General features: G+C 38.0%; 2 protein-coding genes and 1 pseudogene across 11 annotated transcripts; 2 read left to right on the forward strand and 1 right to left on the reverse strand.

Annotated features, from left to right (window-relative positions):
* The first annotated feature begins 12,143 nt into the window (after positions 1-12,143).
* Positions 12,144-241,101, forward strand: EVI5 (ecotropic viral integration site 5). 7 transcript variants are annotated; one of them, XM_061121370.1, is made up of 20 exons: positions 12,144-12,468; positions 69,366-69,595; positions 93,087-93,276; positions 93,893-94,117; positions 95,152-95,226; positions 98,486-98,611; positions 100,025-100,168; positions 101,128-101,217; positions 101,323-101,420; positions 111,927-111,987; positions 122,796-122,849; positions 124,719-124,751; positions 125,316-125,462; positions 148,474-148,608; positions 151,908-152,048; positions 153,135-153,293; positions 162,894-163,040; positions 171,582-171,677; positions 202,456-202,551; positions 233,160-236,239. In XM_061121370.1, the coding sequence occupies exons 2-20, from the start codon at positions 69,447-69,449 to the stop codon at positions 233,469-233,471; spliced, it is 2,478 nt and encodes an 825-aa protein (XP_060977353.1). In that variant the 5' UTR covers positions 12,144-12,468; positions 69,366-69,446; the 3' UTR covers positions 233,472-236,239. The 7 variants fall into 7 exon arrangements, with proteins under 7 accessions (XP_060977353.1, XP_060977352.1, XP_060977354.1 ...); XM_061121369.1 differs by lacking the exon at positions 12,144-12,468 and adding an exon at positions 14,803-14,863 and having other exon boundaries at positions 148,516-148,608; XM_061121374.1 differs by lacking the exons at positions 12,144-12,468; positions 233,160-236,239 and adding exons at positions 14,806-14,863; positions 241,030-241,101.
* LOC133041166 (small ribosomal subunit protein mS38-like) lies at positions 18,313-59,893 on the reverse strand (annotated as a pseudogene).
* A 17,005-nt stretch (positions 241,102-258,106) lies between the features above and the next one.
* On the forward strand, positions 258,107-270,539 carry GFI1 (growth factor independent 1 transcriptional repressor). 4 transcript variants are annotated; one of them, XM_061121375.1, is made up of 7 exons: positions 258,107-258,239; positions 260,652-260,862; positions 261,174-261,356; positions 263,208-263,689; positions 263,812-263,949; positions 264,985-265,150; positions 267,525-270,539. In XM_061121375.1, exons 2-7 carry the CDS (start codon positions 260,748-260,750, stop codon positions 267,701-267,703), a joined length of 1,263 nt encoding a protein of 420 aa, XP_060977358.1. In that variant the 5' UTR covers positions 258,107-258,239; positions 260,652-260,747; the 3' UTR covers positions 267,704-270,539. The 4 variants fall into 4 exon arrangements, with proteins under 4 accessions (XP_060977358.1, XP_060977361.1, XP_060977359.1 ...); XM_061121376.1 differs by lacking the exon at positions 258,107-258,239 and adding an exon at positions 259,025-259,729; XM_061121377.1 differs by lacking the exon at positions 258,107-258,239 and adding an exon at positions 260,366-260,484.
* The last annotated feature ends 17,819 nt before the right edge of the window (positions 270,540-288,358 follow it).

A 288,358-nucleotide genomic window follows, 5' to 3' on the forward strand; every position in this document is an offset into this window, starting at 1 on the left:
CCCACTGCCTAGAACAGTACCTAGAATAATAATCTGGTATCATAAGCCATATACTATATAGACAGCATATATATGTAAATGTTCAGAAAATACTTGATGAGTGAATGAGTTGCTTAGAGGTTCTTGGTGAGGCCACAGCATTAAAGAAAAATCAGAGCAACAGAGGCCTAAGAAAGGCAGGATTGACTGGAACTGAGGATTCTATATCTTCAGGATGCTCTCTGTTTCATTTTTTACTTCTCTGAGAACAGCCAGGATCTCTGGGTTCAAATCCCTGAGCTTCATAATGAGAAGGCAAAGGGCAGCTCTGGCCTGAAAAATCCTCAAGGAGGTTTCTCCCAAGCCTACCGCCTTGAGCCAGTTACTGTGGTCAGGGGATCAAGGTAACATGATTGGTTTAGCTTGAGGTCAGGTGTCTACACCTGTTATTAGAAGATGGAAGGGGATGTGGGCAGATAAAAATAGTACAACTCCCTCGCCAGATTAGGCAGATCCCCATTCTGTATGTTCCCATTGTACTATATCTCCAAACAATAGAACATATCATTATTGTCCATTTATTTGTTCACATGTCTGTCTTGGACAGGAGACCATAAGTTCTTAAACTAGAGTCTCAACACAGGTACTACATTTTTGTAACTTCAAACAACACAGTGCAGAGAGAATTATGACTGCATTTTTGCTTTTTGTTTTTCTGTCATTGTGGCTTTGGGCCAGTCATAGTGTCCCATCTTTTATACGGGCCAAATGATAGCTGTGGGCTTCCCAGGTGGTGTCAGTGGTAAAGAACCCACTTGCCAATGTTGGAGTTGTAAGAGAAGCATGTTTGATCTCTGGGTTGGGAAGATCTCATGAACAAAGACATGGCAACCCACTCCAGTATTCTTGACTGGTGAACTCCATGGACAGAAGAGCCGGGAGTGGGGAAGTGCGGTAAGGTCTTTAAGGTCACAAAAAGTCAGACACAATGATGTGACTTAGTAGCAGCAGCAATGACAGCCACCCCATTTTGTAAGCACATTACATTATTGGTGATATGAACTGAGAATATTAGTTATTGCCCTTCCTTTTAGAAGAGTGTCTGACACAATTCTATGTTCTTGATAGGTTTATAAGTGAATGATTGAATGAGTAAATAAATGAAGCATTCTTAGTGATTTGCTTGGGTTCACTTACCAGTTCAGTTCAGTTCGGTCACTCAGTCATGTCTGACTCTTTGCAACCCCATGAATCACAGCATGCCAGGCCTCCCTGTCCATCTCCAACTCCCAGAGTCTACCTAAACCTATGACCATTGAGTTGGTGATGCCATCCAGCCATCTCATCCTCTGTCGTCCCTTTCTCCTCCTGCCCCCAATCCTTCCCAGCATTAAGGTCTTTTCCAATGAGTCAACTCTTCGCATGAGGTGGCCAAAGTATTGGAGTTTCAGCTTCAACATCAGTCCTTCCAATGAACACCCAGGACTGATCTCCTTTAGGATGGACTAGTTGGATCTCCTTGCAGTCCAAGGGACTCTCAAGAGTCTACTCCAACACCACAGTTCAAAAGCATCAATTCTGTGGTGCTCACCTTTCTTCACAATCCAACTCTCACATCCATACACAACTACTGGAAAAACCACAGCCTTGACTAGACGGACCTTTGCTGGCAAAGTAATGTCTCTGCTTTTTAATATGCTGTCTAGGTTGGTCATAACTTTCCTTCCAAGGAGTAAGCGTCTTTTAATTTCATGGCTGCAGTCACCATCTGCAGTGATTTTGGAGCCCCCAAAAATAAAGTCTGACACTGTTTCCCAATCTATTTCCCATGAAGTGATGGGACCAGATGCCATAATCTTAGTTTTCTGAATGTTGAGCTTTAAGCCAACTTTTTCACTCTCCTCTTTCACTTTCATCAAGAGGCTTTTTAGTTCCTCTTCACTTTCTGCCATAAGGATGGTGTTGTCTGCATATCTGAGGTTATTGATATTTCTCCCGGCAATCTTGATTCCAGCTTGTGCTTCTTCCAGCCCAGCGTTTCTCATGATGTACTCTGCATATAAGTTAAATAAGCAGGGTGACAATATACAGCCTTCTTTTCCTATTTGGAACCAGTCTGTTGTTCCACGTCCAATTCTAACTGTTGCTTCCTGACCTGCATACAGGTTTCTCAAGAGACAGGTCAGGTGGTCTGGTATTCTCATCCCTTTCAGAATTTTCCACAGTTTATTGTGATCCACACAGTCAAAGGCTTTGGCATAGTTAATAAAGCAGAAATAGATGTTTTTCTGGAACTCTGTTGCTTTTTTGATGATCCAGAGGATGTTGGCAATTTGATCTCTGGTTCCTCTGCCTTTTCTAAATCCAGCTTGAATATCTGGAAGTTCACGGTTCAGGTATTTCTGAAGCCTGGCTTGGAGAATTTTGAGCATTATTTTACTAGTATGTGATATGAGTGCAATTGTGCGGTAGTTTGAGCATTCTTGGCATTGCCTTTCTTTGAGATAGGAATGAAAACTGACCTTTTCCAGTCCTGTGGCCACTGCTGAGTTTTCCAAATTTGCTGGCATATTGAGTGCAGCACTTTCACAGCATCATCTTTCAGGAGTTGAAATAGCTCAACTGGAATTCCATCACCTCCATTAGCTTTGTTTGTAGTGATGCTTTCTAAGGCCCACTTGACTTCACACTCCAGGATGTCTGGCTCTGGGTGAGTGATCACACTATCGTGATTATCTGGGTCATGAAGATCTTTTTTGTACAGTTCTTCTGTGTATTCTTGCCACCTCTTCTTAATATCTTCTGCTTCAGAAACAGAAACAGAAGCAGAAGATTTCACTTATAAATGAGAATAATAATAGGATTACATTGAAGATTAAGTGAGATGATAGATAAAGTGCTTCCATAGCCCAACTCATGGAGAGTGGTTTATCTCTATTTAAATATCTCTCATAAGGTATATAACTTGCCTCTGTATTTCATAGAAACTCTCAATGAATAATCCTGAATAACACAAATGCAATATCCATTAACACAACAGCCTGCAGTATTCCAAAACCTCAATTAAAGAGTAGAAAAAAACAAAAAATAGAACTTAACAAATTAATAATTTTGTCTAGAGTCAAATTTAGGTACTGAAACCAGCTAATATAAAGAAGCTTCTAACCAGTGGCTCAGACTTGGCACCCCAAACACAATAACAGTTAGTGTTATAGTTGTCATTCTGAGACAAATCAAATCATTGAAAGGAAGAAAGAAGGAAGGAAAGTGAAAGAAAGAAAAGGGAGAGATGGAGGAAGAAAGGAAGGAAAGCTGGGAAAAAAAAAATTAGCACCCTTATGCCCAAAAAGCTTCGTTTACTGCATTCCTAGTTCTCCATATTCCCAGCTTCCCCCAAGGGTGCTACCTAAACAAATGTATAGGGTGGAACTGAAAGGGTGTTGAATGGGTGGATCCCAGTGGCAATGTCTTGTAAACACTCCCTATGAGTCAGCTATAAATTCAATTCAAATCCCCAGTCTCCCTGTCTTTGCTTATCATGGTTACCACCAAAATGACTTCTGCCTTTAGAAACTCTAATGGGAAACAGGTAAATGTCTAAAACAATGTTTGATTTTACATTTAAAACTTATGAAAATGTAATTCCTCCAACAAGATATTTTGTTATTGAGTTAGGATTAATATATCTTGCTTGATCTTCAAGTCACAGGAACAGCTTGTTAACATTTCAGCTTTATTTTGAGACTGTTATCTCCTTATTCTGTGGCCATTTGAGTGTTGAACAAAAATTTATGAAGTGTTAGGTTTAATTCCACACCTGTAAGAAAGGTTATTTTAATAACTGGCTTCTGTAATTCAATACTGTTTCTCTCCTTGCTGTAACTGGCTGCTGGTTATCTTTTCTGAATGTGCTTTTTCAGAGGAGACAATGTGGCTTCATGGGTTTCAAATTTCTCATGTGGAGAAAATGATTAACTGGGGAAAAAGCTGGTTACCACAGAACTGGCTCACAAATTCTGTTTGGTGGCAATGTTGATAGTTGCATGGCCTTTCGGTGATGACTTCAACATGGTTGCTACCAAGTTGTGTTTTGATGCACAGGGCATAATAAAAGCTAAATTAATTTTATCATAAAGTAAAATTTTACCTTCCTAATGTACTTTTTTAGTTTCATTTTTGGTAGAGGTTGGGACAAAGTTAATTAACATTAGCTGATATTGTACTTTACTGTTTTTAGACACTTCTCACATGAATAACACTTCTGTTGTTGGCAACTCTTATTCTTACTTGTCTGATGAAACAAACTTACAGAGGCCAAACAATTATTAGCAGGTGGTAGAGTCAGGATTTTTCTGTTGCAGAGTCTTTTAGAAATCTATTTAAATTTTTGGCATATTGATGCTTTGTAACTTTGGATAACAGCAATTACCATTCACTGAATGCCTATTTTGTGCCTTGGGTATATTATTTCACTTAATTGTCAGTTCAATGCTTAAGTAGATCGTTTTATTCTCTCCAGTTTATAATGAGAAGACAGGAGTTCAAAGAGGTTAAACACACTTTTGGCAAACACATGTGAAATTTTAGGTTACAATCTAGTCACGTGCATTAATTTGGAAGTTACTAGTTCCCAGATAATTGAATAGGTTGGAATTGCTACTCTAATTGCACTAAGTTTTGTCTTGCTCTAAAACAGATACTTCAGACTGTCAAGAAAAGAATGGACTTCTCCCCTGGTGGGTGAGGTGAAAACTGGCACTCAACTGATGTCCCAATTTGGTGGCAGAGTTTTAAAAGCTGTTGTTGGGTTGATAGCGTGAATGTCTGATATCACATGTAGAAATGATGTCCGATCACTGGAGCCCAAGACCTGGTTCTTTACCACAATTATGGCCGATCTAGTCCCTGCTCGTGCACAAGTGCCAAGAGATGGCAATAGAATTGTGTGCCTCTTAACAATGTTCTTTCCTAAAATAACGTGTCTTGCAAACCACAGAATGTGGTGGAGGTGAAATGGTGAGGTTAAAGCCATTTTTATCACCTCAGTACGACAGGCCACAGCTTTTGTGCTTGAGTGCCTTTTGGTTTGTGCTATGGAAAGCACCAAGCCAAGTGAATAGGCTTTCATTTCACTATTTCATTGTGAGCCTTTGGGCTGAAGGTCACAATGGAGTGTTGTTCCTCCTTTTTCTGGAATAGTGCTGCCAAGAGAACTTTCTGATGGATAGAAATGGTGTATGTGTGCCGCCCAACTTAGTGACTAGCTGCCACATGTGGGCTATTATTAAGCACTTGAAAGGTGTGAGTGCTACTGAGAAACTGAAATTTTAAGTTTCAATGTAAATAGTCACATGGGGCTACTGGCTGATGCATTGGACAGTGCAGTCCTAGAAAAGATACCCTGGTTCTCTCTGGAAACTCCAGATGCCAGCTGCCCAAAGTGAAAATGGGCAATGAATTTAACACTAGTTAGTTCCTTTTCTGGACTCTGAGTAGTTTTTGCCTTTCAGGGGAATGTACTGAGGTTATAAGAATGCCTCCCTTGCCTTTCCTTTCTGTGAGCAATGAGGCTCACATGGCTGACTTACAAAACGCTGTTGGTGACTGAGAGAACAAAGCCCTGATGTTTAACCCTTACCTGGTTTAGAGGGGACTAGAACTCAGACTCTCCTTCCGTCCCCTCCCAGTGTGTGCGTGCTGAGTTGCTTCAGTCGTGTCTGACTCTTTGCAACCGTGTGGACGGTAGCCTGCCGGGCTCCCCTGTCCATAGGATTCTCCAGGCAAGAACACTGGAGTGGGTTGCCATGCCCTCCTCCAGGGGATCTTCCTGATCCAGGAATCAAGACTGTGTCCCCTGTGGCTCCTGAATAGCAGGCAGATTCTTTACAGCTAAGCCACCAGAGCAGCCCTCCCTTCTTAGATAGTGACCCAAATCAATATCATGGGTGTGTGGCATTAGAACACAGGGAATCTTGAATCGCTAACTGAATTTGCCTCAAATTCAACTGTCTCTGAGGAGGGGACCCCTGTCCACTGCACTCACACTTCCTCTATCTTCTATTCTAGTTTCATTCAGAGTGTGAACAGCCGAGTGGCAGAGGGGTGGAGCAGAGGTGGTGACGGTGTGAGATTCGCATGGAGGAATTTCACTTATGCAAGTGTTCAAGCACTTGGGAGAGGTTAGAATTAGCTATTTCTCTAGTTAGATTTAGCTTTAATTTTAATCTTATTTATTTGTACAGATTTTTTTAAAATTTCAAATAAAAAATTCAATTTTTCAGTGAAAAACTAAAACATAAACTCTTTCATTAAATGAATTGGATGGTTAGAGCTAATGGTAGAAGCTTCTGTCCTCAGGCTCATGATCTCATTAGAGATAGTACATCTTAGGCACTTAACACAATGGTACTGATTATTTAGATTGTTTAGAGTATTACACACACACACACATGTATGCATGAGTACATGTGTGCTCAGTCGCTTTAGTTGTGTTGGAGTCTCGGAGGCTCTATGGACTGTACCTGTCAGGCTCCTCTGTCCATGGGAATCTTCAGGCAAGAATACTGAAGTGGGTTGCCATACCCTCATATAATTTGTACCGATTAAAAATGCATAATTTGTACCAATAAAATCAACACCAAGCTTGTTCTTTATCCTTCATTCAAAATATGTTAAGCAGCTACTATGCAAAGTGCTGGGGCAACTAAATAGTCTAAGCCAAAATATGATTTCAATCTTTGCAAAGCTCTTGATCTAGTGGGTAAGTAATATAAACCACTTCTGACATTAGACTGACTGGGATCAAAGCACTGCCCCATCATTTTTTATTTTTATAGATAAGGGCAAGTTACATGGTATTTACTAAGTTTCAGTTTTCTTATATACAAGGGGGTTATAGTGATAACAACCTCATGAGCATAGCATGAGGATTAAAAGGAAAAATTATTAAAATGTACAGTCCTTAGCCAATACTTACAGACAGTGCTCACCTGTGCGTTAGCTTATTTTTTAAATTGAATTGACTCATGATATTGTATTAATTTCAGATGTATAACATGATGACTTGATATTTTTATACATTATGAGATGATCACAACAGTATGGCTAGTTATTAGGTTGATGCAAATGTAATTGTGGTTTTGGACTGTAAACTTTAAATCATTGTAACTAAGCTCAAACACATCTTTATTAATTAAAATAGGAAACCATTACAGTCAACATATTTTTGCCAATGAGAAATAGGTTTGTTTATTAATGTAATATAAAAATCCATGCTTCTGGATTTGACAAACTCTTGGAAAGCAATTTCTGTCTCCTGCTGGTTGTGAAAACATTTTCCCTTCAAAAAGTTGTTGAGATGCTTGAAGAAGTGGTAGTCAGTTTGTGAGAGGTCAAGTGAATATGGTGGATAAGGCAAAATTTCGGGGCCTAATTTTTGAAGCATTGGTTGTGGGACATGCAGTCATGCATTGTTGTGGAGAAGAACTGGGCCTTTTCTGTTGACCAGTGGCGGCTGCAGGTGTTGCAGTTTTTGGTGCATCTCATTGATTTGCTGAGCTTGCTTCTCAGATGTAATAGTTTCACCAGCACTCAGAAAGCTGTAGTGGATCAGACTGGCAGCAGACCACCAAACAGTGACCATGACTTATTTTTGGGGGCAACCTCGGCTTTAGGAAGTGCTTTGGAGCTTCTTCCAGGTCCAACCGCTGAGTTGGTCATCTCCAGTTCTCCACTTTTCATCACACATCACAATCAGATTGAGAGATGATTTGTTGTTGTGTAGAATAAGAGAAGATGACACTTCAAAATGACAATTTTTTTTATTTTCAGTCAGCTCATGAGGCATTCACTTGTAGAATTTTTTCACCTTTCCAATTTGCTTCAAATGCTGAACGACCTTAGCATGGTTGATGTTGAGTTCTTTGGCAACTTCTTGTGTAGTTGTAAGAGGATCAGCTTCGATGATCCTCTCAATTGGTTGTTGTTAACTTCTGATGGCTGGCCACTGCACTCCTCATCTGTCTCAAGGCTCTCATCTCCATTGCAAAACTTCTTGAACCACTATTGCACTGTACATTTGTTAGCAATTCCAAATACGTTGTTGATGTTGAGAGTTGTCTCTGCTACTTTACGACTCATTTGGAACTTGAATAAGAAAATTGCTCAAGGGACTTCCCTGGCAGTCCAGACTTTGCCTTCCAATGCAGGGGGTGCAGGTTCGATCCCTGGTCGGAGAGCTAAGATCCCACATGCCTCATGGCCAAAAAGCCAAAAACATAAAACATTAATAATATTGTAAAAAATTCAGTAAAGACTTTTAAAAAAAGAAAATTGTTCAAATTTGCTTTTTGTCTAACATCATTTCCCTAGTCTAAAATAAATATAAATACACAGCAAGTAATAAGCAAACAAAATAAAGGGAGAAATGTGCATTAAAATGATGTATAACATAACCACATTTATTTAAGAATGTATTCCAATATCAAACAGCAAATGTCAACAACATAAAACTGCAATTATTTTTGCACCAACCTAATACACTCTGTCACCAAAGTTATCACATTATTGACTATATTCTCTATATTACATTGTACATTACATTCCCATGACTTATTTTATTACTGGACATTTGTACTTCTTAATTCCCATAGCCTATTTCACTCAATTGCCCATTTGGTTTGTTCTCTGAGTGTTTCTATTTTGTTATGTTTGTTTTGTTTTTTAGAGTCCACCTACAAGTGAAAACATATGATATTTGTTTTTCTCTGCCTGACTTTTTTTATATAGTATAATTCCCTCTAGGTACATCTATGTTGTTGCAAACGGCAAGATTTCATTCTTTTTTATGACTAACATTTCATTGTGTATATATACATGATATCTTTATTCATTCATCTACTGATGGACACTTAGGTTGCTTCCATATCTTGGCTATTGTAAATAATCCTGCAGCGAACTTTGGGTGCACATATCTTTTTTTTTTTTTTTTGCCACAATGAGAGGCTTGTGGGCTCTTAGTTCCCCAACCAGGGATCAAACTCAAGCCCCATGTTGGGGAAACACTGAGTCCTAACCACTGGACAACCAGAGTATTCTCTGCACATATCTTTTTATTTTTATTTTTTTATTTTTTTGCACATATCTTTTTAAATTAGTGTTTTTACTAATTTATTCAGATAAATACCCAGAAGTGAAATTGCTGGATTGTATGGTAGTTTTATTTTCAATTTTTTGAGGAATTTCTATACTATTTTCCACAGTGGTTGCACCAACAGCATGTTACTGTTTTGAGTACTTGGACTCTTTAATCAATAGAAATTGATAAGACACCAGATGAGAAATTCAGGCAAGTTATTGGATCTCATGCTGCAGCACAAGGGAAGGAAAATGAGTAACAGATGCCCTTACTGGCTCCAACTGGTGGTGGGAGGCAAGATGGTTTCTTAAATGGGTTGAGGGGATGGGCAAGTTGGTGGATTGGACAGGAAGCATAGCTTAGATGGTCTGTCCACCCAACTGGTGGTGCTGTGTGCAGAAGTCATACATAGTACCCTGCTTTTGCTCCTGACACCTTAGAAATGGCAGTTGGTTTGTGGTCCTTTTGTATCTGCACATGTGTGCAAGTATTTTTAGTCCCTTATAGCTTCTTTGTATTCTGTTGCTTAAGGAAATATTTGTGCAGGTGCAAGCACTCCAGTAAAGAGTCCCAGGTCCCAGCCTAGCCCAAGCGGGATAGTTTTATGATCCAGAGATTTCTCTCATGCACCTTCCCAATTTCCTGCCAGAGGCAATCTGTTATGAGTTTTTCACCACAAACTAGTTTTGCCTTTTCTGGAATTTCAAATAAATAGAATCAGAGTATGCACTCTTCTGTGTCATTTATTTATTTTCAAATAGGTAATATTAATATATTCACATGGCTTGAAATTAGGAAGGTACAAAAGGGCAGGCAATCAAAAGTCTTCTTCCCAGCCTTGACTCCCAATCATTCAGTCTTCCTCCCTTGAAGCAACCATTATTATTAGGTTTATGTGGGACCATCCCATAGCAGTCATTATTAATTCAGGGCTTTATACAGGTACTTTGAGAATTCAGTTTTAAAGGTTACCCAAAGGATCTTCAGACAACCCAGCTAAGCAAAATAAAATCAATTTTAAAAATTACTGGAGTTCTTTTTAGACTCTGATTCCAAATGTCAGATTGTGACATTTTACCTATCTATGACTTAGGTAACCTTCAAGCCATATCTAGTTCAAGTTCTAATATTAGAATAATTAATTAATTATTAATTACTTCTCATTTATTGAATTAACAAAACATACACTGAACAAATATAGAACTACAACCATGAACCAAAGAAAATCAAGCTTCTGGCCGGCCTCATTGGTGTAATTAGTCGAGTGGGGGAAACAAAAATTCACCAAATAAATCACAAAATTACAGTTTCAGTGCCATGTGATGCGAAAGGACCAAGGCAGGGGAGTCTGAAGGTACTTCTCAGAGGTAGAGACTAGAGGTGTGGTCAGAAGATGAGTACTGGAAGAGCTTTCCAGACACAGAGCAAAGCATACACCAAAGGCCTGTGGAGGGGGAAAACTGAGGAATTGGAAGAGGTCCGTGTGGCTGGAACAGAGATAGGACAGAATGTGGTCTGAGCAGTGAGAAGAGGTGGAGAGGTGGAGAAGAGGCCGCCTGACCACGCAGATTAGTTAAGAGGTTTTGTCTAAGGAAGTGGGAAGCCACTGAAGTGGTAGTGCCTTGGTACACAGAGCCATTTGTGTGGAGACAGGATTAGAGAGGGGCTAGAGGGCATGAGAGTGAACCAATCAGAGACTAAATCAGTAGCCCGGGGCTTTCGTGGTAGCCCAGTCGGTAAAGAATCCCGCTGCAGTGCAGGAGGCCGGTTTCCATCCCTGGGTGGTAAAGATCCCCTGGAGCAGGAAATGGCAACCCACTCCAGCATTCTTGCCTGGAAAATCTTATAGACAAAAGAGCCTGGCAGGGTACAGTCCATGGGGTCGCAAGAGCTGAACACGATTTAGCGACTAAACCACCACCACCCAGGCCCCTGGTCCTCCCAGGCAAAGGTAGTTTGGACTAGGGTGGTGATGGAGGATATAGACAGAGGCCAGATTCAAGGAAAATTTGGTAGGTAAAAATCTACAGGATTTTCTGATAGATGGAATTTAGCAAGGAAAGGTAGATTAACGTGGTGTCTCAGCTTTCTTATACAAGATGGATTCAGCTGTGATGAAACTTGGTTGAAATTACTGTAAATAACGGCATAATCTAAAGTTATGCAAAATTTTGCCTCAGATAATATTTCAAGTTTTTATCTGCGTGGAAGGGCATGGCTCTACTTCCTATTTTTTGAACTTCCTAATCTTTTTTTTTTATATAACGGAGAGTATTTTTAAAAAATTTTTTTGAAATGCTTATTACAGTGGAACCCTTTCTGGAAATTCTGGTATTCAATTAGATAATAACCAGGGCTATCTAATTTCTAGGTTCTTTTTTGGGTGCTAATTACTATCATTTTGTCACTTCTAAATATCTAATGAAAGTAATTTATATTGCCTTTGTTGTTATTATTTTTTGCCCGTTTTTCTGGGATTTGACTAGGATTAGTAGCTGGTTTCTGTTCCTCACTTAGTACTTTCCTTCTAAGAATGTCTTCGTTGATATTGGCTAACTGCCCGACTGGATATCACATATTAGTGCCCATGTTCTGTCCACTGCCGGACTCTGCATAAACCCAGTGTGTCGAGACGACTGTTGCAATCACAAGTGCCATTTACACGTTGTTTTTTCAGAGTGACCCGGTCGCCTCTTGAGGAAGCTCCGGCGGCCGCTGGAAGCTTGCGCGTCGGCATCGCGTGGCCCCAGCCTGGGACCCCTGTGTAGGGGTCCCGCAATGCCAGGCCCGCAGTCTTAAGGCTGGGGTCGCTTCGGGCCGGGAGCGGGAACGTTTGGTGCAGCTCTTACACGCAAGGGGCGGTTCTAGAGACTGGGGAAGTCAGCATTTGTGCGTCCGATGGCTGGAGCTTTGAAAGAGAGGCGGAGGAACAAGCGAGAGCTCCCCGCCCCCGTCCCCCACTGTCCAATCCCTTCGGCTTCTCCTATTCTCGGCCTGCCGGCCCGACCCCTAACCTGCTCGAACCCAGTCTGCGGTAGAGACGGCCGGGTCTCTTTAAGGCCCTTCCTGCGCCTGCGCCTTGAGCCTTCCTGACGCGGCCGGGCCGGACCCGGGAGGAGCCGGCGGCGGGCACGCTAGGGGTCGGGTGGTAGTTGAAACCGCGGCGGCTCGGCAAAAGTGGGGTCAGGGTCTGAGGCGGCCCGGAGCTCCTGAGTGAGCGCGGCGCTCGAGAGGAGGCACAGAGGGCGGCCCGCGAAGCCGGGAGCGAGGCCGAGGCGCTGAGACGCGGCGGCTCGGCTGCCGGCTGGATGGGAAGTTAATGTTTACGACGGAGTCCACCCAACGTTTCCAAGGTGAGGGGCGCCGCGCCAGGCCGGGCGGGCCGGGAGGCCGGGCGGGCCGCGAGCCCGAGTTCCGCGGGACGCACAGCCGGGCCGAGGAGCGGCGAGTGGGGGCCGCCACTAAACTTGGCGGCGCGAGCGGGGCGGGCGCCTCCGGCCCCACTGGGGCCTAAGTTCCCCATGGCCACCGGGACCCTCCCCAGCGCGGTTGCTGCGGAAGAAACTCGCCAGCGGGACTCCCAGTAGTTTCCCAGGGAGGTGAAGGGGCGAGGCTGTTTCGGGGGCGCTTCCTCGTATACCCTGTGGGGCATATTGACTCTTCACCTCCGCGCTCGAGGCCAGGAGTCTGTTCCCTCTGGATGACCAGATGGGGCGAGACTGTCCGCGCCTCTTGCGAAGTTGGCGTCTTTACTTGGCCTCGGGGATTCTGCGTAAGGCCATGTCTCCAGGCAGGTGATGGGCGAGCCAGGTGTGGTAAATGACGCCCAAGGATGCAGTTGGGAGCGGTTGTAGCCATCACTGAAATCACCTTATGACTAGAGGGGCAAGCCTCAAATTAACCACAGAATTTCCGGTAGGTTGGATTGTGGTGTTAGTGTTTGATTTAGAGTTGCTGTGATTTCTTTGTGTTTTTCTTTCTCTCTTTTGTGCATCATAGATCAACTCAGTTGGCATCCTTTCACCGAAGAGTCAGCCAAAACTTTTGGAATGGTTCCTTCACTTTACTCCTATCTGTTGTTGTTAGAAGTGGTTTCAAAAATCAGCATTTTCTTTCAGAGATATCTCTTCTGTGGGTTTCAGTGTAGAATAACAGAATCCTTCCATTGATGAAAGAAATCTGGTGCTTCATGAAAATCCTGAAGTTATCTGTTCGTAGTTTTTACCTTTGTTCTGGACTGAAATGTATTAGTAGCTTTTTTGTTTTGTTTTTCAAAAATGTTATTAATAAACTTTCTGCAGTTTACCAGAAGCTCCTATTCTAAAATGCTAGCCTGAAGGTCTCTGAGAAATTTGTGTCAAATCTTAGAAAACTTATTGTAGTATAACGTATTTTTAAAAAGTGCCAGTCTTGAGTATGCAGGTAAAGACTTTTTACTAAGTATACTATTACAGATCAAGAAACGGAACATTGCAGGATTGGGGTTTATATCCAGGAGTGGAACTGTTGATTTATGAGGTATGTGAATAATAAAATGTTAGCATTAGAATAATAAAATGTCAGCATTAGATCCAGTTGAACATTTTCCCAAAGTAGCTTTTACCAGTTAGCAGGGAATGATATTCCGTTTACCTCATGTCCTTGTTAATGCTTCTCAGTGTTAAAAATTTTTGCTATTTTAGTGGAAGTGCAGTAATATATATGTATGGGGTCGCACAGAGTCGGACATGTCGCAAGCGACTTAGCAGCAGCAGCAGCTTTATTTTACATTTTTCTGATGATTGTGGTTAAGTACCTTTTGTTGGCCATTTATATGTTGTCTTTTGTGAAGTGCTTGTTAAATCTTATTATTTTTTTAATTGCTTTGTAATTGTTTATTCAGAATATGAGTTCTGTTTGTGTATGTGTATGTGTATACACATCTATCTCCCATGAGTCCTTTCTGGACTTAATCATTTTCCACTTTATATCTTGTCTTTTCAATCTTGATGGCCTGTTTTTTTTTAATGAATGGAAATTGCTAATTTTAATGAAATATATTTAGTCCTTATCTTTATGATTACTGTTTTTTGTAACCTATTGAAGGAGTCCTTGCTTCGCCTGAGAATGTGGAGATGATTTCTCAGGTTACCAAGTGTGTGTGCTCAGTTGTTTCAGTCGTGTCCGACTCCGAGACCCTGTGGACCTTAGCCGATCTGGTTCCTCGGTCCATGGGATTTTCCAGGCAAGAATACTGGAGTGGGTTGCCTTGCCTTCTCCACCCATGTTATCGTACAGAAGTTTTATTTTTACTTTTTACATTTAAGTTGTACAATTTACAGTAAGTTGTAGGTGAATTGTAGGGGTCAAGATTCATTTTTTACCATATGGGTGTATATTTGACCCAGCACCATTCACTGAATATATATCATCCCTGCCCCTCTGCACTGTGTGACTCTTTTTCAAAAGTCAGGTGAACGTAGAAGTGTGAATCTGTTTCTGGACACTATTCTGTTTCACTGGTATATTTGTTACTCTTGCACCAGTATCACTGTATTAATTGATGTAACTTTATAATAAGCCTTGATATGGGTCGTTCCTATTTTGTTCTTTAAGATGGTCTGGGCAATTCTTGGCTCTTAACGTTTCCATATAAATTTCAGAATCTTGTCCTTTCATACAGATTTTGGAGATTGGAATTGAATCTGTTTATCAATTTGGAGAGAATTCAGTTCTTAACAAAACTGAGCTTTCCAGTTTATGAACGTGGTATGTTCTTCCATTTCTTTATGTCTTTTAAAATTTCTCTAATGTTTTGTAGTTTTCTGTATTAAAGTCTTGCATACCATTTGTTATTTATTTGTAGGTATTTGATATTTTTAATGTTATTGTAAATGATTTTTTTTTTTTTTTTGTAAATGATATTTTAAAGCATTTGTGGCCAGTATACAGAAATACAGCTGATTTTGGGAGTGGGGGGAGTGGCTCGGAAATTATTTTAAAACTAATCCCAGACATCATTTCATTAATAAATCCTAAATTTTTAATCTCCCTTCAATACCTACCTAGTCCAGATTACACCTTGTGTGTTCTAATTTTCCAAGGTTTTCTAATCTTTTTCTATTTGCATGTTATCTCCCGGGTCTGAGACAAATTAAAGATTTGTAGAGTGTTTAATATAAAGTGTGACTGTGTTAGGCTCTGGGGATACAAAGCTGATTAAGATGCTGCCCCTGCTTTTAAGGAGTTTAGAGTCTAGGAGGAGTTGTAGAAATTCAAGAAAAGACCTTTATCTTGCTATGATGAAAATTGGTTTGGCTGCATGCAAAAGGGACATTTAAATCAAACTGTGGGGGAGGTAATATGCCTGGCTCCCAGTGTTCTGAGAGCTGGGCAAAGGAAGTGGGCTGTGGGTGGGGGCTGCTATTCACTATACATACTTCTGCTTTATTCCTTGGCTTTCAGCCTTGAGCCTCTCTCCACTCTTCTTGAGTCTGGAGTCTCTCCAAGTCTGTGTTTCCAGAGACTAAATTTATGAGAGGATGTGAATGGGGGAGAAGGGAAACTGCAGGTCCACATACAGACTGTGTGTGTGCGCTCAGTTGTGCCCAACTCTTTGCGATCCCATGAATCGCCAGGCTTCTCTGTCCATGGGGTTCTTCAGACAAGAATACTGGAGTGGGTAGCCATTCCCTTCTCCAGGGAATCTTCCTGACTCAGGGATGGAACCTGGGTCTCCTGCATTGAAGGCAAGTTTCTGAGCCACCAGGAAAGCCTTTCAGTTCAGTTCAGTCCAGTCCAGTCGCTCAGTTGTGTCCAACTCTTTGCGACCCCATGAATCGCAGCACGCCAGGCCTCCCTGTCCGTCACCAACTCCCGGAGTCTGCCTAAACCCATGTCCATTGAGTCGGTGATGCCATCCAGCCATCTCATCCTCTGTCATCCCCTTCTCCTCCTGCCCCCAGTCCCTCCCATCATCAGGGTCTTTTCCAGTGAGTCAACTCTTCGCATGAGGTGGCCAAAGTATTGGAGTTTCAGCTTCAACATCAGTCCTTCCAATGAATCACCCAGGACTGGTTGGATCTCCCTGCAGTCCGAGGGACTCTCAAGAGTCTTCTCCAACACTGCAGTTCAAAAGCATCAGTTTTTCGGTGCTCAGCTTTCTTCACAGTCCAACTCTCACATCCATACATGACCACTGGAGAAACCATAGCCTTGACTAGACAGACTAGCTGACTTTAAACCACTAACCTGATTTTTTAGTCCTTTACTTCTTCCCCACTGACTGTGTACTTGGAGACTCTCAAAGGCTGAGCCTTTCTGGGGCTCTGAGTAGGCCTATCAGTGTGTTGATGTTATTCCCTTCTGCAGGCCTGGAGGTTTGACTTCTTGTCCTCTACTTCCTGTCCTCTACCTGTTACTTGTTTTTTCATCTCTTTTCTTGTTTCATAGATGGCATATCTCTTGATCTGCCTGAGAATGTTAAAGATAGTTTCTTTAAGCTGTTGTTTTCCTTACATAGCTTATTTCCTCCAAGTTCCTTTTTTTCCTGTTTGGTATAGTCTCAGCAGCAGAGACCCTCCTCAGAGGTCTGGTAATCCTTGGTTGTTTGCTTATGATTGAGAGACCAAATACATTAGGTAGCAGTACTTTTAAAAATTTAGGTGTGATTGCCCACAGTAAAATATATAGAGTGAGTGTATTGTTTGATAGTTTTGCTATGTATACACCTGTGTAATTAACACACAGTACAGAGCATAGTGAAAAACCCAGACAATTCCTTCATATCCCTTTCTTCTATCTTCCCCATTCCCTGCCCAGAGGCAACCCCTGTTCTGATTTCTCTCTGCATAGATTAGCACCAGTATTTTCTAAAGTTGCCCGGGTGATTCCAATGTATGGTCAGGATTGAGGCCATTGGTTTGAGTGGGCTGTTTGAGCCTCTCTCCAGTGTCTGTCTTTCCTTTTGGCCTGTTTCGATTTCCCAGAGAGTATGGAAGTTTTCTGCTTGGAGGCCAGAGGTCTAGTTGCCAGTGGTCTGGGAACTCAGGAAAAGAGAGTTGGGTAATGAGCCATAAAAGCATGTAATGTGAAGGGACACATAATTGGCTTCCATCTTTCACAATGTATGGTTTACCCTTTTTAGAGACTGAATCTCTAATCTGCTGCCTTATTGAGGTCAGATCACTCAGTGGCTTGGAAGAGGAATGCGGGTCTAGGTTTATAACTATTCAAACAGTTTTCACCGGATCTTTCCTTCTTCAGTCTCTCCCTTTGCTCTGGCAGTTCCGGAACCCTTTGAGGATTCTGTACTGTAAACTGGGTTTGTTCTTGGTGGTCAGCACTGCTGTCTTTGCAAACACTACTTGTCTTTGACCAAATCAGTTACCACTCATCCATCTCTCCACCTTTCAAGGTTTTGTTGCTGTTGTTTGTTCCATTCTCTTGACCCTTATGGTTAGTGTCCTAAAAACAACAGCAAAATTTTCTTTATCCTTGTTTTATTAGAGTTTTGTTGTTGTTGTTTAGTCACAGTACTGTCTAACTCTTCTGCAATCCCATGAGCTGTAGCCGCCAGGCTCCTCTGTTCATGGCATTTCCCAAATAAGAGTACTGGAGTGGGTTGCCATTTCCTCCTCCAAGGGATCTTCCCAAGCCAGGGATCGAACCCATGTCTCCTGCATTGGCAGACAGATTCTTTATCACTGAGCCACCAAGGAAGCCCTATTATGATTCTGGGAGAGAGAAGAATTAGATGTGTGTGATCAATCTGCCATCTTAACCTGGAAGTCCCTCATCTTTCATCATACAAAAATGTGTTGCCATCTGTCCATCACTGTTGTCTCCTCCCTGTGGGGTTATAGCTTTTAAAGTTTCTTTAGTGTTATCTACATAGAATGGTAGGAGGGAGAGCATCTAAATACTGGATCAAACTGTCATTTGTCTAGAAATCCCTAAATTCATTTGAGAAGTATCCTTTGTCCCAGAGTCTTATAGTCTCAGGATTGGAAGTGATTTTAAAGATAAGACAGCTTAGTGAGCTATTTGATACTTTCTGTAGTGGGGAACTCACTTAGAAGAGATGAAGGACTGGAGAAATGGAGTGGGCTCTGGATCTCTGTACTGGGTCTGGAAATCCATATGTGCATTAAACATTTAATAGTGAATGAACAAATAATAGATCTTGCATATTTGTAACATATAAAAGTTATTAAAAAGTCATGGTGGTTTTGTTATTTTAATCAATAATTCTTAAATCTAGCTATGGTCATGGGGGGTAATACTTAGAATTTTTTGTTTTTTGCTTTTGACTGAGTTCTCTGAATATTTATCTCAGCAGGTCACAGCAGTAGCAGGGGTGAGGGAGAGACAGGAGACTCCTTTACCCTTTAGGTAGGTCTTGGAGGTCTGCCAGCCTATGGGGGGTTTCCTTCAGGCCTACCTTCTGCCAGATGTGCCTCGGGTCTCTCTTGAACTTGATCTGCTTCACTTCCAGGCTGATTTTCCACCGCAGGAATCAGGTCCTCTTGACCACCTTACAGTGCTTGAGATGATGCTGGCAGATCTTGAGCACATCTTTGCAGTGCATCTCAGACCTCCTTACCCCCTCCTGCCCAACCCCTTCCCCAACCTGGCTGGGTGGACACTCAGAGTTGGGGTGAGACACAGTCCCTGAGGCCCCAGCATCCAGTCTGGGCAGGAGGTAGCAAATGGTCAGCCAGTTCTCCAGGGGCTGATGCATATCTTCCTGGGGACCAGCATCTCCTCGAACTCCAGGTGAACCTGCCGGCCAGGAAGGGAGGCAACCCCATGTGGGCCTGTTGGTTGCATGCTGTAGTGAGGCTGGCAGTCTTGCCTGCCCAGCACCCCTGAGACAGGCCAGGGCCCACTGCAGCCTGCCCTGGGGTACACCCCCGAGCAGCTGGGAGTCAGGTGCCCCAGAACATGGTCTGTGTGTGGCGGCAGCCTCAGGTGCTCAGCAGAGCCTTCCTAAGCCTCAGCTTCACCCTGAGGCACCCACAGTGCGCTGCAGGTGGTGTGGGTGCCTTGGCTGTTGCTGGAACCCACAGGCTGTGGCCTCACGCTGACCCTCCCCAGATGTGGCCAGGAGACTAACCATTCCACCACCCAGAATTTTTTGTTTGGAAACACAGGATTCTGTACCAGAAAAAATTGAAAATTTGCTAAAGTTGTTGAAATCTTGATAGTTAACTTAAACTGGTAAATTAATTAGAGCTACCCATTAAAACCTCTCTGTTACTCCTTTAATAACTTTGTTATGCTTTGCACTCTTTTTTTCTTTAAAACACTAAGTAGGTTTCCAAATGCTTTTTGAAATAAAAGTTTTTATCACAGAGTTCATGATATGAAAATATTATTCCCAGTATAACTTGATTTCTGTTAGGCTAAATTTATAAAACTTTATTTATTTACCTTTCAGTTGTTTCCATGTTTCTGGGTTTCAGTGTCTTTTGTTGTTGTTGTTGCTCTTGTCCATTCGCTCAGTTGTATCTGACTCTTTGCAACCCCATGGACTGTAGCACACCAGGCTTCCCTGTCCTTCACCATCTCCTGGAGTTTGCTCAGCCTCATATCCATTGAGTCCATGATGACATCCAACCAATCTCACCCTCTGTCGCCCCCTTCTCCTCCTGCCCTCACTCTTTCTCAGCATCAAGGTCTTTTCCAATGAATCAGCTGTTCTCATCAGGTGGCCAGAGTATTGGAGCTTCAGCATTAGTCCTTCCAGTGAATTTCCAGGGTTGATTTCCTTTAGGATTGACTGGTTTGAGCTCTTTGCTGTCCGAGGGACTCTCAAGTGTCTGTCTCTAGAGTACTGTCTCTGTGCTTCATGAGAGGGTTCCCTGCCTGTGCTTTTGTAGTTTATTAAGTGGCCAAAGACAATGTGTCTTTAGTGCTTGTTTATTGTATTTTGTACTAATCCAACCCTCATAGTTGTACTTTGAAAAATATTCCCTAAAGCTGGTTAAACTGGCTATTAATCTGGATCTTCATTGTAGGTTTTGCTATGCAATGTCTTACGAATTTATGATTAGGGCTCTATCTTTAAGGAACTGCTGGCTCCTGTGTTCTTGAAAGGAACCTTGATAGAGATAGGAACAGAATGGTTTTCTTATGGATCATTGCCCTTTTTGTTTTTCACAAGAAAGTGTTAAGCACTGATAGGGAAGTGACCATGGGCATTTTGTCTTACCTTTGAGTTGGTGCTCAAATAATTAGTTGCTGTATTCAGCTTGGTACAGATCTTTTGCCGTGTTAAAAATGAATCTAGGGACTTCCCTGGTGGTCTAGTGGTTAAGAATTCATCTTCCAGTGCAGGAGGCATGGATTTTATACCTGGTTGGGGAACTAAGATCCCACAGGCCACGGGGCAACTAAGCCTAGGCACCGCTTCTACTGACCCCGAGTATCACAAGTAGAGAGCCTTTGTGCTGCAACGAAAGACCTGATGTAGCCAAAAATAAATAAATATTTTTAAAAAGGAATGGAGCATTCTCATATAGTAAGTTTGTTAGAACAGTGTTAACAGATATTGGATAAAACTTTCACTTTAATGAACAATTGTGTAATATGATATTTGAATGAAATACATGAGAGAAAGAAAAATTTAATATATTCAGGTATACTAGAAATCATGATAGTTTAGAAGACTGAGCCAGAATTTGATTGTGAGAAGATAGAAGTAAATTGAGAATGAATCCTAGCTCATGAAAAGTATAGTGCCTTTAAATATTTAATTGAAGTGCATGTAAGAGAGCAGCACAATGCTAAAGACTCAACTGGGCTGCCTTTTTGAAAATGTGGAGAAGCTTCTTTGCCACTGCCAGATGAACAAGGTTATAAATGTTGTCAAGCATGGTATATTTACATTTAACACACAAGATCAGAAAAATGAGTCATTAGATGATCTAAAAATTTAATGGAGTTGTAAACGTTGTCAGTAAGTCATTAAGAATCAGCAAAGATAACATATATATATATATATATAGCATCCCGAATGTGTCAAGTATAAGGATGGGTGCTGGGGTAATTGTGATCAATTCTACATAGACAGAATCTTTGCTTTCACAGAATTTATAAACCAGAGGAACACACAGTGGCTACAGTCTCGTTTCTTTACTCTTTTTGTGTTTGGCCACACTGCTCAGCTTGTGGGATCTTAGTTCCCCACCCAGTGATCGAACCCCGGGCATATGGCACTGAGAGTGCCAAGTCCTAACCCCTGGACCGCCAGGTAATTTCTGGTGTAGTCTTGTTTCTGAGTGAGGTGATAAATAAAGAAGGGGGGTAATTTAGTGATTGGTTTGTTTTAAGTCTTGAGGCTTTTTAAAAAATGGAGTGTAATTGATTTTCAGTGCTGTGTTTCAGGTGTTCAGCAAAGTGATTCAGTTATACATGTATCCTTTTTCAGATTCTTTTTCTTTATAGGTTATTATAAGATATTAAATATAGGCCTCTATGCTATGCAGTAGGTCTTTATTGCTTATATAGTAGTATGTATCTGTTAATCCCAATCTCCTATTTATCCCTCCTTTCCCCCACCTTTTTGCTTTGGTAACCATAAATTTGTTTTCTATGTCTGTGAGTCTATTTCTGTTTTTTAAATAAGATCATTTGTATCTTTTTTTTTTTGATTCCACATATAAGTTATATCATATGATTTGTTTTTCTCTGTCTGATTTACTTCACTTGGTATGATAATCTCCGTAGGTCTATCTGTGTTGCTGCAAATGGCATTATTTTATTCTTTTTTTATGTGGCTGAATAATATTCCAGTGTGCATGTATATACACATCTTTATCCATTCATTTTTTGATGGACATTTAGGTTGTTTCCATGTCTTGGTTATTTTCAATAGCGCTGCTCTAAATATTGGAGTGCATGTATCTTTTCAAATTAGAATTTTTGTCTTGTCTGAATATATGCTCAGGAGTGGGATTGCTGGATCAGATGGTAACTCTACTTTAGTTTTTTTAAGGAACATCCATACTGTTTCCATAGTGGCTGCACCAATTTACATTCCCACCAGCAGTACAGGAGGGTTCTCTTTTTTCCACACCCTCTCCAGTATTTGTTATTTGTAGACTTTGGTGATGGCCATTCTTCCAGATGTGGCTATTCTGACAGCTGTGAGGCTTTTGTATGGAAAAATGCTGAGTCAAGTAAAAGTTTTAAATCTTAACATGTGCTTTAGAAATTTTTGAGGTGAAATTTATGTGTCGTGAAATGCTCAGAACTTAACTATGAAGCTGAATGAGTTTTTTTAAATTGGTGTGTGATTGTCTCACAGTGTCGTGTTTCTGCTGTCCAGCAGTGTGAATCAGCTGTAAGTACACATATATCCCTCCCTCTTGGGCCCTCCTGCCATCTCAGCCTCCTAGGTCATCACGGACTGTGGAGCTGAGCTCCCGGTGTTACATGCAGCAGCTTCGCACTGGTTGTCTCTTTTATACATGGTGGTGTGTATATGTCAGTGTCCCTCTCTCAATTTGTCTTACTTACTCTCTCCTTCCCCTGCTGTGTCCACAAGTCCATTCTCTATGTCTGCGTCTCTGTTCTTGTCTTGCTATAGATAGGTTTATCAGTATCATTTTTTCTAGTGAATGAGTTTCAATAAATATGTACTCTTGTGTGACTCTGCCTTCCCAATAATCCCACATAGTTCCTTTAATCAATTCCTGTTCTGATAGCTTTTATGACCAGTTTAGTTTTTCTAGGTCTTGAACTTCTAATAGAAAAGTAGAATAAGTGTGTATTCTTTTCAGGCTGGCTTCTTTAGTTCAACGTAATATCTTTGAAATTCATCCATTGTTGCTCTTATTAGTAGTTCTCCCCGCCCCCCCCCCCCCCCACCCCGTTGCTCATTGGGGTATATCTGCTGTCTTCCTTTTTTCAAAAAATTAATTTATTTTTTTTAATTGAAGGATAGTTGCTTCAATAGTTCTTTATAATTGATGTGTAGTAAAACATTATACGGGCTTCCCTGGTAGCTCTGCTGATAAAGAATCCGCCTGAAATGCAGGAGACCCCAGTTCAGTTTCTGGGTCAGGAAGATCCCCTGGAGGAGGGCACGGCATCCCACTCCAGTATTCTTGCTAGGAGAATCCCAATGGACAGAGGAACTTGGTGGGCTACAGTCAGTGGGGTCGCAAAGAGTCGGACACGACTGAGCGACTAAGGACAGCACAGCACAATACATTATATAACACAGTTTGTTTATTCATTCTCCCTTTAGGCTATTATGAATATAACTGTTATGAACACATAACTGCTAGTCGTCTTATAGACATGCATTTTCATTTCTCTTGTATAAATAACTAGTGGTGGACTTACTGGCTCATAGGGCAGCTGTATGTTTAACTTTAGAAGACATTGCCGAACGATTTTCCCAAGGGAATAGATCATTTTACATTGCAACCAGCAGCCTGTGAAAGATCTACTTGAGTAACACATCAGAACTGAGTTTCAGAAAGCCTTTTCTGGCACAGTGGGGTATGAGACTTGAGGTAGGGAGCATGCACAGTGAAGCGACACGGCTGGAAATTTGTGTATTCCTGTTCTAAGGAATTGATAGGGCGGGAGAGAATCTTATGGACTCTAGAGCCTATGGTGTGTGGGGTGAACATAAAGCAGGGGTCAGGTGATCCCCACGTATCTGGCAACGTGTTAGTCGTTCAGTGGTGTCCAACCCTTTGGGACCCCATGGACTGTAGCCCGCCAGGCTCCTCTGTCCATGAAATTCTCCAGATAAGAATACTGGAGTGAGTAGCCAAGCCATTCTCTTTTCTAGGGGATCTTCCCAACCCAGGTCTCCTGCATTGCAGGCAGATTCTTTACCATTTAAGCCACCAGGGAAGCATGTTATCTGCCTTAGGCTGTTGGATATTGGTGCACCAGTCATTAATAAAATGGAGGAGTACATTTTAGAGGGAAGAGGGAGAAATCTGTTTGTAAGTAGTAATTGGGGTAAAAGGAAGTCGATGAGATAGTTGTGTATAGAGAGGAGAAAGCCCAGGATGGAATTGGAATTTTGGGGACCACTGACATGTAAGAAAGAAGCTGATGAAGAGAAGTCTGGAAAGGAGCAGGAGGAATTCAGTATCACTACAGAAGGGACACGGGAAGTGATTTTAACAAACTGGAAAAAAAACAAAACTGGAAGAGTTGAACTTTGAAGAAGGAGGGAGAGGCTTGAATGTTGTTAATGTGAGTAAAAAGTAATAATAGCCTTTTTGGAGATTAACTTAAAAATCCCTTAAAACTTAAAATATAGTGTTTTTTGACCAAATAGTTGCACTTTATGGAATAACTTCTAGAGAAACAGACAAATATGTGAAGATGTGTTTGGAGGTATTCTAAACCTCTACTGCTACTGCTAAGTTACTTCAGTCGTGTCCGACTCTCTGCGACACCATAGATGGAAGCCCACCAGGCTACCCCATCCCTGGGATTCTCCAGGCAAGAACACTGGAGTGGGTTGCCATTTCCTTCTCCAATGCATGAAAGTGAAAAGTGAAAGGGAAGTCGCTCAGTCGTGTCCGACTCATAGCGACCCCATGGACTGCAGCCTACCAGGCTCCGCTGTCCGTGGGATTTTCCAGGCAAGAGTACTGGAGTGGGGTGCCGTTGCCTTCTCCTCTAAACCTCTAGGCACCTGGTAAAGTATATAGTAATGAAAAACTGAAAACAACCCAAGAATCCATTAATAAAGGATTGGCTAAATAAAATATGGTACATTCATATGATAAAATGTTATGCAGCTGATGGAATATGTTATACACACATACCATATTCTATCAGCTACATAGCATTTTATAGTATATGCACACATACACACACACGGTATTAGTTTTCTATCGCTGCTGAAACAAATTAGTACCAACTTAGTGGCTTAAAACAGAAATGTAGTCTCTTACAGTTATGGAGGCCAGAAATCTCAAATGTGTTACTGGGCTAAAGTCAAGGTATTGACTGCTGGTTCCTGAGGTAGAATCCATTTCCTTGCCTTCTCCAACTATTAGAGTTGCATTCTTTGTATTCCTTGCATTGCATTCCTTGACTTCTTCCTGCATCTTCAGTCAGCTGCATTGCATCTTCAGGTGGGCCCAACTCTGACAATTCAGGATAATCTCTTCATCACAAAACCTTTCCCTTAATTACCTCTGCAATTTAAGATAACATGCCCAGGTTCTGGGTTTTATGATGAGCTCTTTTGTTCTTGTTTAGTTGCTAAATTGTGCCTTGACACTTTTGCAACCCCATGAACTGTAGCTTGCCAGGCTCCTCGGTCCATGAAATTTTCCAGGCAAGAATACTAGAGTGGGTTGACATTTCCTTTTTCAGGGGATCTTCCTCGCTTAGGGATTGAACCTGCATCTCTTGCATTGGCAGGTGAATTCTTTACCACTGAGCCTCCAGGCAAGAATACTGGAGTGGGTTGCCATGCCCTTCTGCTGGGGATCTTCCTGACTAAGGGATCGAATCCAGATCTCCTGTATTGCAGGTGGATTCTTTACCATCTGAGCCACCAGGGAAACCCTGAGTTCTTTAGGAGGCCATTAATTATGCTGTCACATAATACTAACAAAATCAGGCACATTATATAAAAATTCTCAAAAATATATAGTATGATCTTTTTTTTTTTTTTTTTCTGACTGAGCTGAGCAGCATATGGGATCTTAGTTCCCAGACCAGGGATTGAACCCATGCTCCCTACAGTAACAGCTTGGAGTCTTAACCACTGGTCCACCAGGAAAGTCCTCAAGTATGAACTAATTTTTGATAACTTGATACATATACCCATATAGTAGCATATGTATAGCAATCTTAATGAATATATACTGTACTGTTAACAGTGACTTTTTGAGAGTGGGATTTCAGAGTATTCAAACTTTTCCATTTTTTTCTATGATAATTTCACTTCTTAATGAACATGTATTTACTGTTCAGAAAAATAAAAAACAAAAGGAAAGAGTATTGTGTGGGTCATATGTTACAGAGAGATCTGCAAGTAAGATGAAGATTGTAGATCATGTACTGAATTTAGCACAAAGAGGCTGTTGGTGAGTGACTTTAATCAGTGTGGTTTTAGTAAAATGGTATGGTGGAAACCACACTGCAGTGAAAAAGTGGGAGATAAAGTAGGGAAGAATGAAAGTTAAACATGTGTCCAGTTGCTTAGCTGTGGGGAGGGACAATACTGTGAGACAGGGGGTATTTCAGTTCAGTTCAGTTCAGTGGCTCAGTCATGTCCAACTCTTTGCGACCACATGAACTGCAGCATGCCAGGCCTCCCTATCCATCACCAACTCCCGGAGTCCACCCAAGTCCATGTCCATTGAGTTGGTGATGCCATCCAACCGTCTCATCCTCTGTCGTCCCCATCTCCTCCTGCCCTCAATCGATCCCAGCATCAGGGTCTTTTCCAGTGAGTCAGCTCTTCGTGTGAGGTGGCCAGAGTTTTGGAGTTTCAGCTTCAACATCAGTCCTTCCAATGAACACTCAGGACTGATATCCTTTAGGATGGAGTGGTTGGATCTCCTTGCAGTCCAAGGGACTCTCAAGAGTCTACTCCAACACCACAGTTCAAAAGCATCAATTTTTCTGTCCTCAGCTTTCTTCACAGTCCAACTCTCACATCCATACATGACCACTGGAAAAATCATAGCCTTGACTAGATGGACCTTTGTTGGCAAAGTAATGTCTCTGCTTATTTAATATGCTGTCTATAGTGGGGTGTAAGATCCAGTGAAAGTTCTCAATATGGCAGAACAGCCTGTGTAAAAGTTGAGAGCAGAAACTGGGAAGAAGAGACAGACTGCCTCTTGAGTTCCAGGACAGAGAACAGGAGGCCTGTCTTCTGACTTTAGATAGAAACCCTACTTACTGGTGGCTTGTGAGACTAGAGAGGTATGGATATGGGTAGTAGTTAAGTTTATAACATTTTTGTTTTCTTTAACATTATCAAATTAAAAAAAAAAATCTCTTGTAGTCCTAAATGTTCCTCTGGCATTTTGTTAAAATCTACAGTTATTGTGTACCTGGGTTAATTTACTCAAGAGTACTCGCTAATGTACTCTTACTTTGTTGGTTTGTCCCAGAACTTCTGATTGTTTCTGTAGCCTCATAGTATATATGAGGTTCAGGGAATGAGACCTTAGTTTTCTAGGGCAGTGTTTTGGGGATTCCCCCTACTCCCTCACCCCTTATTATTGAAAGTAATCATACATAAAAATCTGCTCCTATGAGTTGATCAATTTTCTTTCGGCTCTACAATGTCTGAACAGAAAGGCATTGGAGATACAATTCACTCCAACCTTTTTTTTTTTTTTTTAAGTTCTGACAAGGAAATAAGGTTTAAAAACACTTTAACTTGTGAAGGCACTGTGGTTTTTGTTTGCTTGCATGCTCAGAAGGCCCTATGCACTTTGTCAATAGAATGTGGTGCTTTTACCTTGCTGAAATGCTGAGGACCTTTCAAAAAATCATTTCATTGGTCCTATATTTCTGACAGGATTTCTTGAGTTTTCATGTATCCTTCTATCCAATTTCAATTAACATACATTTTCCACTTCTTATTTTAATCAGTTTTTTAAAACCAGTATCAATGTAATTAAATTAATTTAAATGTCAACTTAAAATAGCTTTTAGGCCTTGCCATGATCTGTGCATTATTTGCCTGTTTTGGAGAATTACGTTAAAGACTCTTATTAACATTTTAGGATTTTTCAAAACAGTGGCAATTCATTTTTATTTCACCCTTGGTATGGAGTGATAGTGCTTAACACACTTCTCCACCCCCCCCCCCCCACTTCTTGATATATTGTGTACATTAAATAAAAGATTCATGTAAGATGTGATATATTTTAAGAGGTGCTTGTTCTGAATTTGTGCTTTTTTTGTGCTGGACTGAGGCATAAGGAAACAAGTATTTTAGCACTCTTGCTGCTGCCAAGAAAAAATTGTGTGTGCGGATATGCTTTTTTTAAAAACAATTTTGTGTTTGTAACAATGGAAGGTTGAGGTTGGGGACAGGCGTATTAGCTCTTTACTCATGAACTTGAACATCTTGGTTATAGAAATTTTAGGTTCGGCTCACAATGGCCAAATTTTAGTTACCTAGTATTCTTATCAGTGTATTTTACATAGCATTCTTTTCCAGTTTTAATGCAAAAGTATTGATGGAGAAATTATATCAGTAGTTTGGTAATACAGTAAAATATTTCACATAATAGCAATTGCCTTTTCTTTGAAGGAAAGCAGCAGTAGTTTTTATTGAAGCAAGTAAAGTTCTGTTTCAGGAAGAATTTCATTATGATATGAATTGATGGCCAGAGAGGAACAAAGTGGCATAATGTAGAGAGTGTGTGTGAGTCGCTCAGTCATGTCTGACTCTTTGCAACTCCATGGTCTGTCCATGGAATTCTCCAGGCAAGAATACTGGAGTGGTTTGCCATTCCCTTCTCTAGGGCCGCTTCCCAGCCCAGGGATTGAACCCGGGTCTTCTGCATTGCAGGCAGATTCTTTATCATCTGAGTAGAAAGAGCAAGCATTTTACTTTGTCATTTTCCTTCTCCTTTTAACCTCTCTGGGTCTGTTTCTTTATCAGAAGAATGTGTTTTCGTATTTACCATGCAGTGTTGTTCATGAGGAATGGAAATACTAAATGTCAAGTATCTGGAACAGTGCGTGGCCTATGTTTTGTGCTCAGTATAAAGAGCCGTTATGGTTTTGTGATTATCAGTTTCTTAAAGGAAGTTTAAGAGAATGCAGAAAGCATAAATGGAATTGACTGTAAAATATAAGGAAGACCCTTCTGATAGCAGGATTGGTTTGAGTTTTGTGTTCAGTTTTCAATTACCAGAATGTCTCAAGTGGATTGCCAGAACTACCTGTGAGATAGTTTTCTTGTGTCAGTCTGAGGAATTATGCTGTGTACCTTATGAAGTTGTTTGATGCATTGTATATACTTAAAAATACTGATTATCTTATTCTTTGGATGGTTTGGCCTGTAACAGGCAAGATTCTAGGTTTATATACTTTTAAAAATAGATTGTGTCTGCTGAAGTGTATAGCATTAAATAAGTCATTTTTAAGCATGAACAAAATTTTATTCCGATCCATAGCTCATGGTAATTTTTGTTTTATGATCAAGGTGATTTAAAAGGTCACTATTTTTTCTTTAAAAACCTAGCAATGACTATCCTGAATGTGTGAAAACTCTTTTGATACTAGGTAGTAGGTGAAATGTCCAGTGAAAAGATTTCATTAAATTTTTGAATAAAATTGAACTTGAATAGGTCTTAGGTTTCAAAGACTTAAACAAATGCTAATTCCTTAAGATAACTAAGTGCTATATCGAGTACAGTTTTGTATGTTTAAAACATTTAAAATGCTAAAACTTAGGACCTTATTCACATGTAATGCTTTAATCAGATAGTCTCTAAATATCAGCAGTACTCAGGTGTTTTGAATGGTTGGAAAAGTGTGTGAACTTTGTATGTAGTTTAAGGTATTTCTGAGCTGTGGCAGTCCATAGAGATAAGGGCATTTGGTTAGCTAGAGAACAGTGCGTGTAGTTCTTTAAAGCTGAGTATAGACACAGATTTGCAGTTATTAAACCACAAGCTTATACTTTTGGAGCATCCAACAAAACTGACATTTTCTGTTTAGAAGATTTTTTTTTTTCCATTTATTAGTTGGAGGCTAATTACTTTACAATATTGTAGTGGTTTTTGTCATACATTGACATGAATCAGCCATGGATTTACATGTATTCCCCATCCCGATCCCCCCTCCCACCTCCCTCTCCACCCGATTCCTCTGGGTCTTCCCAGTGTACCAGGCCCGAGCACTTGTCTCATGCATCCAGCCTGGGCTGGTGATCTGTTTTACCCTAGATGATATACATGTTTCGATGCTGTTCTCTCAAAACATCCCACCCTCGCCTTCTCCCACAGAGCCCAAAATTCTGTTCTGTTTAGAAGATTTTTAGAAAACTTACTATGTATAAACAAGTTAGATTCATTGCAGTTGAATGTTTGTGTTATCCTTGGTAAATTTTCTTTTCTCTCTCTCACAGGCATGTAATTGTGATGTGGTTGCTGATGCTTGCTTTTCCCTGTTCATTTTCCTTTCTTTCTTTCCTTCTTTAGAAATTATCACTGTAGCTTACAAAGTGGGATGGTTTTCTTCTGTGTAAAATGTTAAAGTCAGGAGAATGTCAAACATTTCTGCAGTTATGCAGATCTGTTTACACTTACTATAAAAATTATAAAAGAGGTTTTTGTTGATATTCTTGAGACTTTTTTAACACTAGTATTATACATTGATACAAAAGATAAAATACAGTCAATAATACGCTATTGTCAAAGGAGGTAGGAGTTTTCTTGTGATATGTTGACAGTTCATTTTCAAATATAATTTCCATCTCAGTATTTTAGTTAATTGAATCTCTTAAGTAGGTAATCAGATTGGTTTGGGGCAGGTCCTATCTGTCTGTCAAAATCCTTAGAGTCATGACATGTTCTCATATGCTGTGTTTTTACTTTTGTGCTCTTCTGTTAGTTTAGCTCACCTTCCTTTTCATGATTTACACTTGTGAGGACATTTTGGTTTTAGGGCTGAATGTTTAGTATCCTGGCTCCATCACTTATTAGCTAATGGCTTCTTGGGCCAGTTGTTTAACCTCTTATCAGTCAGTTCAGTTCAGTTGCTCAGTCGTGTCCAACTCTGCGACACCATGGACTGCTGCACGCCAGGCCTCCCTGTCCATCACCAGCTCCTGGAGTTTACTCAGACTCATGTCCATTGAGTTGGTGATGTCATCCAACCATCTCATCCTCTGTCGTCCCCTTCTCCTCTTGCCTTCAATCTTTCCCAGCATCAGGATCTTTTCCAATGAGTCAGTTCTTCACATCAGGTGGCCAAAGTATTGGAGTTTCAGCTTTAACATCAGTCCTTCCAATGACTATTCAGGACTGATTTCCTTTAGGATGGACTGGTTGGATCTCCTTGCAGTCCAAGGGACTCTCCAGAATCTTCTCCAACACTGCAGTTCAAAAGCATCAATTCTTTGGTGTGCAGCTTTCTTTATGGTCCAACTCTCACATCCATACATGTGTACTGGAAAAACCATAGCCTTGACTAGATGGACCTTTGTTGAAAAAGGTATGTCTCTGCTTTTTAATATGCTGTCTAAGTTGATCATAACTTTCCTTCCAAGGAGCAAGCATCTTTTAATTTCATGGCTGCAGTCACCATCTGCAGTGATTTTGGAGCCCCCAAAAATAAAGTTTAACTTTTGTAAACTTCAGTAAAATCTGTACCCGGATTATCATGAAGATTAAATCAGGTAATGAATGTAAGTCTTGTCATAGTGCCTGGTATGTAGTAAAATATACAGCAGCAATAAGATATCACTATGTGCAAATTTTCCTTTTCTTTTTTTCAAATTATAGTTGATTTACAATGTGATGTTAGTTGCAAGTTTTCTTTTCTGAAACTTTGCCCTGGAGGTAGGAAGGATCAGAGAGAGATATGAATATATGCTGTTTGCATATAGAAAATAAATTAACTCAGAGAAATTTGTCATAAAGACATATAAGGAAGAAGACTTGTCAGCAGTGTTACCCTTTTTTGTATTTTTTTCCCCTTTCAGTGTAATTCCTGTTTGCTGTTTTTTCTATTCCTATTGAAGTCAGTTTTTGTATCTTTCTCTTCTTTCATCTGACAACTGTTAAATAAGTGAAAGACATAATTTGAAATTCTTCTTTGAAGATATTTATAGATTGTGTTTTAAGATCTCTATTCCATATTTATTGATAATACTCAAAACATGCAAAACATTGCTGTTTATAATAATGTTGTTTATTCCCACATTTACAGAGCTGGAATAATACTTCCTTCAGTTCAGTTCAGTTGCTCAGTTGTGTCTGACTCTTTGCGATCCCATGAATCTCAGCATGCCGGGCCTCCCTGTCCATCTCCAACTCCCAGAGTTTATTCAAACTCATGTCCATTGAGTCGGTGATGCCATCCAGCTATCTCATCCTCTGTCGTCCCCTTCTCCTCCTGCCCTCAATCCCTCCCAGCATCAGGGTCTTTTCCAATGAGTCAACTCTTTGCATGAGGTGGCCAAAGTATTGGAGTTTCAGCTTCAACATCAGTCCTTCCAATGAACACCCAGGACTGATCTCCTTTAGGATGGACTCGTTGGATCTCCTTGCAGTCCAAGGGACTCTCAAGTCTTCTCCAACACCACAGTTCAAAAGCATCAATTTTTTGGCACTCAGCTTTCTTCACCGTCCAACTCGCACATCCCATACATGACCACTGGACAAACCATAGCCTTGACTAGATGGAGCTTTGTTGGCAAAGTAATGTCTCTGCTTTTAAATATGCTGTCTAGGTTGGTGATAACTTTCCTCACAAGGAGTAAGCATCTTTTAATTTCATGACTGCAGTCACCATCTGCAGTGATTTTGGAGGCCCCCCCCCCCCAAAAGAAAGTGTGACACTGTTTCCACTGTTTTCCCATCTATTTGCCATGAAGTGATGGGACCAGATGCCATGATCTTAGTTTTCTGAATGTTGAGCTTTAAGCCAACTTTTTCACTCTCCTCTTTCACTTTCATCAAGAGGCTTTTTAGTTCCTCTTCACTTTCTGCCATAAGGGTGGTGTCATTTGCATATCTGAGGTTATTGATATTTCTCCCCACAGCCTTGATTCCAGCTTGTGCTTCCTCGAGCCCAGTGTTTCTCATGATGTACTGTGCATATAAGTTAAATAAGCAGCCAATATACAGCCTTGACATACTCCTTTCCCTATTTGGAACCAGTCTGTTATTCCATGTCCAGTTCTAACTGTTGCTTCCTGACCTGCATACAGATTTCTCAAGAGACAGGTCAGGTGGTCTGGTATTCCCATCTCTTTCAGAATTTTCCACAGTTTATTGTGATCCACACAGTCAAAGGCTTTGGCATACTCAGTGAAGCAGAAATAGATGTTTTTCTGGAACTCTCTTGCTTTTTTGATGATCCAGAGGATGTTGGCAATTTGATCTCTGGTTCCTCTGCCTTTTCTAAAACCAGCTTGAACATCTGGAAGTTCACGGTTCACGTATTGCTGAAGCCTGGCTTGGAGAATTTTGAGCATTACTTTACTAGCGTGTGAGATGAGTGCAATCATGCGGTAGTTTGAGCATTCTTTGACATTGCCTTTCTTTGAGATTGGAATGAAAACTGACCTTTTCCAGTCCTGTGGCCACTGCTGAGTTTTCCAAATCTGCTGGCATATTGAGTGCAGCACTTTCACAGCATCATCTTTCAGAATTTGAAATAGCTCAACTGGAATTCCATCACTTCCACTAGCTTTGTTTGTAGTGTTGCTTCTAAGGCCCACTTGACTTCACATTCCAGGATGTCTGGCTCTAGGTGAGGGATCACACCATCATGATTATCTGGGTGCTGAAGATCTTTTTTGTACAGTTCTTCTGTGTATTCTTGCCACCTCTTCTTAATATCTTCTGCTTCTGTTAGGTCCCTACCATGTCTGTCCTTTATTGAGCCCATCTTTGCATGAAATGTTCCCTTGGTATCTCTAATTTTCTTGCAGAGATCTCTAGTCTTTCCCATTCTGTTATTTTCCTCTATTTCTTTGCATTGATCACTGAGGAAGGCTTTCTTATCTCTCCTGGCTATTCTTTGGAACTCTGCATTCAAATGGGAATATCTTTCCTTTTTTTCCTTTGCTTTTCGCTTCTCTTCTTTTCACAGCTATTTGTAAGGCCTCCTCAGACAAGCATTTTGCCTTTTTCCATTTCTTTTCCATGGGGATGGTCTTGATCCCTGTCTCCTGTACAGTGTCACCGGACCTGCTTAAAAACTGAAGATAGATATTATATTTGTGCCAGCCTAAATCCTATTGGAATAATATTGAGTATAAATATATATATTTTTTGCTTTCTACATGTTTTTCAGTTGTATATCAAGTTCTTTTATGGGTTCAGAATTTCTAGTACCTTGAAGAATAAGTAACGATGTGTACAGATCACAAATTAATTATTTTTTATATTTACATTGGCATAGACCATTTTGAAATTTGAGCATGTATTTTAGGTGTATTTCTAAGTTTGATACATTGGTGTTTATTTTGGAAGCAAAGATGAAAAGACCTCTCTAGACCCATTTGGCATTACACACAGGCAAATACCCACTTAAAAAGTATGATGCTATAAGTTGGTGAACTCTGAGTTTGTAATCTTGTTAAGCAGAGCTGTTTAAATAATGGTCCTAGCGGTACGATTGCCTGTCATTCATGTTCTGGCCAATTTCTCCATAAGTTCATATAAAACTTGCTGTGAAACTTGAGATGCTTCTAATAGTCTATTTCAGACTAAGAGTATAAATACTTTTAAAAATGTGGTGTAGTTGGAAAAGCTCAGATATCTAGAGAATTCGTCATCTATTTTTTTAACCAATTTTTGTTGTTGAGTTTCTGGTATATACCGGGCACTGTGCTAGGCATTACGGAGGGCAAGTAATACTTTGGTCAGAACAAAAAGGAGATGCCTTTTCAATAGTGGTCCTAACCTGCAATCCTGACCTCAGTAATGATTTCTTAATATGTTATTTCAGTATTGTTGCTTCCTCCCTTTTGTTTCCTTCTTGCAAATATATTTTTCAGATTAGAATATATATAGTCTGTCATGATGGAGGATTCTAAAAAATTATTTCCCCTCAATAATGCAAATAATACATATTTGTTTAGGAAAGTTTGGAAAATTAGAAGTATAAATAATTTTAAAACCATAAAGTTAAAAAAAAAAAAAAACACCCATAAAGTTGGGACTTCCCTAGTGGTCCAGTGGTTAAGACTCTGCACTTCCACTGCAGAGGGGACAGGTTCTATCCCTGGTCAGGGAACCAAGATCCTGCATGCCATGTGGTGCAGCTGAAAAAAAAATCCATAAAGTTAATGTCTTATATTCTGTTCAGTTTTGTTGTGGTAATTGCTGTTGGCAGCTTATGTTGCTGTTTTTCTTTAGCCAGAGCAGACTATTAAAGGTCTATTTGGCATTTGTATGCCACGCTCATAGCAACATTATTCACAATACACAAACTGGGCAACAACCCAAATGTCCATCAACAGAAGAAGGGATAAACATTAGATGAGTGGAGTTCGTTCTTTCTTTCCTTCCTCCATCCCTCCCTTCTCTCTCCTCCTACCTCCCCCCAACCCTTCCTCCCTCCATACCTTTCTTTCTCCCTCCAGTTTTTCATAGCCTGAGTTTCTATTCTAGCACCATGAAAAATGAGAGAAGTATATATAATGGAATATTGTTCAGTCATAAAAGGAAATGAAGTTCTGATATGTACTACAGTGTGGATGAACCTTGAAAACTTTATGCTGAATGAAATAAGCCAAGACACGAAAGGACAAATATTATATGTATTGTTTGCTGTTGTTTAGTCACTAAGTCGTGTCCGACTCTTTGTGATCTTATGGACTGTAGCCCACCAGGCTCCTCTGTCCATGGGATTTTCCAGGCAAGAATACTGGAGTGCGTTGCCATTTCCTCCTCCAGATTGCATATATTAATATGATTCTATTTATATATCTAGAATAGTTAAATTCACAAAGTCAGAAAGTAGATTAGAAGTTACCTGAGGCTATGGAGAAAGAGGAATGGATGCATAGTTTCTGTTTGGTACAGAAAGTGTTTTGGAAATAGTGGTGATAGTTGTACATCATTGTGAATATAATTAATTCCAATGAATTGCACACTTAAAAATTGTTACAGTGGTGGGTTTTTATGTCCTGTATATTTTACCCCAGTTATGAAACAGTCTGTTTGGAACCTGTGAGAGCCTTGTGGCTAGTTTGCAGTTTTACTTCTTAGTAAGGCTAAGGTCTCACTCATTCATGCTTCCTCATGGTTCCCTTGTTCATGCTCCATCGTTTTTGAAAAAAAAAGACTAGCGCTGATTGAGTGGTGATTTTTATGGGTAATTTTTCTTCATGATTTTTATTTTTTTTGTAAATGTAGATCACATAATGAAAATATTCATAAATGAGACTTATTTTAAAAACAAATCAGAAAATATTTATCTTCTTTGGCTTATTATATAGTATTCTTTCTTTTAACCTTTATTTCTTCTTTATGATCTTTTACTTTTTTTGAATGTATGTATCATTCTGTAATTTTATAGTTTTTAGTATAACTAAATTGGGGATAATTGGGAAAAGAAAGGATTCTTCACATCCCAACAATTCACTACTATATCATTGAGTTTCTTGGTTTTAATTTTAATATGTTTTCTTCTATTCTCTTCTTTGCTTATGTCTTTGTCCTTATGAAAATTTTTATACAGTTTGAGTTCCTTTTTCACTTTTTGCTACATTAGCATTCTGCATGTGGTCTGCCTTGTCTTCCTAACCATCTTTTTGTCCCCTAACCATTTTTTAAAATAAAGTTACAACTTCCAGTTTCTGCAGTCAAATGCTCTACCCCTGAGCTATACCCCCCTAACTTGTGGTTTCTGGTTCAGCATAGAAGTTGCCACTTCCCCTTAACAACAGGTAAAAACTAAACAAACTGAAAAATCAATGATTCTTATATTTGCAAGAAGTGAGGCCACAAGACAGAGCACTGCCCCCTAAGTTGGAGAAACACAGAGGTAGATACGGAGAATTACAACTTACTGGAGAGAAACCTGTGAGTTTGAAACCTCTGTGGGAACTGGTGGTAGGGAAGGGAAGCCTGAACTAAAACTGATGAATTGGTGCAGGCTCAGTGTGAACAGGTCTGAGAGATAAAAACTCCAAGGGGACCCAGTCTTTGGTGCCCCAACACTTTTGTGAATTTTGCCTCCAGGAGCTTGGCCAGGTTTTCATAGTGAATGTGAGAGAAAAGTCCCCTCTTGCTTCCAGCTGGAGGAAAGGAAAAGGAAATGTTTAAAAATACAGTGGAATACTCTCTTCTTAACAACATCTGCCCTCAGGAGGAAGTGTTGAACCAGAGCCTCATCTCCTGGAGTTTGATCAGGGCCTATCTGACCTGGGGGAAATAAACAGCTCTGGTCTTGTCTGGCCATTTTGTCTCACGTAAGGGGAATGAAATGATGGGAGAGGAAGATGACTGGGTGGCACATGCAAAGTTCAAAGTTCAGAGGTGCAGGCTCACTGAAAGACTAAGATCTAGTCATAGGACTATAAAATGCTTCCCTTCCCTCCACACTGTACTACCACATTATTAATAAAGGCCTGTTTACAGTAGTTCCTTTTACCCAGTACATCATATCTATAAAGCAATTATAATACACACTGAAGACGAAAAACAATTTGAAGAGATAGTGCAAGCATTAGAACCAGACTCAGATATGGTAAGGATGTTGGAATTATCAGACAAAAGAAGACTTTAAAGCCACTGTGATCAAGATGCTAAGGCCTCTAATGGAGAAAGTAAATAGCTGACACAACAGATGGGCAATATTAGGAGAGGGTGGAAATTATAAGAAAGAAACCAAAAGCCCAGGACCGGACGGTTTCACAGCTGAATTCTACCAAAAAATTTAGAGAAGAGCTAACCCCTGTCCTACTCAAACTCTTCCAGAAAATTGCAGAAGAAGCTAAACTTCCAAACTCATTCTGTGAGGCCACCATCACCCTAATACCAAAACCAGACAGAGATGCCACAAAAAAAGAAAACTGCAGGCCAGTATCACTGATGAACATAAAGATAGAGATAAAGATTTAAAAGATAAAGATTGTTAGAATAGATTAAAAAAAACACAAGATTCAACTATATTGTCTATAGGAAATCCCTTCTAAATATAAAGACACAGATGGGATTAAGAGGTACAGACTACTATGTATAAGTAAATAAGCTACAGGGATAGATAGTACAGGGAATGAATATAGCCAATATTTTATAATAACCAAAAGTGGAATATAACCTTTAAAAATTGTGAATCACTGTTATACACCTGAAACTTATATAAAATTGTAAGTCAACTATACCTCAAAAAAAAAAAAAAAAACCCAAAAAACAAACCATATAGATTAAAAGTAAATGAATGGAGAAAGATATAAAAGATACACAATTGCTAACATTAATTAAGACAGAACAGCTGTATTAATTTCAGACAGCAGACTTCAGACCAAGGAAAGTTTTCAGGGACAAGCAAAGAAGGGGATATATAATAAGGGGATCAGTTCATCAAGAAGACATAACAGTTCTTGATATGTATACACCTAAACCAGGGCACCAAACTGAGGCAAAAACTGAAGAATTGCAAGGAGAAATAAATGAATCCATTTTCACAGTTGGAGACTTTAATACCCCTCTAAGAAATGGACATATTCAGCAGACAGTGAGGACACAATTGAGTTCAATAGCACCATCAGTCAACTAAATATAGCAAATGTCTGTTAATATAGACTACTTCATCCAACAACAGCAGGAAGTACAGACTACTAAAGCTCACGTGGGACATTCATCAAGACGGATGACATTCTACCAATTTCTTGAGAGACATGATCTGCCCCAGCTCACACAAGAATAGACAGGTTTTTTAATTAGAAAGTAATAAAATTTTTTTGGCCACACCATGCAGCATGTGGGATCTTAGCTTAGTTCCCTGACCAAAGATCGAACCCCTCCCCCTTGTAGTGGAAGAATGGAGTCTTAATCAATGATCTGCCAGGGAAGTCCCAAGAATTGACAATTTCTATTAAAGTAATTGAATCAATTTTAATAACCTTCCAGAACAGGAAGCACTAGACCCCTGTGGATTCACTGGTGAATTCTACTGAACAGTTAAGGATAAAATTATACCAATTCTCTACAGTCTCTTTAAGAAGATAGAAGCAGGGGGGTACTTCCTAACTCCATTCTGTGAGGCCAGCATTACCCTAATACCAAAACTGGACAAAGACATTAAAAGATAGCATGCAGACCCAAATATCTCATGAACATAGATGCAAAAATTCTCAACAAAATATTAGCAAATTGAACCCAACAATGTATAAAAAGAAAAACATATTGTGATGAAATGGGATTCATCTCAGTTATGAAGGACTGGTTTAAGTTTTGAAAATCAGTTAACATAATCCACCACATCAACAGGCTAAAATAGAAAAATTATATCAATAGATGCAGAAAAGCATTTGACAAAATTCATCACCCACTTATGATGGCCAACTCTCAGCAAACTCTCTTTGAACTTGATAAAGAATGTATACAAAATTATACAGCTGATGTACTTAATAGTGAGAAACCTGTAGCTTTCCCACTAACATCAGGAACAAAGCAAGGATGTTCCCTATCCTACTGCATTTCAACACCATACTGGAAGTCCTAGTTAATGCAGTAAGATTCTTTTTTTTTAAAAAGGGAAGTTAAAGGTATACAGACTGGGAACAACAACAACGAAAACTGTTCACAGATGACATGCTATAGAAACTCTGAAAGGTTTCAACTACAAAAACTTCATGGAACTAATAAGCAATTATAGGAGGGTTACAGGGAAAAAAAAATCAATTGATTTACTATATATCAGCAATGAACAAGTGGAATTTGAATTGAAAAACACAGTGCCATTTACAGTAACACCTTGAAAAATGATTTCAGTTCAGTTCAGTCACTCAGTTGTGTCTGACTCTTTGCGACCCCATGAATCTCAGCATGCCAGGCCTCCCTGTCCATCTCCAACTCCTGGAGTTTATTCAGACTCATGCCCATCGAGTCGGTGATGCCATCCAGCTATCTCATCCTCTGTCATCCCCTTCTCCTCCTGCCCCCAATCCCTCCCAGCATCAGGGTCTTTTCCAGTGAGTCAGCTCTTTGCATGAGGTGGCCAAAGTATTAGAGTTTCAGCTTCAGCATCAGTCCTTCCAATGAACGCCCAGGACTGATCTTTAGGATGGACTGGTTAGATCTCCTTGCAGTCCAAGGGACTCTCAAGAGTCTTCTCCAACACCATAGTTCAAAATGAATTACTTAGATATAAGTCTAACAGTATGTGCAGGGTCTATTTGAGGAAAACTATAAAACTCTGAATGAAAAAAGCTACTATAGATTGGAACACTCAGTTTGTAAGAAGGTCAGTTCTTCCCAATTTAAATTTGTAGATTCAATGCAATCCCTGTTAATCCCCCAGAAAATTATCTTGTTGATTTTGGCAGACTGACTCTGAAGTTTATAAGGAGAAGCAAAAGATCCAGAATAGCCAACATTGTTGAAGGTGAAGAAGAAAGCTAGAATTCTGACACAATTCAACTTCAAGATATACTATAAAGCTACAGTAATCAAGACAGGGTGGTGGAGAGGAAGGGATAAATTGGGAGATTGGGATTGGCATGTACACACTATTATGTATAAATAGATAACTGATAAGGACCTACTATATAGCACAGGGAACTCTACTCAGTACTCTGTAATGACCTATATGGGTAAAGAATCTAAAGAGTGGATATATGTATAACTGACTCACTTTTCTGTACAGCAGAAGCTAACATACATTGTAAATCAACTATACTTTAATAAAAATTAAAATTTTTTCTAAAGGGAGGAGAAAGGAATGAGATGATGGTGACAGACAGATGGACAAACTCCAAATCTGATTGGGGGGAAAAAAAAAGGCAGTATGGTGGATAAATAACAAGGTCCTATTGTATAGCATGGGGAACGATACTCAATATCCTGTGATAAACAATAATGGGAAAAGAATATGAAAAATTATATATATATGTATATATAATTGAATCTCTTTGCTGTACACTAGAAATTAACACTGTAAATCAACTATACTTCAATAAAAAGTATAGTATTGATGAAAGAATATACAAAACAATGGAATGAAATAGCCTAGAAGTAGTCACACATAAATATAGTCAATTGATTTTTGACAAAGGGACAAAGGCAATGCAATGGAGAGAAGATGTGTGTGGGTTAGTCACTCAATCGTGTACGACTCTTATCTTTGCAACCCCACGAACTGTAGCCCATCAGGCTCCTCTATCCATGGGATTCTCCAGGCAAGAATACTGGAGTGGATTGCCATTCCCTTCTCCAGAGGATCTTCCTGACCCAGGGATCAATCCCACATCTCCTGCATTGCAGGCAGATTCTTCATCATCTGAGGTAGAGGGAAGATCTCAGAGAGAAGATAGTCATTTCAACGAAAGATAACTGGAGTAACTCGGTATCTACATTTAAAAAAAAAAAAAAAGGATTCTAGGTACAGACCGTACATCCTTCACAAAAATTAATTCAAAATGGATCACAAACCTAAATGTGAAAGGCAAAACTGTAAAATCCCTAGAGGATAACATAGTAGAAAATCTAGGTGACCTTGGGTTTGGCAATGACTTTTTAGACACAACACCAAAGGCACAATCCATGAAAAAAAGAATTCATGCCTGTGTGTGAGACACTGTAATGAGGATGAAAAGGCAAGCCAAAAAATGAGAGAGAGTATTTTCTAAAGACATATCTGATAGTGAAACCACACTCCTATTCACATAGGGTTTGAACTCAGCCAAAACTAAGGTTGAACGCATGGGCTAGGACTTGAACCCACTGTCTTTTAATTTAAATCCGATACTGAAGCTCAGTAAGGTTTTTTTTTCTCTGATAAGGAAACTTTGGCCTGAGGCAAAGCAATTGGTAAAAAGTGAGTTTATTAGCATAGGACACTTTTGTAGGCAAGAGAGCACAGCCCTGAGAACAAAGAGGGCTACATTTTTATAATCAAAGAAAAAGTAGGGAGGGGATAAGACCATCTTCTTCCTCATTCTTGGATAGATGTCAATCAAGGCTTTCATCATTAGTTCCTCTTTTGACCCTTTATGATCTGAGACTGTCATGGTGCTATTTAAATCATATGTATATTAGCATAAGGGTAGTAACATATATTAAAACATGATAATTCATCTCAGCTTTCATTATAAGGTACCCTTTCACTTACATTCCCGTCTTGGCTATATGCAGAGATGCTACTTTTCAAGGTAACATGACTTCAGGTAACATGAATCAGACCCCATGTCTGTTATCTTGTGTTCTGGTTATCACAATTTATGGCTTGAGTGTGCCTTGTCTTCCTTCAAGGTGTAGATTGTTGCTGGGTTCCTGGATTCTTTCCTTGAATGGTCACTGACTTACATCAGTCTCCCAAAACTCTCTTAAAATTCTGTCTCTGTCTTTAATCCCCTAGTGGAATTTTTAAACTAACCTTTTAATTATCCTACTTTATCTGGTATCCCTACTGATATCCTATCAGTAATGGACTTTATCTGATATCCTTATCTGTAATGGACTGTTAGCCAAAAATAGACAATTCTTAGAACTCAACAGTAAGAGCTCAATGCAATTAAAAAATGGACCAAAGACCTTATCAGACACCTCACCAAAGATATACAGAAGGCAAAAAGCATATGAAAAGAAAAAAACAAACAGGAAGATGGTCCACAACATATGTCATCCAGGAAATGCAAATTAAGATAACTGTAAAATACTACCATATTCTTATTGGAATAGCCACAATCTAGAACACTGACAACAACAAATGCTGACAAGGATATGGAGCAGCAAGAGCTATCATTCATTACTTGTTGCAATGCAGAATGGTACAGTCACTTTGGAATAGTTTGTCCAGTTTTTACAAAAGTGAACACACTTTTAGCACACAGTCCAGAAGTTATACTTCTTGGTGTTTACTGAAAGGATTTGAAAAATTACATCAATACAATAGATGTATTGTATTGCTTATAGATGTTTATAGCATCTTCACTTATAATTGCTAAAACTTGGGAACAACCAAGATATCCTTCAGCAGGTGAATGGGTAAGAAAACTGTGTTACATCCAGACAGTGGAATATTATTTAGCACCAAAAAGAAATGATCTATCAAGCCCTGCCAAGACATCCAGGAAACTTAAATGCTTGTTACTAAGTAAAAGAAGCCAGTCTGAAAAGGCTGTACATGGTAAGAGTCCAACTTTGTGATATCCTGGAAAAGGCAAAACCATGGAGACAATAAATGGGTAAGTTGTTGCCAGGCATTGGGAGGAAAGATGAGATGAAGAGGCAGAGCACAGAGGATTTTTTGGGCAGTGCAGCCACTATGTATAATGCAATTGGACTTCCTTATTCTTGGATTTCTCATTCATGGATTCAACCAACTACAGATAAAAATATTTCAAGAAATTACAGGGACTTCTTTGGCACTCCAGTGGTTAAGAATCTGGGTGCCAGTGCAGGGGTCATGGGTTTGATCCCTGGTGCAAGAAGATTCTACATGCCGTGGAGCAACTTAAACCCATGTGCCACAACTACTGAGCCCATATGCCCTAGAGCCCATGCTCCACAAGAGAAGCCACCGCAACGAGAAGCCCACGCACCACAATGAAAACCCAGTGCAGCCAAAAACAGATATTTTTTTAAAATTTCAGAAAGTTCCAAAAAGCACAACTCGAATTTGCCACACTTCAGCAACTAGTATTATAAGTAATCTAAAGATGGTAAAGTATAGGAGGATGTGCGCAGGTCATATCCAAATACTATGCCATTTTATATAAGGGACTTGAACATCCACAGATTTTGGTGTCCACAGGGGTTCCTGGAATCAATCCCCTGTGGATACTGAAGGGTGACTGCACTGTAATGATGAATACATACCTTTATGCATTTGTCTAAACCCACAGAATGTACCGTAATTTAAATAATGGAATGACAGAATGGGAATAATGAAGTGGGAGGAATACAAATCAGCTAGGATCTTTTGTCAGTGTGACCAAAGCCATTCAATAATACCTTTGAACCCTTTACTTCTCCCCAAAGATGCAGAATTATTTGTTTATTTCTGTATATAGTTCTTCAGCTTTTGTTACATTATGTGTTAATTGTTTCTATGTTTGTCTGCTCACACTCCCATCAGTGGTGCTACTTGAGGACAGGGCAAGACAGGAACCAAATATATTCTTCTTCCCACTCAATGCTGTGCTTAACAGTAAATATCTGTAGAGTGAAATTATAGGGTTTTTGTGGAAGTAAATAAGTTAGAAGAAATATTAAATTCCTGAAACTGAGATAGGCAGGTTTTTGAGTCATTGTTAACTTTTGTAGACCACCCTGTTTCTTCTGAAGAGTGGTAACAGTAAGCTTCTGAACTACTAATGCCACTTTGGCTGTAGGAGTTTGGCACTGATTTTGAAGTCTTGGCATTTGGCTTCTATTTTGTTATTGTTCTCTGGGGCTTGGTTTAGGAGAAAATGTCTTCTGTAAAAGATTTTAATTGCAAACTCCTTCTGGGCATATTAATTGAAGGTAAATGTTTTTTCTTTTCATTTTTCAAAATATGAAAGTGTAATAAAAGACCTAAAGGCCTTTCAGTTGAGGATTTTGCTGATGGTGTCCTCAGGAGGCAGTGCTTAGCTTCAGCTACATCCTAATGGATTATTTTTATTTATTGATTTTGGAGAGACAGTGTATTACTGTAGAGAGTAATATACCTAATTTTAGAATATCCAGGTTTGAGTCTCACTTTTAGTTTTAATTTTAAGTGTGAGCCTCTCAGAACCTGTTTTCTCATTTGGAAAAGATTTCATGTTCATGAACTGTAGCACTCCTTGCCAAATAACAAAATGCCAGTTTCTCTGGTTTCAGTAAATGGCGCCATCAGTTGCTCAAGTCAGAATAGATTGTACTCTTGATTTGTCTTTTGCCCTCATTATCTACATCTATTTCATCAGAAAGTCATTTTGTTTCCACCTCCACAGTATTATTTTGGAGGTAAATATTACATCTGTTTTCTTAGTCTCTGCTGCCCCATAATAGCTTAAATCTTGTTTCTTACCCAGATTTCTGTAACAGTTTCCCACCGAGTCTCCCTACTTCTTCTCTTACTCCCCTATAATTTGTTTATAAAGGAGGGTACTTTTTTTTTATAAAATAGAAAAGACCATATTATTCTTCTCCACATGGTTAAAATCTTAAATGACTCTCATATTCCTAATAGTTTCCAAACTCCTTTCTTATAAGATCCTTACTGACTGAGCCCTGATTGACTTTTTTAGTTTCATCTTTCTGCACATTCCCTTAAGCTACTATGCTTTAGCCGAAATGCTCTCCTCTTAGCTCTAACCTCTGCTGTTCAGTATGGAGGCCACTAGCCACGTATAACTGTTGAGCACTTGAACTGTGACTAGTCTGAATTGAAATGTGCTCTAAGTATAAAATGAGCTTCCTGGGTGGCTCAGTAATAATCTGCCTGCCAATGCAGAAGATGCAGGAGACACGGGCTTGATCCCTGGGTCAGGAAGATCCTCTGGAGTGGGAAATGGCAACCTGCTTCAGTGTTCTTGCCTGGAAAATTCCATGGACAGAGGAACCTGGTGGACTATAGTTCATGGGGTCTCAAAGAGTCAGACACGACTGAGCACACATTCACATACATACGTATAAAATACACACTGGATTTCAGACTTAGTATTAAGGACAGAATGTAAAATATTTCATTAAATGTTCATTTTCTGTTGAAATAATGTTTTTGGTATATTTGGGTTAAATAAAAGAATTTCATTTGCTTTTACTTTTTAAAGTTTAGCTACTAAAAATTTTAAAATAACTATTGTGGCTTGCATTGGGGGCTCATCTTATATTTCTTTTGGGCAGCTCTTTTCTAACACATTGTTTGTTAATTCCTCAGGGCTTTTGTACGTGTTGTTACTTTCTTTGCCTAGCTCTTTGTATAGCTGGCTTCTTCTTGCTCATTTGGAAGATCTTAACTTGAATAATGCTTCCTCAGAAAGGCAGTCCTTAACTGTCCTAACAAATTGAGTTCTTGTTTGTTGTCCTCATGCCATTTAACCTTCCATGCCTTTGTTCACAATTTGTCTGATTTAACTAGTTCCTTGAAGGTAAAGAACACGTCTCTTTTCGTTATGACTACATATTCATGTATACTTACCACCCAGTAAAGTGGTTTTTAGATTAGGTTCTAAATGTGACTTGTCAAATAATACTTGTCAACGTAGTAATACTGGACTTCTTCTCAGATCTGTTGTAAGAATTAAATATATTAAAATATTTTGTAAAGGCCAGTAGCAATGTTATTTATATGTAGAGAAGCTGGAGAAATTGGTCATGTGTCTCCTGAGAAATTAAAAATCAGTTAGATGAAGCAGTCTGAATTTAGCCTGCAATTTGGTGTGTCCTTCAACCAACCTTTGCCTCTGATAGTTTGGCACAACAGTACATATATTACGTGACCTAGAACTTCTGAGGATTGTCATGTTTTAAAAATGGTTTTTTGAAAGGTTTTTTACCTCTGTTTCTTTTCTCCAGTAGTTATTTTTATAGCTTTTATTTTCTTTGTAAGGGTAGTTAGGGTATTCATTTAAAATAGTATCAGATCTCAGAATAGGTGATGAAATACTTGTAGGTGTATTGTTACCTTCAGTTTTGGCTATGTCTTTTCCTTGGCCATTCCTTAAATATGCTGAGATTATCAGAATAAAATTTAGTATTCTAGTCAGTATTCAGGTATCACTCATGCTAAGTTAAGATGACATTCTTTAAGAAATTATTTCCATAGGAAGAATTCTTGTCAAAAAGAAAATTTAATTGGATTTTTTATTCAGTGACTTCACAGATACATACTTGTATTTTAGAAAATAAAGGTTAACTCACAGTTTGTGACATACTGATTATAAACCCATCAATAGCAGCAGAGATCTGGAGAACAATGATAATTCTTACTTTGTAAACTATTAAAGATTGGGAGAGGAAACAAGCAAGGGTCCAGATACAATTAGTTTAAGCCTCTGTAAAAGCTTAGGGGCATCCCAGGTAGCTCAGTTGTAAAGAATCTGCCTGCCAATGCAGGAGACGTGGGTTCGATCGCTGGGTCGGGAAGATCCCCTGGAGGAGGGCATGGCTGCGCACTCCAGTATTCTTGCCTATAACATCCCATGGACAAAAAAAAAATATATATCCCATGGACAGAGGAGCCTGGCGGGTTGCAGTCTATGGGGTAGCAAAGAGTCCAACACAAGTGGGTGACAGCACACACGCACAGACACAAAAACTTAGGAGGTAGGTGGGGAGAACATTATGAGGCTTTTATTAATTAATATGCAGCAGCAGAGGCAGTCGAGGTAGCACTGATACAGCAGTAGTGGCAAAAGTTTGAATGCCTACAATGCCACGTGGCCTTTTGAGTGTCAGAAAAACATAATTTTCATGAAAATTATAGGGTATATGTTATCAACCTACTTTTTTTTTCAGTTGGGGGTTAGAGGCATCAAGTGATGAAACAAATTGCCCAGGGTCACACAGCAACATCTGGGTACAGAGTTTGTACTTGATCCAGCACAGTAAAAAGAGAAGTGGCCAAAGATGGATTTGTGGGGGACATCTGGTAAAGCATAGAAAGGATGTAGCAAGAAGGAAACCTGAGAAGCAGAAGGAAAAACCAAGGGTGTGTTGTCATAAAGGCTCCGGGAAGAGAGAGAAGAAAGAAGATTAGTATGAAAATAGCTGCATTTATTGGGTGCTCTACATATGCCAAATGCTTTGATTACATTTTATCTTTTATTTTTGACCCTGTTTTGTAGATAAGAACCTGAGGCTTCTTATATCAGTAGTAAGGAGAGGAGCTGGTGTTGCACCCAGGTCTTTTTTCTTTTTTAACTTTTTCTTTTGTACTGGGGTATAGCCAATTAACAATGTTGTGATAGTTTCACATGAACAGTGAAGGAGACTCAGCCATACATATACTATGTATTCATTCTCCCCAAACTTTCCTCCTCTCCAGGCTGCCACAAAACATTGAGCAGAGTTCCCCGTGCCATACAGTATTTCCTTGTTGATATCCATTTTAAATCTAGCTGTGTTTACATGTTCACCCCAAACTCCCAAACCATCCCATCCCCCCAGCAACAGTAAGTTCGTTCTCTAAGTCTGTGAGTCTGTTTCTATTTTGTAAGTAATGAACCTCGGTCTCTAATTTAAAAGAACAAGTGCTCAATCTCTAAGCTGTCCTGCTTCCTAACAATATGAGGGTTTGTGGAAAATAGTGATCAAATTGGGAGGAACAGTAAACATAGGAATCCAGCTCAAGAAGTACAGTAACTGAATAATAAGACTTTGAAAAAAAAATACCATCAAAGAAACAAATCAGGAAAACTTCCCAGGAATGAAGGACATGAATTTCTAAGTTAAAAGAGCCCATCAGAGTGCTGAGCACAATGGAGGAAAAAAACATTTGTGTCAAAGCATTTCATTGCAAACTTTTACAATTTAAGAAACCAAAGAAGAGTTGGAGAACTTCCCAGAGATGAAGGGAAAATGGGCTAGTTAATAAAATTAGAGTGGTTTCAGATTTTTCAATAAGAATAAGTGAAGTGAAGTGAAGTCACTCAGTCGTGTCCGACTCTTTGTGACCCCATGGACTGTAGCCTACTGGGCTCCTCCATCCATGGGATTTTCCAGGCAAGAGTACTGGAGTGGGTTGCCATTTCCTTCTCCAATAAGAATAGTGAAAGGTAAAAGACAACTGAGGGCTATATCTACAAAATCTCAGGAAAAATCATTTCTAATCTAGTTTGTAATGCAGCCAAATTTTGAAGTGTGAGAATAGAATAAAGATATTTTCATATATGCAGTGTCTCAAATTTACCTCTCATTCAGCCCTTCTCAGGAGGCTTTTGAAGGTGTTAACCCACCAGAATGAGAGAGTGTACCAACAAATAGAAACACACAGGGTTTAGGAAATAAATTACCCAAGCCTAGTGAGGAATGGAAAACAGTGAAGGGAAGTCCCTGGGGGACAGTTGTATACTAGGTGTAGAGAGCAATCAGTCCAGAATGGAGCAGGTCAGTTTTCAGAATGGACATGGTCAAAAATTGGTAACTCATGTGATAAATAGGTTGTGGAGATTTATAAAATTGGATGAACTGGGAAATAATTGGGCGTGAATTAATAATGCATACGTATTAAATAAAATGAAGATGTTTATTAAGGGTATGTAAAAAGTTCCTCTTGATGAACCACACCCTTGTGGTGAAGCGGCTTGCATAACTCAGTGAAGCTGAGCCATGCTGTTTAGGGCCTCCCAGGATGGATGGGTCACACTGAAGAGTTCTGAAGGGTCCTAGTAAAGAGTTTTCTGGGTCCACTGAAGGAGGAAGTGGCAACATATTCCAGTATTCTTGCCATGAGAACCCCATGGACAGTATGAAAAGGCAAAAAGATACGACACCGGAAGATGGGCCCCTAGGTTGGAAGGTATCCAATGTGCTACTGGGTAAGAGCAGAGGACTGTTACTAATAGCTCCAGAAATAATGGAGCTGCTGAGCCAAAGCGGAAACAACACTTAGTTGTGGATGTGTCTGGTGGTGAAAATAAAGTCCAATGCTGTAAAGAACAATATTGCATAGGAACCTGAGATGTTAGGTCCGTATATCAAAGTAAATTAGGCATGGTCAAACAGGAGATGGAAAGATTGAGCATTAACATCTTATGAATCTGTGAACTAAAGTAGATGGGAATGGGTGAATTTAATTCAGATGACCATTATATCTACTACTGGGGGCAAGAATCCTTTAGAAGAAATGGAGTAGCCAACAGAAGAGTATGAATGCAGTCTTGGGTGCAACCTCAAAAACGACAGAATGATCTCAGTTCATTTCCAAGGCGAACCATTCAACATCACAGTAATCCAAGTCTATGCCCCAACCACTGATGCCAGAGAAGCTGAAGTTGACTGGTTCTGTGAAGACTTAAAACACCTTTTAGAACTAACACCAAAAAAAGATACCCTTTTCATCATAGGGGATTGGAGTGCAAAAGTAAGAAGTCAGGTGATACCTGGAATAACTGGCAAGTTGGCCTTGAAGTACAATAGAAAGCAGGGCAAAGACTAACAGAGGACATGCTGATCATAACAAACACCCTTTTCCAACAACCCAAGAGATGACTATATACATGGACATCACCAGATGGTCAGTACCAAAATCAGATTGATTATGTTTGCAGCCAGAGGTGGAGAAGCTCTATACAGTCAGCAAAAACAAGACCTGGAGCTGACTGGCTCAGATCATGAGCTCCCTATTGCAAAATTTGGGCTTAAATGGAAGAAAGTAGAGAAAACCACTTGACCGTTCAGATATGACCTAAATCAAATCTCTTATGATTATACGGTAGAAGTGACAAATAGATTTAAGGGATTAGATTTGGTAGACAGAATGCCTGAAGAACTATGGACGGAGGTTCATAACATTGTATAGCAAACAGTGACCAAAACCACCCCAAAGGGGGGAAAAAATGCAAGAAGGCAAAGTGGTTGTCTGAGGAGTCCTTACCAATAGCTGAGAAAAGGAGAGAAGGGAAAGGCAAAGGAGAAAGGGAGAGAGATTCCCAACTAAATGTAGAGTTCCAAAGAATAGCAAGGAGAGATAAGAAAGCCTTCTTCAATGAGCAACGCAAAGAATTAGAGGAAGACAATAGAATGGGAAAGACTGGAGATACCAAGGGAACTTTTCATGCAAAGATGGGCACAATAAAGGACAAAAATGGTATGGACCTAACAGAAGCAGAAGATATTAAGAAAAGGTGGAAGAATACACAGAAGAACTATACAAAAAAGATCTTCATGACCCAGATAATATGATGATGTCATCACTCACCTAGAGGTAGATATTCTGGAATGTGAAGTCAAGTGGGCCTTGGGAAGCATCGCTATGAACAAAGCTAGTGGAGGTGATGAAATTCCCGTTGAGCTATTTCAAATCCTAAAAGATGATGCTATGAAAGTACTGCACTCAATATGCCAGCAAAATTGGACAACTCAGCAGTGGCCACAGGCTGGAAAAGGTCAGTTTTCATTCCAATTTCAAAGAAAGGCAATGCCAGAGAATGCTCAAACTACCACACAGTTGCACTCATGTCACATGTTAGCGAAGTAATGCTCAAAGTTCTCCAAGCCAGGCTTCAATAGTACGTGAACCATGAACTTCCAGATGTTCAAGCTGGATTTAGCAAAGGCAGAGGAACCAGAGATCAAATTGCCAACATCCGCTGGATCATCAAAAAAAGCAAGAGAATTCCAGAAAACATCTATTTCTGCTTCAGTGAGTATGCCAAAACCTTTGACTGTGTGCATCACAACAGACTGTGGAAAATTCTTCAAGAGATTGGAATACCAGACCACCTGACCTGCCTCCTGAGAAATATGTATGCAGGTCAAGAAGCAATAGTTAGAACTGAACGTGGAACAACAGACTCGTTCCAGATAGGGGAAGGAGTACGTCAAAGCTGTATGTTGTCACATTGCTTATTTAACTTATATGCAGAGTACATCATGAGAAATGCTGGGCTAGATGAAGCACAAGCTGGAATCAAGATTGGTGGGAGAAATATCAATAACCTCAGATATGCAGATAATACCACCCTTATGGCAGAAAGTGAAGAACTAAAGAGCCTCTTGATGAAAGTGAAAGAGGAGAGTGAAAAAGTTGGCTTAAAACTCAACATTCAGAAAACTAAGATCATGGCATCTGGTCCCATCACCTCATGTCAAATAGATAGGGAAACAGTGGAAACAGTGTCAGACTTTATTTTTGGAGGGGCTCCAAAATCATTGCAGATGGTGACTGCTGCCAGGAAATGAAAAGATACTTGCTCCTTGGAAGAAAAGTTATGATCAACCTAGATAGCATATTAAAAAGCAGAGACATTACTTTGCCATCAGAGGTCCATCTAGTCAAAGCTATGGTTTTTCCAGTAGTCATGCATGGATGTGAGAGTTGTATTATAAAGAAAGCTGAGCGCCAAAGAATTGATGCCTTTGAACTGTGGTGTTGGAAAAGACTCTGAGAGTCCCTTGGACTGCAAGGAGATCCAGCCAGTCCATCCTAAAGGAAATCAGTCCTGAATATTCATTGGAAGGACTGATGCAGAACCTGCAACTCTAGTACTTTGGCCACCTGATGTGAAGAACTGACTCCTTTGAAAAGAACCTAATGCTGGGAAAGATTGAAGGTGGGAGGAGAAGGGGATGACCAAGGATGAGATGGTTATGGTATCACTGACTCAATGGACATGAGTTTGAGTAAGCTCTGGGAGTTGGTGATGGACACGGAATCCTGGCATGCTGCGGCCCATGGGGTTGCAAAGAGTTGTACACAACTGAACTAAACTGAATTGAATGACAGATTTTACTTTTTTGGGCTCCAAAATCACTGTGGACAGTGACTGCAGCCATGAAATTAAAAGACTCTTGCTTCTTGGAAGGAAAGCTGTGTCAAACCTAGGCAGTGTATTAAAAACCAGAGATATCACTTTGCTGACAAAGATCCATATACTCAAATCTATGACTTTTCAGTAGTCATGTATGGATGTGAGAGTTGGATCATGGATCATAAAGAGGACTGAGTGCTGAAGAATTGATGCTTTTAAACTGTGGTATTGAAGACTCTTGAGAGTCCCTTGGGCAACAAGGAAGGAGTTTAAACCAGTCAGTCCTAAATGAGATCAACCCTGAGTATTCATTGGAAGAACTGATGCTGAAGTGAAGCTCCAATACTTCGGCCACCTGATGTGAAGAGCTGATTCATTGGAAAAGACTCTGTTGCTGGGCAAGATGGAAGGCCAAAGAAGGGGGCTTTGGTTAAATGGTTTGACAGCATCACTGACTCAGTGGGCATAAATTTGAGCACACTTCGGGCGATAGTGGAAGACAGAGGACCTGAATAACAACAACAACAATGTAAAATGTTGGGGGAAGGGAGTAAAAGTAAACACAGCCAGTTATAGAACCGCTGTGACTTAAGTTACATAGCCATGTTAATGTATGTACTGAATCTTGATTGACCAAAAGTATGTTTTAATTAGATAGGAGTGGTGAAATGTAAGAGATGTGTGCATGTTATGGTAAGCAAGGCATGGATGGTGTGGGTGATGGGGAAGAGAACTAAATTGTCCTGTTTCATAGTGAGAGGTCAGTAGATAAATTATTTAAAACTTTCTTTTTGGTCGTAGGCCTCATATAGCTGATAAACATATTGTGAATAAGGGGAAGTAACAGTGATGAATCAGACATTAGGTGAAGGAAAGCCTGGTTTTCTTATTCGTGTGTCTGCGTATTATGTGAACCTTCGAAAGCTATTTGCAAAATTTTGTTTATATGTTCCTGAAGTTTTCAAAGTGGCCTTAAAAAATGTCCAGACTTCTGTCTTATAGGAGAGGTGTAAGGGGTGGTATGATTATAGTGATGGTGGTTTTCAGCATGCTTTACCTCTGAGGTTGTTTTGGTGTTGATTCTTTTTATTTATTTATTTTTTTAAAGTTTTTGGCTCCATGGCATGTAGGATTTTAGATTCTGACCAGGGATTGAACCCTGCCCCCTGCATTGGAAGTACAGAGTCTTAACTACTGGACTGCCAGGCAAGTCCCCTGGTGTTGATTCTTGATTCGTATTTTTCTTCATGTGTTATTTAATCATTTTATATGAAAAATGACAATGGGAAACTAACTACCATTTTGTTTTTGGTCCTTTATCAAGATAAATCTCCAGAGGATTGCTTTGTATCTTTGTGCTGCTTTATGAGTTAATATCTTCAGTTCTTCTAGTTCACTGATTTCCTCTTTATGGGTGGTTATAACCTGTTTAACTGTCTCTCTCCCCCATCCTTCTCATTCCTGGTTTTTTCCTTGCTCATTTAAGATACTCTCTTTTATTGCTTTCAGCATTTTAGATGTACTTAATTTATAGTCTATATTTGGTAACTCTAGTAGTCAAAGTGCTTCTTGATCTAATTCTGTGTTTATTTAATGTCATTATTATTAATATTATTATTTTTGGCCACTGCGAGATCTTAGTTCCCTGTCAGGGATCTTTTCCCCAGTTGAAGTGTGAAGTCTTAACTACTGGACTGCTAGAGAAGTCTTCATTTGTTCTTTGAGCTTTGTTTCCTATGTGCATTGTAAATTGTGAGCTTTTTTCCATCTGTGTCTACTTTGGTGGTTTGATTGAGCATTTTTAATTAAAGAGATTTTAAGAGTGGTTATGTGAACATGAGTTAGTATGGACATTTGGAAATTTGAGGTTGTGGGGCCCAGTTTTAGCAGGATGTATATTGCATATGATAAGATGGGATCTGCATTTTTAATGATCATTTGAGTACTTAGCAAACTGCTTTATTTTTTAATGCTTTCATGTGCTCTAAATAGGGAGGGAGTTTTCCCCTAGCTGTCTTGATGTCAGCATGATTTGGCTAAGTGAATACTTATTGCATTTACTGGTTATTACTCTCCCATTTATTTTATATGTAACTTACTCTTTATTGCATAGACATTTGTTGAATATCTGCTTTATGGTAGACACAGTCTTTGGTACTAGGGATATAGAGATATTCAAGATACAGTTTCTTCTTTTGTGGAAGTCAAGTAGCAGATGAAACTGAGAAAAACCTTGTTGAGAACTTAAGATTACTCAGCCTTCATAAAAGTTAAAAATGATAGGATGTGTTGGCAAATAGAAGGGATACCTTGCTCTGAAGTAAAAGAAAAAGATGTTTTGAGTTGAGTAGCGAAATAAATGAAGAATTTAATTATTTGATCACTTCTGCTTCATTAAGGTAAGGCTGTTTGATTGAGAATGTCTAAAACACCAGATGGTGAGGAAAGTTGTGGAAAGACATGAAAATAGGTTTTTTTTTTTTTAATATTTATATATTTGGCTGCACCAGGTCTTAGTTGTGGCATATGAGATCTAGTTCTCTGAGCAGGGATAGAACCTGGGCCCCCTGCATTGGGAGCACAGAGTCTTAGCCACTGGACCACGTGGGAAGTCTTTTTTTTTTTTTTTAAGATAGGAGATTTGATTAGAGGTGAGGAGAGTTGTCAAGCATTGTCTGCATCATAAACTGGTCTTTGTTATTTTATGGAGAAATTTGTTCTAACCTAAATTTTATGTTGTTTTGTATACAATATAATGCTAATTTTATTTAAAATACATAAAGTATGGAAGAAAATATATCCAATATTAATAGTACTGACCTGGAAATTTTTTTTTTTTTTTTTTGTGGCTGTGCTGCAAGGCTTGTGGAATCTTAACTCCTGAACCAGGGATTGAATCTGGGCCCTTGGCAGTGAGGCACTGAGTTCTAACTGCTGGACCACCTGGAATTCCCTGACCTGAACTTGAAAATTTTTAAATTTTATTCTGTTTGTTTGAGTATACTGGCTCTTCATTGCTACACACTGGCTTTAGTTGTGGTGAGGGGAGGATACTCTCTAGTTGTGATGCATAGGTTTCTCATTGTAGTGGCTTCTCTTGTTGAGGATCACGGGGTCCAGAAGGTGCGAGCTTAGTAGTTGTGGCACACGGACTTAATTACTCTATGACATGTGGAATCTTCTCGGACCAGGGATTGAACCCGTGTCCCCTGCATTGGAAAGTGGATTCTTAACCACTGGATCATCAAGGAAGTCCTGACCTGAATTTTTAAAATAACTTCTTTTTCAGACATAATTCACATCCTATACAATTCACCCATTTAAAATATATAATTTAATGGTTTTTAGTGTATTCACAGGCATGTGCAACCATCATCATAGACAATTTTAGAACATTTTCATCACTGCAGAAAGAAACCTAGTGCCCTTTAGCCATCATGTCCTGTCCCTACATCCTCACCAGTCCTACTTAATCATTAATCAGCTTTTTGTCTAAGGCAATGGTGACCCACTCTAGTATTCTTTCCTGGAAAATCCCATGGACGGAAGAGCCTTGTGGGCTGCAGTCCATGGGGTTGTGAAGAGTCAGACATGACTGAGCGACTTAACTTTCACTTTTCACTTTCATGCATTGGAGAAGGAAATGGCAACCCACTCCAATGTTCTTGCCTAGAGAATCCCAGGGACGGGGGAGCAAGGTGGGCTGCCGTCTATGGGGTCGCACAGAGTTGGACACAGAGTTGGAAGAGACTTAGCAGCAGCAGCAGCAGCAATGCCTATTCTAGACATCTCTTGTAAATGGAATCATTATATGTGTTATTTTGTGGTGGGTTTCTTTAACTTAGTATAATGTTTTCAAGATTAATTTATGTTGTAGACTATAGCTAGTTCATTCTGTTTTTAGCTGTGACCTATTTTTTAAAATGTAAATTTAATTAAAACTGCTTATACCATTGAACTAAGCTTTTTTGGATATTTTTACTGAAAGATTTCTTTCCATAAAATAGAGTAGGTTTCTATTTTAGTCACTTATCTTAGTTAAAATATAAATATTTATAACTATATCTTCAACTTAATTATATCCTGTATTATTCAAAAAAACAAGATTCCTATTTCGAGAGAATAGCCTACTTGTTAAACAAAAGGCTTCCTTGAATATCTTACTTCTTGGCATTGCTTTAACATACGATCAAAATGCTATTTTAATAGCAGTGAAAAAATAATACCATGATTTAAAAGCATTTGACTCTGAGCTGCAAGTCAAGTGATACATTTTCTAACTTTAATTAAATGCTGTTCTTTTAGGCCTTTGGAGCATTAATGTTATTTTCTGGTTCTGCTATTTACTTGTATTTTCCTAGTATACTAATTTGTTTTTTCTCAATTACATGTGTCCTCCATCCTCTCAAAAGCAAAAACAAGTGCAGTATGATGTCTCTACTAATGCAATGTCCTGGCTTTATTTTAAGTTTTGTTAAATATTTTAATTTTATTTTGTGATTTATAGCTGTGTCTCAAACCACCATAAAACTTAGTGACTTAAAATAATCATCTTAGTATATCTGTAGATTCTTTGAATCAGAAATTTAGACAGAGCTTTATGAGGAGAGCTTGTCTCTGCTTCATAATGCTTTTGAAGCTGAGAAATGGAGACCTTTCATCTAAGGCCTTGAGTTATTTGACAGTATATCTACACTCATGTCTGGTGGTTGATGATGGGACCTCAGAGAGGCTGTTAGCCAGAATACATACCTCCACTTGGCCTTTCCAGGTCTCTGTGTGGGCTATAGCTTAGGCTTCTTAACAGCATGGTGCCTGGGTTCCAAGAGTGAGCCTCAGTAACGATGTTCAGTGTACACTACTGTTGAGGTAGTCAGACAGGTCTGCTCAGGTTAAAGAGCACAAGACAGAGACTCTCCCACTCAATGGGAAGGTACGAGGGAAGCAGTGTGGCCATCTTATGGATTGAATTGTGCCTCTCCCTCCTCCGCCTCCACCCCAATGGATATGTTGAAGCCATAAGCCCCATTAACTCAGAATGCAGTCTTATTTGGAAATAGGTTTGTTGCATATATAATTAGGGGAGAATGCCTTAGAATATTGGAGGCTAAGATTGAAGTGCTTGAAGTGCTGCAACTACAAGCCAGGAAATGACAGGAATTGTTGCCAAACCACCACCAGAAGCTAGGAAGGGACATGGAAGGGTTCTCCCTGTAGATTTTAGAGGGAGAATAACCTTGCTGATGCCTAGATTTTGAATTTTTAGCCTTTAGAACAATGAGACAACAAATTTCTGTTGCTCTAAGCCACCCAGTTTGTGGTACTTTGTTAAGGAAGCTCTAGAAAACTAATACAGGACATCTTTAAAAAATACAATCTGCTACAGTGTTGTAAGATAGCTTTTTTCTCTCCATTTGTATTTGGCAGTGGTTTTGCCCATCTACACATTTATGTTATTATATCCAATGGAAACTTAACAGGAGGGGCTATTTTAATAGTCATCAGCCTAGTTCATCTGTTAACATTTTTTGGTGAATGAGTACAAAACATAAAAGATTGTCAGTGTATATCACTGCAAAAAGAAGTTGGAATGGGACTTAGATTCATTGAAATGTAATGTTAATAAAAATTTATTAAGGGAACATTAATTTTGAGTGCCTACTATTCACATAGTTTTGTTTCTTTTTTGTTTTTGAAGTGTAGTTGATTTACTATATATATATATTATTTTACATGTACAGCATAGTGATTCAATATTTTTGCAGATTATACTCCATTATAGGTTATTACAAGATAATAGGTATAGTTACCTGTGCTATACAGTATATTCTTGTTGCTTATCTATTTTATATGTAGTATTGATAGTTTGTATATTGAATGTTAATCTGGTACCCTTAATTTGTCCTCCTTTCTCCCTTTTGGTGACTACAAATTTGTTTTCTATATCTGTGAGTCTGTTTCTGTTTTGCAAATATATTCATTTGTATTATTTTTTAGATTCCACGTATAAAGGGTGAATATAGCATTTGTCCTTCTCTGACTGATTTCATTAAGCATAATATTCTGTATGTCCATCCACGTTGCTGCAAAAGGCAGTATTTCATTTGTTTTTAATCCTGAGTAATAGTCCATTTACCACACCCCTTTCTGCCCCACACCCACACACATCTTCTTAATCCAGTCATCTGTTGATGGGCACTTGGGTTGCTTCCATCTGTTGTAAATGGTGCTGCTATGAACCCTGGATTGATGTATCTTTTTGAATTATGCGGTTTTGTTTTTTCAAGATACTGAGTTGGCAAAAAAATTTGAGTCAGGTTTTTCCATAACATCTTATAGAAAAACCCAAATGAACTTTTTGGCCAACTCAGTATATACCCAGGAGTGGAATTGCTGGATGATATGGTAGTTCAACATTCAACAACTCAAACATTCAAAAAAATAAGACCTTGGTATCCAGTCCCATCGCTTCATGGCAAATAGATGGGGAAATAGTGGAAACAGTGACAAACTGTTTTCTTGGGCTCCAAAATCACTGCACATGTTGACTGCAGCCATGAAATTAAAAGACACTTGCTCCTTGGAAGAAAAGCTATGACTAACCTAGACAGCATATTAAAAAGCAGAGATATTACTTTGCCAACAGAGTAATACAGAGACATTACTATGCCAGCATAATCAAAGCTGTGGTTTTTCCAGTAGTCATGTATGGATGTGAGAGTTGGACCATAAAGAAAGCTGAGTGCTGAAGAATTGCTGCTTTTGAACTGTGGTGTTGGAGAAGACTCTTGAGAGTCCCTTGGACTGGAAGGAGATCAAACCAGTCAATCCTAAAAGAAATCAGTCCTGAATATTCATTGGAAGGACTGATGCTGAAGCTCCAATACTTTGACCACCTGATGTGACTCATTAGAGTCAACTCACAAGAGCCGACTCATTAGAAAAGACCCTGATGGTGGGAAAGATTGAAGGCAGGAGGAGAAGGAGATGACAGAGGATGAGACGGTTGGATGGCATCAACTCACTCAATGGACATGAGTTTGAGCAAGTCCGTGAGTTGGTGATGGACAGGGAATCCTGGAATGCTGCAGTCCCTGGGATTGCAAAGAGTCAGACGTGACTGAGCAACTGAACTGAACTGAACTGACTTGTATCACTGATCCTGTTCATTATGCCTATTGTCGTGCTGTTCACACTATTTGCACTGTTTGCTGAACCCAGGATAGGCAAGGCTTGAGCTAAGAGGCTGAAAGGAGACTGTAGGAACTGCAGACACATTTATTCTCTCCTAGCTACCACAGCAGCCATAATACAGTTTCTCTCCTGGCTGATGCAGTAGCTGTAGCAGCAGCCACAATATAACCATAGCGTAGCCCTGTCATAGCCATAACATAATCTCATATAACATAACCATGATGCCGCTCCAGGGTAACATCAGTGCAGCAGCAGCAGCCCCGGCTTTCATGGTAGAGCTCACACAGATGTACTGCACAAAGTAGCTCGTGACCAAATGAGTACCTCGTGATGCACATGCGCAGTCTACAAATGATTTCAGCTATTACATGGTCTGTTTACAAAACGTGGGGTGAGAAAGCCTGAACATGCCATCTTGGCCAATTTGCTGTCTCCCCACATTCCCACCTCTTCAGGATCTTTCACCTTACATTCTATGTGCAGTGCATCTTTAGCGATATTCCCTTGGCGTGTAGCACTGACCCTTGGATTTATGTCTTGCAACAGCAGTGGCTACAACAGCAGTTACATCCCCAATACATAGCAAAACCCAATGCCAGGTATCACCTGGAACTTATGTTCCAGTCCTTGCCCTCATGGGGCTAGAAGAGCCACCCTCCATGTGTGGAGTGCCTTTATCTTCCATGGCCAAGTCCGGTCCACCATCTGTCCTTGTGAGATTGCAGGAGAGCCTCCACAGGGGAAGCTGCACCCCTGCCAGGTTTATTATTAAGGACTCACAAAACCCCCTACAGACGCCGGGGCCCACCCCTTCAAGGTTGAGGCATTCCCAGGCCACCCTACATGATTCCAAATGCTCTCACACTCTTCTAAATCTTCAAGAGAATCAGTGGGTAGTAGCACATCATACGACACAGCCTTTTACAGTGCAGTGTTCTAAATCTAGAACACAGCCTAAGTCTCTACAGCCTAAATCTGTATGATTTGGCCGCATCACCGTCAGTGTATGCATTAGAACCAGGAAACTACTCTGGCTTGCCATAAACAAGGCTGCATTCAGCACCAGTGTCAACCAGGGCCATTACTCTCTGCACATTAGCTAGTGACCAGTGACTTGCAAGTTCTACATGGGGCCGCCTGTCCTTGCTTGGGTTCTTCAGGAGGACACCCTGGTCTGAGCCATATTTAGAGCCGGAAGAGGGTAGCATCTAAAGGAATGTCCTAGGGTGCCGTATAATCTTTTAGCTGAGCTGCCCATTTCTTGCTGTGGGTTCTTCCCACATGTGGTAAACTGCTGCTCTGGTCTCAGCTACCTCCATAGCTCTGGGAGCAGAGCTTTGGGCTATTTATCAGTTTTTTCTGTCAACTCCTGCTGCCAGCAGATCAACCCACACTTGCATTCTCTTCACCAGGATGGGGCCTTTACCAGCTCAGACCCCCTTCAGGGTATTTACATGTCTAATCCACTTTGGCCTGCTGCCGCCCCTCAATTTTCTCCCAAACTAGCCACCATCAGGGTCATCTCATAGATGGGGTGCCCCACATAGGGTGCTAGGATAGCAGTCAGGGGTTCAAAAAAGGTAGATGGGCATTGTTCAAAATGGCTTCTCGAATGCTGCCAGTAAAACGCTCGTCATTTGGGCCTTGGGTATTTGGGTTGAATATTGACTGCTTCATGCCCAGTTCTCTCACTTACTTGGGTCAACGTGGCATAGGTATGCCATTTACTCACAGTATGTGGGAGCTCTCCTGCATTTGACCACACAGTGTAGATGATGGTGTTAATCCATTCCATGAGGGTGTGCATTTGTTTAGGTGCCCCTTGCATTAATTGCCTAGCATTCTGCTAGGCAGAATGAAACCTTTGTCTCAATGAGGGGGTGAGTGGTTATAGATGCCCGCCATTCTATTTCGTCCCCAGAACTCAGGATACCACCCACCCCTGTGTCTCAGAGTTGCAGGAGCCAAGTTGCCATGGTTTCCCTTGCTTTTGCTGAAACTGCGTACCCAGGTCTACCAACTCCGCCTGAGTCTGTGGCTTGATAACGTTGTGAACAGTCACGTTGGGGCGGTTGAAGATGCCCCCCTGAGCCACATGCTGCTCGTGCTTCAGTTTCTGCTCTACAGCAGACCTCGCTGCCAGGTGAGGAGCTGCAGTCTCACAGCCTTCATCATCATTGTCCTCAGTCTCATGTTCATCATCACTGTCACTTAACCGCCTCGTATTGGGGATGTAACTGCTGTTGTAGCCACTGCTGTTGCAAGATGTAAATCCAAGGGTCAGTGCTACACGCCAAGAGAATATCGCTAAAGATGCACTGCACATAGAATGTAAGGTGAAAGATCCTGAAGAGATGGGACTGTGGGGAGACAGCAAATTGGCCAAGATGGCATGTTCAGGCTTTCTCACCCCACGTTTTGTAAACAGACCATGTAATAGCTGAAATCATTTGTAGACTGCGCATGTGCATCACGAGGTACTCATTTGGTCACGAGCTACTTTGTGCAGTACATCTGTGTGAGCTTTACCATGAAAGCTGGGGCTGCTGCTGCTGCACTGATGTTACACTGGAGCGGCATCATGGTTATGTTATATGAGATTATGTTATGGCTATGACAGGGCTACGCTATGGTTATATTGTGGCTGCTGCTACAGCTACTGCATCAGCCAGGAGAGCCTGAACATGGCATCTTGGCCAATTTGCTCTCTCCCCACACTACTTTCCAAGTGATTGCACCAATTTACATTCTGACCAACAGTGTACTAGGGTTTCCTTTTCTCTACAACCTCTCTAGCATTTATTATTTGTGGACTTTAAAAAAAAATTAACTCAATTATCTAAATAATATTAAAAAAATTTTTTTGGCCATGCTGCATGGGGAATCTTAACTGTTGGACTGCCAGGGAAGTCCCTGCTTGTAGAGTTTTTGATGATATGTCTCATTGAGTTTTTGATTACATTTCCCTAGTCATTAATGATGCTGATCATCTTATCATGTGCTTATCATGTGCTTGTTAGCCATCTGTATGACTTCTTTGGAGAAATGTCTAATCAGATTTTTGGCCCATTTTTTGACTGGGTTCGATTTGTTTTTGGTGGCCAGGCATGGAGTTGTATGAGTTACTTGTGTATTTTGGATATTAACCTGTTCTTGGTTGCAACAGTTGCAAATATTTTCTCCCATTTCATAGGTTGGCTTTTTTATTTTCTCAGTGACTTTTGTTTAATTTTGCTTTTATTTCTTTTGCCTTAGGAGACTGCCCCAAGAAAATATTGCTATGATTTATGTCAGAAAGTGTTCTGCATTTGTTTCTTCTAGAAATTTTATGGTTTGAAGTCTTCTATTTAAGTCTTTAAAGCATTTTGTGTTTATTTTTGTGTATGGTGTGAAGGAATGTTCTAAACTCATTGTCTGGCACATAGCTGTCCAGTTTTCCCAGGACCGCTGTTGAAGAGACTGTCTTTTCTCGGTTGTGTATGCTTTGTCATGAATTAATTGATCATAGGTGTATGGGTTCATTTCTGGGCCCTCTCTTCTGTTCCATTGATCTTTGTGTCTGTTTTTCTGTCAGCACCACTCTGTTTTGATTACTGTGCATATAGCTGTGTTCTTGCTCATTAAGACAATTCATGAAAAGAGTAGTCTCGTTGACCTATTACATTCTTTTTGGTGACAATATGAAAATATATGAAATAATATTTTTATTTCTTAAGGAACCTTTAACATCTAAATGGTTAATAATCTAACAATATAAAGATAATATGACACAGGTACCACAGGGTTGGCGGTTAAATTATGCGATACCAAGTATCTGAGTGTAAGCACTAAGTGTTTAGTAAATATTAACTGTTATTACTTTACTAATAAATGCTAAAGTATTCAATTCAGTTGTCTCTCAGTGTCTGCAGGGGATTAATTCCAGGACCGTGTGAATACCAAAATTTGAGTATCAGTGACACAGTATTTGCATATAACCTACACATATCTCTGAATACTTTAAATCATATCTAGGTAACTTATAATACCTAATAAAATGTAAATTGTGTGTACATATAGTTATCAATGAATGCAAATTCAGTTTTTTGCTTTTTGTAATTTTTTGGAATTTTTTTTTTTTCCCGTCTGTATTTTCTATCCTTGGTTGGTTGAATTGGTGGAAGTGGGACCAGCATTTACAGAGGACTGATCCTAAGGATGAAAATACCATAGAAATGGAGAGAAAAGTAAGAACACAGTTACAAACACCTTAAAGAATGAATACTGTTTGGAAATAGCATTTCTCAAAATGTTTGCCTATAATGGTGGAAAAAAGGATTTATGGGCAGTTAAGATTGGAAAGTACATTCCTTTACCTTCTATCTTGACAGTAATATAGTAATATATTTCCTACCTGTACAGTAATACAGTTCAGTCTCTGAGAAATTGAATAATAAAAAAAAATGTCACCTAATCTATAGGACTGCTTTAAGCAATACGGTTCACCACATAGCTTGGAAAATCTCTTCCTAAATAAAGCATCTAGAAATGCAAAAATCTTTTTAAATGCAAAATTGTATTTCCAAGAAGGTAAGGGAAGTACCCCAGACGAAAAACAGTCAGAAACTGGAAACCAGATGGCCTTCAAACCCACCTATGTATTGTATAAATTATTTGCTTTTTTGAATAATCAATAAAAAGCTGGAGTAGCTATGTTAATTTCAGACAAAGCAGACTTGAGAAGGAAAGTGTCCAGACATTATGTATTGACAAAGAGGTCAAATCTCCAAAAAGGCGTAGTTCATGAGGCAAAAGCTGTTAGAATGTCGAGGAGAAATAGACACATTCACCATTATGGTTGGAGTCTTCAGCACCTGTTTTTCAGTAATTTAGATACAGCAGGTAGAAAGTCAGTAAGGATACAGGTGAACAATACCATCAGTCAACTATATTTAATGATGTTTATCTGATAACCACCGAGTATACGTTCTTTTCTGGCCTCCATGTATCAGTCATCAGGATGCACTATATTCTGGGTCATATGGTTCAGCACACCTGAACATGTGCTGTCAGACCACAATGGAATTAAGTTAGAAATAATAGAAAGATAGCTGGAAAATGAAAATATTTAGAGATTAAAAAACACACTTCTAAATAACACATGGATCCAAAAAAAATGTCCAAAGAAAATTTTTAAATATTTTGAACTAAAGCAAAATGAAAAGTAGCAGAAGCAGTATTAGAGGTTAGTTTAGAGCATTTGAATGTATTTTGAAACAGAAGAGAGATGCAAAATGAGTATTCTAATCTTCCAGCTTAGAGAACCAGAGAAAAAAAGGGATATAAACCTTAAGCAAGTGGAAGAAAAGAAATTAAAGTTAGAGCATGAGTAAGTAAAACTGAAAACAGGAAGAGAGAAAAAGCAACAAAACTATTAATTAAAGTTGCTTCTTTGAAAAGATTGATAAACTTCTAGCCAGGCTAACAAAGACCAAAAGAGAGAAAGACACAAATTACTAATAAAAGGAATGAAAGTTGTAAATTTCTTCTTTTTGTTTAATTGTGATAAACTGCTGACCCTTGAACAAGATGGTAGTTAAGGGCACTGACCCTCATTCAGTTGAAAATCCATGTATGACTACCGTTCTACCTCTGTATTCATGGTTCTGCATCCTTGGATTTAGACAACCACAGATCTTGCAGTACTGGGTAGTACATACTTGCGCAAAAGACATGCGTTTAAGTGGACCCACTCCCTGGTGGCTCAGATGGTAAAGTATCTGCCTGCATGTAGGAGACTGGAGTTTAATCCCTGAGTCGGGAAGATTCCCTAGAGAAGGAAATGGCAACCCACTCCAGTATTCTTGCCTGGAGAATTTCATGGACAGAAGAACCTGGTGGGCCAGAGTCCTTGGGTTGCAGAGTCAGACACGACTAAGCAAGTAACGCATAGACACACACAGTACAAACCCGCATTGTTCAGGGGCCAGCTGTACATAACAAAAGTTTACCATTTTAAGCATTTTTAAAGTGTACAGCTCAATGGCTTTAAGTACATTCACTTTGTTATGCAACCATCATCTCTATCCACCTCTAGAGAACCCATTAAACTTCCCATTCCCCACTTCCCTGGCAGCCACCATTCTGCATTCCGTCTCTATGAATCTGACTGCTCTTAGGTACCTCTGTAAGTGGAATCATAGAATATTTGTCATTTCGTGACTTGCTTATTTCACTTGGTGGCTCAGACGGTAAAGCGTCTGCCCACAGTGCGGGAAACCTGGGTTCAATTCCTGGGTCGGGAGGATCCCCTAGAGAAGGAAATGGCAACCCATTCCACTACTCTTGCCTGGAAAATCCCATAGATGGAGGATTCTGGTAGGCTGCAGTCCATGGGGTTGCAAAGAGTCGGACATGACTGAGTGATACAACTATTTCACTTGAAATAATATCTTCAGGGTTCATTCATGTAGCATATGTCAGAATTTTTTTTAAGGCTGAATAATAATTCATTGCCATTTAAAAAATCCATTCCTCCATTAATGATCATTTGAGTTGCTTCTGCCATTTGAATATTGTGAATAATGCTGCTATGAACTTGGGTGTATAAAAATCTCATTTAGTTCCTGCTTTGAATCCTTTTGGGTACATTCCCAGAAGTGAAATTGCTGTATTATATAATAATTCCATGTTCACTTTTTTGAGGAATCATCATACTCGTTTCTGGGCATCCCAGGTGACTCTGTGGTAAAGAACCCGCCTGCTGTTACAGGAGACACAGGAGATGCAAGTTTGATCTCTGAGTTGGGAAGATACCCTGGAGGAGAACATGGCAACCCACTCTAGTATTCTTGCCTGGAGAATTCCATGGACAGAAGAGCCTGGTGGGCTACAGTCCATGGGGTCTCAAAGAGTCAGACATGACTTAGCAACTGAGCAAACAACCGGAGTATTTTCACTGCCATGAAAGTCCTCTGTTCTCTGCCTGTTTGTCCCTTCCCTTGCCCAACTCCTGATCTTTTTATTGTCTCCACAGTTTTGTCTTTTCCAGAATGTTATATAGTTGGAATTAAACATTATGTAAAACTTTTCAGATCGACTAAGCCCTTTTAAAATTGAGGTATAATTCACATACCATAGAATTCTCTCCTTTAAAGTGTTCAGTGGCATCTAGTGTATTCATAAGTCGTGTAACTGTCAGTGCAATCCAATCCCAGAGCATTTTCATCACTCTGGGAAGAACTGTACCCATTAGTAGTCATTTTCCATACCCCCTCCTCCAATCTCTCCACGTCACTAAACTACTTTCTCTCTCTTGGTTTGCTTCCTTTATGTAAGTGGAATCATACGCTGTGTGGCCTTTTGTGCCTGATTAGTAAACCTTTTTAGTGATGGCTTTAATCTTTTCAAAGTATGTTCATGTTTAAAAATAAATGCATAACACCTCTGTGAGGTAGACAGGAACTTTGTGACTTAATTGCATTGTCAGATTTATTGTGTCTTCATGACACAGTTTAACATAAGATGAGGGAAAGAGGTTTGGAGGTGGCAGGGTAGAGATTTGGAAAAGTAGAGTTAAAGAAAAAGTAGGACATGATGATATATGAGAAATAACTCAGTCCTGTGGGATTTCTACAACCATGAGTATTAAGCTTTATTAAAGTGGAACTGCAATTAATACTCCAATTAGACTTAAGAATTTAAAATGCTAAAGATGGGTTGTTGAGCCTTCAGTAGTTATAGACTGAATTTCATTTCATCAAGGTTGAAAGGATATCAGGATTGTGTTCTTGGTTATTCCAAACTCTTTAAATGGAAGCCTGTTGCTACAATATGTAGAAGGGGTATGATAAATTTATTTTTAAAAATAAATTAAAGCAAATAATACATGTCTTTTGCCTTTGCTACAGTTAGCTGGAGTAGAGAACTTTTATATAAGGGAAGTGTAAATCTTTCTTTCTTTAAAAATTATTTCCATATGTATTTTAAAATTGAAGTATAGTTGACTTACAGTATTTCAGGTGTATATAAAAGTGATCCAGTTATATATATATTCTTTTTTAGATTCTTTTCCATAATAGGTTATTATAAGATATTGAATATAGTTCACTGTGCTGCTATACAGTAGGTCCTTGTTGTAAGTATTAATTCTTAAAAGTTGTTAATTATATTTGAAATTAATAGTAAAGGGTAACATTTTCCTGTAAATTTTACATGTTAGGTTTTCTGTTTTACAATAGAGTGTGCTTTGAGAATGCAAGTTAGTGCTGTCCTCACAATTGAATTTGTATTTGTAGCTATGTAGGGGAGATCAACAGGGTAACAAACCACAAGAGGCTGTCTTGCTGACTGCCATGGCTCTTGCCGTTTCCTGGTACAGAGGAAGTTCTGGCTAAATTACTTGGTTCCTATATGATCTTTTACCCTAATAAACTGTGTTGCAAGTCTATTCATTGGTGAGGACTGTTTGTTTGCCTGGAAGCCTAAAGATCTGCTCCATACTTCTTTTCCTTGATTCCCCTACTTCATCATGCTTGTCTTTCTTGGGGGTTTTTGCCTCAACAATAAGAACTCCCTCATCCCATTCCAAGGGAAGTAAGTTCTAAAATAGAAAAGTTATTGGAAATGAAAATTAGAGGTAGGTCATGTATCTGTTGATGAGGTGAGAAGGCAAGACTGGGGCAACCTATGAGGAGAGAGTAGTATCTGCTAAATAGTCTGGGTGGCCTTTTTATTTGTGTATATATATATGTTGATGTTTTAATTTGTATGTGTATAAATTGCTATATGAAACCAAGGTTAGCTGAGAACGTCTACATAGAAAATAGTTTGTAGTGTTTTGATCATTTACCTTTTGTGTAAAATTTCAGATTTGTATGCACATCTGCTTAAGACACTGGCATGATTTATGAAGCATATATCAGTTATATAGTTATATACAGTTATATAGTTCGTTGAATCTTGCAGATGGAAAGGATTTAGGATTTGAAAGGATTTTCTGGTCCTGGTTGCCCACCTAAAGCAGAAATTCATCTTCAGTCAACTGTTGACTTTTGACTCTTATAATTGATTCTTAGTTGTAGCCCTTGGCAGAGAATGTCTACTTTTCCTAAGCATCCTATTCTATTTCTGACTAGTTCTGTTTGAAAATTGTACCCTGAAATTCTCTTACTCTATTAACTCAAAACATTTGTCATAATTTTGTTCTTCTAGAACTAAATCCTCTTCTACGAAAACACTCATAGTTGTTTGAAGGTTTATTATGAATCTCATTTAATCTTATTTATGCTAAGCCTAGTTTTTGTTGAATTGTTGGTCATGCTATAGGATTTCCCTATCCTGATCACCTAATGGACATGTTTTGGTTCCTTGGCTTTCAACTGTTTTTGACTACAACCCAAATGAAGAATGTATTTCATATTCCAACTCAACCTATCCACATATACATACATGAAGTATGTAGTTTTAATACATCTATGTAACTGAGGCAGAAATTTTGTAACAATGTATCTTTACACTGACACTTTTTGCTCCCTTTCATTTTTAAAAAATGCTGGTGTTACCTATGAAATTTATTTTATCACTTCCTGATGGATTTCAGCCTGTAGTTTGGAAATCACTGTTTTAATTTGTGCATGCTACAGAACTGAAATATGGAGTTTCCAAAAGCTGTATGTTAGAACAGTCGTTGCTAAAGCAGGTGTTACCTTTATTAACTCAAAGAAAATATTCTGATTGCTGGTTTTCAAATAAAACTAATGAGGATTATAAAATTCTTGGTAATGCATAAAGTAAAACTGAAATATATGTAACTTTTATTTTTATACTTAGGTGGCGACAGACAAGGTTGCAGAAAAGTTGAGTTCTACTCTCTCATGGGTGAAGAACACAGTGTCCCATACAGTCAGCCAGATGGCCAGTCAGGTGGCAAGTCCATCTGCTTCCTTACACACTACATCCTCGTCTACCACACTGTCAACACCAGCCCTTTCACCATCTTCACCATCACAGTTGAGTCCAGACGACTTAGAACTCCTGGCTAAACTGGAGGAACAAAATAGGTAAGTCAGGTTGCTTGGGTTGTCTTTCTTTAATTGTCGTACGCAGTTGACCATTCATATATGTATGCATGCCATAATCAAAATTTTAAATATTTTTCTGTATTAAGAATGTGTAGGGGAGTTCCCTGATAGCATAGGGTTAGGATTCTGGGGTTTTACTGCCATGGCCTTGGTTCATTCCCTGATCAGGAAACTGAACTCCTGCAAGCCATGTCGAGGGGCCAAAAAAAGTTTAGTTTTTTTAAAATCAGAGTTAATAGAAATTTTCAAGAATTTTTTTTGGAGGAGTTGGTCTTAAAACTAAAATTGGACTAAAATTTTTTTCAGACTTGGATAGCTATAGACTTGTTTATTTAATGTAGCAAATTGTCTAAATTCTTCCTGAATGGTTCTTTAGGGCATCAGCTACAAAAAGAGTTACTGAAAGAGAATCCTTTTTTGTTCAGTCAAAATAAGGATAATTGCAGAGATAATTTCTAACAACTCTTATGATATGTAATTGACATAATAAAGTACACATACTTAAGGTATACAATTTGATAAGTTTAGACATAAGTATATACCTGTGAAATTATCACCAAAATCAGGAAAATGAACATATCTGTTATCTGCCTTTGTATCTCCAGATAGCCACTGCTCTGCTTTTGGTCATTGTAGATTGGTTTGCATTTTCTATAGTTTTATAGAAATTGAATCATACAGTATATACTCTTTTTTAATGGGTTATTTCATTATTATCAAAATGAATTGTTTTGAGATTCATGTGTGTTGTAATACATATGAATAGTTCATTTCTTTTTATTGCTTAGTAGTATTCCACTCCACTACTCTTGCCTGGAAAATCCCATGGACAGAGGAGCCTGGTAGGTTGCGGTCCATGGGGTCGCTAAGAGTCGGACACAACTGAGCAACTTCACTCTCACTTTTCACTTTCATGCATTGGAGAAGGAAATGGCAACCCACTCCAGTGTTCTTGCCTGGTGAATCTCAGGGACGGAGGAGCCTGGTGGGCTGCCGTCTGTGGGGTCGCACAGAGTCAGACACAATTGAAGCGCCTTAGCAGCAGCAGCAGCAGCATTCCATTGTATGGATATATCACAGCTTACCTACTCACCTGTTGTGAAATGCTATAAACTTTTGTGTACAAGCCTTTGTATCAGTTTATGCTTTCATTTCTCCTGGGTAAATACCTAGGAATGGAATGGCTGGTTTATATGGCAGAAGTATATTTAATTGTCAAACTGTTTTCCAAAGGACCTATAGTTTTTCACATTCTCATCATCAGTGTATGAACATTGCTGCTCTTCTGCAGCCTTACCAACATTTGGTATAGTCAGTCTTTTTAATTTTAGCTGTTCTTATGGATGTTTGTATCTTGTGGTTTTAATTGCATTTCCCTGTTGGTGTTGAGCACATTTTTTATGTGCTAATTTGCCATTGATAACTTGTCTTTGATTAAATGTCTGTTCCAGATTTTGCCCATTAAAAAAATTAGATTGTTTGCTTTCTTACTGTGTTTTAAGAGTTTTTTACATAGTTTGGGTACAAGTCCTTTTTCCATAGATATGCTTTTCAAATGTTTTTGTATTTGTTGAAAAGACTGTCCTTTTTCCTCTTAATTACTTTTGCACTTCTGTCAAAAATCAGTTGTCTGTGTATGTATGTTTCATGGCTCTTTTTCTGTTCCATTAATTAATTTTTCTACTTTAATGCTAGTATGACACTACTGAATATTATAGCTTTATAAGAAGTCTTGAAATCAGATAGTGTTAACTGTCTTTGTTCTTTGACTGTTTTTGCTCCTTATCATGCCTTTGTGAATTTTATGTCAAGTAATTTGTACAAAAACCCTTGCTGAGATTTTGATTAGAATAGTGTTGAATTCCTACCAATGGTGGCTTCCACCCATGAACACATTATATTTTTCTTTTACTTATTACTTGTGCATGGTATTGTCTTTGTAAATTTAATTTCTGATTGTTCATTGTCAGCATGTAGAAATACAGTCATTTTTCTTTTATCATTCATGTATTCTGTTGCCTTGGTAAATTCACTTGTTCTGGTAGATTTTTTTTTGTTTTTTTTTAGATTCCATTAGATTTTCTATATAGATGAGCATGTGGTCCATGAATAAAAGCACGTTTGCATCTTTACAATATGGATGCCCTTTATAGCTTTTTCTTGCCTTATTGTAACTGGCTAGTACTTCCAGTACACATTTGAATATATATAACGAACAGATAGCCTTGTCATTAACGGGAAAGTTTAAAATTAAAATTATTTTAATTAAAAATTAAAAGACGCTTGCTCCTTGGCAGAAAAGCTATGACCAACCTAGACAGCATATTAAAAAGCAGAGACATTACTTTGCTGACAAAGATCCGTCTAGTCAAAGGTATGGTTTTTCCATTAGTCATGTATGGATGTGAGAGTTGGACTATAAAGAAAGCTGAGCGCCAAAGAATTGATGCTTTTGAACTGTGATGTTAGAAGACTCTTGAGAGTCCATTGGACAGCAAGGAGATCCAACCTGCCTATCCTAAAGGAAATCAGTCTTGAATATTCATTGAAAGGGCTGATGCTGAAGCTGAAGCTTCAATACTTTGGCCACCTGATGCAAAGAACTGACTCATTTGAAAAGACCCTGATGCTGAGCAAGACTGAGGGCAGGAGGAGAAGGGGATGACAGAGGATGAGATATTTGGATGGCATCACCGACTCGATGGACATGAACTTGAGCAAGCTCCAGGAGTTGGTGATGGACAGGAAAGCCTGGCGCGCTGCAGTCCATGGGGTTGCAGAGAATCGGACATGACTGAGTGACTGAAGTGAACTGAACTGAAGGGGGAAGCATTAAGAATGCGTAAATTGTAGATGACTTTTATAATACTTTTATATAATTGTAAATTATAGATGACTTTTTATCAGATTGAAGAAGTTCCTGTTTCTCATTTGTTAAGAGTTTATAAGAAATAGATGTTGCATTATGTCAGATAGTTTCCCTGAATCTATCGAAATGATCAATTGTTTCCTTCTTTTAATTTGACAGATTACTTTTTTTTTTAAAGTTAAACCCCACTTAGTCATTATCCATTGTCATTGTAGGATATTGTTGGATTTGATGAGCTAAAATTTTTTTTGAAATTTTTGCATCTGTGTTCAGGAGGAAGCTCAGTCTGTAGTTGTTATCTAATGTCTTTGGGTTTTGTTTGTAATGTCTTATGTCCTTGTAATATTTTTGTGATCTTTCCTCTTTTCTCATTTAAGTGTTTAATGCTATGCGTTTCTCCTGAAGCTCTGCTTTTGCAGGATCCCTTTAAGTTTTATAGTTCTGAGTATAGTCTGTTTTTATACATGTTTTATGTGCACTTGGAAAGACTGTATATTCAGCTGTTATTTGGTAGCATATTCTATAAATGTTAATTGGTTCAAATTGATTGATGGTGTTGTTCAAGTCTACTGTATCTTTTCTGGTTTTCTGTTTACTTGTTGTATCAGATATTGAGAGAAGGGTATTGAAACCTCGAACTATAATCGTGATTTATTTCTCTTTAAATTTTATCAGTCTTTGTTTCATATAATATGAAGTTATATTGTATATATAAACATTTAGAATTGGTCCATCCTGTTGTCAAAATGCCTTCATTATTCCTAGTAATAACTTTGTTTGCTTTAGAAATCTACTTTATCTCATATAGTCATTGTAACTTTTGAATAGTGTTAGAAGTTTATATACTTTTCTGTTTTTTACTTTTATTCTGTTTTTATCTTTACAGTTTGGCAGTTAGACAATATATAGTGGCTCTTGCTTTTTAAAATAGTCTGACAGTCTTTACCTTTTAATTATGGTAGTTAGATCACTTTTACTGTGACATAATTTTATTTCTTGCTTACATTTATGTTCATCTCAGACTTTAGGCTGAGTACATTTTTATTGCACACTTCTTAATTTCTGGACCAGTGACCAGCCTCTCTGCAGGACAAACCAGACTCATGCCAAATGGGAAATGGATATAGAGGAAATATGTCTTAAAACATCTACTAGGGAGTTATATACATAACTTCAACTTACATTTTATTGGCCAAAGAAAATCATATACTCACTTCTTATGGAGTGAAATTGAGATTAGAATCTTCTTGCAGGGCTGGGTCTAAGAAAGTTTATGCTTATTGTATCAGAACCCTTTGCCAATATTTTTATTGTATTGCTCTTGTGCTTTTAATTATTCACTTAGCATAAAAATCCACCCTTTTAAAATGTACAATTTAGTAGTTTTTAGTATACTCACAGAGTTGTGTAAACATTACCATTATCCAATTTCAGAATGTTTTTATGATTCCCAAAAGAAACCTTGTATCCATTAGTCTCCCCTTTTCACCCTCCTTCCTGGTAACCACTAATCTACTGTCTCCATGGATTTGCTTATTCTGGCCATTTCATTGGTAGTCTTTTGTGACTAGCTTCTTTTACTGAACACAGTGTTTTCCAGATTTTGAGTAAAATAGATCATTTACATTTAATGTAATTATTGATATGGTTATGTTTATGTTTGTCATCTTATTTTTACTGTTCTTTATCTTAGTATTTCTGCCTTTTGACTGAATGAAATATTGTTTATGATTGTGTTTTATCTTTTGTTAATTTATTATTTATAACTGTTATTTTGCTGGTTGCTTTAGGATTCATAGTGTATATCCTTAACTAACTTACATACTATACCTTCAAGAGATCTCATACCACTTCACATGTAGTATAAAAACTGGAAAAAAAAAAAAAAAACCAAAAAACTGAGAATAGTACATTTCCGTTTCTCTTCTCTGGTCCCTTGTGCTAGTTTTGTCATGCATTTTGCTTTTGTATTTTTTCGTTAAAAATTATTTCTTTTTAAATTTTTGACTGTGCTGGGTCTTCATTGTTGCATGCAAGCTTTCTCTAGTTGTGGCAAGTGGAGGGTACTCTCTTGTAGTTCGTGGGCTTCTCATTGCAGTGGTTTCTCTTGTTTTGGTGAAGGAAATGATAACCCACTCCAGTATTTTTGCCTGGAGAATTCCATGGACAGAGGAGCCTGGCAGGCTATATATAGTCCATGTGGTTGCAAAGAGTTGGACATGACTGAGCAGCTCTCACTCACACTCACTCACTCTTGTTTTGGTGCACATGCTCTAGGTCATGCGTGTTTAATGATTGGAGTGTGCAGGCCATAGAGTGTGGGCTCAGTGGTTGTGAGGCACAGGCTTAGTTGCCCTGAAGCATGTGGTGTCTCCCTAGACCAGGATTTGAACTGGTGTCCCCTCTGTCGCAGGGCCGATTCTTAACCACTGGACCACCAGGGAAAGCCACTTTTGTGTATGTTTTAAACCCCATGCTACACTGTTATTTTTGCTTCAACAGTCACTTACCTTTTAAATGAGATTGATAAGGAAAAAATAAGGAAATAAGGAAAAAATTTATATTTTTCTATATAAATTTATGTTTGCCTATATAGCTTCCATTTCTGGTGTTTTTTGGTTCTTTCATTTTAGCTCCAGATTTCGAACTGATAGAATTTTCCTTCTGCATGGAGGACTTCCTTGAATGTTTCATGTAGTATGGGCTGCTCCTATATGTCTGAGTCTTCATTTTGCCTTTGATTTTTAAAAATATTTTCTCTGAGTAAAAGACTCTATGTTGACAGGGTTTTTTATTATTTTTGTAATAATGTGTCATTGACTTCACTTTTGCATTGTTTACATCAGGAAATAGGATGCAATCCTTATCTTTGTTTCTGTATGTATAATGTGTCTTTTTTCCTTTCTGTCTCCTTTTAAGATTTTTTCTTTATTCCTGGTTTTAAGTAGTTTGATTCTAAAGTGCCTAATTGTAGTTTTCTTCCTATTTCTTACTTGTGAGTTTTATTGAAATTCTTGTAGACTTACAATTTTCCTCAAATTTGAAAACTTTTCCATCATTTCTTCAAATTTTTTTTGTTCTTTTCTTTCCTCCTCCTCAGTGACTAATTACACAGATATTGGGCCACTTGAAGTTGTTCCATAGCTCATTAATATTGTGTTCATTTTTTGGAAAATTTTTATTGCTTTGTATTCAGGTTCTATATATTGTGATCTACCGTGTCTGATTTGCCATTCATCCTATCCAGTGTGAGTGGTGTTTGTATGTCTCTACTTAAGTTTTGAACATAAAGAATTACAGACTTAATACCTTTTAATGGCCTTATCTGGTAGTTCTAACATTTCTATCAATATCATTTTCAGTTCAGTTCAGTTTAGTCACTCAGTCGTGTCCGACTCTTTGCGACCCCATGGACTGCAGCATGCCAGGACTCCCTGTCCATCACCAACTCCCGGAGTCTACCCAAATTCATGTCCATTGAGTCGGTGATGCTATCCAACCATCTCATCCTCAGTTTGCTTTTGATTAATTGTTTTTTCTTCTCGTCAGTTACATTTTTCTGCTTCTTTGTGTGCCTGATAATATTTGGATGTCTCACATTGTGGATTTTACCTTGTTTGGTTTGGCTGTTTTCCTATTAAGATTTTTGAGCTTTGCCCAAGAATGTAGTTAAGTTACTTGGAAAGAATTTGCTCTTGAGTGACTTGCTAGGTGGTTCAGTGGTAAGAGAATTCACCTGCCATTGAAGGAGATGCTGGTTCGATCCCTGGGTTGGGAAGATCCACTGGAGAAAGAAATAACAACCCACACTCCAATATTCTTGCCTGAGAAGTCCCTTGGACAGAAGAGCCTGGTGAGCTACGGCCCATAGAGTTGCAAAGAATTGGACACAACTGAGTGACTGAGCACGCATGAACATGCAGCAGTACTAGCCTAGGGCTATTATTCCCTCCTCCCGAAGCATGACCTTTTTGTATACTCTATACAGTATGTCTTGAAACAGATTCTTCAGTCTAACCCATGGGGACAGTTACTGTTCTTGGCCCTGTGTAAATGGTGGCTTTTATCGCTAGCCTTGGGTACTTTACTTACATACAGTACACAGCTGAATACTTAATGGGTACCCTCTGTCAATCTCTGAAGATCTTGTTTTACTTAACTTTCTGGTATTCTGTTCCTTGGACTCTCGCTACCTTGGTCTCCTCATGCCCTCAGCTCTATCCATTCAGTTGAGAAAGTTCACTAGGTTCTGTTGATTTCCCCTGCCCAAGCCAGGATCTGGAAACTCTCTCAAGACAGGTAAGATGGCAATCATAGGACTTACCTCACTTAACTCCTGCCTTTCAGTAATAGCTGTTCATTGTTGCCTGTTGTCCAGAGTCTTTTAAAAAAAGAAACATTGCTCTCATATAGTTGATGTATCTTGTCCAGTATTTTTTGGTTGTTTCTTCAGTTCAGTCACTCAGTCATGTCCGACTCTTTGCGACCCCATGAATCGCAGCACGCCAGGCCTCCCTGTCCATCTCCAACTCCTGGAGTTTACTCAAACTCATGCCCATTGAGTCAGTGATGCCATCCAGCCATCTCATCCTCTGTCATCCCCTTCTCCTTCTGCCCCCAATCCCTCCCAGCATCAGGGTCTTTTCAAGTGAGTCAGCTCTTTGCATGAGGTGGCCAAAGTATTGGAGTTTCAACTTCAGCATCAGTCCTTCCAGTGAACACCCAGGACTTATCTCCTTCAGGATGACTGGTTGGATCTCCTTGCAGTCCAAGGGACTCTCAAGAGTCTTCTCCAACAGCACAGTTTAAAAGTTTAAAAGTCTTTGCTTTTTAATATGCTATCTAGGTTGGTCATAACTTTCCTTCCAAGGAGTAAGCGTCTTTTAATTTCATGGCTGCAGTCACCATCTGCAGTGATTTTGGAGCCCAAAAAAATAAAGTCTGACACTGTTTCCACTGTCTCCCCATCTATTTCCCATGAGGTGATGGGACCAGATGCCATGATCTTAGTTTTCTGAATGTTGAGCTTTAAGCCAACTTTTTCACTCTCCTCTTTCACTTTCATCAAGAGGCTCTTTAGTTCTTCACTTTCTGCCATAAGGGTGGTGTCATCTGCATATCTGAGGTTATTGATATTTCTCCTGGCAATCTTAATTCCAGCTTGTGCTTCTTCCAGCCCAGCGTTTCTCATGATGTCCTCTGCATATAAGTAGGGAGGGAGTAAATCTCTTATCTGTTATTCTATCATGGCCATAATGAAGTAACTTTTTTTCTTTAAGAGAGTTTTATATTTTCCTTTGGCTGGAAGAAGAAGCTTGAATAAGATTAGAAAAATAGACATATTATTTGATAGTTAGATTTAGAAGTTAATACTGTATGTAAATGTATTGTGGATATTAACTCTGCTCAGCTTTAAAATTATTTTATTGCTGAGATAGTTATTGATATTTTTGTTTTAAAATGACTTGTCCTTAGGTTTGGTCTCTTTCTGTTGGTATGGAGATAGAAAATAGAGGCATGAGAGCAATTTCCTGGAAAGAGAATTTATGAGCTAGAGATTTTGAACCTGGTCCATGTGAACCACAAGAAGAAGACCTAATGTTAGCTCATACAAACCTGGCAATAGAAATTGCCCTCTTCTGATGATCATTTCCTAGAAAGTGCTTTTAAAGGGGATTTCTTTGGCTGTCAGCATTTGATGGGTAAGATGGAAAGCTTGGTGTGCCACATGATGATAACTTTATGTCGGTTTTATGTGTGTGTTGATTTTAACTTTGTGCCCCTTTGCTTATTATATTTGAAAGATTTAGAGCAAAGTCTTTTGGTTGAGATTTCAGGAAGAGAGAGTTTTAATATGTGGTTTGGCAGAGTTTCTTGGATAAGATGAATTTGAAAGAGGGTCATAAATGAGCAGGGATTTTCTGGTGGCTCAGCGGTAAAGGATTCTTCTGCAGTGCTCCAGATGTGGATTTGATCTTGGGTTGGGAAGATCCCCTGGAGAAAATGGCAGACCACTCCAGTATTCTTGCTTGGATAATCCTGTGGACAGAGGAGCATGGCAGGCTACATACAGTCCACAGGGTTGCAAGAGTCAGACACAGCTGAGCGACTGCACCACCACCACCACCAGTATAGAAAATACTATATTAAAAATTGTTGATCCCTGGTCTGGCAGATTCCACATGGAGCAACTAAGCCCATGTGCCACAACTACTGAAGCCTGAGCACTCTAGAGCCTGTGCTCTTCAACAGTTCAGTTCAGTTCAGTTGCTCAGTCATGTTCGACTCTGTGACCCCATGGACTGCAGCATGCCAAGCCTCCCTGTCCATCACCAACTCTCGGAGTTTACTCAAACTCATGTCCATCGAGACGGTGATGCCATCCAACCATCTCATCCTCTGTTGTACCCTTCTCCTCCTGCCTTCAGTCTTTCCCAGCATCAGGGTCTGTTCCAGTGAATCAGTTCTTCGCATCAGGTGGCCAAAGTATTGAAGTTTCAGCTTCAGCATCAGTCCTTCCAATGAATATTCAGGACTGATTTCCTTTAGGATGGACTGGTTGGATCTTCTTGCAGTCCAAAGGACTCTCAAGAGTCTTTTCCAACACCACAGTTCAAAAACATCAATTCTTTGGTGCTCAGCTTTCTTTATAGTCCAACTCTCACATCCCTACATGACTACTGGAAAAACCATACCTTTGACTAGACGGACCTTTGTCAACAAAGTAATGCCTTTGCTTTTTAATACGTTGGTCTAGGTTGGTCATAGATTTGTTGTCTAGGTTGGTCATAGATTTTCTTCCAAGGAGCAAGCATCTTTTAATTTCATGACTGCAGTCACCATCTGCAGTGATTTTGGAGCCCCCCCAAAATAAAGTCTGTCACTGTTTCCATTGTTTCCCCATCTATTTGCCGTGATGTGATGGGACCAGATGCCATGATCTTAGTTTTCTGAATGTTGAATTTTAAGCCAACTTTTTCACTCTCCTCTTGCACTTTCATCAAGAGGCTCTTTAGTTCTTCTTCACTTTCTGCCATAAGGGTGATGTCATCTGCATATCTGAGGTTATTGATATTTCTCCCGGCAGTCTTGATTCCAGCTTGTGCTTCATCCAGTCCAGCATTTCTCATGGTGTACTCTGCATATAAGTTAAATCCATTACAGTGAGAAACCCATGCACTGCAACTAGAGAGCAACACTCACTCCCAGCAACCAGAGAAAGCCCAGGTGCAGCAACGAAGACCTAACACAGTTATAAATAAAAAAATTTTTAAAAATTATTGCAAGTGATGTGTGTGTATAGATGAACTGTTCCCCAAGTAATTCACAGTTTATTCCAGAGTTTTAGATGCACTTGGCATATGTGTCAACAAGTTGTTTAAAGATGTCTAGAAAAGAGATTTTTGACAAATAAGACTTTGAAGAAATAAAAGGAGCACAAAATTTTCACCATTTGTTCTTGTGTAGAATTACTCAAATCTTTTACTTTTTTGAGTTCATGTTTTGAATCTCTTAAAAAAAAATTTGGTAAACTCTGAATCCACGAGAAGGATTTATGTGTAGAGACTGGGTGAATGCAGCACTCTATTGTTTGTTTTGCCTTAGGAAAACAGTCCTGGTGGAAAAACACATCTGTCTGGCTTTAATAAAAAATAAAATGACAAACATTAAAATCTAGCTCTCCTTCCTCTCTCCTGCTCTTCTTCCCACCAATGTATTAAGTCTAAGGAAAAACTGCAAGAATAATAGCTTAAATTCTCTATGACCACTTCTGTGGTTTGTAATGTAGATATGTAAATTATGTATTTAAAGTAAAAATTAGGAGATGCAGCTAGTACTTGTAACAGGGAAGATGCTTTTATTTAGGACTTTTTCTTCTCTTCCCCACATGTCTTAGGTTGTTTAACTACTTTTGATTTAGGAAGTATAAAAAAGAGTATTTTAGAAAGTTAAAATTGAAGAAACATAAAAATATCAAGCCCTATAAAGAAGCTATTTTTCCCTCCCATGGTTTTACTGCAGTAATCACTTTTTAAAATCAGTGCATGTGGCAATCCCAGTAAGATGTGAAGAAATGGTTCAATACAATATCAAAGATCTGTTTGATGAAAGTTAATTATTGATAGCCTTGAGGTTGAAATGGGATAGCTATTTTTTTTCTATGTTAAATGTGTTTTTCATTTTAAAATTACAAAGACTTTTTGGCAGAGATGAATTCAAGGAGGTAAGGTTCAAGTGTAATAGCAGTGCCTTTTAATGAAGGAGGGGAATAATGCTAATTTAAATTTTGAACGGGCCTTATTTGTGTGGTTAAAACTTTGGCATTGCAACCATGTTTGTTTCCTTTTACATCCTGTTACTTAGAATCAGATTTTACTTTTTAGCAGATTTGGGGGGTGAAATATGAGGACAAGAAAATGGAAAGGGTTCTTCTAAATTAAAGTAAATATATTTTATGTAACATCTAAGTCTGCACTGTCAAATATGGAAGCCATTAGCTGTATGTGACAGTTGAGCACCTGAAATGTGACTGGTCTAAATTGTGATGAGCTGTAAAAGTAAAACATACTCCAGATTTTGAAGAGCTGATTTGAAAAAAAAAAAAAGAGAGATCATCAATTAAAAAATACTTGATTGTGTAGTAAAAATATGTAATGTTTTGACTGTATTTGATAAAGTAAATTATTAGAATTAAATTGCAACTATTGTTTTCTACTTTAAACTTGGCTATTAGAACATTTAAACTTATATAAGGGGCTGGCATTATATTTCTATTGGACAGTGCTGATCTCGGTGATCTAATAACTGTTACATTTATAATTTTATCACCACAGCATTACCTCAGTTTCCTAAGGGTACTCTCTATAAACACAGCCATGCACATTTAAGGAAGTGGTAAAAAGCTTCTGAACAAAACAAGTATTTTCAAGTCTTCGTGTTAAAAACATGTATTTTTAATCATAGAGTTCTTTAGATCTTCACTTGAACCTCTTATTCTTTTTCTTTTCACAGGAGAATTGTTTTAAATTTTTAATCAGTTGTCTGGTTTCCTGAGGAATTTGATGATGGGATTAATTAAAAGAATTTATTGTATTACTCTTTCTGTTTCAACTTAGCCTCAGTCTTTAATATCTGTATAAATCAGTCACGAAACTGTCAGTTTCTGATCAGAATATTTGAGAATGGCCTGCAAGACTCATGCATTTACCTTCTCTGAGACCTTATCTTTTTTTTTTTTTTTTTTTTTTTTGAGACCTTATCTTAAAGAAACAAAAGCCAAAGAAAAACCCCCTGTGCTTTCAGAACTGGAGAGATTCTTGTCATTTAGGCTCCTCCCTTCTGAGTTGTCTCTGAGTTGTTGCTTCCTGTACTAATTCCTTGTCTTTTTCCTTAATTGTCCCCTCTTGCTTCTGTTGTTCTGAGACATGTGTATGTTTGATGATGTACATGGGAATGGGAGTGACTCCTCTGTGAGTCAGGTGTGTGTTCTGTTACTATTGGTTTGCAGCAGCCTGGTTTCAGACAGCAGTTTGCTGCATTTCTCCCTGTACTTTCGTATCCTGTTTGTTTGGTGTAAGGTTGCAAGAGTATTTGAACCCTATGTTTGAAAAGTTGCTCCCTCTGCAATGAAGTGCCAGTGTATTTAGCTTTTCAAGTGTTTTTCTCATATAGCAGTATTTTTCCTTAGCTTTCTTAGCTCCTTCCTTAGCTCTTTATAATTTATCTTAACAGTTTACACATTCCCAGATGGCATGTTGACCTGTTATTTTTGTATCCTGCTCTCTTATTTCTAGTATCCATGGGAAAGCATTATACTGAGTACAACAGGATATTAAAAAAGTTTGTCAAATAATTGCCAAATTTCCATTTGTAGACTTTTCAACTGCTGTAGTATTTATCTACATGGGTAAGTCTCCCAAGTACTTCAAACTCCAAAAACCCAAAAGAAAACCCTTTTTTTCCCTCTTCCTTTGTATTTTTTGTAGTATTGTAGAGAATTATTTTCTCTTTCATGTTTATCAAATATATGCATTGTACATAAGTTACTTTTTTTTTCTCATATGCCTGTCATGAAGTGCACAATGTACCATTTTCCTCAGATAGGTGGCCCCTTGTTGGGATGAAGGTTCAGTTCTCAGTAGCAAGAATATGGTGAAGATAATCTCTAAAGTAAGACCTAAAGACCCAGTTACTCTCTTTGTTGGCATATACCCTTGTTCTCACTTTAGAGAACTGGAATTGGATATGCTTTCTCTCTGCCAAGTATCCTAAGCTTCTGCAGTCAAGGAATCTTAGACATTTTCCATCCTTCATACTATTGGAAGTCCAACTGACAATGGGCTTTAGCAGCCCCAACTCAGATAATGTGGAACTGTAGCTACTTTGAATGCTACCCTTAGAGCTGGAGGTACAGAAAGTTGAAGTTGTTTAGGTGGAAGACTGTGGATTATATATTTATTCCCCAGTCAGTAGAAATCCAAGCTCTGATGCCTTAGTCTTGCAGCATTCTAGGAGGATGAATAAATTTAGGTCTCTTAATTGTATAGCAGCTGGCCACATCTACCTATGGAGAATGCCTTTGATTATCACATACAGTGTTCCTACCAGGCCAGTATACTTTTCCTTTAATTCAATGGATTTCTTCTTGTTTTAGTTATAAGAAAATTATGATGGGATGGGATGGTAGCTTTTTTTTTTTTTTTTTGCAGTAAATCCTTGCAAGGCAGTGAACCCATGTGCTCTGGGAAAAGGAAGGTAAATGAGTAACTTTTGAATAGACTTCTCACTAGCCCGGAGACCTATGAGTAATGCTGTATTACCAGTCTCTCAGGGGCCAGGCTACATGGTCTTTGAAAACTGCTCACATTTTCAGGCAGTGTGCCTTTACTACTATGTCGAGAGTATTTTAATTGAAACTAGGTTGCAACCTGTCTAGGAATCTTCCTGAGGTGCTTAAAAAAAAAAAAGAGGAATCACTGCTTTTAGCAAAAATAAATAGAAATTATGATTCTAACTACACATTCTATAAAGTCTACATATATGTATTTTAATGAGTATGTAAATTCTTTTCCTACATACCATGATTAAGTAGCTAGTGGAGAGAGACTTGATAGTATCAGCTCAAGTATTACTTCTGGAAAATGTTCCCATTCTCTCAGACAGAAGGACTTCATTATATCCATAGCATAGAAAAAAAAATTGTAAAGTTATTACTTGGAAAATTCTAAATTTTGATAGAATGACCAACAAATTTGAAAAAAGAAAGTAGTGTTTATACCTTCCTTTGTTTACAAAATAGATACACTTAATATATCAAAAATAGTCCCTGTTTTTGTGATCGTATTGTAATCATGGTTTTAAAAAAGTTCTGAAGGGCTTTCAGTAATATAAAGCAGTAGTTTCTCACCTAATTCTTACTATCCCTAATGTCATTAACCAGAGATAGTATTTTTAATAAATTTTTGTGAAAGTGTTAGTCTCTCAGTACTGTCTGATGCTTTGCATCCCTAAGAACTGTAGCCTGCCAGTCTCCTCTGTCCATGGAATTTTCCGGACAGGAATACTGGAGTGAGTAGCCATTCCCTTCTCCAAGGGATCTTCCCAACTCAGGGATCTAACCCAGGTCTCCTGCACTGCAGGTGGGTTCTTTACCTTTTGAGCCACCATGCAGTTCAGTTCACTCACTCAGTCATGTCTGACTCTTTGGGACCCCATGGACTGCAGCATGACAGGCATCCCTGTCCATCACCAACTCCCAGAGTTTACTCAAACTCATGTCCATCGAATCAGTGATGCCATCCAACCATCTCAACCTCTGTCATCCCCTACTCCTCCCACCTTCAATCTTTCCCAGCATCAGGGTCTTTTCTAATGAGTCAGTTCTTCACATCAGGTGGCCAGAGTATTGGAGTTTCAGCTTCAGCATCAGTCCTTCCAATGAATATTCAGGACTGCTTTCCTTTAGGATAGACTGGTTGGATCTCCTTGGAGTCCAAGGGACTCTCAAGAGTCTTCTCCAACACCACAGTTCCAAAGCATCAATTCTTTGATGCTCAGCTTTATTTATAGTCCAACTCTCACATCCATACGTGACTACTGGAAAAACCATAGCTTCAACTAGATGGACCTTTGTTGGCAAAGTAATGTCTCTGCTTTTTAATATGCTGTCTAGGTTGGTCATACTTTTCTTCCAAGGAGCAAGCATTTTAATTTCATGGCTGCAGTAAACCATCTGCAGCGATTTTGGAGCCCAAGAAGATAAAGTCTGCACTGTGTCCACTGTTTTCCCATCTATTTGCCATGAAGTGATGGGACCAGATGCCATGATCTTAGTTTTCTTAATGTTGAGCTTTAAGCCAACTTGTTCACTCTCCTCTTTCACTTTCATCAAGAGGCTCTTTAGTTCTTCACTTTCTGTCATAAGGGTGGTGTCATTTGCATATCTGAGGTTATTGATATTTCTCCCGCCAATCTTGATTCCAGCTTGTGCTTCCTCCAGCCCAGCATTTCTCATGATGTACTCTGCATATAAGTTAAATAAGCAGGGTGACAACATACAGCCTTGACATACTCCTTTCCCGATTTGGAACCAGTCTGTTGTTCCATGTCCAGTTCTAACAGTTGCTTCCTGAACTGCATAAAGATTTCTCAAGAGGCAGGTCAGGTGGTCTGGTATTCCCATCTCTTGAAGAATTTTCCACAGTTTGTTGTGGTCACACAGTCAAAAGCTTTGGCGTAGTCAATAAAGCAGAAGAAGATATTTTTCTGGAACTCCCTTCCTTTTTTGATGATCCACCAAGTGTTGGCAATTTGATCTCTGGTTCCTCTGCCTTTTCTAAATCCAGCTTGAACATCTGGAAGTTCATGGTTCACGTACTATTGAAACCTGCCTTGGAGAATTTTCAGCTTTACTTTGCTAGCTTGTGAGATGAGTGCAATTGTGTGGTAATTTGAGCATTCTTTGGCATTGCCTTTCTTTGGGATTGAAATGAAAACTGACCTTTTCCAGACCTGTGGCCATTGCTTAATTTTCCAAATTTCCAAAGTGCAGCACTTTGACAGCTTTATCTTTTAGAATTTGAAATAGGTCAACTGGAATTCCATCACCTCCACTAGCTTTGCTCGTAGTGACGCTTCCTAAGACCCACTTGACCTCGCATTCCAGAATGTCTGGCTCTAGGTTGGTTGATGTATAATTTGCAAGAGAGAAATGCACAGTTCTTAAGTGTACAGTTTGAGCTTTAACAGATATAAACACCTAACAGATATATACACCTGTGTATAACCTACACACCCATTAAGATGTAGACAGTTCTTTTCATCCTAGAAAATTCATTTGTGCCCTTTTTACCAACTCTACCACCAGAAACTTTTCTTCTGATTTTTATTGCCGTGGATATATTTTGCTTATTCTTTTTGGTGAGGCTATAATTCATATACTATGCAGTTCACCCGTATGAAGTGTGTAACTCAGTGGTTTTTTATGTATTTACAGAGTTTTGCAGTCATCACCACAATCATTTTTAGAACATTTTCATCACCCCCCAAAGAAACTATATCCATTAGCAGCAACTGTCCATCCCTCCTTGTTCCCCTTACTCCCACTCCAGTCCTCAGCAACAACTAATCCACTTTCTTTTTTTTTTTTTTTTCATTTATTTATATTAGTTGGAGGCTAATTACTTTACAGTATTGTAGTGGTTTTTGCCATACATTGATATGAATCAGCCATGGATTTACATGTGTTCCCCATCCTGAACCCCCCTCCTGCCTCCCTCCCCACCCCATCCCTCTGGGTCATCCTAGTGCACTAACCCTGGGCACTTGTCTCATGCATCAAACCTGGGTTGGCGATCTGTTTCACAATTGATAATATACATGTTTCAATGCCGTTCTCTCATATCATCCCCCGCTCACCTTCTCCCACAGAGTCCAAAAGTCTGTTCTGTACATCTGTGTCTCTTTTTCTGTTTTGCATATAGGGTTATCATTACCGTCTTTCTAAATTCCATATATATGTGTTAGTATGCTGTAATGTTCTTCATCTTTCTGGCTTACTTCACTCTGTATAATGGGCTCCAGTTTCATCCACCTCATTAGAACTGATTCAAATGTATTCTTTTTCATGGATGAGTAATATTCCACTGTGTATTTGTACCACAGCTTTCTTATCCATTTGTCTGCTGGTGGGCATCTAGGTTGCTTCCATATCCTGGCTATTATAAACAGTGCTGCGATGAACATTGGGGTACACGTGTCTCTTTTAGTTCTGATTTCCTCGGTGTATGCCGAAGAGTGGGATTGCTGGGTCACATGGCAGTTCTATTTCCAGTTTTTTAAGGAATCTCCACACTGTTGTCCATAGTGGCTGTACTGGTTTGCATTCCCACCAACAGTGCAAGAGAGGGTTCCCTTTTCTCCACACCCTCTCCAGCATTTATTGCTTGTAGACTTTTGGATAGCAGCCATTCTGACTGGTGTGAAATGGTACCTCATTGTGGTTTTGGTTTCCGTTTCTCTGATAATGAGTGATGTTGAGCATCTTTTCATGTGTTTGTTAGCCATCTGTATGTCTTCTTTGGAGAAATGTCTGTTTAGTTCTTTGGCCCATTTTTTGATTGGGTCGTTTATTTTTCTGGAATTGAGCTACAGGAGTTGCTTGTATATTTTTGAGATTAATTCTTTGTCTGTTGCTTCATTTGCTATTATTTTCTCTCATTCTGAAGGCTGTCTTTTCACCTTGCTTATAGTTTCCTTTGTTGTGCAAAAGCTTTTAAGTTTAATTAGGTCCCATTTGTTTATTTTTGCTTTTATTTCCAATATTCTGAGAGGTGGGTCATAGAGGATCTTGCTGTGATTTATGTCAAAGAGTGTTTTGCCTATGTTCTCCTCTAGGAGTTTTATAGTTTCTGGTCTTACATTTCGATCTTTAATCCATTTTGAGTTTATTTTTGTGTATGGTGTTAGAAAGTGTTCTAGTTTCATTCTTTTACAAGTGGTTGACCAGTTTTCTCAGCACCACTTGTTAAAGAGGTTGTCTTTTTTCCATTGTATATCCTTGCCTCCTTTGTCAAAGATAAGGTGTCCATAGGTATGTGGATTTATCTCTGGGCTTTCTATTTTGTTCCATTGATCTGTCTTTCTGTCTTTGTGCCAGTACCATACTATCTTGATGACTGTAGCTTTGTAGCATAGTCTGAAGTCAGGCAGGTTGATTCCTCCAGTTCCATTCTTCTTTCTCAAGATTGCTTTGGCTATTCAAGGTTTTTTGTATTTCCATACAAATTGTGAAATTATTTGTTCTAGTTCTGTGAAAAATACCATTGGTAGCTTGATAAGGATTGCATTGAATCTATAGATTGCTTTGGGTAATATACTCATTTTGACAATATTGATTCCTCCAATCCATGAACATGGTATATTTCTCTATTTGTGTCCTCTTTGATTTCTTTCATCAGTGTTTTATAGTTTTCTATATATAGGTCTTTTGTTTCTTTAGGTAGCTATATTACTAAGTATTTTATTCTTTTGTTGCAATGGTGAATGATATTGTTTCCTTAATTTCTCTTTCTGTTTTCTCATTGTTAGTGTATAGAAATGCAGGGGATTTCTGTGTGTAAATTTTACTAAGCCACTTTCTGAATTCTAGGTATTGAATATAAATTGAGTCAGATAACATGTTTCCTTTTGTGACTCGCTTCTTTCATTTAGTGTGTTTTCAAGGTTCCATGTTCCAGCATCCATGTTGTAACCTGTATCTCTGCTTCATTTTTTTTCAAGACTGAATGATACTATACCTTATGGATAGACCAGTGTTTTTATCCATCCAGTACTTGATGGATATTTGGATTGTTTCCACTCTGGCTATTATGAATAATATTGGCATGAACACTTGTTATGTAGGTTTTGTGTGGACATAGATTTTCATTTCTCCTGAATATATATATACCTGGGAGTGGAATGGCTGGTTTGTATGGTAATTCTATGTTTAACCATTTAAGAAATTGCCAGACTTTTTTTCCTGAAGTGATTTTACCATTTTATTTTGCCATCAGTGTGTCTGAAGGTTCCTGTGTCTCCATATCTTCACCAACACTTGTTGTTATTTGTCTTTTTCATTATAGCCGTACTATAATGCCGTACAGTGAAACAGTGTGTTGTTATGTTTTGATTGGCATTTCCCTAATCATTAGTGATGTCGAGCATCTTTCTGCATGTTTATTGGCCAATTACATATATTTGTGGAGAATTATCTATTCTTATTCTTTGCTCATTTTTTAATTGGTTTATCTTTTTAGTATTGAGTTGTAAGGGTTATTTATATATTCTAGATAGAAATCTCATGGGTTGCAAATATTTTTTCCCATTCTGTGGGTTTTCTTTTCACTTTCTTAATGCATCCAGTGAGGTACAGAACATGTAAAATTTTGATGAGTCCAGTTTAAATATATTCTTTATTTTACTTGTGCTTTTGGTGTCATATTTAGAAAGGTTTTTCTTCTGTAGTGTATGTATTCTTGAACTTCTTATAAGTGGAATCAAGTAGTATGTGTTCTTTCGCATCAAGGTTCTTTCACCTGGTGGGTTCCATACAGTCCATGGGGTTGCACAGAGTTGGGAAGGACTCAGCAAGTAACACTGTACTTCACTTCTTTCACCTAATGTTTGTAAGATTAATGTTATGTATTAGCAGCAGTTTGTATCTGAGTGATGTTTCAGTGAATGAATGTATCACAATTTGATCATTTATTTTTATGGATATAGGGGTTGTATCTGGACTTTGGCTATTATGAATAAAGCTTTTCTGAACTTTAAATTGTAAATCTTTTTGTGGACATAGGTTTTCATTTTTCTTGCTGTCATATAAAAATGTATTCAACTTTATAAAGAATTGCCAAATAGTCTTCATAGTGGTTGAAGTCTTACATACTACTGACATGGATATGTTAAAGTCACAATTGGTCTCATCTTTGGCAGCCCTTAGTACGGCCAGTCTTTAAAATTGTAGCCATGCTGATTGTGTACATAGTGTGGTTTTAACTTGGGTTTCTTTGGTGATTAAGGATGTTGAATGTTTTTCAGTTGCTTGTTAGCCACTTGACTGTTTTGTTTTGGAAGGTGGCAGTTTAAATCTCTTACTCATTTTTCAAAATGTGTTGTTTGCCTTCTTATCAGTTTTAAGTGTTCTTCATGTATTCTGAACAGCAGTCTTTTGTCAGATGCATATGTTGGAGATTTTTTTTTTCTTAGTTTGTGGCTTACATTTTCATCTTCTTAAAAGTAGAGCTTTTAAAATTTGAAATGCAATTTAGTATTTTTTAATCAATTTTTTTCTTTTATGGTTAATGTTTGTGTCCCATTAATAAATTTTGCCAATTCCAAGGTTGTGAAGACTTTTTCCTATTTTCTTCAAGATGTTTTATAGTTTTAGTTTGTATATTCAAGTCTATTGTCCATTTTGAGTCTTTTTTTTTTTTTTGTATTATGTGAATTAAGGCAGGGACAATATCTTTAAATAATGTAAAGTCTGTACTTGGAATATTTCATTTGTAATGTTTTTCAAAGTTTTGTATATTTGTATTACTTACTGCATTGTCCTCTGAAGATGAACTGCTTAACTCTTCTCTCTAATCCACCCATGAATTCATTTGGTTTTCCTGCTTATACTAAAAGTTGTAATGTGGAGATCTCTGAGACCTTTCTGACTGTTAAAAAATAAACAAAAAACCTTTCTTTTAAGGTACTTTTTCATCTATGCTTTCATTTCATCTCAGATTTCTGTTTAGCTTGGGAAACACCAGTATTTTATTTTTAACTGCATGTCTTTATTAATGGTAGTAGTGCAGTTTAATTATTTGGCATATAGTGAAGTGAAGTCGCTCAGTTGTTTCCGACTCTTTGCGACTCCATGGACTGTAGCCCACCAGGCTTCTCCATCCATGGAATTTTCTAGGCAAGAGTACTGGAGTGGGTTGCCATTTCCTTCTCCAGGGGATCTTCCTGACCCAGGGATCAAACCTGGGTCTCTGCATTGCAGGCAGATGCTTTACCATCTGAGCCACCAGGGAATCCCAAAAAAGTGAAAGTCACTCAGTCGTGTCAGACTCTTTGTGACCCCATGGACTATACAGTCCATGGAATACTCCAGGCCAGAATACTGGAGTGGGTAGCCTTTCCCTTCTCCAGGGGATCTTCCTAACCCAGGGATTGAACCCACGTCTCCTGCATTGGAGGAGGATTCTTTACCAGCTGAGCCACAAGGGAAGTTAGCAAGCATTCAACGAATAATTAAGTGAAGTGAACTTAGGGTCAGGTTATTTCTGTAAAGTTTGTTTCTGTATTCCATTTATAAATCTTGAGGTTTAGAATCATACATAGAATTACTTGTATACATGCACTTATTTTTTCATAAGTTTTATTGTGGACTTACTAAAATAATATCTATGGAAAAAACAGTATTTAAAGCAAAACATTATCATTAATTAGTTTTTTTCTGATGAAGACTATTTATAGCAAATAATTGACCCTGAATTTAGCTGTTTTGTAAATTTTTCTATTTCTGGCAATATTTGGGACATTTTATTTCATTTACTGTTGCCATGACAAAAATGTATTAAATTATGCCATGAATACAGAAAGTGTTTTAGTTTATATTATTGTGTTATTGAGTTTGATCATCTTGTACTTGAAGTTTTTTTTTTTATTATGGGGATTTGAGTTTTATTTCAGTTCTCTCAGTTTTCAGTGTATTTTGTTTTGAGCTAAATACAAAGACAATATAAAGGGATATAAAGATGAGTAAGATATAAATGTGGCTTGCAAAGGATTTTTTATAATCTGCTAAATATAATTTGACTCATGTTTACTAGTTTTTATACATCCTAAATTAATATTGGGAGCATTTTTTTGTCTAAGCAGATGATTTTCTGAAGGAGTTGCTGGAAGTAAATAGTATCCATGTTAAATAGATGTTTTAGGACCCTTATTTGCATGGCATGTTATTTACATCTTAATAATGATAGAGCCACATTTTCCAGCCTTTTTTTTTTTTTTTTGATAGTCTATGTACATGTGAAAGAAGTAATGGATTTGATGTTGTATTGAGTTATGGAATGGATCTCTGAAATTATCTTAACCTGTCTTTCTACAGATAAGGCAGAGGCCTTAAACAGGGTCTTAACAGTGAAGAGGTCTCAATTTTAAAGTGCTAGTCCAGTGATAAATGACAGCTGTTAGCTGGCCTGAGTTTCTGGGAGATAGTAGGGTTTATGGAGAGTTAGTGGATTAAAGTCCTTTCTCATTTAAAGGGAGAAGCTTCTACCCTGCTATACCCTGTTATTTCTGGAATATAGGCTAGTTTTGCCCTTTTTGTTTTTTAAGAGATCCAGAATTGTAAATACAAATGTATGTTGGAGAAGGAAATGACAACCCACTCTGATATTTTTGCCTGGAAAATCCCATGCCTAGAGAAGCCTGGTGAGCTGCAGTCCATCAGGTTGCAAAGAGTTGGACATGACTGAGCAACTAACACACACAGACACACATATGTGTATATAAACAAATGAAATCTTCTAATTTTAGTTTTAGTAGTTGTTCATTTTTTTTACACAAACATTGCATGAGCTAGACAAAACACTCTTTGTTTGGGCAGATCAGTTATACCTGGGTGAAGCAAAATTGAAAGAGACAAAAGATTTGATTAATTTATGTGTCTGCCTTTTTAGGTCCTAGACACATTTTAAACATGTTAGGATTAGTTCTTCCATAAAATTAGTTAATACCGCTTCCAAGTACAGTTTCTTTTTCCTTGAAACCTTCCCAATGAATTTCTTCCCAGAAGATTTCTTCTACTTTGAATTTTTAGTGGAGATAAAGAGAAACTATGATGAGACTAATAGCACTAAAATATTTAACATAATTTACTTTATCAAATTTTAAAATTGCTATTCTTAGTAGAAAAAAATACAGCAATTAATTTTGTAGATGCCAACCAAATATTTTAAAAATTATGTATATTTTAAAACTATGGCTAAATTGCTGTAGTGAAGCCCTTAAGTATCATCATGTTATTGCAGGAAGGGGGATCCCTTCCAGGGTCTGAGAGTGGGCTCTTGTCTAACACTCGGAAATGGATTGTCCAAGGAGGTACATATGCTGACAAAGCAAGATACTTTATTGGGAAGGGGCACCTGGGCAGAGAACAGGAGGGTAAGGGAACCCAGGAGGACTGCTCTGCTATGTGGCTTGCTGTCAGGTTTTGCGTTGATGAGATTAGTTTCTGGGTTGTTTCTGGCCAATCATTCTCAAAAAAGAGTCCTTCCTGGTGGCACACCCATTGCTCAGGCCAGATGGATGTCAGTGAGAAGGATCCTGGGAGGTGGTAGGACAGGTGGTGTCTCCTTTTGGCCTTTCCTGAACTCTTCCATTTGGTGGTGGCTTAATAGTTCCACGTTCCTTACTGAGACCTCCTGTGGTAAAATACTCATGCAAATAGTTACTATAGTGCCTGGCCTAGGTGGGTGGTGTTAGTCAGTGTGTTTCCTCTAATATTGTCATCTAGTGTCACTGTGAGATCTTGAACAATTTTTAATTGTATTTTAGATTGTTAGAGACAGATAGTAAGTCTTTAAGATCTGTAAATGGATCAAGAAGGAACAGTGGCTCCTCCCTGGTATCAAGTTCATCAGCCTCTAGCAACCTCAGTCACCTTGAAGAAGACTCTTGGATTCTTTGGGGAAGAATTGTTAATGAATGGGAAGATGTGCGCAAAAAGAAGGAGAAACAAGTTAAGGTATTCATATTCTTTGCTGAAGTTTTCCTCTTATCCCATCAGGCAGAGATTGATAGAGGATTAAAAAAAAAAAATTGGATTCTAGCACTTCCCAGGTGCTATGCTGAAGAGGTCTACTTTATATGTTTTCTTCAATTGTGCCAATAGAAGTTTTGATTTGCAGCTATCAGCTATTATAAAAGTCTCCTAACTGTAGAAATATAGATTCAGAAATGAAGTGGTGACATCCAAAATCCTTCAGTTATCATTATTTTACTTTTTTTTTTTTTAAATCATAAAACAGCCCTTTGAAAGATCATGGTTACCATGCTATCTGTCATTCACAGCTCTGCAGATTATCAGTTCCTTAATACAGTGAGAGGCTATACTCTGAGTGAAATGACAGGAATTTATCCACAGCATTGTTGTTCTTCTGATCAGAGCACAATACATCAGTATCTTAGCCAAATCTTAGCTTTGGTTAAAAAGTTCCCTAGTCTTATTATAAAAGTAGCTTTGTGAATTAAAATTTGAGAAAGTTTTAAAAAAAAGTCATCTACTCCACTCCAATCCCTGTGGCTTTCAAGGTAGGAAGCCTAAATAAGTCATTTAAACATTTTTTATTTTTATTTTTTAGGAACTTGTTCGTAAAGGGATACCCCATCATTTTAGAGCGATAGTTTGGCAACTTTTGTGCAGTGCACAAAGTATGCCAATTAAGGATCAGTATTCAGAACTCCTGAAAATGACCTCACCTTGTGAAAAATTGATCCGAAGGGACATTGCTAGAACTTATCCTGAACACAATTTTTTTAAGGAAAAAGATAGCCTTGGACAGGAAGTTTTGTTTAATGTAATGAAGGTAAGTTCTATTTATTCATTTTTTGGGGGGAGGAGGTGAAATAAATTCTTACATTGAAATTAAACATTTCTCATAATGAAGTACAAACTCATCCTAGTAATCAGTTGCTTTGGCAATCAATTTGATTTTAGCATAATCTTGACTTTAATTCTGATGTTTAGGTTGCTGTCTGATTTGCAGAACTCTTGGAAAATTCCTTACATTGCTTGGTATTAGTTGAAGTCAAATAACCTATAAATGACTATACATACCATAGAGAGGGACTTCCCTCGTAGCTCATTTGGTAAAGAATCTGCCTGCAATGCAGGAGACCTGGGTTTGATTCCTGGGTCGGGAAGATCCCCTGGAGAAGGAAATGGCAATCCACTCCAGTATGCTTGCCTGGAAAATCCCACGGACAGAGGAGCCTGGTGGGCTACAGTCCACAGGGTCGCAAGAGACGGACACAACTTAGCGACTAAACCACCACCACCACCACCACCATAGAGAAGACTCTTCATGAAAATGAGTAATTCACCTTCTATGAGTTTCACAGTTTGGGAGTAAATTTTCTGTTTGCCATGGCCGGCATCACTAAGAGCTCCTCACCCTTGAAGGCGTGTGGCATTGTAATTTTTTCTTCAGTATTGTCTTTTCCCTTTGCATAATTCCTTTCCCTTTTAGTCACCCCTTTGAAATTATGATTTCTTGTTAAACCATATCAATTTTGTCAATGCTTTACCATCGTCTTACTCAAATTTTACTCTATCAGCTACATATTTTTAATGATTTTTAAGCTTTGTCACTTCCCTGAGTACAAATTCCTTTATTTTCTTGTCCTTAAGAACTGACAGTTCCTAATTCGTAAATCATCAAAAGAAAATTTTATGTAGTAAATCATATAGGGTAGGATAGCATCTACAGCAAAGCAAACAAGAGCTTCTCTAGAAAATAAATGGTCTTTAACCCACCTTCTCACTATTTTTAGGCTTTTAGAGAAGGAAGGTATGCTGTATCATGATAAAGTATTTTTAACAACAGTTTTTACTTTTTAGGCGTATTCTTTAGTGGATCGTGAGGTTGGTTACTGTCAAGGAAGTGCTTTTATAGTTGGATTGCTGCTTATGCAGGTAAGTTATATAAGTATTAAAGTTGGAGAATTTAAAAATCATCCTTGTTTTTAGTAAGTGGATATTGGGTATTTTTCTCCTAAGCATAATCTAAATAAGAATATTTAGTTTGCACTTTAAAATATTAAACATGTTGAAAATAACACATAGTAAATATCCTGCCACTAAGTCAAATTTTGTCTTATCTACATTTGGACCATAATTTTCTACTAAATCCTGTATCTACTTTTAAATCTGTATTTAAATGTCTGTACTTAATGAGGAATAATCTTTTCCCAGCTAAGGAGGACTGATTAAAGTGTTGGTATAGAAATCTTACTTTATGGGACTTCTCTGGTGGGTTTGATCCCTGATTGAACTAAGATCCCCCATATTGTGTGGCAAGGCTACATGCACACACATATCATAGTTATGATATACAATGTCTTTGGAAGTTTATACAGTACTTTTATTTGTCACAGAACTGAGGGCTTGTTACACCTCTCTTATTATAGGCTCAAAAATAGAGGTACTCAGTCATTTCTACTGCCTTAGGGATAAACATGTTTCCATTGGCAGTGGCTTATATTGGGTGGGGTGTTTTTGGAAGTCAAGGATAGGACAGTAAGTCATAGCTTTGACAGGAAATAGCATATGGTGTTATCTGTTTACCCTTATTGAAAATTTTTTAAAAAGTCTATCTTACTTTTGTGTTAAGTCTCAAGACTGAAATATAACTTGAAAAGAAACCTTGGAGATAACTTTTGAGTCATATAGGCTTGTTTTTGCAACTCAGTTCTACACTGAGTTCTGTAATCTTGGGCTAGATTATTTTAACATCCCTTTCTCAGCCTTAATTAGGTACTGCGTCTACTTCTAGATTCATTATGAGGGTTATATAAGATACTGTATGTAATAGCCTAGCATAGTGTTTGACACATGGTAGACATGCAATAAAAGTTCAGTGACTTGCCCAAGATCACATATCTTGGTAGATAAGAGCAGTGTAGGAATCAGAAACTGTGTTTCTCCACTGTTACTGTTGTTCAGTTGCTCAGTAGTGTCGAACTCTTTGTGACTACATGGTCTGCAGCATGCCAGGCTTCCCTGTCCTTCACCAACTTCCAGAGCTCACTCAAACTCATGTCCATTGAGTTGGTGATACCATCCAACCATCTCATCCTCTGTTGTCCCCTTCTTCTCCTGGCTTCAATCTTTCCCAGCATCAGGGTCTTTTCAAACGAGTCAGCTCTTTGCTACTTTGCCTCCCACATATTAGCTTAGAAATATAACTCAGAGTCTGATAAAAATTTTTTTGCAAGTTAGCTTATTTACTACATGGTGTTAAAATAGTTAAGAGTACTGGGTATATGTTTTGTGTATATCTTAGTACTGCTTTAAAATTGGGTAGATAGTGTCCCCACTAGACCTTTGCAAAAGAAATGATTTTTATTAACTCAGTGTCATAGAGAAAATGTGTATCAGAGAGAAGGGGCAGTTAGTGGCAATGAGGCATTGAGGTCCAAGGAGGGACCTGTGCATCTCTGCCCCTGCCTTCTTCCAGTGCTGAGGGAGAGAAAACACCCTCCTCAGGAGACAGCCAGATTTCGGTTTTGAAGTATCCTTAGTGGGGATTCAGGTTTCACTTAGAGAAAGACAGTGAAAGAACATTTGGTGAAGAGATTGAGGGTATAGATAGGATATTTTATTGATGGCAGGTTATTAGTTCCAGAAAGTGCTGTGTAAAAGGTTTAGGGCACATTAGAAATGGGGTAGGTTACGGGAGCACTGGAACCACATGGGATGAGTGTTCTAGGATATTGGGTTTCTTGTAGTGACTGACGTAAAAATCAGTGGGGCTATCAAGCTTGATAGGATTAATGAAGATATGTGTTGGGAGGAAGGAAGGAAGTGAGTTTTGCCAATAGTTCTTGGCTCCTGTTCATGGCTTTGTTGAGTCCAGGGAAAATGTATTGTTAATAAATGTAGTCTTCAGTAAGAAAAGTGCCTAGAGACCTTTTGAGGTTTCCTCTTTTGAAACACACTGGTATAATGTGAGTGAATGAACAGTAGAAAATTTTATCTTAATACACAAGGAATTCCCTGGCAGTCCAGTGGTTAGGATTGTATGCTTCATAACAGGGGCACGGGTTCCACCCCTGTTTGGAGAACTTAGATCCTCCATGACAAAAAAAAAAGATGACACAGTTATTTGTATGTTATGTGTCTAAATTTAATATCTGTGTAACTCTGTGGAACTTTTTTTTTTCCTACAGAGCTTTTCTATTCAGTATCTTAGTTGATATAATTATCTAGTGAGTTACACACAAAATGTGAAATTGAAACCTTTAAAACCCTAATCACAGATTTTTTTGGAAAACTTATTTTACTAGTTCTTTTAACACTTAAACACTATTTTTCTGCTCGGAACCCTTGAAAAGCCTCCCATCTTACTTAAGATAAAAGTTCAGGTCCTTACAGTGGCTTCTAAAATCCTATGATTTGTTTTGTTGTATTTCTCCTCCATAACCGTAACTTCATTTGTAGCATCACTCCTAATTTAGTAGTCCCCTGTTTATTGTTCCTTGAGCATGCCACTCATGATTCCATTTCAAGACATTTGTATTATTCTCTCAGCACTGTTCTTTTCTCAGTTGTTCCCTTACTTTCAGTATTCTGCTCAAATGTTACCTTATCAAGAGACTTTCTCTGACCTACCTATAAATAAATAGAATGTATCTCCCCAGGATTCCCTGTTGCTTTACTTTGTCTTATTTCCATAGCACTTTGCACCATCTGACATGTATTAATTGATTTATTCCATATATTGCCTGAAGAATCCCATAGACAGAGGAGCCTGTCAGGCTACAGGAGGGGTCACAAGAGTAGGGCACAATTTAGGGATTAACCACCATGTATTGTTTTATCTCCCCCTACTGGAAGGTTCAAACTCCCTGAAAGTAGAGGATGTTTATTTTGTTCACTGGTATATAAGAGAGAGAGAGAAGTATCTGGCTTTAAATGAATATTCGTAGATTGAATTAATGAGTTAGGCAAGTGAGGCAGCTGGTCTCAGTTGTAAGATTCACCTGATTTCTCCTTGATTGTGATAGGATGGGAAATTAGAATCTTCTGATTCCTAGTCCATTGCTCTTAATATTACATCACTTGGCACTCAAAACACTGGTTATAGTTGGATGAGTACTTAGTTTAAATGTATTTAGCTTATTTGTTTATCACAGAACATTAATAGATGTTGCTTTTTTTTCTCCTAATGCAGATGCCAGAAGAAGAAGCTTTCTGTGTATTTGTTAAATTAATGCAAGATTATAGACTTCGTGAACTTTTTAAACCAAGTATGGCAGAATTAGGCCTTTGTATGTACCAGTTTGAATGCATGATACAGGTAAAAGTGTGGCGTTAACCAAAAATATACTGCCTTTATATTTTTTGTCATCTTGGTTTGAGTGACAGCTAAGCAAATTTAATGTTAAAAGCATTAAAGCAATTGAAAAAAAAATCATTGTTTTGATTACATGATTATTTGTTGGTCTGTTAACCCACAATTTAGACTTTACTTCCCAGTTAGATGCTGGCCCAGGTAGATCACAGTCTGGAACTTTACTACAATTTTTATGTTCAAATCTTAAACATTTGTGCTAAATATATCATAACCTATGTTCATGAGTTTCTTTATTATGCCGTATTGATCACATTTTTTTATGTAGATTATGCTCTCCTACAGAAGCCCATGATATTTGCATGCTGATAATCAATTCATTTCCTTTGAGATGGTCTCTCATCTCTTTCAGTCTTCTCCCCTGCCTTTCCCACCTTTCATCTCACTTTTTCTGCTAGCCTGTAATCTTTAAAAAATTACTGTTTCTATCCTTTTATATTGTTAATTTAAGATTCATAGTCTTATTGACTGTGTGAGGGTGAAGAGAAGAGAAAGAGAGGAATCAAAACCAAGTAAAAAATACCTTTAAAGTATTTCACCTTTCTGGATTTAATTTTTGTATTTGTATAAGTAGACTTGCTATTTTTCCCTGTGATGTAATGGTATAAATATTCTTCATTTACTTAAATTTCAATTATGTAAACAAAATTTAAGAATATTGGTTAAGGATTTAGCTGGCCTAAGAGCCATTTTCCTGAGAAAAGTCTCCATTTCCCTGGCAGCTTTAACCACAGGCATTTTTAAATCCTCTACCTTTTCTATGTGTGATGAGAAGAAAGGGATATGCCAAATGTTTTTGCATTTTAAAGAGAAAGACAAAGTAGGTCTTGATGATTCTTATTTGTCTTAAATAGTAAGCTTATTTTTAATCAACCTTAAACTCCCTTGGTTTATTTTCAGTTAATGTGTCATTTATGTTTTGAATTACGAGAGTTGCTGAAGTATCTGTATTTCAGGTGAGAAGGGAGCTTAGGATAGGCAATCAGGGGTATATAGCACCTGAAAGTATTTCACCATAACATCTTTCCTTAAAAAAAATTTTTTTTGGAAATATTATCATTTATAGAAAAGTAAAGAAAATTATAAAAATTTTACTTATTTATTGTAGTTTTTCATATTAAGAAATCATTAGAAAGTTCCAACTTTTAAGTTCCAACTCCACATCCTTTTCCCCTTCTTCCTTTTCCAAATAGTAACCACTATCTAGAGTGTCCATTTCTGCCTCTTATTTCTTCCATATGATTCCTGAATTTTTATGTTTATGTTTGGTAAAGGCTAATTTAGTATGTGTACAATGGTTTGGCTTAAAATACTGAGTTTTACAATGTTTTAGCTAATTAATTCCTTTCTTCTATTTAGGAGCACCTTCCAGAGCTCTTTGTGCATTTTCAGTCTCAGAGTTTTCATACCTCAATGTATGCATCATCATGGTTTCTGACTATCTTCCTTACAACTTTTCCACTACCAATTGCAACAAGGATATTTGATATCTTTATGTCTGAGGTAAGTTAGTGGGCAACTTACCAGACTGAGCAAAGGAATCATTGGGTTAATGAGAGCTAGGCAATGAGGAGAACAATAAAGGAGACTCATGTGTTCCATGCTAAACTGCTTGCATGGATAATCTCATTTAATCCTATCACATCCATATGAGTACTGTTCATCTCCTCATTTGATGGATGACGGGTGAAGAAGCTGATATTTAGAGAAAGATTAAGTAGCTTGTGTATGGACACATAACACATAAGTAGTATAGTAACCAAGATTCAAACACAGGCAGTCAAAATTAGGAACCCCTACTCTTAATCAAACCTGAATCACCTCCTTTTTGATTTAGTGAGAATTAGTGAGGGTTAAAATTTCCTTTACAATTAACATTGTTGCAATGCATCTCTTACCCAAAGAGGAAGAAGTAGTATAATTTTCTTCTATCCCCTAAACATCTTACAGGTAGTCCTTTTAATTATCACTGACATGTAGTGGTGACCCTTTGTCTTCTATATTTTGACTGAGAAGGTAGGAAGGTGAGGATAGGTGATCAGTGATAGAGAGCATCTAAGAATATTATTAATTGTTATTAATTACATCTTGGGAAAATCAATTTATATAACATAGCTAAATTTGGTTAGTCTGGAGCCAGGAAACTATGATTCGTGTACTGATCTACCCTGGTTTGCCTACCAAGTCTGTCCTTTCTGTAAATAAAGCTTCTTGGAACATAGCCATGACTATTTGTTGATGTGATGTCTGTGTCTGCTTTTCAGCTGAAATTCCAGGGTTGATTATTTGTGACACTTATAGGTAGGGCTTCTAAAGCCTAAAACATTTGTTTTCCAACTCTTTACAGAAAATGTGTGCTCTCCTCTAGTTTAGGTACCTAAATGTTTACCTTAGTATTCTTTTGAGTGATTAGTTGTTGTGGAAGAATAAGATAAATTTGACTTTATAATTTGATTCTTCAGGGTTTAGAAATAGTGTTTCGGATAGGATTAGCGCTTCTTCAAATGAATCAGGCAGAACTGATGCAACTCGACATGGAAGGGATGTTACAGGTAAGCCAGGTCATGATTTCTTAAATGTCTTTAGATTTTACTATTTATTAATTAATAATAAATGGCACTAAGTAATTCTTACGTTTTTCTTCTGTTGTATCTTAGCACTTTCAGAAGGTCATTCCACATCAGTTTGATGGTGGTCCAGACAAATTAATCCAGGCAGCTTACCAAGTCAAGTATAACTCTAAAAAAATGAAAAAGTAAGTTAAGTATTCTGTATTTTGTTTTTTTAGTTATAGGGGTTAGTTAGTGCATTTTAGGAGACTAAATAGAAGCAGCAAAACATTCTAGTGGTGAGTGCAATTTTCCTCATCATTTAATAGAACTGTAAAGTTTTATTTGGGGGTATTAGTTTTAATATGACATAAATTTCAAATTGGAATTTCATAGTGCTCTAATGGCACATGGGGCTATTGTGTATTACTGTCTTTTTCTTTTTGATTGCACTTTTAAAACTCCTTTCCCATTCCACAATGACTAGAATTAGGAACCTGGTAAGTGTATATATGTGAGTGTGTGCTATTGTTTTAGAAACCGCTTCTATGTTGTGGTCCCTAACATTCTTTTCCTCTCAGTTGATCGCAGTCTATCACTTAAGTTCAAGATTAGCATAATCAGCAAGATAGTCATGAGGTGTGCATTAAGTTAAAATTTTGTTTATTATGTATTACTTTCTAGTGAAATTTTCTTCTGTATATATTTTATTAAAGTTCAAGATAATCAGTCTTGTCTCATAAAATTTGATTTCTGAAACATGATAAAAGTGTTAAGAACAATCTCTTATTCTAGCTTTCAGCAGTTAAATAAATCTTAACCTGAGGTCGTAATTAGCATTCCTGACACTTGTTAATGTGCTACGAGATGCTTTAAAATGATAGCAGTAGTAGCCTCACAGTTCTTAATATCTTTGCTGCTGCACAATGAAATTACATTAACACGTACAGTGTACTTCCATAGAGATTCCTACTTCAAAAATATATTAGAATATGAGTATTTTGTTATTAAAATTAGTTAACTCTAATTTGTGAAAACAGATAATTTATCATGTTCAACTAGTATTGTTAATAAATTGCCTGTGAAATTACTAATAACCAATCACATCACAGCATCATTTTAGACATTTTAGACTGAAAAGCTGTTCTGTTCTATAATTGATAAAACCTTAGGAACCATCTCAGTTTCTGCCTCTTGACCTTAATTTAAAAGTACTTTATTGCTAAAAAATGCTAATCATGTGATCCTTTAGTAAGTTGTGATCTTTTACAGTAGTAACATCAAAGATCCTGATCACAGGTCACCATAACAAATATGCTTCTTTTTTTTTTCCTTTTTTTTTCTTTTGTTGGTACTTGCCTTCCTTTTCCATTGCAATATCTACTTCTTACTGCTTAGTAGCTGTTTATGCATATTCTGGAGAGTAATGTTTTATCAGTATTAAAGGATGAGTTTCATCTGTTTCTAAAAAGTACCACTCTCAGAATATAATGAACTTAGACTTGGACCTGGCTCTGAAAAAGGTTCAAACTTCCTGTACGTAGGATGATGGCAGAGCAGGGAAGTAAATAGCTATTACAATTACAGTCTCAGTTCAGTTCAGTCTCTCAGTCATGTTCGACTCTTTGTGATCCTATGGACTGCAGCATGCCAGGCTTCCCTGTCCATCACCAACTCCCAGAGCTTGCTCAAACTGATGTCCAGTCTCATGACTCTCATCCTCTGTTGTCCCTGTCTCCTCCTGCCTTCAATCTTTCCCAGCATCAGGATCTTTGTCAATATAACAGGTTATTAATTTGACATGTAAGAGATGCATAGCCTATGTGTCTTTAAACTGTATACACAGTCTAGTCTGCTGTGGCCCAGGAAAATGTTCAGAGCATGGTGACTAGATTTTCAGTTTCCAATTATATTCTTTCTTAACTTTTATCTGCATGATAATATTCCTAAGGTAGAGGTATTTTTACTGAATTCAAGCATATAAAGTCACCACATGACAGACTAGTAAATCAAGAGTCGAGGAATAGTGAAAAGCCAGCAGACTTAAGAAGATAGAGGACTGATGTCCCAATGAACAGTCTTACCCGAGTTAGGATTTAAGCCTGTTTAATGCTAACAGGGGCACCTACCGACCTGGGGAGTTCCTCTTTCAGTATCCTATCATTTTGCCTTTTCATACTGTTCATGGGGTTCTCAAGGCAAGAGTACTGAAGTGGTTTGCCATTCCCTTCTCCAGTGGACCACATTCTGTCAGACCTTTCCACCATGACCTGTATGTCTTGGGTGGCCCCACACAGCATGGCTTAGTTTCAAAAAAGATCTTGACAACCCAGGTAATCACAATGGTGTGATCATTTACCTAGAGCCAGACATCCTGGAATGTGAAGTCAAGTGGGCCTTAGAAAGTGTCACTACGAACAACGCTAGTGGAGGTGATGGAATTCCAGTTGAGCTATTTCAAATTCTGAAAGATGATGCTGTGAAAGTGCTGCACTCAATATGCCAGCAAATTTGGAAAACTCAGCAGTGGACACAGGACTGGAAAAGGTCAGTTTTCATTCCAGTCCCTAAGAAGGCAGTCCCAAAGAATGCTCAAACTACCACACAATTGCACTCATCTCACACGCTACTAAAGTAATGCTCAAAATTCTCCAAGCCAGGCTTCAGCAATTTGTGAACCATGAACTTCCAGATGTTCAAGCTGGTTTTAGAAAAGGCGGAGGAACCAGAGATCAAATTGCCAACATCCACTGGATCATCGAAAAAGCAAGAGTTCCAGAAAAACATCTATTTCTGCTTTATTGACTATGCCAAAGCCTTCGACTGTGTCGATCACAATAAACTGTGGAAAATTCTTCAAGAGATGGGAATAGCAGACCACCTTACCTGCCTCCTGAGAAATCTGTATGCAGGTCAAGAAGCAACAGTTAGAATTGGACGTGGAACAACAGACTGGTTCCAAATAGGAAAAGGAGTACGTCAAGGCTATTTATTGTCATCCTGCTTATTTAACTTATATGCAGAGTACATCATGAGAAACGCTGGGCTGGAAGAAGCACAAGCTGGAATCAAGAATTCTGGGAGAAATATCAATAACCTCAGATATGCAGATGACACCACCCTTATGGCAGAAAGTAAAGAGGAACTAAAAAGCTTCTTGTTGAAAGTGAAAGAGGAGAGTGAAAAAATTGGCTTAAAGCTCAGCATTCAGAAAACTAAGATCATGGCATCCAGCCCCATCACTTCATGGCATATAGATGGGGAAACAGTGGAAACAGTGTCAGACTTTATTTTTTTGTGCTCCAAAATCACTGCAGATGGTGATTGCAGCCATGAAATTAAAAGATGTTTACTCCTTGGAAGGAAAGTTATGACCAACCTAGATAGCATATTAAAGAGCAGAGACATTACTTTGCCCACAAAGGTCCATCTAGTCAAGGCTATGGTTTTTCCAGTGTTCATGTGTGGATGTGAGAGTTGGATTGTGAAGAAAGCTGAGCGCTGAAGAATTGATGCTTTTGAAGAAGACTTCTTTTGTTGGAGAAGACTCTTGAGAGTCCCTTGGACTGCAAGGAGATCCAACCAGTCCATCCTAAAGGAGATCAGTCCTGAATATTCATTGAAAGGACAGATGCTGAAGGTGAAACTCCAATACTTTGGCCACCTCATGCGAAGAGTTGACTCATTGGAAAAGACCCTGATGCTGGGAGGGATTGGGGGCAGTAAGAGAAGGGGATGACAGAGGATGAGATGGCTGGATGGCATCACTGACTCAAGAGACATGAGTTTGAGTAAACTCTGGGAGTTGGTGATGGATAGGGAGGCCTGGCATGCTGCAATTCATGGGGTCGCAAAGAGTCAGACATGACTGAGCAACTGAACTGACTGAATGCTAACAGGGGATTGAGGGTAGCTGGTTGTTGCAAATGTCTTGGTGCCGCAATTCTTTGTTTTTGCAGCAGCCACAGATCTGGTCACAGTGTTCCTATAAACCCCCAAGAAGACAAATTTTCTTCATTTTACATGTTTTTATCTCCATATGAATAGAAAAGTGCTGTCCTTTTAATGATCAAGCCTGGGAGGTAGTACCTTGAGAATGGGCTCTCATTTATATTTCAGGCTCATGTATCTAGGCAACATCTTTGTACAACAGTTCAGAGCCAGAATGACTAAGCACAGGTAATAAAGCACAAAGGTTAGAGCTAAAGGAGTAGATCCAATGTGGAGTCAGGTCTGTTCTTTGTTACAGTGTCTTTGTGTTCCTTTCTACCTTCCCTTTTACAGTCTGCCTTCTACCACTTTATGAAAGTAAAGCAAACCTGTCATACTCCAGTTCTTACTGTGATATGTTACTTTGGGACATAAAAATATCTGGGGTACCAAGTCAGAGGGGCAATTTCAGAAAATTTTGCTCCAGGAGTGTTATCTGAGAGAACAAAACAAGAAAAATAAGATGGAGCAGCTTCTTATTTCATCCAGCTAACAGATGCTTGGCAGTACTGCCTTATCTTGCTTACAGTTAGAATTGAAAGTTAAAACGGTGATGATGGAGTCAAGTATTAACATACTTATTTGAGTTGAAAATAATTGCTGATTGCTGTTTGTGATCAGATAGGTGCAAAGAAGTCGTTGTTGCACACCTCTCTATTGATTTTGTACTTCTCCCCACTGGTGTTGCACCCTTTCCTCTGGCTGAAAAGACTGCTAAGAAATTTAAAGAGATTTAAAGGGCTAGCACCCTTTTTCCCCTTCATTTTTGTTTTTTTTTTCCCCCTTTTGGGAGCCAGACACTAAAGACATTCAAAAACAGCTCCATATATGGAGGAAATTATAACGTGATTGCACATTCCCAAGGGAGAATTTCAGAAAAGACCTGAAAATACCTTGAGTTTACATCTCAGGTTGGTCATCAGCACAGAGATAACTTATAATAGTCCAAAAGACAATAACAGCAACAAAAGAACAGCAAACCCTGGGGAGGAGGAGAATCTGATTTACAGAGTTACCAAATTACTAGGTTCACATGTCTAGGTTTCAACAACAGAAAAATCAAGTCATACAAAGAAATAGGAAAACTATGACCCATTCAAAGGAGAAAATTAAATAGAAACTGTTCCTGAATAAGACTTACGGTAGACTTGGTAGATAAAGACTTTAAAAGATGCTTAAAGAAATAAGATGTGGGAAAAGTAAAAAAAGATGTAAGAACAAAATGGGAATATCAGTAAAAAGATGGAAAACCAAAAGGAAATTCTGGATCTGTAAACTACAGTAACTGAAGTGAAAATTCACTAGAGTGATTGAAAGGCAGATTTGAGTAGGTAGAAGAATAAGTGAACTTGAAGACAGAACCCTGGAAATCACTGAGTTTGAGAAACAACAACAACAAAAAAGACCCAAGAAAAGTGAACAGAGCTTAAAGGACCTGTGAGTTATCGCCAAGTGGACCAACATACACTTTGTGGGAATCTGAGACGGTGGAGTGGGGAGAATGTTTTAAGAAATAATAACAAATTTGTTGAAAGACACAAATATAAACATTGATTAAGTTCATTGAACTCTAAGTGATGTAAAGAAGACCTCACACCAAGACATGTTACAATCAGACTTGCAAAAGACAAAGAGCAAATATGGAAGTCAGCAAAAGAGAAGCCAGTCATTACCTACAAGGGATTCTCAGTAAGGTTATAAGCAGACTTCTTATTAGAAACTTTGGAGGTCAGTCAAGAATCCTGTATCTGGCGAAATGTCCTTAAAAAGTGAGGGGAAAATTAAGACATTTCCAAATAAACGAAAGCTGAGCTAATTATCACTAGATCTACCCTTCAGGAAATACTCATTCCTGCAGGGCGAAATGAAAGGACACTCAACAGTAACTCAAAGTCATGTCACAAAAGGAAGGTCTTAAATAAGGTAGACACATGGGCAGTTGTCAAAGTTACATTTATCATAACAGTGGATTGTAACTCCACTTTTTGTTTCTTGTACAATTTAATGTTAATGCATTAAAAAGAGCAATTATTAGTCTAAAAGCTATTAGTATTATAATTTTTGTTTGTAGCTTCAAATCTTGCTTTCTACATTATTTAGGAGCCTAGTAGATTTTAAAGAATCATTAGTTTGTGTTCTGGGGCACACAATGTATAAATATATATTTTTGTGACCAGTAACCAAAAGTGTTGGAAAAAATGTTATAAAAGCAGAGTTCTTGTATATTATTGAAGTTAAGCTGCTAGAGATTCAAATTAGAGTGTTATAACTTCAGATGCAATCTCCATGAAGCCACAGAGAAAATAACAATGAAATATACATGAGGATATTAGAAAGTGATACCAAAAAACCCAACTGAACACTAAAGACAGTAATAATGCAGGAAGTGAGAGATTTAAAAAGAGCAAAGCATATAGAAAACAAGCAGCAAAATGACAGCGTTCTCCTTTATCAGTAATTACTTTCAATGTGAATGAATTAAACTCTGCAAAAGACGTGGATTGGCAGAATGGAGAAAACCACAGAATCCAGCTATATGTTATCTACAGCTGACTCATTTTTGATCCAAAGATGCAAATAGGTTGAAAGTCAAAGTTTGGGAAAAGATATTCCATGGAATATAGTAAGCAAAAGAGAGCAGAGATGGCTGTAGAAATACTAGACAAAAATATCAGACTTTAAGTTTTTTAAGTTTCCAATAGACAAAGACAGTTAATACATATTAATAAAAGGTGTAGTATAGCAATAAGATATAACAATTAAAAACATTTGTACACCAAAGACAGAATATCAAAATATATGAAGCAAAAAAGCACATAATTGAAGTGAGAAATGAATAGTTCTACAGTAATATTTGGAGACTTCAGTATCCCACTCTCAGTAATGGATAAAACAACCAGAGAGAATATACATAAGAAAACAGGACTCAACACAATAAATGTACATTCAACACTCTACCTAATAACAACAACTCTGTTAAGTTTTAGTAGATTTTAAGAGAAAGATGTACAAAACATCTTCAGATGTAAACAGTTGAGGTTAGATATCTAATAAAGTAAAACTGGAAACAGCATTTTTTTTTTTTTAAATTAAACAGTGTACTGTTAACCAGTGGATCAGTGAAGAAATTTAAGTTTTCGAGAACATCAAAAGGGATATTTAGGAATTAACTTAACCAAGGAGGAAAAAGACTTGTATAGTGAAAATTTCAAAACATTATTGCAAGAAATTTAAGATACATAAGCAAATGGAAACACATCCAGTATTCAAAGATTGGAAGACTTAATCTATTTTTCTTTTTTGGAAGACTTAATCTTACTAAGATGTCATTACAACCCAAAACATACTCAATGCAATCCTTATCAAAATACTGATGATACATTTTTTGCAGAAATAGAAAATCCCACTTTAAAATTCACATGGAATCTTAAAGGACACCATATAGCCAAAATAATCTTGAACAGGAACAAAGCTGGGGGACTCACACTTCCTGATTTCTAAACTTACTACAAAGGTATAGTAATCAAAACAGGTTGGCACTGGAATGAAGACAGAAATAAGCCCTTGCCTACTTGGTGAGGTGATTTTTGTCAAGGATGCTAAGACCATTCAGTATGGATAGAACTGTCTTTCAACAAATGGGACTGGGAAAACTGGATATCCACATGCAAAAGAATGAAGTTGGACCTTCACCTAACACTATATGCAAAGTCAAAATGGAAAGAGCTTCATGACACTGGATTTTGCAATGATACCTTGCATATGACACCAAAGACACAGACAACGAGGGAAAAAATAGACAAACTGAAGTTCATTAAAGATTTAAAATTTGGAGATTAAAAGGTAAAAACTTTCAGTTACGAAATCAGTCCTTAGTGTGAAATGTACAGTGTGGAGGATATGGTCAATAGTTTTGTAATATCTTTGTATTGGATCTCTTGGAAATGTATAAAAATGTCAGGTCACTATGTTGTGTATCAGAAACTAACGTAGTGTTTTAGGTAAGTTACACTTCAGAATCAAGCTCATAGAAAAAGAGATCAGATTTGTTAATACTAGAGATGGGGATCAGGAGAGGGGAGTTGATGAAGGCAGTCAAAAGGCACAAATATCCAGGTTTTAGTGCTGGGGATGTAATGTATAATATGATGAAGATAGTTAACACTGCTGTACATTATATATGAAAGTTTTTAAGGGCAAATTCTGAGTTCTCATCACAAGGAAAAAAGTTTTTTTCTATTTTTAAAATTTTGTATCTATATGAGGTAATGCATGTTCACTAAACTTACTGTGGTAATTATTCATGATGTATATCAAATCATGCTGTACACTTAAAGTTATAGCACTTGTATCAGTTATATCTCAATAAAACTGGGGCAAAAAATTAAAGAAAAAATTTTTTCTATCCATTAGAGACTCTTAAAATACATTCAAAAAAATTTTTGTGTATTCTAAGAATGACACTCAACAGAAAAGACAATCCCCAGAATGGGAGAAACCAATTGCAAATCATATATCTGATAAAAGATTAATATCTACATAGAGAACTCTTATCTATATATTATTTACTCTTATCTGTATATTAATATATAGATATGTTAATATCTATATAGAGAACTCTTAAAACTCAACAGCTAAAACCAAACAGCTGAATTTAAAAATGGACAGTGGATTTGAATGGACATTTCTCCAAAGAGATATAAATGGTCAATAGACACATAAAAAGAGGCTCAATATATGGTATAATATGGGTAAACTACGGGGACATGATGCTGAGGGAAATAAACTAGTCACGATAGGACAAATACTGTATAATTCCATTTCTATGAGATACTTAGTGTTGTCAGACTCACATACATAGAGCATAAAACAGTTGTTGTCAAGACCTGGTGAGAGGGGACAGTGGAGTGTTATTCTTTCATAGGTATAGAGTTTCATTTTTTAAGATGAAAAAAGCTATGGGCATGGTGGTGGTGATAGCATCACAACATTCTCTGTGTGCAGGTATGCGAATGCACTCAGTAGTGTCTGACTCTGAGACTGCATGGACTGTAGCTTGCCAGGCTCCTCTGTACAAGGGTTTCTCCAGGCAAGAATACTGGAGTGGGTTGCCATTTCCTATTCCAGGGGATCTTTCTGACCTAGGGATTGACCCCCCCCCCATCTCTTGCATCTCCTGCATTAGCAGGCAGATTACCACTAGCGCCACCAGGAGAGACCACTGAATCGAACATTTAAAAATAGTGAAGATAGTAAAATTTGTTATATGTATTTTACCACAATACAAGTGAGCTAAGTGAGATTGAAAGTGAAAGTGAGTGAGATTAAACATAGTAAATAATAGCTTCTTGTCTCTTGAGGGAGAACTTGATTTTTGAAAGCAGCTATAAGTTAGGTGGAGCTTGGTTATTATTTGGAGGGTTAAACCTGTTATTAACATTTTTGATTGAGAACAAGATTTAAAAAAGAAAACTTAGTAGTACTAATTTTTGGATGGCCAGTAATTTTTTAAGATAATTTTATGCTTTAATTGTAGAGTTGCAAATATAGTACCCTGCATTTGTTTGTCATTTCTTACTCTCTTACAGTCTGTGACAGTTCCTTAATCTTTTCTTGTGTTTTCTGACCTTGACACTTCTGATCGAGTTGGTCAAATGTAATTTATTTAGAATGTCCTTCAGTTCGGGGTTTGATGATTTCTCTTGATTAGATTGAGGATATGCGTTGTAGGTTACCACAGAGGTGAGGTGCCTTTCTCAGTACATCTTAACATGGAGTGTGTGATGTTCGTATGCATTACTAGTGATGTTAACCTTGATCATTTGGCTCAGATGTTGTCTGCTAAGATCCTATACTATAAATTTTCTATTTTTTTCCTTTGTAATTACTAAATATTTTGGGAGAGATACTCTGAGATTGTGTTCAAACTTCTACCCACTGATTTTAACATCCATTTTTCTTGCCTGTGGCAGTTATTTATTGTGGAGCTCTAATGGTGATTTTTATATTTGCCTCATTCTTTCCACATTTTATTAACTGGAATTTTTTTTGGTAGGAGGAGTTGTTCCTTTATTCTCCTTACAGATTTCTTAGTCAAGCTTAGTCAAGATCCAGTTGAATTTTATCAATGTATTCCAATTTGAGGGGGAAGGGTAGGTGGTTCTTTTTGTAAGTTAAGGGCTGAATAGAATCTATAAGCTCAGTTCTCTGTTTTGTGCTTTATAGCATTTTGCTTTTTAAAGTTTACTTTTCTGTGGTTCTTCTTATTATTTTTAAATATTTATTTTATTATTTATTTGGCTGTACCAGGTCTTAGTTGTGACATGCAGGATTGTTGATCTTTGTTGTGGCATGCAGGATCTTTAGTTGTGGCATGTGGGATTTTTTTAGTTGCAGCAATTGAACTTAGTTGTGGGACATGGGATCTAGTTCCCTGACCAGGGATTGAGCCCCAGCCCCCTGCAGTGGGATCCTAGAATCATAGCCACTGAACCACCATGGAAGCCTCTTATTTTTTTTGTCTTTGAAGTAATTTTTTTGTGTGAAAACACATATAACTATTGAGATGATTTTTCTGATTTCAAATATTGCAAGTCATAAGTTAGGGGGAACATAGTAAAATTGTATTTTGTGTTAATATATGGTTTTAAATTTTATAATTTCTGTAACTCGATTAGAATGAAAGCATACCTTTAACTTTTTTTCCCCCCCCTCTTTCTTAGGCTTGAAAAAGAATATACTACAATAAAAACTAAAGAAATGGAAGAACAAGTTGAAATTAAAGTAAGCATCTTAGGACTTTTAAAAGTACTGAACATAATTTGATTGAAGTCAGTTATTTGGCAATATATGTTAGGTTATGTTGATATAATGTAGATATGTTGATATATTGTAGATTTAATGATGGTGTTTGTTTTATTTATTGATAAATTTACCATCCCACTAGGTTATAGTTAAAAATAGACATTTCAAAAAATAATGTGACTGAAGTGGTTTTCATTCTAATATGGAAGAAAGCAGCTTTTCCTTTTTCTGGATTTATTGGCAGGTCATCAGGAGAAAATACTTCTTCGGGGGAAAAATAATTATCATTCCTTTTAAGCATGTTTTAAAAAGTTACAGAGAAGATAATCTATAACATGCTGAGACTAAAAGCAGTATAGTTTAAGGGAGACCAAATAGAGGAGATTATTGCATTAGAAATAATTTTGGCTGCTTTAGAGAAGCAGAAAGCTTGGACTAATTCAATCTTCCAATCTCTAAGCAAAGGTTATATTTTAATTACTGTTCAGAGAAACAGGTAGATTTTCAATCTAAAGGACATGTAAATTCACATGTGTATCTTAAAATTGTTTGTATCCCTGTAGGCTAGAAATTGTTGAGGATCCTTTAGCATTGTGTAAGCTGGGTGTTAAGGAAAATTAAATTGGCTCTTATGCTGATATTTCAAGATGGGGATAATGAATGGAACTCAGTGACTGGCTGATCCAATTTCTTACCTTTTATTTTCTCCCTAATTCCTGCAAAAGAAAAAGAAAAAGAAAATTTATTGAATGACTCTACTTTAAAAAAAAAACACAACACAGCTGTATGTTTGAATGTGTCTGATTTTTTACTTGGACCTAGCAAGACATTTGATGAACATCTTATTTACAGTTCACTAGCCATGTGTTAACTCAACCTTGCTATAAAAATAAAACTTCATTACTCACATCCTACAGGCCCTTTTTACTAAGGAATGAATTCTGCTAAATTGCTACTCTTTCTTACCATAATCCTGCTCATAAGCTTCCTGGAACACAATCTCTTCCCTCATCAACTCTGTCTCTCGTTTATTTCCATTTCTATCACCTACTCACTATCTATTGGAAATAGATACTTCTAAATTTTTCAGAGAGAGAGAGAGGAAGAGAGAGAGAAAGAAAAGGCCCCTGTGGATTTTTTTCCTCTTTTTTTTTTTTAAAAAAAGTCTGTCATCCAACTCCTGCTCTACTATTTGCTTTTCTTTTAGGTTCCATGAGTAAGAGTAATATTAAATCATACCCTCCACTTCAACCTACCGAAAGTAAAAAGTACGTCATCCTGATGACTGGGGCGAGACCATGGGTTATTCGGAACTGCAAATCAAGAATCTGAGGATGGGGAAACCATCCTGTTCATTTCATCATGCTTTGTTGTTGCAAAAACAAAAAAAAAAAACAAAAAACCACCTCAGTTCTATGAACAATCCTTGCTCTTGAAGAAGTTTTTTTTCTAAGATTAAGTCACATATGTAGGAATATCAAAAGGCCTTTTCAAAAAGATCTAGCAGACTTTAGCCTATATTTACAGGTTTTTTTTTTTTTCAAATTTTTATTTTTGGGTAAAGTAATAGTTGACATACCTCACAAAATACTTTAAAATGTGTTTTAGGCAAAGCAGATGGCTTTTATAAAGTTGTTTATAGAGAAGAATCTGGGGAAAAAATGTTTAAAAAGTTAGTGGAATGCATTGCGTAAATAAAGTATGCTGATTTCAAAGACAGTTCCTTTTATAAAATCTTGTTTCCACTTAGTTCTTTTTTACTCTTATACTGTTTTCTTTCCTTTCCTCATTCCTCCTGTCCCTTAAAGGACACAGCCAAAACAATTTTTGTATAACTGTACTTTTTAAACTTTGTTTGCACATGTCTGATTTTTAAGTTGGATCTGGCAATTATTCTCAGTCATAATCAGAAGACTACCTTATTTACAGTTAATTAGCCATGTATTCTTGGAGCCTTTCTTATCAATAGGTAATGCCACTTCTTTATTCACATTCCCTTCCCCTCCCACAAGGTCCCTTTTACAAGGGAATTAATTCTGTTAAACTAGTACTTTCTTGCTTTGGTTCTTAAAAGCCTTTGGGAGATAATCTTATATTGTTCTTTTCACAAATAGTATGATGATAATTATGTGATTTTTTTTTTTTTTTGCGTTTTATTGTGGTTTGTGGATATTGTATTTTTTTTTTTTGCTTGTTTATTTTAAATTGGAGGATAATTGTTTTACAGTGTTGTGTTGATTTCTGCTGTACAGCAGCATGAATCAGTCATAAGTAAACATGTGTTTCCTCCCTGGTGAACCTCCCCCGACTCCATCCGACCCCTCGAAGTTGTCACAGAGCACTTGGTTGGCTCCCTCCTGTTACACAGCAGCTTCCCACTAGCTATCTGTCTTACATACAGTAATGTATATGTTTCAGTGCTACTCTTTCAGTTTGTCCCACCCTCTCCTTCCTCCACTGTCCACAAGTCTGCTCTCTATGTCTGTGTCACCATTGTTGCCCTACAAATAGGTTTACAGTACCATTTTTCTAGATTCCATATATATGTGTTAATACACGATGTTTGTTTTTCTCTTTTTGACTTACTTCACTCTGTGTAAAAGGCTCTAGCTTCATCCACCTCAGTTCAGCTGACTCAAATTCGTTCCTTTTTATGGCTGAGTAATATTCCATTGTATATATGTACCACAACTTTTTTTATCCATTCATCTGCCAGTGGACACATAGGTTGCTTCCATATCCTGGCTATTGTAAATGTTAATCTCCAAAACACACAAGCAGCTCATTGCAGCTCAATAGTTGAAAAGCAAAAAAATCCAGTCAAAAAATGGGCTGCAGACCTAAGCAGACATTTCTCCAAAGAAAACATATAAATGGCCAGCAAACGCATGAAAAGATGCTCAACATGGCTCATTATTAGAGAAATACAAATAAAAACTACAATGAGGTATCATCCCACCCTGGTCTGAAGTGCCGTCATCAAAAAATTTGCAAACAGTAAATGCTGAAGCAGATGTGGAGTAAAGGAAACCCTCTTGCACCATTGATGGGAATGTAAATTGATATAGCCACTATAGACAGCATAGAGTTTCCTTAAAAAACTAGGAATGAAAGTACCATATTACCCAGCAGTCCCACTTCTAGGCATATACTCTGAGAAAACCATAATTCATGAACACATGTACTCCAGTGTTCATTGCAGCACTATTTACAATAGCCAGGACGTGGAAGCAACTTTGAAGTCTATCAGCAGATAGGTGGATAAAGAAGTTGTGATGATATTTTGATATAGAAGTAAAAGATCATTCTTTGATGTTATGACATGTTTAAGGTTTGACCTTCAGGTCAATAACTTTTATGCTAAGAATTCTATCTGTTAGCTTCTTGATCAAGAAGGTGACTTTCAAGTATTTTCCATTCTTTCTCTGAAAGTGTTATAGGAAGATTTTGTTAATAATGATTTCATATGGTGAATTTTACATTTTACCATGTGAAATTTTTTGTTAACAGAAACACCTTTGTCAGTATCTTCTTCCAATCTCTTGATGTTCTACCCGAGGGGGAGGAGGTAAGACATACTAAAATTCTAGCTTATGTGGGGGTAAACCACAGATCTTTAAAAATGAAGAGCCTTTATCCCCTGCTCTATTTAAAATAGACCTATGAATTTATGTTTAAATTTGTGCTTTTGGGCACAGAGATTTAAGTCCTGTGAAGAGGAGTTAGAAATTCTGACTGGTTATTAGTCAGATTTGGATATTTTTTACTTCAAAAATTATGAGATATTCCAGATATGCTGAAAACTAGAGCATATATATATAAAATATATTTTTATACATATATAAAACATCTGTTTTCACTGCCTGACATAAATAATACAAACATGACAAGTGTTATTTAAGTCATTCAGGAATTACATTAAACAATCAATATAAAGTACTAGTATTCACACATTTATTCAACACTTAATATATGAAGGATAATTTATATACGTTATCTCCTTTTAATCTTCTGTAACCTCCTGAAATGATTGTTCATCTTTCTGTGAAGAAACTAAGGTTCAGGAAGCTCAAATAATATGCTAGTGGTTATATTGATAGAGGGCTTCTCTGGTGGCTTAGATGGTAAAGAATCCACATGCAATGCAGGAGACCTGAGTTCGATCCCTGGGTTGGAACGATTGCCTGGAGAAGGAAATGTCAACCCTCTCCAGTGTTCTTGCCTGGAGAAACCCATGAACAGAGGAGCCTGGAGGGCTACAGTCCATGGGGTCTCAAAGAGTTGGACATGACTGAGAGACTAAGCACGCAAGGACATATTGATAGAAGATTGTCAAGGGTTAAAACTCTGATTTGGGTTAGTGTGAGATTCATACATGTTCTTAAGTGTATACATTGTGCTACTTGCCAAGAGAGACTTAATGTATTGTTATCTAAAAAGGACTTGTATGCCAATTTTTCTGTGGCTAAAGCTTTTCATTAAAAAATGAATAGCTACTTAATAAAATCCAGTGGGGAAACGAGCATAATTTATTGAAAAAATCATTCATTTAACAGATACCTACAGTGCCTACTGCATGCCTAAACACTGTTCTAGGCATTTGAGATGTGTTTATGAAACAGACCAATTCCTGCCCTCGTGATGCTTATATTCTAGTGTTGAAAATATACGATAGGTAAAATGTACAGTATTTTAAATGGTGATAAGTGTTAAACAAAGGGGAAAAAATCTTAGGGAAGGGCAAATAAACTGATGGTGTTTGGATTAAAAATTTAGAGTAATTGACCAGGTTTCCTTTGAATAAAGACCTGAAGGAAGTGAGGGAGCTAGATATAAAAGGAGAGCTGAGTCTGGTCAGGAGAGTGCTGATAAGGAGTAGTGATGGGACAGCATGAAAATGAAGGAAGTAATAAGACATAAGATGTTGCATGTTACAGATAATATAGGGAGTTGCTGAACATATGAAGACTTTAGCTTTTCCTCTGGTGAGCCATTGGAGTTTTCAGTAGAGAAGGACAAGGTATGACTTTTAAGTTTTCAGTAGTCTTCTGGATGTTGTGTTGAGAGCATATTGCAGAGGGTAGGCACAGAATCAAGGGAAATACGTAGAAAGCTGTTGAAGTAATGCAGGCTAGAGGAGGTGGTGGCTTGGACTGAGGTGTTAATGATTGGATGGTGATGTGGAGGTGTCAGAGGGACAGGAATCTAGGACTTTGTCCTGAGCAATTAGGAGAATGCAGTTCCCAGTGCCTGCAATGGGAAAGTATAGAGAAGGAATATCAAGAGCTCCAGTTTTGGCTATATTAAGTATGAGATGCCTAGGAGCTGTTCAGATAGCTCCTCAAAATATTTGAAGTTGGCGTTAAGAGAGCACAGGCTGGAAATACAAATCTGACAGTATTGACATAATCATATTAGTATTAAAAGCCATGAGAGTGGATGAGATTAACTGGGGAATGGATGTAGATAAAACCGAAGAATTCAAGAATTAAGCCTGAGAACATGTCAGTATTTAAAAGCTAAGAAGACCAAGAACTAATCAGCAAAGCTTAACAACAGGGAAATGTAACACCTAGAAGTGAAGAGACAAAAAAAAAAAAAAAGTGAAAAAGTGGTTCACGGAGAAAGTGTTTTATTTACTGTGTCAAATGCTAAAGAAAGATTTTGTTTAATGAGAAAGACAAAATAATAATTGAGTTCATCAATGTGGAAATAGATTAATAAAAGTGCTGGAAACTAAAGCTTGACTAGAATGAACTAGGAAAAATTGGAGTTAGAGAGTATAGGTATTTTTCAGGGAATTTGCTATAAGAAAGAAAGAAGTGGAACAGTATGCTTAGGGTAGTGATTTTGAAGAGATTTTAAATTTGTTTTTCCTTCCTTTTTCGTTAAGATGGAATAATTAAATGGGAAATGCTCATGATGTATGATTGTCAGGACAATTGCTGGAATGAGCAGGATTATGAGGTTTAGCACAAAGGTGGAAGACTCACCCTGGTCTGCTATGTAGATCAGTTCAGTTCAGTTCAGTCACTCAGTCGTGTCTGACTCTCCACAACCCCATGGACTGCAGCACGCCAGGCTTCCCTGTCCATCACCAACTCCTGGAGCCTACTCAAACTAATGTCCATTGAGTCGGTGATGCCATCCAACCATCTCATCCTCTGTCGTCCGCTTCTCCTCCTGCCTTCATTCTTTCCCAGCATCAGGGTCTTTTCAAATGAGTCCGTTCTTTGCAACAGGTGGCCAAAGTATTGGAGTTTCAGCTTCAGCATCGGGCCTTCCACTGAATACTCAGGAGTGATCTCCTTTAGGATGGACTGGTTGGATCTCCTTGCAGTCCAAGGGACTCTCAAGAGTCTTCTCCAACACCACAGTTCAAAAGCATCAATTCTTCAGTGCTCAGCTTTCTTTATAGTCCAGCTCTCCCATCCATACATGACCACTGGAAAAACCATAGCTTTGACGGGACAGATCTTTGTTGGCAAAGTAATATCTCTGCTTTTTAACATGCTGTCTAGGTTGGTCATATTTTTTCTTCCAAGGAGCAAGCGTCTTTTAATTTCATGGCTGCAGTCACCATCTGCAGTGATTTTGGAGCCCCAAAAATAGTCACCATTAACATTGTTTCCTCATCTCTTTGCTGTGAAGTGATGGGACCAGATACCATGATCTTAGTTTTCTGAATGTTGAGTTTTAAGCCAACTTTTTCACTCTCCTCTTTCACTTTCATCAAGAGGCTCCTTAGTTCTTCACTTCCTGCCATAAGGATGGTGTCATCTGCATATCTGAGGTTATTGATATTTCTCCCATCAGTCTTGATTCCAGCTTGTGCTTCATCCAGCCCGGCATTTTGCATGATGTACTCTACATATAAGTTAAATAAGCAGGGTAACAATATACAGCCTTGACATACTCCTTTCCCAATTTGGAACCAGTCTGTTGTTTCATGTCTGGTTCTAACTGTTGCTTCTTGACCTGCATACAGGCTTCTCAGGAGGCAGGTCAGGTGGTCTGGTATTCCAATCTCTTGAAGAATTTTCCACAGTTCGTTGTGATCTGTGCAGTGGATAGTCAATAAAGCAGAAGTAGATGTTTTTCTGGAAGTCTCTTGCTTTTTCAGGGATCCAGTGGATGTTGGCAATTTGATCTCTGCTCCCTCTGCCTTTTCTAAATCCAGCTTGAACATCTGAAGTTCACAGTTCACGTACTGTTGAAGCCTGGGCGTGGAGAATTTTGAGCATTACTTTGTTAGTGTGTGAGATGAGTGCAATTGTGTGGTAGTTTGAGTATTCTTTGGCATTGCCTTTCTTAGGGATTGGAATGAAAACCGACCTCTTCCAGTCCTGTGGCCACTGCTGAGTTTTCCAATTTTGCTGGCATATTGAGTGCAGCACTTTCACAGCATCATTAGAATTGTTAGTGTGTTGATCCAGAGTGGTGGTTTCCCAGACAAGTATGCTGACTACTAAAGGAGAGAAGGGATAGGGGAAATAAAAGCAGGGGAGAGTCTGCAGTGATTGGAAATTGAACTTTGGGAAGAAAGGATATTAGGGAATGAGAGACAGTGAAAACTTGGTAGGATCAATGGATTATCCCAACTAAAAAGATACTATTGGATTTGGGTTATTTCATAAAATGGATAAGCTAGAAAGAATAGAGTGAGTTGTTTGAAACTAATATTCCACGATTTTGTGATATTTAGGTTGTTTTCATCATTAAAAAATAGTTACCATCTTTGTATATAAAGTTTTGTGGTACCTTGTATTTCCGTTGTTGTTGTTGTTATTTAGTGGTTAAATCGTGTTTGACTCTTTTGCGACCCCATGGATTGTAGCCCACCAGACTTCTCTGTCCATGGGGTTCTCCAGGCAAGAATACTGAAGTGGATTGCCATTTCCTTCTGCAAGGGATCTTCCTGACCCAGGGATTGAACCCATGTCTCCTGCTTTAGCAGTCAGATTCTTCACCACTATGCCACTGGGGAAACCTTGAAAAGCTGTAATTGCTAAAATACTGTCAAGGTGACCCTGAAACAGTCTTTAATAACTCATAAAGGCTATTATATATTTTCCATCTCCTCAGGAAGTGGATATCACACAAATGAGGAATTGTTGATTTATTGATGATAAAAGTGATATTTAGATATTTGTGTAGGTGCTATAGGGGAACTTATTTGTGTAGGGGAAAATGAATTTAGGATTTATTTATAGCAAAATTTCAGAAAATTTAAATGGTATGGGAAGGGAAATCCAAGTGAGTGTTTTTAGTTTTAAATTTTATTATTTTATCATCCTTTCGAGTGTAATATTAACTTTATTCTCTCAATGGTCTGGTTGAACTTCGTAAGTCTTTTAGAGTAAACAAAATGCTACTTTTTTTTCAAGAAATATGTTGAGAAGATACTGAGAATCATGTTTATTTCTTTAGCTTTCCAGACTTTAGCAACATTTAATAGTTGTTTATTTGTGTAGACCATTATACTATATGTAATATAAGTAGCCAAGAAGTACTTTATTCTCCTCAAACTGTTTCGTAGTCTGAGATCACATATAAGGTAATATCTATTCATATCACCTAAATATATTCTAGTGAATAGAGTAAGAAAATTTAATTTGCAAACTATCTTTGTAATAACTCTAACATATATTCCAATTTATGGTTTACCTAATAAGAGAACAATAATTTATAGTCTTATTTTCTTTGTTATGAGATTTTATATGTTATGTGCTCAGTTGCTCAGTCTTGTCCTACTCTTTGTGGCCCCATGGACTATAGCCTGCCCATGGGGTTTCCCAGGCAAGAATACTAGAGTGGGGTGCCATTTTAGTCCTTACTGACAAAATAATAGGTCGAATCATAGAAAAATTTCAGAGGAAGACATTTTTAGCAGAAATTTAGAAAAAAGTAAGGTTGAAAGAAGGTTGGATTGTGCTCTAGAGCAAATTGGTGCAGAAAGGTAAGAGGAAGTTTGAAAGTACAGTGATGGCAAAATGGAGGGATGACTTATATTGGTAGACTAAACAAGAAGGAGATGATTTTTTTAATGTAGAGTGATTTTTTTATATCTGATTTACAGTGTTGTGTTAGTTTTTGCTGTATAGCAAAGTGATTCAGTTTCACACACATATATATTCTTTTTCATATTATTTTCCATTATGTTGTCACAGGATATTAACTACAATCCTCTCTGCTATACAGTAGGACCTTGTTGTTTATCCATCCTGTATATAGTAATTTGCATCTGCTAGTCCCAAACTCCCAGTCCATCCCTTCCCATCCTCAGTCTTCCCCTTAGCAACCACAAGTCTGCTCTCTATGTCTATGTGTCTGTTTCATGGATATGTTCATTAGTATTGTATTTTAGATTCCACTTATAAGTGATATTATATGGTATTTGTCTTTCTCATTCTGACTTACTTCACATAGTATGACCATCTTTGTTGTTGCAAATGGCATTGTGTCATTCTTTTTTATGGCTACTGAGTAATGTTCCATTGTGTATGTGTATCACATCTTCTTTATCCATTCATCTACTGATGAACATCTAGGTTGTTTCCATGTCTTGGCTATTGTAAATACTGCTGCTGTGAACATAGTGGTGCATATATCTTTTTGAATTACAGTTTTGTCTTGATATATTTGGGGATTCCCAGGTGGTGTAGTGGTAAAGAATCCACCTGCCAGTGCAGGAGATGCAAGAGATGTGGGTTTGATCCCTGGATTGGGAAAATCCTCTGGAGTAGCAAATGATAACCTACTCCAGTATTCTTGCCTGGAAAATTCCATGGACAAAGGAGTGTGGCGGTCTACAGACCATGGGGTCACAAAGAATTGGATATGATTGAGTAATTAAGCACACACGCTTGATATGTATGCCCAGAAGTGGGATTGCAGGATCAAATGGCAACTCAATTTTTAATTTTTGGAGAACCTCCATATTGTTTTCCATAGTGATTGCACTAATTTATAGGATGTTAGATTTAATACTTAATAGCAGTAATTGGAAAGTGTTTTGAGAGTTGGGCATTGAATAATTAGGTGCAGAGTTTTTTTTTTTAATCAGGTTTTACTTTTAACTATAGGAAAATGGTAGTAATTAAGTTTGAAACAAGTCATGATAAATAATTCATTTGATGAAAATAGCTCATTATATTTTCAGAGTGGAAATTTGCAACTTTGCATGTACAGCACATTATAAATGGAGGCTGATCTAGTTTTAAACTGACAATTTGATATTTATCCTATACATTTTTCAGGTTTCTTATTTGATAATAGACAATTGACTATTATTTATGTTGTCTTTGTAGGAGATAAGTGAGTTAGAATCTTTTCTATCTTAACATGGGGATGTTAAGACATGTAAGAAAATACTGGGAATTCCCCGGCAGTCCAGTGGTTAGGACTCTGTGCTTTCAATGCCGAGGACCTGGGTTCAGTCCCTGGTCGAGGAACTAAGATCCTGTAAGCTGCAAGGTGAGGCCAAAAAAAAGAAAAAGTAAATACTGATTATGAGTCCTTTTGCTAGGTACAGAAAAGAAAGAGATTATTTCTGTACGTACTCTAGCTTATATTTAAAATTCAAACATAGGCAGAATGATAAATATGGTCATTTCCTTTTCCATGCATTTCTTACTCTGAGCCTTTAAGAATTCCACAGATGATAATGTAGCCATTTCTTAGACTCTTCCTGTTTATTAAAGGTGGTACATTTTATGGACCATGATTTAGGTGTCATTTTTCCTTCTCAGGAATGTTTGCAAACAAAGCTTTGTTTTTTTCTGCAGAGGTTACGAACAGAAAATAGACTTTTAAAACAGCGCATTGAAACGTTAGAAAAAGTAAGTAAATTGCTACTTCTGTAAATGTCTGTTGAATTCACAATAACTTTTCTACTTTAAATAAAGGCTCAAAAATCTAGCACGTCTCCAAAATTGTGGTACTGACTGCTTAGCTTGCATAGCTTACTACTAAACTAAATAACTTGTCAGTAAAAATTGATCATTACTAGTCCTTGAACTCTCAGGTCAAAGTTTCAAGCTAAGGTTATTAATAGAATAACATATTAATATTATTTGTTTTCATTATATAATCTCTCAAAAGTGTGTTCTTCAGGGGTAACCTAATTGAGAATCCATTCTGTGTAGTATTTTAAAAATGGCTTTCAAATGTTGCCGTGACTGTCCAGACATATATTAAATGTGGCAGTGATTTCTTTAAGACCTAGGCTTGCTTTTAAGTTTAGTCAAAATGACTAATTCCTTACATAAAAACTCATCATAAAGTTTGTTGATTTTTCAATTCAGGAATTGTGCCTAACCTTTTGGTTCTTAGAATTATTTTGATAACACTTGTTACCTTTTCCTCTCTATTTCATATAAAATAACTGGGTAGATGTTGCAATTCTATGTTATTTTTCTTATTATGCTTTTGAAATAACGTCTTTTGTAGTCTTCTTCCTGGTGCTGTAAGAATATATTGAGTAATAAAAGCATAGTCTAAGACACTTGTTTTATTAAAGATGTCCCAATTCACAAACCCTTGGTGTGTTTTTTGTTTTGCTTTTTTTTATTTTTACCAAAGATAAGAATTAGTTGTTTAAAAAATACTCCTCATGATATTGCCAAATATCTTAAAATCTTCCCTGAAAATTGATTGGTCAATATTTAGGAACAAAATGAATGAAGATACAGATTATTTGCATTTTTTCTTTTGTTTGGAATATTGATGGTTTCATGTTAAATAGCATAGCACAAGGACAGGATTTTATTACATACGTATTTTTGTTGTATAATAAATGCAGGTACATTATATTAAGGATATAATGCCTTCATCCTATTAGAGTTGCTTTGAAGATAATTCTGCTTTTTTGGTAACTGCAAAAGTTTGTGCTCTTAATTGTCTTTAAGTCATTTTAATTTTATATACATATATATATATATTTTAAACTAAATATTCAGTTTATAGTAAACTATACCTCTTTCTAGGTGGTCTTTTATCTTTGGAGTAAGACATTTTCACAGAGAAAGTGTTTTTATTTCCTCGAAGCTTGAGAATAATAAAGGTGCTGTTGGAAAGTGTTAAGTTTGGATTTTGCTTCTAGAAAATTAAATACTTTTTTGCTGGCTTATTTGGCCTGGGTGTGTTCTTTAGCACTTAGAATCCTGTAAATACTTATAGATACCAATTAAAGTCCATAACCACAATGTTTACTTACTCTGTTATTGCTAGAGTTTATTACAGTTGAGCTCATTAATATCATTTGTCATGTTTTCCTTGCTTTGTTTCTTTGGAAGTTGCTGTTGCACAAATTGCTGTCACACTTTATAAGTGGAATTGCTTACTCAAATTCCTTCTCCCTTTCATATAAATGATTTGACAATATGGATAATGTTAAAAATACTTTAAAAGTATGCTTTAAAAAGAAGATATTGGTTTATCCCAAATTATGAAAAAAACCCTCTTGGAATTTGTGTTTGGTTTCTCCTAGAAGTACATGATGTTCTCCCGTTTATCTTTATTTTGATATATTTTTCTTTAAGAATAGAAATACATACAATAAAAAACCATTTTAAAATCTAAATGTCCGTTTTAACTGCAATGAAAAGTAGGTGGAATTTGGGTATGTGTTGTTTCTTCTTATTCCTAACTTTATCACCTTTGTTTTATTTCTGTCTCTTATATTCCTATCTGAATTTTTCCTTTTGTAGGAAAGTGCTTCCTTGGCAGATAGATTGATACAGGTATAGTTTTTTGGTTTTTTTTTTTTTTTTTTTAAAGCATTTTCTCTAACATCTAAGGGGAGTCGTAAACCTAGAAATTCATATTTTAATGCATGCAATTTTACATGCATTTTTCTGGAAATAATTTTTGGGGTGGTATCTATGGGTGTAAACTTAATTTTTGATAACAATGTGTTACTTTTATTAAAATAAACCCATCTTTTGCACGTTTTAGAGCTAACCTTATTTTAAAGTATTTATTCCAAAATGGCAATCAGTGAATTTTGCAAAATTAACCACTATTCATTGAAAACATTAGTCCTGCATGTACAGTAATATTGCATGAATTGAATTTTTATTGACTGAAAGAGGAATTGTTCTTAAGATTATCAGATGAATTTTTCATTGAGTCTCCCAAAATTTGCTGGAGCAATAATAAGCTGCTGGCTAATGATTACTTAGGTTGTTCTGTTTTCTGAGATGATTTTTTTTTAACATGTCAAAGTAAGTAATTAAACCTCACAAAGGCAGTCTTTCTTGAATCTATCCTAAATTGCTTTACACACACAAAAATTATGTCCTAAGGGACAAGTGACAAGAGCCCAGGAGGCTGAGGAAAACTACCTCATAAAACGGGAGCTGGCCACCATCAAACAGCAGAGTGATGAGGCCAGTGCTAAACTGGAGCACGCTGAAAATACCATCAGGAAGCTCCAGCACCAACAGCAATGGGTAAGGAGTCTGGTAGTGTTTTTTCTCACCTTCCTCATCCCCTTCCTTTAAACTTTTTTTTTTAAGCACAACTTCTGTGCTCTAGTTTTTTAACAATTTTGTTTTCTACTGTAATTGAATTCTTAATCAATTTTAAGTTTTATAATACTTAGGGGTCTTATTGTGGCCTAAAGACTCCTCGTTCTAACATTTTTTTTTTCTGTTTACACAGTTTTGTTAGAAATGGATATTATTTTGTTTCCTTACATTATGTTTTAAGTCACAGAAAGTAAGTGGTGTTCGTCAGAACTGCTTTTTAGGTTTTAGATGTCTGTTTTAATAAAAAGTATTTTTTCATTTTACAAATTAAAAGATTAATTCATAAATCTTTTGCCAGTTTTTGTTAATTGTGTACATAAGATACTACCTAGCATATAGAAAATATGTAATATCTCATTTAGATCTTTGATAATATGATGATTTATGTCTTAGAAATACTGTAGTCCTCCTACATCGGGACATTAAATTATGGCTTCAGTTGTATGCTTAAGTTTTTTCCAGAAGAGAGAAATTGTCAAAATGAAAAAAAAAATGGATTTTAAAAATATTATGTTAACTAACTTACAGTAGTAAACTGCTACTGTTCATAGAACTATCGTCAGGTATCTTTTGTAACTTAGATACTATTTTCCATTGGCAAATTCAGACCAGTGTGATCTTAATCAAAAATTTGGAAGTTAAAAAAAACCCGACTATATGAGAGTTAAAAAGAAAAGCCAGCTGTTTATCTTTGAGAATATATTATTTCTTATTTCAGCTTTCTGTTTTCAAGTAAGAGTTGGATTGTAACAGGAATAGGAAGAAAAAGTGTTAAACCTAGAACGCTATATGTAAAGCAAAGAGAATGGCTTCAAAGTTGGATGTTATTTTTATTAAGAAAAATTAAGAAGTGGTATTATCTTCTGAGCATGAAAATCAGAAAACTAAAAACAAAAAAAGAAATTGGTAATTGAAAAAAACATACAATTTTTCTTATTATGTTAATTGAATATGGTTACCAAAAACTGAATAAAAGAGTGGTCAAAGAATACATTCATTGCTTATTATCTGTGGAAGACTGGTTCCAGGACACCTGAGGATACCCAATTATTGTGTGCTCAAGTCCCTTTTGTAAAAGGCATCGTATTTGCATTTAATCTGCATGCATCCTCTCATATACTTTAAATCATCTCGAGGTTACTTATAATACCTAGTACAATCTATTATGTTGGCCAAAAGTTCATTCAGGTATGTCTGTACCATCTTACAAACCTGAACGAGCTCTTTGGCCAACCCAATAAATGCTATGTAAATGGTTACCTTTGTATGACAAATTTAAATTTTGCTTTTTGGAACTTTCTGGAATTTTTTTTCCTGAATATTTTCAACCCACAGTTGGTTGAATCTGCAAGTGCAGAACCTGTGGCTGTGGAAGGCTAACTGTACTAAAAAGATGGGAACTCAGTTTTATTTTGTCTTTGAATGAAATATCAGTAATATCAAAGCATAAAAACAGGAAAAAGAGAATTGAGAGGTCATGCTGAAAAATAAGCTGAACTGAGTTATCAGTGTAATCTGATTTTGTCATGAGGAAAGATAAATATTATGTTTACATTTAGTATAAGCTACAGTCTTAATAAAATACATTAGAATCATGAATTATTAGTTTTTTACATAGTTTTTCAAGTAATAAGACCTGTGGATAGATGTGTATCAAAGATAAAAAAATACTGGTTTATAATGAAAGAGCTAAGTGGGCAGACAAAAACAGCCAGAATGAACTGAAGCTTTTGAAAATAGTCAAGTGTAACAAAAAGAATCTTTGTACTCTAATTCAGGGACAAGATAGACCCATACTGAGGGCCTATGATACAGCAAGTAGAAAGCAAATCTCTCCTTCAATTTTGTTACCGTCTAGGCAAGCATTCTCTTAAACTGAAATAAACTGTAAAGCAGGCGTATAAAACAGCAATGCACAAAAATAGGTGAAAATATTAGAGCCTTGGTTAAAATTTCAATTTCAAAGTAAAGTGTATATCCCTGGGTAATCAGTAACTTCCAGGATGATCACAGGAATATTACTTTTTAAAAAGGATCTTACAAAATAAAGAGATACTAAAGGCATGAGACAAGTGCTCAGGGCTGGTGCACTGGGAAGACCCAGAGGGATGGGATGGAGAGGGAGGCGGGAGGGGGGATCAGGATGGGGAACACATGTAAATCCATGGCTGATTCATGTCAATGTATGGCAAAAACCACTACAATATTGTAAAGTAATTATCCTCCAACTAATAAAAATGAATGGAAAAACGAAACAAACAAACAAAAAAAAATAAAGGCTTTAAGGTTGGCAACTACAGCTAAGTAATAATGGCTGGATATCTCAAAAGATCAGTGACCTTGATAATGCTTCATTAAAAATTTCTGAAGCATCTGGTTTGTGAATAAATAGAAAAATAACTTCTATTAACTGAAAGCTGATTTACTCTGTATAAGTCATAACAAACTAACTTTATTTCTGTAATAAAAATTCTTACAAGTTATTGGTAGTTGGGTCATAACAAACTAACTTTATTTCTGTAGTAAACAAAAATTCTTACAAGTTACTGGTAGTCTCTCTCATGATATCAATCTTGACAAAGTAGAAAAATACAGATGGAAATAGTAAACAAGTGGTTTTACAAGTGACTGTGTCAAAACGGCTATTCATATTGAAGAGATATCAGAGGTCTTTGTCTCCTAAACCTGTGCTTCAAATATATATTATTTAAATCTTCATATACAAGGTATGTTTAAGGTTTGTATGTGAAATATTTTAGGAATGTAGGTAATATGCTAATGGTGAGTCAAGATTTTAAAATATTTAAACAGTCTGTTCAGAATAAGAAACTAAAAGATTATCTCTTAGAAAAAAATCTATAGTTTTTGTCTTGAAGTTTAAATCTTAAAGATATATCTTAGTGATGCTTTATGTAACAAAACCTTGAAATTGATGATTGAGAATCAGGAATTACCAGTAATATAATGAGACTCCCCACATCTCTAATCCCAAGTATCGTCTTCTAGAAGTACAGTAATCCAATTCTAAGTAGCTTGTAGAAAATTAGTGGTGTTGTATCTAGTTTGAATACCAAAACTCATATGAAATGTTTACAGACTGTATTATGGCAAGTTGAGGAAGATGTGGAGTCCCTGGATATTTTTAGATTCCACTAAAGAAGGTTTTAAAGATCATCATAGGTATAGTCATTTCTAAGTATTTGAGAGGTGAGCTTATGGAAAAGTAGTCAGTCTCTTTTGATATTGCTTCAGAGGCAGAATGTGTTTAAGATCCAAAGCTACAAAATCTTATTGGAATTTTGACAAATGGAGTAATTTCTTTGCAAAGTACTGAGAATACTACTCCTTGAAACTGACCAACTGACACTGCTAAATGTCTTGATTACAGCCTTCCAATATAACATCATGAAGTCTTCAAAATTCTCTAAGGTTTTCAAGTTTATTCCAGCAGGAGATATTGAATTACCAATATAATCAACCACCACCACCACCCTCTACTGCCAGTAGTGTCATTTTATATGATATAAATAGCTTTGGATTTCATATAGGGAACTGAAATCAAATCCTGTTTTGCTAGCTTTGTGACTTTGGATACTCAAGGATTGGGTTTCTTTTCTTTTCTAAAATGATTGTATAAGGCTAAACCATGTCAAGTCTTTCTCATTAATTTTTTAAATGAACTTTATTGAGGAATAAATTACATGCAATGGAATTCATCAAATTAAAATTAAAATATATGGTTTGATGTGTTTTGACATTAGTTGTATAACCTTCACAGTCAAAATATAGAGCATTTCCATCACCCCCACAATTTCCTTCATGTCCCTTTTCATTTCACCATTTTACTCCCGGGAGCCTTTCTGCTTTCTGTCACTGTAGTTTTGCCTTTTTTAGAATTTCATATAAATGGAATTGTAAGGTATGAGGCTTTTGTGTCTGGCTTCTTTGACTTAACATATTCACTCACTTTTTTTCTTCTTGACAATTTTTTTTCTTCATTGTGGTAAAATAGACACAGCATAAAATGTACCATTTAAGTGCTCGGCTCAGTGGCACTGGATACACTTACTGTTGTATGACAATAACTACTGTATTTCTAGAGCTTTGTCATCATCTCAGACAGAAACTTCATACCCATTAAAAAATAACTCTCCTTTCGACCTCCACCTCTTCACCCTTGGTAACCTCCATTGTATAATATAAGTAGATCATATAATATTCATCCTTTTGTATCTGGCTTATTTCATTTAGCATAATGCTCTCAAGGCTCATCCTTGTTGTAGCATTGCATTAATATCAGAATTTCTAAAGTTTTTACTGTGGCTGCGTAATATTCCTTTGTATATGTATATGTTTTGTTTACCTACTCAACTGTTTACGGTCTTTTTGGTTGTTTCTGCTTTTTGGTTTTCATGAATAATACTGCTGTGATCATTGATCATTAACATACAAATATCTGTTTGTGTCCCTGCTTTTAATTCTTTTGAGTATGTACCTAGAAGCAGAGTTGCTGCCTCAAATGGTAATTCCCTGTTTAACTTTTTGTAGATTCAGCAGACTATTTTCCACAGCAGCTGCCTCATTTCACATTCCCACCAGCAATGTACAAGGGTTCCAATTAATTTCTCTATATCTTCAACAGCTCCTGTTCTTTGCTTTGCTTTTTTTCTTTACTGTTTTTTATTTAAAGAAAAAATAGCCATCCTTGTGGTAGATGTTAAGTGATAATTCATTATGGTACATAGGAGTAAATTTAACTAGGAAGATGAAAGACTATGCACTGAAGACTGTGAATCATTGTTTATCCATTCATCTGTTGATGAAAGAAATTAAGGCATAAATAAATGGAAAGACCCCATGTTCATGTATTGGAAGATTCATGTTATTAGGATGTCAGTGCTACCTAATATAGAGAAGGCAATGGCAACCCACTCCAGTACTCTTGCCTGGAAAATCCCATGGACAGAGGAGCCTGGTAGGCTGCAGTCCATGGGGTCAAACAGAGTCGGACAGGACTGAGCGACTTCACTTTCACTTTTCACTTTCATGCATTGGAGAAGGAAATAGCAACCCACTCCAGTGTTCTTGCCTGGAGAATCCCAGGGACGGGGGAGCCTGGTGGGCTGCCGTCTGTGGGGTCGCACAGAGTCGGACACAACTGAAGCGACTTAGCAGCAGCAGCTACCTAATATAATGTATAGATTTAATTCTATTAACCCTATCAGTCTTTTACAGAAATGAGAACACTTATCCTGAAGTTCACATGGAATTACAAAGAGCTCTAAATAGGGAAAACAATCTTGAAAAAGAACAGAGTTGGCAGACTCACATTTCCCAATTTGAAAACCTACTACAAAGCTAGAATAATCAAAACAATATGGTACTGGCAAGAAGATAGACATATAGATCACTGAAGTAGAAATTGAGAGTTCAGAAATAAGCCCATACATCTATGGCCAATTGATTTTCAAAAAAGGATACCAAGACCAATTGATAAGGAAGAATAGGTTCTTCAACAAATGGTTCTTGGAAAACAGGATATCCCCATGCAAAAAAATAAACTTTGACTCCTATCATACACGACATTAAAAAATTATTCAAAATGGATATCAGCCATCTTTGTGCTTTTAAAGCACATAAGGATAAATCTTCATGAGCTCAGATATGGCAGTGGATTCTTAGATATGAATTCTTTGGCACCAAAAGGATAAGCAACAACAACAACCAAAAAACAGGTAAACTGAACTTCAAAAGTAAACTCTTTGAGTATCAAAGAACATTATCCAGAAAATGAAAAGACAGCCAACAAAATGGTAGAGGATATTTGCAAATCACGTTTAATTGTTTAGCATCTAGAATATATAGAGAACTCTGAACAGAAAGACTACTCAGTTTTAGAATGAACAGAGAATTATACAGCATCAACCAAGACATGGAAACCACGTATGTGTCCACCAATGGATGAATGGATAAAATGATGCACATAAACACACATTATACACCCCTGCATGCTAGAATATTATTCAGCCACGAAAACAATGAAATCTTGCTATTTGCAACAACATGGATGGACGCTGACGGCATTATGCTAAGTGAAATGTCAGATAGTGAAGGCACATATCACATGACTCACTTATATGTGAACCCCAAAAAAGTCCACCAGGCTCATCAATAGAGACAACAGATTGGTGGTTTCAGGGATGGGAGGATGAGTGAAGTGTGGTTAAGGGAATCAAAAGATAGAAATTTCCAGTTATAAATAAATCATGGGAATGCAATATACAGCATGGTGATTATAGTTGACCATGCTATATTGCATATTTGAAAGTTGCTGAGAATAGGTTTTGAAAGTGCAAAAAAATTGTAACTGCGTATGGTGACGAATGTTAGACATTGTGGTGATCCTTTCACAATTTATATAAATACCGAATCATGATTTTATACACCTATAGTTAATATAATGTTATATGTCAATTGTATTTCAATAAGACATTTTTTTAAGTAGGCAGAAGACTTGAATAGACCTTTTTCCAAAGAAATATACAAAAGGCAACAAACATTTGAAAAGATCCTCAACATCATTAAGCTTTAAAATCACCTCTCAATTACTTAAAGATGACTACCTAAAGCATTGGCTAGTGAAAAATTTATAGCATTGAATGCTTATATTAGGAAATGAAATTCAAGTCTCAAACCAACAATCTATTCTTCTACTTTAAGAAACTAGATTTGTCCGAGAAAACTGAACCTAAAGCAAGTAGAAGGAACAAGTATAAAGAGAGTAGAAATTAATGAAATTGAAAACAGTATAAAACAAAAATAGAGAAAATCTGTGAAACCAAATGCTGGTTCTTTTAAATCATCATTGAAGTTGATAAAACTGTCTAGACTGACTAAAGACAGAAAAAACAATAGCCCATTTAGGGATAACGTTGGCTTTTTACATATGTAACTAATTTTGTCTTGTCTTATACCCTGGATTTGTCTGATTCCTTCTTCATGGTGTCATATTTTCTATAAACTAGATTCAGTTAAATATCTTTAACATTTAGATTATAGATGATGTTGTGAACTTTGCTTTAAATCAGGAATCCCATAATGTAAGTTCCCATTATTTAGTGAAGCTGAGTTTGTTTGTCATGCTAAGTTTGGTTACCACACACCCTCTCCCTTGTAAAGATATGGTTTCTTCTTTGCAATAATTAATATACTGGGAAATACTTTTGTACCAAATAAATATCTTGTCCTCTGTTCACCTATTACCTAATGGTTTTAGCATCCTCTGATTGGGTTTCCAAGATGGTGATTTCCATATTTTCTCATTTTTTCCTACTTTGTTAGCTAATATTTCTCTGTAAAAGAGATTTTTTTTTCCCCTTTCAATCTCTCTCTGTTACTTACTTTGAATACTTTTGTATCATTCCAGACTCATGTGCTTTTATTTGTTTTGATGTCTCATATAATTTTTAATGATTTTAATGCAGTTGATACAATGATATATATTAAACGTTTGAGTGGCAGTTTTTAGTATAATTTTAATAGATTTTGAGTATTGATATTCCTTAAAAAACATTTGTGCAGTTCACAACTATTGAGTAAATGTCTTTTAACAGGTCACTGGTTCCATTTCATGCTGGCTTTTTGAATCTGATATTGTTGGTTTTCAAAAATGATGTTATTTTATTATAATTTTTTAATTGAAATATGTAGTTGATTTACAATATTAGTTTCAGGTATACAACATATTTACTCCATTTAAAGTTATCACAAAGTAATGGCTATATTTTCTTGTGCTGTACAATGATCTGTGTTAATTTATTACTTAGTATTTACTAAATAAAATTTACTTTCATTTAGTAATTTTAAATGATAAACATTAAACTAAGCATAAGATAAAACCAAGCATTTAGATTAAACTATTCCTTGACATATTTGTTATACAGTGTTACACATCAGTTTTCTTAGGAAGCCCGTAGAGTTAGAAATGATCCAGTAATATTTTGTCCCTTTTGAGTGTGATGAGGCACAGATGTGTTTATGTTGGATGATTTTTCCTGAGAGATCTACTGTCTGAGTCTTGCTTGATCTATTAATATTTAAAAACTTTTTATTCTACACACGACTGCTTATCATTCAGGTGTCCTGAGTAAGTAATCTTTGTCCATCAATTTATTGGCTAGGATCACTGTATACAAGAAGGATTGTAACAGTTAATGTTGTTGACTGCTGAAGTGACTGCCTTTCAGATGGTTGGGACCGTTGTACCAGGAGGTTCTAAACAGGAGGCTAGGCAAGATTTCTTTTGATCTTCCTTCCTCTTCCTATAATTCTAGAAGAAAATATGAAATAATTATGTGATAATTTTAATAATCAAGGATTTGGTGTGAGGAATAAAAACTAATTATACTTAGAATAAACATATGAATAAACATTAATAAACAAAAAGCTGTTAGTGCAAGTTGTGAAATTTTTTAGATAATTTATTTTAGAAAATGTGTTTGTTGAGCAGCATTTAGAATTGTGCAACAGCTGATTTTACCTAGTGGATTTATTTTTCTTTATGAATATGGAAGTTAATATCTAACATCTTTTCCTGCACAATAAAAACTTAAACTGTATTTTGGTGACATTTCAAGAAAAAGCCATTTAATTTTTAAAAGCCATGCAATTATTGGTAAATTTATTTAAATTTCCTAAAAATCCAAAATAGACTGTGTTCTGTTCAGTTCAGTGTAGTCGCTCAGTCGTGTCCAACTCTTTGCAACCCCATGAATTGCAGCACACCAGGCCTCCCTGTCCATTACCAACTCCCAGAGTTCACCCAAACCCATGTCCATCGAGTCAGTGATGCCATCCAACCATCTCATCCTCTGTCATCCCCTTCTCCTCCTGCCCTCAATCTTTCCCAGCATCAGGGTCTTTTCAAATGAGTCAGCTCTTCGCATCAGGTGGCCAAAGTATTGGAGTTTCAGCTTCAACATCAGTCCTACCAATGAATACCCAGGACTGATCTCCCTCAGGATGGACTGGTTGGATCTCCTTGCAGTCCAAGGGGGACCCTCAAGAGTCTTCTCCAACACCACAGTTCAAAAGCATCAATTCTTCTGCACTCAGCTTTCTTTATAGTCCAACTCTCACATCCATACATGACCACTGGAAAAACCATAGCCTTGACGAGATGGACCCTTGTTGACAAAGTAATGTCTCTGCTTTTTAATATGCTGTCTAGGTTGATCGTAACTTTCCTTCTAAGGGGTAAGCGTCTTTTAATTTCATGGCTGCAGTCACCATCTGCAGTGATTTTTGAGCCCCCAAAAATAAAGGCAGCCACTGTTTACACTGTTCCCCATCTATTTGCCATGAAGTGATGGGAACCGATGCCATGATCTTAGTTTTCTGAATGTTGAGCTTTAAGCCAACTTTTTAAGCTTGGTGAATTCTTACACTGTTGGTCAGTATGCCTAGAAATCTGAACAGAAGGTTTCTTCCAAAATAATTTTGGTGTTAGTCTAAGATTACATGTTTTACATTCATATGTATTCATTTCTTTTCAGCCTAAATAATAAACGAATGCTCACTTTAATGGAAATAGTTGTTTTCTTAGCATTTTTTTCATCAGAGTATCTTGCGTTTGAGTATAAAAATAATCAGAGATGATCTTCCACCTTAAAGGATGTATGTAATTTTTCAGATGTTGGAAATAAATCATTTAAAAAATGATATACCATTTTTTCAAAAAAGTTTAGTGTGGCAAATCTTTAAATAGGGCATCCATATTGCTTGGATTTTTTTTAAAAACAAAGACTACATGGAGCATGTGGTAGGGAGGATTACAAACATCTTTTGGGATCGTATGCTGGGTGGGAGAGCAAGATAAAACTTTTTAAAAAAAATTTTTTTTATCTTCTGATATCGCTTTGCATAGCATCATATTCTGGACTGTGTGCCTGTGTGGCAGTAGTTTTCTCGGGTGCTTTAGCCACAGCATTAGAATGTACCATGTGCTGTGCTCTGCTTAGTCACTCAGTTGTGTCCAACTCTTTGCGGCCCCATGGACTGTAACCTGCCAGGCACCTCTGTCTGTGGGAATTCTCCAGAAAAGAATACTCCAGTGGGTTGACATGCGCTTCTCCTGGGGTTCTTATTTACTCAGGAATTGAACCTGACTCTCTGGCATCTCCTGCATTGGTAGGCAGAGTCTTTACCACAGAGCCACCTAGGAAGCTCTAATTCTTAGAACAGTACATATTAAAATTCTTCCCTGGTGGCTCAGATGGTAAAGAATCTCCCTGCAATACAGGAGACCAGTGTTCAATCCATGGATCAGGAAGATACCCTGGAGAAGGGCATGGCTACTCACTCCAGTACTCTTGCCTGGAGAACTCCATGGACAGAGGAGCCTCGTGGACTACAGTCCATGGGGTTGCAAAGAGTCAGATGTGATTGAGGGACTAATACTTTCACATATTAAAACAATATGTTAAGCTCTAAAAAGTATTATTTTATCCTTTATATGGCTTGCAAGTTAAGAATATGGACTCTGTAATCCATATTCCCAACTGACAGAATTGCCAATTTCTTTTTCCCTTGCTGGGTCTTTTTAGGTTACTTAGGTTAAGTGAGAATATAAAGCACTTAGCATATGCCTGACATATAATGAGCACTCAGTAGATGTTAGCTGCTCTCATCATTGTTGTTATCATAAACTTTAAAATCTGTTTTATAGTGAGTGTAACAGGAACATCTTAAAATGAAACAGCTGCATTGGAAATGATCAGGGCTTGGGCTCAATATGATAGTTGTTATTAAACCTCGCTTTGAGCTTCTCTTGGCTTTGATGATTTTTAAAAACAATTTTATTTATTTATTTTGGCTGTGCTGGGTCTTCGTTGCTGCACGGTGTTTTCTCTAGTTGAGGTGAGCAGGGGCTACTCTCGAGTTGCAGTGTGTGGGCTTCTCATTGCAGCAACTTCTCTTGTTGCGGAGGGGCTTAGTTGCTCTGTGGCATGTGAGATCTTCCTGGATCAGGGATAGAACCCATGTCTCCTGTGTTGGCAGGCACATTCTTTACCAGTGAGCCACCAGGGAATCCCCTTGATTTCTTTCTTCTCTCGAAAGTTTATCATTCTTTTCCTGACCTCAAGTCAACCTCGTATATAAAAGCACAATTTTTGGTGATTTGTTTTTAAAATTTTCAATTCTGTGTTGTTGGTTTCCAGATTTTCATTGTTTTTTAATTATTTTTTTTCTATTTGGTTTGGGAAAACTATAAAGTGAGGTGGACTGTCCATGCTAAAAAGTTTTCTACTCAGAATTTTTGTTACCCAGTGTTCACTTGTTTCATAGCCACTGTCTTCATGGCACATCCTCCTGATAAGCAGCTGGAAATGCCCACATGTGCTACAGTTGTTTTTCGGACTGTGTGGCACCCATAGCCTTTCTTGACATCTCTTATTCCACTAGGGGTAGTTAAGTTAAAAGGCTTAATAAAAACAAGAGAAACAAAACTCCTTGTTTTATAAATGACACTCCCCCCCCCACACACACCCTGTGGGGGGGGGGGGAATTGAAACAGGTATTTTACAGTGCACAGCAATGTCTTTTAATAGTGGCATTTTTATCCCAATTCTGTCACTCACTATTTGTCCTTTTAAAAATTACCTAACTTCTGTATATAATACAAATTTTTTTATCCTATATATAATAAAAGATTATTGAGATTTAAGTGAGTTGGTCCTCTGGAATAATGCTTAGCATAGAATGAGTGCTCAATAAGTGGTAGTTATTATTAAGATTAATATTAACATTATTTCATTACTCTACCAACTTTTCCACTCTCCTCTTTCACTTTCAACAAGAGGCTTTTTAGTTCCTCTTCATTTTCTGCCATGAGGGTGGTGTCATCTGCATATCTGAGGTTATTGATATTTTCCTGGCAATCTTGATTCCAGCTTGTGTGTCTTCCAGCCCAGCGTTTCTCATGATGTACTCTGCATATAAGTTAAATAAGCAGGATGACAATATACAGCCTTGATGCATTCCTTTTCCTATTTGGAACCAGTCTGTTATTCCATGTCCAGTTCTAACTGTTGCTTCCTGACCTGCATATAGGTTTCTCAAGAGGCAGGTCAGGTGGTCTGGTATTCCCCTCTCTTTCAGAATTTTCCACAGTTTATTGTGATCCACACAGTTGAAGGCTTTGGCGTAGTTAATAAAGCAGAAATAGATGTTTCTCTGGAACTCTCTTGCTTTTTCGATGATCCAGTGGATGTTGGCAATTTGATCTCTGGTTCCTCTGCCTTTTCTAAAACCAGCTTGAACATCTGGAAGTTCACGGTTCATGTATTGCTGAAGCCTGGCTTGGAGAATTTTGAGCATTACTTTACTAGCGTGTGAGATGAGTGCAATTGTGCGGTAGTTTGAGCATTCTTTGGGATTGCCTTTCTTAGGGATTGGAATGAAAACGGACTTTTTCCAGTCCTATGTCCACTGCTGAGTTTTCCAAATTTGCTGACATATTGAGTTCAACACTTTCACAGCATCATCTTTCAGGATGTGAAATAACTCAACTGGAATTCCATCACATCCACTAGCTTTGTTCATAGTGATGCTTTCTAAGGCCCACTTGACTTCACATTCCAGGATGTCTGGCTCTAGGTGAGTGATCACACCATTGTGATTATCTGGGTTGTGAAGATCTTTTCTTGTACAGTTCTTCTGTGTATTCTTGCCACCTCTTCTTAATATCTTCTGCTTCTGTTAGGTCCATACCATTTCTGTCCTTAATCGAACCCATCTTTACATGAAATGTTCCCTTGGTATCTCTAATTTTCTTGAAGAGATCTCTAGTCTTTCCCATTCTGTTGTTTTCCTCTATTTGTGTGCACTGATCGCTGAGGAATGCTTTTTTATCTCTCCTTGCTATTCTTTGGAACTCTGCATTCAAATGGGAATGCTAAAAAGCCTCTTGATGAAAGTGAAAGAGGAGAGTGAAAAAGTTGGCTTAAAGCTCAACATTCAGAAAACTAAGAATATGGCATCTGGTCCCATCACTTCATGGGAAATAAATGGAGAGACAGTGGAAACAGTGTCAGACTTTATTTTTTTGGGCTCCAGAATCACTGCAGATGGTGATTGCAGCTATGAAATTAAAAGACGCTTACTCCTTGGAAGGAAAGTTACAACGAACCTAGATCGCATATTAAAAAGCAGAGAAGTAAAAAAAAAAGAAAAAAGCAGAGACATTACTTTGCCAACAAAGGTCCGTCTAGTCAAGGCTATGGTTTTTCCAGTGGTCATGTATGGATGTGAGAATTGGACTATTAAGAAAGCTGAGCGCCGAAGAATTGATGCTTTTGAACTGTGGTGTTGGAGAAGACTCTTGAGAGTCCCTTGGACTGCAAGGAGATCCAACCAGTCCACCCTAAAGGAGATCAGTCCTTGGTGTTCATTGGAAGGACTGATGCTGAAGCTGAAACTCCAATACTTTGGTCACCTCATACGAAGAGTTGACTCATTGGAAAAGACCCTGATGCTGGTAGGGATTGGGGGCAGGAGGAGAAGGGGACGACAGAGGATGAGATGGCTGGATGGCATCACCAACTTGATGGGCATGAGTTTGAGTAAAGTCCCCGAGTTGTTGATGGACAAGGAGGCCTGGCCTGCTGTGATTCATGGGGTCACAAAGAGTCGGACACAACTGAGTGACTGAACTGACTGACTGACCAGCATTTTTGGTCAATGGCATAAATGGCTAACAATAATAACCAAAACTTAAAAGACTAAAACTGAAAGGTGAAGTTTTTTATCAGAAGTATATCCTTTTCCTGATCAAATTTAGATCTGCACAGTTTTGAACAGCAGAATTCAAAATGTAGAAATAAATAGCAAATAAGAGAATTCAATTGCAGAAGCTCTGAGCCAGATGAAAGGGACCAAAACCAAGCAAGAATAGTAAAACCTCTATAATGAATAAATTTGATCTTTCTTATAAAATTTACCTTATGTTAGAGTTCTGCAAAATAATGAAAGTAATTCCAGTCCAAGGGTAAGAGAGGACTAACGTCCTAGCTCAAGCAGCGGGCAGGAACAGAATGAATCCTTCCTTTTTCTATTACATGTTCTATTAAGGCCCTGAACAGAATGGCTGGTCCCCACTTACGTTGGGAGGGCAGTCTACTAAATCATCTGAAAACACCTTCACAGAAACACCCAGAAGTAATGTCTAATCTGGGCATCCCATGTCCTAGTCAAGTTGATGAAAATTAACCATCACAAGTCCAGCCTTAGTCAATTTTGGCACCCATGTGTATCTCATTAATCTATACTTAATCTCCAGGTAAAGAAAATAATAAGGTCATAATTCTGCATGACTTCATACGGTTATATCCTGAGCATATCCAGAAATGTACTAATGCCTTCCCCAGAAGAGGTGGTAAAGTTCTTGAGTAATGTTTTCTCTTCTTGATATCTTGTAATTTAATTACAGGATATACAGTAAAATTAACAATACTTAAATGCTGTAATATAAAGTCAGTGCATCTTATATCGCATGATAAGAGAACAAGAGAGGAAAGAAAACACACATATTCAAACAAATTCAAACATATTCAAAACAAAACATTCATAGCAAAATTAGGAGGAAATACTCATGGCAGTTACAGTCCTCATTTATGTAACTGATCATGTGGTAGCATTTGTAACTACCTTCTTCCACTACCCACTCTATTCCTTTACCTTCAACAAGCAACCCAGCTGGTCATGGTTCTTTGCTTGGTGGGTTGATCCAAACCTTGAATCCTGAAGGATCTGGGCCATAAGCAATCCTTCCTGAATTGAATTATTGTAATTTTTTTTACCTTAATTACAAGGCCTGATAATATTAAGAGACACTTGAAAGGATCTCCTATGTTTCACATATATTCTTCCAAATCTCCATTGTAGTGTAGTGGACTACTCGGTAGTGATCAGTCAGTGAAACCAACACCGTAATTCTCTTTTTTTACTTACTAATTCAGATGCATGAGGACTCAAAGTGGTTTGCCTTAACTTCCAGTTTACTGTCTCTTCATGGAAGCATTCCTCCCTCAGGAACTAAGAAATCTAGACCAGCAGAACATAATGTTGCAAAGCAAACATTTTGTTGGTGAGTCTGTAGCAGTAATAGTGTCACTCCTACTTACACCTCTTGATTCCTGTATCTGTGAATTATGGGAGAAAAATGACACTGTATATTGCACAGTGATGCACAGCATATTCATTTTTCTGGAGAACGTTGTCCCAGTCTTGTATTACCACCTAACTGGCACTGGAAATGAGTTTTCAAATGGTCATTCCACCATTCTGTCAGTCCAGCTGCTTGATATTAGGGAATTTGATAAGACTGATGAGTTCCATTAGCATGGGCCCATTGCTGTTCTTATTTTGCTATGATGTGCACTCCTTGATGAGAAACAGTGCTATATAGAATACATACCATCACGGTGGAGAAGGCATTCTGTAATTCCATGGATGATAGTTTTGACAGAAGCATTGCATGCTGGGAAAGCAAGTTCATATCCAGAGTAAGTGTGTATTCCAGTAAGAGCAAAACGTCCCTTCCATTTTGGAAGTGGTCCAATATGATTAACCTGCTGCCAGGTAGTAAGCTGATTACCTCAGGGAATGATGTCGTATCAGGGGTGTAGTGTTGATCTCTGTTGCTGGCAGATTGGACACTTAGCAGTGGCAGTAGCCAGATCACCGTGGTGAGTAGAAATCCATTTTGCTGAGCCCATGTATAATCTCTGTTCCAGCCATTGTTCATAAGCTTATTGGGCTTTCTGAGGATAGAGGCTGACTGGTATCCACAGAATGGGTCATCCCATTCAATTGAGTGTTTTTTTAATGACTTGAAATCTTTTATTCCTCTAACTGGAGAGCACCATTTCCCGCTTTCTCTATCAAGCAATGAAAAATATTTGACTCCAAAAGTAAAAAACAAGAAACAAAAAATAAAACAGAACTTTTTAGTGCTCAATAGCAAATAGTATTACAGTTTTCAGAGATGAGCTGGAACTGACCTCATAGTGCAGAGAGCATAGTGTAAGAAGCAGATATTATTATATTTCTTTCATCTAAATAGGGCAGCACTGCAGCTTTTGTGATTTGTCCAGCCCAGAAGGGAAGAATGAGAATGCTCTTGCCACAAGAAATTTTGGACCACACTTACCTTAGAGTCTAAATCAGAATCTTATCCATTCAACTGATTTTTTAAAACTCTCTGCTGAAAAAAAAAATTCTCTGCTGAGGTCACCCTTTGGCGAGCATTCACGTGGGAAGCAGCATCTTCACAGTTTTAGCATATTCAGAAAGGTATGTCTCCATACATCTTCCCCAATTTCTTTGTCACCAGTTTTCCCTTTCTTTACATTGAACCAAGGCATGTCCAACATTTCCAGTTCATTTACCATGGACCACCCTTTGGTCCATATTTCAACCAAACAAATGTTAGTTTTTTTTCCTAAACCCCCAAGTCATAGCACTAATGCAGAATCTCCAGTGAGTCCATATCAGTACTAAGAACTGATCCTAATAAAAGCATTTTTGTTCAATAATGCATATTAATGTAATTGAATAGAGCTAGTTGCTATATACAAAAATTGATAATGAGATGAAATTGGCTTAGTGAAGTTAGATTTATTCTGAATACTCTGTTTAAGTGTATCACTGCTTGTATAATTTTCATTAACATGTTTGTACTAATAAACATGGAATTAAAACTCCTTTAGTCTCAGTACAAAAGGGAAAGAAAACACCTACCTGGGCCGGGTGGCAAAATTGTAAGTGCTTCTACTACAATTTAGTATGAGCTGTAACATAAAATACAGGTGAACCTCAGATTGTGGGTTCAGTTCCAGGCCACTGCAATAAAGCAAATATCACAAAAAGTGAGTCACACAAATTATTTGGTTTCCCAGTGCATATAAAAGTTATGTTTACACTGTATTGTAGCCTATAAAGTATGCAGTAGCAGTATGTCTAAGAAAAACAATATATGCACATTAATTAAAAGATGTTTATTTCCAAACATGCTAACTATCATCTAAGGCTTCAGTGAGTTGTAATCTTTTTGTTGGTGAAAGGTCTTGCCTCGACGTTGATGGCTACTGACTTATCAGGGTGGTGGTTGCTGAAGATTGACAATTTATATTTTTAAAAAGGCAAAGTGAAGTTTGTTACAGCAATTTTGATTCCTTTCATGAAAAATTTCTCTGTAGCATGCAATGCTGTTTGATAACATTTTGCCCACAGTAGAACTTCTTTCACAGTTGGGGTCAATACTCTCAAACCCTGCCGTGCTTTATTAAGTAAGCATGTGTAATATTCTCAGTCCTTTGTTGTCATTTCAGTAATCCTCATGCATTGTCATCAGAAGTAGATTCCATCTCAAGAAAGCATTTTGTTTGCTTATCCATGAAAAGGAACTCCTCGTGCAAGTTTTACCATGAGTTTGCAGCAAGTCAGTCACATCTTCAGGCTCCACTTGTAGCTCTAGTTCTCTTGCTCTTTTTTTTTTTTTTTTTTTTTATGATTTAAATTTTTTATTCTGTCTAAATTTCAATATATTTGTCATATAATTAGACATATAATCCTTAATTAGAATACATATTTTGTGGTATATCTTAATATTTTTAAAAGAATTGTATATCATTATAGCCCCTAAATCTTGGCATCATGCATTGCTCATTTCAAGTACTCAGCATATTTTCTTTCTTTTTTTTTTTTTTTAATTAGTTGGAGGCCAATCACTTCACAACATTTCAGTGGGTTTTGTCATACATTGATATGAATCAGCCATGGATTTACACGTATTCCCCATCCCGATCCCCGCTCCCACCTCCCTCTCCACCCGATTCCCCCGAGTCCTCCCAGTGCACCAGGCTGGCGCACTTGTCTCATGCATCCCACCTGGGCTGGTGATCTGTTTCACCATAGATAGTATACATGCTGTTCTTTTGAAATATCCCACCCTCACATTCTCCCACAGAGTTCAAAAGTCTGTTCTGTATTTCTGTGTCTCTTTTTCTGTTTTGCATATAGGGTTATCGTTACCATCTTTCTAAATTCCATATATATGTGTTAGTATGCTGTAATGTTCTTTATCTTTCTGGCTTACTTCACTCTGTATAAGGGGCTCCAGCTTCATCCATCTCATTAGGACTGGTTCAAATGAATTCTTTTTAACGGCTGAGTAATATTCCATGGTGTATATGTACCACAGCTTCCTTATCCATTCATCTGCTGATGGGCATCTAGGTTGCTTCCATATGACCCAGCAATCCCACTTCTGGGCATACACACTGAGGAAACCAGATCTGAAAGAGACACGTGCACCCCAATGTTCATCTCTTGCTCTTTTTGTTACATCTGTGCTTACTTCTGCCACTGGTCTTGAACACCTCCAAATCATCCATGAAGGTTAGAATCAGCTTCTTCATTTAATTTTGATATTTTGACTTCTCCCCATGAATCATGAATTTTCTTAATAGCACCTAGAATGGTGAATCTTTTCCAGAAGGTTTTCAGTTTACTTTTCAAAGATCCATCTGAGGAATGGCTCTTTTTTGACAGCTATAGCCTTACAAAATGTATTTCTTAAATAATAAGACTTGAAAGTCAGGATTATTCCTTGATCCCTGGGCTGCAGAATGGATGTTGTGTTAGGAGGCATGAAAACATTAATCTCATTTTACATTTCCATCAGAGTTTTTGGGTGACCAGGTGCACTGTCAGTGAACAGTAATATTTTGAAAGGAATCTTTTTCTGAGCATTAGGCTTCAACAGTGGGGCTTACAGTAGTAAACCATGTCATAAACAAGTGTGTTATCATCAAGGCTATGTCATTAATTTTTAGAGAGCACAGACAGTAGATTTAGCTTAATTCTGAAGGGTCCTAAGATTTTCAGAATGGTAAATGAGCACTGGCTTCGACTTCAAGCCTCTAGCTGCATTAGCCCCTAACAAGAAAATCAGCCTGTTCTTTGAAACTTTGAAGCCAAGCATTGACTTCTCTTCTAGCTATGAAAGCTTTAGGCGGCACCTTCTTCTGATAGGAGGCTGTTTGATCTACATAAAAAATCTATTGTTTAATGTAATCACCTTCATTAATGATCTTACCAAAATCTTCTGGATAAGTTGCTGCAGTTTCTACATTAGATCTTGCTGCTTCACATTGCACATTTATTTTATGGAGATGGCTTCTTTCTTTAAACCTGATAAATCAGTCTCTTTTTAACTTCAAACTTTTCTTCTGCAGCTTCTTCACCTCTTTCTGCCTTCATAGAATTGAAGAAAGTTAGGTCCTTGCTCTGGATAAGACTTTGGCTTCAAGGAGTGTTGTGGCTGGTTTGATCCTCTGTCCAGGCCACTAAAACTTTTTCCATTATCAGCAGTAAGGCTGTTGCACATTCTTACCATTTATGTGTTCAGTGGAGTAGCACTTTTAATTTCCTTGAAGAACTTTTTCTTTGCATTCACAACTTGGCTGTTCGGGACAATAGCCCTAGTTTTTGGCTTATCTTGGCTTTTGACATGCCTTCCTCACTAAGCTTGATAATTCCTAGCTTTCTGTTTAAAATGAGAGAGATGCAATTCTTCCTTTCTCTTGAACACTTAGAGGCCATTGTGGGTTATCAAATGGCCTGATTTCAACAGTGTTGTATCTCAGGGAATAAGGAAACGCAAGGAAAAGGAGAGAAATGCGGGGAATGGCTGGCTGGTCAGTGGAGCCGTCAGAATACACACAGCATTTATCCATTAAGTTCACCATCTTAAATGGTGTGTGGTTTATGGCACCTGAAAACAATTGCAATAGAAACAGTAGAGCTCACTGATCACAAGCCAAAAATAATAATAATGAAAAAGTTTGAAATATTGTGAGAACAACCAAAATATGACACAGTGACTTGAAGTGAGCAAATGTTGTAAAAACAGCGCCAATAAACTTGGTTTGAAGTAGGGTTGCCACAGACCTTCAACTTATTTAAAAACCAACAAACAAACAGTGTCTTCAAAGTGCAATAAAGTGAAGAGCAATAAAATGAGGTATGCCTATATTAAATAATACCCACTAAGCACTGTAATTAATAGTTAGATGGTCATGTATGTAAGACTATTGCAATAGTTCAAAGAAAGATGAGAGCACAAATAAAAACAATGACTGTGAAAATGGAAAGGAGCAGACAAATTCAAGAGGTAGCTGGAAGAAAAACTAAGATTTGGTGATTGATTTGGTGTGGGTTGAGTATAATAATAGGGGAAGTTTTTACTTGGATGGTTGTTAGATGATGGGATCCTTAGCATATAAGAAGGAAAAAATAAGGAGCCCAGTTTTGAAAGGTTGAATGTGAGGTGAGTGTGAGGCTAAACAGACAAAGAAAACCAGTAGGAAGTTGTGAATATGAACCTGTAGTTTATTAGAAAGATCAGGGTGAGAATATGGACTTGAGAGTCATCACTTTTTATATATCTGTATATCTGTTGATTTCTATCTATATTTATTGTCCTTAGAGTTCCATTATTGTATCTTTCTCTCCCTCTCCCCCCACTTTGTGTGTTTTTTTTTTTTTTAACTATTTTGCAGATTCTTCCTTGGTGATCTCATCCATTGTCTATATAAAATTATATAAAGTATAAATGTGATATACATTGTATCTGATAATGTCTTTGTATGGGCTGTATTAGACAGTAGATGAAATCACATAGGAGGAATCTACAAAATAAGAAAATTAACAGAAAGATTGAGAGAAAATACGGAATATAGAAACCCTGAGGCCTGCTGATTGACACACACACATATACACACAGACATGTTTATAATGAAGTAGTGGAACTGACGGAGCAGACAGAGAAGATAGGAAGTAAAACCATGAAAGGGTAACACCTCAGAATCTGGGGGAGGAGAAATTTTTAGTGAGTGGTCAGTTGTTTTAAATTCTGTAGACTATCTGGTGAAGCTAAGAGCTGAACAAAAGGGCTTTCCATTGAGTTTTTATATTGTTATTGGATATTAATACTGTTAGTGATTAGAGCAGTTTCATCAAGAGTTGAAGGCTAAAATTAGTTTGTAGTGGATTGAGGAACAAACTGGAGAGAAGAGAAATAACATGTACACTGTAGAGTGAATCCCTTGAACAATAGAGGATGAGTAGAAGTTTTGTAAATTTTATTGCTAAAAATTTGTTCCCAATATTAGTAGTTTTTTTTTTTTTTTTTTTAACACTTGGTTGGATGGGTTGGTTTACACCAAATCAATGGTTCCATTCTCAATATTGGCCATTTGGGTTTGATGTGTTCCTTGGGCCCTCCTAATAGAGTCTTAACAAGTAAGCCTGAATTACTGTTGTCAGAGCTTTAAATTAAAGGCAAAAGATTCTAGTATTACTCATAAAATAACTGTGATCTAATTAAAACAAAAATCATGACACCTGCATTTTGGATGCGGCCATTCTAAAACTGTGTCATTTTTCTGTTTGTTAAGGTAAGTATTTGCTAAGGTGATATACCTATTGCAGATCTATTTCTTATATTGAAATATTATTTTAATACTATCAGAAAGTAACTGGGAGATTTAAAATTGAGTTTAAAAGTTCTCATTTGCCCAGTAGGTGAACTGTGCATTTTTAAAACATGTAACTTTTTGAGTTGGGCAAGGGAGTACTGTATATTTTAATTAAGTATTTAATAGTTTTTAAATAGTTTTAATTTGATGTCTGTTTTGTTCCTAAGATATTAAAGAGTAAAAAGACCCATTATTTACTTATGTTAGTTCAGTAGGAGATTATTCTCTGTGACTCTTATTTTGGAATTTTGAGTTGTCACTATTTTTTAATCATGTAGTAATTACTACATGAATTATATGTGAAGTGATAGTTTATTTTAGGAAGTCTTTTATAGTGATGAATAAACACCTTTTTGAACATCTTTGTGTACAAACAAGTTCGAAAGGGGATTTCTTAAATAGCTACATTGGTGTAAAGTAGGAAAGGAGATGGAAGAGTTTCATCCTTTCATGGTTAATTTCTTTATGCAGCATCGTTGCTTCTAGCAGTCATTTTCATGAATATATTTAAAGAGATCAGTACATTTCTAACAGCAAATACATTTTTGTTCTTTTGGGATTTAGAATGGTTTACGTTATTATAGATGCCTTATTTTTATTCCTATTAGGTTAAAATAAAATTTTCAGTAAATTTGTACTTGTCTTCTGTAGTCTCTATCAGTGCTGTCTAATATCAATATAATGTGAGCCACATGTGCCTTTTAAAGTGCCATAATAAAAGGAGTAACTAACAATGAAATTAATAAATAATAAAGTTTTGTTTGATTAAATCAGTATTTTAACTCAGTACATTTGAAATATTGTGGAATTAATAAGTAATAGTTCTATTTGATTAAATCAGTATTTTAACTCAGTATGTTTGAAATATTATTTCAACATACAATAAGTATTAAAATTAATGAGATATTTTGCCTTTTTATTTCACATTAAGCATTCAAAATCCAGTTTGTATTTTACACTGAGAACCTTTCTTAATTTGACTAGCCACATTTCAAGTGCTCAGTAACCATATGTGACTGGTGGTATGGTGGTGTTCAGTTCAGGTCTATAGAGCTGGAGCAAATTCTTAGTATCTGGATGAATGGACAGATAAAAGAAGATATTTATCTTCTGTGAATTGGATTCGATTATAAACATCTGATAATGTGATCATCATTATAGATATCAAACCTGGAATTTTTTATTTTCTGGAAAGGAGATAAGCTGGAAGTACTAGGTGGATGGAACTTTTACAATCTGGTTACCCTCAATAGCTGTATTGTGTAATTGCACTTATTATATATACATGTTCAAAATTCTGAAAAATTTCAGTGTATGTCTATAACTTGTAGCATAAATGCAGTTCCAACTACAATGAAGATTTTGTGCTACAGCTAGAGAAGGAATTGGTCCAAGCCCGTCTGAGTGAAGCTGAGTCTCAGTGTGCGCTGAAGGAAATGCAGGATAAAGTTCTGGATATAGAAAAGGTAAGAACAACATAAAGGCTGTCATTCCCAAACTAGAGGGGACATATGATAGATATTTAAGTGCTTATTGAGCGGTGAAATTTGGCATGGTTTTTTGCACATTAAAAATCTTACATGTTAGTTATAAGAGAGGAAAGGAAAAAATACATGATTCCTATTTAATTTTTATTGTTACCATAGTACTCAAAGCCCCATATTTTGGGTAAAAGTAGAGATTAAAGTCCTTTTGGAGGGAAACAACCAGGATAATTTTTATATGAATGGCATTTAAATATTGGAGAAAAGAGACTTAAGGAATAGAGATTAACTGTTGTCAAGATAAACAGCCTTTAGAGTCACCCAACTATAGCTGACACAGTATCTCTCAGACTGCTGCTGCTGCTGCTGCTAAGTCGCTTCAGTCGTGTCCGACCCTGTGCGACCACATAGACGGCAGCCCACCAGGCTCCTCCGTCCCTGGGATTCTCCAGACAAGAACACTGGAGTGGGTTACCATTTCCTTCTCCAGCGCGTGCGTGCAGGCTAAGTCGCTTCAGTCATGTCTGACTCTATGTGACCCCGTGGACAGCAGCCCACCAGGCTCCTCTGTCCACAGGATTCTCTAGGCAAGAGTACTGCAATGGGTTGCCATTTCCTTAAAATCCTGGGGCAAATGGGATGATGTGAACTATAACAGTCTACAACGTAGTAATATTACATCTTGGCCATTGACCGAATACTAATCCTTTTTGTTTTTAGTATATAAAATATGCTGAAAACATTCCTCTTAAGCACATTTCAGTTAATGTAATTAAACAGAAGGCAGCAATTTCCTTCTAGAAGAATTAGATTTAGCTATGAAAAATTTGCCATGTATTTGTTAAATTAATTTATGGAATACTTTTGGGTCAGTGTAGACCACAGTGTATTTTTTAATTTAAAGCCTGTGCTAAACATGAGTAAAATGTGCTTAAACCATAACCACATTCGTAGTTCTTTAAAAAAGGAATATTACCATTTTTATCCCAACAGTATATAAATATAACACTTGCTTTTCTCCCAATTAAAGGTAAATTTTAAAAATCCACTGTGAAATATGCATCCTGACTAAGCACAAGATGCACAAATATGCATTTTAATCAAATTTCAGCTGAGAAGTGAACATTTTTACTTTGAAATATGAAGATCTGATATATAGAAGTGAATTTTTTGATTGAAACACATTGCAGATGTGTCTTGTTTTTCTTGTAAATTTGTTTAAAGAAAGAAATTAACCATTGTTTTCAAATATTATAATAGTTTTATCTGCAACAAGTGTAGAAATAGACTAGTTAAATACATAAGCATTTCAGGAAAATTTTCATCTGAGTATAACTGGTACAGCTTTCCAAGCTGCAGAAAACAATCACAGTTTTTATATAGGAAGATTTTAGCTGGAGATGTACTTACAGAAATTAACTTACCTCTTTTGAAGGTTATTAAAGAACAGATGAGTAGTGGAAATAGAAACACTTTTAGGTTTCTTATAACCTCAGACTTCAGAGTCTGTGTTCCACATCACAAATTCTGAATCTCTCTTTTCTCATCTATAAAATCATAGATAATTTGGGTTCTGTGTTGAGTCTTTTTCTTTTACACTTAGGTAGTATCTAGCCATTTATTCAGAATCTCATAAACAATGGACATGAAAGAGCCTCAAATTCTTAACTGTTTCTTAACGAAATAGAACAGGGTATAACTACAGTGGAATAATTGTGCCAGAAATCTATTTTCTATTTTTATATTATCTTTGGAAAACTTTTTCTCCTATTTGTTGAGGAAAAAGCCAGCAAAAAATAAAAAATGCATGGGCTCCATGATTTAGTTAAGAGTCTGGATCTTTCTGTTTTGAATATTTGGAAGAAGGAAATGTTCTTGGGTCCAATTTAAAAATGGATTTTTAAAGTAGCTTTGTTGGTATTCATGCATCCTATGGTTACTGTCTTCATGCAAGGTAGTTTTTCTTAAAATACATATACAGTAAATTTCTAGTTTTCAGTTGAGAAAATATTTAAAATCCATCACAAAGTATGTGTAGTTGGCATGAATAACTTTATTCAGCCATTTCTGTGGGCTAAAATGTTAATGAAATATTTCAGAGATAGAAAACTTTGTAGACTTGGAACTTAGTTTACTTAATGAACTTTTATTAGAGCCTAATTTAGAATTCTTTGGTCATTCCTGAGAGCAGTTCAATATGGCAACCCTATATTCTAAGATGGGTCTTTCAGGACCCATCTTGTACCCTTGAAGGAAATACTTAGATTACCTTAGAATTAATTTCTTGAGTATTGATGAGTCACAATAGTGACTAATGTACAGATATCTTATACTCCTTTTCCAAAGTGGTGTGTTGAAAAAATAAAACAAATTTTGAACTGCTCTCTTCCATAAATCTTTAAAATATAAGTGATGTTCATGCTTTGTTTGAAGTCCTAATCAGAGGTTAGTATGTTTATTGCCATGTTGAAAAACATTTTTAATCTTGTTGCTCCATAATTCTGATTAGTATTTTATTAAAACAGAATTAGACTCTGTGTCCTTAAAATTAAAGATAGTTCCTTCCTGGTGGGAATGTAAAACATGCAACTGCTTTGGAAAGGTTTGCCAGTTTCTTAAGAATTAAATGTAGAATTACCATCTGATCTAGCATTTCTGCTCTTTCATATATACTCAAGAGAGTTAAAAACATACATCTACACAAAAACTTTTACATAAATGTCCATAGCAGTGTTACTCATAGTAACCTCAAAGTGGAAACAACTCACGTTTCCATCAACTGATAAATGTATAAATAAAATGTGGTATATCTGTGCAATGAAATTATTATTTGGCAATTTAAAAAATGAAATTTGAAAACATGCTGAGTGAAAGGAGCTAGTCATAAAAGGCCATAAATAATATGATTGCATTTGTATGAAATATTCAAAATAGGCAAGTTCATAGAGACATAGATTAGTGATTATCAGGGCCTGGGGGTGTAGAAAACATAGAGTAACTGCTAATGGGTATAGGGTTTCTTGGGGGTGATTAAAATGTACTGAAATTAGTTTGTGATGATGGTTGCATAACCCTGTGAATACTCTTAAAAACCTCTGACTAGTGTTCATTAAAAGGATAAGTTTTATAGTTTGTGGATTATATCTCAAGAAGATTGTATCAAATTAAGCAAATTTATATATGAGATGAAATAGCTCTTGTTATTTGCTGTATTGTTGTATATGCTATATTTTATTTTTTAAATTTAAAATAATCCCCAATTAAATTCTCTCTTGCTTTAGAGAAACAACTCCTTTCCTGATGAGAATAACATTGCAAGACTTCAGGAAGAACTCATTGCTGTGAAGCTGAGAGAAGCAGAAGCTATTATGGGTTTGAAAGAGCTTAGACAGCAAGTCAGGGATCTGGAGGAACACTGGCAGGTATAGGAGTATATTTTGTGTGCTTTTTTAAAAAAACGTAAAACCTGAATATCCTTTTTGTGTAAATTTGAAGTAGTTAACGACCAACACTAGGGTTTGAGTTTAAAGTGAGAAAGACTGTTAGGTACAAAACTGAGAGCTTTTTTTCTCTTTGATTTTTAGAATTAAATAAAATGTGAAATAGAGGCCAAGTCATATTTTTGTTCTCTTATTACACCATTGTGATTTGTGTTAACTTTTTCTAAAGAACTAAGAGAAAATATTTTTTTTATATTGTACTTATTTCTTCTGTTGTTAAATTTATTGGTCATTATGAAACATCAGAAGGGTGCATGGCATCAACATAAATTTATGAATTTGTAACTTCTTTTGAAAATGGTTTTATCACAAAATAAAATAGACATTTAGTTGGTTATATGACACAAATTTATTCACATATGAGGGAAACTACTGCTAAATAGCAAAAAAAAGAAAAATAGAATCTATAAGACAGAAGGGAGAAAGGAAAAAAAGTACATATTGTTTCAGAAAGTGATCTTGGTATGAATTCGGGTGGGGAATATATCTAGCAAAGTTCTTTACATTGCCATGGCTTTTTTTTTTAAAGAAATATCAGACAGCAATAAACTGGAAATTAATTAAAAACAAATGAATTTTTTGAGAACACTGTTCTTAATTTCTGCTATTGTTTCCCTAATTCATGAATGCTTCCGTTTTCCCCTTTTCTTGGGATTTCATTAAAAAATAATGTAAAAATCTCTCAGGGAAAAATGAGGATAAAGATTATATTTTTTACAATAATTAATCTAGAGAATAAAAAAATATTTGAACCGTGTCTGAGTTTATATCCCAAATCTGCCACTTACTGGCTGGGGGACCTTTCTGGAGTTAATCACAATTTCCATTTTCTTTTCTGTACGGTGAAAATAAGAGCATTTAACTTTTAAGATTTTCTGGGATTAAATAAAATGACACATATAAAGTGAGTTATACAGTACTCGGCCTGAAATAAGTGCTCAGTTAATTTGGCTTTTATTTTAGTACTGGCAATATTTGTTGCAATATAATTTTTTTTTTAAATTTTAGCGCCACTTAGCTCGTACTACTGGGAGATGGAAAGACCCACCTAAAAAAAATGCCATGATTGAGTTACAAGATGAACTGATGACCATCCGACTTAGAGAAGCTGAAACACAAGCAGAAATAAAAGAAATAAAACAGAGGATGATGGAAATGGAAACACAGGTATGATGAAAAAACCTAATAACTTTAAAAACTATTGTTAACCCATCAAAAGTTTATGCGCAAATTGTATCATCCTTACAATAGAGCTAAAAAGTGGACATATGAAACTCTCTCATCTACAATTTTCTATCCCAAATGAAAAGGACTTAAATGTAATACTATACATATATATTTTTTGGCCATGCCATGTGGCATGCAGGATCTTAGTTCCCCAACCAGGGTTTGAACCTGTGCCCCCTGCACTGGAAGTGCAGGGGCAATTTTGACCAGTGAACCACTAGGAAAGTCCCAAAACCCATATTCCTTGATGGCAGAGATTTAGTGTCTTCTTTAACTCTTTCAGCAAAGTTGAAGCAAGTCATAAAACTCTATATGACTTTGTTTCCTTATTGCACAACCTGAAAGGGAATATTCATGTTGAGCAAAATTTCTTAACACAACTAACATTTGGGGCCAGATAATTTTTTATTGTGAGACTGGCCTGTGCATTGTAGTACGTTTAGCAGCATCTCTGGCCTCTTTAACTACTACCACATCCCTCTACCCTCTATTCAGAAGCACCACACTCCCACTTCCCTATGATGGCCAAAAGCACCTCCACACAGATGTCAAATGTCCCCAGGGAGGCAAAATTGCCCCTGCTTGAGAACCACTGATACAGAATGTAATGTGAAGGATGCTTCCTAAAATTGTGTAATGTGGTGACTCTGAGCAGTCAGTTTCAAAGTTATACTTCTTTCTTCTCAAGTCCCCTGTTTCTCTAATAAATATTCTCTCAAATATTCTTGACTTAAAACCTACTAAATCCTTTTTATGAAACCCATTTGCATTATAAAAGTACATTTGGGATATTTGGTTTTTATGTGGTACATCTATTCTCTGTATCATTTGGTTTTCAAAGTACTTTTCAGTCAGTAGGGGGCATAGTTAACTCATGTATCATTCTATATACTTAAATATAAAATCATCATCCCAGCTTGAATGTGATAACATAGATATATAAATCCTTTAGAATAAATATATCTTATTTTACATTGTTCACAGAGTTATTTTTTTGTGTTTTTCATTGTATTTAAAAATAACAGTAAGATTATGAAAAGTAGAAATCCAGCTTTATGATGAGAGGTTTTATTTTTATGATCAGATTTTATCTCAATATTTCAATACAGATATTAAATATGCAACCACAACTTTCTGCCAGTGTTCAGGACTTATTTCAGCGTGATTATAAGTAAATGAATCATACTCAACAAATGTAGTTTTGGGAACTTAGGAATACAAAGCAGTGTGTAGCCATCAAAGATCTTATACTTGAGAAATCAGTCATGTGCAAACTATATTTAAATTCACTATATAAGATTAATGTTAACTAAATTTACTATGGTAATCATTTCACAATATATGTAAATCAAGTTATGCGTACACCTTAGACTTATACAGTGCTATATGTTAATTATATCAATAAAACTGGAAGCACTGTATAATTCAGAAATTTGTAATTAGAGAATTAAATATAAATTGCTATGGAGAATAGGACAGTACAATTAATTCCAACTAGGTGGTTGGAAAACCTAGAAGAAATTTGGAAAGGAGAAAACCTTCCTAAGGAATTTATATTTTGCACTTACACTTGACTAATGGATATGGTTCCTAAATGTCAGTGCATGTACTGGTGATGATCCATGATGCTTTCTCATTGCAAAGTGAGAAAAATAAATAAAAATAGTGTGGTGTGTTGGTTATCTAAAGAGTATTGCATTAAACACCCATGTATCCAGCATCCAAATTAAGAAATAGGTCCTTGCTGATACATGTAGCTCTAGTTCCTTCATTTTAATGACGTTTAGAAAAGTGCGCCTGGTAAGTATAAGTTTATGGAGCCACTTTCCTCTTTACTGACATTTGCTATTACAGACAGTGCTGCCCTGAACATTCTTGCACGTTTCCTTGTGTATATCTCCAATAGGAGTTTCTTTAGTACAGGGGTTCTTATCTGTTTTGTGTGCCGTGCACCCCTTTGGGAACCTGAAACCTATGAACCTCTTTCCAAAATAATATTTTTTAATACATAAACTAAAATATATAGGGTTGCAAAGAAAACCAGTTGTATCGAGGTACAGTTATCAAAATACAAGTTTGTGATATAGAGTGCAGACACAGAAACATACACAACATATTCCCATTGCGGGAATCAGGTTTTTCATAATTCAGATTTTTTTGTACCTGAATTAGATTGTACTATAGTTTTCTTTTGCGGGGAGACTTTTATCTCCAAGGTTATAGTAAGCTTGATGAATGAGTTGGGTTGTATTTAACTTTTTCTATTCTCAGAAGTTTTTTGTAAGATTGGAATTACCTGTTACTTTCCTTTTCTTTTAACTTTTTTTTTTTTGGCCATGGGGCAGTTGGGATCTCGGTTCCCCTACCAGGGAATGGAACCCCTGCCCCCTGCAGTGGAAGCAAAGACCACTGAACCACCAAAGAACCACCAAAGAAGTCCCTGGAATTCATCCCTTTAAACAGCCTTGTCTTTTTGTTTTGTGGGCATGTTTAAGCGATACATTTGAAATTCGAGTGTTTAGATGAAGTGGACAATTTCCTAGGGAAATACAGTTTGACTTGATGTGACTTTTGCTTGTTTTTTCCTTGAGCTTCTGGGACCTGTGAATTTGTGACTGCCATGAAATTTGGAAATTTCTTGGTCATTATTTCATCACATACTTATTCTCCCACGCTCTCTTTTTCGGGGATTCCAGTCATACTTTACATTAAATTGTTGATGTTGTCCAGAAACTCTTGGTTGTTCTTTGCCTTCCCATTATTTTTCCTCTTTGTATTTCAGTTTCTGTTGACTGACCTATTTCTCTGGATTTATCACTAACTTCATTGATTCTTTCCTCCACTTTGTGAGTTGTCTGATGAGCCATTGAAAGCATTCTTTACGTCTGTTGCTATGCTTTTTACTTCTAGTATTTCCTTTTAATTCTTACAGTTTTCATTTCTTTGCTGATATTACCTATCTGATGTTGCATATCTTTCACCTTTCACATAGAGCCCTTAATTTATTTCCTGTCAGAAAACTTCAATATCTGTGTCATATAAGAGGCTGGTTCTGTTGATTGCTTTATCTCTTGGAAGTGTTTTGTTTTTTTACCTTTTCCTATGCTTTGTAATTTTTTTTTTTTAAACTAGATGTGCATCTTGTGTAGGAGAGTAGACTAAAGTAAATGGTTTGTATGCCTGGAAATGGGTACATCTTTCCTTCTACTAGGCCTTTAATGTGGGGGGTTTGAGTTAATACAGTCAGGAGTTGGGCAGGTTTGAGGTTTGTTGTTTCTGTGGTTACCCTCATTGCACCACAGGCTTCAAATTCCACTAGCAATGTCTTATTTTTAGGTTAGGGGCTGGTTTGCCAGAGGGTTTTCTCACTATCTTTAGGTCTTCCCTTTGCACAGCACTTGAGGAGTTGTCAGTCCCCAGCAGTGTCCCACTGTTACTTTTGTTCCACAAGAAACTGGACGAGCAGAGAACACTTCTCCCGTGTTGTTCTGAGAAAGCCAGAGTCTTTGGCTGCATTAGTGTGTTCCTGGATCTGGGGCATTTGGCCTCATTAGTGCTCCTGTCCTGTGTGTGTTAGGCTCTCAGTCATGTCTGACTCTTTGCAACCCCATGGACTGTAGCCTACCAGGCTCCTCTGTCCATGGAATTCTTTAGGCAAGAATACTGGAGTGGGTTGTCATGCCCTTCTCCAGGGGATCGTCCCAACCCAGGGATTGAACCCAGGTCTCCTGCATTGCAGGCGGATTCTTTACCATCTGGACCATCGGAGACCCTATCCCCAAGCTACAGTCCAGCCCCTTCCCCAGACGCACTTGTTTTCCCAGTGCCCCAGGGACAGCAGCGTTTGTTGTCCTACTCCAAGCAAATTAAACCTGTGGTTCCCTAGAGGGGATAAGTGAGGATTAGTGCCCTTTCCCCCTCCTTGAGGCCTGTACATGGAGATCTCTTTCTCAAGACTCTCATCCGTCTTTTTGGTCTGTTCCTGTTGAAGAAAAATGTACAAGAGTTTGTGAACTCTTTTGTCCCCACAGGCTCCATGCTTTCTATCCAGCCCATATTTATGCTCCACCAATTTGATGTTTATTCTAGCTGAATTATTCTTAACAACTTCTAGCAGCATCTGCTGTGTCCCTTCTAAGATTTGGGGCTGGTTAGTTGTCCTGTGACCTCTTGGTTTGTTCAACAGTAGTCATGAACTTAGAGTTTGGCCGCCCTTTTTTTTTTTTTTTTTTTAATTGAAAACCAGTGTTCTTTCTGGCTCTCTACATCCTCAATCAGAAATCAAAAGTCTTTATTATGTATTTGAAATTATTTTATTTTATACTCTATCTCTCCCTTTTTTCTATTTTTTTTCCTCCTTTCTTGCTTTTTATTGGATTTGTTTTTCTTTTTCCTTCTGTTCAGTTCAGTCACTCAGTCATGTCCAACTCTTTGCGGCCCTGTAGATTGCAGAATGCCCAGGCTTCCCTGTCCATCACCAACTCCCAGAGCTTGCTCAAACTTATGTCCGTCGAATTGATGATGCAGTCCAACCACCTTATCCTCTGTCGTCCCCTTCTCTTCTTGCCTTCAGTCTTTCCCATCATCAGGGTCTTTTCCAGTGAGACAGTTCTTTGCATCAGGTGGCCAAGGTATTGGAGTTTCAGCTTTAACGTCAGTCCTTCCAATGAATATTCAGGACTGATTTCCTTTAGGATTGACTGGTTGGATTTCCTTGCAGTCCAAGGAACTCTCAAGAGTTCTCCAACACCACAATTCAAAAGCATCAGTTCTTCAGTGTTCAGCTTTCTTAATGGTTCAACTCTCACATCCATACATGACTACTGGAAAAACCACAGACGGACCTTTGTTAGCAAAGTGTCTCTCTTTTTAATATGCTGTCTAGGTTTGTCATAGCTTTTCTTCCAAAGAGCAAGCGTCTTTTAATTTCGTGACTTCAGTCACCATCTGCAGTGATTTTGGAACCCCCAAAAATAAAGTCTCTTACTGTTTCCATTGTTTCCACATCTATTTGCCATGCGTGATGGGACTGGATGCCATGATCTTCGTTTTCTGAATGTTGAATTTTAAGCCAGTGTTTTCACTCTCCTCTTTCACTTTCATCAAGAGGCTCTTGAGTTCCTCTTCGCTTTCTGCCATAAGGGTGGTGTCATCTGCATATTGGTTATTGATATTTCTCCTGGCAGTCTTGATTCCAGCTTGTGCTTCACCCAGCCCAGCATTTCACATGAGATACTCTACATGTAAGTTAAATAATCAGGGTGACAATATACAGCCTTGACGTACTCCTTTCCCGATTTGGAACCAATCTGTTGTTCAGTGTCCAGTTCTAACTGTTGTTTCTTGACCTGCATACAGATTTCTCAGGAGGCAGGTAAAATGGTCTGGTATTCCCATATTAATTTGGCTTTTATAATTCCTTTTCTTTTCTACTGTTGTTACCTGAAAAAAAAAAAAGAAAAATGCTTCCCTGATGGAACAAAGTGTAACGTTAGTAATTATCTCTGTTTTTTTCCAAACTCTATTAGGTCCTTAGAAGAACTCCCATGTGCTCTTTCATCTTCTAGTCTTACATCTTACTATTTTTGTACCTCCAAATTCCTGTTATTTTTTTACCTCCAAATTCCTGGACATTATTGTCTTATGGAGTCAGTATTCCTGTGGTTTTGTCTGAAAAGTGAAAGTGAAAGTTGCCCAGTCGTGTCCGACTTTTTGTGACCCTGTGGACCGTATAGTCCTTGGATTCTATAGGCCAGAATACCGGAGTGGGTAGCCTTTCCCTTCTCCAGGGGATCTTCCCTACCTGGGGATCGAAACTAGGTCTCCTGCATTGCAGGCAGATTTTTTTTACCAGCTGAGCCACAAGGGAAGCCCGTGGTTTTGTCTACCTGCATGCTATATTTTTTGCTCTGTATTCTTTCTTTTATTTAACAGCTTCCTCCCAGTTTCAATCATGAGTTGTAAACTCTCTCACTTTCTTAAAATAAATGTACTTTTCTCCTCTGTGATAGTTAGCTGAGTATACTTTTATAGGATGAATTTTTTTTTTTTTAAGCACTACCAATTTTTCCAGTTGAGATGTCTGCTGGATATTTCACTTTCCACCTTCACAGATACTGTTTTTCCCTTGATTTGCCTCTGTTTTACTTTAGCATTCTATAAGTTTTGATATAATGTATTTTGATAAGGATTTATTTATATTTATCCCAAATAGTATTTGGGACTGATTGTGCTTCCAACAGTGTAGATGCGTATGTGATTTTTGTTGTAAAGATTCTCAACTATTATCACCTTCTTAAGCCATCATAGCTCACTTTTTTTGAGTGGGGGGGGGGGGAACACCTGTAAAGTGTTTTATACCTCTTTATTCTCTTTTCTGTCTCTTGACATCTTCTGGGACACTGATTTTTTCTTCATTGTGTCTAGTTCTTAGTTGCTTAGTTTTATCTGACTTTTTCTGACCCCATGGACTGTAGCCTGCCAGGCTTCTCTGCCCATGGGGATACTCCAGGCAAGAATACTGGAGAGGGTTACCATGCCCTCTTCCAGGGGATCTTCCCAACCTAGGGATTGAACTCAGGTCTCCCACATTGCAGGCAAATTCTTTACTGTCTGAAACACCAGGGAAGCTCAAGAATACTGGAGTGGGTAGCCTATCCCTTCCCCAGGGGATCTTCATGACCCAGGAGTCAAACCAGGGTCTCCTGCATTGCAGGTGGATTCTTTACCAGCTGAGCTATCAGGGAAGTCCAACTCATTGCGATCCTAAGGGCTGCAGCCTACCAGGCTTCTCAGTCCACAGAATTCTCCAGGCAAGAATACTGGAGTGGGTTCCCATGCTCTTCTCCAGGGGATCGTCCCCACCTGGGGATTGAACCCGAGTCTCCTGCATTGCAGACAGCTTCTTTACTGACGTAGCCACCAGAGAAGCCCTCATTGTGTTTAATCTCCTGTTTAACCCTTTAATTGAATTTATTATCAGTATCTGTTAATTTTGGAAATTATGTTTGGTTATCTTTCAAATTTGCTGATATTTTGACAGTGACTAGTTCTTTGTTTATGCTTCTTTTTATGTTTAATATGTAAATATGTAAACTATTTTGTATAAAATCCTTATGTGATTATTATCTAGAGTTCTTAAGGATCTAGTGTATTTTTTGTCTGCCATTTCTCAACTCATAGTCAATTCTTGGGTTTTAATTATTTGTGTTAGTGTTTCGTAATTTTGGAGCATGGAATGGTATTAGGGGTGCAGGGAGAAGTTTTGGAGTGTATGTTAAAGGTGTGTCCCTCTGAAGTATAGTTGTTTGTTTTAATGGTAAGAGATAAGGCACTAAAAAGAGGTTGTGGAACATTTTGAATATGGTTAACAAGTTCACTCTTAACTTTGTAGAAAGTGTTCATTGATTGAAAGTGAGAAAGAAGAGAGTAGAAGATGGTCATAGGAAGGAGGCATTTCTTCTGTTGGTCGGGAAGATGAATAGTGAAAATGAAGAAACCTGGAAGTGGTAGAAAGTATATGAGCTTAAATCTATCAGGTGATACAGATTTTAAAATGAAAACTGGAGGCAGGGTCATTTTCATAAAATGAGATAGAATAGGTTTAGTAATAATAATAACCGAGTATTTGTTAAATGTCTTCTATTTCAGGCATTAGGAGAGAACTACTTTCATAAACTTTTCTCGTGTAATTCTCACAACACAGCCTTAAAAGTCAAGCAGTAATATCTACACTCCTATCAGTGTACTAAAACTTGATAGATAACTTCACCAAGGTTAAAGAACTGTTAAATGAGGAGCCAGATTTTGCCTGTGTTTGGTTATGAAAATGCTCACTGTTTCTTTCAGGCCCCTAATAGAATAATCTAGGATTGAGAGAATTCAAGCTGAGTCAAGCCTGAATATGAAAACTACCTCATGTCAGTGAATTCACAATATATAATGTTAAGGCCCTATTGTATAGCAAAGGGAACTATATTCAATATCCTATAATAAACCATAATGGAGAAGTATTTAAAACAGGGGGGAAAATATATATATATATACATATATATATATAATTGAATCACTTTGCTGTATCCCAGAAACTAAAAGGCTCAGACAGTAAAGACTCTGCCTGTAATCCAGGAGACCTGGGTTCAATTCCTGTGTCAGGAAGATCTCCTGGAGAAGGGAACGGCAACCCACTCCAGTATTCTTACCTGGAGAATCTCAGGAACAGAGGAGCCTAGGGGGCTACAGTTCATGAAGTACAAAGAGTCAGACCAGACGGAGCGACTAACACTTTCACTTTAAGAAACTAAAACAACATTGTAAATCAGCTATACTTCAATAAAAATAGATAAATAAAAGATCTATGTTGTATAGCTTGTGCTATAGTTATAATACACTAAGAGGCTAGCATATATTGAGTTCTTACTATATATTAAACTCTGTTACATGTGTTATCTCATTTAATTGTAAAGACAGTTAAATGAGAAATAGGTAATATTTTACATATGGTTTTCTTTAAAAAAAAAAAAAAAGTGTTTTTGCTGTGTGGTCACTGAGTCTTGTCCAGCTGTCTTGCCACCCCATGGACTGTAGCCTGTCTGGCTTCTCTGCCCATTGGATTTCCCAGACAAGAATACTGGAGTGAGTTGCCATTTTCTTCTCCAGAGGATCTTCCCAACTTAAGGATCCATCCCAAGTCTCCTACATTGCAGGATATTCTTTACCACTGAGTCACCTGGGAAGCCCTGCATACATTTTTCAAATGAGGAAATAGAAATTAGATATTAATTAGTTTGTTTAATCACCAAATGGGAAGCCAGAATTCAAAGCTAGTCCATAAGCCGTAAAAACAGACTGCTATACATTGTAGGAATGTAGTTAACATAACACAGTTTGTGACATCAGAAAGTTTGCAGTTCAGTAAGTGGTGGTGGTATCTTTTCGGCGGTCTGTGCTTTCTTTTGTGAACTGGAAAGGGGAGTTAAATACATCATATCTCTATCTGTTTATATCATATTGCCTATTTCAGAAGTTAATACCTACAAGTTCTGTGTAAGCATCCTTATAGTTTATAGGTATTTATTGTATGAACGGTAAGTGGATCTTTAATGAAAGTTTCTAATGTGAACCTTATGCATTCTTTTGATTTTTAAAGCAGTTTTATAATCTTTTTAAGTGTTTAACTATTTGTTGAATAAAATAGACCTGTAAATAACAATAACATTAAAAATATTTCTGAGACATAATATACACACGTAGAAATTTATAAGTTTTGTGATAGTCACTCAGTCGTGTCCGACTCTTTGCCATCCTATGGACTGTAGCCCGCCAGGCTCCTCTGTCCCTGGGATTCTCCAGGCAACAATACTGGAGTGGGTTCCCGTTCCCATCTCCAAGGGATCGTCCCAACCCAGGGATTGAACCCTGGTCTCCTGCTTTGCAGGCAGATTCTTTACCTTCTGAGCCACCAGTTTTTTCAGGCCTTTTATCTGTATTCTGCTATTTATATTTTTATCTGTATTCTTTATTTATATTTTTAATTGTTAGAACCAGATCAATAGTAATCATCTTCGAAGAGCAGAGCAAGAGGTGGTCAATCTCCAGGAGAAGGTGCAGTATCTTTCCTCACAGAACAAAGGACTGCTCACCCAACTGAGTGAAGCAAAGCGCAAACAAGCAGAGATTGAATGCAAGGTAAACATATCAACTAGCAAGTTTATGTTTTAGTCAATATAATAATGTTTTTTTTGTTTTTGTTTTTATCTCATCACTGAGTACACTATCATAAAACTAAAAGAAGCTAGTCTTATTTCCTACTTTTCCTGAACTTAGTTTGACAGTTGCTTTCAGGCCAGGTTACCCCATCATGCTCTGGGTAAATTTCAGGCTGGAAACTTCGTTTTCAACCACTTGGTTAGGAAATTAAGTTAACCAAGTGGTTGAAGGTTGGTATCTCTGTTGACCTGTAGCCCTTTAAAACTGAAGCTTTTAATCTCTCAACCAAAAAGATAGGTAATTTAGAGAAGTTGGGTCTACTCTGCTTTGATTGGCACCTTATTAATGGGCTGTCACTGTTGATATATGTTTTCTGGATAGAGAATAAAAGAGCTGCGTGTGTACCCAAAGGTTGGCAAAATTGTGTGCATTTCATGTTATTATTTTAATCAATTTTTAAATTTTTTATGGAGTGTTTGGATTCATAAAGCATGGGAAAGTTTTTGAATGCAAGTATGTTAAATTTATAATACAGCAATGGTGAGAGAGAAGGCAAAGTTGGGAAATGGGGTGGAAGGAGAGGGGTTTTGTGTGTGTGTGTGTATGTGTGTGTGTGAAATAACTAAAGACATGACTGTGGTGAACATTAGAATGAATTACTGAGGGCAAGTTTATTTTTTGGCAAGTTTGGTTTTGTTTATGAGATTTTTTAAAAAACTAGACATTCATCTTTCCATGGTGAGAGAGTAGGAATAATGCCCTTTAAAGATTCCAGCCTTATTATTCTATGATAAGAAATAAGACTTTCAATGGCAGATATAAAGCTGTAATTCCATCAACTTGTTCTAGTGTCATTAAAAACCAAAAGTGAAGCTTGAGTGGTTTATCAGTGTCACTGAAATCCAGAGATGAAATTACATCCTAATAAATATGCATGACTGTTACAGTTTACTCTGACAGAAATCTGTAGGCAGTACTGATATTTGTACTAATGTAAGAGTAGTCCCTCCTGAAGTATGTGACTACGTGTGCTTTTTTTTTTTTTTTTGTCTTGTGGGATCTTAATTCTTGGAAGTTGGATTGAACCCAAGCCATGGCAGGGAAAGCACTGAGTCCTAACCATTGGACTGCCAGGAAATTCCCTAGGCTAATTTAAAAATAAGATAATGTAACATGAGATTACATCAGTTTGATTTATTATACTAATATCTTTTTCAGTTTTTATTTTTCAGTGTCTGTCCTGACTTATTTTTAATAAAGAACTAAATTCAGTATTTTATTATTGATATGTTTTTCTTTAAACATGTTGATAACATTGTTACTGGATTTAATACTGTACCCCAAATACCTTAGCACATTTTAATCAAAGTAAAGTGTTATTTGGAAATAAATATTTGGGGAGTCTGCCGATGAAAATAATTGTTTGCTTTGAATTTGTGTAAGTAATGGGCCCACATTCAGAATTTTGAGAACTGATATGAGATCTTATTTAACTTTAACTTTTCATTAATACCTCTGTAAAGTATATACAGATGCTGATTCTGAGATCTCCCCTGTGTTTAAGGTGTATATTGATTTATTCAAAGTTTTTAAATGCCTTTTGCAGATTTCCATCATGACCAATGTTGTCACCCTGGCATCTGGCACATTTTGATTAAGTGTTAAATATTTTACTTTATCATATTGAAATAATTCAGCAATAAACCTAACTTTTTCAAGAGAGCTAGTCTTTCAGTTATATAAATCTGATAGTTTTCATTTCATTTTATGTGATTATAGCTTGTAATTTGTTGATAAGTAATTATTAAAGCTCATGCTATTTTTCATTGATGTAAAGCAGGGTACTGTTTTTGTTTGTTTTTAATTTCTTTTGTTTTTTGGCTGCGCTGGGTCTTTGTTGCTGCATGTGGGCTTTCTCCAGTTGCGGCAAGCAGGGGCTACTCTTCGTTGCAGTGTGCGGGCTTCTCATTGTGGTGGCTTCTGTTATTGGGGAGCACAGTCTCTTGATACTCACGCTTCAGTAGGTGTGGTACATAGTCTTAGTTGCTACGGCATGTGGAATCTTTCAGAACCAGAGACTGAACCCATGTTCCCTGCATTGGCAGACGGATTCTCATCCACCATACCACTGGGGAAGTCCGGGATACTGTTTTTAATATTAGCATTATTTTCCCTCTGTAACTGAATTTGAATGTTCCCACTTAAAACAGTGTAAGTCTAAGATCCCCAATATGAAAATCCAAAACACTTTGAAACCTAAATCTTTTCATAAATTTCACACAAATTCATTTGGAAGCAGAACCTGATTTGAACTAATACATAGCGATTTATCGGAGAAGGCCATGGCACCCCACTCCAGTACTCTTGCCTGAGAAATCCCATGGACGGAGGAGCCTGGAAGGCTGCAGTCCATGGGGTTGCTAAGAGTCGGACACGACTGAGCGACTTCACTTTCATTTTTCACTTTCACGCATTGGAGAAGGAAATGGCAACCCACTCCAGTGTTCTTGCCTGGAGAATCCCAGGGATGGGGGAGCCTGGTGGGCTGCCGTCTATGGGGTCACACAGAGTCAGACACGACTGGAGTGACTTAGCAGCAGCAGCAGCAGCAACATAGCCATTTATAATTGTTATTTATCCCACTTGGTTTGAGTACTTACACATCACTGCTTCATTTTTGTTGAGTATTGAACGTACAGTTTCATTTTGGACGCTGCCTTAGAACCCATTGGATCATATTAGTGTTCCGTTTATGCACCTTATTACTCTTCTGAAGTCTGAAAAATCTGAAATTCCATAACATACCTGGCCTCCAGAATTTCAGTGATAAGATTGTTGGATTTCCTGTGTAAATCTAAATTTGAAAATTATAGAAAGATTTTATACTCTAGTAACAGATACATAATTATGTATCTCCAGGAGAAAAGGTATTATTATATATTCATACACAAACTTGTAAAATTGTGTAATAAATAATGTTAAGTGAGGAAAGCTGAGCAAAGTATTTTATGATTATAATATAGTGCGTATATGAAATAATGATAGGAAGAAAACAAGAAATTAAACCTGTTGCTTGTATTCCATGTAATTTTTAGTAGCTTAATACTTGTGCATTTTTTCATAATGCTTTGATGTTTTTAAAGCTAAATATAAAGGAAAACATTCGAACTCTTTTTATCTTACTCTCTTCCTGACCCTACCATGTACACCCCTTTATTTTTTCCCCAGATAATGGCTTTTATCATTTTCTGATAACTTCCTTTAGAGTTTCTTTTATGCAGATACTAGTAATTAAAAGTATATACTTTTTCTTCTCACAGTCTTATGTGAAAGTTAGCAGACAATATATTCTACCTTTTGCTATTTATGTTAATATGTTTTGTACAGCTTTCAGTTATCAGTGCTTAGAGTCTCCTTGTTAGTTTCTAAGATACATTGTTTTCCATTGCAAGTATATACCACAGTATCCTTAACTAGGTCCGTATTAATGGATACATGGTTTGTTCCCAGTGTTTTACTACTGCAAGCAGTGTATAGTGAATAACTTTGTACATACATAATTTCAGATGTATAGAGGTATATCTACACATTTCTATAGAATAAATTACTATAAATATGATTGTTTGGTCAGAGAGTAAATACCTTGGTACTTTTCATAGTTTTTGTCAAATTACTCTCCTTACGGTTGTGCTTTGACCTGCAGAGCATTTTTTGTGTGTGTGTGCTTTGACCTGCTTTTTTGTGTGTGCTTTGACCTGTAGGGCATAATGGTACCTGTTTCTTTATCATGTTACTTATAAATTGTATAACAAAATCTTTTCATTTTAATTAGATGGAATTTATATGTTCTAGGACAGTGATTTTCAAATGAGGAATTGGAGGAGGTGAGATTATGAGACTTCAAAGAATGATAACATCAGTGTACATATTTGTCAAATATTTGGGTGTCTTCTTGTAGGTTATTGTTGTAAGCATTGGGGATACAGTAATGGAGAAAGTAGACCTAATGTTGAGTGAGACAATAAATAAAAAATAGAAAAGATCATTAGTAATAATGTTCTGTAGAGTGAGAAGTTAGAGGAAGTGGTAATTAAAATCAAGTGCCAGGAGATGGTATCGGAGCTGAAGAATAAGAAAGAACCAGCCTTATGAAGAGTAGGGGGGAGATCCTTACATGAAAAAGGTCAGAGATCAAGACCCAAAAAGCAGGAAAGAACTTGGTTGCTGAGTCTCATATATAATGCAGAGCTGAATGAGATAAAGCCAGGGAGATAAGCTAGGACTTAGCTTCTAACGATGTAGATATTTATAGGTCATGGTAACAAGTTTGAGTTTTACTCTTAAATTCTTGGGAGGCCACTGAGAGGTAGGATAAAAATCATGATACATTTTTTTATTTGCTCTGTTTGCTTCAGTTTTTTTTTTTTTTCAGTTTTTATTTAAATTTTATTCATTATTTTATTTTTGTTTGTGCTGGGTCTTTGCTTTACAAGGGCTTTTTCTCTAGTTGAGGCAGGTGGGGGCTTCTCTCTAGTTGTGGTGTGGGGGCTTCTATCTAGTTGTGGTGCATGGGTTTCTCTTTGCAGTAGCTTCTCTTGTTGCGGAGCACGGGCTTTTGAGCTTGCAGGTTTCAGTAGCGCTTGGGCTCAGGAGTTGTAACACATGGCATGGTTGACCTGCAGCATGTGGAATCTTCCTGGACTAGGGATCAAACCCCTGTCCCATGCATTGGCAGGCAGATTCTTACGTTGGACCACCAGGGGAGTCCTTTGCTTCAGTTTTTTACTTTTACTTTTGACATAATTTTATGTTTACAGTAAAGTGGCAAAGATAGTACAGGGAGTTCCCATATACCCTTTAATTAGCCCCTCTTAATTTTAACCTGTTACATAAACATGACACAGTTATTAGTACTAAGAAATGAACATTAGTGATAATGTTATTACTGAATTACAGCCTTCATTCAGATTTCCCCATCATGTCTCTTTCTTCTTTGATCTGAGGTATGTTGTAGAAATCCCTCAATTTAGGATTGTCTGATGTTTTCTTATGCTCAGACCAAGGTTATGTGTCTTGGGCCCTTTCTCAGCATATTATATCAGGGGCATGTGTGTGTGCAGTTGCTAGGTCGTGTCCAGCTCTTTTGCAGCCCCATGTATGTAGTCCCGCCAGGCTCCTCTGTCCATGGGATTTCCCAGGCAAGAATGCTGGAGTGGGTGGCCACATCTTCCTCCAGGGGACCTTGACCCAGGGATCAAACCTGCGTCTCCAGCACTGGCAGCAGATTCTTTACCACTGAGCCATCTGGGAAGCCCATCACAGGGCATTCTGTATTGATACACCTTACCTCTGGTGCTGTTAACTTTGGTCATTTGCTTAAGTTGGTATCTGCTAGCTTTCTCCACTACAGAAGTCCCCCCACCCTCATACTCTGTTCCTTACAGGCAAGTTACTGAGGCTAAACAATGGTTCAAGTGGAGGAAAGGGCATTAAGTTACAACTTCTGAAGGAAAGAGTATCAAAGAATTTGTTACAACCACCACAATAGGACAATAATTAATACGTATTTGGAGGAACTATTTTGAGTTTATGCAAATATGCTTAAGGTTTCAGCAGTTAATTTTAGCTTTATTAGGAGATAATGCATGTAAAAGTTAATATAATTATTTTTTAAGAGAACACACATGCCACTCTGTGTGGACATGGATTTGAGATGGCTTTGGAGAGAGGTGATGTGAGATCATCAGGTACTAGAACAAGACAGAGGTGCTCGCTTTGGCTCAGGTGTTGGCAATGGAACTAAAGTAGAGTAGATCAATCCAGTATTTTTATAGAAACTCAGTGATTGGGTTGGAGAGGGAGGAAAAGTAGGAGAAAGTTGGTGCCCAAATATGTGGTGTTTTACTTGATGGATGTAATATTTTTATACAATGTTAATATTAGTAGAGTAAATATGCATTAGTTATCTATTGCTATTTAACAGATAACCTCTAAAATTTAGCAACTTAAAATAGTAGTAACCACTAATACCCCAGAGTTTCTGTGGATCAGAAATTCAGAAGCAGCTTAATGTAGTGATTCTGATTTAGAGCCTCACGAGGCTACAGTCATCTCAGGCTTAGCTAAAGCTAAAGGATGAGGCTTTTTAAGTGGTGCACTCAGTGGTTACAAGGTGGTGCTGGCTGTTGGAGAGAAATCTTTGTCCTCAAGGGGCTGTTTTAGCAAAGGATACAGACAAACACACCATTACAATGCGGTATGAGTAGTGCTGTGATTGAGGTGGTACATTGGATCCTGTAATGTGAGTTTAGTGTTAGATTTATGGTTCAAGCAAAGCTTACTAAGGAATGATTAAGCTAAGACCTTAAGGATATGTAGGAGTTAGTTGAGGAAAGACAACAGAGAGTTCACTAGGCGAAGGGAATAGCACATGTGAAGACCAAAACAGACAAGGTTGTTTGCTTGAACTAAAAGTTCATTCGAGTTGGAGGGGAGTGTGTGATAAGGAATACTGGTAATATATGAAGCTAGAGCAGTAGATAGGGAAGCCAAATCATGGAGAGTCCTGGACACCAGTAAAAGAACCTGTTATCTCAATATCTGTGGAATACTAGTAAAGTGTTTAAAATAAGGGAGTGACAGAGATTTGAGTTTTATTAAACATAGACACAGTGGTGTGCTGGAAATAGCTGGTAAAGGCTTGCAAGAACCAATTGTTAAATTTTCAGGAACTTTGTGACACAATTGTTAAACAGTCATATTAAAAATTAAATTATTTAACATAATTAACAAATTATGATAAAATAATGATAGTAAATACTCAAACTTCATGATTTCCTAATTTTTACATTTTACTATTATGTGTGCACTTCAGGTTATTACACTTATTATGTCTGCATTGTAGAAATACCATGGTGTGCCACTAATGTTATCTTCACTGCTGTTCACTAATGTTATGTCAAGTTGAAAGGAGCCATGATGGGAGTAGTTATACCACATTAATTGGCAAACTACAAATCAAAGCTTGACTTACTGTTTTGTTAATTATCTAGACCAGAAGTTGGCAAATTGTAGCCCATGTTCCAAATCTATCAGGCTGCCTGTTTTTGGAAATAAAGTTTTATTGGAATACATTCATTTGTATATTGAAATATATTCATTTATTTCCTATTCATTTGTATATCGTCTGTGACCACTTTCACACTCCAGTGGCGGATAGAGTAGTTGTATGACCCATAAGTCAATTATTTACTATCTGGCCCTTTAAAGAAAGTTTTTGTCTCCTTCGCTAGACTGTTAAAGCTTAAAAATGTGTTGTGTCTTCAGTCTTTACATTATGAATAGCACAATAATATTGAGGAAGTTTTCTTCCAGTATTTGATCACTGTTATCAGAATGATAATAACTCTATTATCAGAATAAATAACACAAACAAAAATTAGCCAGAGTTTACATCAACACTTTACTTTTCCCTCATTTTCAGTGGTAGGTGACTTATGGACACAAGATTTGGCAAAAATTAGGGAAAGCTTTCTATGAGAGTATATTGGCTAAATAGAATTTATAATAATGAGTATTATGTATCTTAACTGTTATATACTGTACATCTTCTATTTCAGTCTAGATTAAAATATATTGTAAATGTACATACAAACATATTAATACACACACACACACTTGCTTGAGAGCTGGTTATTAATTGTGTGCAGAAACTATACTTAGTGGCCATGTACAACTTGGCAAAATATTTAAAGCAATATTTGCTTGAAATGAAGTACCAGGATCATATCAAAAAAGATAAAAGAATAAATATATTTTTATTTAAAAGTTTAATTATATTTTTACCAAGTGTGAAATTTTTAAAAATTTTGATACTACTCTCAGGTGCTAAATTTCTCCTATGGTCACCATGCTGCACATTTTTGATACTGATTGCTAAATTTCAACTGAAGTTAATATTTCCTCAATATTATATATTTTTGTATATTCCATCTTTCTCTTCTATTATCTCCTTTGTAGTATAAAATTAATATTCATTAGCATTCATTGCCTCAAAAAATGTAATTTTAAAAATATTATCTAGCTAACATACAGTGTTTATATTCCCTATCAATCTATTGCCCTAGTTACATATTTGAAAGTTCTCAATAATTGTTCCTGGATAAAAAATTAAGTTTTCACAATCAACAGTAATTTTAATAGTTTTAATTAACTTTTAATTTAAAAGTTTGAGCAATATTTATATACAAGTGCTCTTAAAGATGGAATGCTGTTATATATATTTATTCTTCATTTTATACCAAGTTCAAGTTATAATGGCATTTAAAAAGATTTTTTTTATTGAAATATAGTTGATTTACAATGTCGTGTTAGTTATAATGGCTTTTTTTTTTTTCTCTCTGATTTAATCAGGGGTCTATTTGTTACTTTCTAAATTTGAGGCAAGTTACAATGTTTGTTTTATTGATGGTTTGGTTTATTGTATGGTTTATTTTTGGTTTGTTTTGTTTACCACCCTAGAACAAGGAAGAAGTGATGGCTGTGAGACTCCGGGAAGCAGATAGCATAGCAGCTGTTGCTGAACTACAGCAGCACATTGCTGAGCTTGAAATCCAGGTACCACATGAAAACAGTAAAGTAAATGTAATAATAATGCAGTTATTTCCCTTTCCTCTGCACATGGATAGTGACTTACGTCTTCATCCTAACGACTATGTTTCTGTTTTCAACACTCCTTTCCAAGTCCAGTTTTTTAAATTGCAATAAAAATATACTTACTGTGGTAAAATTTACAATTTTAATGTATACAGCCTGTTTCATTAAGTACATTCTCATTGTTGTGCAACCAATTTCCAAAACTCTTCACCTTGTAAAACTGAAACTCTGTGCCTGTTCAACAACTCCCCATTCCCGTCTTCCCTCAACCCCTGGAAACCACCCTTGTACTTTCTGTCTCTGAATTTGACTCCTCTAGTTAATCTCAGGTAAGTGAAATCATAGAGTATTTATTTTCCTGTGACTGGCTTACTTTACTAAGAGTAATGTCCTCAAGGTTCATTCATGTTGTAATGTTGTATCAGAATTTTCTTCCTTTTTTATGGCTGAAGAATACTCCATTGTGTGTGCATACAACTTTTTGTTTATCTGTTTATTCATTGATGAACATTTAGATTGCTTCTGCCTTTTGGCTGTTGTGAGTAATGCTGCTATGAATATGAGTGTACAAATGACTATTTGAGCCCATGTTTTCATTTGTGGGGGGTATATACCCAGAAGTGAAATTGCTGAATCATGTGGTAATTCTGTATTTAATTTTTTGAGGAATTGCTATACCGTTTTCCGCAGCAGCTGAACCATTTTACATTCTTTCCAACAATTCAAATGGGACTAGTTTTTCCACATCGTCACTAATACTTGTTAATTCTCTGTGTTGTCTTTTGTTTTTTTAAATAGTCATCCTAATGAGTGTGAAGTGGTATCTCATTATGCTTTTGATTTGCTTTTCCCTTGTGATTAGTAAAGGTCTTCCCTCGTAGCTTAATTGGTAAAGAGTCTGCCTGCAATGCAGGAGACCCAGGTTCAATTCCTGGGTCTGGAAGATCCCCTGGAGAAGGAGATGGCAACCCACTCCAGTATTCTTGCCTGGAAAATCCCATGGACAGAATAACCTGATGGGCTACAGTCTGTGGGGTTGCAAGAGTGGGACACAACCTAGCAACTAAACCACCACCAGTGATTAATAATGTTGACCATCTTTTCATGTGCTTATTTGCCATTATGTCTTCTTTAAGGAAATAGTAGGTTCAGTCCTTTGCCTGATTTTTAAATGGATTGTTGTTGAGTTATGGAAGTTTCTTATATATTCTCAAGGTCAATCCATATCAGATATATGCAAATATTTTTGAAGGTATTTCCTCTCATTCTGTGGGCTTTTTGTTTTGTTGTTAATGTCCTCTGATACACAAAAGTTTTTATTTTTGAAGTCCAACTTACCTATTTTTCCTTTTGTTACCTGTGTCATATTTCCTTATTGTCAAAGCTGTTTTTGAGAGATAATTCAAAACTTTGAAAATAAGTGTTTTGTCATTTATTATGAACTATTTATTTTATAATATAAATACATTTGTTTTATTTTATAAGTATATTTGCAATATGGGCAAAGTATTATGTTTAAAAATCTTATTTTTAAAAATGTTTTATTAGATTCTCTTCCAACCCATAATACAGTTTTGGCTGCAACACCTAGAATTTTCTTCCCACCTGAAATGCCTTTTTGTCTAAATTTCAATTTAAGGTCTGGGTCAAAAGTAATCACAACAGATTATGATTTGCAAAAGTTTATAAAACAGTATCCATTTTATGTTCTATTGCTAGTATTCCTCAGAAATTATTGCATATCCACAAAAACTTCAGGGCCTCTCTGATAGCTCAGTTGGTAAAGAATTCACCTGCAATGCAGGAGACCCTGGTTCGATTCCTGGGTCGGGAAGATCCTCTGGAGAAAGGATAGGCTACCCACTCTAGTATTCTTGGGCTTCCCCTGTGGCTCAGCTGGTAAAGAATCCACCTGCAATGAGGGAGACCTGGGTTCAATCCCTGGGTTGGGAAGATCCCCCAGAGAAGGGAAAGTCTACCCACTCCAGTATTCTCTGGAGAATTTGATGGGGTCACAAAGAATCGGCTGAGTGACTTTCCCTTTCACTTTCAAAGAAAAACTTCAGACAAGAACCAACTGCATAAGATATCTGTAATCAGCTATTTAAGTCATGCTATCATATGCAATTCTAATTTTAGTCATTACTTTTATATCATGAAAATTATAAAATTTTGCCACGTTTCTGTACATCTTAGTCACAAAATAGCAAGATTTGAATTACTTTTTGTTGATTCTTTTTTTGTTGTTGTTGTTGATTCTTAAATGCTAATTAAAATGAAGACCCTGGTATGCTGCATGTTTTGTTTAAAATGAAACATAACATGTATTTCACCAGTTTTCAAAAACAAAAGGAATGCATAAAATTTTACTGTTAAAAAATTTTTTTTTACTGTTAATAGGAGTATGTTAGCCTCAAATGTCTCATAAGTGAATCCTAATTGCTGGTTCATTGGTATTTTTTCAATATTTAACTGGCTGGAGCTTATCTCATTTGTCATTATTGACCCCTTTGTCCTCTTAGCTTTTCTCCTCTCTTGGCTTTCCTAGCACCATCCACTTTTGACTCTTTGCTTGTTGAAGTTGTTTTCAGTTCTGTGTGTTTGTATTCCTTTGAGAATCCAAGATTTTTAGGTTTTTAAAAACTATTCAGTGTACAGTGAAGGACCTCACTTATATAGCTTCCAGAGCCATCTTGACAACAATAAATTCTAATCTAGCTCCATCCTAGCATGTTTTCTCGTAACTAACAATCTTATACCCTATTAAAAAATTATTTATTTATTTGACTGTGCCAGGTCTTAGTTGTGGCAAGTAGGATCTTTAGTTGTGGCGTGTGAACTCTTAGTTGCAGCACATTGAATCTCTTCCCTGACCAGAGATTGATCCCAGGCCCCCTGCATTGGGAGCATGGAGTCTTAGCAGGGAAGTCCCATAATCTTACATCTTTAAAAAAAATTATGAACATAGTATACAGAAAAGTTCATAAAACAACACTACATTATATGTAAAAACAGTATCCATATAACTACTACTTGGGTCAAGATAGAATATTGTCTGTATTCTAGAAGTCTGCGTGATCACACCCTGCTCCCTTATCCTGAATTTTATAGTAGTGACTCCTCTGCTTTACCTTATAGTAGTGTCATCTTTGTATTCATCTCTCATCCGTACAGTTTAGTTTTCTGTTTCTGAATTTCTTGTAGAGTCATGTTGAATATTTGTGTCTCTGCTTTCTTTGTTCACCGTTACTTTAGTGAGTCATCATTTTTCTCACTGCAACATTTCCATTTTATAAATATATGGCAATGTGTATGTCCATTTGTAAATTTCCAGATTGGGACTGTTACAAACAATGCTGTGATTATAAGCCGTCTTATACACTATACTGACCACAAGTGCACAAGAGTTTCTTTAGCATGTATGGCAGGGTGTGGAATGGCTGGGTCATAAGCATGCAGATCATCAGTTTTCTTTTCCAGAGTGTCTGTGCCAGTTTTAACTTCCATCCACAGCCTATGAAAGTTCTGTTGTTCCACAGCCCTTGGTGGTGTCAGATGTTTTAATTTATGCCAGTCTGGGGGGGTTGCAGTAATATTTCATCATGATTTTAATTTCCATTTGCTGTTTTACTAATGAGGTTGGAAACTTGGATTTCATCTTTTATAGAGTGCCTATTACAATCTTCTGTATTTTTTCATGTGGGTTGCTTATCTTTTTCTTAAGTATATATAGTTCTTTTAAGTTTTATTTTATTTTTAATTGGAGGATAATTACTTTACAATATTGTGATGGTTTCTGTCATATGTTATGTTTTACAGATATCTACTTCCACTTTCTAACTTGTCTTTTGTTGTCGTTTTTAACATATTGTGTCTTTTGATCAGTAGACCAATGTTTTTAATGGACAGTAGAGAGTTCCTCCTGAAAGTTGTACAGGAACTCCAAATTCAAGATGTTTAAAATCAAATGTGTTTCTATTCCATCCAAAATGTTTTTATACTTTTGTATCTCAAGTCTTGTTTGATGGTATCATCTCTTACCGAATTACTCAACTTAGTCGGAACTTCACTTATGCCTTTCTTATTGTTCTGCCGTATTTATCAAGGCTGAGTATGTAAACTTCCAACTTTATTTGAGAATATGAAGTTATTTTCACAAAGAGCTTGTGCTAGTTAACATTCCTACTAGCATTTCAGCTGCTCGCCTACTCATGTAAATTTGCCTTCAGTGCAGTCAGTTCAGTTCAGATCAGTCACTCAGTTGTGTCCGACTCTTTGCGTCCACACACCAGGCTTCCCTGTTCGTCACCAACTCCCAGAGCTTGCTCAGACTCATGTCCATCGAGTCAGTGATGCCATCCAACCATCTCATCCTCTGTCACCCCTTCTCCTGCTGCCTTCAGTCTTTCCCAGCATCAGGGTCTTTTCCAGTGACTCTGTTCTTCACATCAGGTGGCCAAAGAATTGGAGCTTCAGCCTCACCATCAGTCCTTCGAATGAATAGTCAGGACTGATTTCCTTTAGGATTGACTGGTTTCAGATATTTCTTAATAATTCATACAGATTAAACATGTCCAGCTCTTCAGTTTCTTCAAAACATAAAAGGCATGGGTAAATATAAAACTAAATCAAAGGTAATTTTACTCATTTCAGAAACTTAAAAAAAAAAATCTTTCATGGCCTTTCTGTTCCTCCCTGCTACTCCCTAATGTATCTGCATTCGTCCCTACCTGAACATCACAGCTTCCTGTTCAACTTCTTTTTCTCTGGCCTGAGCTCTCCCACGGAGCCACCAGAATTATCTTTCTAAGGCATAAAAACCTTTATTGACTGCCTTTTACCTACCAAATCACATCAAAACTCCTCAGCACAAATGCTAGCCTTTTCATTTATTGTTCAAACTTTCACCTCCAGCCTCTTCTTTGACCATTACCACCCTGTCCTCTCTCCCTAGCACCTACACAAAAACACACACACTCTCACTCTTTCAAAGTGTTTATATTCTTTTAAAATTTTGTACCATTTACAAGCTATCATGTCTTCAGAAAATTGCTGTTTTCCTGTATCCTCTAGTCCTCTGCTTTTTACATCTTTCTGTTTATTGAGTTTTCCTTGACCAGTTTGCTATTAATACATGTGATAAATATGTTTTCAATAAACATCTTAATGATTCAACCTTCATTCATTTATTTATTATATACAAGTTAAGATCTATAAATAGATCTTTTGTTAAAATCCTAAACTCCTTTTTCAATTACAAAAACAATACATTTTAGGTTATGTTTAATCATGGAAATATTTTAGATCATTTTCAAGTTCCACTAGGGGGAGAACTCAACTTAGTCAAATATTTTTATACTTCAAATCTCTTCAGACTAATTCTTCCAGTTACCATTGCTCTCTTGTAAATAAAAATTTTACCCACAAACCAAATTCTTTCACACTCTTCATTTCATAAATTACATGACTATGTAATTAGTTGTTGATAAAAATAAAGACTACTTTTTAAAAAAGTAGTTAAGAAAATTGTACTTTTGTGAATGTCTTATTTAGATGAGGAAATACTCATTTATGTACATACTGTAGCATTCTATAGAAGATATGAGGTTGAAGTTGATTGTATTTATTTTCAAAGAGTCTACAGTCAACTTGAAACTTTCAGGTCTGATTCATAATCACTACCCTGCCATGTTATTCTGAGTGAACTACATTTGTAATATGCTTAATGTTCTTTATAATAATGCCTTTTCCACAGTCTTTGGAGGAGCTAATTTATATTAGTGCCTCATAGTGAATTTAATTTTTTTTTTTAATGTGGCATCTTTCAAATTTTAGCCATTTTCCTGAGCTATTTGTAGAAGTTATTGCTGAGGTTTCCTCCTCCTCAAGCAGAATGACATTTATTAATGGATTTTAGTCACTTGTTTGAAGCAGATCATACATACCCCTATAGAATTAAGGGGTTGAACTCTACAGTGACATTAAATATAAAAAATATGATATCATGTATATCATTTTAATATTTTTCAGAGTAATCATTATGAACTTTAAATACTGTATAATCTCACTTCATTCAGGTCTCTATAGTTTTCTTAAATAAAGCTCCTGTTGCCAAATTTCTATCTAAAATATTCATATCCTAATCACTGTGCTCTTATGCTGCTTTATGTTTCTTCAAAACAATTGTTTCTTGCCATAAATTATGCATGTTTGTTGTTGTCCACATTCTCCGCTAGAGTGGAAGCTCCATGAGAGAGAAATGTTGGCCTGTTTTATTCAGTCACTGTCTTTCTAAGTGCTGGTATATAATGCTTAGCATATAACCATCATTCACATATTTGTATTTGAAGAAGTTAAATTAACAGTAATTTGCTCACCTGTTGTTTCTTCAGTAAGTGGTTTTTATTTTATATAATTTGAGTATTAGATTTTTTTAAATTCAGCGGTTACCACTGTATTCACACATGTATGAATATGTATTTTTTGATCATTAGGTCACTACTGGCTAGGAAAGATAAAATGAATGCAGATTCTGCCTAAGTGCATTTGTCATTAGACAGAAGGAGTGATTGAGCCTGGGTCCCTTCTTTGCAGTATCACTGAGTAGAATTAAAGCTCTGAAAATGTATGTACATTATTGGTGTTAGTAATAAACTAACATTTATTAGTTAATAAGTGTTTTTGTTAATAATAAATATTTTAATTAATAATAAATGTTTATTAACTAATAATATTAGTAATAACTAACTAATGTTATTGGTGTTACTAATAACACCAATAATAATAAAAGAGTTGGACATGACTGAGAAACAGAAAAACAATTGTTAATGGCTCTAATTACATGTGAGATGATGCCATTGTTATCTTTTAAAGGAGAATTTTATTTTTTTCTTGCTATCTGCACATATACTTTACAAACTAATTGAATGGCTCAGGTTAATGGAATTTCTATAAGTAGCCTGCAAAAATAAATATGATATACCTTGATCAGAATTAAAAGGGTCAATAAACTTAGTTTTTATTGGAAATGAGAATTTTAGAATACTAAGTAACTCTGTGGTCACAGGTTTTGTCTTTCTGTTTTCTTGTAATTGCTAGAGATTTTTTTGGTTGGTTGACAGTATAGATTTTGAAGACAAACAACTTCTTAACTATCTTGTCTGCCGAGTTATTTAACTTGATTTTGAATTTACTCATTCAAACCTAAAGTTATCTGCTTTAGAGTTGGTATTAAGTGAGAAAGCATCTATCAAGTTATCAAGTGTTCTTTCTTCCCTAACTAGTTTCCAGAAAATCAGCTTATCAATGACCTTTTGTAAAAGATCACACTCAGCATTGTAAGGGCTTCCAAAAATTACAACCAAAATGCAGAAAGTCTTCTGAGTTCCCTTTAAGATAATTTTTATCCACTCTAGATAACGAATTTATCCCTTTCCAAGAATTAGATGTAGCTTCAAATTAAGAATTGCTTTGACTTTTTTTGGGGGGGGGTGAACTTATTTCTGTCCACTCTCAGTCTTCATTTTTGTGTATTTAAAGTATTAATAGCTAGCATCATTGAATATTTAAAACTTGCCAAGCATTGTTATTAGCAATGTATTTGTATTTGCTTATTTAATCCTTGTAGCAGTCTTATGATACTGTTGTTAATATTCCCATCTAATAGTGGAGGAAACTGAAGCATAAAGATTTTTTTTAATTAACTAATTTATTAATTTTACTTTACAACATTGTATTGGTTTTGCCATACATTGACTTGAATTCGCCGTGGGTGTACATGTGTTCCCCATCCTGAACCCCCCTCCCACCTCCCTCCCCATCCCTTCCCTCTGGGTCATCCCAGTGCACCAGCCCCGAGCACCCTGTATCATGCATCGAACCTGGACTGGCGATTCGTTTCGCATATGATAATTTACATGTTTCAGTGCCATTCTCCCATATCATCCTGCCTTCACCCTCTCCCACAGAGTCCAAAAGAGTAATATTCCATGGTGTATATGTACCACATCTTCCTTATCCATTCATCTGCTGATGGGCATCTAGGTTGCTTCCATGTCCTGGCTATTATAAACAGTGCTGCGATGAACATTGGGGTGCACGTGCCTTTTCAATTCTGGTTTCCTCAGTGTGTATGCCCAGCAGTGGGATTGCTGGGTCATATGGCAGTTCTATTTCCAGTTTTTTAAGGAATTCTCCACACTGTTCTCCATAGTGGCTGTACTAGTTTGCATTCCCACCAACAGTGTAAGAGGGTTCCCTTTTCTCCACACCCTCTCCAGCATTTATTGAAGCATAAAGATTTTTAAATGAGATTTTATTGTAAGTTTAAGAACCCACTCTGTAACTTAAATTCCTTCCAGAACTAAAATGAAATTTTTTTTCTTTAGTTTTACAAGTACTGTCATGTTAATTATATGGAGTTTCTTGATAGACTTCCCCCTACAGCTTTGTTACTACTAGTTCCCTGTTCTTCACCTGCATCTTTCAATAGCTCCCATGGCTTTCAGGATGAAGTTCAAATTCTGGCTGTTCTCACAAGACAATTCCTGCTCTGATTCTTACCACCCTTTCTGGCTTCATTTCCTGCTTTTCCCAGCATATACCTGTGCTTGAGCCACCATAAACTAGTTAAGAACTCTTTGAATCTGTCATTGAGAATCACTCTGTTTTTCTTCTCTCCTCCTTTGATCTTATCATTTCAAAGGGCTGATTAAGCTTGACATATTGTGATCAGCCTTCCCTGATGATGCCAGTCCAGCCAATTTTGTTGTGTCTCTGCTCTCATAACCCCCCTCTGTTATAGAGCTCTGTTATTTCATCTCATATTAATCATTCTCATTTAAAAGCCCAGATTGTGGAGAACAGATTAAATTATTTAAATGGAGTATTAGTTTCAATTCAGCAAATATTTATGGAATACCTACTATGTACTAGTCACTACTCCAAACACTTATAAGAATTAGTGGAAAAAAAAAAAAAGAACTAGTGAACAAAACGCATAAAAAAGATTCCTTTCCTCATCAATCAAGCTTACTGGGAGAGGAAGAAATAGGATGAACAAAACAAATGAATCTTAAAGTGTGTAATTCAGAAGATGATGAATACAATAGAGAGGAAAATGTAGGAAAAGGAGAGTGTTGGGGTGTTGAGGTAGGCTACCATTGCTATTTTAGGTAATGTGATCAGGAAAGGCTCATTAGAAGGGGTTTTTTTAAACAAAGATTTGCAATGCAGATTTGTGATAGGAATGCCCTGCTAAGGGAATCATAAGAACAAAGGGCCTAATGCCAGGGGCACATCTCAGTCCCTGAGTGGAGTAAGAGGGGATGTTAGAGGAAGTCTGAGAGGTAAATAGGGCCAAATATGTATGGCAAAGGAACTTCGGCCCTTCTCTGAGTAAGGCAGAAAATCATGGGAGGGTTCTGAGCATAGGAGTCGTCAGTTAGATGACATTTAACCTTTTAAAAAGATTAATTTGAACTTCATTCAGAAAAAAATATGCTTGTAGGAATTCATAGTATTTAGATGGGAGGAAATGGTGGTTAAAAATTGTTTCCTTCTCTTCGTGGAATTTTCCACCTTTATTTTGTTGATCCAAATGTTACTTACTAGTTGAGGACTATATTTTTGCATTAGTACTCTCTGCACTTTCCAAGTGGTAGAACAAAACACAGAAAAGTTTTTGCTCAGTTTGTTGAGGAAAACAGATGAGAATTGAATCCAAGCCTTCTGATACTTAACTGGAATTGAGTTTGTGTTTTGATTTTTATAAAAATAAACGTATTAATTTGTCATAACCATATTAACAGCTTCTGTGAGCTAAGCACATCTATAAAATTAATGTTCCTTTGTTATAAATAATGAAAAGTTTTAAATTTAAAACAGTTCTATTCAAATCCAAATTTGCGTTCCTTTCCTGGTACCCAGTAACATTTACCCACTTTCGTTAGTTTGCCCAACACATCACCTCTAGGGATGCCTCATATGGGCAATACCCCAACCACTCTTGGCTTAAAAACACCCACTCAGAATTCTGTTCTGACATAAAATGAGGGAGTTAGATTTAAATCAGTGTGCCCAGATCAGTAGGCAGTTTTGACAGAGATAGAGAGGAAGTGATAAAAATCTTTACCATTTAACTTAAGAAAGTGTATCTTAATAATGTAAAATTACAATGACATAACTAAATGATAGAGTTTATCATGAAGCTTTGTGATTAGTTTGTATTTCCTAGTTTTCTGAGCTAATTTAACTTGTTAATAGTTTCACAGCAGGTGGTAGCTTATATGCCAACTCTTGACTAACAGACTTCTTTTTGGAGAATTTTTTTCCCTTTTAAGTACAATGGTTTCTGTTTCGAGCAAGTTATTTAAATATTAAAATATTTTTCATTTTTCTTTCATGATCTTGCTTGAATTTTTAAGCATTTTAAAGTTAGGAAAATAGCTATTTTGTAATCTTATCTGGTCTTAACAGTAGTTCTCAACAAAGAGAGTTAATGTATACAGAGTATTTAATTCAGTTTGCTATCTGGTCATTAGATATTGTAAATTATGTCAAAATTTTTTTTTTAACTAAAGTGCTCAGAGTTGGTTCTCTGATCTATAGCTTTAGTATGCAATTAAATATAAAAGAATTAAGTATCTAGAGGTTTTTAAGATATTGCTGTATCTAGGAATTAAGGATGTCATTCACTTACCTGAGACCAGCTCTTAATAGCATCTAAAGAATTAATGAAAGAATTAAGAATTAGATCCTCACTATCAGTGATCATCTTGGTGTTATTAAAAATTAGGTTAGGGAATTCCATGGTGGTCCAGTGATTAGGACTTGGTGCTTTCATGCCATGACCAGGGTTCAGTCCCTGTGTATGTATACTCGATTGTGTCCGACTCTTTGCCACCCCATGAACTGTAGCCTGCCAGGTTCCTCTGGCTATGGGATTTCCCAAGCAAGTATACCGGAGTGGGTTGCTGTTTCCTTTTCCAGGGGCTCTTCCTGACCCAGGGATCAAATCCATAATTCTTGCCATCTAGTGCATTGGGAGGAAGATTCTTTACCATTGCGCCAGCTGGGAAGCCCTTCTAGGAGAACTAAGATGCCATAAGTGGTGTATTGTGGCCAAAAAAATTTTAAAAATAAAAATTGGTTTATGTTCACTTAGCACATAGATTTTGATTTCCGATACCATTCTCCAATAAAAGAAACCAAGGCTCCTCAGAGAAATAGCTGATTCCAGGCCTGGAACAGGAAATATACAAGATGAGCCTTGGATATCTTACAATGTCAGAAAGTAAGGAGGTGCTCCAAAACAAAAGAAAATAAAATCCTACATTAATGGAATAGAGAGGGGCCAACTGAAAAAGCTCCCAATGGCCAAAAGTAGAACAATATTTAAAATAGGGAAAAATTATTAACATAATAGTAGATTATAGATCAAGGTGCAGTGAGTTAATAAATTAATAAATGAGGAAGAAGAGATAAATCTCTATGCAGAAGAATTCCAAATAATTTTTGTAGATACTCTGCCTTTAAAAGGGAATCATAAATTTCTACTCTTTAAATGTAGGCTGTGCACAGTGACTTCCTTCCATGGAGTCCAGAATGGAAAGGGTAAGGAAAAAAGACTTTTTTTAAAAAAATATATTTATTTATTTGGTTGAATTGGGTCTTAGTTGTGGCGCTCTGGCTCAGTAGCTCTGCAGCACCTGGGATCTTAGTTCCCTGACCAGGAATTGAACCTGCATCCTCGACATTGGAAGGCAGATTCTTAACCACTGGACCATCGGGGGAGTCCCCAAGACTCACTTTTTAAAAGAAACCTGACAAAACACTGCCTAACCCAGATAGTCAAATCAGCATCAACAGTTGTAAATCACACTGATAGTATTTAGTCTTAATAGGATGTGATGAAATGGCACTTTACCTCTGTGGTCTTCCAGTAACCCATAATCACATTCTTACTATGAGAAAAATATCAGGCAAATTTCAGTAGTGGGGCATCTGACAAAACATCTGACCAGCATGCCTCAAAGCTATCAAGGTCATCAAAAACATGGAAAATCTGAGAGACTCACAGCCAAGAGGAACCTAAGGAGACACAGCAACCAAATGTAATGTGGTATCCTGCATAGATCCTAGAACAGAGAAAGGACCTTGGGTTTAAAATAAAAAACAAAAACATCTAAGAAAAACTGAATAAACTTTAAATGTTAGTTACTAACAGTGTATCAGTGTTGGTTCATTAATTGTAACAACACAGAAGATATTAATGATAGGGGAAACAGTGCCAAGGAGTATATGGTACTCTTCTCAGTTTTTTGTAAATTTAAAACTGTTTGAGAATCAAAGTCTGTTATAAAAAATAATTTATGGGAATTCCCTGGAGGTCCAGTGGTCAGGACTCGGTGCTCTCTCTGCAAGGGGCCTGGGTTCAATCCCTGATCAGGGAACTAAGATCCCACAAGTCATGCAATGGGGCGGGGGGGGATTTTTTTTTTTTTTTTCAATTTTTTAAAAATTAAAAGTACTTTATAAAAATTCCATAGTTTTTAGAAACCCCTGAAATTTGATAGAATTTTAAGTATTAGTCACAAAATTGATCTAATTAAATGGATTTATAAGAAATATTTTCTAGCTTTTGGACCTTGTGCAAATGCTTATTTTTTTCATGTGTATATTTAACTGATCTAGTAAGAAACATCACTTTAAAAGTGTGTTTGTGTCAGTAGGGGAAGAAAACAGTGGAATGAATTGAGGGAATAGCATAGAAATATATATATTACCATATGTAAAACAGATAGCAAGTGAGAATTTTGCTATGTGACAGAGGGCACACAACCCAGTGTTCTGTGACAACCTAGAGGGATGGGATGGGGTGGGAGAAGGGAAGGGAGTTCAGGAGGGACGGGACATATGTGTATAGCTGCAACTGATTGATGTTGATGTATGGCAGAGGCCAACACAATATTGTAAAGCAATTATCCTCCAATTAAAAAAAGAAAATGCAATTAAATCAATCTTAGTAGTGAGAAAAAATTTTATTTTCTCCTTTCCATACTTTTCAACTTACTTTATTATTTCTTAAAAATATTTATATGTACTTTTTTTTTCTAGTTACTAAAACATGAAAGAGTATTCAAACCTTTTTGTCTGTGACTTGAAATTACAGGAAATTGTTTTAGAAACTTACCAATAGTACATGATATGAGTATGATTTGTTTTTAGATGTTTCAAATGAGTCACCTTGAAGTCATGGAGAGGCTACCATTTACCACATTTACTATTCTGAATAATTGTTCCTAAGGCAAAGTACAAATCAGTAAAAACCTACTAAAGCTTAGTGGTTGCTATTGATGTTTCAGTAAGGTTATGTTGATTAATCACAGTGATTGCTTATCAACTGTCACGGATTTACTCAAATCATTGTATTTTCTGCTACTATCATAATTTCATATGTAGTTATAATTTGCTTAATATATTTTCCTTTAACTGAAAAATATCACATTAGGACTTAGAAATTGTGCCGCTGCTTGCTGCAAGTTAATATGGTTGCCTCTGTGACCGTTGAACATAGTTTCATAATATAGCCTTAAAAAAAAGTATTATTTAACCTTTAAAACAGTCAAGATAGTGCCTTTTAAGGGTGTCTACAGTGGTTTAATTTTTACTGGGTAGAAAAAGAGCTCGTATATATCTTTATGTAGCATAATCTCTCTTCTTGTTACATTTTTTTATCTTTGGGTATAATTTAAAATATTTTTTAATGTAAGCTTTACACTTGCATTTGAGACTAAGCAACCTGCATTGTGTCATGACCCTTCTAATACCACAAACCTTCTGTAATACTACTCCGAGCGAAAAACCCACATCCTATGTATAACCTTAGATTTATTTTGAAATCTCTATGAAGAGAGCATAGAGAGATTACTAATTGTTTCTGTTATTTCCTTTAAGGGTGTGATGTCTATTTGTAAACCATGTTTTAAGTTTTACTTTGTCAAGCTTAAAATGTGAAAGTATATCAAGTACTGATTTCCTATTCAAGAGTTCCTGTATAAAAGTTTAAAAACTAAGAATTGGGTAGTATGTTAGATATCTGTATGGCATTCAAGAAAGGAGAAAGCAGTGGAACTGACAGTAGCCAATATTTCTAATATCATTGGCCAGCACAATACGAACAAACAATTGCAATTTAAACAATAAGCTACCCCCCCCCAACTCCGTTTTATTCCCGCTCTTTTATTGCTTCCTATTTTGGTTTGTATCCTTTGTGTAACTTCTTAAGATGGATGCATAAATCTAGCATTTTTAGTATTTAAAAGCATGGTTAACTACTCATCATAAGGAGAATGGTTAAACCATAGTAGATGCATATTTATAAAAGTCTGTATCTTTAAGAAAGAATAAGGAAAGCTCTGCAAGACATAATGAGAAAAATTATAGACAGTGTGTGTGAAAATTCCATTTGTGTATGTTAAAAAGTATCCACGTGTTTGTGTGTAAGTACACTGGGATGTCTGCTGTGATATCTATCAAAGCCTGTCTGTGGAGAGTAAAGGGCTTGGTGCAGAAGAGTAAAGAGCACTCCAGTTTTTATACCATATGAAATTATTTGATTACCACTATAATTTTTTAATGTACTTACATTTAAATAACTTTTGAGGTAACCATTGCGAGAATAGAAATAAGAATTAGAGCCTCCAAATAATTATAGGAAAATAGCAATGAAGAATACTTGGTCATCCTAGCAAAAATGTCACTTTTCTTCTCTGGCTTTAAAGTCTTTGAGTGGTCTGGGTCCTGCCTACTTCTGTGACTGAATCATAAACCGCATTCCCCTTCATGTCATGCTCTAGCAGCACCAACTTTCTTTTTGTTTCTTGAACCAAGCTTTTTCACTCTTACAGGTTTTTGCTCTTGCTCTTTCCTATATTTGGAATGCTATGCTCCCTGATCTTCCCGTGGCTGATTCCTTCTCATCATTTATATCTAAATTTAAAAGTCACCAACTCATAGAGGTTTTTCCTGACCACCTTTGTCAAGTAAATCCCTAATGCTGTTACTCTCTATTTCATCATCGTGTTTTATATTATTTGTAGCTCTTATTAATGTCTGAAATTACCTTCACTTTAAAAATTAACTCACACACACATGTAATATATTAGAACCTTGTTTGTCTTATTAACTGCTGTACACTGTGTACCTGGCATATAACGGGTGATCAAAAATTAATTGTTGAATGAATCTTAGGGAGCAGGAAGCAGCCATGTGTATGAAAACTTAATATTCCTATGCCACAAGATTCAGTTCAGTTCAGTTTAGTCGCTCAGTCGTGTTCGGCTCTTTGCGACCCCATGAATCACAGCACGCTAGGCCTCCCTGTCCATCACCAACTCCCGGAGTTTACTCAAACTCATGTCCATCAAGTCGGTGATGCCATCCAGCCATCTCATCCTCTGTCGTCCCCTTCTCCTCCTGCCCCCAATCCCTCCCAGTGTCAGGGTCTTTTGCAATGAGTCAACTCTTCGCAAGAGGTGGCCAAAGTACTGGAGTTTCAGCATCAGCATCAGTCCCTCCAATGAACACCCAGGACTGATCTCCTTTAGGATGGACTGGTTGGATCTCCTTGCAGTCCAAGGGACTCTCAAGAGTCTTCTCCAACACCACAGTTCAAAAGCATCAATTCTTCGGCGCTAAGCTTTCTTCACAGTCCAACTCTCACATCCATACATGACCACTGGAAAAACCATAGCCTTGACCAGACGGACCTTTGTTGGCAAAGTAATGTCTCTGCTTTTTAATAAGCTATCCAGGTTGGTCATAACTTTCCTTTCAAGGAGTAAGTGTCTTTTAATTTCATGGCTGCAATCACCATCTGCAGTGATTTTGGAACCACAAGATTAGGTAGGTTCAAAGTACTGTTTTTCTTGAGATATAATTGATGTACAGTATTATATAAGTTTCAGGTGTTTAAATACTGAACAAAATTCATTTGTTTAAATACTGTATTTAGGTGGACTAAAACTGCTTTTATAATTTCCTACTCCAACCGTCTAACAAAATAATAATTTTTTTTAAGGCATATGCTTTCCCACTAAACGGATCTTAGTCTTTCAAATAAACTTTCAAAGCAAAAGCTAAGGAAAGAAAGAAAACTGTTTTAGAGCACTGCTGCTGCTGCTGCTGCTAAGTTGCTTCAGTTGTGTCCGACTCTGTACGACCCCATAGACGGCAGCCCACCAGGCACCTCCGTCCATGGGCTTTTCCAGGCTAGAGTACTGGAGTGGGGTGCCATTGCCTTCTCCGGTTTTAGAGCACAGAGGCCTACTAGAGCCCAGCTTCTAACCTGAACTATCTTCCCCTCTCCTTTGTCACCATGCTGTATAAGTAAGTCAGCAAAACCCTCAGAGCATTCAGTCATATCCCAAATGTGGCCAGAAGGAAAATGAGTATGTCTGACTGAGATGTTGTAGAAACTTTTAGAAGTAACAACCCAGTGAAAGAGATTAGAAAGTGAACATCTGAGTCTTAATTAAAGTGAAGGCCTTGGAACAACACACTCTATTTGGGAAATTATCTGAATCCTGAAGCCCAGGTTTTGGCCTGTATCCCCCCAGTTATGTAATACGAAATATCCAAGAAAATCTCAGAAGAATAAACAGAGCCCTTGTTTAGGTAGGTTCTTCCTTTCCCCATGCTATCCCTCAGAGCATGGCGAAATGAAAACAAACTTGAGCATGGAGGGCACATGGTAGGCTCCGGCAGTTGGTGACAGACAGGGAGGCCTGGCGTGCTGCGGTTCATGGGGTCACAAAGAGTCGGACACGACTGAGCGACTGGACTGACTGACTGAGAATAACTGAGCAGTCACCTGGCCTTGAGTGTGATGAGAAGAAATGGCACAGCAGCTTGGTATATATTATTACAGCAGAGAAGAGAGAAATACCATTCAGAAAGATCTCCAACCAAGAAGAAAGATAATTCAAGAGAGGCGCTGCAGTTACTTCACACTGTAAAACAACTAAATGTGAATTTAATAAAATTAAGAAATCAAAAAATAATTTACAAGTACAGTGAGGTAAGAAGGAAGATTGTAGCACTAAGGAAATAAATTAAAGCCCAATGATGCTTTTGAATTGTGGTGTTGGAGAAGACTCTTGAGAGTCCCTTGGACTGCAAGGAGATCCAACCCATCCATCCTAAAGGAGATCAGTCCTGGGTGTTCATTCACTCTAATACTTCGGCCACCTGATGCAAAGAGCTGACTCATTTGAAAAGACCCTGATGCTGGGAAAGATTGAGGGCAGGAGGAGAAGGGGACAACAGAGGATGAGATGGTTGGATGGCATCAACAACTCAATGGACATGAGTTTGGGTAGACTCCAGCAGTTAGTGATGGACAGGGAGGCCTGGCGTGCTGCAGTCCATGGGGTTGCAAAGAGTCAGACACAACTGAGTGACCGAACTGAACTGAACTGAACTGAACTCAACTGAACACCATTGCAGAAATCACAAAAGAATCACCTGATTCAATGGACCATGCTAAAAATTGGACTATTGGCATAGAAGAAAAGCTTGAGAAAATATTCACAGTCAATGTAGAGGTTAAGAATGTAAAGCATATTAGTTAATGGTTATGGATGACTCTTTAACACTGAGGATAATTGGTATCCCACTGCAAATGGAAAGAAGATATATGTAAAAATAAGCAAGAAGAGGGCCTTGAAATTAATGAAGATACAAATATACAAATTAAAAGAATACCCCGTGTTCTAGGAAAATTTGACACAATGCTCCATAAACACTTAAAGCAAATTATCTACAAAGTTGTATGGGAAGATTAAAGACTTGTCCTCCAGATTGCTCACAGCATATTCAGTGCCAGAAATCGACAGAGCAATGGCTGTGCTGCAGTCTTCAGTACGATAGCCACTAGCCAGTCTCTTGTGGTCATAACCTCATGTTGCACAGTAGCTGCTAGCTACCATATTAGATAGTGCAGATAGAGAACATTTCTGTCACTGCAGAAAGTTATCTTAGTGCTAGTCTACAACATTTTGAGTTTGGCTGACCCAGAAATATTATAGCCAAACAATGTGTAAACCAGACAAACAGGTTGACATTTTCCAGTGTAAAAGGTTGGTAGTTTACTACTCTCATAATCTTGAAAAAAATTACTAGATAGTGAAATCCAACTTAAAACAAGCTAAAATAAATAATGATGAAATACAGGCACTATTTGGGAAAATGGAAAAATACTGAATCTGTTCAAATATAGAACCAACACCAAAAAAAATATGGGAATAATGGTTACAAGTGAGAGAGTTGTTTTTATTTTTTTTAAATAAACTTTGACAATGTAAAAATAACATAGCTAATAAAAATCTAAAAGTGGAGGAGAAGGGGACTTGAAAGCAGGTATGAATGCAACTCATATCCAAGCAAGATAGTCGATCAACACCACATACATTAAAAGCGTTAATAAAAAGGTAGGCTGTAACATCTTAATGATTTTTGTAATCTCTTTTATTTTGAGGTTTTCTGAAAAAGGAAATTATCTCATACTGAAGACATGCTTTGCATTCACTGTATTTTGTTTTCCTGTTAATTTCAGCTGTTTAATTTTCATTTTTGTATTTTTAGCTTTTTTTAAGTTGCTTAAAGAGAACGTAAATTTTACAGAAACAAATATTTTTCTTAACGTCTGGCTGCACGTATTACATATTCCAAGATGTTAACATTGATCAATTCTGAGGAGTATGAATAGAAATAATTGTTACTCTCTTTGTTTTTTTAATTAAAATTCTTTTCCTGCATTTTCCTCCTCAAGTATTTAAGTTCCAGTGTACAAAAGGTGAACTCCAAATCCTAAGCTAAAGGTGATTAATGTTTGATGGAGGAATATATGCAGAGAAAAAATGACTCTGGAAGAATGTAACTGCATTATTCACAGCCAAGCCAAACCACCTCACTGAAATTGTTGAGAAAGGAAATTAATTTTATAGTTCATTTTACTCGCTGAGTCGTGTCTGACTCTTTGCGACCCCATGGACTGCAGCACGCCAGGCCTCCCTGTCCATCACCAACTCCCGGACCTTACTCAAGCTCGTGTCCATTGAGTCAGTGATGCCGTCCAACCACCTCATCCTCTGTCGTCCCCTTCTCCTCTCATTTTCAGTCTTTCCCAGCATCAGGGTCTTTTCAAATGAGTCAGTTCGTCACATCAGGTGGCGAAGTTTCAGCTTCAGCATTAGTCCTTCCAGTGAATATTCAGGACTGCTTTCCTTTAGGATGGACTGGTTGGATCTCCTTGGAGTCCACGGGACTCTCAAGAGTCTTCTCCAACACCACAGTATGAGTTACTAACTTGAAATTTATAAACTATTATTGACATTATGTGACTGTCTTTGGTTTATCTTTATTTTCTTGTACCTTGGTCTCCCTTGACTTCACAAGGGATGGGATTACTGAATTTTTAATAATATTTTAATTTTTTCACACTGGCCCTGTATACTTAAAGTGTCTGGCTCCCGGTTAAGTTCTGTCAGGGGTGGGGAGGAGGCGCTGTACCACGCGGTTTGCAGTATCCTAGTTCCCCAACCATGGATTGAACGCATGCTGCCCACAGTGGAAGTGCAGAGTCCTAGCCACCGGACTGCCAGGGAAGTCCCCCTGTCAAGATCTAATAGGTTGATAAAGATGCTTCTTAGCAAAATCATCTGTATGTGTACGCTTTAAACAGGCCACAGAAAGGCATGTCTTATCCTTGAGATGAATATATAATATAGGAGTCATATATATGGTCATCTGATGCTAAGGAAGGTAACATGAGAAAATTTGATGGCTAAGGACTGAGCTCCCCAACTTTTGGCTTACTAACACTCTTTACAGAGGGTCCAGAAAAAGATAAATGAGTAACATAAGCAATATCGTTTTTGGAAAAAAACAATTCTAGCACATTTCCTGTTGTGATTTGTCTTAGAATTAAGGTACTAGTAGTGAAATCTGATTTCTATTCTTGGCTAGCCATGTGATCCTTGATAAGTTAGCCATGAGTCTGTTTAATCTTCTACTGCTGTTACCAGGCTGTGCTTAGATCAAGTCATCTATGAGGACAATACTCTAGTAAAGCACCTTACCAAAAAAGAACACTTATTATGAGTCTATCAGTCTGGAGAAAATCTGGTCAAGAGAAAGAAGTGCTGATATAAGAATCCAGAGGATGAAAATAATTGGTCTAGATCATAATTATCATCAAGCTGGGAAAGCACGATCTAGAGAAATAAAAGTGATGGATAGCAAACTGACAGAGTGTTGAAATGATGTTTGCATAGATCTGGGAAGGCTTTTTGTAACTAATTCTTCAGAAATCTTGGTTTCTTAGACGGTACTCCCCAAAGGATTTGTCCGGTGTTAACTCAGCCTAGCATAACAGTGTTTATCTGTAGTAAATGGATACATCATCATGTATCCTTTCCTCATAGGGGAAAAGTGAAACAAAAGCTGCTCTACCATGCATAAGAGTACCTATTTGGAGTTAAGTTTGTGGTATCAAAAACAAAAAGCCAAGAAACAAAACAGAGATAAATCTTTCACTGAGATGATAACCCCCATGACATGAAATTTAAAGGAAATTAAAATATGACAATTTCAACTATCCAGAAGATGAATCACGTTTTCTTCAGTTACAGTTTTCTAGCAATGAGCACTCTCTCAGTAAGCAAGATAAAGCTTAATGAGTGGTTGTTTTATGGTTTTGTTTTTTTTTTTAAAGGTTAGGTAGGACAGTTACTAATTCCTGGAGGGTGCATGCTGGAATATATAGTAGTAAAATGTCGTACCAGCAGTTAACATTCAGATGGTTCAAACAATACATATAAATAGAACAAAAGCAAATGTGGCAAAACAGTAATTGTGAATTTAAGGAGTATATGGATATTGTACTGTAATCAGCTCTTCTGTAGATTTAAAACTTGTAAAAACTAAAAAACTAGAGAAAATTTTTGCAAGAAGTTAATGATAGACTACATGGTTTTATATTTGATCTAGGGTGCTTTCTACTACCTTATCTACACATCTAGTATATTAAGTAGGTGTTAACTGGTTAAATTCTTTAAAAAAACAAAACCTTCTAAGCAGATTATCTGGTTGTAAAGAGTATGAAAAAACCTATGACTTGAAACACTGCTTTTAAAATCTGCTATCTTCCTGTCTAAGGAAGTGTCCTTCCTGTGGCAATATAGGGTAAGTTATAACCAGCATTAAAAACATAGATAAAGAAACAAACAGGAATGGACTCTTAGGCTTGGCTATTACAATTTCTCTTTAAAAATGAGACTAATTCATGAATTTAAACAAACCTGGACCCCTGCCTCTTTTCTTACTGCCACAACACTTTTTAATGTTGTACACTGCTAAACCACACTTTTCTCCCAAACACTTGTTCAAAGCAACTTAACAACATATTTATCTCAGTTTGGTTGCAGCATAACATGCAAAATCATGCTCCTTAGAGCTATAGAGCATACACTTCACGTTTTCTCTTCCATCTTTTAGCTTGATATGCATCACCATACTTAATTGTTAAATCTTTTAAATAGTATGTTGGAGTATAGTAGATATAGGTGAAGATATTTCTCATTAAAATGTCTACTTTCTGCTGTGGCTTGCACAAATACATAATTCATTTTTTCCCTGCTGACCACAGCATCTATGATTTTTCAATCAATAGGTTGAAAATATTCCAGTGACAGAATATTGTCACATCCTGAGCACAGTCCAACTCTAGCTCGTTCTTTCTATGATCAAAGCTGCCAAAAGTTGCAGTACCAAAACAGGTAAAGACATATGCCTACGGTTGTTAATCAGCAGTCTAGGTGGCTGAATACCAGAATCACTACTCTAAGTAAAAGATTTCTCTGTACACATTTATGGGTTATATTAAAGAACATAACTCTGGGGCTATAACAATCTGTTACCTGATTAAAAATGGACAGAATTGGACTCCATTTTCTCTTTATTTTTTGCTGTATCTCCTCATAAATATTAGGGTTTTTTTAAGTTTTAAAAGAATTGTTTTCTTGGTCCCCAGATCTTTGGGTTTTTTTCTTCATTCTTTAGAACAATTAGTTTTCAGTCTTACGGGTCATATGTGTAGAATTTTCTCAGATCCTAAACATTTTATTTAGTTCCTCATCATACATTAACAAACTTTAAAATTATATTTTCTGTTTGAGAGCTAGGTTAACCAAGAAAGGGATTTGAGTTCAAAATTGAACCAACCTCTGTAGACAGGGAACTGACCAGCTGTAACTATCACAGAAATAACGTGAAGTGAAACTGATAGCAGAATTGAAAGAAATTAAAGAACCCTTGACAGCGTTCTTCTATTTTTGCTTTTAAATATATTTGTTCTGGAAACATAGAGACTATTTGTAAATAAGTTTATGAGTCTTGGTCATTTACCTGAACATTCACTGTTGTAGTTTAAAAAATAGCTCCTTTTTTTTTCAATATATAAAATTAAACTATATAAATTCTGTAATGAGTATCAACTCATAAAATATTGAGATTTTTAAGAAATAAACATTTTATACTTGGCATATAAATTTTAGATTTGTGTTTTTTAAAAAATAGTTAATTTTCAAAGGTAGTTCAAACCAGTGCGTTTCAGTGTAGTTTCGTCACACTGGTTGTCAGAGTCACCCCTTGTTTAACTCTCAGAGTATACTGATTTCAAGCTCCATTCCCAGACATTTAGAATTCAGTAGATCAGAAATAAATTCTCTTAATCTGTAAGTTTACAAAACTCCCAAAGTAATGTTTTTTTCATGATCATCTTTGGGAATCATTGTTTTAAGCATTTCATAGGTTGTGTTGTTTACATTATGGTGTTTGTTTCCTTGGGCTTCCCAGGTGGTGCTAGTGATAAAGAACCTGCCTGCCAATGAGACATAAGAGACATGTGTTCAATCCATGGGTCGGGAAGATCCCTGGAAGAGGATACAGCAACCCACTCCAGTATTCTTGCCTGGAGAATCCCATGGACAGAGGAGCCTGGCAGGCTACAATCCATAGGGTCTCAAAGAGTCGGACTTGACTAAAGTAACACATGTGCATTTACTTAGACATATTTTTAAAAATATTTATTAGATAGGATGTTTTATTGCAGGTAACAGAAAATCCACTTCTGGTTTTGTTTATGGCATAAATAATATGGCTTAAATACTAAATGGTATTTATTGGCTTATGTGCCTGAAAAGTCCAGAAGTAAGTTGTGCTTCAGGAAAAGTTGAGTTTGAGCTCCATCTTATATTTAACCATGATTCTTAAGGCTCTACCCTCCTGATCATTTTTATCTTCTGGAGGTTTTCCTTATTGTGTTAAAATGGCTAACAAGTGAGCTTTATACCCATGTGTCATAATATCCAGAATAAGAAACTATACCCCATACTTTCTGGCAAAAGTTTTGAGTGTCACACTTTGAGAAACTCCTGAACCAATCACTATGCAAAATAGATGTGTTTATCTTGTTTGGGTTAAACTCCACCAATCAGGGCCTACCTAAGGAGTTGAGGATCCGGATAATTCTAGTCCTATTACCACTACATAATGAAGGAGAGAGAATGGATCTTGATGTAACAACCATAAAATCTACTGTATGTTATTATAGAGATGAACTATAACTTAGCCTGCTCCAAAATTATATTCTATTTAATGAAGTACTAATTGTATGACTTAATCATATTCCTCTTTCATTTCTTGAGTTTTCAGTAAAATGTGAAGAAAGCAGTATCCATTCTAGAGCAAAACATGGATTTCTGTTTTGCTTGTTTTACTTTTTGTCCCCACTGCTTGGCATGTGGAATCTTAGTTACCAGGGGTGGAACCCACGTTCCCTGAAGTAGAAACATGGGGTCTTAACCACTGGACTGCCAGGAAAGTCCCAAAACATGGATTTTTAGGTGAAGAATCATGAACTTTGGGAGATGAGTAGAGTTTGGACCAAGTGCTTACTTTTTAGCAGACTGGGAAGGGAGAGGAAATTAGTTGTTTTTTATTGATGACTACTTCCAGTACTTTATTATGAAAAATTTCAAAAATATAGAAGTTGAAAGAATTGTATAGTGAACACCATAAATTCACCACCTCCATTCTAAATTAATATTTTGCTATATTTATCTCTTGCTTCATCAGATACTTACCTATCCACCATTCTAGCGAATTTATTTTTTCAGTGCATGTCAGCATAAGTTAAGTTTTCATACTTTACCCCAGTCACTTAAGCTTGCATATTATTAACTAGAATTATTAATGACCCTTTGACTAAGAGGTTCATATATAAAGCTCAGTTACTTGAGGCCTTAATATGAATTACATTATTTCAGACATCATAATGATAATTCCTAAAATTATTTTTCGAAAGTAGATCCAAGTGTGAAATGTACATTTAAAGCTTTTATAAATGTTACTTTATGTTCTCTTGATGTAAAGTTTCTTTTGCTGTGTGACAAAAAGTATTTAAGGTCTGTTCATTGAAATTACTGAATGCCAAAATTGTTAACACGTTGGATCTGTCTTCCTTTAAGTTTGTTACTTACTTATTAGTTTTGCTTAGGAAACCAGTTAACTGGCAATCTGTTGTTATCAGCTGGACCAAAACAAAACCTCAAGAAAATTCAGGTTCCTGGTAAGTTTAAATACTAAATGGTATTTATTGGCTTATGTGCCTGAAAAGTCCAGAAGTAAGTTGTGCTTCAGGAAAAGTTGAGTTTGAGCTCCATCTTATATTTAACCATGATTCTTAAGGCACTACCCTCCTGATCATTTTTATCTTCTGGAGGTTTTCCTTATTGTGTTAAAATGGCTAACAAGTGAACTTTATACCTGACATTTTATAGCTGACATTTTCCCACCATCTTATCAGAAAGAACCATGTGGACATTTCTCAAAAATAAAAAGGTGTAAAAATACTTTCAAAAAAACCCCTTAAACATTAGATAATTGAATGAACTGCCACAGAAGTGAAATTAAATTGATACCTACTTATTAGACTATAATAGTTAATTATATATATATTTTTTGGTGATGTAAGCATACAGTTATTCAGTTTTTATATTTAAAAAGAATCTTTGAAAGACTTTATATTAACGTATTTAAATGAGACCCTATTTGTAGAAGAATATAAAATCATAGACTTACAGATAAAAGGTCATTTTTATACATTTCAGTTCATTATATAGCATTCAGGACATCTCTTACTTTTTATCTCTGTTATTGAAATATCAGCTATGTTCCCTTAAAGCAGGCTATTGAATCAAATACTCCAAGGGGAGCTTTCCACTTGTATCTGTCGCCCTGGTGTGCTTCTGATGTGTGACGGTGTGCCTGGATGGTAATTGTCTTCTCCTGGGGTCACTGCTAAAGCCTGGAGCTGCTTAATCACCCCTCTTCTTTCTTCAGTTTAGCCAGTGCCTTACAGGTTGTTTACTGGGGTCTCTGTCCACAGAAACAGTGATTTAATAGGCATCAGAATGTTTTTATTTGTAAAAGTTTTTTTAAAAAAACTAACTAATTTAATCTTTAAATCTAAAAAGAACAACTATATGCAGTTAGATTTCATCAAATATATAGTGTTTCTCTTTGAAATTCTGCCTTTTTTCCTACAATTAATAGACATTGAAAGAACACCTATTTTTTAACTGTAAAATGTAAAAGGGCTTCTTTGATTTTCACAAGTATCTTTCAGGAGTCTTCTTTTTTTAAGTTGAAAGCTTTCCTTTTTTTATTGTAAAATTTCTTAACTGCTCTGTTTTTTCATTAAATACTACCTTTCCTCCAAAGAAATCAAAGTGCTATAAACAAACTTTTTAGCCAAACCCTACAATGACCCACCTTTGGAAGAAACAAATCTTTGGAGTCATTTGATCGTTTTTTGTAAAACGGACTTAATGATTTCTGTCTTGCCAAGCCTTTTTTTCAGTGGTCTTAATTATTATTACTGGTCATTCTACAGTCATTCAGATCTAAAGCACTCCTGCATTCTTACAGTTTTAGCACTTACCTTGGGCTTTGTCATTTTTTGTTGTTGTTTAGTTGCTAAGTCATGTCCAACTCTTAGTGGCCCCATGGTCTATAGCCTACCAGGCTCCTCTCTCCATGGGATTTTCCAGGCAAGAACACTGGAGTAGTTTTGCCATTTTATTTACCCTGAAAATTTTACATGATCCCACATGATAACATTGCTCTGTGATGACCAAAATCCTCAAGACTTTTACCTTTATTGAGGACCTAATTAAAAATCACCTTTATCCAAGTATGATTCCAGACCATAAACATTTAGTTTATTTCATTCAGAAGGATATCTTCCAAGTAGATTGCACTTACCATTTAATCACCTATTTCAAGAGAATTAATATGACATAGTTGTAAAATTAGACTAAAATAAAAAGCCAGCTGAACACATGTATTAAAATGGGTAATTCTTATCAGATTTCCTGACTTTGGAAATATAGTTACTTACTAAAAATATTCTCCCCTTTCTCATGTCACATACAGGATTTAGAAAGTACATTCTATAAGAATAATGGCTTTATTTTATTTATATTAATGAATATTCTCCCTCCAAAATTTTTTTTTCTACATTCTTTCTTGTCTTCCTTCTTCTTTCAGTTACTCACTACTTAATCCTTTCTACCTGACATCATCTTTTCCATCTTTGAGATATACAGGACTAAAGGTGGAGTAAGTCTAGAGCCAAGGAAAATCTTAGAATGAGATGTAGTCATGCAACAGACTGAATTTAGGTGGTGGGTTCATTAGTCTTTATTTTATTACACTGTTGTTCTTATTCTTCCTTTGAAATGTTTCATTTAAAAAGTGGGTGATTAAAAATAAGATGCAGGCATAAGAACATGTAAGTCGTATTGGACAACTGTAAATTGATAATATGGATCATATTAGCTTAGGGCCATAGATGCAAGTAGCTATAGCATTTTAAATTCTTTTGGTGTTACAATTCCTGTTTAAATCGTTGGAAAAAGTGCAAGTGTTAGCCATTTAGTCATGTTCTACTCTTTGCGACCCCATGGACTGTAGCCCACCAGGCTCCTCTGTCCATGGGATTTCCTAGGTAAGAATACTAGAGTGGGTTGCCATTTCCTCCTTCCCAACCCAGGTATTGAACCTAGGTCTCCTGCATTGCAGGCAGATTTTTTACCATCTGAGCCACCAGGGAAGCCCTTAAATCAGCAGAGGCTAAAATAAGTATTTTTGTAACAAATCCAAGAAAGCTAATTTGTGAATCCTTTGCATAGATCTCCATACATTCTGTTTCATTATTTCTCATGTTCAAAGTGCTGTAATTTAAGGTAGAAAACGTGTCATCTATTGTTGTGACTCTTGAGCATCCAGTTCACTCAGTCTTTCATTTAAGTGTCCTTATCTAGGAAATAGGAATAAAAATGGCATCACCGACTCAATGGACATGAGTTTGAGCAAGCTCCAGGAGATTATGAAGGACCGGGAAGCCTGGAGTGCCTCAGTCCTTGGGGTCGCAAAGAATCGTACACGACTGAGGGACTGAACAACAACAGTTATACACGGTTGTTGTGATAATTACATGTAAAGGGCTTAGAACAATTCCTAGCTCATTGTAAGCCTGTCTTTCTCTACTACCACTCCTCCAATAGAGAAGCTCTACAGAAAATTGAGTAGCTATTTTCTCAATTGTTCTAAGGATGATACAAAGATAGTACCATTTTAGATGCATAGGAGGTAAGTTAGATCATTACATACAAGGATACTTTAGGCATTAGGGCTTAATTCCTGTGATAGGTAATATGAGTTTGTATGCTCAGTCATGTCCAACTCTGCAGTGCCGTGGACTGTATGTAGGCCCACAGACTCTTCTGTCTATGGAATTTTCTAGGCAAGAATACTGGAGTGGGTTTGCCATTTCCTTCTCAAGGGCATCTTCCTGACCCAGGGATTGAACCTGTGTCTCCTCCATTGCAGGCAGATTCTTCACCCACTGAGTCACTGCGGAAGCCTGTGGGGGAACCTCAATTGTGAAGGCCTAATAAGTGCTCCAGATATGTTAGCTTTTATTTTTTTGATTGCAAGTGACAAATCCACATTCAAACTGGTTTAAATAATCAAGAGATTTTATTGGTTTATATAAATTAAAAAATCAGTAAGGAAGGCTTCAGAGATGGTTTGATTAGGATTCTGTTTTGGTATCCTTGCTGTTCTATTGGTTCTGCTATCATTTCTCTGGGCATCGTATTAATATTTCTAACTAAGTTTTGAAAAGAATTTTTATCTTAAATATGGGAATATGGCTAAAAACCATAAGGTGTCTTTTGTATGTATTTTGAAGGCCCTGCATGTTTGAAATATAGTCATTGTTAAATTAATTCTTTTTTTAGATGATTATATGTGATATCCATGTGTTTAAATGTATAAGAAAAGTTTTAAAGCCTGTGGAGTAGGGAATGGCAGTCCACTCCCGTAGTCTTGCCTGGAGAATTCTGTGAACAGAGGAGCCTTGTGGGCTACAGTCCATGCGGTCACAAAGAGCAGACACGACCAAGCGTTAACACTGACTAGACAGAAACAGTAGTTGTTCTTTTGTTGTTGTTTAGTCACTAAGTCATTTCCAACTCTTTTGTGACCCTATGGACTGTAGCCTGCCAGGCTCCTCTTGCCAGGAACTTTCCATGGAATTTCTCAGGCAAGAATGCTGGAGTGGGTTGCCATTTTCTTTTCCAGGGTATCTCCCCGACCCAGGGATCAAACCCGCATCTCCTGCATTGCAGGTGGCTTCTTACCACTGAGCCACCAGGGAAGCTCAGTTGTTTTTTTACCTCTGTACAAAAACTAGTTATATCAAACTGCTTCAGAAGGCCACATTCCAATAAAAGGTTTTTAAGTCAAATTGCCATAAGAAAAAAAGGGAAGGATTGTATAGGAATAACTTGATGAAAGGCTTGCAGAACAGAGTAAAGGGTACATAAGGATGAAATGAAGGTGGCAGGAATAGAGTAACACAGAAGAGCAGTCTTTTTTTTTTTTTTTTTTTAAGTTTAGAAGAGCAATCTTGTTGGGGTGGTTGCCATTACTCTGCAGAGGAGCTGCCCATCCTGTTGCCGAGGCAGTTCTGGCTAGTTCTTCTTTTTGCCAAGGATGTTAGGGGAGGGCATGTGGAAGCAAAGTAGAGGCTGCGTGTGGTTACAGTCAGAGTTCCAAACCAGATTATGTCCAAGGTCCCTTCTTCTTGTGAGTGGAAAGACATTTTCCACGTTGGAAAATGCTCTTCACTATAACCGATAATACTCAAGGTAATTGTATAGAACCTAAGGCACCTTTTAAAACTTACTTTTAAGTAACTGATAAATGTTTAGATACCACTAAGACAACTTTTACAGGAACTCCAGAATTCTCTCAAATCACAATGTATTATCCTGCTGCTGCATGCTGATATTGAATGATCTTCAAGTACTATTCTTGAGATAATAGCAAGTGTAGAACAGCTTGTATGGTGTCTATAGTATGAGTGAAAATATGTGTGTATACATGTGAGTTTATAAATATGTGTATACATGTGAGTTTACACATGTCTGTACAAAATACCATGGGAAGACTACATGAAAAAAACTGTTAACAGTGGTTGTCTCCATGAAAAGAAACTTGAGTGGTGACTATTGAAGGTAAATTGGTACTTTTCTGGCATCAGGAGTTGCTCAGTAGTTTTCAGTAGATGTCTCTGGATCAGAGCTTCTTAACATTTTAAACATCAAACATGGCCTCCTAAACAAATAATCTGAAGACACCAAAAACAATCCTGTTTTTTTTCCTTTACCTTAAAAGTTCACATTTGTTTTCAGGTGGTGTAAGAAAAAGGCAGTTCCTCCTCTTTCCAGTCTGTCTCCCTGGAAAATGATTCCAGCATGATTCTGTAACTAGTTCTCAGGATTGGAGCACCTTTTAATCTCATTCCTGAGCTAATTAAACAGAAGCTATTCAGAGCCATCTTCCCCTTGTAAGAGGGTTTTGAAGAACCTTTTCTCTTTTTTTTTTTTTTTTTTTTCCTTTCTGTTCCCCAGCAAAAGCAACTTCCTACTGTAATTTTAGGAGGCTTACCACCTTCCCAATTAAGCATTGAATCTCTTATGGAATGGATAGAAAAGCATTTACCCTCAAAATGACTAAATAAATGGCTTTCAAATTCTAGGGTAATTTTTTTCACTAGTAGACCCTTTCAGTTATTGATTTCTAAGAGCCTCTCAAAAGATACAGTTTATAAATTGTGTTAATTATATTAATACAGTTAGTTAAAGTTAAGTCGCTCAGTCGTGTCCGACGCTTTGCGACCCTGTAGACTGTAGCCCACCAGGCTCCTCCGTCCATGGGATTCTCCAGGCAAGAATTCTGGAGTGGGTTGCCATTTCCTTCTCCAGGGGATCTTCCCGACCCAGGGATAGAACCCGGTCTCCCGCATTGCAGGCAGACGCTTTAACCTCTGAGCCACCAGGAAAGCCTGTTAATACAGTTAATCAGCATTATTTAGAAATAGTATAGTTTACTATTAATTTTACAGAAATAGCTTGAGAATATATTTGTTCAGAATTTAGCCAGTTAAAGGATATGCCTTTATGCTGTCCTGTATCTTCAAATACTTAATACATGCTGTGAAAATTGTCTCTTGATTTTGCTTTGTTATATTGTCACAAAACAGAAAGAAGAAGGAAAGCTTCAAGGACAGCTTAACAAGTCTGATTCTAACCAGTACATTAGGGAACTGAAAGATCAGATAGCAGAGCTGAATCATGAGGTAAGTGATAAATTTTGATCTTCACATATTTCTTTCTTCCTTCCTCTGTATTGTGACAACACTTTATTATTGCTTATGATTGACTCTTTCATGGTAAATATTTTTTTGTGAATCTTTGATTATTATTAATAATAATATTTTAGAAAATTATCTTCTGTTTAACACATTTTTCTGTTCTAGTATTGAGGATCTGATTTCCTTAAACCTCTTTAATCATATCTGAAATGATCAATTAATGTTTGTATGGCAAATATTTTACTTTTTTATTGAGATCTGAAAACACTTGATAGTTTGCCTGGGTTTCCAAGTTACTTCAATTAAACTAAAGTTTTCTTTTTATCTTTATAGTAGATTTGTGGTATTACCGTTGTGACTAAAGGGAAGTCTTTTTTACTCTTGTCTTCTTTTTCACTTCATAGCAGTATTACTGAGATTGCAAAAAAGGATACTTGCCTAATATCAGTTAACAGATTTCTTAGTATCTGAATACTTTTTAAACTGGCACTAACTTGAATCTGTGAGAGTCAACTCATGAAATTTTCAAGTAGTTTTTACTAGATAGTTTTATTATACTAGGTAATTTAAATTGTTTAAAAGAATGTATTTTGACAAGAGAGACACTTTTTAATTAATGTGATTCTAGGTCAGTTTCCTTGGGTTTTTTTCTAATGATAACTATCTGACTAAACATAAATGGAAAAGTATGCTTCTTATATTGAACTATTTGTACAATAATGTTTATTCACAGTCATTTGAAGGGGTAACATAAACCTCGCTTCTTAAGAAAGAAACTCATTTTCTTCACTAAATTAATTTAACCTCAAAGGAAAAAGTTTGGACATTACCCTTTCCTGGTATTACACTCTTCAGTTAAAGTCTGTGTTTTGGGTAATACCTCCTGGAGGCAGTCAATCTAAGTAAATTCTGAATGAAAAGAAAAGCTAACAAAAATGATAAATCTTAGATGTGGTTTAATTTAATTTGCCTTGAAGTTTTGTAGGTCTTTCCTATAAATACTGATTTTTCAGCTGTGGTAGCATTTGAGGGATCCAAGATCATGTTTATCTTATTTATGTTAATTTTTTATAATCTGATATGATAGTAATACATGAAAGAACAAGTTACAAATAAGCATGTTCTAGAGATTCTTATTGAGAACCCTAGGGGATTATTCCTTAGGTTCAAAAGATTTTCTTAAAGGAAATTATGGCTGAAATAAGTCAATCTCCCATGTATAATTTTGACATCTAGTGATAAGGGAACGTATCTTAACTAAAAATAATGATACTCTCACCTCATCAGGAATGGCAGAAAATAGTTAACTTGAGGTTTAACTTTAATGTCAGATTTTTAGGTGTGGCTTGTGAAAACAATCTTTAATTTTAGAACAGTTTGTAATAAGATGCTAATTGGGTGATTGAGAATAGGCCAGAGTCCTGGGCTTAAACAAGTCCCAGTTAGAAAACAGTAGAGAGGAGAATGACTGTAGTTGGGGACCACACTCCCAACCCACTCCAGTATTCTTGCCTGGGAAATCCCATGGACAGAGGAGGCTGGCCGGCTATGGTCCATGGGTCGCAAAGAGTGGTACACAGCTTAGCACCTGAGCAGCAGCAGGAGACCACAGAGGCAGACAGAGGTGAGAATGAGTATAGGGTTGGGAGTTTAGAGGAGGCCAGGTTTGATTAAGTAATGTGACTGAATTGTGGAAATAAAGTTAGATTGAATAGAATCAGTATATGGTGAATCTTCAAAGCTAGAAGAGATTAAGTTTGCTAGATATTGTGAAACCACTATAGGTCTTTGGTTGGAGACTTATTTTCATTATATTTTTATTCACCTGTTCAAAGTTTTATAACTAAAGAAAGGATAAGGGAAAACAGGTGAAAGTTTAAGATACTGGCTCAAAAATTACTATTTGTTGGCCAGCTTCTTGAGAGATTTAAACAAGTTTCACCTTTTTATTCTAGTGATTTTGGTTTTTTTTTTTCTTCATTCTTGTGTATAGCACTTCACAGTGGGGGGAAAAAACAGATAAACTAAATTCAGTCTAATTGCTCCAACTTAGCTTTTGTTTGTGTTCTAGAATTTGCTAGAATCTTTGACTTTCAACATAAGAATTGACTTTTAAGTATTAATGTTGTATTTGAGCATGTGACTGTTAATAGTTACTGTGTTAGCTGATTTTTGTACTTCTCTAAATGTTGAAGGAAATATTGAAACAGCTTTGCAGATTCATCTTCCTGAATACAGCAATGTTGTGCATGTTATAACAGCTATGACCACTTAGCATAGTTAGCTGTATGAAATGGTAAAGAGGATTAAACAAGTTATTTTTCATGAATGGCTGAATATATTGTTAATCTATAAAGTAGCAATAATATATACTGTTTATTGGTCTGTCACTCAAGCATGGTGTCAGACACTTCATATTTATTATTACTAATCTTCATAATAATCCCATATGATGGTAGTATCCTCAGTTGAATAGATGTGGAAACAGACTCAGAATGATTAAGTAACTTTTCCCAAGATGATACAAATAGTAAACGATTGAGTCAGGATTTAATCCAGAATGGCTTATCTTTTCTGTGTTACTTACAGAGCGTTTAGATTAGAAAACAATGTTTAAAATCTTAAGAATATCAATTAATGACCATATTTTAACTGTGTTGTCCTCCTTGACACATGAATTCGCATATATCCTGTAAGTAAATTCTGCAGTTGACTTAGTCACAAGAGCTCCCTATCTCTCTCTGTCACTACTGCAAAGAGAGATCTATATTCACGTTCTGCAGCTTACTATCATCCATCCACATACCTTCTCTAACTTCCAACCCCTGTGATTCTTACCCTTACCACCTAACTAATTTTGCTCCTAATATTACCTACCTACCATAGAAATCTTTTAATTTGAAGCCTCTTACCCTGCCAAGAGCTCCTCAGAAGCCACTGTGGAAGCTCTTGCTGCCCCAGACCTGGATGAGGCTGTGATTAAATCCTCTCCTAACCCTACGTTCTGTCCTTATGGCAGACATAGAAAAGACCCAAGGTCCCAATTTAAGTGCTTTCCTTTCCCTATCTTCCCGCCTACTGCCCTTTCACCCATCTATCATCACAGCACCTACTCAGTACGAGGCACTGGGCTTAGAATTGAATATAAAGGAGATTGAAATACAATTCATAGCCTCAAGGGACTCACAGTCTAACAAAGCAGATTGTTGTTTTTCAGTTGTTCAATCCTGTCTGACTCTTCTGCAGCCTGGTGGACTGTAGCATGCCAGGCTTCTCTATCCTTTACTGTCTCCTTCATTGTTTGCTCAAATTCATGTCCTTTGAGTTGGTGATGCCATTTAACCATCTCATCCTCTGTCACCCCCTTCTCCTCCTGCTCTCAATCTTTCCCAGCATCAGGGTCTTTTCCAATGAGTCAGTTCTTTGCATCAGATGGCTAAGGTCTTGGAGCTGTAGCATCAGTCCGTTCAATGAATATTTAGGGCTGATTTTCTCTAGGATTGACTGGTTTGATCTCCTTGCAGTCCAAGAGACTCTCAGGAGTCTTCTCCAGCATCGTAGTCGAAAGCATCAATTCTGCTGCAATCAGCCTTCTTTATGGTCCATCTCTTACATCCATACATGACTACTGGTAAAACCACAGCTTTGACTAGACGGACCTTTGTTGGCAACGTGATGTCTCTGCTTTTTAATATGCTGTCTGGGTTTGACATAGCTTTTTTCCAAGGAGCAAGGGTCTTTTAATTTCATGGCTGCAGTCACTGTCCACAGTGATTTTGGAGCCCAAGAAAATAAAGTCTGTCACTGTTTCCATTTTTTCCCCATCTATTTTCCATGGAGTGATGAGACCAGATGCCACTATCTTAGTTTTTGGAATTCTTTAGCCTTCATCATGAGACTCTTTAGTTCCTCATCACTTTCTGCCATTAGGGTGGTGTCATCTGCATATCTGAGGTTATTGATATTTTTCCCATCAGCTTGTGCTTCATCCAGCCCAGCATTTCTCATGATGTACTCTGCATATAAGTTAAATAAGCAGGGTGACAATATACAGCCTTGACGTACTCCTTTTCCAATTTGGAACCAGTCCGTTGTTCCATGTCAGGTTCTAACTGTTGCTTCTTGACCTACGTACAGGTTTCTCAGGAGGCAGATAAGGTGGTCTGGTATTCCCATCTCTTGAAGAATTTTCCACAGTTTGTTGTGATCCACACAGTCAAAGGCTTTGGCATAGTCAAGGAAGCTGAAGTAGATGCTTTCCTGAAATTCTCTTGCTTTTTTTGTGATCCAACAGATGTTGGCAATTTGGTCTCTGGTTCCTCTGCTTTTTCTAAATCCAGCTTATACATCTGGAAGTTCTTGGTTCAAGTACTGTTGAAGCCTAACTTGAAGGGTTTTAAGCATTACCTTGTTAGCATGTGAAATGAACACAATTGTGCAGTACTTACTTAGAACATTCTTTGGCATTGCCTTTCTTTGGGATTGGAATGAAAACTGACCTTATTCAGTCCTGTGACCACTGCTGAGTTTTCCAAATTTGCTCACATGTTGAGTACAGCACATTAACAGCACCATTTTTTAGGATTTTAAATAGCTCAGCTAGAATTCGATCACCTCCACTAGCTTTATTGGTTGTAATGCTTCCTAAGGCCCACTTGAGTTTACACTCCAGGATGTCTGACTCTAGGTGAGTGATCACACCATTATGGTTATCTGGGTCATTAAGACCTTTTTTGTACAGTTCTTCTATGTATTCTAATCACCTCTTCTTAACCTCTTTTGCTTCTGTTTGGTCCTTCCCGTTTCTGTCCTTTTTTTTTTTTTCCGTTTCTGTCCTTTATTGTGCCCATCTTTGCATGAAATGTTCCTTTGGTACTTCCAATTTTCTTGAGATCTAGTCTTTCCCATTCTGTTGTTTTCCTCTATTTCTTTGCATTGTTCGCCTAAGAAGGCTTTCTTATCTCTCCTTGCTATTCTGTGGAACTCTTCATTCAAATGGGAATATCTTTCCTGTTCTCCTTTGCCTTTCACTTCTCTTTTCTCAGCTATTCGTAAGAAATAGGCATACAAATAAACAAATTGTAATACATAATGAAAAGTATACATTATAGTAGATACCATTTTTGTTCAATAGTCGTTCTGTATCAGACACTATACTAAGTATTAAACTTCCTTTATTTCTTTTAGCCTTCACAGCAAACTTCTGAAGTAGGTAGCATCATTATTATTCATGCTTTACATGTCATAAGGACTTCCCTGGTGGCTCAGATGGTGAAGTGTCTGCCTACAATGCAAGAGACCCAGGTTCCATCCCTGGTCGGGAAGATCCTCTGGAGAAGGAAATGGCAACCCACTCCAGTACTCTTGCCTGGAAAATCCCATGGGTGGAGGAGCGTGGTAGGCTACAGTCCATGGGATCACAAAGAATCGGACATGACTGGGTGACTTCACTTTCTACATGTCATAAAACTGAGGTTCTTGGGTATTAAATAACTCCCCATGGTTATACACTAGTCAGTGATAGAGGTAGGAGGTTAAACTATATAACTTTAAGCCCACCTATCCACTAAATCCCATATGCTATATAGCCTCCTTTGAAACATAGTGGGATAAGATGGCAACAGCATCTGGGCTGGGTTTTGAAAAGTTAAAACTTTTTCAGGCAGTTTGGACATCAGGAACATTTAAGTCAGAAGACATAAGGCTGTAAGTTCCAGAAGTGAATGAGCTGTCTGCTTCAGCGTTTGATCCATCTTCTTACAACTGCCAACCATTAAAGACAAAGAATATCTTCTAACTGCCTGGAAAGGGAGATAGAAGGAAGTAGAAAGTTAATCTCATTTAGAAGCCAAAAGAAATGTACTCAGAAGTCATTTAGGTATTGACATATTGAGAAGTATAATCATACAGTTCAGCCACAGTATCAATTGATGAAGCTTCTCTGGGTTCCTTTAAGCCTTGCTGTCATTTACAGTATTTTTTCATGTGAAAATGCTCACCAAACAGCTGATCTGGAAATGTTTTTGGAATACAAATTTTATGTTTTACCTTGTTCTTGGTGCTGGTGTGTTCTGGTAGATTTAGGAATAGGTAGATTTATTCCAGACTGAAGACAGTCCACTTATAGTAAAAATTAAATATTTCCCCATTATACAGCTTTGCTGAATTTTTATGATGTCTTAATAAAATAGTTTTAATGAACTTTATATCCTTAAAATCCCACAAAAGTAATTCTAATCACTTAGTAGCTTTTCTTTTTGATTTTTTTTAGTAGCTTTTCTATATAAAGCAGATATCCCCTGTTTTTATTAAACTTTCTGTGTGGTAATTGCTAAACTAGATATAGATCTTTTGGATAAGTATTTTAATCTATACAGTTATCTTGTGGAAATTGTTAATATTTCCACTTTATAGGCTTGGTGAGGCTAAATAATTCATCTAAAGTTGCATAATCAGTAAGTGGCAGAAGCTGGAATTCAGGGTCAGGACTTCTAGTCAGATTACAGTGCATTAAACAAGAATGAAGTAAAACCAAACATATTGAAGTAAAACCAAACCATATATTTTTTAAGAGAAAGAAAAAAATTAGAGCATTTTTTATTCACTAATACCATGCCTTATTCCAGATAGGATAAAGGAAGTTTGCAAATGATTTTAAAAAAAAAAAAAAAAAGCAAAGTGTAATTTTGTGAGAAAAAGTAAAGAACACTAGGAATGTAACATGGAACCTTGAATAAGACCAATACAAAATAGCATACCACAAAAGTATCTTATATATTTTTATTCATGGGCCTCAAGCTTGGCTCTGAAGTTTTCAGCGGAAAGGGGAAATCTGGTCACTTTAAACTTTTCATAGTGTCTTTGTGATAAAACAGACGGGTTGGTTAGAAGAGCCACACCTGTTCCTAATACTAAGACCAAGCAAAAGTTTCTTCATTGCTCTTTCATATGGAGACCTTCTAGAATGAGTCTACCAGCTATTATCCTTAACATTCTGCAATCGTATGGGTTCATAGTCATAAAAATTGAACAATCTAAAGAACACAAACTTCTAAAACTTTTCTGTAGAAGTATTACTTACAGAAAAGTGCCCAGGTGACAAGTTTATAGCTCAGTAAGTTATCACAGAGATCACGTCCATGTAACCACCACCCAGGTCAAAGAGATAGGCTGCAAAGCTCCATTCATACTCTCTCCCAACCTCTCTTCAGTCATACCCTCCCCAGAAATAACTATGATCTCAACTTCTAATACACTGGTTTAAGTTTTCAAATTTTATATAAATGTCTTCTTATGGTATATCTTCTTTTGTGTCATGCTTCTTTTGCTCAAAGTTGCTAGTGAAATTTGACCATGTTATTCTTAAATGTAGCCCTAGGTTATTCATTCTCATTGCTGTGTAACTTTTCTTTATATAAATATACCACAATTTATTTATCTTTTCTGTTGGTGAATATTTGAATTACTTCTGTTTTGGCCTTTTAAGAACATCGCTGTTATTTATTGGCTTCCCACATGGCCTCAGTGGTAAAGAATCCACCTGCTAATGCAGGAGACATGGGTTTAATCCCTGAGTCAGGAAGATCCCCTGGAAAAGGAAATGGCAACCCACTCTAGCATCCTTGCCTGGGAAATCTCATGGACAGAGAAGCCTGGTAAGCTACAGAGTCAGACACCACTTAGTGACTAAATGACAACAACAAAGTATACTCCCATGAGCCATAAAGACAGTTTTCATTGTTTTACATTCTTATCAGCATGTGGGATTGTTGGTCTTTATCTAATTTTAGTGACTCTTTGACTGTGAAGAGGATTCTCATTACAGTTTTAATGAGTATTTCCTTAATTACTAATAAGACTGAGGACCTTTCCCCTAGCATCCAGAATAGTGTTGGCATGTGGTCGGTACTCCATGAAAATGTTTTTAGTGAAGAAATGTTTGTGGAAGGCTTTGCTGATAAGGTAACACGTAAGTTGTGATAGGAATGCTAAGGAGCTTCTGATGTGCAAAAAACAGTGAAAAGATCATTCCTGGCAGAAGAAACAACTTGCACAAAGACCCTGGAAAAAATGAAGTGGACTTTTGAGAAACCATACTAATGTGGCTCGAGTGTAGTAGAGAATGGGAAAAAATACAGTATGAGGTAAGACTAAAGAAAGAGAGTCAAAGCCTATATAGTGTTCTGTAAGCCAGGATAAATCATTTGGATTTTATTTTTGGCCAAGCAAGAATGATGTGATCTGATTTGCCCTGCCTGCTATGTGGGAATTGATTGTAGGAATTAAGAATGGAAATAGGGAGGTTCATTAGGAGGCCATTAAAATAGTCCAGGTAAAAGCAGAAGTGGAAATCTTAGCATGGTGGATGTTTTAGATGTAGAGAACTTGCTGGTGGATTGTGTGAGGGACATGAGAGAGAGAGAGAGTAGTCAGTGACTCCAGAGATGTTTGGCTTGCTAGTTGAGTGAATGGTTGGTGCAACTCACTGAGGTTAGGGAAGGTAGAAGATCCAAAGCTTTGTTCTCTTTATGTTAAGGTTGAAATTCCTATTAAACATTGAAATGAAAATAGCAGGCAGACAATGGATGTGAATATGAGGTTCTAAAAAGAGATCAGGGGCTAAAAATAGGTTTATTGGTCATTGGCATATAAACAGCATTCATCAATAAAGAGAAGGGGGTCTAGGAGGAAGTTTGTGGTGCTCCTCACCTTTAAGGTCAAGAGAGCCAGCAGAGGAGACCAAAACCACCAGTGGGCTAGGAGGAGATCTAGGCAAGGGTGAAGTATTCAGGAGGCTCCCAAAAGGAGACCTTCAAGAAGGAAGCATTTCAACATAGTTGTTTCCTAATCCATCTGAAGAATGAGTTTATTTAAAGTGATTTTGTCATCCTTTCCCACCATTTATCAGAAAAATTATTTATGAAAGAACTTGAGAAGGAGCTGTAATTTGTCAGTTGACAGCTTCTTGAAGAAATTGGAGAAATGTTAGCTATTTCAGGACAAGATTGGCCAGAAAATAAGAAAAAGGAAAGAATTATTACAGGGTGCTCCAAACAACTTACAATCTGGGTAAACGGAACCAACTTTCTTTCTAAGGATAGACATTGTGCTGTCTTCCAAAAAGTCTTCTGTCTTCCTGTCTTCTCTGTTGGGGAGGCAGGTTTTTAAGTTAAGTTATCGTATGTCACTAGAATCTTCTTTTATATCTTCTAGCCAAGTAGGAAATTAGGAGTTTCTGTAAATAAAAAGAAATCTAAACAAAGCCCTTACTAAAGTTTGGCTTTAAAAATGTTTATACATATACTCTTTAAGTTTTTAAATTCTGATAACTCTGTTTATGTACACCTGAGCTATGGGTTTATTACTTAAATATCTATCAAAATGTATTTTTGTTTTATTTTTATTCATTTTTAAAGTTTATTTGTTATTTTTGGCTGCTCTTCATCTTTGTTGCTTTTGCAGGATTTCTCTAGTTGCAGTGAGTGGGGGGCTACTCTCTAGTTGCTGTGTGCAATCTTCTCATTGTGGTGGCTTCTCTTGTTGCAGAGCACGGGCTCTAGGGCTTCAATAGTTGTGGCTTCTAGGCTCAGCACTTGTGGCACACTGGCTTAGTTGCTCTGAGCCATGTGGGAGCTTCCTGGACCAAGGATAAAAACCCATGTCTCCTACATTGGTGGATGAACTCTTAACCATTGGACCACTAGGGAAGTCCCTAAAATGTATTTTTACTGTTTTAAACATTCTTAATATGTTTAGCATGTATACTCACTTTGTTATCCAACTAGAATTTTTAAAATAAGAATCTTTGAGAGTCAAATGACAGATGACCCTTTGGTACTGTTTGAGTCTTTTTATTTCCCCCTATATTCTTCAGTTTAAGAATAGGTAATAAAAATCACTTGAATTTATTTTAAAAGATGCAGCAACAACAGCTTTTTAAAAGACTCCTTGACTTTCATCTAAGCATCAAAATCAGAATAAAGGTAGAAAGACCTTGAAGCTGGGAAAGATTGAGGGGAGAGGGAGAAGAGGGTGACAGAGGATGAAATGGTTGGATGGCATCACCGACTCAACGGACATAAGTTTGAACAAACTCTGAGAGATAGTGGAGGACAGGGAAGCCTGGAGTGCTGCAGTCCATGGGGTCACAAAGAGTTGAATGAACATGGCTTAGCAACTGAACAATAAAAGTAGAAAAAACTTAGTCATTTGGCTCTGTAGGTATGGGCAGCTTTTTTCCCCCCCACCCTCTCTCTCTCTCCTTTTGGTCTAACCAAATGCCTTTGTTTTTTGTTTTCTTCACTGGATGCTCATTCCATATGACTGTTTCTACCAGTCTTTATTTCCTTTTAAATCTTGCAAAACTCTAGGTATATTAGCTAGTTTACAGAGTGATAACCTAGAATAGAATTTACATTCTTCCAAACTGCTTTGATAACAACAATCTGTATCTGGAGGCAGAAGTAAGAATCAAAAATAGTGTTTTCTCTTTGTACTGATGGCCATTGATAATTTTAATTTTAGAACTATTGTTTAAGAACTTTTTCAAAATGTGAAATTATAAACCTTCATGCATCTTTTTGTAGAAGGGCATGGTAACCCACTCCAGTATTCTTGCCTGAAGAATCCCTTATACAGAGGAGCCTGGTGGGCTACAGTCTATGGGGTCGCAGAGTCGGATACGACTGAAATGACTTATCACGCATGCATGCATCTTTTTACAGTGAAAAGTGCTAGTTTTCTCAGTGTAGGAACTTCTTAATAAAATAAACTATTTGCTTCAACTTGTTCTTTCTTTAGTTAAAGGAATGTGAAGTACCATGGTGGAGCTCACATAAGCCTCAATGCAAGTAAATTCATTTTCTCTGCTGCGCCCACCCCCGCCGCCAAAAAGGTCCTGTGTAAATAATGATAGAGCATAATTGTACTCCTGTCAAAATTACTTTAAGGCCCTTGAATGAAATGTGTAGCACTGGTTTTTAATATTACCTCCATTTATCAATAAAAAAATTGATTCTTAATGACTTCTTTAAATGACTGTTATTACTCTTAATATGTTCCATTTTCTCAGGTAAACAGTTCATCTTATTTGAAGTTATAAGATTAAAAAAGTATTTATTGAGCAGTGTCCAGTATTTTATGTCTGGAATAAATAGCACTATGTAAAAGACTTGAAACTAAGATTTCAGATTTATATATATATTTTTAACCAGACTTGTTCTTAAAGTTTATCTAGTTTTTCACTTAATAAATGAGGAACCTGAGGACCCAAGAGTTGAAGGGACTTACCCAAAGTTGTGCAGCTATTTAGTGGCAGAGACGGAACTACTGCCTGGGCACCATAGCTTCTGATCTACTCCAATCCACTGCCCTACCCATCCTGTCGACCAGTTCAGCTGTCTCATGGTAGACAAAGTAAGAGTTTCATAGGAGTTTAACTGAATTAAAATTAATTATCTCTCTCAGATGAGAGTCAATGTTTAGGTAGTAGAAATCTATCCTTATTTAGTATTCTTTACTTTTCTTTCTTCCTCAGGTTTTAGACTTCTATATGATCTGAGAGTGGGGAAGTGGTCTGACTTGACCCTTCAATTCCGCTTTAGTTTCCAGTGGTTGCCACTAAAATCTTAGCTTTTAAATATTAGCTGATTTTCTGGAAACAGAGGCAACTGAGATTTTTTTAGCCAAATCTGACATTTCTAGAAACCTAGAATTAAGTAAAAATTGTCAACCCATTTCCATATGTACATATTATTTAAGAAATACAAGCTTATTCAACTATGTAAATTAGCTCAGCTATTCAATACATTCTGTTTCAAGATTCTAAAAGTCAAATATCATATAATATCACTTGTATGTGGAATTTTTAAAATTATACAAATGAACTTCTTTAAAAACCAAAATAGACTCACAGACATAGAAAACAAGTCTATGGTTACCAAAGAAGGGAGGGGGGAGTGAAATTAGCAGTTTGGAATTAACATCTGCACACTATTGGTACGTATGAAGGGAAGTGAAGTCGCTCAGTCGTCTCCGACTCTTTGCGACCCCATGGACTATAGCTTACAAGGCTCCTCTGTCCATGGAATTTTCCAGGCAAGAGTACTGGAGTGGGTTGCCATTTCCTTCTCCAGGGGATCTTCCTGACCCAGGGATCAAACCTGGGTCTCCCGCATTGCAGGCAGACGCTTTACCATCTGACCCACCAGGGAAGCCTCCATTGTATGTATCATAGGTAGCAACAGGGACATACTCTAGAGGACAGGGAACTCTCTCAATATCTTATAATGACCTATAATGGAAAAGTAATCTAACCAGTGGCCAAACTTCCAGCAATTGTTTCCAGATTATTTTTTAAATCTCCAGGGATATAGTTACATTCATTCTTTGCCTCGTAAAAGAATAATATACCACATTCATATAAAGAAAAACAATAATAATCCAACACAGGACTTTTAGACAATCTCCTAGTTTTATGTTACATTCATAAAAAGAGGGTGTTCTACTCAACTACATACATCTGTGTATCCTGGTTGCTGTAGGTAAAAAGAAAAAGTTTGATTTGTTAGTGAATAATATGTTTATAATAATGGTAGTTTCATTAAGAAATTGGAGTTGAATTGTGAGAATACGAAAAAAAAAAAGTTTCTGGTAGGAGAGGGTAAATTGAAATAATTAAATCACTTAGAAAAGAAAAATTAAAAATATAAAAAATTAGCTGTATACCTGAAACTAACACAACATTGCAAATCAACTATACTCCAATATCAACTTTTCAAAAACTAGAAAACAAGGCGAGAGAAGGATTTAGAACCCAGAAAAGATAAGATACCAAGGAAAGAAGCCTTTTAGAAGTATTGACTAAAGTAGGACATGCCTCTAGAAGGGTTTCTTTACAACATTTCTAGGACAAAATCTGGGTGAACTGCCAATTTACAGAATAAAGAATCAGTCTGGAACTAGGAATTCGGACCTGGTACTCTGAATTAAAGGACAAAGTAAATGTCCTCAAGAAATAATATGACATTGGCCAAGGAACAGAATCAGTTAGAAGTGTAAAGTCAGGCTTGAATATTAAGCTGAGTCACATGGAATTTTTTCTGATATTGTGCAAGACATTGTAGGAAGCATACTTTTCTAGGCAAGAATACTGGAGCAGGTTGCCATTTCTTTCTCCAGGGGATCTTCCAAACCCAGGTATCGAACTCGCATCTCCTGCGTTGGCAGGCAGATTCTTTACCACTGAGCCACCAGGGAATCCCTGTATTTAGAGATTACTTAAATTATACAGAAGGATGTACACAGGTTATATGCTAATACTACTCCATCGTATATGACAGACTTGATCATCTGTGGATTTTGGTATCCACAGGGTCCTGATCCAGTCTCCCTTGGATACTGAGGGACAACTGTACTGATCTGTAAACTGTTAAATAAATGGTCCCAACAATTACTCTGTGGCTGTTAGATTGGAAACATACCTCACAAGAAACCACTTCAAAGGAAGCTGTGTATACCCAAGTGGTCAAATGCCACTTGGGTTACAAGAAATAAAGGCAGAAAGCATTTTTAAAGGAAATAGAACTAACTATAAAGCCTAGAGTGACAGTTTTTTATAGTTACTTATTAGTACTCCTTGGGAGAAAAGTTATGACCAACCTAGACAGCATATTAAAAAGCGGAGATGTTACTTTGCCAGCAAAGGTCCATCTAGTCAGGGCTATGATTTTTCCAGTAGTCATGTATGAATGTAAGAGTTGGACTCTAAGAAAGTTGAGCACCGGAGAATTGATGCTTTTGAACTATGGTGTTGGAGAAGACTCTTGAGAGTCCCTTGGACTGCAAGGAGATCCAACCAGTCCATCCTAAAGGAAATCAGTCCTGAGTATTCATTGGAAGGACTGATGTTGAAGCTGAAACTCCAGTACTTTGGTCACCTGATGCGAAGAGCTGACTCATTTGAAAAGACCCTGATGCTGGGAAAGATTGAAGGTGGGAGGAGAAGGGGTCTACCGAGGATGAGATGGTTGAATGGCATCACTGACTCAATGGACATGAGTTTGAGTAAACTCCGGGAGTTGGTGATAGACAGAGAGACCTGGTGTGCTGCAGTCCATGGGGTCGCAAAGAGTCGAATATAACTGAGTGACTGAACTGAACTGAAATGGATTCATTTCAGTAAGGGTGGAAGAGACTTCCTTTTAGCCTTTCATGAAGAGGTCATCTAATAGTATACTCTTAGATCTAAGACATGAGGAAAATAAGATATAAATGCCTAAAGACATTTCAGTCATATGTATGATACCAATAAGGCTTTAGCATGACTACAGTATTGTTTGTTGACATTTGGAAGGACACTGATAAGATGTGCTTGAAGATTTCATTCAACCTGATATGGGGCAACCAAAATGAGCTATGACTTTAAAATTCAGTGAATTTATTTGTGTACTCAGGTTTCAAGACTTTAGTGTTCATTTTTTAAATTTATTTCATTTATTTGAAAGCTGATTATCCCCACTCTGCATCTAACTCTGACTTTCTCCTTCACTGTCATGCCACTACTGCTAAACACATTCCTAAGATAAAGAAGAGGGGGGGAAAATAGGTTCTTAATAGCATTCTGGATTTTGTTGTTCTTTGGGTGTTTTCTTTTGAAAAGTTTGGTTTTGTTTCTGAATTTTGTGTCTTTGCTCTCCATCTTACTGCAGGTGGTTGAGAAATGGTCATCCTGGATTGTAGGGCTAGTTCTGCCACTGATTAACTGTGTGGCCTTAGGATGCCTATTCATACTATTCATTCAGTCAGTGAATATTTGAACATCTTTTAACTCTCAGGCATACTTCAGGCCTTGCCTCTATTTCTGCATCCCAAAACAGTTATTTAAATGGTTATTGTAAAGTCCTTTCCATCCCAGTCCTGTGCTAGGTGTATAAAAGTCACAATCCCAATTGTGAAGGGATTCAGACTGGTAGGGAAAGCCAGTCAGTATGAGCAGTGCTGTGGTAGAACCATATGGTGCCACAGCCTAGAAACATGAAAAGGTTTCTGGGCATGGGGCTGCCTAAACTCTTTATTGAAGGATGGATCGAAGCCAGGAAAAGGAGAGTAGAAAGCTATTTCAGGCAGAGAAACCATCATATGCAAAGGTTCAGAGGTGTGTAAAGAGCTCAAGAAGAAATAACTAGAAATCAGTAAAGAGGGGCACCTCTAAAACCAGAGTGCCTTCTGATTAGTCCGTTTTAGTGTGTGGTAGTGAAGAAAAGCACTTACAGAGATTGAGCTGATGACTGAGGGTAAAGCTTTCTTGAACAAGAGGAAGTACATTAAATATAATCTTCCTTAATTATGTTTTAAGTTATATTCCTATTAAGGCCTTGGTTTAGATGATGCATTTCAGAGCCAATTTGGATTTTTTTCAGTCTAATTTAGATATTCTTGTGCTATTTTTTACCAGGCTACCCAGTACTTCACATTTGTTTGTTAATGCTATCTATTCTTAAATATTAATCCAGTTTCTTCAACTACACTAAGATTTGGAAATATAATCAGTTACTTTAAAAACCTTGGAGGTTTTTTTTTTTTTTTTTTTGCATCTTGTAATTCAATTTTAAAGAAACAATAGTATAGTATTGATAGTGTTTCAAACTAGGAACATTTGAAAATGTGCTCCACGAATTTACTGTCGATTAAGGAAAACTGATACAAGATGAATAGCTAGCTCTCTCAGATTTACAAAAACTAAAACCTTTACATTGTGGTTGGAAGTTTTAGTGCAGTAAGTCATGTGCTTTTCATGGGCCATATCTCACAGATGCAGTTGGACATGAGATAATCAGATTTTCACTCCCCACAAGCTGGACAGCTGAAAATGTCATACCAATAATACGTGTCAAAGACTCAGTGCTACTTTCCTGACTGTCTGATTTAAGTTGTTGTGGTCAGTGTGAGGAACCTGTGATATGATAAGATAGCATTCATGAGGTCATGTGGTTTGCAAGTACCCAATCTTAACTAAGCAGGCTGTGAGCACCTCCAAATGAGGAAGAGAGGATACTAACCTTGTCTGTTTGAAAGCTTATTTTGTGTTCAGTGATAAAATAGCATGGGTTTGTGGCTATGTATGTGTATTGTATATTTTTTAAATTATTTTTCCATCAGAAGTTTTAGTTTCTGAAAAAAAGTATATACTATAAATGAATTCATCTCCTTTAACTTCAGTCTAAAGAAATAAACATTTTATTTTGAATATTTTCTGCCTGTTTAAAATGAAACTGTAGAAGGTAGCCATCATTTCTTTTTATGTTGAGGAAAAAACTGAATGTTGAAGGTTAACGTTGTTGGTGAATTTTTTTTAATCAATTAAGTTTTCTTCATTTCCTAAATAGAAAATTATTTCTTTTCAGTCTGGCAATATCTCTGTTGAAAATATATCCACAGAATGGCTATCTGACATATATGTAAATAGATATAAATATTTTGCGTGTGTGTGTGTGTATATATATATATATAAAACAGCTTTATTGAGCTTTAATTCACATCTAATACACTTTACCCACCTAAAGTATACAATTCATTGGTTTATAGTATATTCACAGAGTTGTGCAACCATCATCGCAATGAATTGTAGAACATTTTTATCGTTCAAAAGTTAGTCACATTCCCATTAGCAGTCACTCCTCATTTCCCCTCAAGGTTCCCTTCCACTAGTTCTAGGCAAACACTGATCTATTGATACTTTCTGTCTCTTGATTTCTCTGTTCTGGATATTTCACTTAAATGGAAGTATACAATATGTGGTCATCTGTGGTTGGTTTCTTGTACTTAGTATAGTCTTGTCAGAGTTCACCCTTGTAGTAGCATGTATCAGTACTTCTTCATTCATAATGCCTAATAATATTCCTTCATACGGATATACCACAATTTATATATCCGTGCATCAGATGATGCATTTGGATCCATGCATCAGTTGATGACATTTGGGATGTTTTCACTTTGGGGCTACTTTAAATAATGCTGTTGCAAGCATCTATATACAGGTTTCTTTGTGAACATTTTCATTTGTCTTGAATGTGTACTTAAGTATTAATGATATTGCTGAGTTATATGATAACTCTACATTTAACCATTTGAGGAACTGCTGTACTGTTTTCCAAAGAAGCTGTACCATTGTGTATTCCCACCAGCTATTTATGAGGGTTCTAATTTCTTCACATCCTTGCCAGTACTTGTTATTCTCTATTTTTTGGGCAGGGGGATGGGGGGAATCAATAGCTATCCTAGTAAGTGTAAATGTTATCTCATTTTGTTTTTTTGATTTGTATTCTCTCTATAGTTAATGATAGTTGAGCATCTTTCCCTTTGCTTATTAGCCATTTGTATCTTCTTTAGAGACATATCTACCTAGACCTTTTGCCCATTTCAAATTGGGTTATCTTTTTATAATTTAATTGTAAGAATTCTTTATATAGTCTAGACACAAATCCCTTATCAAATAAATGATTTAAAATTTGGTTGATTGAATGGACTGATAAAACCTATGATTCAGCTTTAGAGAAGAATAATTCCTCCTAGGAATTCAATCCAGATAGAAAAAAAAAACCTTGTTTTTATGAGGATGTTTTGCTGAAGATTTGAATTTTTTTTTCAGTGCTCCAGCTAAAGGTTAAATCATATGAAATGTACATGGTACTTTGATGTAGCTTTAAAAGTTCAGAGTGAAACAAGTGTGAAGTGATTTATTTCCTGTAATTGGTCATAAATTTACATAGAACCTCATATATTCCTAACCTCATCACCATTGACATTAGAATACCTTCTAAATAATGTTAATGATTTCAATTTTATCAAGATGTGTCAGCTGCCAGGAAGAGAGCAATGGCAGTTTCATTTTGTTTGCCTCAGTGTACTGAATAAATCTAAGTATGCACTAGAGAAAAACTAACAGTTCTTTGTAAATGGCTTTTATTTCGTCCCCCTCTGTCCTTCTCTTGTAACAAATGCACAGTATAGCTTTCTTCAGTTCCAAACTTTACTTTCCTTCTTTTTCATTTATTAATGTGTATACATATTTTTTCTTTGCTTCTAACCATATGAGTTTTAACTGTTGCATTTTATACATTTAACATAGACTATATATATATTTTTAATTTTAAGTGTTTCACCTGGCTTTAAGGAGATTTAAATAGATTAATGCCAAAAACATTGTCAGCATTGTCTATTTTATATTATTTCAATAAAATTCTTGAATTTTTCAACTTAATCTGAATTTTAATTACTGTAAGTCTGAATTTTGGCTCTTGTCTATGTAATGCAATGATCAGAAGGTCATGACCTCCAATTGATCACTTTTATTGGTTTCCGGTTCTGATTCACTGGAAATCTTTTGGTTTGTGTGCTTGTCACTAGTTTTAATCTTTGTCATATGGGTAATTCAGTTTTTAAAGCTGATAATTGAGAATAAATATACTGTCTCATTTCTCATTTACGTGTATTTAAAATTTTGAAAATTATTTTGTAAGGAATCCAACAAAATCACTGGTTAAACTTTGGGGGAAAAAAAGAGTAAAGCGTTTATAACTTAGAAATACAAATCTGTTAATTTGACTTTACATCTGCTCATATAAGATAATGTATAGTTATTTTTATATATTATAGATCACTTATAGAAGTGTTACATTTAGCTTTAAAAGCTATAGCCCTGTGTTTTACAAAGATTGATTGTAGAGACCTAAATGTACAAATAGGAGCTTTTATAATCTGATATGACTCAGTCTTGGAAACTTACTGCAACTGTTTTGCAGTTCACTTGGTATCACATGACTCACTTCAATGGTTTAAACCCTGTCTAGTAGTGATCAAAGTTCATTTGGTTAGGGGTTTTTTTGGTGTGTGGATGACTTTTTTCCACTTTGTTGTGGATTGATTGTCTTTCAAAATACTCAGTGCAGTCCTTCTTACTCTTTTGAATCTCAGAAAGTAGTAGTTGCCTGTACAATTCAACCTCCAAGCAGACACATGGGGAAAAAATTTTAACTTGAAATAATATACACAGAAGCACTTTTAACTTTAAAGCATTATATCAGTGTAAGTGTTCATTGTTAATTCTGTTACCTCTACATGTTGAAAATGGCAGAAGATTGACCTGTTGTGTTGCTTTAAAATCAACTGTAAAGTTAACCCTAATGTTTTTCAAGGTACCACTGTTCTGTAATGTGCAGAAAGAAAGCAGACACATAGAGAACATGTTGTGTCCTCTGTCTACATGGCCAGCAGCCCAAATGAGCAAGTTTTCTTAGAACAGATTTCCGTGTTACTTATTAAGAAGTTATATTAAAAGCTGTATATCTCTAAAACTATCACATTTTTCTGTTTTACGAAAGAAATTTCTGTCTTAATAACCTTTAGTCATTTAGTGAATGAAGTAGACCAAGGAAAAAATTACAAAAAATACTTCTATATCCTTCATAATTATGAAGTCCTTTGAGGCTTCAGAATATTCACCCCTGCAGATTCTCCCTGCTTTAAAAATTTAATGTAATTTTTATGTGAAATAATTGTAATAGTTTTTAATACTCTATTTTCAGTCTGAATTTTTACTGTCTTGCAGTTAGAAACGCTGCTGTTTCCTGTCAAAACCTATGTTCATCAGACTGAACATGACAGTTTCCTGTTTTCTTATTAACTATACTGCGTTTTGTTTTATTCTTTATAAGTTGTGTCTTATCACTTTCCTTTTCAAATTACTAAATGCCTTCTTTGGTAAGCATTGCTTAATATGTGCAGAGAAATCCTTAAGTCCAATCTCTTTGTTGATAGTGAGAGTTTAAGATTTTGTTAACTTTTTTTAAGTTGTAATGTGTATATCAGAATGTCTTAACTATTCTTTAAATAAATTCTATATGTTTTTACTTTTTTTACTCTGTCTCTTAATGCATAACATGATGAAGCAGTCCACATCAGGTAAGAAATAGTACATTATTTGGGTCTTGTATATTAGTACTCCCATCTGTATGCTTACTAGTTTTCTCTTTCAGCATTTAAAAGGACCGGATGGATAATCATTGCCTGAGAATTTTTTCAAGAATCCTGCTGTCTTTTTAGTGTAGTTTATCAGCATTCTTATGTGCCTACCCTGGTCAAGCCAGAAAGCTCAGTTCTAGGATACACAAACGATTAAGAAATAATCCTCATCATTAGGGACTGACAGAAGAGGTAAAGTATTGTACAGCAACCAATCATACCATATTTTCCCAGATGGTACTGATTTTAAGTATTTAATTCCAGTGTTAAATCATATAATTTGGAAAAAAAAATCTATAAATAAAAACTCAGGGACTTCCCTGGCTGTCCAGTGGTAAAGACTCTATCCTTCCTCTGCAAGGGACACATGTTCAATCCCTGGTCAGGAAGCTAAGATCCCTGATGTCGTGCAGCATGGCCAATAATAATAAAAGCGCAAATATGCGTATATATATATATATGTGTGAATCACTACAGTATTAAAGTATTTATGCTTGTTGATTTATTTAAAATGCTATGAAAGTTATAAAAATGGTTTATAAAATGCTAAAATATTATTAAACTTAATATCAAAATAATACTAGAAAACAAAAGAAAATTTTTTTTAATGAAGCAATTTTTATTTTTTTGTCTTTATTATTATTGGATTATTTGGGAATTTTGTTCTGGTGAATGTAAATACTTTATTATCAAATTGGTCAAGTTACAGATAAATTTGGAAGCATATTTGAGAGGTTTTATTGATCACCTAGTCTTGGGATACAACTAAACAAATATTTGAAACTGAGAAACTTAATATGCATGATGGGAAATGTTTGTTTTTAGATTTATACTCCTCTTTGTTCCCTAAAGATTTTGAGGCAGTTTGCATGAATGTATATAATGCAAAAATAACCAAAAATTAGGTTAATTAAATATAATTATTTATAAATATGTAAATTGACACAGCTATGTCTGACTCTTTGCGACTCTTTGCGACTGAATACTGGGGTGGGTAGCCTTTCCCCTCTCCAGGGGATCTTTCCAACCCAGGGATCAAACCCATGTCTCCTGACTGCATTGCAGCAGATTCTTTACCAGCTGAGCTACAAGGGAAGCCCAGGAATACTGGAGTGGGTAGTCTATCCCTTCTCCAGAGGATTTTCCTAACCCAGGAATGAACTGGGGTCTCCTGCGTTGCAGGCAGTTTCTTCACCAACTGAGCTATCAGAGAAGCCCAGTTAAACCAAAGGAAATTGCCAGTACTTAACTTTCACTTACAAATATGGTGGTATCATATGGGTCAATCTAATAGTTAAAATAATTCTAATCTAATAGAATCAGAGTTATTATTAGCATGCAGAAATAACTACAGTATCAAAGTGGGCTGCATAAGTGGCCAGCGTAAAGCATGGAACATAATGTATTAAAGATTCATGTTGTCTAGTAAGACAAAACGAAACCAGTTATTACTTTTCCTGCTTCTTAACTTTTATTTCTTTTATGGATTCACATATGGTACTGGAAAATACACTGAACAGAAAAGTGTTAGGCTAAGTAAGTGCACTGTTATAATGGACTAAAATAGTGGAGTCCAGATGTATAACTAGTGATTGTCTGGTTAGAGCCAAAGGTAGAGTTTAGAAATACTAGCAGAAGAAAGAAAAAAAAAAAGAAGAATGAATGGCAGTTGCATGTCTTTTTAGCAATCTTCCATAGATATTATTTCTTGGACTTTTATTTAATAATAGACATTTTATTCTTAAAGTATCAGTTATATACAGAAAAATTCATGAATCCTAAGTGGTCCAGCTTGATATATTATTGCAAAAATAAATATGCTTATTTAACTTTCCACCAAGGTCAAGAACTAGAACCTTGCCAGCATTTCAAAGGTTTCTTTGTCACTCTCCCACTTACTGCCTAGTTTTTAACCTTATACTAATGGAATCATACAAATGAATTATTTTGGGCTTCACATATTTTGCTCATACTGTGAGATTTATCCATATTGTTCCATGTAGCAGTAAAAGTTCATTTTCATTACTGTATTATATCAATTATATGAATATACCATAACTTATTTACTCATTCTACTATTATTTCTATTTGGGGTTATTATGAATAAAATTGCTATGAAACCCCATTGTAAATGTTTTTTTAGTATATTATACTTACTTCTATTGTTCATATACTTAGGAATGGAAATGCTGAGTGACTTACTATTTATGGTTCAAACCAGGGCACTTTTGAGAATGAAAATAGTTTGTCCCAAGCAAACTGTAGTCTATGGTTATTTTAGGTGTAAGGTGTATAGGTGTTCAACTTTAGTAAATACTACCAAACCATGTTCAAAAATACTTTTACTGATTTACACTTATGCCATCAGTTTACAAGAATTACCACATTACCATGTGATTACAAGAATTACATGTCTCTGCTAATGTGATTGAACAGCTGAAAATTCAATGTAATTCAATGTTGTATTTTCTAATAAGAGCCTAGAATGAATTTAATCAGGGTGACCAGTTAAGGGAACATTAATTTGCATTGACAATCAATCTGGCAGAAGGTAAGGCAAAAGTTTTCTTTCAAAATTTAAAGAGCTTATGTTATAATACTTTGGGAAATGATTTGGCAGCTTATTAGAGCTTAATAATACAGTGATCCAACTTAATAATACAGTGACCCAGCAGTTATACTCCTGGGTGTATTCAAGAGAAGTGAGTGCTTATACTCACTAAAAAACATATTTAAGAATGTTCCTAGCAGCTTTATATGCAGTAGGCTGGAGACAGCCCCAAAGCCATTAACAGTAGAATGGATATTTAAATTACGACATAGTTAAATTCACATAGTGGAATACTACATGGCACTGAAAAAGAGTGAACAACTGCTATACATGCGAACATGGATGAATCTCACAAACATAATGTTGAGTAACAGGAGCCAGACACAAATGAGTACATGCCATATGTTTCTTTGTTTAAGTCTGAGAACAGGCAAAATATTCTGTGGGGTTAGATGTCAGAGTAGTGGCTACCTTGAAGGAAATGTAGGGTAATCACCCAGATAAGAGAGGACACAAGGGGGCCTCCCAGGGTGCCGGGAGCATTCTATATCTTGATCCAGATGGTAGTTACATGGACGTGTACATGAGTAAAGATTTATTTGTCTGTACACTTAAAATCTGTGTACTTTACTGTGTTTTATTTTACTTTTTAAAGAACATGAGCCTAAACATTGTCTTAAAACAGAAATACTCTCAAAATTTGCTCAAGCAGTTCTGACGTTATAGACAAATATGGTCATAGACAGATATCACAGAACATCTCATTTTTTTAAAAATTGATAGACTTTATTTTGGGAAACAGGTTTCCAGAAAAATTGAGCAGAAAGTGCGGAGAGAAACCCCCTCAGCACCTTCCCACAATTACCCCCAGGAACGTCTCATGTTAGTGTCATACATAAGCTAATATTGACAGATTAACTAAAGTCTGTTTTTACATTAGGATCCGCTCTTTGTGTTGTACATTCTGTGGGTTTTTATAAATGTACAAGTTATGATGACTTGTAACTGCCATTACTGTGTCATACAGAATAATTCACTGCCTAACAGTCCCCTGTGCCTTACCTATTCATTCTTCTCTCTATCCCTTTTAACCTCTGACAACCACTGGTCTACTTACTGTCTCTACAATTTTGCCTTTTCCAAAATGTTGTATAGTTGGAATTATACAGTATTTAGCTTCTTCAGATTGACTGCTTTGACTTAGCAGTAGGCACTTAAGATATTTCCATGTTGCTCCTCCAACCCCAGCACCCCTAACAGCCTAATATTAAACTGCTTAGCAGTTCTTAAGACCTCTCTTTGGCCTGCATACTTTTATACATGCTTCATCTCTTTAATGGAGCCTTTCAAATGTGTGACACCATGAAATACTGTTTAACCAGAAAGAATTATTGGTACAGATTCAATCATTTGGGAAGAAACCTGGATCCTACTTAAAGATTTGGAAAGGATTCACTCTTTCAAAAGGTATATTCTGTGTGTGTGTGTGTGTGGGTGTGTGTGTGTGTGGGTGTGTGTGTGTGTGTGTGTGTGTGTGTTAAAGCTCCTGAGTTTCCTTGGAGGCCTCTCCTCCAGAGTGGAAACCAAAGGCCTGGAAAATCTTATTTTTAACAAGTTTCCAAGGTAGTTTTATCAGGGAAGTTTGGAAAATAATGCTTTGGGGAGGATTTGTTTGCTTTTCTGGCTCTAGTTATTAATATTTTAAGCAGATTTATTGAGGCATAACTTACATATCATAAAGTTCTTCCATTTTAAGTGTAAAATTCAATAGCTTTTAGTGTATTTACAGAGTTGTGTGACAATAACCACAATCTAATTTTAGAATATTTCTGTCACCCCAAAAAGAAACCTCATGTCCACTTTCAACCATTGTCTTTCTCCTCCCCTCTTCCCTAGTCATAGGCAGTCACTAATCTACTTTGTCTCTGTGGACTTGCCTATTCTGGACTCTTTGTATAGATGGAATCACGTAATATGTTGTCTTTTGTATTGGCTTTGACTCAGGTTAATGTTTTTGAGGTTCATTCATGTATCGTTACTTCATTCCTTTTTACTGCCTTTCAATTGTACAGAACAGTGTCTTGTGATTATTTTACCTGCATACATTTATTCAAATGATTGTCTTAGTTTTTTTCATTTTATTGGTGCGTTCTCTTATGTTTAACTCTCCTCTTGTTGTTCAGTCGCTAAGTCATGTCTGACTCTTTGCTACCCCAGCAGCATGCCAAGCTTCCCTGTCCTCCACTGTCTCCCAGAGTTTGCTCAAGTTCATGTACATTGAGTCAGTGATGCTATCTAACTATCTCATTCTCTCCTGCCCTCTTCTCCTTTTGCCTTCAATCTTTTCCAGCATCAAGGTCTTTTACAATGAGTTGGCTCTTCGCATCAGATGGCCAAAGTATTGAAGCTTCAGCTTTAGCATCATTCCTTCCAGTGAATATTCAGGGTTGATTTCCTTTAGGATTGGTTAGTTTGATCTCCTTGCTGTCCAGGGGATCTCAGACAGTGCAAACACTCCTCTAATACAGTGCAAAGCTCCTGTTATCTGTTAGTCTCTTCTTTCAGTTTGTGTACTGTTAATTTTACCTTTGTTTTAAAAATTCATCTTTGTCTTTGCATGGTTTGACAGCTTATTCCTTTTATTTATTTACTTATTTATTTATTTATTTGGCCACACTGTGTTTTAGTTGTGGCACATGGGATCTTTGTTGTGGGTGTGGGATCTTTAGTTGCAGCATGCAGACTCTTAGTTGTGGCCTTAGTTCCCTGACCAGGGATCAAACCCAGGCCCCCTGCATTGGGAGTGTGGAGTCTTAGCCACTTGACCACCCAGAAAGTCCCTGATTTCACCTTCCTGAAGAAATCTTTCCTCTGGCCTGCTGGTCTACTTCAAAGGATGTCATCATGTATAGGTGGAGGCCTCCTGCATAGCTGTCATCATGGGAACTTTCTTTGTTATCCTAGGGATTCCTTTTGCCTCACTTCTGCATTAGACTTCCTTTTTCCTGGATCAAAAATAAAAGCATGTCTTTCTTGGTGTACTTCATTTTGGCGGACATATTACCTTTCTGGGGGAAAAAAGATGGGAGATAAACTATAAAAAAGATTTATCTGATTTTGGTTCTCATGATTGACCCCAGATGTTAAGTCCTTGAAGCTTTTAGCTCATACTTTAGCCTCACATTTAATTGATAGTTTGTATGGGTATAAAAATTTTGTTAAGATAATTTTTTAAAATATCAGTTAGAAATTTTTTTCTCAGAATTTTGACGGCACTAATCTATTGTCTAATACCGTTCTGATTCTTAATCTTTAATGTAAAATTTGTTGGTTTGGGCTGGATACTTTTTCTTTTCTTTGTTCCCAGTGTCCTGAAATTTCATTGTGATATACTGTGATATAGGTTTACTTTTAAACCATTGTCTTAGACACTTGACAGGCTTTCTCAATATCAAAGCTCATATCTTTCAGGTCAGAGAAATTTAAGTCTTAAAACCCCTTTTTAGAATATCACTTTTTCTTTTTACATGGATGCAGTGTCTTCAGAAGCAATGAGTAATGCTTTTTTTTTTTTTTTTTTTAGTTTTTTTCTCCCCAAATAGTCTGCCTTTTTTATGGTTTCTCTTAAATGCTTTCCTTAAATGTCTGATAATATTTGACTCTCTACTCAGACTTAAGACTAAAGAACTTTAAAACCTGACAGGAAGGTCTGAATGCCTGGGTAGGATGCATTGACTAAAACCACCATTGTATCATGATCCTGCTGAGATCCTTCTTTGAGGAATTCAAAGATTTCTCAGAAAGAATCACTTTACATACAATTCCAGAGAGTCCTGGTGCCTTTCTTTCCTTGTGAAATCTCAGAAGTACTTTGAGGCACATTCGTTGCCTTTAGAACTCTATGTCTAATTTCACCTGGAAAAATAATACTCTTTTCCATGATATGAGTGCATTGTTGGCATTTCACAATTGAAAGTTTTTGTCTTTGCTTTTAGTATTGTGAAGATATTCCTATAGTTTTTATAAAATTAGAAGACGGTGGGTCTCAAAAAGGTACATTCAAGAATATATGTGTACTTTTCAAGACAAGAGTCAGTAGCTTTTATCAATAGGTTCTTTATCCTGTGAATGACCCCCAAAATAATGTCAGACAAAACCAAACAAAAGAAAAAAGTGACATGTTGTGTAAAGGGTGGTCCTTACCCTTGAATGTACATCAAAATTATTCAGCTTTTTGAGCATCTACATTTCTAGACTCTACTCTTATATCAGGAAAAAGTTTCAGGAAAAGATACTTCAATAGACTACTCCTTGTTTCAACCACCAGATGGTAGAATCGGCCCAAAACGGCTTGGTTGTACTACTGAAAGATGGTGTCCATTTGTATATACCAGATACACACACAGGCAGGTAGATGTTCATAGTTCAGCAGCACTTTTGTCCTGAATAAATGATAGTTCCATTTTGGGTAACTCAACTCCTTTCTGAGTCAGCCTCATTTGGTTTGAACAGAGGATCTGCCGCAGTGATCCTCTAACTGAGCATGTCAATATCTCCTGAAGTGCTTTTAAAATATATAAGTTCTGGATTTTAACACTGTGGATTTAGGTTCATTAAATGATGCTGATGATCAGTGGGCCATATTTTGAGATATGCTAATCTAAATTTGCAACCAATATTATCCCTGTAAGTTTTTGTAGCAGGGTTGGGTTGAGAAGGTTAGTTGTCTGCTTTCTGTTGTTTTTTAAATATAATTAGTTCCTAGAAGTCTAATAAAAAGGGTGAGCAGTACAGTTCTTAGACACAGACAGCAAAAGCAGTACTTTAGAAGGCCCAGCTCTGGGCTTCTCCCAGGCAGATTCCTTTTCAGAGGATGTGGAGTCCCAGAGGACATCCCTGAAAGTGGAAGTGTTAGTCGCTCAGTTATGTCCAGCTCTTTGGGACCCCATGGACTGTAGCCCTCCAGGCTCCCTTGTCCATGGAATTCTCCAGGCAGGAATACTGGAGTAGGTTGCCATCCCCTTCTTCAGGAGATCTTCCTGACCCAGGGATCAAACCCAGGTCTCCTGCAGTGCAGGCAGATTCTTTACCATCTGAGCCACCTTGAAGTCTAACCCATTTGAGACCACACTTTGGGTACTCAGTACCCTGGAATTCCTTGCCCAGATGTTTACTTTCAGGGCCTGCATAGGCCTCTACCCTCTCAGAACCAATATGCACACTCCTAGGTCCAGGGGATAACTAGATAGCTTCAGTTTTATCAAATAGTCCCTTACCTTCAGATTTTTCATCTCTCCACCAAAAACTTTCTCTATGCCTTTGCTAATCTATGTTCAGTTTAGTCACTCAGTCATGTCTGACTCTTTGCGACCCCATGAACTGCAGCACGCCAGGCCTCCCTGTCCATCAACAACTCCCGGAGTCTACTCAGACTCAATGTCCATCTAGTCGGTGATGCCATCCAGCCATCTCATCCTCTGTCGTCCCCTTCTTCTCCTGCCCCTAATCCCTCCCAGCTTCAGGGTCTTTTCCAATCATTCAACTCTTTGCATGAGGTGGCCAAAGTATTAGAGTTTCAGCTTCGGCATCAGTCCTTCCAATGAACACCCAGGACTTATCTCCTTTAGGATGGACTGGTTGGATCTCCTTGCAGTCCAAGGGACTCTCAAGAGTCTTCTCCAACACCACAGTTCAAAAGCATCAATTCTTCGGCGCTGAGCCTTCTTCACAGTCCAACTCTCACATCCATACATGACCACTGGAAAAACCATAGCCTTGACCAGACGGACCTTTGTTGGCAAAGTAATGTCTCTGCTCTTTAACATGCTATCTAGGTTGGCAATTATCAAATAAGAAAGCATTTTTTAAATTGTATCTCTGATGTTGAAGAAATGACCCTTCTGTCTATAGTTTTATTTCATATAATATTGAGGTCAATGATTACATTTGATATGAGGCTGCAGTGTTTTAATTGCAGAAAATTTTGTTAGAACAAAGAAAAGCTACAGCTTTCCCAACAATTGGGAAGTTTTAGTTCCTCTGCCACAATCCTCCTTTATAGCCAGGAAGAAGGAGGACACGTGCTCTATATTATTTCTTCAAAAGGGTCTGGGGACAAGAGAAAGGAAGAGATTAACTGACTTAATTTTATATTTGGAGCTATAAATCATGTTGCAATTCAGTGATAGGATATTGCATCAGAGCATGGCAGTTGTAGTAATGCAGTGGGTATCACAACCACGGGGAGGTCTTTGTGGTGCTCTATGCCCTTTCCCTGGAGATTCAACTCGAAGTTTATCTCCTTTGTGCTATGCCAAAGAGGAAGGTTTTACTTCAGTTACATAGTAACTCACAGTGATGTTCTCTTAGCCTAGGGCACAGGAATTTCTTAATGTCTGAGCTTTCCCTGAGGCAGACATTGCTGTGTTGAGCCCCAGCATCCTTCTTGTTTCCCATTGTCACATACCAACAGAGATTTACTAGGGTTTCTTCATTTCTTCCGGGATGTCTATCAAGAAAGCTAGGAGGTGTTATGCCAAAGCTGTAATGTCTTGACTCTCAGAACCGTTAGTTTTGAAAGTGTATGTAATATTTCCTGACTATTTCACATTGCTTTTATCTCAAGATTTGAAAGATAGTTAGTGACCAGGAATTTGTCCCTAAAGAACAAATATTGCAGGTTGATAATACTGATAAGGGCAAGAGATATGAAGTGTATTTTTAGCAAATTCTTGATAGTCAAAGTAGATTTGGGTGGTTATTTGTTTTTATTGTTTTAGATTTTTAAAAAAATCTATTGTAGGAGAAAATTCATGATGAATGAGAGAAATTAAACAAGTGATAATATCAAGATTAAATTTTATATTTTTGAAACAAATTCTTGAAAAGAATTTGATGTCTTAATTATATGGTAGTGGACATGATAGTATCTATTGAGGAGGGGTTGGGAATTTGAAGAAACAGGCAAAGAAGGGGCAGATGAAAAGAAAATCACTCTCAATACTGATAAAACTGGTTTGGGAGAATGTGGTTTTTGATGTATGACAACAGTGGGTTTTTCAGTATTGAACTTTAGAGTTTGTCTGACTTGCCCACCCAGTAATAGGTAGCATTTGATCTCCATAGCCCTTCCCACACAAGAGTATGGCCCTGTAAGACTCCAGGGATGGAGAAGCAGAACCTGGTTCCCAAGGATGGAAGGAGAGGGAAAAGAGCTGAGCAGTACTTGCCATCCCTCTCCCCTACCCCTTAGTGAGAGAAGTCACTCTTTCTCCCTGGGAAGAATAGGGGAGAGAAGACAAAAATATTATACGTTCCCTCTACACAGAAGAACATATGATGGTGGGAAGAAAGCATCTCTGTTCTCACTGAGTGATAATGGTATGGTGGTCTTTAGGCTGTTTTAACAGGATGGAGACTCAGCAAATGTTTTTGATTTGTAAACCATTATCATCATCATCATTCACAAAATTAAGGAGACATGCTCTAAGACAGGCTGTGTGATAGTTCAGAGTATTGTCTTTATTAAGTTCATTTCTTCTACAGAGGTGCACTGAAATATTTACAGATGAACTGATAGGATGAGATTTACCTCAAAATAATCAGTAACATGAGAAGTATATTGTAACAAGATTGTCCATGATGTGTTAGATGTTGAAATTAATGATGGGTACATGAGGTTTATGTTATTTCTAATATAGCAGAGGTTCATTTTGAATCTAAACTTGACTGTTAGTTGTGTGTTCTCAGGAAGCTATACCACCTGAGTCTCTTATTTCCTAATCTCTAAAATGAAGACAGTAAAATCAACCACATAGGATTGTTGTAATGATTTCACTAAAAATAAATTATGTGCCCATTGCATGACATTTAAGAGTCACTAAAAAATGTGATAGTTACTATTTATATCCATAAATTGAAAAAAGACCAAGATATCTTCTTGCTTAAATATGAAATGTTTGCTTTCTTGGAGTGTGTGTATTTCCCCAAGTTGAGTATATTAACTTGGATTTTGTTTTGACAGCTCAGGTGCCTAAAAGGCCAGAGAGGCTTCTCCAGCCAACCCCCTTTTGATGGAATCCACATCGTCAACCATTTAATAGGAGATGATGAATCATTCCATTCCTCTGATGAAGAGTTTATAGATAATTCCTTACAGGAAAGTGGCATTGGTTTCCCTTTGCACAGAAAATCTGGTCCAATGTCTTTGGACCCCACAATGGCAGATGGTAGTGAAAGCGAAGCAGAAGACAGTGCGCTGGGGACCAGAGAGGGCAGTCAAGTGGCTCAAAAGGAGCAGCCCCTGAGAAGAGCGTCGTACTCAACCACTGTCTGACCATCACTGTGACCTAGACTGTGGGTTTTTTTTAAGGGATCAGTTATCATGACTAAGGGTTTTGGGAACATATCTGTTTCATATGTATATGTGTGTGTGTATATATATAAATATATATTTTACAGTCTTATCTGCCTTTTTATCTTTGCCAAATCTTCACCACTGACTTACCATTGCCATAAAGTAGAATGGAATATGGTTAATGGGAAGAACGAGGTTCTAACAGTATTACTAAATATTAACATTTCTTGTTTAGAAAATGCAATTATATCTATATGTGGGGAACCATTCTGAAGTTCAGAACTATGGAAAATTGAATTTTCTTCAGACAAAGTGTTCTCGTGCAATATTTTATGCTCAGTGAACAAATTGTATATTTATATTTATCAATTTGTTTTCAGAGCAGCTGTCTACACACATTTAACCAAGGCATATATCTGAGTTATCTTGGTATTTTGTGTTTGGAAACTTCTTTTTTTTTTTTTTTTTTTCAACTAAAATTACTGCTTTATTAGTGGGCCATTGAAAATTCCCAAATACAAAGCCTTTTTTCGCATAATTTTATAAACACAAGTTAATGGTTGTCTTAAGAATTTTAAGTTTTGTTTTAATTTCAAATTTTTATGTGCATATGATGCTTCCATGTGTTGCCTACCAGAGTACTAGTTAACTACAAATACATTGGGTTTTTGTACATATTTATAAATCTGTACCACCCAACACTGAACATTTTATATGGAGAATGTACTTGTTGAAAAATGACTGCCTTCAGCATTATAACTGGACCTCTGTAAATAATAGGTTAAAGAAAATTGAAAATAAAACCAAACACTAATATTGCAATAGCTTTTAGTATTTTGCTTATTAGCATTCAACACTAGCAGATTCATAACTGATGCTTATTCAAAGACACTATTGGTGAAATCTTTTACTTCATGTGTATGTAACTACTAAATTTTTCTTGATTAGAGAGGTTATAGCAGGCATCACTTAGTGCTAATATTCTACTTAATATAATTTAAGCAATGGACTGAGGTCCACGATGCACAACAATTATATCTGCAAATAATCTGTGAATATTATCTTCAGATTCTCTAGTTACTGATCTATAGATGAAGCAAGCCATATGAATCCGTTCCTACCAGTTCTTTATCATCTAGATTTTTTTTTTTAACCCTAGAAAACTGATGCCTGTCATTGATAAATTAGAGGAAACACCCAAACTACATTTCCACTATGGAAAGACTCCAGAAATGTGTTGGCTGGATGCTTTCTACTCTTAATTTTCCTCAGCAGCTTATGAAAAGAAAATAATCCTCAAGAATTTAAGAGGAAGGCAGAATTCAGTAAATACAGAGGTAAATTTTGTACAATGTGTTGCATGCAGGAAAAAAAATACATGATAAAAGAGAGTAGAAGAGACAAAAATAGTTTTCTAAAACAAGGAGGTAAGCCTTATGGTACATTGTAAGCAAAGCTTTCCCAGCAAGCCCTTTGTAAGCAAGCTCTTGAGAGAAAAGATTGAAAAGATGCCTCCTGTGTCCATAGCTCCAGGCTAAATTCTAGTCGTTAAGTAATTTACCTGTGGCCACAAATTAGTAAATATCAGCGCTTAAGTTTTAATCCAGATTGCTCATCAGAGTGTTTGAAAGATCGCTCCAAAGCATTTGAAAAGGCTCAGCTAAATGAATTTATCAATTCCCTGCTTTTCTGGCAATTAATGTGATTTAAATAAATTTGATTTAAACTGTTTCCTGGATATATTACAGATATATATATATCTATATGTATAGATATGTGAGTATCAGCATTCATAAGCTGCATGAAGCTTTTGAATGTAGGTACTACTAGAATTGTCTGACTGGTGCCTTTGGGATTCTCTTTTTGGGTTCATTGCTGTCATTCTTGAGGTTGTTGATGCCCAAGTGAAGTGAGATGATTTATGGCCACATGATAGCTTTGTCCCCCACATCAAGAAATCTGAATGGTCCAGCCCATAAGCTAGTTCCAGCCAACAGCCTATTTTTACATGACCCACAAGCTAAGAATGATTTTTATATTTTTAAAGAGTTGAGGGGAAAAAAAAATCACATGAAAATCATATGACCTTCAAATTTCAGTGTCAATAAAGTTTTATTAGAGCATACCCACGCTGCTGCATTTGCATATTGTCTGTTACTGCTTTTGTGCTACAGTAGCAGAGTAGAGTAGCTTAAAATATCTGTCTGTCACTTTAGAGAAAGTTTGCGGATTTTAATTTAGATACTGTAGGTTTACCTCTTCAGTTTGTCTCAAGTAGAAGATTTGCTTTTGCTATTGAGCTAATGGTTTGGACCTAAAATTTCCTGGTGGATCCTATACTTAAAACTATTCAAAATGGAGAGGGTGCCAGCTATTTTAGATTATGAAGTGTTTGAAGACATAGAAAATTCGGAAGGATATCTATGCCTTTGGAAATGGAGGAAAAAAGGAAAGAATTCCAGAATCTTGGCACCATTCTGTAAAGCATGCATCATTGACCTTTAGGGTATGCTTCATTGAGTCAGTGTTATAATTTGACTTTAAAAGTATGAACATCCTTTTAGAATCATGTTTCAATTCTAAACTTTGAAAGATATCCTTAGAGAATTTCCTAAGTACTGTTTCTGGTTAGGAATTAGTTGTTAAGTAAACTTTAATCTGTTGGGACTCTTGTAATTTGAATAATGAAAAACTAAAAACAACAATCTTTTCTTTCAAGATTTTTTATTCAGATACTTCTTAGAAGGGTTTAAAATCTTCCTGGCCTTTAGGATGTAATAGGATAACTTGCTCCCTTGGAATAGATTATTTCTGGTGTCATTGTTATCCTGGGTTGAAATGCTGAGAAGAGGTTACAAGTCACTTGAATAAAGTGAAAATTACATTGAGGTGATTAAGCAGAGACCTTACAGACCAAGAAAAGATTTCAATAGGCTATTAAAAAATAAGTGGAAAAAATTTTTGTTCCTGGAAAAATATGTTGAAGATATAACTACATGATTTCTACCCTTTTTGTTGATAGGGTTAAGCATTCAGTGTTTGATGACTAACTGAGACATCAAGTCCCAACCAACTGGCTGGATATATGGGGAAGGAAAAAAAAAACTTTTTCTTAGCTCTGAATGCAGCTTGTTACTCTCCAGATAGTGCCTTTGATTGAAAACAAGGTCTAGACATTTTTAAGTATTTTATTTCTGACGTCATTAGAAATGACATGGTTCCTCATGCTTCTTTTTCTTTACATAATGCACTATAATGTTCAGATTTAAAGTAAAATGAGTATATGAATTGTGTTTTAATACAGCCCTTTCACGGCCAGCTTGATTTTTGTATAAGTACTAGGCATCAACAGCTAACGTTTCATTAAGTCAGTGATTTACTTTGTTACAACAATGAACTTTAGCCTGAAAGTTATTGCTGCTCTGTCATTAATGAAACAATAAGTTTTTTAGTTAATTTAATTCATTCTACTGAAATTAAATTTTCTGATTAAAAATGGAGTGAATGCTATTTATAATCCAAGTTTTTACATTACATCCATTGATCTGCCTATACCTTCTTTTCATTCCAAAGAAGAGAAGATAGAATAATACATTAAATATACTATAGAGATGCAAGATTACTATAATGTATTTCATTTTACTGTTGGAATTTCTTATTGTAACATTATATGATAACCTGAAATGTTTACTTGTGCCTTTGCTTTAAACAATTAAAGTTTTCCATTTTATAAGAATTTCTGTTTCCTTAAACTATTCAACTTAAAAGGGAGTAGACATCAAAGGTCTGTCTAAAAATTTATAGCCTAACATCAGGTATTCATGAGTGAGGCCTGTGTTCTCTGGGTATAGGGACCATATCCACCTGGTCCACCCATGTGTAACTAGTGCTAAACAGAGAGCCTGGTATATATTTTTCCATAATGAAAGCCTAAAATACCCGGATTTGTTATTTCCTTCAGAAACATTGTTATTTTTTGAAGATTGTAATGGCAGTATTTTTATCTCACATTGTGTTTTAGGTTATTTGATAGTAACTGATTCAATAAATATATTTAAATATATAATTTGAATATATATACAGAGGTAATTATAAAAAGAAATGTATGCCTTCTGCATCATTACAATGTTCAGTTCAGTTCAGTTGCTCAGTCGTGTCCGACTCTTTGTGACCCCATGAATCGCAGCACGCCAGGCCTCCCTGTCCATCAACAACTCCCGGAGTTTACTCAAACTCATGTCCATCGAGTCGGTGATGCCATCCAGCCGTCTCATCCTCTGTCGTCCCCTTCTCTTCCTGCCCCCAATCTCTCCCAGCATCAGGGTCTTTTCCAATGAGTCAATTCCTCGCATGAGGTGGCCAAAGTATTAGAGTTTCAGCTTCAGCATCAGTCCTTCCAATGAACACCCAGGACTGATTTCCTTTAGGATGGACTGGTTGGATCTCCTTGCAGTCCAAGGGACTCTCAAGAGTCTTCTCCAACACCACAGTTCAAAAGCATCAATTTTTCAGCGCTCAGCTTTCTTCACAGTCTAACTCTCACATCCATACATGACCACTGGAAAAACCATAGCCTTGACCAGACGGACCTTTGTTGGCAAAGTAATGTCTCTGCTTTTTAATACGCTATCTAGGTTGGTCATAACTTTCCTTCTAAGGAGTAAGCGTCTTTTAATTTCATGGCTACAGTCACCATCTGCAGTGATTTTGTATCATTTAATTCAGAAGCAGTAGTTCATTGTGTATGCTGCTTTATTCCCAAAAGGATTTAAGGCACTTCACAAGGGTGCCTGAACTATGACAGGATAATTATAATCCAGGATTTCTTACCTTGGCACTGTTGACAGTTGGGGCCAAGTTGTTGCAAGTGGCTGTCCAGTACCTCATCAGATGTTTGTCAGCACCCCTAAGCTCTATGCACTAAGTGTCATAGCTCCCCCTCCTTCAGTCATGAGGACCTAAAATGTCTCCAGTTGCCAAAAGCTGGGTGGACTGAGAATGAAAATCACCCCTGGTTGAAAATCTCTGGTATATATTTAGAAGTGAGTCAGAAAACAAAAAGCCACTGGGACCAAAACTAAAAATATTTGCACCTATTGAAGATGGATAACAAATTTGACTGTTTCTAGTAGCCAATGAGAAAAGTAAAACCTGAACCACAGTGAGATGTCTCTTCACACTTACAATGGCTATGAAGACACACACTAACAAGTGTTGGTTAGGGTATGGGAAAATTGGAACGCTTGTCCATTGCTGCTGGAAATGTAAAATGGTGCAACCGTTGTGGGAAGGTTTTGTCAGTTCCTCAGAAAAGCTAAACACAGACTTACCATATGATCCAGCAATTCCACTTCTAGATAAATACCCAAAATAAGGCCTCAAACATACTTGTACAACAGTGTTTATAACATCATTTTCACAATAGCAAGAAGGTAGAAGCAACAAATGACAACAGATGAGTGGGTAAATAAAATGTATACACACATGTAATGGAATATTATTCAACTATAATAAGGAATGAATTTTTTTTTAATGCCATATCTTGTGACTTGCTGGATCTTAGTTCCCCACCTAGGAATTGAACCTGGGCCCCAGCAGTGAAAGCACCCAACCACTGGACCACCAGGGAAAATCCTAGGAATGGAATTCTGATACGTGCTACAATATAGATGAACCTTGAAAAATGCTAAGTGAAATAAGCCAGACACATAGTGTATTTCCACTAATCCAAAGTACCCAGAGTAGCAGATTTATAGACATACATACAAGTATTTCTGTACTTGGCCAACATGTCTAATGTGTAGACATCAACCATGGGATGGGGGAAAGGGGAGTCATTGTTTAATGGATACAGATCTTCTGTTTGGGATGATGAGAAAGTGCTGGAAATGAATAGTGGTGATAGTTGCACAACACTGCATGTATTTAATGCTACTAAATTGTACACTTAAAAATGGGTGACATAGGGACTTCCCTGGTAGCGCAGTGGATAAGAATCCCCCTGCCAGCTCAGGGGACACCAGTTTGATCCCTGGTCTGGGAAGATTCCACATGTCACAGAACAACGAAGCCTGTGTGCCACCGCTGCTGTACTCCAAAGCCGGTGAGCCGCAAGTACTAAGCCTGTGTGCCAGAAGTACTGACGCCTGTATGTGGAGAGCCTGTGCTCCTCAACAGGAGAAGCCACTGCAATGAGAAGCTCGCACACCGCAATGGAGAGTAGCCCCAGTTCTCCGGAACTAGAGAGAGCCCACACAAAGCAAGGAGAAGATCCAGCACATCCAAAAATAAATAATTTTTTTTTAATGGTTGAAATAGTTTTTTAAAAATAGGCATGCTGAGGACTTACAGTTGGCTTATAAGTTAAATATGTTCAAGTGAGGATATATAGGAGGGAAGAAACCTAAAACCTTAGAGTCGTAAGATTTGCAATGCCCATGAAGTAAATAGTTTTTTAGGTGTAGAGTTCTGACACTAGACTGTGACTCAAGCTTTGCGTTGATGAAACCTGGACAAGTCACAGAACTTGGTGGCTTCCTTGCTGCTCCTGGGTCACCAGACTCCCGGGTCCTTTCCCTTCCTGCAATGGCCGTTGGCCACATCCCACAGTCCTCACTTCCTATCTCCATTTGAACTCTGTTCACGTATCAGCTGCGTAGGAGGCCTCTTCTGACCCTTCCTTTCTAAAAGCCCCTTCCCAGCTTTATTTTTCTCCATTGCGTTGATAACTATCTACGTATTTTATATTCATTTGTTTTTATTCATCTGCCCACACTAGAATGCAAGCTTTATGATTTTTGTCCCTATCCCCAGTATTCAGGACGACATCTTAGCTCACGATACATGGTTATTGAGTGAGTGAATGAACAGTTGAATAAATCACTGTACCTCTGTTTGTTCACTGTTGAAATGGGATAACATCTGCAAAATACGAGTGTCAGTGGAAAACCCAGAATCTCAGTGCACCCAGCCTGACTTCAGAGTCCTCTAATTACTCAATAACTGCTTCAGCAAAAGACATCCACCAGCACTGTTGAGGAGGCAGAACCAGACCACCTCTGGTCCTCACACATGGTAGGAGAGATAGAAAAGTACAGATACAGTGCTGTTGGAGTCCGGAGATTACGTCCGACTTGCGGGAAAGGGCCTGCTTCATACCCCTTCCTCACTCTCTACCATCTGAAATCCCCACCCAGCACCAGGGCCGGGCCCGTGATCCCTGCAACTACTGCGAGTCCCATCGGCTCCCGTCCAGTGACTTACTCTCCCCCAAGCACTAAGGTCTCCTGATCGGGGACTTTGGCTTCATCTCTTCTGCACTCTAGACTTTACCAAGGATGTCTAGAAATGAAGAATCGTAAGCCAGAGTGGGGGATTTCAGGCCCAGAGTATTTTTTTATATCCTGAGTTGACTCTTACAAACTAGCGACTGCTGCAAGGGATCTTCTCAGGCTGTCCTCAGAAAAAGGAAGAGCAGGGCCAGGTGGAAGGAGCCTGGTTGACTTTCAAGATGTTTCTCTGATTTTTTTTTTTAAAGGAAATGCATACTGAACACATGAGAGACTCCAAGGCTGAGAGATGCCGTGGCAGTTGAGATGCACCTGGGAGCGCCTAACTGCTCCTGCCTCTGCCACAGCGGGTGGGCCAGGCAGCCCCTGCCCACAGCCCTCCTCAGCAGACGGACCAGAGCCGCCCAGCAAGTCTCAGCTCCCTGTCTCCTCTCCTGCCAAGGACTCTTCTTTCTCTCCAGGCGAAGGCTGTCCTGGTCTCTGGTGTCTCCTCTGTCGTGCTCACCCAGGTCTGGTCTAGGGGACCCTCCTTGGTGTTCACTGTACTTCTATCTTCAAGGCACAGTTGTGTGTGGACCTGCCTAACCCCAGCCAGGCCGATGCTTCTCTGTGGGTAGAAGAGCCAACAGCTGTTCCCCAGAGCCTTGCACTGTCTCTCTGTTTTGTACGTCTAGAAGTCCAGCTTCCTCTATCCTTGGGCCTGGCACTCAGGACTGGGCCAACTACACTCCATTTACAAAGAGAGTTTTAAAACTTTTGGTGCATGAATAAACATTTGTCTCCGCAGCCTTCTCACAACAGATAAACTTCTGGTCAGGCTTAGGCTGTCAGTTTAAAGCCATCTCTGAGCCACTTACCTCCCCCTGCCTCATCACCCCACTGAGCGACTGCCAGAACTGCAGAAGCCAGCTCCCAATAGAGGAGGTGGAAACCCCAATGGCGAAGAGTCGTGATGGTCAGCATAAATTTATAAAGAAAAGTGTCAGGCATTTCCCCCCCCAATTAATGCCCAGTCAATTCAAAGGTGAAGGCCAGGTCCAGCTCTGCCCTCTTCCAGCAAACTGCCTTCCAGCTGTGCTCTGAGGAGGGTTGTCCCAGTCAGGCAGCGCCCCGGGCCAGTGCTGGGATTTGAGTAATCACAGGCCCAAGTCGGGTGTGTGGGAAGGTGTATTGTTTGGCCTGGCTCACAGCCCTTAACACTGCAGCTATTTTAAACGGATCCCACAACCTTTTATTTGCTTCACTAATTTCTCTAAAATAGAATTGTTTATTTGTGGGTAAAAATTGGAGAAGCTTCTTATTCATCACCAAACTGCTCTTTGATGAGACTGGAGATTACCTAAGCCCCAGAGCCCAGAAGGACTTGGCACTGAGTCAGTAGTCAATCAACATTAGCTAACAGCAAGATCGTGTGTGGTGTCTCCGAATCCCCAGAACCAGAACAGGCCACTCAGTAGTCATGGATTTGCAGGTTCCTTCATCTGCCCTGACCTTCCCTGGTGGCTCAGATGGTAAAGAATCTGTTTACAATGTGGGAGACCTGGGTTCGATCCCTGGGTCGGGAAGATCCCCTGGAGAAGGGAATGGCTACCCACTCCAGAATTCTTGCCTGGAGAATTCCATGAACAGAGAAACCTGGCAGGCTAATCGCAAAAAAGTCAGACACACTTTCTCCTGCCCTGACTTCTCATCTGTAGTCCAGTTCTCTATTTTCACTGTCTAAATGGTATTTCCACATAAATACGTTTGAGGTGATGGGCCAACACTATTTCCTAATTTCTGCCAGTATTGGTAATTATACTAGTTTTTGTTGTTGTTGTTATTAATACATGGCCTAGACTCTCATGGCTTACAATGTCAGATCTCATTCATGCAACATGTCCATCGCAAGTTGGCTGCAGCTCTGCTCTACATTGGTTTTTGTTTGGTTTTTATTTATGCTTTCTCTAGCTGCAGTGAGTGGGGGCTACTCTCTAGTTGTGCTGTGGCTTCTCTTGTTGCGGAGCACAGGCTCTAGAGATGGGCTTGAGGAGTTGTGGCTCATGGGCTTAGTTGCCCTGAGGCACGTGGAATCTTCCCAGACCACGGATCGAATCCGTGTCCCCTGTATTGGCATGCGGATTCGTAACCACTGGACCACCAGGGAAGCCCTCTGCATTGTTTTTACTCTAGGAACCAGGCTGGTGAAGCCACTTCTATTTTGAATGTTGATGATTGCTACAGCAGAGGGGAAAGTGATATGGTGGCTCCCAAAGCTTCCAGAAAGTGATATACATCATTTTCAGTCACATTTCATTGACTAAGGTAAGTCACACAACTAAAACTTCTCCAAGGAGAAGCAGTAAATGTTCGGAAACATAGTACTTACTTTATGCCAGCAACTATTCTAAATACATCTTTAAAATAACAGTTTTATTGTGATATAATTCACACATCATAAAATTTAGCCTTTTAAAGTATATGATTACATAATTTTTAGTATATACACAGTTTTTCAGTCACCACCACTAGTAATAATGGTTCACACCAATTTCAGAATATTCACATCAATTTCAGATTATTTTCATCACTCAAAAAAAGAAACCTCATGCCTATTAGTGGCCTCTCGCTATTCTCTCCTCCCCAGCCCCTACTGTTAGTAGGCAACTCTTTTTTTCCGAATAACATTCCAGTATGTAAGTATACTATATTTTGTTTATCCAGTCATCAGTTGATAATGTGGGTTGTTACTAGCTCTTTGCTATTGTGATTGATGCTGCTGTGAACATTTGTGTCCACACTGGTTTGTGAACATAGGTTTCTAGTTCTCTTGGGTATATACTTAAGAGTGGAATTTCTTTCTTATGTGGTAATTCTGTTTAACATTTTGGGGAACTTCCATTCCGTTTTAAGTGTCTACAATATTTTACCATCCCACCAACCACAATGTGTGATGGTCCCAATTTCTCCACATTCTCAACTCTTATTATTGTCTGTCCTTTTTATTTTAGGCAACCTAGTGAGTGTGAAGTGGTGTCTAATTGAGGTTTTGATTTGCATTTCCCTAATGACTAGTAATGTTGAGCATGTTTTCAGGTGCTCATTGACCTTTTGTGTATTTTCTTTGAAAGTGTCTATTTTAATCTCTTGTCCATTTTTTAACTGGGTTGTTTGTTTTTTTATTGTTGAATTAGTAACAACATTTTGTATATTCTGCATACCAGTCCCTTATCAGATATATGATTTGCAAACTTTTTCTATCCCATTAGCTATTTTTTCACTTTCTTAATGATATCCTTTAAAGCATAAAAGTGTTTAATTTTGATGAAGTCAATTTTGTCTATTTTTCCTTTTGTTGCTTGTGTTTTTGGTATTATATCTAAGAAACCATTGCCTAATTCAAGGTAACTATGTTACAGTTTTATGTAAAGGAATTTTATAATTTTAGCTCTTACATTTAGGTTGATGATGTATTTCGGTATGAAGTAGGAGTCAATACTTTTTTTTTAATTAATCTTTTATTTTGAAATAATTTTAGATTTGCAGTACAGTTGCACAGATAGTACAGTTCCCATATACCTTTCACCCAGCTTCCCCTAATGTCTAATATAACTATAGTACATTTGTCAAAATAAGAAACTTTAAATGATATGATAGTTTTAACAAAATATAAACTTTATTTGGATCCCATCATTTTTTCCACTTCTATACTTTTTTTAATTCCAAGATCTAATCCAGGATAAAATACTGCATTTAGCTAAATACATTTTTATATATTAAGTAATTTAATCCTCACAACAATATAATTATCTTCCCATTACAGAGGAATTGAGAGTGGCTCAGACAGTAAAGCATCTGCCTACAATGCAGGAGACCCAGGTTCAATCCCTGGGTCAGGAAGATCCCCTGCAGAAAGGAATAGCAACCCACTCCAGTATTCTTGCCTGGAGAATCCCATGGACAGAGGAGCCTGGCAGGCTACAGTCCATGGGGTTACAAAGAGTCAGACATGACTGAGGGACCCAACACTTTTCACTTTCACAGAGGAAATGAAGGCATAAAGAGCTTAAAGTAATTTACCCAAGGTTATATTGCTAGTAAGTGATGGAATTTTTCTCATCTTCATTGTCAGTCCAAAATTCTAGGTAAGTTACACTGCTTCCTTCAGTCACCTCTCAAAGAAGGTGCAAGGGAGTTGAATGTTGTGAGATGCTGTCAGTCTGAAAATTTTTTATTGTTTTTATTCTATTTGACTGGCAGTTTGGGCAATGTGATAGACTGTCTGATGTACTCCAATATCTCAGGGTTCTGAAATTTCACCCTGGTATCTCCTGACATAGGGACTTTTTTATTCATTGTGTTGAGCCCTCCCTGAGTTTCAATAGGGAGACTGATATCCTTTAGATTTGGAAATATTGTTCTTATTTCTGTGATAATTTACTTTCTATTCTGTTAGTGGGATGGTGGGACCCCACCATCTAGGGGACCCCACCATCTAGGGGACTCTAATTTCCCTGTCTTTTTCTCTCCTGTTTTCCTTTTTTGTGTTTTTATTTAGTTATTTTTTAAACTTGGGAATATATATACATATTGTCATGTGTCCTGATTTTTAAACTTACTTTTTTATACATATTTTAATGGCTGTACATCATATGAACATTCTTTATTTGACCAGTGTTCTTTTATTGGGCATGTGTTCCCTATTAGTGCCATGTACCTGGTTAAAATAAGTTGTAACAAAATTTTGCTTCCTTATGAAATATTACTAAAAGTGGAATTCCTAGATCAGAGAGTATGTATATTTTAAATACATTTTTCTGGTACATGTTAGCAATTTACCCTCCACAAATTAACATTCTCATTAATAATATATAAGGATATTTAATCATTTTCCTTATAAAGCATACTTTTGGGAACAGATAAGCTAATTTAAACTGGAGACATATTCTTTGTAAATAGAAACTTGTAATATTGAATACATTCGAGGGAAATTTTCCTCTCTAATCTGAGAGGTTACTTTATATGTGTAGTTTTAACATATATTATCACTATTATGCTGCTAACCATCCTTAGAATGAATACTCTAGTTTACATATAGAGTTATCTCTTCTCTGGCTTAACTAAGAGCATCCTCGTCATACAGCCGTATTACCTAAGAATTAGATCAGGGTGGCCAGGGCACTGAGAAGAGCAAGACGGCTAACAGCTTTGAAAACCTGGCAATTTGTCATTGGGTGAATTTTACATAAACCACTTTGGATGCAGGAAACTCATAGCCAGTTTTCCTGAAAATGAAGGTTTTACCTAAGAAGGTAGTACATGATTTGGTAAAGGACCATTGGTTAGCCAAGAAAACCTTCATAGGGTTAATGATGAAAAAGCAAAGATCTTCTATAGTTTTTCTTTGCTTCAAAAGCTATTGCTAAGAAGAATCCTTATTTTTATAGAGACATTGAAATGTTTATAGAAGAAATGATATGATATTTGGGGTTTATTTCAAAATAGATGGAGCAAGGGAGCAGTGGGTGGGAAGATAAAAGATAAAATGCAAAAAGTTTGGCCGTAGATTTACTGTTGAAACTGGGTGACCGGTACTTGGGGTACATTTTACCATTCTATCTGTATATGTTTGATATTTTCCATGAAAACAAAACAAAAACAAGGAAACCTCCTTCACTGTGGTCTTTTGGGAGAAACTGAGGCAAGCTATTAGATTTGGCAATTTGAACCTGATCCCAAGGCAAGATGATGGAGTAACATCCCAGATGTGAGCTGGCTCGGGGAGGCTCACTCGACCTAACTCTACAAACCATGGTCAGTTGCCTGGATTTTTGTAGCTCCCAAGGAAATTTTAACCAGAGCTCAGTCACATCCTCCCACTTTAAGCAACTGGTTAAAAAATAGAAATTCAATATAACACCCAAAGTGCTGAAAATAATCTAGGTCTTGACTTGGGTATGTAAAAATTAACCAAGCTATATACTCTTAAGACGTGTGTATATATGTATTATGTATATATATACATATATAATATTATATAATATGTTTATAAATATAAATTATATAAAAATAAAAATTTATAAAAGAGAATAAAGTATCCAAGAGTTTATTTCTAGAGCTATTTAAGAATTATTGTGAATCACAAGCTCTGATCCTTATAAACAAGAGGTATTTCTGACATGTTCCCTTTGCAAACATGATCATACCTGGCAGAAAAGCAGCATTTATTCTGTCTTTGAAAAAGTCAGCCTAATTTAAGGATCATCTAGTCTGCTTATTAGAGGGGGCAGCAAAAACAGAGTTTAAAAGTCTAGGCTTTAATATCAAATTCACTTAGGTTTGAACCCTACTAAGTAGTGGCATTATTTTGGGCAACATTACCTTTCAACTTCAGTTTCCTCACCCTTAAAATAGCAATAATAACAATAATACTGCCTACCTCACAGAGCTGTTGCAGTCAGTGAGATAAAATGTGAAAAGAACTCATAGTCAACAACCAAAAAAAATGAGTTATTATAGCTCTATTGACAAATTTTGAGCCTGGGTTTTTCTAGCTAGTTGTATGTAAGGAATAGGCAGACTTTAGATATAGCTTATCTAGTATATGCAACATTATATTCCTTTGAAATTTTTCTCAGACTTTAGAGCTGTTGGCAGGAATTGGGTATGGCACCATCTGCACAGGTTCAACACAGATACACTCTATCCTGCTGCCCACCTACTAACACTTACGTTAAATCTTAAAGAATCTGAGCAATAAAACAGTTTTTATAGATGAGCTTGAAAACTCCTTTCTGTTGTAAAAAACAGAAAAGTAAGCACTTTTCTATATGCAGATAAAATGAGTCATTTCAAACTCAGAGCTCATGATAAAACCCTCTTGGTAATCACTGCTGGAGAAGTTAAATATTTGCAAAATAAATTTACACTTGGTATGTGTTTGGTAGGTATGTCTCATCTTCTAACTGGTTCATAATGTTAAACCAATGTTATGTAAGTTTCTTTGTTTATCTTCATATATATCATAAATCCTCTACATATATCAGAAATATATAATACAAATACCCAGGGGGTAGATATGGCAGAAAGTATCCTTACTAAAAGTTTTGACTTCTGGGAATGCTTAATTAAGATTTTCTTGGGCTTCCCTAGTAGTCCAGTGGTTAAGAATCCCCCTGCCAATGCAGGGGACATGGGTTCAATCCCTGATCCAGGAAAATTCCACATTTGGAGTGACTAAGTCCCTGTGGCACAGCCACTGAAGCCCACACGCCTAGAGGCTTGCTCCACAACAAGAGAAGCCACCACAATGAAAAGCCCACACACCGCAACAAAGAGTAGCCCCCACTCATCGCAACTAGAGAAAGCCCCCACACAGTAATGAAAAGAAAACCCTGTACAGCTAGTAACATTTTTTAATTAAAAAAAGATTTTCTTTTGATGTTAACATTTTCATTTAATTCTTTTGTTAAGGTTATGTTGGAGTTGAATCTAATTAGAATTATTTGGATGTTCATTGTACTATTCAAAGTTTTCTGTATTGAAAGTATACATTTGGAAAAATATCATTTTGGCCATGTTCTATGGATGTGACCTTTTAGAGTCTAATTTGTGTGCTACAAAGACCTAAAACAATCTCCTCAGGAAAAGTCTACACCTGACTGTTTTTTTCTTGTAGGTGAGAAAAGCCTTTTACTTAGGTACCTCAGCTTTCACAATAGGTCAAACTCTACCCTTGAACTGTCTGTTAAGGCATGTGTGTCTGAATTTAGACAACTCAGGATTTACATTCCAGGATTAGGTTGGTAATATAATCTCATCACCCAATATTTATTAAAAACTCAGTAGGGAGAAGCAATTTTCAGGAAGTGCACGGTGCATGCATGCTCAGTCGTGTCTGACTCTTTGCTACCTCGTGGACTGTAGGGTCCTCTGTCCATGAAATTTTCCAAGCAAGAATACTGGAGTGGGTTGCCACTTCCTTCTCCAGGGGATCTTTCTGACCCAGGGATCGAACCCACATCTCTTGTTTCTCCTGAAATGACAGGCGGGTTCTTTACCACTGCACCACCTGGAAAGGATTATACTTTTTCAGACAATCTAGTCTAAGACATATCCATGGATTAAATGAGATAATTAGACAGCTGGTGCCTTGCTGGACAGTGCCATAGCTTCTCAAAGTATAATTCTTTGTATATACCAATTTGTACTTTTGTATGATATCAACATTGTATAATAAGTGTTACATATGTTATAAGGAAGTATGAGAATATTGTTCATTTCTATCATACAGTTAACCACTTTTTAGGATTCCAGAGGAAATATAGTTGGTCTTATAATATATAGCTGGTCTTATAATATAATATAGCTTAAATATATATATATATGTATATATATATATATAATTTGTATATATATATAGCTTGTCTTATATATATATAATTTATATATATATATAGCTCATCTTATATATATATATATAAGCTCATCTTATAACTACCAAAAATAGTTAATAGTAATAGTCTCAACTTTGCATTAGAAAGAATGAGAGAGAGAGAGAAGAAAAAGAAGTAAAACATTTTCATCTTCCCTTTCTGACTCCTTCCCAGAGAATCCAAGCAAAAACATGGAGAAGTTTGGTTAGATAAGCATCATGGAATATGTCAAAATCAAATAAGTGATTTTCTACAATCCAAACTATAATATACTTCCCAAACCAGAAGCAAAAATGTGTGTGCAAAGCGTAGATCACACTCTTGGGTTTCCCTGGTGGCCCAGCGGTAAAGGATCCACCTGCCAATGCAGGGACACGGGTTCGATCCCTGATCTAGGAAGATCCCACATGCCTTGGAGCTACTAAGCCCATGTGCCACAACTGCTGAAGCCTGTGCGCCTAGAGCCGGTGCACCACAACAAGAGAAGCACCAGAATGAGGAGCAGTCCCCGCTTGCCACAACTAGAGTAAAGCCCACACAGCAATGAAGACCCAGTATAGCCAAAAATAAACAAATAAAATTATAAAACAACAACAAAAAAAAAAACAAAATTCGAACCCCAGCTTCATGTATTATGTGAGTCTCAGAACTGTAGTAGAAACTCTGCAATGGTGCTGACTGGCAGCACTTATCAGGGTTCTCCAGAGAAACAGGACCAGTAGGATATATCTAGATATATATGAGAAAATTTATTATAGGAATTGGCTTACCCTGTTATGGAGGCCAGGAAGTTCCATGATCAGCAAGCTGGAGAACCAGGAGACCAATGGTATAATTCAGGCTGTGTCTAAATGTTTGAGAACCAGGACAACTGATGGTGTAACTCCAGTCTGAGGCTGAAGGCCTGAGAACCAGAAATTCCAACATTCAAGCCTAAGAGCAGATGGGGTGGAGGGTGGAATTCACCCTTCGTCTCCACCTTTTTGTTCTCTTAGGGCCCTCTATAGATTGAATGATACCAGTCCACATTGTTAAGGGCAATATTCTTTACTTTATTTACCTATTCGAAGGCTGATCTCTTTGGGAAACACCCTCACAGATACATCCAGAAATAGCATTTTGCCAGCTATTTGGGTATCCCTTTTTGTGTCAAGATGACACAAAAAGTTAATCATCACACTGGTCAAAAGAAAAGTCCCTGGGGAATTCCCTGGAGTCCTAGTGGTTAAGACTCTGCCTTTCACTGCCATGGACAGGGGTTCAATCTCTGGTCAGGGAATTAAGATCCCACAGGCAGCATGGTCATCTCAGAGGCCTGGAGTAGGACAGAAATATTCTTCATTCATTAATTTTATCTTTTATTTACCTTCCATGCTATAGTCACTTCTTGGTTGGTAAAAGAGAGCAGAGACTCCCATATCCATCTCTATACCCAACATGGGGCACAATATGTGAAATTCATCCAGTATTCACTAAATATATGTTGAATTAAACTGAATCATGCTATTGGGACTTCCCTGGCAATCCAGCGACTAAGATACTAAGCTCGCAATGCAGGAGACCCAGCTTTGATCCCTGGTCTAGGAAGATTCCACATGCCTCACCGCAACTAAGCCTGTGAGCCACAACAAGAGAAGCCACCACAATGACAAGCCCACATGATCGCCACAACTAGAGAAAGCCCATGCAAAGCAATGAGGACCCAGCGCAGCACCTCCCCCCCGCCAAAATTAATAAAAATAAAATGCTTCCTGGCAAGTCCTGGGCATTGTCTGGAGTATGAAAGCTACCCTGCTCCCACACTGTGGGTCCTACCTCCCTCCAAGAGCCCTCCTGCAGGGTCTGTGGCCAGGCTGGCCTGGGTTTGAATCTTGGCCCTGTCCTCTGGCCATGTGATCTAGGAAAGACAAACCTCTTCAAGTCTATTTCCACAGCATGTTTATTGGGATGGTTAAGGACAGTGTATGAAAGGGCCTCAATAGTGCTCTGGTATATAGAAACAATAACTAACAGTAAATGCCAACTTGATGCCTCACATCTATTAACTTGTTAAGTCTATGCAATGCAACAAACTATGAGGTAGGTGCTATTCCTATAAGCATGGTCACAGATAAAGAAACTGGGGGAGCTGAGAAGTTGAGGAACTTGCCTAAGGCTAATAAATGAAAGAGTCAGAATTTCTAGATTTTAGAAACCTGGCTCAGAGTTCATGTCTTTAATGACTACATTCTGCTCTTCCTTGGCTACTATGGTCTTTATAATTTTTCTTGGCAGAGGTGTAACTATTGTATTCATTTGGGAAAATAATTTGTCAATATATGTTCATAAACTTGAAAAATTCTTATTCTTTGATGCAATAATTCCATTTCTGGCAATCAATCCTAAAGAAAGAATTATACATACATAAAAACCCAAATGCACTTAAAAAAAATCACAGGGACTTCCTTGTTGGTCCAATGGCTAAAAGACTCTGTGCTCCCAATGCAGGTGGCCCAAGTAAGATCCCTGGTCAGGGAACTAGATCCCATATGCCACAACTAAAGATCACACATGCCACAAATGAAGACCCAGTGCAGCCAAATAAATAAATATAAATATTTTTTAAAAAAGAAAAAAAATCACAGAATCATTCATAGTAGGGAAAAACACAATTGTCCAGAAAATTGTTAATAAATAAAATCATAACACATCATTTAAATGGAAAATTATGCAATATGATCACAGTATACAAAATATACATTATACTTCAAGACTGAGAAAAACATTCCAAAATATTGCTAGTGGTAAAACTTAGGTAATGGGGTATGGAAGTATGCTTTAATATGTTCTTTTATCAACTCTACAAGTGTTCTGTCATACAGCTATTCTGACTTTAGCAAGTTACTCACTTAATGCTGTTTTCTGGGCTTGGAGCAGGAGGTGAGGAAATGTGTCCCCTTTCCTCTACTAATAAAAATTATCAGCTTCATCTCCCTCATCCTTATCACTTCCTAAGGCTCTAACAGGCACACGGCTTTTGGCTCAAGGCTTTTCCTCCCCGTGCTGGATGTGGAATGATTAGCAGGGTTTGGTAGAAAGAGACAAGAATGGAACAGATTTGGTTGAGTTTACAAAAGCTGCTAGTTATCAGAACCTAGGCTTCTTAAACCACTGGTGTCCTTGGGCAGGAAATAGAAACAGCTCTAATGTCTGCCTCTGAGAAGTACCAGCCTTTTTCTCTTCTCCACGAGGCCAGTAAGCAGGAGAACTAGAACACCCCAGCGGGTTGCATCTGCCTAAATATGAGTCATACTGTCCTTCTACCAGGGACCTGTCTCTGAGCTTCGATGCGGGCTGATCTTCTGAGCTTCACAGACTGCCTAAGTTTTCCAGGGGTCTCAACTCCCACCTTACTTCTAGGTCAGACATTCTGTCTGGCAGAGCTATGCTTTGTGAGTAATTTTTTAAAGTTACAATATATAGGCTTTACTGTTTGAAAGTAAAATGTTTCATCTAGGGTAAACACAGGGTAAAATGATCACCAAACATCCTGGAGGAAATGATGAAAAACTCAAAAGAAAAATAATATTATATTTTCTCTCTCACTACATTTTCCATTCACCAACTAAAATCTACTTTTTTTTCCATAAAAGTTCACGCTGGGTATGTTTCTATGAAGAGTCATTTCATGCAGCCCACACATAAGATGACACTTTATTCAGTCAATCTGTTCTTAGGAACAATGTAAAAATATATGTGGTGAGGTTAACAATTTTCTTATTTGAACTCTGAACACCTAAGCTGACAGCTGCCTCCCTCTTTAGATGTTTGAAATCCTTTATGTAAATGTTTAAATTTTTATAGCTAAGAGAATATATTTTATAATGTGACAAGATTTAAATATATTAGTCCCAAAATGTTTATTAAAGGAAAATAGTGTTCTTCTTTATGTTTGCAGACGTTCTATATATTAATACAAGATTGGGTCTTACTCATAGCATGTCTTATATTAATTTGTTTATCTCCAAATATCTTCTACCCATTTCCCAACTTTTGCATATGTTGGTAAAAAAGCATTACCCACTTTCCATAAATGATGATACCATCAAATCTTATTCTGACTTACTGTATCATTTGAATGTTATTTTGATAGCTTGATGCTTATAAGGGTGGAAGTGAGGCAAATATATTACTTCACAGAATTATCATTCTGCATTTATATCCCTTTAATTCATACAATTTAGAAAAATATATATTTCCATCTAGCTTCACCAACTAAAACAGCTAGTCCAAAGACAAAAATTAGATAGTTTTTTAATACCATGAGAACAAAATCATAGCAGTTTGACAGGGTGCGGCCACGGTCTAACAAATACTTCTTGTGCATAAAATAAAAACTAGTTCTATGTCTAGTCTTTTATCATGGTCTAACTTTTCCATAGTTGAATTTTAAATCTTTTAACTGTTTGCTACTTATTATGATTTTTTTTTTTGGCTTGTGCATTACACAAACTTTCTATCCCAAATACTTTTTCTGGTATGTAACAAGAGCTATAAAAAATATTCCTAAAAAAAAATATATATATATTCCTTGTTGGATCCAGAAATTCCACCCCTAGAAAGATATTCTGAAGAAACAATTTAAAATGTGGGTAAATCTATAGTCATAAAACTTGTCACTGCATTATTTAAAATAGTAAAAAATGAAAATAAGCTAAATACTAAGACAGGCATGATTAAGTAAATTATAGAAACCTAGTTGATAGATTTTTTATGTCAATTATCAATTATCAAAAAAATAATATAAAAGCAAGGAACATGATTGTCATGATTTCTATTTAAATAGTTTTACTATAAAATAGTTTTGTTCAAGTAAAGAATTTCTGAAAAAATAAAGAGAATAGAAGAAATATTATCCAGTGCAAAAAAACAGAATACATATTTATATTTGTGATATGATTCCAATCACTTTTTTTTTTAAAGAAGTAAAGCAAAAATATCAAAATGTTGTCTTGCTGTGGTTTCTTCTGTGTCTTTATCAAATTTTATCTAATATAATTTATAATGAAAAATATATTTAAAAAATAAAGCATCACCTTTTTTGTAGACAAAATCTCTTGTCTGATTTACAGAGGAGCCCCATGCCTAATTCCATCCTGTGATTTTTTTTTTTCTTTTTACTCTGTGTATTAAACATTGATTTTACTCTCAGTATCTCTCCCACATCTACTCCTCAGTCAAAAGTTCATGGTATTTGATACATATGAGGCATTTCTTGCTTTAAATATGGGAAAACTAAGTTCTGAAACAAGTTAATTATTCATTTAACATCACCCAAGTAAATCCATAGGCTATCTAGAAAGGAAAATAGATACTTGATTCATTTTTTCCCCTGACCTTTGCTTTTTAAAAAATCCAAATCTCTGCAAAATGCTGTCACAAAGTTCACTTACTTGAAGTTGAGCAAACTGAATCAGAACAAGGAGGTTAAACCTAAGACACCTTCACAGGGAGCATTCTTTCATTCTTGGTACTCAGAGGAAACTGTGAAGAGTGGAAATCAGAGGACTGCTCCACGGTCTTGCAAGGTTGGTAGGTACTTGGACTTTGCAGATGAGAAACAGGCTGGGAGAATTGAGCTAAATTGTTCAAGGTAACAGGGCTAGTAACTAGCACAACAGAGATTGATACCACAAATGGCCATCTACAAAAAGCCCAGACTCTTTCCCCTCCTGATAGCATCGCTGTGATGATAAAATGATGCAAATGTCACAGAAATGTGTGCTGGAAATGGAGGCACTACGTCTCCTCTGAGGCTTCAGGATCACCCATTTTCCTATGCCTCTCACAAACAGAACAGAGATGGTAACTGTAAAGTTTTGTGAAAAAAAAAAAAAAAAAAAACTAAACAAGAAACTGGTAATATCCTGTTACAATCTTCTTTCTAAAAATGTCTCAAATCTTTTGTTGAAGGGAAATTCTGATCTATGAGATGGTGCTTGAAATAAATGGGTCACTGGCCAGAGCTCAGAAATGTTTGCCATATGAAGAAGGTCATTTGGCATCTGTAGATATATTATTATTGTTATTTAATAATAATTAGTCAATTACTGACAAAATTAGTATATTTAACATCTTTTTTTGAGAAAACAAGCATTTATACAAAATTACGCCCCACATTCTGCTTACTATTTTATCCAGTTCCAAAAGAATGTTTGGGGAGACACATTCTTCCTAGATCTAAAAAAGTGTACCTTTCAAGGGTAGGGGTTACCTTACTTGCTTCACTCTCCATTTAGTAGTGAATGAGAGGGAATTTGGAAGAGTGGGAATCAGGTTCATTCTGTCACCATTTCTGGCCCTGGCTCTATGCTGCTCCTTGGCAAGTTTCTTATCCTTTCTGGGTGCTCCTCTTCTTACCTTTCTCCTCTGTCCCCCTCTAAGTGTGAGAATGATATTCTAACACTATACACCTGAGAGATGCCTGATCTAGATGGTTGAATATTTTTAATGTGTATTTATTTATTTGAATTAGTAATACATCCACATGGCTCACAACATAAAATATGTAAAGGGGGATTCAGTGCCAACTCCCTCCACCTGGTCCTTTCTGGGAGCCCCTGTCCCAGTCCCAGTTTTACTTTGCAAACTTAGAGGTTATGAAAGGCAAAAAAGAAAAAGGCAAGATGACTAGATTTCCTCTGAATGAAAGGGATTTATTCTAAGGTAATTATCTGTTCCCTTCATAGTCTCGGCCATGCTTTCTGAAACTTATCACTCAACCAAATTACTAACTAATCACAGTGCCTTTTCAAGAAATTTTGACTTTGAACTTACTAATGTGCAAAGGAAATGGTTCAGCCATTTCTCTAGAACTTGGTTGATAATAAGTTTTCTTTGGTCCCATTTATCATTAAAATTTGTCTCTTTTTTTTTGCTGTTGCATAAAATAGAAGGAAAAAAAGAAAGATGTGTTTTGACTGCTTTAAGATTTTTATATCTTAGGCAAGGACAAAGTACACTAATAAAAACTTCAAAATGACCGTGATTTTCCCTTCAGCTAATTCAATATTTGTAGTCCTTCTGATTAAGATTGCCCGCTTCTGCATTTATTTATAAAGAAAGTGTGTTAAGCAAATGAACAGTAGTGTAAGGAGGACAGCTAGTCACACAATTAAGATGTGTGTATGGTCCCACACCTGTTACATAGTAGGTGTGCAGCCACTGGTATATAAAATGTCTAAATTATTAAAGCATGCTTGAAGCATGGCAATAGTAACCAAATACTTTCCACAAACCTTTAGATTTACAAGGCAAATTAGAAATCACTTTAAAAACTTCTCTAAGGACTTTTTTTCCATGACAACTTTGGATTAATCTAAAAAATAGTAAGTTTATGTGCAATAACTGAGGAACACCAATCTCTTCTCTGGAGATTTATTGTGCAGAAAGTAGTGATCAAAATTAATTCAATTCATTTAGGAAATCAAGGTAATTATAACGGCTATCAATCCCCCTTAGGAAGGTTTAGGCTTTAAGTACACACCACAGGCCACACTCTTTGGATCATCACATACAGTCTAGCACTGGAGGTTGTTGTATTTATTTATGGGTGAGGTTTTAATTCTTTCCTTTTCTACAATTAATTAGTTAATTAATACCATTCATTCAGTCAGTCTACAGACATTCCCGCCAGGATGTAATGCTGTAGATCCACTGCCTGCCCTCGTGGAACACACAATCGCAGCGAAGACTGACTTTTCAACAATCAGCAGGGTGGTGCTTTTATGGCGCCTTACGGCTCCCCTCCAGTCCAGGTGCCTGGGTTGACCTTAAGCGTCGACGGAGCCCGCGCCTGGGGTACGGCTCTCCCTGGCTTGTCCCGGCAGGGCGGGGTCAGCCGAGCAGCCGCCGTCGCTGCCCCCGCGCGCTCCCTCCCGCGCGGCCTTTAATTTTGCAGCTCCGACCACCGGAAATTAGCCGCCGGCAGAGCGGACCCTGCCCAGCTCAGAGGAGCGCGGCGTGGGGAGGGCGCGCCCGCCAGCCCAGTCGGGCGCCCGCGGGACGCGCCGCCTGCACCCTTTAGGCCGGGGGCTCGGCGCTCGCCCACCTCTTCCAAATTTAACCATTACCTAAATCCGAAGGGAAATGAGCAAACCTCTGGGATTGGGTGTCAAGGTATTTTCAGCCTTGTTGGGCGTATTTATCCCGAAGTGTTTCCACAACAAGCTATTTCGGGTCTGCGGGGCAGGTTTCGCTCTGCCGACGCCGCGGCCACTCGCCGGGCTCCAGGCCGGCGGCACCGCGGGCGGGTGATTCACGGCCCCGACCCGGGGGGCGGCGTAGCCCAAGCAGGCGGCGTGTGTGTGTGTGTGTGTGTGTGTGTGTGTGTGTGTGTGTGTGTGTGTGTGTGTGTGTGTGTGTGTGTGTGTGTGTGTGTGTGTGTGTGTGTGTGTGTGTGTGTGTGTGTGTGTGTGTGTGTGTGTGTGTGTGTGTGTGTGTGTGTGTGTGTGTGTGGTGGTTGGTCGGGGTGGGGGGGAGTGTCCCGGACCAGATGGGTGGGGAAGCCTCCTCGGAGCTGGGCGCTACCACCCCCGGCGCTCCAATCAATCAGTGTCCTGAATCTGTGACTTCTTCTCGCTGCGGAAGTCTCCCAGGAGCCAAGAATAGTTCTTTTTCTTTCGAGTCATTTCTAGTGCCCGGGTGTTTGGGCCCTCTGGGTCTCCCCATCTCCTGCCGTCCCATAGAGAAAAAAAAAAAAAACGGAGAGGGCCGCGGGGGAGGGCAGTAGGAAGGCCGGGCCCCGTGTCCACCTCCTATACACCCTTGCGCAAAGGAGGAGCGCGCCCTGCCGCCCGACTGGGGCTTGGGGGTGGCGGGGGGAGGCAGGTCTGACTGGGCTAAGCGAGCTGCTCCTTAACGCTCAGGAAGTGAAGCTTGTGGTTTGGGGGCTGAGCTCGGAAGGAGATTTAAAAAAAGAGAGAAAGAGAGACAGCGCGGTCTCTCCCGAAAGCAACTCAGTTTGAAAACTCTCGGAGCGCTGTGCCCGCGCCCTGACCCCTCAGGTAGGTCCGCTGCGCCTCCCTCCCTGGCGGGGGCGTTCGCGGGAACTGGCACGGCGCTGGCGCTGCGGGGAAGCCCGGAGGGCGCTACCGGGTTCCCACACGAGGCCGGCAGCAGCTTGGGAACCAAAAGGGCTGTATCCTCTTGGTCCCCGCGCGACCCATACGGAGGGGCTGGGGATCTGGTTTAGAGGACGCACGCCAGGCAGTTTGATGGTGGTTCTGCGAGGGAGCGGGATCCACAGGGAAGGAAACATCTGGTTGGGAGACGGCGGCAGCTGAGCTCAACAGCTCCCGCCATCCCAGGCCCTGGCTGCGAAGAGTCTCGGCCGGCCCGCGTGCGCCGAGGGGACCGCCCCGCCCCTCGGCCGCCAGCTGCTTCGAGAGGTCGCCTTCCCACGCGATCAGCCCTTGGTCCTACGACCGCTCTACCCACTCCACCCTCCCGGGAACGCACGGAGCCTGCCAGGCTGAGAGGCGCGCGGCTGTGGCCCGAGTCGGGAGGTTGCTTGCGTGCCTGATCCCGCGCTGTTCCAGCCAGTCCAGACTCGGCGGCGGTGGGGACAGTTCACCCCCTTCATCCCCGCCCCACCCCCGTCCCGCTCCGCCCCGAGCCGCAGCAGGGCCCCTCGGGACATTTTCACCCTCTTTTTCCTTTTCCTCCGAGTTTCATAGCTGTTTAAGGAATTGATTTTTGGTTTTGTGGTGTCTAAGTAGACAACCGACGGAGCGGCTCACGCCGGGGCTCAGAGAAAACTGAACTGACAGTCGTTCGCCCTAGGGCAGCCGAGCACCCCGAAGCCTCCTGAAGCCCCGATCCTATGGGCTGGCCGGGACAACGGGCGGGCGGCACCCTCACCCCTAGGGGCCTTCTGGCGTTTAGGACACGGGAAACATCCCTTGGGACTCAGCTACACTTCCTAGCGGTCTTTTTCTCTCAAGCCTATCCTATTCTTCATCCGGGGAAGGGGACATGGTGGGGGCGTGGAGCGAGAACCCGTCTTGATTCCGGAGCGCCCACCGGTTGGCTTTAGACCCTGTCCCTTGTCTTGCCCCGGGAGCCGCATGACTCCTAGGCTGGCAGAATAAACCGGGCAAAGCCCAAAGACGAGCCCTGTCCCAGCCCGGGATCCCCAGCGCCCTTGTATCTGAACTAACCAAGACCACCGAGAGCTGCTGTGCCCGAAGAGCCTACGGCTCGCACTTGAACCCGGCCCCCATCGCCTTCACCCAGAGAGAAAGGCACGTTCATTTTCCCCGGACCTCCTAGCCCTCCTAGCCCCGCCCCCGGAGAGAGCCCCGGGCAAGAACTGTAGGCGCTGCCCCGCCTCCCCGTCGGGCTCAGGTTTCGACCCCGGGATTAGGTGAACTGATTGTGGGGGTTAATGAGAGCGGAGTAGCGGGCACGAACTCCCTCCCAGGCCCGCGAGCCCGGACCCCGGCTCTCCTGCTGCTGCCAGAGCAGCCTGCGCTCTCCCCGCCTGCTCTAAAAGGTGGGTTCTCCGCGGACTCCCGGACACCGTGCGTTTCCCAGCCGTCGCGCACGAATCCGGCTGGACTTTCCCTAGGGCGAGGTTTCTGGTGAGCAGAATGGAAAGTGCTTTCCCGAGACTTTGTTAGGTCTCCAGGGTCCAGTGTGTCTTGCCCGGATACCTGATTCTTCTCTGCGCACCCGCGTCGCCACTTTTTCCTTGCGTGGGGGCACAAGTCAGGGGCGTTCAAGACCACCGGGAAGCGAGTTTTTCCCGGGACCTTGCTTGGTCCTCTTCACCTGCTTCCCTACCTTCCTGCCTTCTTTCTCCGGCCTTTGCTTCTCAACCTAGTCCTTCTGTTGCAGTTCCCCCGACCTCGCCTCTCAGCCAGCTGGAGCCCTCTAGCCCCAGACCCCTTTTCACTAGTCTGTGAGCCTGCTCTTGGAGGCTTGGCTCTTTGACCCAACCGGGTTCGCGACCGTCTACACATTCCCCTCCCCGCCGCCCTAAATTGATTGGCGCATCTACGCCTTTCTCCCCAGACAGAAAGCAGATCCTTATAGGCAGTGTGTGATCCAGTTGGGGTAACTGGCCCGCTGAAGTTGGGGACTTCAGCTCTCCGAGAGGGTGATACCACAATGAGTTTTGCTAGGGAAGGGGAGGGGCCGAGGGGCGTGGGCAGGGCAGAAGGAAGAGGCCTGAGTCGGAGCCCGGAGACGGGTTGAGCTACGGCGGCAGCAGCGGCGGGCTCGAGCCACCTGTCCAAGTGCCACCTGGTGAGCGCGGCGCAGCGAGGCCAAGCCCCTCCTCCCGGGGGCCTTCCTCTCTCCTCCCTCCCTCCCTCCCCCCTCCTCCCTGCCCGAACGCTCTCGGCTCCGCTGCCCAGTCCCGGGGCCCCGGAGCGTGCTGACCCGCGCGTTTCCACCCTGTTCTCCTCTCGCAGGTCTCCGCCTGGCTGGGGCTGACGAATTCGGGTGAAGGTGGGCTGACGGCGGCTCCAGCGACCCTTGGAGAGGAGCGGGGAGCGCGCCCGACCACCATGCCTCGTTCGTTCCTGGTTAAGAGCAAAAAAGCTCACAGTTACCACCAGCCGCGCTCCCCGGGACCTGACTATTCCCTCCGCCTGGAGAATGTACTGGCGCCAGGCGGAGCAGGTGCGGGGCGGGCGCGGGCCGGGAGGGGCTGCTCCCGGGGCCGTAGATTCTGCGTCCTGCCACGCCATCCCCCAGGAACCGGGGGAAGGGTTCTGAAGCCCCTTTGCTGCCTTTTCTTGTTACCAACCGTTTGGGTTCCTTTCGGGCTCGGCGCCTAGATTGCCAAGGCCTCCCTGCTCTCGCCCTTGGATCCGGGAGGGTTCAGGCCAGGTCTGGGGAGAGCCGAGAGAGCCCAGGTGCCACCGTCTGGGGGGACGCACTTCAGAACCATCGGAACCAACCTGAGCCCCTATCCGGCCTCCTTTCCGCAGACGGCACTTCGAGCACAGGCGGGGCGAAGGCGGAGCTCCGGGGCCATGTGTCCCCCGAGTCTCAGCTGACCGAAGCCCCCGACAGAGCCTCCGCGTCCCCTGGCAGCTGTGAGGGCAGCGTGTGCGATCGGAGCTCGGAGTTTGAAGACTTTTGGAGGCCTCCGTCGCCTTCTGTGTCTCCAGGTAGGGACTTGTTGGGGGCTCCGGGGCCCGGGGAGGGAGGCGGGGGCAGGGACCCCGCGCTGAGGAATGAACCCGCTCGGCTTTGGGCACAGAAGTGCCAAATCGGTTACGGAGAATCTTTTCGAGAGGGGGGATTTGTTCTTGGTTCCCGAGGCGAGGCACTGGCTTCTCTAGGACAGCGTCAGCCTGCTCGCGGGGGTCGGTTGCTTGGATCCTAGTCGGCGGAACCTGGGCTGTTCATCCCTAACATTCATTGGCATGGGGCCAATGAGCGAAAGAAAATAAATGAGTCTTTTCTTTGGGCAGCAATGTTGACATTTCGTTTTCTGACCAGAGGTGATTGTTTACAAAGAGCCAGGATTCCAGAATACAGACCCCTCCCCGGGTCTCAAGCAGAGACCTGGGCAGTCAGTGAAAAAAAAAGTGTCGTTGCCTTTAAAAATTAAGCTCGTTTCCGCGGCGTTGGGCCTGGCAGAGATGGGGCCCCAAGCCGGACAAAAATCTCGGTCCCTCGCTAGGTCTTCGCAGGCGCAGATTGGGGGCCTATTTTATTTTTCGTTCTGCCGGGTTGGCCCGGCGTTGGGGACCAGTGCTTGTTGGTTTCATTTCCAGCCAGCAATCGAGTTTCGCGCAAACTGAGTGACTTGCACTTTGGGTGGGGGCGAGTCTCCGGTTCCGGCGGAGGGGCACGGAGAGCGCAGGACCGGGATACTGCTAAGGACCGGTTATTTCCAGATTTCATTTACCAGTTTTAAAAGATAACCCCCAACCCCATTCCACACTCGGTGTGTGGACCTGGCTAAGTGAGGGCGTCTGGGAACAGGCCACCGGAGGGTCCTTCTTGGCTGTGCTGGACACCACCCCTCAAGGACTGGGCGCCGCCGGAATCTCCGACGGAAACTCGAAGTGAGAAGCCACTTCTCACTGAAGTGGCTAGCCTGAGCTGGATCTGTTCACAGAACTGCAGTGTCTGTGAACAGATCTGTAAATCCGTGTGCACTTAGGGGAAAGTGTATGTTAGTAGCTGGTTTTAGCAAAATTCTCAGGGGTGGGGGTGCAGAAGGCCTCTAATTCGGCAAGTTGTTCGCCTTGCAGGTGGTGGCTAAACCTTCAATTCTAAATTATTCTCTAAGAAATTCGTGTTTTGTTTTCTTTTTTTGTCCCCTGTCAAACTATGATAGGAATGGGAACGGGGAGTATTTTGGCAAACAGATCCAGCCCCAAACCCACTTCCCGCTGCCTCTTCGCTACCTGCTAATACTGGATATTTAATAACGTTGAGAAGTGCTAACACCTTCCCGTTGTTTTTCTTTTCCCCCAGACACAAATGTCTCGGATAGGTCGGGCCATATTTTATTGGTCCTTGTCTCCCTCCCTCCTTATAGATCCCAGGAAAGAAAAAAGACGCAGTGGGAACACGTAGGGGCCGGGAGAGCGCTGGCGCTGGGCCCTCTGCCCGCAGGCTCGTCCAGGTCCGGAACAGTGGCCGCTTTCTCCTCCGGCACAGCTCGGCTTTGCTCCGAACGTTTGTAAAGCGTGGCGCGCCCTTCTCTACGGGGCCGCCAGATGTGCCGGTCCAGTCTAAAAAGACCCTGTTAACGTCATGCGCTTCGGCTGTCCTGGCACGGAAAATCCTCGCCCGATGTCATTTTAAGTTTCCATGTGCTGCCTTGCCGCCTCCAGTGGTTCTCGGAGGCCCCAGGGACCCGGCCAGGGTTTGAGCCTGGAGGCGTCCCTGGCACCCAGCGCAAGGCCCGGCGCCCCGAGTGCTGCCCCAGGGATGGGTGTCTGGCAGTTCCATAGACACACCGACTGGTTGACCTGACCCGACGCCCTCTTGTGCCTCCACAGCCTCGGAGAAGTCGGCGTGCCCGTCGCTGGACGAAGCTCAGCCCTTCCCTCTGCCCTTCAAGCCGTACTCGTGGAGCGGCCTGGCGAGTTCCGATCTGCGGCACCTGGTGCAGAGCTACCGGCCGTGCGCGGCCCTGGAGCGTGGCGCCAGCCTGGGCCTCTTCTGCGAGCGCGCCCCGGAGCCAGGCCATCCCGCGGCGCTGTACGGCCCGGAGCGAGCTGCGGGCGGCGCGGGGGCCGGGGCGCCCGGGGGAGGCAGCGCAGGAGGCGGAACTGCCGGCGGCGCGGGCCTGGGGCTCTTCGGCGACTTCGGGCCCGCGGCGGCAGGACTGTACGAGCGGCCGGCCACCGGCGGACTGTACCCGGAGCGCGGCCACGGGCTGCACAGTGACAAAGGCACAGGCGTCAAGGTGGAGTCGGAGCTGCTATGCACCCGCCTGCTGCTGGGCGGCGGCTCCTACAAGTGCATCAAGTGCAGCAAGGTGAGGCTCCCGCGCGCCTGGCTTGACCGGCCCCGCGCCCGCGCCCCCCGGCCCGCGCCCAGCCGGCGTCCGCGCCCCTCGGCCCCTCTCAGCGGCCCTCTCCCCGGCCCCACCCGCCTCAGGTGTTCTCCACACCGCACGGGCTCGAGGTGCACGTGCGCAGGTCCCACAGCGGCACGAGACCCTTTGCGTGCGAGATTTGCGGCAAGACCTTCGGGCACGCGGTGAGCCTGGAGCAGCACAAAGCCGTGCACTCGCAGGTAAGCGCGGGGCGAGCGGCCGCGCGCCGCCCTGCTCAGGTTTTCGCGTTCGGGGACCTCCTGCTTCTCTGCGCGACACCGGATGCTCTCCGCCTGGCAGCTTTCGCCTTGGACTTACCCCGGCTGCCCCCAGTCCCCTCTGCCACGTTCCCTGGCTCAGACGTAGGCGAGGGGAGAGACGTCGGGGGTTGCCGGCCTCGAGGCAGCCCTGGAGCTCGGTGTCACATTGTGAGACTCCAGAAAGTGATCTTGATCATTACTTTGGGTCTGAGGAAGGCTTGTATGCACTCTTGAGGCTGATATGTCAAATTTGTTAGCTCTGTTTCTTGGCCTCTTTCTTTTCACCATATGGCTGATACTTAACCTGTCTTGACCTCTCCGGATTGAAAAGGAGGAATCTCAGCTCATTTAGAGCATCCAGTACGTGTCCCGCTATTCTTTCATTTATTCATTTGTAAATATTTGTTGCTCAACTTCCAGATACTAGGTCCGTGAGAATCCAGTAGCACACCAGCTTCCTGACAGAATACCCTCACAGAGATTATGCTTTAGCTGAGAGAGGGTAGATACCCAAATAAGTACACAAGTAACGATGACAGCAGAATGCTTATTTACAGACTCATTTGCTCAAAAGTATTCTTCTGTCTCCTTCAACACCCACACTGGGTGGGGATGGGGTGGGGGAGGAGCATCTCAAGAGATTGAGGTCTAAGCCTCCTGTTGAGGAGGGTGGAGAAGTGTTTGTAAATGGGTGTCAAAAAAGCAGGGTGTGGATACGGTTTTGCCAAGGGGTGTGGAAGGTTGTGGCTGAAAAGTGTTTGGGTCGAAAAAATGTTAAAGGGGTAGAGGATAAGAGTGGGAAGGGTGGAGGCTGGAAATAAACTGGGAGGAGAGAGGATAATGGAGCACCCTATGTGGATGGAGAGTCTGAAGGAGGATACAGTCCTGGTTTGGGGGATTTCAGGGTCAGTTGGTGATGAGGAGAATGGCAGCCTAGACGATTGCAATAGGAGTGCCACGTCTTTCTCCCTGCAGGAACGGAGCTTTGACTGTAAGATCTGTGGCAAGAGCTTCAAGAGGTCATCTACGCTGTCCACACATCTGCTCATCCACTCAGACACCCGGCCCTACCCCTGTCAGTACTGTGGCAAGAGATTCCATCAGAAGTCAGACATGAAGAAACACACCTTCATCCACACTGGTGAGCAAAGGCCCTTGCTTGTAGGAAACACCTGGTGAGGGGTGGGAAATGGGGGGAGGGCGGTGGAGGTCCAAGTGTTTCTCCCTGAGGCCAAGGTAATTCACCTCCTCTGTGATATTCTTGCAGAGAAGGGTGGTAGGTGGGACCTCCCAGATGCAGTTAATCGGTGCAGTGTGTTAAAGAAAACTGAGAAGGAAAGATTCTCTCAGGTTCATTTACATACCTGGTTCCCCACAGAGTCTTTGATTTGGGGTTCTATCTGAAGAACCACTCAGCAGGTCAGCTGCAAGCTTTCTATCCTTGCAAAGAATATTTTCCTCTAGGTTAGCAGCTGCTCCAACTTCTTTCTGCTCTAGGTGAAATATGAAGCTCCAGGTCCTTTCAGAGCGTTGGTCTAAATGTTTACCTGGAGATCGAGATTTTCTCTAGGGCTACCACCTTTTCAGGGGGAAGGGTCTTATGTGTGACCTCTTGGCTGCATTTTTAGGAGTCTGACAGCTTATTCTGATTGAGCAAGGGGAAAAAATGGTAAATAATACTAGGCTTTTTCAGCTAAGCACTTTTAAAATGCAGTGTCTTATTTTATGCTCACAACAACTCAGGGAGGTGAAGACTATTCCTTATCCCCATTTTAGAGAAGAACAAACATAAAGTGAGGCACAGAAGGGTTAGGTACTTTCTCAGAGTCATATTGGTAGCAAGTGGTAGATCCAGGACTTAAATTCAGGTCTGTCTGCTCTCAAGTGTCTATGCTCTCTACCACTGTTTATTATATTCTATTTTCAAAGTCAAAAGGATTGGTGGATATAGAACTCCTCTATTCACTTATTGCCCTTTTTAAAATATAAGCCAAGTTTGTCATAATAATGATGATTCTTTACTTATTATAATGCTTCATAATGTACAAAATGCTTTTGAATCTGTCTCCTCATTTGATTCTTACTGCTGTCCCATAAAGTAGAAGGAGCTGCTCTTACCGTCATGAAACTCAGAGAGATGGAATGATTTGCCGAAGTTCAGACTGGAAGTAAATCATCAGGCTGTGGAATGCTTCTGGCTTCCAGTCCTGGATTCTAACATTTTGGTTATGTATAGGTGGCAGTTTTAATGCCAGGAGCACTCTCTTTAATAATCAACAAGATATTTACATGAGAGCCAGAATTTTATTTCAGAATATGAATACTGACTTAATTTGCAGTGTGTTCCAAACAGTCACCATTGCTGTTTTTAAATATGCTTGGATAGTGTAGATGCCCCCATCAGAAAACCCAGAAAAAATATCCTACTTGAGTCATGTTCCCTTGCCTCAAATTTCCATGCAACTCACTCCTTTTGAGTAAAGGTATTCAAGACACTTACCAAAATGCAACTAGGATCTTGACTGAGTGAAACATTAAGCCTTTATCAAACATTTACATTATAGCTAGAATTTGTTTCTCAGATTTGTTTGACCCTAAAGGGATAGGATAAGTTTTGATGAGTGGTTCCTTATCAAGGAAATCTGAAGCACAAAGATAGAAAGGGGTATAGCAAGAGGAACAGAGAGTTTCTCAAAAACAAACTTCATCTATTTTGCATGTTTTCCAAGGCCAAACCTGACAATAATGCCATGCTGAGGCAATTTGAAAAAATCATACTGCTTTTCCAAATGTTAAACAGCACATGGATTAGGGGGGGAAACAAACACTTTTCTATCTGTTATTAATCTATGGTGAAGGAGCTGTTGATCTATAAAGAATCCTGTGATTAGCCTCATTAAAAAAAACATAAAATCAAGATAGAAAAGGATCAGCTGCCTTAAGAAATACTTTGTGACCCAGATGTGGATTTTTTTTAAAAATAAGACTTTGAGAAATACCCATCCTTCAGATACATTCTGTTGTCCTCCAAGGGCAAGAAAGAAGGCAGCCTCACTGGTCCACACAGACCAACACTGACTTGGAAATTCAGATTTGAAAACTTCCTCTCCATTAGAACAGAGTCACATGGTTTGAAAGACTGCACCCCCCCCCCCCCCCACCGCCCTTGTGCTGAACATCTGCTGTGGGGAGCTTTCTACTTCTGAAGTCGGGGGTGTTCTCCCAGGGTGGATTCAGCTGCAATTCTGGGGAGGGCACGTGGCCTGTGCTGTTTCCGTTTAGCAGGAAACGGTTTGAGGCCTCTGGCTGGGAACCCCCATGCAGAAAGTCTGCCTTCCACCTGGTGCACCTATGGCCTCCCCGGCCTTACATTGCCACACACCTCACCCTCCAAACTGCTCAAAGGCCTTAGACTGTGGTGTAGCCAGCTGCTGCCAAGACCCGGTGGGTCACTGTGAGTCCCCGCTAGCTTTATCATGGACTCCTGCTTCCCCCTCTCCCTTCCATCCCTGTAGGCGAGAAGCCCCACAAGTGCCAGGTGTGTGGCAAGGCATTCAGCCAGAGCTCCAACCTCATCACCCACAGCCGCAAGCACACAGGCTTCAAGCCCTTTGGCTGCGACCTGTGTGGAAAAGGCTTCCAGAGGAAGGTGGACCTCAGGCGGCACCGGGAGACGCAGCATGGGCTCAAGTGAGCACCGCGCCTCATTGGCGTGTGCAGTTACACAACACTACGGAGGGCAGCCTCCCCACTTGCCACCAGCCACTTCCGCAGATCTCTCTGGGGTGAGACCTTTTCCCTTTCCTCGCTGGAACTGCCAGGGGGATGTTACCTTTTCAAAGTCCAGCCTGGAGGGGGACCCGAATGACTCCCTGGGCAGAGGACTCGCCAGATAGGCTTCTCTACACCTGAAGACTCCAGGTGGAAAAGAAATCAGCTAAAATCTTCGGCCTGATAGTCCTTCCCATACCCAGACCTGTTCCACAGATAGAAAGTTCCTTGGGTTTCTTCCCTTCTCTTCTTGTCTGACCCCAGATACTTGTGTGGAAGAGGAGGAATCATCTCTCACAAGATAGACACATATTAATGTTTTTATCTGGAATGGAGAATGAGTGTTATTTTTTTCCTTCTGGGGAGTTTTTTGACCCCTTTTTGTTGGGTGCTGCCTATAAAGCTTGGAGGAATTGTTTCTTGCATTTGAAAATTGGTTCAGAAACTGATTTGGGAAGGGAATTTCATACTTTTGAAATTACAAAATGGCACTGTAGAGCCTACCCAAAAAGAAGCAGAAGGAAAGTGGGCTTGGTGAGAAGAGATTCAAGGTTCTCCCTCCAGGAGACTTGCGAAGGCTTCTTCAGAAGAATGGACAAGACTGTCACCACTCAGCAAATGTCTTTTGACCACCAGTTACCATGGTATCAGGCACTATGCTAGATACTGGTGAGCCAGAGAGTAACGTCTCAGCCTCTGACCCTGACCTGCATCTCCAAGTAACTGGGTCTGTTCTTCCCCACAAAGGAATTCTGAGAAGATAAAACAGGATCTTGAAACTTTCCTTCAGGTCATTCGGATTTTATCAAACATACACCAAAAATAGCTGAATAGATACTTCAAAGATTCGCATCTAAATTAAGTTTTTTTTTTATTGTTAAGCTGGTATTTTTAAGATGTCTAAGCTAGCAGGCATGTGGGAATGAAGGCTCTGTCTTCAACTCTTTTGAACCCTCCATGTGTACCACAGAGGGAAAAAAATGATATTTTTACTTTGATGTAAATGTTTTTAAATCTTCTGGAGTGTATTATGTTTGTTAATACATATTTATTAGAGTGATGTTTTAAGTTAATAAAGTATTACGACTCTTACATATTGCTTTTCATTTAGGCAAGGAATTTGGGAAAGACCTTTGTTTTGGTCTGCATGGGAAGTTGGCACTGCAGGACACTGGAGTTGAGTACAAAGCAGATAAGACAACATCCAGAAGAGAGCAAAATCCAATAGCTCTGGTTTTCGTGTGTTTCTTTTTTTTTTTCTTTCATTCTGTGCCTGAGCACCTTCTTTCTTAACAGAAAAGCTAGGGTTACAAAAGTAAGCTGCTACCTTGCCAAGTCCCTGATATCCTACATAAATGTGCTCAGTCACTCAGTCGTGTCTGCATCTTTGCAACCATGGATCGTAGCCCACCAGGCTCCTCTGTCCATGGGGTTTTCCTGGCAAGAATACTGGAGTGGGTTGCCATTTCCTTCTCCAGGGGTTCTTCCCTACATGTTTATGGGCTCTTTATTCTGAGAGTTTCAGGATTTTTTTTTTTTTTTTTAAAACAGGCCAGAAGGCCTCCTGATAAATAAAGACATTAGGAACCTTAGGTCTAGAGATTGAGTCAGTCACGACCCTGTCACCAGCATACCGGGTGACTTGGACAAATCATTTGACCTTCCAGATACTGATTTCCTTCACCATAATAATGAAGATATGATTCCGTCATCACAGTCCAAACCTGACTACTTCTCTGGAGACTGGAGGGAAAGAAGTATCTGAGATTGATTAGCTACCTCACCTAAAACAAGTTATAAATCTGAAGACTGATGAGAGGCAGTAAAATTGGGATCTGGGTTATTTCTGGCTCTGTCCCACCTGTGGGAATTTCTGGCATAGATCAGTCCTTGAAAAGAATGAACCCAGAATAAGCTTCTAGCCTAAATCCCAACTACCTGTACTCTTTCTAATACTTGGTCAAGATCGTGCACAGCCCCCGGTGACTGTCAGCAGATTATCCCATTTCCGTTCAAATCAGTTTCACCAATATTGGTATGTGCCTGGCACTCTTCTAGGTGTTGGGGATTCAGCAGTGAACACAATGTCCTGTGGAGCTTTGTATATTTGGTCAGTGCCGAATCTTCAGCTCCCAGAACAGTGCCTGGTACATAGTAGGAGATCAATCAATATTTGCTGAGGTGGTTTAAGTGAATAAGCAGAGAAAATAAAGTCCTGCTTCATCCTGGCTGCTCTGCTCTCTCCAGCAGAAAGGGAAGAGAAATCGCTTGAGGGCCAGAGAAGCAAATAGAACACGTAGGACTCTCTCTGGCTTGGAGAGTAAGGGGGGTTTTGACCATGGTTTTCTCTGGTCTCTCCAAATCTCGGTGCTTGGCTATCCTTACTTGGTTTTCAAGACTCTTATCTTTTCATGTCAGTTTACTCTGATTTAGAATTGAAACATGTACACTCTATAAGACAGTTTAAGATAATTTTCCAGAACTGTTGGATGAACAGCTGCAGCATCCAGGAACCTCCTTCTAGTGTCCTGGGAAACAAGGTTCCCAGTGAATAAAGATCACAGAATGATCTTCTCACAGGATTCACGGTGCACACTGGTTGATAATTTCTAACTTGGTTTGAAATGTAAAGAAGCTACATTGTGGGGTAAGTAGAACTGATTGAAATCTAGTGAACTGCTCTGTCCTGCGCTCTCATTATGACTTTTAGAACTTTGGTCCATTTTTGTAACCTATATGCAATAAACGTGGAATTTTAATTTTGGTGTTAATAGTATGCATTTTTTGGGAAAAAAACATATCTTAATATCCTCAGTTCAGAATCAAAACAAATTACTGTGCCTGTTACTGTGTGAAATTTGAAGATTGCGAATATCTCTCTTAATGTTATTACTTGACTCCATTAAAAATAGATTGTGAATATTCCATGTCACATTATTCATGAAGCAGGCCCTCTGCCTTTTGTCCGCGGGAGTAACAGTAGAAAGGGTAACAAGAGACACCAGAGCACACCTTTGTTTCTTTCACTAAATTTTTAATAACACCTCCAGCTAGCCAGTTGGTGAAGCTCAGCTCTTGCATAAAAGTGGAAAAGCACAGCTATCTCAGAGAAGACCAACTCTTTCAGTAGCTAATTTGAGTTTGCGTTCATCTACATCAGAGATGATTAAATTACCTATCAGGTGTGCTGAGCTATCAGGATTCAGGCCATGTAAAAGGTGAATTTCATCTGATTGATTTGAAACACAAATGGAACAATTGAGTTTTCAAAGCCCTACCTTAATTAAAGGCATAGGAAAGTATCACTCTGGGTGGGTTCTTAACTGCCATTGCCCTTGAAACCTGGGTGTTGAGAGTGATTTTTTTTTTTTCCGGTTTAAGTGTCAATAGTGATTTGACCTGTTCATTTTGTCGTGTGCCTGTTTAACCTGATCATTTAACAGAAAGAAATGAATTCAGAGTAAGGCCAAAATGACTTGATTGCTTTTTCTGTGCATTTCTAGAGCACTATTTAAATCTCTCCTGCTATATTATTTCTGAAGTAAAAATTTCTCAGTTACATATGTAATAACTCAACATTTCATTCATTGAGTTTTTTTTAAAAAGGAATATCATCTCAAACTCTTCTCACAAGTTTGTTAATTTTTTAGTGCTCATTTCCAGTCTACCCACATGTGTGTGTATATTTATGTATTTTTTTATCCTGTGATCAGTTTATGTCTACATAGCGCTTTTATTTATTGATTGATAATATGGACACATATTTGCTTAAAATAGAAATATTTATGTTTAACAATGAGAATTTGACATTTATGATTAAGTTCTATTGAAATCATTTATTAGGAATTTTATCAGTCATTAAGATAAAGTCTTCTGAAGTTTTATTTCAAAGTTATTCACTTTTTAAATAAAACATTTCAATCGCATGGGAAATTAAAAGTCTAATACAATAAACATCAGTGTATCCATTGCTCTGCCATATTTATTTCAGATTTTATTTTAAAATAAAATATTACAGACATGGTTCAGTAACTCTAGAATATGTTTTTCCCTAACTACAGTCCCTTTCCTGTCTCATCAGAGGCATCCACTATACCAGAATTGGTACAATATCATCACCATGAATATTTGTATACCTTTTCTTATACAAAGTCCCATGAAGAATATATGATACTGTTAGGTATATTTTAACTTATTATAAATGGTGTCATAGTGTATATATCCTGCATCTTGCTTTTTTTCCCCTCAGTACTTTGTTTTTTGAGATTTATCCATGTTGATACATGCAGTTTTGTTCAGTTATTTTAACTGCTGCATGTAGGATTTATTGTATGAATACACGATGATTAATTAGGTATTCTCCTGTTGAGACACTTTTGGTTATTTCCAGTTTTCCCCTATCACAAACAATTCTGATGCAAGCAGCCTTTTATATATGTCCTTGTGAAAGGGATTCTTCAGGTTATGTTCCTGGGAATGGAAATGCTGGAGATGTTGGCTCTCCCAATTTACATCCCCATCAATAGTATGAGAGAGTTCCTGTTGTGCCACATTTTGCTAACACTTGCTATTTTCAGACTTTAAAAATGTTTACCAGTTGGATGGATGTGAAATGTTAATGTAATTTGCATTTCCTGATTCCTAGTGAGATTGAGAATCTTTTCGTAAGTTTTTTGGCCTCACAGATTTCCTTTTCTGTGATATGCCTGTTAATGTACTTTGTCCATTTTTTAAAAATTGGGCTGCTTGTTTTATATCAATTAATTTTTCTGTATTCTAGGTACTCACTATTTTGTTAGTTAAATATGTCGCACATGTCTCCCAGACTGTAACTTGCATTCATTTTGGTTGAAGAGAGAATGTGTTTGTTTTTGTCTTTGTGTTTATGTTTTTAAATGTATTTGTCTTTTCCTTAATGGCTTATGCTTTTTATGTCTTAATTGAGAAATCCTTCCGTAATTGGTGATCATAAGCTTATCCTTTATATTTTCTTCTAAAAATTCAAAAATGCTTAATTATAATATTAGCCTTTTAACCCACTTATATGTGTATGATATGAAATAAAATCTAATTAAACACTTTTTTCCTACATGGATAACCAATTGCTCCAACATTATTTATTGCAGATTATATCCTTTTCCCTCTGATTGTAATACAATCATATGTACTGATATTTTGCCATCATATGTCAAATTTCTCTTTCTATATAGTTCTGCTCTGGGCTCCCTGCTCTGTTCCACTGGTCATTTTGTCTATCTCTAAGCCAAAGCCATGGTGTCTCAATTAAACTTGTAATAAACTCTTAGTAGTTAGTAAGGAAGGTTTCCTTTGATCTATTTCATCCTCTTAGGAAATATCTTGGCTACCCTTGGTCCTCTGCTCTTGCTTGTGAAAAACTCAATTGGAATTTTTATTTATACTGCAGTTACTATTTAATTGGGAAGAACTGAAACCATTTTGATGTTGATGCTTCCCATCCGTAAATATAGCATATTGCCTGTTTTTAAAGTTTTCTTTTATGTCTTTCAATAACCCTTTATAATTTGGGGCATAATTTTCTGTCTTTCTTTGGTTTACTGCTTTCATATTTCTTTTTTAAAATTGTACTTTCTAACTGCTGCTGGTGTATTGAAGCAAAATTATTGTTTTTGTATGTTGATCTTGTATTCTGCAATTTTGCTAAACCTTCTTTTTATAAATATTTATTTTGTTTATTTATTTATTTGGCTGCCCCAGTTCTTGGTTGTCGCCTATGGGATCTTCCTTGTGCATGGGAACTCTTACTTGTAGCATGAGATCATTCCCTGATCAGTATCAGACCTCGGCCCCAGCCCCCTGTATTGGCAGTGTGGAGACTTAGTCACTGGACCACCAGGGAAGTCCCTAAACCTTCTTTATGGTTTGTTGCAGATTATTTTAGATTTTCAATGTAAGGTAATCATAGAATATGTAAATCATTATAGCTTTGTTTCGGTCTTTCCAATGCACTCTCCTTGACTTCACTGCAGTAACCAATACTATTAAATATATTAAATAGGGGCAGAATAGTAGGCATCCTTGTCTTATTCCTAATTGCCAGGGAAACGCTTTTAATTTTTCACATTTTAATTTTGTTTTGGGTAGGTTTGTGTTCAGTTCAGTTCAGTCACTCAGTCATGTCCGACTCTTTGCGTCCCCATGAATCGCTGCACGCCAGGCCTCTCTGTCCATCACCAACTGCTGGAGTCTACTCAAACTCATGTCCATCGAGTCGGTGATGCCAACCAGCCATCTGATCCTCTGTTGTCCCCTTCTCTTCCTGCCCCCAATCCCTACCAGCATCAGGGTCTTTTCCAGTGAGTCAACTCTTCATATGAGGTGGCCAAAGTATTGGAGTTTCAGCTTCAGCATCAGTCCTTCCAATGAACACCCAGGACTGATCTCCTTTAGGATGGACTGGTTGGATCTCCTTGCAGTCCAAGGGACTCTCAAGAGTCTTCTCCAACACCACAGTTCAAAAGCATCAATTCTTCGGTGCTCAGCTTTCTTCGCAGTCCAACTCTCACATCCACACATGAACACTGGAAAAACCATAGCCTTGACTAGACGGACCTTTGTTGGCAAAGTAATGTCTCTGCTTTTTAATATGCTATCTATGTTGGTCATAACTTTCCTTCTAAGGAGTAAGCGTCTTTTAGTTTCATGGCTGCAGTCACCATCTGCAGTGATTTTGGAGCCCCTCCAAAAATAAAGTCTGACACTGTTTCCACTGTTTCCCTATCTATTTGACATGAGGTGATGGGACCAGATGCCATGATCTTAGTTTTCTGAATGTTGAGCTTTAAGACAACTTTTTCAGTCTCCTCTTTCACTTTCATCAAGAGGCTTTTTAGTTCCTCTTCACTTTCTGCCATAAGGGTGGTGTCATCTGCATATCTGAGGTTATTGACATTTCTCCGGGCAATCTTGATTCCAGCTTGTGCTTCTTCCAGCCCAGCGTTCCTTATGATGTACTCTGCATATAAGTTAAATAAGCAGGGTGACAATATACAGCCTTGATGTACTCCTTTTTCTATTTGGAACCAGTCTGTTGTTCCATGTCCAGTTCTAACTGTTGCTTCCTGACCTGCGTATAGGTTTCTCAAGAGGCAGGTCAGATGTAGTCTCATCTCTTTCAGAATTTTCCACAGTTTATTGTGATCCACACAGTCAAAGGCTTTGGCATAGTCAATGAAGCAGAAATAGATGTTTTTCTGGAACTCTCTTGCTTTTTCGATGATCCAGCGGATGTTGGCAATTTGATCTCTAGATAACTTAAAATACCAGATTAAGGATTTCTATTACTATTTGATAAGAATATCTGTTTATGTGCATCAGGATTTAATTTTAATGTATGATTTTTAGGCATCTGTTGAGAAAGGCATGTGTTATTTTGTTTCTAAATCTTACGGCAAATGAGAATTTATAAGTTTCCAATGGCAAATTATCCTTCTATTGCTGGGAAGGACAAATCCCAACGTTTTTATTTATTTCTACATCTTAGCTAAAAAGATTTCTTCCTTGACAGATATTGTTTAGAGGTGCATTTAAATTTCTAATCATGTTTTTGCAGTAATTTTTTATGAAATATAATTTAATAATATTTTGATGAGATAACATGACCTCTGTGACATTAATTTTCTGATACTATTTGTTGAGATTTATTCTGTAGCCTTATCCATGGTCAATTTTTATAAATAATATGTTCTTGAAAAGAATGTATGTTTTCTGGTTATTGATGTTAATATAGTTATACCACCTTCCTTTTGGTTGGTTTTTATATTTACTTCTTAAAGTCTTTCTGACATGAGTAAAATATAGTTTCCAATCAAAATTTTAATTTCTGATACTGTTTGATTTTGTGTGTGTGTGTATGTATGTTAAAGCACCTAACATTTTGATCACACCCACCCACACACACTTGAGAGGAAAAAATGCTCAATAGAGTACTCTGACCAAAAGACTATGTATTGCTTTACTCTGCCAGTTCATTTTCTGGTGTTTGAGGAAGGATACCAATTTGCAGGGTTTCTAAAGCCTGAATTTATTGTAACTGTAGAGGAAAAACAGAAGCAGGAAGTTAGACTTGCTCCTTGATGCTAGTTATACAAATTTCATTGAGAATTTTTTTATTTTTGGCAAATTAGGAAGCATAGTTTCAATTCTGTCTTTTAACATGAATTAGACAGTTTCCTAGGCTGCCCTTTTTGAGAAGTAGAACTGATTGACACGCCTCTATAAGATTTTGCTGCAGTGGCAATTCCTTATTTGTTCTTAGAGTAAGGCAGGCTGACTGGATATTTCTTATCAGCTGACTTTTAGAAGAATCAGGAACCATTCTTTCGTTACCTTTCGTTAGACTTATCTGTGTTTCATTTCTTGGACATACCTTCCCAGAGATTTCACACAAACTTGACTTCCTCTTTCCTTGTACAGAAACTAGTATTCATGGGACTCTAATAAACAAGAAGGACAAGTTCTTAACTCAGCTGAGGGAGTCCCACCACAGTCTCATATTTTTGCACGCCATCTTGCTGATTTATCTTTGTGTGGTCACTGGTTATATCACATGTTTAGGCACTAAAGTGCATATAAAATAAAACATTTTGAATAAAGAATCAGATGAACTTCAAAATGTTTTAATTCAAAGGTACTCTGATTTTAAGTTCTTCCTGTTTTTCTGAGAGTTCATCTAAAATGACAACTAAAGAAGTATATTTCAGGTATGTCCAACTAAGTCCTTTCACTGAGAAAAGAGTTAACATTAGGAAGCTCTGGAAAAAAGATCCAGTTTACTCCATTTAACCAGTTGCCCAAGGATGGAAGCTTTGTGATTAGCCATTACATCTGATAGTCTCTCTCCATCAGGTAATCTGTCTCTCCACCTATAGCTCGGAGAAAGTGAAAGTCACTCAGTCGTGTCTGACTCTTTGGGACCCCATGTACCATACAGTCCTTGGAATTCAGGCCAGAATGCTGGAGTGGGTAGCAGTTCTCCAACCCAGGGATCGAGCCCAGGTCTCCCACATTGCAGGTGGAGTCTTTATCAGTTGAACCACCAGGGAAGCCTGTAGCTCAGAGAAGACAGGAATAAACAATTCTAGTCAGCAGATGGCCATAAGTTTGTCTTAATGGACTGTGGGTTTATGTTGGTACCATGTATAGATTATAACATTAAAAAATAAGATTATAGTAAAGTCATATGCTATTAAAATTTTAATTTTTATTTGATGATTGACAATTCAAGCCTCAGGTGATTATTAGGTATGTAGTAGCACTGATCAAGATAGAATTCTCCAATGGACAGACTCCTGGGCACGTGTGCTCTTATTAGGTACATGAAATAACATGCAGTAGACTGGGAGACACATTGTAGTCCAAGCACTGGTACCGGAGGTTTAGCTGATCCCAGGGCACCCAGAAACTTAGACTTTGTGCATTGCTAAGGATACCCTGGTGTTCTCGTGGGGATTTATTTTTTACTCTTGGTCCAAGACTGGAAGGTTCTAAGTATGGGAAGTGGATGTAAAGTTTCCTACGGAATCTTCTTTCTATTTCTCAGAGAGACATATAGTTTGGTGAAAAACAGCATTGACTTCCAAAAACAGCACTGAATTGGGAGACAGAGGACTGATACAATCTCTGTATCAGTCCGGGTTCTCCAGAGAAACATAACCCATCACACACACACATACATGCATAAATAAATAAGGAATTGGCTTCCATGATTATGGAGGCTGAAAAGTCCTGAGATTCGTAGTCAGCAAGCTGGAGACCTAGGAAGACCTCTGGTATAATTCCAGTCTGATTGCAAAGGCCTGAGAAGCAGGAGGATTGATGGTATAAGTTCCAGTCCAAGAGCAGAAGACCAATGAGCTAGCACACACCATCATGAAGACAAAATTTCCTCTGAGCCTTTTGGCTCAATTCAGTTGGTTTTGTCTTCAACTGATTGGGGAAGGCCTACATACAATAGGATGGCAAATCTGCTGTACTCCGTCCACCAGTTCAAATGTTAATCTTATCCAGAAACACCCTCACAGACAACCCAGAATAATGTCCGGGCACCCCTTGGCCCAATTACACTGACGAATAAAATTAACCATCACAGTCTCCAAATTGCCAGTGTATTTGTCAGAGTAAAGATCACTAGTTGCTGTTACAACTCCAAAGCTCAATGGATTATAAAATAGTTTATTTGTCATACATGTCACAATGGGTTTGGGTGTGTTCAAGTTCCTGCCTTCACAGGTGATTGAGAGATCTCAGCTTTTTCTATCTTGTGGTGGTTTTAGGGGGCTGTCATATTCTAGTGATTGCTTGGAGTCCTCTGCTGGATTATCTGTATTTAGCTGGTTGATGAATGAAGCTAGAAAGTGTACAGAGATCATATGCATATGAGACCTTTACAAAGACAGACTGGGCAATGAATTTTATCACTCCTGTTCACATTCCATTGACCAGAACATCAACACATGATCTCCATCTTACCTCAAAGGAAGCAAGAAAATGTGATCTTTTGTGCCAAGGAAGAGAAAATGGGACTGGTGAGCATCTATCTAGCCAGTCCTTGCCAGAGCCCTAAGTGAAACTGAAAGTGTTAGTCGCTCAGTCGTGTCCAACTGTTTGCCACCCCATGGACTGTAGCCCACCAGGCTCCTCTGTCCATGGGATTCTCCAGGCAGGAATACTGGAGTGGGTTGCCATTCCCTTCTCCAGGGGATCTTCCTGACTCAGGGGTTGAACCCAGGTCTCCAGCACTGGAGGCAGGTTCTTTACCATCTGAGCCACCAGGGAAGCCCAAATGTTAGTTGTTCAGTCGTATCTGACTCTTTGTGACCCCGTAGACTGTAGCCCACCAGGTCCCTCTGTCTGTAGCTTTTAAACTTGAGCTTTTCCCTTCTCTGAGTCTGTTTCCTTCCTCATAAAGTGAGGAGGATGGAAAAATGCCCTCTAAGGGACTTTCCAACTCTGACCATCTAAGGTCTACAACACTATCAAACCCCTGACTGGGTCTTGTAAACACTCAGCTTGGACATGGTCTTTCTCAGTCCAAGAGGGAAGAACAATGCTCAGTGTTCCCCCAAAGATTTTCTGGTCTACACCTGCAGCCTCTGAGAAGTTTATTCACTTCCTAGAATTCCGAAGAATCAAGATAACCCCCTGTCTCAGGGCATAGCCTTACCCTAGGTCATGGTACCAGTCCCTGCTACCTGGTGTGTATGCAAATACTAATGTGACCATGAAACTTCCTCCTTATTTTCTCTTACAATTCTCAGGCTGTGGGAAGTGATGATGCCCTTGGGCTCCTTCCCTAAGATTCTAGAGTACCGAGAGAGAGGGGTGAAAGCTATATACACCCCAGCCCCAGACATCCTAGAAAAGGACTTCACAAAAGGATAGGCTATGTCAGAGTGATTGTGTTCATGGGTTTTCTTCTTTTGTGCATTTTCTGATGTTTTGCAGTTTATTTGTCTGTTATCTGACTCCTCATTGGAGTTTTTTATTTCTTTAGTTGAGCAGAGTCTTAGTTGAGGCAAGTGGGATCTTCAGTTGTGGCATGTGAACTCTTAGTTGAAGCATGTGGGATCTAGTTCCCTGACAATGGATGGAACCTGGACCCCCTGCATTGGGATCATGGAGTCTTAGCCACTGGACCACCGGGAAGTCCCCCATTGCATTTTAGACTCCACAAAGTCAGAGATCATGTCTACTTTATTACTGCATCTATAGGGACCTATAATGATGCCTGGCATAAAGTAAATATTTTTGAGTGAAGAAATATTACTTAAAATCTTTTAGTCTAAGTTCAGGGCAATAGAATTTCTTGGGGGAAATTATGTTAGTAATACATTCATATATTTGCCTACTTAGTAATGTTTTAATCTTATCAAAGTCTACTGTCAACACTAGGACTTTTAGAATAATGAGCAAGAAGCCAATAACAGAGTATCCTTCATGGTTTAACCTAAGCTTGGGGTTTCTTGGTGGCTCAGATGGTAAAGAATCTGCCTGCAATGCAGGAGACCCAAGTTCAATCCCTGGGTCAGGAAGATCCCCTGGAGAAGGGAATGGCAACCCACTCCAGTATTCTTGCCTGGAGAATTCCATGGACAGAGGAGCCCAGCGGGCTACAGTCCATGGGCTTACAAAGAGTCGGACATGACTGAGTGACTAACATTTTCACTTTTCATTGGGGGCTCAGAAAGACTAAAACAGGATATAGGTGCTGTTTCTCCAGGTCGGGAAGCACCTTCTCTGAGCATTTGGTTGAGCGGCACTTTGTCCACATAGTAGAGTGTGTGCCAGATTGCACTTATGTTGGACAATGGTCAGTTTCAGAGTATGAGCATGTGTTTCTAAACTAGACAGTCTCTTTTTAGTTGTCTCTTTTAGTTGTACCTTAAAAAGCTGTCTCTTTTTAGTTCCATGGAGTATGGCCATGAGCTTTACTCCTTATTTGTTTATCAAATAAAATCCGCTCATCCTGCAGCTCCACTTGTCTCTGAAGAAAAGATGCGATGGATCTCTCCGCAGCTTATGCTTTCAGTTTCACTGTGATCATTGTCTCTTTATTTACCACCCCACTTTATGAATTAAACACAACTTGTAAGATAAGTCAGGCTTCCCTGATAGCTCAGTTGGTAAAGAATCTGCAAACAAAAGGAGCAAAAATATCATATCATGTAAGTCAAGAATCTAGTGTGGAATAGAAACTCAGTAAATGGCCCTACCATTGTTAATAGTTGTATCATTATTGGTATCTTCTCATATTAGTAACTGCTACTTATTAAGACTTTACTCTGTGCTAAGTGTACTGCATGCATTTTCTCATTAAGCCCTGACAATGTTCCTATGAAGTATTATATTAGTCAAGGCTCTGCAGAGAAACAGAACTAGGCAGTCTGTCCGGCTCTCAAGGCTGACTGACCTCAGGTTATTTGCACCCTGCTTTAGGGACAGATCATGTCATTGGTTGGTTTTATTTCCCAATTAGAACATGACAAATTTTTATTCTAGAAACCTGCTAATTTACTATTAAATCATGTACACTCAGTTAAGAGAAGTACATTTCTTTTTTCAAACAATTCACAAGAATGTTTAAGAAATTAGTCACTCATTGTGGAGGGCTGCAATTTATAGACGGCCTCTCCCAAGCCTGAGACCATTCCATTGCCTGATGTCCTTTGATACCATCACCCAAGTTGTTTCAATGTACCTGATGGAGATCAGACTTTTCTGTGACCCTGAATAAGCACAATTGTATGAGATACCTGATTCAGCAATTTATTGATGTCCAGAGATAAAGCTGGGCTTCCTTGGTGGCTCAGTGGTAAAGAATCCCCCTACCAACGCAGGAGACACAGGTTTGATCCCTAGGTGTGGAAGATCTTCTGGAGAAGGAAATGGCAATGCAGTCTAGTACTTTTGCCTGGGAAATCCCGTGGACAGAGGACCCTGGAGGGCTACAATCCATGGGGTTGTAAAAGAGTCAGACACAACTTAGCGACTAAACAACAACAAGAGGTAAAGCTATACTCTATTTTTTCACTAGCTTACTGATTCTAAAATCCAAAATGCAAATATGTTCTCTGGCAGCATTTAGGAAGTGGAATTACACGTAACATCTTTGATTTTGGACAGACTATCCTTGCAGATATTGAATATTCTCTGACTCTAGCTTTTTTATTGCTGTGGAACTTTCAATTCACTTAAAATTCTTTATTATATAACATTTGTTCTATACAGAAGAATATATGTAATGAAAGTGTAAGTTGTGAGAATAATAATAAAATCAAACAAGTATGATTCCAGCTCAAACTTAAAAATGAGAATTTTATCAGTACCCATTGACTCTACCTGTATACTCCTGTCTTGGCCCATTCCTCTCAGAATCACTCTTTATTACTTCTTTTACTTGTGTACTTTTTTGGTAAGACTAGAAAGACTTGAGACATTTTGTGATTAAAAAAAAAAAATCAGAGGGGCTCAGGAGGGAGGGGGTATATGTCCCCCATGCTGATTCATGTTGATGTATGGCAAAAACCATCACCGTATTGTAATTATCCTCTAATTAAAAAGAAAGAAAAGAAAAGAAATCAGTTCTAGTTCTCTCTACAAACTGAGAAATAAAAAGCATGATTTCCATGGCAGACACATCCCCTCCCCAAACCCTTGCTTCCCGTACACTTAAATATAGGCTACAATTATTACTTCTCTATTTAGAGATTATTGTGGTTTCAGTTTTCATTGTGTCCTTGTGGGTTTTTTCTGTTTTGGTTGCCATTATAAATGTCTCTTTTATTCCCCCATGTGGTCACTTTCTTAAAAACCTTGTTTAGCACATCTTCAATGGAGTGCGGTTTGACTGCATATCTACCAGCCTCAAGGATACTCAGATACTTTTGTTCCATTCCAAGTATAGAAACCAGGCAGTGATAATTTAGGCTCTGTGAACTGTGAGGGAAGCAAAGAGCACATGCATCTCTTAAGTGCCTATAATGTGTCAAGTTTTTTTTGCCAGTTTCTTCCCAATTCAGAATTCCTAATGGTCATTATGTCCTAGTTGTGTTTGTCCTTATGTCTATATTACAGATGAGAAAATTGAGAAGTAATTTCCCAGGGTCACACCAGCACTAAGTAATGAAGCCAGTTTTCGAATGCAAGTCTTTTGTGGGTATCATGGGTGGGGGAGACAGTTCAGCCTAATGAGAATCAGGCAGTCTCTTTCCTAGATATCTGCCCCCCTCCTTTCTTGTGGAAGTGGTAGTGACGGTCCTCTTAATGCACTTCACGGGGACTTTGTGGGGCTTAGTGCAGTAATGCCTAGAATTTCAGAGGACAGATACGATAACCATCAAAGGCATTGCTTATTTTAGTTTCTGGTGGTCAGGCGATGAGTGGACATTTAGTTCTGGATCATCATTTACGGAGACCAGCAGAGCTGAACGCCTCTAATTCAGACATGATGCCAAGTTTCAGGTCACCCCTGTGTTCACCCATTGCCATTTACCAAATCCGCTCACACAGACTGAATTGTGTGTCTGGCCCTTCCCTATCCCTGCAGGTCCACTCACCAAACTAATGCAAAGGCAGGACCCTGAGCGGGGAGGTTGAGAAACAAGACCCCAAGCACATGGACTCAATAATAAGCTCACAAATATTTAAATAATGTTTTAAAATAGTATATATTTTATATAAGTAAATATAAAATAGGTTAACTCATCACAGAGCTCCAAAGTATAGCACCAGGAAAATAACTTTGAACACAGAAAACGGTCACAGCTCTGAGAGCCTTTCACAAATGAAAGAGCTTGTATATGACCAGTGGCACCCACCAATGCCATTCCTGATTCTATTTCTTTGATCAACGAATCTGACTACCTAAAAATGATGATTCTTTTCCAACTTCTCTCTGGTTCTGGTATTAGATTGGTTTTCTTCAACAACCTGCCAATTAGTCTTGGCCACGAGGAACAGTGTGTGCGTGTTAGCATTCTGAAGGTGGTTTGGAGATTTTCTCCCACCGAGTTGATAAACTTCCTCCTTCTTAACGGTTTTCTGAGAGTCCAGTCCTAATCATTGCCTTCTTTCCAAATTCTCCACATATGTTGCTCAGGAAGCACCATTAGTTGCTAACCACAGAGGTTGGTTCTCACCAAGTGCTGGATGAAACCTGTAGAAAACTGGACGAAGCGTGGCCAAGCCCCTCAGGAGCCGAGAGCAGCTCCAAAGTGAAGAAAGTGAACTCAGTCTGTATTGTGTAAATTGCACCCCCTCAAACAGTCTCAGGAAGTATCACAGCTTCCTGATTGCAAACCCAGATAAAGTTGAAGGCCACAGCTGCTAAGGACAAAAGCCACCAACCAAAAAGATGAAGAAAAACGGCATCTAAAAGCTGCAGTTGTGAGAAAGTCCCACTAGATATACCGTGGAATGAAAGAGCATTCAGATGATGGGGTCTGTGTCTCATGAAAATAAAGATCACCTGGTGCTTTGGAAGAGCAGAGAAAAGGGGGGATCTGAGAGCTCTGAATATTGATGTTGTGAAGTCAGTTCTGCATGACCCTTTCACTGAAGAGCATTTTGAATCTGATGAAGAAGCATGTCAGGGATATGGGTTGAGCCTATGAGCCTAGTTGTAACACTAGAAAGGAAAACCTTACCCCTTAAACTATCTTCTCTGCTCAACTTGCTTTCAATGCCTGCTGTTAAATATAAAAGTCACTGTGTACCCCCAATATTAAGAAAAAAGACTCTGGGAATTCCCTGGTGGTCCAATGATTGGGAGATTCCACTGCAGATAGCACAGGTTTGACCTCTGGTCAGGAAACTGAGTGAAAGTGAAAGTCGCTCAGTCATGTCAGACTCTTTGCAACCCCATGGACTATGCAGTCCATGGAATTCTCCAGGACAGAATACTGGAGTGAGCAGCCTTTTCCTTCTCCAGGGGATCTTCCCAACCCAGGGATGGAACCCAGGTCTCCCGCACTGCAGGCAGATTCTTTACCAGCTGAGCCGCAAGGAAGGCCCAAGAATACTGGAGTGGGTAGCCTGTCCATTCTCCAGCTGATCTTCCCGACGCAGGAATCGAACCAGGGTCTCCTGCATTGCAGGCAGATTCTTTACCAACTAAGCTAGCAGGGAAGCCCAGTCAGGGAACTAAGATCCCACACACACACAAAAAAAGAATAAAAAACAAACCACTGCAGGTTGAAAAGAAGATCAGGATTGATTGCAAAGGGCAGAGTTCAAATTCCTTTGCTGGTTGGTTGTGTGACTTTGGACAATTTAATCCTAGTTGCCTTATTTGTTAAATGCAAAGAGTATTATCTACTTGTAAGGTTATTGTGGGAATTGGGGATTATACGTGTAAAAATACCCAAACAGGGGCAGGCATTCAACATGTAATAACTTATGTTACTATTGTTAACCAGTGTCTCTGAAATTTACCATGCAGCACCCGATTTGAAACAGGACAGGGCTGGAAACTCCCACTTCTGGTAGTATTATGGGTTAGACACCCGAAACAACCTTCCAGAAGGAGGTAACTAAATTTCTTGATAAAATATTTTTAAAGACTTGTAAATACACTCAAAGTAAAGAATTTGTTGGTGCTTCCCAGGTGGCACAGCAGTGAGGAATCCGCCTGCCAATGCAGGAGACGCAGGTTCGATCCCTGTGTGGGGAAGCTCCCCTGGAGGAGGAAATGGTAGCCCAGTGCAGTATTCTTGCCTGGAAAAATCCATGGACAGAAGAGCCTGGTTCTACTACAGCCCATGGGGTCACAAAAAGTTGGACACAACTGAGCACACACACACAGTGAAAGTAGGAAATCTGGTCAGGAAACAGGTGCCAAGCTGGCTATCACCTTAAAGCATTTTTTCAGACTTCAGAGAATCCTTCCTTCATGATGCCTGCATGAAGCAGAGCATGGAGTTGGGAGTTAAAGCCTGGGATGACCACGGTGGAGACGAACAGAAAATCTGCCTTATTACACCCTCAATGTAAGGGATGAATAACAGATCACACTGCACAGGAGGTAATGAAGAAATGTCTATTTTCACCTTAGTGTTGGCAGAAATCATCTTTGAGGGTTCATAAATCATGTTGGTCCTCATATGTGTTCTCTGTTAGGATTCTTTCCTTTAAATGCTAATTGTTAGGTTAAAATTTTAATCCAACTATAGTCCCAGATTGGGAGCCCTCCAGGCAACTGATAGAAACAAATGGAAATTTCTCTGTAGGAACTTAACTTTAATTCAGATCTCAAAGAATCCCTGCCAGTTTAGTTCTAAGGAAAATGGTCATCTAACAATTTTTTATTTATTTATTGACTTACAATTAACATACAATATTATATTAATTTCAGGCATATAGTATAGTGATTTGATGTATTTTTAAAATTTTTATTTATTAATTTTTATTTTTTGGCTGCACTGGGTCTTCGTTGCTGTGCATGGGCTTTCTCTAGTTGCAGTGAGTGGGGGGCTACTGTCTAGTTGTGGTATGTGGGCTTGTCATTGCAGTGGCTTCCCTTGTTGCAGAGCACAGGTTCCAGAGCACAGGTTCAGTAGTTGTGGCTCATGGGCTTAGTTGCTCCTTGGCTTGTGGAATCTTCCCAAACCAGAGATTGAACCCATGTCCCCTGCATTGGCAGGAGGATGCTTAACCACTAGTCCACCAGGGAAATCCTGATTTGATATTTTTAAAGATTATGAAATGTTCACCACAATAAGTCTAGTAATCATCTGTTACCATACAAAGTTATTATAATAGTATTGACTGTAATCCCTATGCTGTGTATTACATCCCTGTGACTTACTTATTTTATAGCTGGAATTTCTTTTAAAATTGAAGTATAGTTGACTTATCATGTTCTCTGCTGTACAGAAAAGTGACTCAGTCATATATGTATATATACATTGTTTTTTATATTCTTTTGCATTATGGTTTATCCCAGGAGATCAGATATAGTTCCCTGTGCTATACAGTAGGACCTTGTTTATCCATTCTAAATGTAACAGTTTGCATTTACCAAACCAAAACTCCCAGACCATCCCTCTTTTTCTCCCTATTCCCTTGGCAACCACAAATCAGGTCTCTATGTTTGTGAGTCTGTTTTTTAGATAGGTTCATTTATGCCATATTTTAGATTCCATGTATAAGTGATATCATATCGAATTTGTCTTTCTATTTCTGACTTACTTCAGTTAGTATGATGGTCTCTGGTTGCATCCATGTTGCTGCAGATGGTGTTATTTCATTCTTTTTTTATGGCTGAATAGTATTCCATTGTATACATGTCCATATCCTTTTTAACCATTCCTCTGTTGATAGATATTTAGGTTGTTTCCATGTTTTGACTATTGTGAATAGTGCTGTTATGAACATAGGGATGCATGTATCTTTTATATATATGTAATTTTGTTTATTTTGTTATTTTTGGCTGTGCTGGGTCTTTGTTGCTTCCTGGGCTTTTCTCTAGTTGCAGCAAGTAGGGGCTGCTCTCTAGTTGCAGCATGCAGTCTTCTCATTGCAGTGGCTTCTCTTGTTGTGGAACATGGGCTCTAGGACACTCAAGCTTCAGTAGTTGCAGCTCCAGAGCACAGGCTCAATAGTTGTGGCACATGGGCATAGTTGCCCTGTGGCATATGGGATCTTCCCAGACCAGGGATTGAATGTGTATCTCCTACATTGGCAGGCAGATTCCTTACTGAGCTACCAGGGAAGCCCTGCACATATCTTTTTGAATTATAGTTTTGTCCAGGTATATGCCCAGGAGTGGGATTGCTGGATCATGTGGTAATTCTATTTTTAATCTTCTGAGGAACCTCTATACTGTTTTCCAAAGTTGCATCATCAACTTACATTCCCACCAACAGTGTAGGAGAGTTCCCTTTTCTCCACACCTTCTCTTGCGTTTGTTATTTGTAGACTTTTTAACAATGGCCATTCTGAAAGTCCCAGATTTGCCAAAGCAATCCTGAGGGATAAAAACAAAGCAAGAGGCATCACTCTCCCAGACTTCAGACAATACCACAAAGCTACAGGAATCAAAACAGTGTAGTATTGGTACAAAAATAGACATGTGGATCAATGGAGCAGAATAGAGTGCCCCAAAATAAACCCACACACCTATAGTCAATTAATCTTCAACAAAGGAGGCAAGAATGTAAAATGAAAAAAAGACAGCCTCTTCAGCAAGTGGTGTCGAAAGTTGGACAGCTGCATGTAAATCAATGAAATTAAAAGACACCCTCAGACTATGCACAAAAATAAACTCAAAATGGCTGACAGACTTAAATGTAATACATGACACCATAAAACTCCTAGAAGAGGGCATAAGCAAAACATTCTCTAACATAAATTGTACCAATGTTTTCTTAGGTCAGTCTCCCAAGGCAATAGAAATAAAAGCAAAAATAAACAAATGGACCTAATTAAACTTACAAGCTTTTGCACAGCAAAGGAAACCACAAAAAAGAAGAAGAAAGAAAGGCGACCTTCAGAATGGGAGAAAATATTTACAAATGATGTGACCAACAAGGGCTTAATCTCCAAAACACACAGATAGCTCATACAACTCAACAACGACAACAAAAACTAAACAACCCTATCAAAAAACATGCAGAAGACCTTAACAAACATTTTTTCCAAAGAAGACATACAGATGTCTAGTAGGCACATGAAAAGATACTCAACATCACTAATTATTAGAGAAATGCAAATAAAAACTACATTTAGGTACTGCAATTTTTAAAAAAAATCATAAGACAAACACTGAAAACAAGACACCATGAATGAGAACCGCTGGAAACAAATTTCAGCAAATAGACCCACAGATGTATCAGATATTGGAATTATTGACACTAAAAAAGGAAATATGTGTTTTTTAACTTGTCATTTGAATTGTTAGGACAAGAAGTAACTACTTTCGTTATTTTTAACATTTGGATATTCAGCAGTAACAGAATTAAGTACCTAGAGTATTCTTAGAAATTTAATAGAATTTTTTTTACAGCTTTGACCTTTCGCTGTCACATTAGGAGTGGTTGGT

Source organism: Dama dama, chromosome 20 (genome assembly GCF_033118175.1).
Source record: "Dama dama isolate Ldn47 chromosome 20, ASM3311817v1, whole genome shotgun sequence".
Classification (NCBI taxonomy): domain Eukaryota; kingdom Metazoa; phylum Chordata; class Mammalia; order Artiodactyla; family Cervidae; genus Dama; species Dama dama.

Bases quoted from the DNA above. Each gene is read 5' to 3' on its own strand.
- EVI5 (XM_061121368.1), top strand. The intron at 94,118-95,151 runs GTAAGTTCTATT...TTTACTTTTTAG, and splicing joins TTTTGTTTAATGTAATGAAG to GCGTATTCTTTAGTGGATCG. The intron at 111,988-122,795 runs GTAAGCATCTTA...TTTTTTCTGCAG, and splicing joins AAGAACAAGTTGAAATTAAA to AGGTTACGAACAGAAAATAG.
- GFI1 (XM_061121375.1), top strand. From the start codon at position 260,748: ATGCCTCGTTCGTTCCTGGTTAAGAGCAAAAAAGCTCACAGTTACCAC. The intron at 263,690-263,811 runs GTGAGGCTCCCG...CACCCGCCTCAG, and splicing joins AGTGCATCAAGTGCAGCAAG to GTGTTCTCCACACCGCACGG. The intron at 263,950-264,984 runs GTAAGCGCGGGG...TTCTCCCTGCAG, and splicing joins ACAAAGCCGTGCACTCGCAG to GAACGGAGCTTTGACTGTAA.